The 288358-nt window shown below is 40.4% G+C and overlaps 2 protein-coding genes and 1 non-coding gene across 3 annotated transcripts; 1 reads left to right on the plus strand and 2 right to left on the minus strand.

Annotated features, from left to right (window-relative positions):
• Positions 1-15562: 15562 nt before the first annotated feature.
• On the minus strand, positions 15563-15634 carry TRNAS-GGA (transfer RNA serine (anticodon GGA)). The gene has a single exon. It is a non-coding gene; the product is annotated as a tRNA-Ser (tRNA).
• Positions 15635-52891: 37257 nt separating this feature from the next.
• On the plus strand, positions 52892-186273 carry LYPD6 (LY6/PLAUR domain containing 6). Its single transcript, XM_005895064.3, has 5 exons — positions 52892-53028; positions 146851-147039; positions 160056-160154; positions 179798-179928; positions 182016-186273. The coding sequence occupies exons 2-5, from the start codon at positions 146922-146924 to the stop codon at positions 182181-182183; spliced, it is 516 nt and encodes a 171-aa protein (XP_005895126.1). The 5' UTR covers positions 52892-53028; positions 146851-146921; the 3' UTR covers positions 182184-186273.
• Positions 186274-240703: 54430 nt separating this feature from the next.
• Positions 240704-256815, minus strand: MMADHC (metabolism of cobalamin associated D). Its single transcript, XM_005895063.3, has 8 exons — positions 256718-256815; positions 256144-256203; positions 252930-253074; positions 249557-249774; positions 247131-247236; positions 246480-246610; positions 242123-242209; positions 240704-241211 (listed from the first exon to the last, which is right to left on the minus strand). The coding sequence occupies exons 2-8, from the start codon at positions 256150-256152 to the stop codon at positions 241017-241019; spliced, it is 891 nt and encodes a 296-aa protein (XP_005895125.1). The 5' UTR covers positions 256153-256203; positions 256718-256815; the 3' UTR covers positions 240704-241016.
• Between the last annotated feature and the right edge of the window lie 31543 nt (positions 256816-288358).

Consider the following 288358-nt stretch of genomic DNA (forward strand, 5'->3'; position numbering starts at 1 on the left):
GCCTGCCGATATAGGAGATGCAACAGACACAGATTCAATCCGTGGGTCAGGAAGATCTCCTGGAGTAGGAAATGACAACCCATTCCAGTATTCTTGCCTGGAAAATTCCATGGATGGAAGAGCCTGGTGGGCTATAATCCATGGGGGTTGTGAAGAGTCTGACATGAGTGAGTACACACACACATTTTGTAAACACAAACATGCCATGCATACTCAGGGTCAACAACATTCAGGAAAAAGTTCATAAATTTTGACTACACTGGAGAGCTTAGTCAGTGTGATACTAAATCGTAAAGATAGTTTGGATAGAGGCCTAAGTAAACTTCAGGAATTAAAGATTGAAAATGATTTTATAACATATTTCTTTCATGGATACTCCTGGAATGACCTGCTTGCCTCCAATCACCTGAGAATAACATAGAGTGGGCCATTAACCAAAAAATGTGAATTTTATTCTTTTGGCCTGGAGAGAAAGTGGGTTGGCAGGTCTTATTTTGTTTCTTGGAAGAGTAGAATTTGTTTAGAGACAGAATGATGTTCTATATTGTAGACAAAACAGATACTTTGAATGCCAGACGAACTCGGGCACTAATTTCATCTCTGCTATTTAGCAGCTATGTAGTCTGGGCAAAGACACTTTATCAGTGAGGTGGTTGATTTCTTATTTGCAAAATAGGGGTAATGGTACATAATTTATGAGGCTGTTTGCAACACTTCAATGAGGTAACATGGTATTAATGACTGCTGTATGGAAGGTACTCACTCCCTTCCTTGCAAAACTTTCAGAAAGGTTCGTTTGCATAGCTAAGCCCTAGACAGGTTCAGTTTGATTCCTGGGTCAGAAATGGCAACTCACTCCCATATTCTTGTCTGGGAAATCCCATGGACAGAGGAGGCTGGTGGGCTACAGTCTATGGGATTGCAGAGAGTTGAACATGACTGAGCACTCATGCAGCACAGCAGCAGACAAGGTTATCTTGATTAAACCTTAGGGAACTAGTGCAGAGTTTATTGAGGATTGGAACAAATGTACATGTAACCAATGCTGCTACTGCTAAGTCGCTTCAGTCGTGTCCGACTCTGTGCAACCCCATAGACGCCAGCCCACCAGGCTCTGTTGTCCCTGGGATTCTCCAGGCAAGGACACCGGAGTGGGTTGCCGTTTCCTTCTCCAATGCATGAAAGTAAAAAGTGAAAGTAAAGTCGCTCAGTTGTGTCTGACTCCTAGCGACCGCATGGACTGTAGTCCACCAGGCTCCTCCATCCATGGGAGTTTCCAGCCAAGAGTACTGGAGTGGGGTGCCAGGGTCTTCTCCGGTAACCAATGCTACTTCTTATCAAACTGCTTTAGGGTATTGCCCCTAGTAGACAAGTAAGAACAGAAACAGAGGTGGTGCTTAAAAAAAAAAAAAAAAAAAGTGAGAAACTAAGCAAGGAAATCAACCCAAGACATCAATTATAAATCCATCCCAAGTTGGAGCAGATTTATTTCCATTTTTGAAGGAAAGTGATTGTATCAGTTAATAGATGGAAGGGTTGACAATACAAAGGTGAAGAAAGGACCAAATCATGGTAATGGGACAATAAATCCAGTGCTTCTGAGGAAGCCAAAAATGAAAATATAAAAATCAACAAAAGAAATATGTCTGACTTTGTTTTTGGAAGCAGATGTTTTTGTGGCTAGATGGCAAATCCTCATTCACAATGTGAATGATTGTGTCTTAGGCTGCATAGGAAACGCTGATTTAGTATTTGGGAGATTTTTATTAAGAAATTAAATCTAAGTTTGGTGGAAAACAAGGATGAGTGATTAATAATCAAACTGAAGGATGAAAGGATAACAAAGGGACAAAGCAAGTTTGAATAAAGGAAGAAAAATGAGACAGAAACTTATTAAGGAAACCAGGCTACATTATGTCTTTCAAGTCCACATAGTACCTCCAAACAAGAATAGCAATTACTGAGGTAATGGGCTAGGACTTAGAAAACCAATAGGTTTTTTTCTGTGTATATTCTGGGTATAGATGTCCTAACAGAAAAATATAGAATTACTCATTGGTAAAACTGGAGTTTTACCTTAAAATGGGGACAAATAAAAGCCAAATAACTCATATATATCATTTAATTTGTTCATGAATCCAGCCTGAAAGAGGGAGACAAACAAAAGGAGCAAAGGAAGGAGATTTAAGAGGGAACGATTCTTTGAAGACATTTTAGACTGAGATGAGAATCTCTGACTTCATATAGGTCAAGGGAGGGAGCCAATATCAGCTTTTGAGAAGATAAATGAGGGCCATGGAATGGAAGAGAATGATTTCTGAAGACAGTTGTATGGAAAACTTTCCAATTATGTGCTCCTTGAGAGAGGACATCATGTCTCTTCAGTATGCATAAGGAATGTATTGGCGTTCCCCTTCGGTGCTTTTATCCTAACTCCAGAAATGGAAACCTGAAAGGAGATGATACGAATTCAAAGAAATTCCACTTCTCTATTATTTGAACAATGCTTTTTACAACACCAACTAAAAAATTAAGCCAACTCTTAGGAACTCAACTCTTTGATTTTCCAGAGCCTTGCCCCATGCTATCGGTATGTTTTTCTTTCTACTTTTTACCCACTTGACATTGAAAATTGAGTTGGAGGACCATTACATAGACAAATATCTGTGGATTTGTCCATCAATACAGTGTCCTATCTGTGATAAGTTTTATTATTTAGAATTTAAATGTGTAATTAGTGGGGGAAAAGACCTAGAAAAATAACTAAGAAGTTAATCATAAATTAACTTAGTGCAGTGCATATTGAATGAATGGCTGTCAATATCTCCCTTAGCAAACATGAGAAACACACTGAGCCAAAGGCACACTCACCAACCTCCAGGACCTTCATACTCTCATCTCAACCCCCACCAAGCCTCCTTCTGATGTTGGGTGGGCTGACCCACAGGCAAGAAGTAGTGAGGAGCCAGGGGTAAGCCCCTTTCAGGGAATGGAGAATTGACGTTAGCAATCAGACTCAATTTCTAGCTCTCACTAAGTTTATGGATATTAACTGAATTTGAGAGCAAACCCTCCAAGGAACTTAGCTGAAATCATCTCATAAATCTTTTAAGATACGTTAGGATGCCAGGTCTGAAGAGGCTTCATGATGAATGATAAAACAGAGGCGCCTGTGTGGCATGCCCCTGAGGAAAGCAAGTGAGCAATGTGGAATGAGAACCAAACTCTATATGCACTTAAAGGGCAAAAGACAACCACCCCACAAACTCCTGCAGTTGTTGTTTTAATGCCTTATTTATGGTGCTACAGAGCCAGACGTGTTTACTCTGCCCTGCAGTTAGTTATCATTATACTCAAAGATTCAGCTAATGAATTCTTCCCAGTGAAGAAAAAAAAAAAACCTCCTTGTTATAATGGGGTAGTAGTTTGGCCTGTCATCAGGTTAATGAAGCCAATCATTATTTTCGGGGACTGCTAAAATTATCTAGGAATCCCCTGTCCCCGGGCAGATAGACCCGAAGTTTTCAGCTGACCTTCACTGCTTCTGCCATTATGGCAGTAAATCTCCCTGGAAGGCAGACAGCACTTGGGTGATTTTAGAGAGGGCAAAGGAGCAGAATTATAGGTTGTCTGGGAAGGGTTGAAAGATTAGTCCTCTAGAGGGAAAAACTGAAATGAATCATCTTGAAGGGCAACTACCACTTAGGGTCAAAGTTTAAATGTCTGTAACCAGTGTTTTAGTTTGACTTGCTGCTGGGATAATTAATGCTCTCAGTTCTTGGAATAATTGAAAACAAAGCATTACATTTAGACTTTTAGAATAGACGAATTCATTTCAGAAAACAAAAAGGATGTTCATTAAAAAAAAAAAAAAAAAAGCACCTGCCTATCAGTTGCTGAGCACATGAACACATGAAGACAAATACTGATGACTTACTTTTCTGAAATGAGTAATTCACCCCCTTTTTTTTAAACCATAAAAGGATACGATGGATTTCTTTAGAACAAGAATGGTGGAATAATATTAGGGTAGAGCCTCAAGTTCTTTTTCTTTAAGTGCTTCTTTTGTGCATATAACTTAATTTGTAGACATGGTAAAGCTTTGATTTCAAGAGCCACAGAAGATCTTGGAAAGAATCAATCTGTTGATCCTGCTGTCTACAGAGGTGGTTGCAGACCCCGAGCCCGAGGCAACATATCTCAAATGTTTGTCGTGTGTTTTCTCCTGCACACATGGCTTAACCAACAAGGTAGTGCCTTAAAGTAGCCTTTCTCCTCAGCAGCAAATAGCATGTTTAATAATCTAGTTAGATTTTAAATATTTCCAGTTTTTAAGAAATTAATACAGTGCCAGATAACTGGAGAGCAACAATATAAAACATTTTGTTGCACCAGAAAAAAAGCCTCAAATCCCAGTCTTTTGTATTATAGTCTGATTGAGTTAATTTGTCCTGACTTATACCAGGAAATAGATTTAACGTTAATGTTTGAGAATCTTTACAAATTCAAGTCTTCCAGATATTCCTAATTCTCTAAATATCTGTAGTCAATCTGATAATGTATAAAGTGTGAAGTAGGATTTCTCTCGTGGTTCAGCGGTTAAGAATCTGCCTGCCAATGCAGGGGACACGTGTTCAATCCCTGCTCCGGGAAGATCCCACATGCCGTGTAGCGACTAAGCTCGTGCGTCACAGCTACTGAAGCCTGTGTGCCCTAGAGCCTGTGCGCTGCAAGAGAAACCACCGCAATGAGAAGCCCGTGCACCACAACTAAGAGCAGCCCCTGCTTACCACAACTAGAGAAAGCCCACGTGCAGCAACAAAGACCCAGTGCAACCAAAAGTAAATAAATAAATTTCAAAAGTTTTTAAAAAGTGTGAAGTAGGAGTCTATGACAAAAGAAGGCATTGGTAAATCACAGAGACTTGCAAACATTATTTTCAGGTGTTGTCTGAGAATTAGGTTAACTGAACACTGAGCGTCTTTGTGGGTGACTGACTAATTCCAGACGCCTCTGCTGACATGTGCCACTGCACCTGGGGCAGTTGGCTGTCTCAGTGCTCTGATTTGGGGCAAGTAATTCTTGAACTCTGCCTTGGTTTCCACCATTGTCCACCTACTCAGAATAGTTATGCCTTTCAAATGCCCTATGGGAAAATGCAGTGAAAATGAAATCTTTCATTTTTAGGGCTGCTATTTCTCCTCCTAAGCCTTTTCCTAAGGAAAAGACCTTGATGCTGGGAAAGATTGAAGGCAGGAGGAGAGGGGATGACAGAGGATGAGATGATTGGATGGTATCACTGACTTAATACACATGATTTTGAGCAAGCTCTGGGAGGTGGTAAAGGACAGGGAAGTCTGGCATGCTGTAGTCCACAGGGTCGCAAAGAGTCGGACATGACTGAGCAACTGAAGAGCAACAAGCCAGATTACACAAGGAAGTGTGTGGCTTTGGTCATGGTCAAACTAGCTGCCACTAACTATGTCAACTTTGGCTTCTAATGAGATCCGTTTGGATACTGAGAGGGAGCCTGGATGTCTGGTCTGTTGCTATCAAGACCTGGCAGGTGGAACCAGAAACAATTATGCAGGTAAAACTAATCTCTCCCTTGCCCCTGCAAAAAGAAAAAAAAAAAAAAAACCCAAACCCAACAAACAAAAACACCCTCATTTCTGCCAGCTAACTCATCAGGTATCTTGAAAGGAAATATTACAAAAAAATTTTCTCTATTATTGCTATGTCACCTCTGCTTTACTTATTTTTTACATGTTTCATGGAAGTCAGTCCTTGCATCTCCATCTTCAAGGACTGGTAGCCAAAGTAGAGTTTTATGGAGGCCACAGAACAGAGCTGTCTATTTTCTTGTGTGAAGATCCATCTCTGGGGAAAAACTTGGCCCTCACAGTGACCCAAACCAGCTTTAATGATATAGCCAGACAATGACAATGATCTCAGTCCATCCACAGGCTTAAATCATTGCTTGGATGTGTTCAACTGGCAGTAGTAAAGTTTTTTCAACTAGGGTTTCACGTGTATTTCTGGTTCCATCCCTAATCCTTGTTCATCTTGTTATTATAATAACCTTGCCAAGAGCATTGTACCTTCTGCGAATCTAACAGTTAGATCTCCAGATCTGATTGACTAGATCAGCTTGCAGGTTATGTTTGTTTGCAGCTTGCAGAGTTCAGCTCTCTACACTCATTAGAGCTAATTGTACCTGGGCACCTTCTGTGTGTGGCACTTGAAGCTCCATGCCAGGGTTGGCACGGTATGTGCATCCTTTGATAACATGACTGCTGAGGATTAAGAAGTAATTAAAATGACAGTCCATGACAATCAGTATATCAACAACACTGAAGGAAGTGTGCTGTCTTAAAGGCTTAGAACTGTGTGCCAAGCACCTGATGCTTAGAGATCTTCTGGAATGGACAAACCCTCTCCCTTCTCAGAGCAGCGGGTAATGTCATTTGGCTGCAAGTCGGTCTTTAATTATGGTGAGACTGCTCAATGCACCCCAGTGGCCTTACTGCTTACTCTTCCCCATTAATTCTGAAGTTGTGACCCAAGTCCAGAGCTGTTTTGGTGTGACCCTGAGGTTACTTGAGTTTTCCATTTGTGTTTAAGTAAATAATTGTGATCAGTAATTTCCCTCTGGAACTCTTAAAGTATGGCAATTACATGAAACCTGCTTGGCTCTGTCATGCACTCCCAGAGTTAGAAATAAGTGCATGAGGCATTTGGAATGGTAATTTCCAAGATATGCTTGAGCCCCTCAGTAGTTGTGTGTTCTCTGTTTGCCTCATCAATATTCCCATTGTCGTTTTTAATTGCACAAACTCAAGGAGATAAGGTAAATTGAGAGTATATTCTTTTAAGCCACAGAAAAGAGATGATTTCTATTCTCTACCACTAAGCTAAAACCATATATTTGCTCCAAGTATAAAAGCTAACACTTGGGGCTATATTTTCTTGTTTGACTATCTTTTTTTTTTTTTGGCTGAAAAAGTATATTGATATTTCTAAAGTAAACTATACTGTAGTTGGCTAGGAGACAGGCTGAGTTGGGAAAATGAATTAAATAAAGTGCATGTCTGAGTACCCATTTAGAAGAGTATTCACATTCTCAATAGCTCTTAAAGAAAGGCAATACATAATCAATAATGATGTACTGCTGGTTTTTCTAAAAACCAAACCCTCTGTGTAGCCAATGCGTAGCTCTCTGAGAAATCAATGGACATTAATTTTACAGAACCACAAGTCAAATTTATAAGTGGAGAGAAATAAAAATCTTAACACATCAAGTTCATAAAAATTAGGTAAGTATTTAATTATGCAGCCTATTTTGCTGCCTTGTAGAAATTCTAGAATACAAATAGTACTATAGAGTTTTATGATGACTAAACCATAAGCGGATGTTATAAAGTCCAATAATTTAAGAAATGACAGAGCATGATAAAGTGGATAAAATAGGCAATAAAGTTGAAAGGCTCCAAATCTTCTAAAAATAAAACTCTGTCAAATTTCACCATGTAACTTCATAACTATCAGACACTGAGCAAGTCCCTTCATATCCCTGAGCTTCAGTTCCTTCATTTGTGAAACTGAAATTTTACTCAGGTCACAGGGTTACTGTGGAGACAAGTGAAATTTTTATGACATTGTATTTAAAAACCATAATGCACAGTGCAAATACTATTCTAACAATATTTTTCATCACGTGGCAAACGTTCTTTAAGGACTGTAACCTTTGCTATTACTATGAAGAGCTCACTAGAGTGCTGGCCATGGTTACATTTAAAATTTTTTCATAGATATTTCCGCCTATAATTTGGATCAATGGTCTATTATGGGATATTAGTGACTAGTTCAGTTTAGTTCAGTCACTTAGTCATGTCTGACTCTTTGCGACCCCATGAACTGCAGCACACCAGGCTTCCCTGTCCATCATCAACTCCCGGAGCATACTCAAACTCATGTCCATAGAGTCGGTGATGCCATCCAACCATCTCATCCTCTGTCGTTCCCTTCTTCTCCTGCCTTCAATCTTTCCCAGCATCAGGGTCTTTCCCAATGAGTCAGTTCTTCACATCAGGTGGCCAAAGTATTGAAGTTTCAGCTTCACATCAGTCCTTCCAATGAATATTCAGGACTGATTTCCTTTACTTAGCTTCTTATAGATGTGGATACTAAGAGTTAAATCAGGAAGCTTTCCTACACATATTCTTCCTGAAAATGAATCAAAATGGAAAACTATTAAAATAGCCAATGTGGCTAGAACTCAATGAGGCACAATAGAAAGACCAGTGCACAGTGTAGGTAGTAAAGAGGATAAAGATGCCTTTCTTGTTCTGATATCTTCTAAATCCCTTCTAATTCCCAGTTGTCTGTGAAGCTTGATGAAGACAAGGATCATGGTTATGAAGTGATCTTTAGAAAAAATTTATTAGAGAGTATGAAGGGGGAAAAGCTGGCCAAGATGGGGTTCCTATAAAGTTGAGCCCTAACCTCATGACTATTCCCTTCGGTGAAGGGGTTAGTGAGACATGAGAGGGGGCACCTGTTAGCCCTTAGTGGGTAACAATGCCAGCAGCCAGGGTGGTGGGCACCAGCCAGCCAGCAAAGGGCTCCCAGGTGGGGCACCAAACCACAGGTGGGGCATCTACCACAACTGCTGCACACTTATTTTACAAAAAGCTATTCTTGGGACCTATCTGGTGGTCGAGTGGTTAAGACTTCATGCTTCTACTGCTAAAAGCATGGGTTTAATCCCTGGTTGGGGAACTAAGATCCTGCATGCCACCCAACATGACCAAGAAAAACAAACAAACAAACAAGACCTATGCTCTGACAGAAAGTCAGATACATGTGTATTACAAATTCTCCTGAAAGTCACTTTCTGCTTTTTGTACCACTTGGTCAAATCACTTTGGACTTTGCCTTAGAACCCAGTAAGTAGGCTTATCTTCCTCACATACATCTAGCCCATGGCCGTTTCACTAACAATACCATCTTGGTTTACAGAGTCTTCACTGAAAGGAAAATGTGAAGTTGATTTAAGTGGCTTTGACAACTAAGATATTGCTTCTTCTTTTTCATGTTACCTTCCCACTATCCATTTTCCGTAAGTATCTGATTTACTCTCTGATTGACTGTCTAGGGCCAGCAGGGTGAAAAAGGTGTCATTAAAACTAGGCATTAGGCATTTAATTATGTAAATGTCAAACCCAAAATATGTAACTAATAGTGAAGCAAAACTCAGACTGCCTTTCTCAAAGAGCCCCTCCCTTCATAAAAAATTTCCAGAAATATGGGTTTCTAAAGCTAAATAACTTTCCTTTGAGACGTGCCACACAGTTGATCTTGCTCTGAGAACTTTGTCATCAACATTGATGACAGCCTGCCCTCCGCCGGACTGTAAGTACTGCAGGGGTAGGTGTCTCTACTGTTCACCATTGTATCACCAGTACCCAGCCCAATGTCTGGTTCCTCATAGTGTTGAACAATTATTTACTGTAAAAAAAAAAAATTACTATGTTTAGCCTCTTGCAGCTTTGAAAATTCTTGAAGTAGTGAAACCTGTTTAAATGGGTTAATTCAGTGTTTGTTAAATTAAGTTATACACAGACCTACTCTTCTCCCCCATTTTGGGAAATAGTACCTTAGAGCAAGAAAAGACAATTCAATAGAGGTTGGGATTTGGCCTTGCCTTTGGTCTAGATGGTGACTGTGATGGCATTCACCTTTTGCCCCTTCCCCAAATCCATTCTCCACCTTCTTCTACCCTGACCTTGTGCTGTGCTAAGTTGCTTCGATTGTGTCCAACCCTATGGACTGTAGTTGGTTGTGTCGCAACCCTATGGACTGTAGTCCACCAGGGTCCTCTATTCATGGGATTCTCCAGGGAAGGATACTGGAGTGGGTTGCTATGCTCTCTTCCAGGGGATCTTTCTGACTCAGGGACCAAACTTGTGTCTCATACATCTCCTGCATTGAAAGGTGGGTTCTTTACCACTAGCACCACCTGGGATCTTACATCCTCCATAATCTGGGCTTTATCGACCTCTGGCTTCTTGTTGTATTTGGCCAATGTGAGGCAATGCAAGAGGTCAAAGGGCAGGATTAGAGAAGTATTTCTTTCCTTCTCGCTGTGCTTGGTACTGCAGTCTGTTCATGGATACAACCTTCCATGATAATTGCTCCTCTGCAGTGAATCCCCTTCCATTCTTTAACCTCATCCAGGCTCCAGTGACACTTACCCTTCCTTCTCAAGGGTCAGCTCTCAGGGCAGTAATAACTTCCCCTGGTGCCATCTATCTTAGGGATCCTCAAGTTTGCCTATGCATGTGGGCTAAGTCAATTCAGTTGTGTCTGACTCTTTGCGATCCCATAGATGGTAGCCCAACAGACCCCTCTGTCCATGGGACTCTCCAGGCAAGAATACTGGAGTGGGTTGCTGTGCCCTCCTCCAAGGATATTCCCGACCCAGGGATCGAACCCGAGTCTCTTATGTCTCCTACACTGGCAGGCAGATTCTTTACCACTAGTGCCACCATTTCACATGCCTACAGGCTTCCTTAGCCACACTCAAACTTCCCTAAATCATCTCCAGAATCCCCCCCAAAAGCCTTCTGTTTCCTGGAGGCCCCTGAATACACACAGATGGCCTCTTCAGTCTGGAATGGCCTGTGAAGGGGAAATTGAACACCTTCCTGGCAGAGTTAGAGCTTCACCTTGTGGTTTCGATATTCTGACTCAAGTTTTATGAATTCCCAGAATTTCATCCATACCTGTACAGGTTAGCACAAAAATAAATCCCAGAACCAAAGTAAAGCATTCTTATAAGTTATTCATCTTTTCAGTTCACAGTTGGAAGGTGAACTATGTACTAGATGGTTTTAATCTATTCCTCACACAGATTCTGAGCTTCAAAGAAAATAAGAGCTTATTCCTTGGGGCCATCACTCCTCATTTTTCATATAGTTCAGGACACTGTAGGCACTCACTGCATGTTAATGTAACTCATGTTTTTCTTTATATGATGGCCACAGCTGCTGAGAGTAGACAAAGTGGTGGCATTATCCACTGGATTCAGACTAGAGGATAACATCTGACAGAACTGTGGACCGAGGGGTAAAGAAGGTACCGTGAAGAGAAGGTATCAAATCCCCAGGTGTCATGTTTAGCACCTTTTTATGTTATATAAAGATGGGGCTAACATACTTACTTTCTATCATATCAGACTTGGCAATAATTAGGATCTATGCAATAGTGGTAGAATAATAGGAATGCCCTTTGGGTCCATGAGTATATGCTCTGGAGGTAAGGGTGACTGTACCATTGCATGAACTGTTGGTTTTCTTTTTTTTAAATTTTATTTTATTTTTAAACTTTACAATATTGTATTGGTTTTGCCAAGTATCAAAATGAATCCGTGACAGGTATACATGTGTTCCCCATCCTGAACCCTCCTCCCTCCTCCCTCCCCATACCATCTCTCTGGGTCATCCCAGTGCACCAGCCCCAAGCATCCAGTATCGTGCGTCGAACCTCGACTGGCGACTCATTCCATATATGATATTATATGTATTTCAATGCCATTCTCCCAAATCAACTCACCCTCTCCCTCTCCCACAGAGTCCAAAAGACTGTTCTATACATCAGTGTCTCTTTTGCTGTCTCAGTATACACGGTTATTGTTACCATCTTTCTAAATTCCATATATATGCGTTAGTATACTGTATTGGTGTTTTTCTTTCTGGCTTACTTCACTCTGTATAATAGGCTCCAGTTTCATCCACCTCATTAGAACTGATTCAAATGTATTCTTTTTAATGGCTGAGTAATACTCCATTGTGTATATGTACCACAGCTTTCTTATCCATTCATCTGTTGATGGACATCTAGGTTGCTTCCATGTCCTGGCTATTATAAACAGTGCTGCGATGAACATTGGGGTACACGTGTCTCTTTCAATTCTGGTTTCCTCAGTGTGTATGCCCAGCATGGGATTGCTGGGTCATAAGGCAGTTGTTGTTGATCAGTCACTCAGTCGTGGCTGACTCTTTGTGACCCCATGGACTACAGTGTGCCAGGCTTCCATGTCCTTCACTATCTCCCAGAGTCTGCTCAAACTGATGTCCATTGAGTCAGTGATGCCATCCAAACATCTCATCCTGTCACCCAGTACTCCTCTTGTCCTCAACCTTTCCCAGTGTAAGGGTCTTTTCCAATGAGTTGGCTCTTCGTGTCAGGTGGCCAAAGAATTGGAGCTTCAGCATCAGTCCTTCCAATGAATATTCAGGACTGATTTTCTTTAGGACTGACTGGTTTGATCTCCTTGCATTCCAAGGGACTCTGAAGAGTCTTCTTCAACGCCACAGTTCAAAACCATCAGTTCTTCAGTGCTCAGCCTTCTTTATGGTCCAACTCTCACACCCATACATGACTACTGGAAAAACCAGAGCTTTTGACTATATGAACCTTTGTCATCAAAGTGATGTCTATGCTTTCTAATATGCTGTTTAGGTTTGTCGTAGCTTTTCTTCCAAGGAGCAAATATCTTTTAATTTCATAGCTGCAGTCACCATCTGCAGTGATTTTGGGGCCCAAGAAAATAAAATATGTCACTGTTTCCACCTTTCCCCCCATCTATTTGCCATGAAGGGATGGGACTGGATGCCAAGATCTTCGTTTTTTGAATGTTGAGTTTTAAGCCAGCTTTTTCACTCTCCTCTTTCACCTTCATTAAGAGGCTCTTTAGTTTCTCTTTGCTTTCTACCATTTAAGTGGTGTTATCTGCATATACCTACTAACTAACTATAGTAGGTATATTTGCCTTAGAAATCAATGGATACACCAAGTCAAATAATGTTGCAAAATAAAGGTCCCTAAGATGGCTGGATGTCATCCCGACTCAATGGACGTGAGTTTGAGTGAACTCCGGGAGTTGGTGATGGACAGGGAGGCCTGGCGTGCTGCGATTCATGGGGTCGCAAAGAGTGGGACACAACTGAGCAACTGAACTGAACTGAATATGTGTGAAGAGAAAACTTCCTATTCTGATGAATAGCTTGCAGAAATCCATACCTTGTAGAGGCCCCCATTGGCCCTAAGAGCAGTAGGATGGTGATACAACTAGGGGAGTACTAGTTACAGATGTGTCCCTTCAAACAAGTCCCTAAAGCTGGTCAGATAGCAACCTGCTATTTAGCATCTCAGGAATCCTCCAGCAGCATTAATATAAATATGTGACAGTCAATTAGAGTTGTTTTTTTCCATCAGAAATCTTGTGATCAGAAATCATCAGAGATCTTGTGAAGTGTAAATCCAACATAACCACTGCTTCTGTTTTGATCTCTTTTGCTCCTTAGCTCACTTCTTCTTGGCATAGTTTTCATCACCTTGGAAATTATTTTGCAGGGTAAAATGGTTGCTTCCTAGTTTTATGGGTCCTTGATATGGGTTGTATGTTTCCCTTCTGTGGAACTGGTTTGTAGGCTTTCAGGCTAAACCTGTTTGGGCAGCCAAACTTGTAATGAGATAATAATAACCCAGTTCTCTTGTTCTTGCTTTTAATTATTTATTTTAATGATCATTTGTTTGTTTGCTTATCTCCTTCTCAAAGTATTAGTTCCTTGAGAGCCTGACTCTTTCTTTAGTCTTTATTTTATCCTAGGAATTAACTCTTCCCAGGACCACTCAGTGGAAACAACATATCTCCCCAGGGAAAGCCCAGCCCTGGCTTTTTATCTCCACCAGAAAAATGATATCAGAATCCATTAGTGTATCCCCCGAAGTCTGAGTTGTGTGTGTGTGTGTGCATGCTAAGTCACTTCAGTCATCTCTGACTCTTTGCAACCCTATGGACTGTAGCCTGCCAGGCTCCTCTGTCCACGGGATTCTCCAGGCAAGAATGCTGGAGTGGGTTGCCGTGCCTTCCTCCAGGGGATCTTCCTGATCCAGGCATCAAATCTGTGTCTCTTATGTCTCCTGCATTGGCAGGCAGGTTCTTTACCACTAGCACTGCCTGGGAAGCCCTAACGCCATCAATAGTCAAGGGTAAGCTTTAGCCTGGTCCAGAGGTGACAAATGATGCTCTTCCTGAGTGAGACTAGGATGTAGGCTTGTACCATTTTTGCTTCATACTTTGAGGTCCCAGCCCCATATCTCTTCAAGCGTTCTCTGCTTCTGACATGGGTAACTTTTTTTTTCCTTTTAACAGTTTAGCAACATATAACCAGAGAATCTCAAAGACCTTGTTTCTAGTAATGGTGCCTACCATTCGCATGAATCACTGCTCTTTTTTAAGATTTATTACTGTAAATGAAACACAACAATTCAGTGTAGTTCTCCATTATTCTGCGTGGGTTGATACTGTGTTTCTGGTGCAGTCTGTATTCTGGTAGTTTTCCCAGAGCAAACCCACAGACTGAACCAAGGTGGATCCAGTCTCCAATACCTGCCAGTTGAAGGAAGCTTTATTTTTCATTCCTAGTATCTCCATTAAGATTTCAAAGATTCTGTAGATATTTCAGGCAGATGATAAACCCAGGTGTTCTGTGTTTCCTACAGTAGCTTCACATTTGATATACTAATGTAGTCCTTGAAAAAAACAGATAGATCATGGCGAATCATGGAGGACCTCCACAAACTTAATAACCTCAATCACAGTAACTGTGTGGGATACAATGTTTTTACCAGACCACAGCACCAGAGCGTCTTGTATTTGGTATGTAACCATTTATTAGTACATAAACCCTTCAGGCTGCATCAGGAAGTAGAAACCCAGAATATTTCATTCACCTGGGACAAACAAATCACTGTAACCAATAGATTCTTGCCCAAGGGCTACATGCACTGTTCAGATCTCTGGCAGAATATAATCCAAAAATATCAATTGTATTGATATTTCACAGAACATCATACTAATGCACTGCTGCTGAGTGTGTAGGGCTGCTGCTGCTTGTGGTGCAGTAGGTAGAGAAAGGAGTTACTAGAGTTAAATATTTACACTGACACCTTGATGGGATATGGTTACTGAGAAACATGGGGGCAGACAGAGGTGTATCTGAAACCCAAGAAATTCACTGGGAAAACTTTTCTACACCTAACACCATGAAAGGATGTCCCTGGGCACACAATATTTCTGCAGAGTTCTATTGCAAGACCTGGTGCTTTCTGTCTGATGACTTTCTTCTTACCTCATGCATGAGGCAGGTCAAAATGCCAAGCATCGATGTTCCTGGGAACAGATCTCAACCAATGATAGATGGAAGTTGGTGGGTACATATACCAGCTTCCTTTCACTTGGGAGGGAACCAAATATTGCTTTCAACAAGCTGTTGTTGCAGAAATTTAGAGAGAGAATAACCACAGTGGTCTGAGTAGAAAAGGCTTCATGGAAGAGATAGAACTTGATCTCCTAGTGAAAGTGAAAGTGAAGTCATTCAGTTGTGTCCAACTCTTTGTGACCCTGTGGACTGTAGCCTACCAGGCTCCTCCCTCTATGGATTCTCCAGGCAAGAATACTGGAGCGGGTTGTCATTTTCTTCTCCAGGGGATCTTCCCAACCCAGGGATTGAACCTGGGTCTCCCGCATTCCAGGCAGATGCTTTAACCTCTGAGCCACCAGGGAAGCCCTAGAGGAAAGTTCAAATTTTGCCAAGTGGCAAAGAGAAGGGAGAACATTAGAGACGGGGATGATATGGGCAAAGGTCTAGGAGTGTGAGGTAGAGTGAGGAGAGAGATCCCACATAGGCCATCAGTGTTTGTGTGTTATTGTGTCCGACTCTTTGTGGCCCCATGACCAGAGCTCACCAGGTTCCTCTGTGCATGGAATTTTCCAGGCAAGAATACCAGAATGGGTTGCCATTTCCTGCTCCAGGGGATCTTCCTGACCCAGCGATCAAACCTACGTCTCTTGCGTCACTTGCATTGGCAGGTGGATCCTTTACCACTAGCACCACTTGGAAAGCCCAGGAATAATAGCTTTCTTTTATTCCAAGGGGGGGCGGTAAGCTAATATTTCTTGTTCTCCCTTATATACACCAAGCACTGTGCCAGGTTAATTACCTACTCTATTAAGGAAGAAGAAGTAGATTGATTTGACTGAGGGTATTTAAGGCCAGAATCTTCAAAACGTTAAAAAACAGGCATGGAAACTTGCATTTCATCTACAAGCATCTGAGGTATATAGATGGGGCTGGTGGGAATGAAATATACATTTTAGAAGCTAACTCGATAGCATGAATAGCAAAGGCTGTAGTAAAATGATATTGAAGGATAGGAGACTAGTTGAGAGACCCTTTGTAATAGGCTAGAGAAGATACAGCCTCACATGACACGGGCCTTACCAGGATGATGCCATATGGAATGGATGGGAATGTTTAGATATGAGCCTGTCAAAGATATGCTTTAGGGAAGAGGAAGAAATCAAAGACCTCAAGGTTCCCTACCTGATGGTGAAGGGAGTGGGGAGATGGCAGATATCAGAGGATAGTCTGGAAAGTGGAAGAAATGACCAGCTTGCTCTACCACATCCTCTTCCTCTTCCTGAAAAACCCTCATAGCTAGGAGCTTCTGAAACCTAATACCAAAATCAGTTTTTCAGGATTAGATTCACTAAAGGAGGAAGTGTTGAACCAGATTTTTAAGCCTCCTTGAGCTCCTGCCTCTTGTATTCTTCATGAGTTGTAATACTTAATAGCAGGGGAACCATACTTTATAATTCCCAATTCCACTTTGCTGTCCTCATGGAGAATCTTATTTTTGCAACACTATTAGACATTCTAAATTGGGAATTTCCCAACTCCCATAACATACATGATAGTTTTAATGTTTCTTAAATATAGTGTTTGGGCATTTAATTATATTATGCAAAATTGGTAAACAGCTATTTCAAGACAGGGCTGATTAAACTGAATCTGCAAGATGTGGTATTTCCTAGTATTGTATTTTCAGAACCAAGTGATACAGTGTCCTAGCTCTTGAAGTTGAAAGATGAGTGGCGCCTAGAAAATGATTTAACAGTGATGATGGCTGGTGTTTAATCAAATAGTTGTTTTGATGATTTCTCGAAGAACTGATTAGACCCCCGAGGGGTTGGCTGAGACACACCTGTACTCTCCTTTTTTTCCTTTCCACCACTCACATGGCCCTGTGGACACACCTCACCCATTCCAGACTTTTTGCTCTTTTTCACATTGCTAGATGTTGTGTCAGCCAAAAGAGTTGCTGACCAGGGAGAACTCCAGCACTGCAGATGCTGTACACGAAGATGACTGTCGACAAGGGACCAAGGGATTGTGGATGGAAGATGATGAATGGAAATGCTGAAAATAAAATACATCTTTCTGCTGCCATGATGGCTTTTTCACATTCATTCTTCTGTCACGTGACAGCCAGTCTCCTGTCTACTGTGCTGCTATGTTGATTTCTGCAGGTTTTTTAAAAAAAATAAGGTGCCCATGGTAATATATTCTAAAATCTTTTTCATTCTCTGTACATTCCTTCTTAGTAGTCTGTCCCTCCTTATTTTTAAGGGATTCAGAAGTGAAGATACGCTCACTACTGGATGGTTTCTGGTCTATGAAATCTGCCTTCATTTAAAGTATTTATCTGTAATAGGATTCCACAGAGACTGACTGGTGAGGTAGCAGTTTGAGGCCTGATTTAAAACTTGTGGTAAGACCTCACCAGACTGCATCTCAAGATCATCACCAACGTGGAGAGTCTTTCTTTCAGTCTGTGACCACCCTGGGTATTAGGTGGAAAACACTGCTAGTTTGATCATATATAAATCCTGCTGGTAGCTTGCTTCAGGGAAAGTTGCTGCTCTTGGCCTATTTGCCATTCCTGGAACATCTAAGAATATCTTAAAATATAGATATCCTGCATAGAAATGCAATTTTCAGGGCATAATAGAGGACAAATTAAAAATCTGTGAATTTCATATGCAAGACTTTTCTCCCGGCATCTCAAATTCCAGTCTGAATAGCCACCTTTCCTCCCCTGGAGCTGAAGGGAGTGACACTGTCTTCAGTTGTATATCCCAGGGCTTCAGCTCTGGGAATCATTTTTATACCTCTCAGAAACCACGGGGATCGACTTAGTCTATAGTATATTTTCAACCATATGCTTGGCTCTTTGGTTATTTTTGAAATCACAACATTTCAATTTTTTTCTGCTTTTTGTCATCCCTTTTCTTTTCCCCCTTTTTTCCTATTTTTCCTTCTTCCTAGTTCCTCTGCACACGTATCTGCATATCTGTATATCATCTTCATTTCTACTGGTAAAGCTTTTGGTTAAATTTTCAGCTATTTATATGCTCTTCACTGAAAAAGACATGTTGCTTTTTGTCATTCTGGCATCTTTTCATTTCAGGAGCTAGCTGCCCTTCCTCTATTGGGGGGCACTCTCCAACCACTGTTTGCACTTTTCCCTTTTCTGTTTGCTGTGAAAAAGACCCTGATGCCAGGAAAGACTGAAGGCAAAAGGAGAAGAGGGTGGCAGAGAATGAGATGGTTGAATAGCCACCACCTATTCACCGATCCAATGGAACATGAACTTGGGCAAACTCCAGGAGATAGTGAAGGACAGGGAGGCCTGGTGTGCTGCTGTCCATGGGGGTTACAAAGAGTTGGACACGACTTAGCGACTGAGCTAAGTCTGACCACATGGTCTCACCTCCTCTGGTACCCAGCTCTGGCTGGCCCAGTCCTTTAGCTTGCACCTGATTGGTTCATGTGTGGGCATGTGACCTAAGCTAATCACAGTCCTCTGCAGGATATTTGTGAGAGCTTTCAGGGACATAGCCCTTTTTAAGGCTTCCTTTGAGAATGTTAACTGTAAGGTGAGTAAAACTTAGGACTGGCAAGTATTATCTTTGTCACAGGAGGAGGGGTCTCCCTAAAAATGAAGCCAACACAGAGAAAAGCAAAGCCAGGAGAGAGAAGGCTGCACTGGGTCCTTGACAGGGTTGAGCCCCAGGCTCCCAGCCACTCCTTTTCAGGTACATGGGCCAAGAAGTTTCCTTTTCTGCATAAGCTACTTTGAGTTTCTGTTTCAGCATCTAAAATTTTTGATTAAACCACAGAATGCTAGTTTTAAGTCAAGAAATGTCACCTTAAACAAGAGGTCTCACTAGTCTATGACTAGAAATATAATTTCATGTATATTGAGTAATGCGTTGTAATGAGAGGGACCAGGTTCTTGTCCTCTGGGGACAAGAAGCCCCAGTGTCCCCAGTTACACTGGGTCCTGCTGAGTGCTCTTTCACCACTGCTGAGAAACGGGTCCCTAGCACTTTTGTGCCTTATCACTTTTAAAGCCTCAGGGCTCTGTCTCCTTCAAGTCACTGCATCAAACACCAGTCTGGCCTCATGAGGTGGAATAGAGGCTGCTCGTCCCTTTACAATTCCTTCTCAAACCTGAAAGAGGAGCCTTTTCTGCCTCTGTGAGCAGAGCCTCATGTACCTGTGTGTGGGCTGGCACGGGCTCTGAGTTCGGTAGGTGTGTCCAGCAGTCAGAGCCAAGGCCCAAGGAAGGCATGCAATTTCTAGTTCCTGAGTCTAAGGCCCACCTCTCCAAGCCTTACTTCCTGTTCCAAAAGCAACCCAGATTGTTAGCAGTGCCTTCTGAGTGTGGGGAAAGCCTACCCCCCAACAAGAGTGAGGTCTTGCTCACTGGCCCTCGTGGCACAATGACTCAGGGTGTATTGGCCAACACCAGTGCTTTCAACCTTCTGTGACACCGTGTGGGAGAGAGCCAGTCCAGTCAGTCCTGTTGAATTGCTACCTTCAGTGCCTTTTTCCCAGCAAGAGGTGGGGATCAGCCCTTTAATACACACCACAGTCTTCATGCTACCTAGTTCAGACACATTCCTAATGCCGCATAGAATGGAGTTCAAGGGAAAAAAAAAAAAAAAGAGGGTGCAGTGCAGAGAGTAAAGGGAATGTGTGTCAGGAAGTATTCAAGTACGGTTGACAAGGAAGGAGTATATAAATGGGAGATATCTAAGCTGGTTCCTAAAGGATTAGAAGGACCCAGGAAGAGAAAACAGTATTTTCCCAGATGTGCAAAAGACTCACGGTTTCCAAAAAAGTGAAGGGGAGCCAAATACAGCAGGAGAGAGAGAGGGAGAATGGCAGAGAAGTTGGCAGGCATCACCTCATACAGACAGTTCATAGACATTTGAATTTTATTCTAAATGCAACGAGAGAAGCCATTGAGGAGTTCTACACAGGTCATATGCTTGATCAAATTTATATATTTAAAAGACTAGTTTGGGGGACTTCCCTGGTGGTTTACTAGCTAAGACTCTGAGCTCCCAATGCAGGAAGCTTGTGTTTGATCCCTGATCAGGGAGCAAGATCTCACATCAGTTCAGTTCAGCTCAGTCGCTCACTCATGTCCGACTCTTTGCGACCCATGACTGCAGCACGCCAGGCTCCCCTGTCCATCACCAACTCTTGGAGCATACTCAAACTCATGTCCATTGAGTTAGTGATGCTATCCAACCATCTCATCCTCTGTCGTCCCTTCTCCCACCTCTAATCTTTCCCAGCATCAGGGTCTTTCCAAATGAGTCAGTTCTTCACATCAGGTGGCCAAAGTATTGGAGTTTCAGCTTCAGCATCAGTCCTTCCAATGAATATTCAGGACTGATTTCCTTTAGGATGGACTGGTTGGATCTCCTTGCTGTCCAAGGGTCTCTCAAGAGTCCTCTCCAACACCACAGTTCAAAAACATCAATTCTTTAGTACTCAGCTTTCTTTATAGTTCAACTCTCACATCCATACATGACTACTGGAAAAACCATAGCTTTGACTAGATGGACCTTTGTTGGCAAAGTAATGTTTCTGTTTTTTAATATGCTGTCTAGGTTGGTCATAACTTTTCTTCCAAGGAGCAAGCATCTTTTAATTCCATGGCTGCAGTCACCATCAGCAATGATTTTAGAGCCCAAGATAATAAAGTCTGTTATGGTTTCCACTGTTTCCCCATCTATTTCCCATGAAGTGATGGGACCAGATGCCATGATCTTAGTTTTCTGAATGTTGAGCTTTAAGCCAACTTTTTCACTCTCCTCTTTCACTTTCATCAAGAGGCTCTTTAGTTCTTCGCTTTCTGCCATAAGGGTGGTGTCATCTGTGTATCTGAGGTTATTGATGCTTCTCCCGGCAATCTTGATGCCAGCTTGTGCTTCATCCAGTCCAACATTTCTCATGATGTATACAGCTTAAAAAAAAAAAAACAAACTCCTGCATGACACAACTAAGATCCAGTGCAGCCAAATAAATAAGTAAATAAAAAACAAAAGACTAGTTTGGTTTCTGTATGGAGAACAGATTAGAGGAGGCAAGATGGTAAAGAAGGGAGTCTGGTTAAGAGGCTTTTGCAATGGTTCAAGTGAAAGATGATGGAGGCTCAGGTAGGGTGTTGAAATAGAGAGATAAAGACTAATGTGAGATGTATTTTGGAGGCTTACCTCCAAAAACAGGGTTGAGCCTCAGGTAGTTTTACTGACAAAAATGTTGTAGGGGTGAGGAAAAGAGGCATCAAGAATGATTCCTAAGTCTCTGGCTTACATCATCAGATGGATAGTGGTATCATATATCAAGATGGAGAAAACTAGGGGAGGAAAGGTTTTTGAGAGGTTGTTATGCAGATGACACCACCCTGATAGCAGAAAGTGAAGAGGAACTAAAAAGCCTCTTGATGAAAGTGAAAGTGGAGAGTGAAAAAGTTGGCTTAAAGCTCAACATTCAGAAAATGAAGATCATGGCAACTGGTCCCATCATTTCATGGGAAATAGATGGGGGAACAGTGGAAATAGTGTCAGACTTTATTTTTCTGGGCTCAAAAATCACTGCAGATGGTGACTGCAGCCATGAAATTAAAAGACGCTTACTCCTTGGAAGGAAAGTTATGACCAACTTAGATAGCATATTCAAAAGCAGAGACATTACTTTGCCAACAAAGGTCTGTCTAGTCAAGGCTATGGTTTTTCCTATGGTCATGTATGGATGTGAGAGTTGGACTGTGAAGCAGGCTGAGCGCCGAAGAATTGATGCTTTTGAACTGTGGTGTTGGAGAAGACTCTTGAGAGTCCCTTGGACTGCAAGGAGATCCAACCAATCCATTCTAAAGGAGATCAGCCCTGGGATTTCTTTGGAAGGAATGATGCTAAAGCTGAAACTCCAGTACTTTGGCCACCTCACGTGAAGAGTTGACTCATTGGAAAGGACTCTGATACTGGGAGGGATTGGGAGCAGGAGGAGAAGGGGATGACAGAGGATGAGATGGCTGGATGGCATCACTGACTTGATGGACGTGAGTCTCAGTGAACTCTGGGAGTTGGTGATGGACAGGGAGGCCTGGTGTGCTGCAATTCATGGGGTCGCAAAGAGTCGGACACGACTGAGCGACTGATCTGATCTGATCTGATCTGATCTTACTGTGCTTAGTCACTCAGTCGTGTTTGACTCTTTGCGACCCCATGGACTGTAACCCACCAGGTTCCTCTGTCCATGGGGATTCTCCAGGCAAGAATACTGGAGTGGGTTGCATGCCCTCCTCCAGGGGATCTTCCCAACCCAGGGACTGAACACAGGTCTCCTGCATTGCAGGCAGATTCTTTACTGAATGAGCCACCAGTGAAGCCCTTGAGAGGCAGGAGAGGAATCAAAATCTCAGTTTTAAGGAGGACAATTTTGAGATCAATATGGAGATATACTAGGAAGGGTTTCAGAGCCTGAAGATTATTTGGGAAGCATTAGCATTTGGTGATATTGTAGCCATGAAATGGGATGAGTACAACTGAGGACAAGGTAGAGAAGAGACCCAGGATTAAGTCTTAGAAACTGCAATAATTAATGGTGAGGTAAAGGAAGAGAGGTGGCTTTCCTGGTGGCTCACATGGTAAGGAATCTGCCTGCAATGCAGGAGACCTGGGTTCAATCCCTGGGTTGGGAAGATCCCCTGGAGAAGGAAATGGCTACCCACTGCAGTATTCTTGCCTAGAGAATCCCATGGACAGAGGAACCTGGCAGGCTGCAGTCCACGGGGTCACAAAGAGTTGGACAAGACTGAGGAACTCAGCATCAAAGGAAGATAAGTTAGCAAAAAAGACTATGGAGAAAAAAAAAAAAAAGACTATGGAGAAGCCGCTAAGGGGAAATCCGGGAGAATGCAGGCTCTGGAAGGAGAGTATAAGAGTATCTGAAAATTAAGGAGAGCTCAGCTGTGAGATCCCAAAGGTGAGATCAGAAAAGTGATCATTGAGTTTTGCTATATGGAGGTGATGAATGACTTTCACAAGGGTTGTTTGGGTGGAATAGAAGAGGCAGAAGTCAGATTGGGTTCAAGAGTGAATGGGACAGGAGGAAGTCGAGACAGCAAATGTGGAGAATTAATTCAAGGACTTGGTAAAGGGAAGCGGGGTAAGGGAGTAGTCATTGGAAAAAACATGGGCACTGGAGAGTTATTTTCTTAGATAGGAAGTACTAGATGGTATTTACTGATAGGAATTAAGGAGTTAAGGGAAAAGTAAATGAAGACTCAGGAGACTGAGAATAACAAAGTGAACAAAGTTCTTAAGAAGGGGTAAAGTCAAGAGCAGTACTCTTCACATGTTGGTGGACATGGGCCTGTTACACCCCTCACCCCCCACCCAGGGAAGCTTGTTAAATGGCAGACTGATTCAGCAGGCCAAGGGGGAGGCTGAGATTTTGCATTTCTAACAGTTTCCCAGGTGATGTTGATGCTGCTGGGCCAAAGACCATCTTGAGTAGCAAGGGTGGAGCAGAAAGGGATACGCTTTTAAATGAGAAAGTGGAGAAGAGAGAAGAGGGCATAAAAGCCATCTCTGAGAGGGGAAAAGTAAGCCCTAAAGAAATGTAGTTAAATTTGGGTGCAGAGTTGAGGGCCCTTTTGAGATTTTTAAGTATGAACCTAACGTGATACCAGTCTACATTTAGTAACTTGGCTGCCCACAAGGAGATGGGGATGCTTGGATTTCTCCAAGCATATAGTTGGGGTTTTGTCAATTGAATATGAGAGTGGAGTGGGGCTTAGAGAGGAAGGTCATTTCAAAGCTGACTGTAATGATGATCATAGAATCTAAACTAGATAAGAATGGAAGCAGACTTATTGTTCTTGCCAAATGTATGTCAGCTGTGATGGCAACATTAATTTCTGTGAAGAGACATGTCAAGGTCATTCTGGAATAAAAAATATTGGCTCATTATATAAGTACATGCTATTGTCTTTAAAAAACAGATTCTTATTGAGAAATGAAAGGTAAAGCAGCTATGGGTTTCCCATGATTCCTGTGTATTAGCTAAGAAGGTGTTTAGCTGTAAGAACAGATTACTCAACAGTGGCCTAAATATCAGTAGCATCTACCATAACAAGAAAGCTTGATGTAGAACCATTGTTCTTTTTAACTGCTCAGAAATGCCATTTGGATCTAATTTATTTGTATTCTTTTTGTCCTCATAGTTATTTCCTCCTCTTTACAAGATGGCTGCTACTGCTCCAGACAACCCTTCCACATTCATGTCAGGAAGAAAGAAGGAGATGATGATGTCAGCTGCAATTGTCCCTTTTTATTAGATATGCAAAAGTTTGAACAGGAACATGGAATATACTGAGACCTGTTATTCTCTGGGCCTGCAGTAACCCTTAACTGGCTCATGTACCCAAGATAATTTAGTGGTTGTTTAGGAGGAAGATAAAGTAAAGAATGGCAATGTTTAATAAATGTTTGGCAACTTAAGAAAGATGCAAGAGTATGAATTACAGAGGCCCCAAAGATCTATCTACTGAAATATAACTCTGCCATCATTCCTTTTCAAATAACAGAGACTGCACATTGATATGGATTAAAATTCAAAAAGTTATATATGCAATTTGTAAGTCCTGCGCTTCACACAGGGATGGTTATATGTGTGTCACATTTGTAGTAATAGCTTGAATCTCAATGCTCCAAAGCCCCTGCCTGCCTAACTGGCAAGGCACAGTCCTTCCATGATCTCCTCCCATGACCCTCTCTTCTCTCCTGGTAGTCGAGAATCTCCAACTGTCCTTCAGTTGTCCCTGAATGTCATTAGCCTTTCTCGTGTATACAATGCCCACGGTCCTTTTATAAGTTCCAGAAAGGAGATAGACTTTGAAAGCTCTAGGAGCAGAAACTTCCATATTGTAGCATAGACAATAAATCCCAAAGATAGTGCACATGCAGCAATCATACCTAAAGCACAGATTCAGGAGCCAGACTGCCTGGGTTCAAGTCTCTGCTCTGCCACTTGTTAGATATGTGATTTCTGCCAGTTTACTTAATCTTTATGTGTCTCAGTTTCCCCATCTGTAAATTGGAAAGAATACACATCTTTCCTAGAATGTTGTTTAGATGATTGAATGACTTAATACATTTGAAAATCTTAGAGTAGTGCCTGGCACCAAACAAATGCTATAGAAGTGTTTGCTATAGTTATTACTACTATTGCTACTAATACTACCTGCTACTAATACTGCTACTAATGCTGTCCTTATTTATATTTTTAATAACCAGCTAGTGCCTTGCACCTTGGACACTAGAGGCATTCAATAAATGTTGAAAGGAAGGAAGGAAGGAAGGAAGGAAGGAAAATGATGGCAGTTAGACGGCAGGTAATAAAGACTTGTGGTATTTATTAAAAGTGGTACTAATTTTTAGCTCAAGAAACCAAAATGAGTAAGAAAGTGTACATGACTGCCTTACAGAGGATGTCTCCTTGGTCTCCAAACTTAGATGTCAGTCATCTGTATTCAAAAAAATGAGATCCTGTGTTGCCACTTCCTGGATTACTAACACCCTCTAGAATGGTGTCTTTCATGCCTTCAACCCCATACCTTTTTGGAAGCCTGTATGGGCTTCTCCGTGGGGAGAGGAGGCCCCCTGCTCACGAGACTCCAGCTCAGCCAGTGAGAGGTCACTGTCAGCTGTTTTATATATTGTGGTTTCTTTGCTTCAGGAAGTTTTTTTTTTTTTTTTTTTAAGTCACCACACTAGATGAATGAAGGAAAGAGGACATGCCATTGTCTTTCAGGATTTCTAGTTCAGCCGACCCAACCCCAGAACATTATGCCATTTCCTGGTAGGTCTGAGTCGAGCTCTGTGTGAATTGCCCTCTGAGTCAAAAACCAAGCGAATGACATGCTTGTCTGAAGACTTTCTTCTTGCCCTCGCCTCACTTTTTATTCTTTACTGTCCTTTTGTGCACCAGTTGTGCTATGCATTTTATTCTTATGTTTTTCTGACTGCTGGGGTTGCTTCCAGAAGGATACCCTAAGACGGCAGAGAAATTAATGCATCCAGGGACTTCAAGCAGAAAAATCCATCTGACCTGGTGACAGTTGGTAAGCATTAGAGAAAATCTCATTTACTTGAGAACCATAAGTTTGGCAATTTCATTTCTGCTTACTTCGCTGCCCTACCCAAAGCTCCAGGTTCAATCAAAGAGAGGAGGAAAAAGCAACTTCACCCAATTTGGTCATAGAGAGGGCTTTAAAGCCCATAGCAAGTCTGTTCAGAGGAAAGGAACTATAAGAAAAATATCTCATTGTTGTTGGTCCAAATCCGACTTCCGGATGCCCTATTGCATTTTAATGAAAACCTGAAGCCAGGTCCCAGATTTCCTTTTCAGCTGATGGATGCGGTGTTCCGCTGCAGAAGAAAGCACACATTCGTTCTGCCTTTTCTCCTTCCAGCTGCTTTATTGGGTGCTTTATCTCAACCACTTACCATTGTTTTATGATGAAGGCTGCATTCCAGCTCATCTCCAAGTGGTTTATGTTGTTCCACAGGGGCAGGGCCCAGGAAGAATGTCTTTTTCAAGAGAGGAAAAGTGGAATTTGTCAGTGATGCAAACCAGACAGGAGGGAAGGAAGGAGAGACTGGCTATTCACAAAAGAATTCGAAGACACCAAAAAGTGAACCTGACAGATTCAGTCAGCAGCTGAGGTCATCTGCCCACAATTCAGTGATCTGGTCTCTAATCACAGAGCTGACAGGATCCGGGGCCTGTGTGGAGCTGGGCACTTTTCTGTGCTTTGAAAGTCGGGACAAACACTGAAGGTTTCATCAGGCAGGGTGAGGAAGCCTCTCTCACAGGAAGACCTTTGACCTGGTCTTGTTCTTCGTATGGTTAGTCTTCCACCTGCCCCAGATTTAACTCTTCCACACAGGCCTGCGAAATGGTTCTATCCTTCTTAAATCCAATTTAAGAACTCAAATTAGAACTAAAGCAATTCTATGTCAATGTGAATATCCATTTTAGCTTTGCTCTTCTGTGATGCCATTATCTCTCTGGGGGTGATGACACTTTCCAGACCAGTGTTTTCTAAAACAGACTTTTAAAAGAAAAAAAAAAATCACAACAAAGATATCACAACAACTAATCTTAATATTTTACAGTACCTCTGAGGCTATATCTAATTTTGAAGGAAAAAAAATCTAAGAAGTAATGCAGTTTTGTTTATTTTTGATGTATGGTTTAAACCTAAGAGTCAGGGTCTTTGCTGGTGGTCCAGTGGCTAAGACTTCTCACTCCCAGAGCAGTGGGCCCGGGTTCCATCCCTAGTTCTGGAACTAGATCCCACATGCCATAACTAAGAACAGACACAGTCAAATAAAAAAAAATAAAAAAAAATTTAAACAGACCCTTAGAGTCAAGTAATTATTGATTGTATAACTGTATAGGTATTAGGTACATAGGCGTTCTCCAGTGGCACGAGTGGTAAAGAACCATCTGCCAATGCAGCAGACGTGGGTTCCATCCTTGGGTTGGGAAGATCCCCTGGAGAAGGAAACTGCAACCTACTCCAGTATTCTTGCCTGGGAAATCCCATGGACAGCAGAGCCTGGCAGGCTATAGTTCGTGGGGATCACAAAAATGTCCGACCTGACTGAGAGATTGAACACACAGAGCACAGGCCTCTTTTAGTTATTATGGTATGCCAAAGAGTTTCAATACTTTTTGTTCATAAGATGTTTAAAATTTAGTTAGGGAAATAAAATAATCTCAAATAGCAGTTAGTGAGAAGACAGCGTGATAATTAACTGTATTTTATACAGGCAAAATAAAGTGTCAAAGAGTCAAGTATAGAGAACAGAGTTGGGTAGAATGAGGTGTTAATTGCATAGGATGGATTAAAAGGCAAAAGCAGTTACAGAGGGACCACTATGGTGCCGCTTGCTAGGGAACTGAGAAGAAAGTAGCATTAAAAAAGTCCCGAGGACTTCCCTGGTGGTCCAGGGGTTAGCACTCTGTGATCCCAACGCAGGGGCCCTGGATTCTATCCCTGAGCAGGGAATTAGATCCTGCATACCACAACCAAGAGTTTGCACGCTGCAACTAAAGATCCCACATGCCTCAGTTAAGACCTGGCACAGCCAAATAAAAGTTTTAAAAAATCATTCTTGTTCCTGGTTGTATTGAATGGCTCTGCAAGGTAGTTTATGATTCCTGATATCAGATGTATTAGCTACCTTAATGTCTGGAAGAAAAGGAACATACAAATACTTCTGTAACATGTTAGGCAGAATTTGAATATTCCTGGGAAGGTTTACCCGGGGAAAAGAGTATGAGTTTAAGTTTTACAAGATAGCTTTTATCCCATGTCTGACCTCACTCTTTTCTCTTAAAAATGTTTCCTAGCTTTTCCTAAAATGTCTCACAATGTTCATGAGGACTAGTGCCAGGGGGCTTTTAAAAACAGTAGATTTTGTTACATGAGTTCACTTAGCATCAACCATGTTATCACTTTAAGTGGTGTAAAGCTGGGCCCTTCATCTCACACACTCAAAGCCCCAGGTGTGTCAACATTTCCTTTTGAGTAATAAAGCTGCTTCTTCAGCTGCTTTGCACTCTATTCATTGGGGAAGCTGAAAAACAGAAAGCAATATGAGTAACACACGAGCCTGTGGCAGCCCATTAGAAGAGTTCTCATTAGTTAATGCTACCAGTGAGACCACCAAAGGCTTTTCTTTTACACTAGTCTTTTCTTAGACTCTGTCTCATCTCATGCCCTTTTGGCACCTTTTCCATCAGGGGCTTCATGGTAAGCTTTGGTTTATTATAAAGCAGCGGTCCCCAATCTTCCTGGCACCAGGGACTGATTTCATGGAAGACATTTTTCACAGACCTGGGGGCGTGGACGATTCAAGTGCATTACATTTATTGTGCAGTTTATCTCTATTTTTATTAATACATCAGCTCCACCTGAGATCATCAGGCATGAGATCCCAAAGGTTGGGGACCCCTGTTGCAAAGAACTCAATAAAGGGACTGCTGTGAAAGTAATACTTAATCTTACATTTCCAATTTGTGAAATGGGTGGGAACAAAATTGCTTGGATGTTGTTTTTCCTATGAAACTGGTTAAGCACAAGCAGATGATTTATAGGGTACCATTTGCTATAGATCATACTAGGAGAAACACCGCACTAGGGCCATCAAGGGGATGGGCCACGTTGCCCAAAAGAGAATCAGATGGGGATCTGATGCTCTGTGGATGGATGAAAGAAGAAGCCTGACCTAGGGTGGTTGGTTTTCCTGAACCTGGACAGAGGCATGAAGCAGCCTCAATGCAATATTCTAGAGGTGGTAGAACCTCAGATGGGAGTGACTCTGTGCCTATGAAACTAGGAACCATGCAGATAAAACATGAGGGTCCCAGCAAAAGTTTCCTTGGCTGAGCTTGGTGAGGGTGTGAAGGATTGTTTGATGTACTGTCAGCAGTACTAGTGGTTTTTTATGTCTTTAAAGGCCTGTGAAATAAGGAAAATACTCCACCACAATTGGGTTAGTCTCTATTTTCCTGGAGTCCAGGGTTCTTGTAAGATCCAAGAGTGGTAATGAAGCCCTGATAACCAAACTTCTCATTAGCCTTGGTGAAGGAGTGTAGGAAGCAGATTTAATTTTATTCAGAAAAATTAAGAAATATAAATGCTATTGCATTCCAGATGCCATGGGGATAATTAAGTTCTGTTACAAGTCTTCAACAGAGGAGCACTGAAAAAGAGACCTATTTCTGTTGGCATATGGATTTCTCTAATCTTGTTTGGGAACTGGTTTCACAGAAAAAGCAAATTTAACAAACAAAAGTGCAAGCCAATTAGGAATTTACTAAATCCACACCCCTATTTGGTAAAAAGAAAAAAGAAAACCTTAACTAAACTTGGATATAATGGAATTCATCACTATTTCCAAGCAAAAGTGACAAGTAACACTGAATACTCTGGAATTTCAGTAACTAAATATGGGGCATTTTTTTTTTTTAATTGGAGAATTACTTTACAGTGTTGTGTTGGTTTCTGTCATACAACAATATGAATCAGCCATAAGCACACATATGTCCCCTTCCTTTTGAACCTCCCTCACACCCCTCACCCCATCCCACCCCTCTAGGTTGTCACAGAGCACCAGGCTGAGCTTCCTATGTCATATAGCAAATTCAATATTGGGCATTTCAAAGAACTTTGGTGGTCCTGAGAATTCTTGTGAATGTCCCACTTACAACATATCAAGTATATTAAAATGAACTGATATCCATATTTAATTAAATGCATATAGAAATGTAAGAGTTGGCTTGCAGTCACAGGTTCCATATTGCATTTAACAACAACAACAAAAAAAAACCCTTAGTTTTAATTTTGTGATTCTCTTTTTAATATTTGGAACCAATTCATTTTCCCCCATATTTTTTTGAGATGTCAAAATATTTATTTGACAAATATTTGATAAATTTCCATGGACATTTTGAAGGCCCCAGGAGATCGAACCTATGGTGTGTATTAAAGGACCTGCACAGATGGACAGCTAGTGGTCAGATGTATGCTTTCTGTGACAACTGACCTGTCCTCATAAAAACAGTTCCTCATAAAAGCAGCAGTTTACAAGGGGAGATGGCTTTAAGTCAGTGTTAGAGTCTATCACTTCACATGACACAGCAACCCTTTCCTTAACCAGGTGAACTGCAAATGTATTTCATTTCAGTGGAAGGAATGTGAACAATTTTGTGCCTAAAGTGTCTATAAAGAGGTTGGAAAAAAAGTTTTTATAATGATACAAATAAACTGAACTAGTGGATGTGTTTTATGACTTCTAAATGCAAAGGGATGAGGATTTGATCAGGTATATTTTTATAAGAAGATGAAATTTCTCCTTTTTAATGAGCAGCTTTGGGGTAGCTTAAAACAATGAAATAATGGCAAGAATCCTGGACACGGGGAGAGAAAAAGTGAATATGGTTTTACTTTTCTCACTAAGGAACTATGTGAGCTTCACTGCATTTTGTGGCTCATGGAGGCATCAGTTATTTCCCTTGTGTAGTGAATGATCTGGAGTGAATAGGTATTTTCTAAACTTTGGTCATTTACAAAGCACTTTCATGATTTTTTGCCATATTCATGTGATATCAGGCCAATAATTTTGTAATATTTTCATTTGTATAAACTCCATTCTTTAAACCTGTGCTTGAGGAGATGTCTGTTTCTGTCAAATGAAATAACAGGGAGCAGGTTTACCCTTCCACATTAACAACTAAATACACAAACAAAAGTCAGAAAGCAAGAATTGTCAAGGCACTGGACATCAGGCAATGAATGCAGTGATACACGAGAGAGAGGAAACAAATACAGTGAACTCTACAATTGCCCCATCTTATTGTCCAAAGAGAGTTTCTAGATCTTTCTAAGCAATACATTGGGGGCAGTTGTAGGTTTCACCTCATTTGTTTCCAGTTGTGGTACAGGGAAGGGTACAAGCAGAGCCTCAAAGTTTCCCCAGGGTTGAGGAAACAGAATGGGAGTCAGGGAAGTCCATGGGACTGGAAAGTGAACAGCTGCACAGAGAAAAAACTCTAGTGCTAGAGAAGGTTTCCCTCCAGGATTCAACTGAGTTCTGAGCAGAGCAGTGCGGAAGCTATGACAGGCTGGGGAAAGAACCATCTGAAAGTATCAGAGATAACAATCAGCAGTGCTCATACAGGGCAGAAAATAGGGTCTAGTCTTGTAGATCTTATAATTCATGGAGCATTAGGTATATAGAAGGGTGTTGCCTCAACAGTGAGGAACATGAGCTCTGGACCAAACTCTGCTCTGGTTTCACCTAACGAAGCTTAAAAGGAAAACTTGAGAGGGTTAGTTTATTTTCAAGTAACCCATCATCCTAGAACACAGTTCATTAATATTTATTTAAAAGGAAATTATAGACACATATACCCCTATGTTCATTGCCACACTAGTACAATAGCAATAAAATGAAGCAACCTAAATATCCTTTGACAGATGAATGGATAAAGAAGATGTGGTACATGCATATGATGGAATACTACTCAGCCATAAAAAGGAAGAAAATTGGGTCATTTATAGTGATGTAGATGAACCCAGAGTCTGTCATATAGAGTAAAGTAAGTCAGAAAGAGAAAAATAAATATTATATAGTAATACATATATATTTGGAAATGGTACTGATGAACCTATTTGCAGGGTAGGAATGGAGATGCAGAAGTAAAAAAACAGACTTGTTGATATGGTGGGGAAGGAGAGGGTGGGACAAATTGAGAGAGTAGCATTGACTTATATACATTGCTATGTGTAAAATAGATACTGGGAATGTGCTATATAGAATACGGAGCTCATCTTGGTGCTCTGTGTTGACCTAGAGGGGTGAGAAGGGGGGGTAGGTGGGAGGCAGGCTCAAGAGGGAGGGGTTATATGTACACATATAGCTGATTCATGTTGTTGTACAGCAGAAACTAACACAACATTGTAGAGAAATTTTATTCCAATTAAAAATCAATTAAAAAATAATAAAAATAAAAAGAAATTATATCCAGCACCAAACGAAGTAGAATTCTAATTTATCATATGCAATTAAAAAAAAAAAAAACCAGGAATGCAAAAAAGCAAAATGAAGAGGAAAAAAAAATCAATCAAACCACTCCGGAACTGACACAAATTATAGAATTTGTACACAAGGATATTAAATCAGCTCTTATGACCATATTCCACATGTTTAAAATGCTAGAGGAAAGATTAAAGATTTTAAGTAGAGAAGTGAAACATGAAAAGGATGCAAATTGAACTCCTAGAGATGAAAACTACAATGACTAAGGTAAAAAATGTATTGCAAAGTATTAACAGCATATTGGACATCACAGAAAAAAAGACTAATGAACCTGAAGACAAAAAGACAAACCATCCTGAATGAAACATAGAGGGGAGAAAGGATTAAAGTAGTGAACAGAGCTTCAGGGAGCTGTGGGAATACTTCAAGCCATCTAATAAGTGCATAGTAATAGTTCCTGAAGGGCAGAGGAGGAGACAAAAAATATTTGAAGGGATAAAGGCTGAAAATTTTCCAAATTTTGGGTGAACTATAAAGCTGCAAGTCTGACAGAATTATAGTTCTGTCAGAACTATAAGTCTGACAGAATGTGGTCCACTGGAGAAGGGAATGGCAAACCACTTCAGTATTCTTGCCTTGAAAACCTCATGAATAGTAGGAAAAGGCAAAATGATAGGATACTGAAAGAGGAACTCCCCGGGTCGGTAGGTGCCCAAATGCTACTGGAGATCAGTGGAGAAATAACTCCAGAAAGAATGAACGGATGAAGCCAAAGCAAAAACAATATACCCAGTTATGGATGTGACTGGTGATAGAACCAAGGTCTGATGCTGTAAAGAGCAATATTGCATAGGAACCTGGAATGTCAGGTCCATGAATCAAGGCAAATTGGAAGTGGTCAAACAGGAGATGGCAAGAGTGAACATCGACATTCTAGGAATTAGTGAACTAAAATGGACTGGAATGGGTGACTTTAATTCAGATGACCATTATATCTACTACTGTGGGCACGAGTCCCTTAGAAGAAATGGACTAGCCATCATGGTCAACAAAAGAGTCTGAAATGCAGTACTTGGATGCAATCTCAAAAACAACAGAATGATCTCTGTTCGTTTCCAAGGCAAACCACTCAATATCATGGTAAGCCAAGTCTATGCCTCGACCAGTAATGCTAAAGAAGCTGAAGTTGAATGGTTCTATGAAGACCTTCAAGACCTTTTAGAGCTAACACCCAAAAAAGATGTCCTTTTCATTATAGGGGACTGGAATGCAAAAGTAGGAAGTCAAGAAACGCCTGGGGTAACAGGCAAATTTGGCCTTGGAATACGGAATGAAGCAGGGCAAAGGCTAATAGAGTTTTGCCAAGAAAATGCACTGGTCATAGCAAACACCCTCTTCCACAAACACAAGAGAAGACTCTACACATGGACATCACCAGATGGTCAACACTGAAATCAGATTGATTATATTCTTTGTAGCCAAAGATGGAGAAACTCAGCAAAAACAAGACCGGGAGCTGACTGAGGCTCGGATCGTGAACTCCTTATTGCCAAACTCAGACTTAAATTGAAGAAAGTAGGGAAAACCACTAGACCATTCAGGTATGACCTAAATCAAATCCCTTATGATTATACAGTGGAAGTGAGAAATAGATTTAAGGGACTAGATCTGATAGACAGAGTGCCTGATGAACTATGGACAGAATTTCCTGACATTGTACAGGAGACAGGAATCAAGACCATCCTCATGGAAAAGAAATGCAAAAAAGCAAAATGGCTGTTTGAAGAGGCCTTACAAATAGCTGTGAAAAGAAGAGAAGCGAAAAGCAAAGGAGAAAAGGAAAGATATAAGCATCTGAATGCAAAGTTCCAAAGAATAGCAAGGACAGATAAAAAAAGCCTTCCTCAGTGATCACTGTAAAGAAATAGAGGAAAACAACAGAATGGGAAAGACCAGAGATCTCTTCAAGAAAATTAGAGATACCAAGGGAATATGTCATGCAAAGATGGGCTCAATAAAGGACAGAAATAGTATGGACCTAACAGAAGTAGAAGATATTAAGAGGTGGTAAGAATACACAGAAGAACAGTACAAAAAAGAGCTTCATGACCCAGATAATCATGATGGTGTGATCACTCACCTAGAGCCAGACATCCTGGAATGTGAAGTCAAGTGGGCCTTAGAAAGCATCACTATGAACAAAGCTAGTGGAGGTGATGGAATTCCAGCTGAGCTATTTCAAATCCTGAAAGATGATGCTGTGAAAGTGCTGCACTCAATATGCCAGCAAATTTGGAAAACTCAGCAGTGGCCACAGGACTGGAAAAGGTGTTTTCATTCCAATCCCAAAGAAAGGCAATGCCAAAGAATGCTCAAACTACTGCACAATTGCACTCATCTCACTAGCAAAGTAATGCTCAAAATTCTCCAGGCTTCAGCAAAATAAGCCTCAAAATAAGTTAGGCTTCAGCAGTGCGTGAACCGTGAACTTCCAGATGTTCAAGCTGGTTTTAGAAAAGGCAGAGGAACCAGAGATCAAATTGCCAACATCCGCTGGATCATCGAAAAAGTAAGAGAGTTCCAAAAAAACATCTATTTCTGCTTTATTGACTATGCCAAAGCCTTTGACTCTGTGGACCACAATAAACTGTGGAAATTTCTGAAAGAGATGGGAATACCAGACCACCTGACCTGCCTCTTGAGAAACCTATATGCAGGTCAGGAAGCAACAGTTAGAACTGGACATGGAACAACAGACTGGTTCCAAACAGGAAAAGGAGTACGTCAAGGCTGTATATTGTCACCCTGCTTCTTTAACTTCTATGCTGAGTACATCATGAGAAACGCTGGGCTGGAAGAAGCACAAGCTAGAATCAAGATTGCCAGGAGAAATATCAATAACCTCGGATATGCAGATGACACCACCCTTATGGCAGAAAGTGAAGAGGAACTAAAAAGCCTCTTCATAAAAATGAAAGAGGAGAGTGGAAAAAGTTGGCTTAAAGCTCAACATTCAGAAAACTAAGATCATGGCATCTGGTCCCATTACTTCATGGCAGATAGATAGGGAAACAGTGGAAACAGTGTCAGACTTTATTTTTTGGGGCTCCAAAATCACTGCAGATGATGATTGTAGCATGAAATTAAAAGACGCTTACTCCTTAGAAGGAAAATTATGACCAACCTAGATAACATATTGAAAAGCAGAGATATTACTTTGCCAACAAAGGTCCATCTAGTCAAGGCTATGGTTTTTCCAGTGGTCATGTATGGATGTGAGAGTTGGACTGTGAAGAAAGCTGAGCACCAAAGAACTGATGCTTTTGAACTGTGGTGTTGGAGAAGACTCTTGAGAGTCCCCTGGACTGCAAGGAGATCCATCCAGTCCATCTTAAAGGAGATCAGTCCTGGGTGTTCATTGGAAGGACTGATGTTGAAGCTGAAACTCCAATACTTTGGCCACCTCTTGCGAAGTGTTGACTCATTGGAAAAGACTCTGATGCTGGGAGCGATTGCGGGCAGGAGGAGAAGGGGATGACAGAGAATGAGATGGCTGGATGGCATCACCTCCTCGATGGACATGGGTTTGAGTGAACTCTGGGAGTTGGTGATGGACAGGGAGGCATGGCATGCTGCGATTCATGGAGTCGCAAAGAGTCGGATACGACTGCGCAACTGAACTGACTAACTAACTAATAAAGCTGCAAATGGAAGGAGCTCAAAGAATGAAAATGATAAGAAAAGAAATAGAACCACTTGAAGGCACATAATAAATAAAATGATCAAAACCAGTGATAAAGATACAATCTTAGAAACATCCAGGGAATAAAGACACATTACAGACAGAGGATCAAGGATAAGATGAAATCAAATTTCTCAAAGTGAGAAGACAGTGGAGGAATATCCTTAAAGCGTTAAAAGAAAAATCATCTATCTAGAATTCTATACCAGACAATATCTTTCACAAAATAAAAGAATTCTATACCAGACAATATCTTTCACAAAATAAAAGCTTTTTCTTTGAGACATACAAAGTGGGAAGATTCATCACCAGTAGAATCACAGAAAATATCACAGCAAGTCTTTTAGACAGAGGAAAATGATATTAGGTAGAAATATGGATCTACATAAAGGATTGAAGAGCACCAAAAATGGTAGCCATGTGGCTAAGTATATAATGCTTTTTCTTATTATTTATTTATTTTAAATGAATAATTGACTAACCAAAACTAACATAATATGGCATTCTTAATACAAGCAGAAGTTCAACATATGATAACAATGGCACAAAGCCTGGGGGTGGGGGGGAACTGCTTTTGTTAAGGCTCTTATACATAAAACAGCATTATATCAATTCAAGGTAGATTTTGATAAGTGAAAGATGTATACTATGAACCCTAAAGAAACCTTCAAAAAATGAAACAAAGGAATATATCTAAATAAATGAAGAGAAGATAAAATGGAATCATAAAAATTAATCTGAGAGATGGCAGAAAAGAAAAAAAGAGAAAAAGGGGGCAAATAATAAGCAAATAGCAAGTCTATAGATTTTAAACCTAACCATATCAATAATCAACTTAAATAAAAATAAACATTCCAATTAAAAGGTAGGGATGATTGGACTGGATAAAGCAAACAAGATCCAACTATATGCTATCTGTAAGAAAAGCACTTTGAACATAAAGACACAAACAGATTAAAAGTAAAAGGGTAGAAAATGATATGCCATATTAATTAAAAGAAAGCAGGGCTGGCTGTATTAATATTCAGTTCAGTTCAGTTCAGTCGCTCAGTTGTGTCCGACTCTTGCGACCCCATGAATCACAGCACGCCAGGCCTCCCTGTCCATCACCAACTCCTGGAGTTCACTCAAACTCACGTCCATCGAGTCGGTGATACCATCCAGTCATCTCATCCTCTGTCATCCCCTTCTCCTCCTGCCCCCAATCTCTCCCATCATCAGGGTATTAATATTAGATAAACTATATTGGAATGTTTTAAAATCCCTAGTAATATAGTAATAATATTAGATAAACTATATTACTAGGGATTTTAAAACATTCCATTTCATAATGATAAGCATCAATTCAACAAGAGAATATATCAACTCTAAATATTTTTACACCTAATAATTAAGCTTCAAAATACATGAAGCCTAAACTGATATAAACTACAAGGAGAAATGAACAAATCCACAATTATGGTTGCAGATTTCACCACCTTCTTTCTATAACTGATAGATCAAGTAGGCTGAAGATCAACCAGCCCCAACCCATTTAACCTGACTGATGTTCACAGAACATTTCACCCATCTACAGCAGAGCACACTTTCTCCTCAAGGGCACACAGAATATTTGCCAGCAGAGATCATATTCTGGGTGTAACACAAATCTCAATAATGAAAAAGGATTCGGGTCATATACACTGTATTCTCTAACCACAAAGGAATTAAGATAGAAAACAAAACCAAGTACTGATACCAGACAATCCTGGTACTGTCTGGATATCAAGACAATCTCCAAGTATTTGGAAAAGAAGAAACATGCTTCTTCATTATCCATGGATCAGAGAAAAATTCAAAAGGGAAATTACAAAGTATTTTGAACTGAAAAAAAATGAACATAACATATTAGAATTTGTACAATTCCACTAAAGCAATACTTAAAGAGAAAATCTATAGAACTTACCCCCCTATATTAGTACAGAAGAAGGACCTCAAAGCAATGACTTCAACTTCTATCTAAGGAACTAGAAAGGAAGAGGGAATTAAACCCAAAATATGCAGAACAAAGGACTGGGCTTTTTTTCCAGCAAAGTTCCCTGTGTCAGGACCTGGGCCAGCACTGTTCTCTCTGGTCTTGCCTGGTTTAATTGCTTGACAGATGAGGACTGTAAACAATATCAGTATTCACCAAACTCAGGGCCTGCCACATGGGAATCATAAGCAAGCCTGTTAGAAACATTAATTTCCAAGCCATGACCCAGATTTTGTTGTTTAGTTGCTAAGTTGTGTCCAACTCTTTGCAACTCCATGGACTGCAGCCTACCAGGCTCCTCTGTCCATGGGATTTCCCAGGCAAGAATACTGGAGTGGGTTGCCATTTTCTTCTCAAGGGGAGTCTTCCCGACCCAGATATCAAGTGTCTCCTGCACTGGCAGGCGGATTCTTCATCCAGATCGGGGGAATCAAAATTTCTAGGTAAGGCATGAAAACCTGTGCTTTTTATTTTATTATTTATTTATTATTTTACTTTACAATATTATATTGGTTTTGCCATACATCAACATGAATCCACCACGGGTGTACACGTGTTTCCCATCCTGAACCCCCCTCCCACCTCCCTCCCCATACCATCCCTCTGGGTCATCCCAGTGCACCGGCCCCAAGCTTCCTGTATCCTGCATCGAACCTGGCCTGGTGATTCGTTTCTTATATGATATTATACATGTTTTAATGCCATTCTCCCAAATCATCCCCCCTCCCTCTCCCACAGAGTCCAAAAGACTGTCCTATACATCTGTCTCTTTTGCTGTCTCGCATACAGGGTTGTCGTTACCAGCTTTCTAAATTCCATATATATGCGTTAGTATACTGTATTGGTGTTTTTCTTTCTGGCTTACTTCACTCTGTATAATTGGCTCCAGTTTCATCCACCTCATTAGAACTGATTCAAATGTATTCTTTTTAATGGCTGAGTAATACTCCATTGTGTATATGTACCACAGTTTTCTTATCCATTCATCTGCTGATGGACATCTAGGTTGCTTCCATGTCCTGGCTATTATAAACAGTGCTGCAATGAACACTAGGGTACACGTGTCTCTTAAAAAGCACAGGTTTCCTCGGTGTGGGAAACCTGTGCTTTTTAAACACAGAAGTGATAGGAATATCTGGACCTGTGTCCTTCTTCTTGGTGGCATTTTGTTCAATGCCTTGGCTTCTGAGGGGATGTCAGCAGCCCTAGACAGGAGGCTCTCAGCTTCAGGGAGATCCCTGCATATAACTCAAGTAGCTGAGTCATCATGGGGAACACAAGGGCCTGCACAACGAGAATATTAGCAATGACCGGGATGGACTCACACCAGAGCTCTTCCATTCATTGTTGACATTGCAGAAGCTTCAGATTTCTCAGTACTCGGTAGGTGCAGAAGGCTGATTATGACCAAGGTTGGCTCCTCAGCCCTTCTAGCTTAGGGTATAATTTGATTTGTTTCATTTTCATTTCATTGTACCTATTTATTTCTATAATTTATTTATTTAATCATAAATGCCTTTCTATATCTCTTTGAACAATCTCAGCAAATTTATGCTGACATCTTTTCAGATGATTCTAATATGAGTTTCACTTGGTGTGAACTATTCTTCCAAGTCTTATTTCTTGGCTGTCCTTGGAGAAATTAGTCTTCCCGTGCTTTGGACTTTTGTTTGCAGGCTGATTTTGAGTACCCCCTTCAAATTTCTTCCTTCCAAACAGTTCAGAAGTTGACTCCGCCTAGCCCGGTCCTATTCCCAAACCAGAACCAAATTTTACAGTTGAGCATAGGATGTCTTCCCTGGTACCTCAGACTTTAAAGGATCTGCCTACAATGCGGGAGACCTGGGTTCAATCCCTGGGTGGGGAAGATCTCCTGGAGAAGGAAATGGCAACCCACTCCAGTATTCTTGCCTGGAAAATCCCATGGATGGAGAAACCTGGTAGGCTACAGTCCATGGGGTTGCAAAGAATGGGACACGACTGAGCGACTTCACTTTACTTCACTATCGGATGTACTGCCCCTGGAGGCCATTGAGGGATGTGGCTGATTCATTTACAGAGCCGGTAGTTGGCTCAGTTTCAGAGAGTAACACATGGTCTTTGCCCTTCATCTCCCAGGCTTACAGCTTCATCTGAAGCCACAGTCCCAGCAGAGTGAGAGTAGAGTGAAAGCCCTGTCTGCCTCTGGCATCAAACAGGAAGCCTGGCTCTGCTCCAGGTCTCATTTACACTTAGAACTCCTTGTCCTCCAGGGACCAAGCTCCCAGTCACAGGTGCCTACTTCCAAAGCCTAGACAACCCACAGTTTGTGTTTTCCCTTTGTGTCTGGTCCACAAGATCTTATCCTGTATTAGAAACTGGTTGAGTCTTCCTGGTTTTCCCCCTTTCTCTCTCTCTTCCCTCCTTCCTTCCTTCCTTCTTTCTTTCTTTTTCTGTCTCTTTCTTCCTGCCTTTTAAATATTTCACCTGTCATTGCTATGTGTTCTGAGCAGAAAGGTGAACTGACTGCCTCTTGATCATTATAAAAGTCTGAATTAATTCATTTGAAAATGGTAAAGAAATGACATTTTCCCCAAGTCACTGGAGTAAAATCCACATCCTGTATCAAGACTGACCCTTATTTACTCCTCCCCTTGACACAGCCCGAGCATTTGAATCTTCTGTTAATGCCTGTACTGTTATACAATTTGGTACTTATTGATTTGTTAGAAATGTTATGTGTGTGCATGTCCTGTTCTCCAAGATAATCTGCTAACTGCTTAACAGCAGAGACCATGATTTATCATTAAAGTATTTCCCAAATGGAACACTTTCTGATAGCCACACACAGAAAACCTCAATAAATACCAATTATCAGGCTGATTTACCCCACCCATTTCAAATTTCCTTACTTCCTCCATCGAGTGCACCATGATATTAACAAAACACTTACATATCCAAACATAATGTTGAAATACAAAAGTGGACAGCTATATTCCATATACAAATGTGTACACATTTGATATTTTCAAGTTTTTTCTTTTCCTGCTCTGTGCTTTGAGAGTTCAGTTCAGTTCAGTCACTCAGTCCTGTCCGACTCTTTGTGACCCCATGAATCGCAGCATGCCAGGCTTCCCTGTCCATCACCAACTCCTGGAGTTCACTCAGACTCACGTCCATCGAGTCAGTGGTGCCATCCAGCCATCTCATCTTCTGTTGTCCCCTTCTCCTCCTTCCCCCAATCCCTCCCAGCATCAGAGTCTTTTCCAATGAGTCAACACTTCGCATAAGGTGGCCAAAGTACTGGAGTTTCAGCTTTAGCATCATTCCTTCCAATGAACACCCAGGACTGATCTCCTTTAGAATGGACTGGTTGGATCTCCTTGCAGTCCAAGGGACTCTCAAGAGTCTTCTCCAACACCACAGTTCAAAAGCATCAATTCTTTGGCGCTCAGCTTTCTTTACAGTCCAACTCTCACATCCATATATGACCACTGGAAAAACCATAGCCTTGACTAGACGGACTTTTGTTGGCAAAGTAATGTCTCTGCCCTTGAATATGCTATCTAGGTTGGTCATAACTTTTCTTCCAAGGAGTAAGCGTCTTTTAATTTCATGGCTGCAGTCACCATCTGCAGTGATTTTGGAGCCCCCAAAAATAAAGTCTGACACTGTTTCCACTGTTTCCCCATCTATTTGCCAAGAAGTTAGTGCCTCCTAAACTTTCAACTTGGAAACAGTGCATAGTTGTCTACTATCAGTTTCCCAGTGTGACAGAGAAAAATTCCCAGTGAGACAGACAGAGAAAAGGGCCTCCAGCTCTGCCCATCAAGAAGTCAGCTACCTGTGACCAGAAGGTGAGTACATTCTTTCTCTGAGCAGGTGTTAACCCACCCCAGCTAGTTAAGAGCCTGCAGGGCCTCTACTTTGGGGAGATAAAAGGGCAGCCTGCGTGGGGTCCCTTCTCCTCCCCAACAGAGCCATTTGTTACTGGGGATACACCCCCTCCAGGAATCTTTCAGTGCTCTTCAAACTGTGGGCATGCACAATGTACCTGACCTTGTTCAAAAGCAGGGGCTGCCCTGCCCCGGGCAAAAGAGTGAAGAAATACAGAAAATCACATCTCTTTCCAATCTCTTTCACTCTGTTGTATTGAAAGGCTCCGGCATTTGTCAACCAAAACACTTATTAGTTCTCCATTTTTTTCCTTTCCACTGTGTAATGTACACCATCAGCTGTTAACGATTCAGCAAGAGGCATTACTTTGATAAGATGCAGCCAGTGGGGGAAAAACGCAAAACTATGTATTCTCTATACTTTAGCTCATTCATTTACCTCTGAAAAGAATGCTCTTTATGTTCCTTCACTGAATTAGGAATGGACTTTGTGTGAAACATGTTTTATCCTGTAGAAAGGCTCTTTGGAGAGTGGCATTTACTCAAAGGGAACAAATGCCTGCAGGGTGTTCTTATAGAGGCGGGGGTGGCTGGTGACAAGGTGTGACATCTGCAGAAGAAATACAGTCAAGTACTCGAGCTACCCAGTACCTCCCAACAGACACAGGGCTCACTCACAAAACAACAGGAGACATGTGGCTTATGTTCGAAAGGCTGTTTACTCAGAACTCTATCCAACTGACGGTCCTAGCATTTTAACTATAAAATAGAGAAAGGGCTGTGAAATCTGTGTGAGGTCACCGCTGCCACTATACATTCCTTCACACATGGCCAATTCCTGGCTTAGAGCAGCAGACTATAAATCCACGATAAGACATGTGTGCTCATGTAGCTGCATAAGAAAAAGAGAGATACTTAACAAAAATGTAATTTGCTAAGTAATTGGAAGGTTATCCTTAAGCTCTGGGTTTTCTTTCAAGTTTTAGCTTGGCCTTTTCAAGACAAAGTAGAAAGTTGGTACATTCCTAAATCCCTGTAAAACAGACTTAAAACGGAGTGGCAGATTTTAAAGACACATATGGGTTAAGGGTGCGACACCAGGAAATGTTTTTCAATTAAGTACTTCAAGGTGAAATATATTACTCTGTGTAAGAGTAGTCATAGAAAAGAATACTGCAGAAAATGCTTGCCAGAGGTTTAGATTCAAAAAGGGATAGACCTGAAATGCAGGGTGCCAGTGCTTTTTGACTTGAGAAAAACCAGGGGCTTGGAAGACTTCAGTGAAGCCCACCACCTGATCTCCTAGAATGGAGTGTTACAGGTTGAATCGTGCCCCTTGTTGAAGTCTTGATCCGTGAAGTCCCAGAATGTAACTTCATTTGGATTACAAACTTCATTTGTAATTAGTTACAATGAGGCCATACTGAATTAGGGGGGACCTTAATCCAATGGCTGGGGTCCTGTCCTCTAAGAAGGAAAAAGTATTTAGAAGACACACAGGAAGAATGCCTTGAGATGATGGAAGCAGAGATGAGAGTGATACATCTACAAGTCAAGGAATGGAAAGGATTGCTGGAGGCACCAGAAGCCAGAAGGACACCTTGATCTTGGACTTCTACCCTCCAGAACTGTGAGAGAATACATTTGTTATTTTAAGACACTCAATTTGTGGTACTTTGTTATGGAAGTCCTGGAAAACCTACACAAGGTTAACAAGTGTAGATATTGGCCGATTTTTGGTTGTTCCCACTGGGAGGGTAAATTCAGTCCCAGCTGTTCCGTCTTAGCTGGAAGCAGAGATCTACTAATGATTTTTTGATGAGTTTTTTAATGTCTTGTTATGGATACCTTCTGCATGGATGCATTATATGAAGAAGACTGGTGTTTGATCCCTCACGCATACCTTCTGAGACTTGCCAGTTTTCTCTGTTAACACTCTCATATTTCACATTTACATGTTAGATTATTTGATCAATGACTTTGTCCCTCACTAGACTGAAAGCTCAGTGAGACATGGCATCAGCTATGTTTGTGTTTTGCTCATCACTGTCTTTTCAGCTTCTGGTATGTACCTTTTGTTGAACATGTGTTTGGTAAAAGAATAAGTTTGCTCTGTCTGCAAAATGTATTGCTATTCTTTTAATACAGGATTCCAGGAAACTTTAACACTTCCTAATTTAATTATTCTATGTACTTTCACAGTGTCTGTCCTAGGACACCTCTACATTTGTCCAATCTACCAGTCATGGAGAATGTTGGCAAAGGGGCACTTTTGTGTTAGATTTGCAAGACTGTGCCCTGTACCTTCCCCCCAAAGAAGAAGGAATGGCTTCTGGGATCCCAAAAGCCTGTGACATTCAAGGGTCTCCCAAGGTTAGAGTGCACCAAGAAGAGACATGTTTCTAGAGAACTATGAAATCTTTTGGGAGAATTCTCTCTTCTTGTTGGAGGTAAACACTCATTGTAAAAAAGGGGAAGAAGATAGCTATATAACACGAAGCGTAGATATGGACTGTTCACTGGTAACTCTTCAAAAGACCACCAGAAACACTTGCAGATGAAGCAAAGGTCCATTTATGAACTCTACTGCAATGTGGAGAACATCTGCTGCAAAGTCTTAGTGCAGACTCTAAATCAGAAAAATAGGAAAGGACATGGAGACTGAATGTACAAATGCACAATGACCGGATCATATATAACAATAGAATTCTGACCCACAGCCTCTGCAACTAACAGGTCAGGAAGCCAAACCACAACCTTGTCAGCAATTAGCCTAAAATGGTCAAGCCTGGTCAACGACTGACAGCTCCCCTACTTCTGCCCTCTCTCCCAAACCCAGGATTAACTAGAGAAAGCCAAATATGATCCTCAAACCAATCAGACAGGATTCCCTGCTTCTGGTCACCCGAGTACTCCAGCCACTCCATGATAGCAACACATACCAGAAGTTGTCTTTTTTTTTTTATTATAAAGTTTTACGACTCTTCTGTTTGTGTTCAGTCGCTGCCAAATGCAAATGATGGTGGCTGAAATCTCTTGCTCTAGTAAACTCTGAATACACAGCTCCTGTTCTCATTTGAGTTCCTTTCACTTATTTCCATAGGTATTTACGATGTTTTTAGAGTCTGAGCTGGGATTTCTAGGCAAGTCTTAAAAAGCAGGGACTGGTTGGAATGGGCAGTCTATGACATAACATTTTTGGTAGGCACAGGTAGGAGAGAGTCTGGAAGTACTCACATGATGAGAAGTTAGCCTTAAAATGTGAACAGTTTAATAGGCTCACAGTTTACTTTCCAGAGGACTTCCCTGGTGGTCCAGTGCTTGAGCCCCTCTGCTTCCAATGCAGGGGGCACAGGTTCAATCCCTCGTCAGGAAACTAAGATCCCACATGGTGCGTGGTATGGCTTCTCTGGTAAGTCAGCTGGTAAAGAATCCACTTGCTATGCAGGAGACCCTGGTTTGAGTCCTGGGTCAGGAAGAACCCCTGGAGAAGGGATAGGCTACCAACTCCAGTATTCCTGGGCTTACCTGGTAGCTCAGCTGGTAAAGAATCTGTCTGCAATGCGGGAGACCTGGGTTCGACCCATGGTTTGGAAAGATCCCCTGGAGAAGGGAACAGCTACCCACTCCAGTATCCTGGCCTGTATAGAGAATTCCATGGACTGTATAGTCCAGGGGGTCACAATGAGTCGGATACGACTGAGCTTTCCAGAAGGAAGTATTCTCTGGAGCAAAGAGCTAAGCTATTTTTGTTTGGTTCCAGTAATACTTAACATAGGGAGGGAAAAGTTATGCTTGGTCTAAGACATGGTTAATTCAAGGACAGAGAATTACATTGATTCCAATTCTTGGGATTGGAGGGAAAGAAATTCATTGAAAAATTTATGAGGGAAAAAAATTTCACTTTTAAGTTCATTTTTGTATTTTTTATTTTCCACCCAACTTAGACAACAAGGTTGGTCACTTGACTAATACCCTCACTAGCATAAACAACTTCCTTAGCTACTGTCCTTTGGTCCTAACCCACAAGGTGCTAAACCTGGATTAATCTGACACTGTGGGATATAACTGTTTTTCTTCTTTTGTTCCAACAACTATCTGTTGGTGGTGGTTAGGAGGAACAGTGAGCTCAGAGGGTGCTGAAGCCAAGTGAGGTCTCAGAAGGAACAAGCCCATGTCTGCTATGTGCACAAGTGGAGAGAGGAGAGAGTTTAAACTTAATACTTAAGTCTCAGAAATGTATATCTCTGTTGAGCTTTGGGCCTGCATATCCAATGAGCTCCTGGGTAACGTTATAAGGATATTCTACAACCAATCTGCATATGTCCAAAATTGAAATTACAATTGCTCTCCTTCACCAAAGGTTTGTTAATCAATCCATCAGATTGGCCTTGTGATCCTTGTTGGCACTGCATTCCAGGCAACTACTACCACCACTCAGGTTAACACACAATTCAAGATAAATCCTCTTTGCGATCTGGCTAAGGAAATTTGCCCTGATTGTGGAATTACAGGCATCAGCAATGGGATGAGGAAAGATGAAAATATAACCTCTTGAAATTTTATCTCATTTTTTCTTGGCCCTAAGCACAGAAGTAAGATCACAAGCAAAAATTCAACCAGTCCTGAATTATCCTAGGTACAGTGACAGACACTGGGGAAAATAAAGATAATGAGACTTTTAGACCTTTTTGGATTTATTCTTTACAATATCCCATTCAGCTTACATCTATCTGCCCATCTCTCACGACTTCCTCTCCTTAACCTCTAATATTTTCATTGTCAGGTGGTAATTAGGTACTTCTTATTTATGGGAAGGATTACCACGTCAATTCTATGTGGTTTCCGTGTTTATGCAAAAAGTGCTCCCTGACAGAAACAGGTATAAAACTGATTGATGGGTTAAAGCAACTGAGGGGTCTTTCCTAGCAGCCAAGATTACTGTTTCCTGGTAGAAAAACTGGTAGAGAAAATTGAGTTCTTTTAATAAATTCCATAATTACTTAGCTGTAAATGATTTTTTAAAAGTCACTTGACTGTGCAAACTGGTTAGAGTAGAAATATTTTAATGATATTTCAAGAGCTTAATGTCAACCATCAGTGTCCAATAAGTGAAAATTACTTTTAGTGATACATCTGGAAATAGGATGGTTTTTTGAGCCCAAATCTCTCAAGCTTTGCATAAAATCTGGATTTTCATTTCTACTGTGTGCCTGTTATATAAACTTCTGATATTTGTTATAGAGGAAAAAAAGATAAACCAGACATTACTTGGAATATTGAAAAATGAGTAGAATGTTAAGACATGTTAAATTTATTGTTTGCTCATTGAGAGAAAAAAAGTGAATAATTCATTTAAGGGAAACATTGTTACTTAAAGACAGGGCAATATTTTAATAAGTAGAAGGAGGAAGGTAATATATTTTGAAATAGGAGCTGCATCACTGGAATGAAAAATGTAATGTGACAAAGTAGCTACTTTGAAGAAGAAAATACTCATCTGAATGGAAAATTTTGTTATAGTCCTGTAAAATTTCAACTTTATCTTCATTCTTACCTGTTCATTCATTTAACGGGTATTTATTGAGAGCCTACTCTGTACTGGCGTTGTGTGAGGCATTGCTGATATTTTGGTAAATAAGACAGTCACAGTTTCTTCTTTCACTAAGACTGTTTAGTGAATTTTTCATTAATGATTAATTAATGCACTCACTACATTGGGTTTTGAGCAAACTCTGGGAGATGGTAAAAGACAGGGAAGCCTGGTGTGCGGCAGTCCATGGGGTCGCAAAGAAACGGGCATGACTTAGCAACTGAACAACAATAACATGAAATTAGGTAAAATGAGCTTTAACTCTGTGTGACAGGAAACTTGAATTAACAATGGTTTAAACAACTGTCTCATCTAAATATAGATCATCCAGACCTCAAATTATTTTGGGCCCATCATCATAAAAACCTCAAGTCTTTTTATCTTGCTGCTCTGCCATTCCTAACTGCTGCTGCTAAGTTGCTTCAATCGTGTCTGACTCTGTGAGACCCCATAGACGGCAGCCCACCAGGCTCCCCCGCCCCTGGGATTCTCCAGGCAAGAACACTGGAGTGGGTTGCCATTTCCTTCTCCAATGAATGAAAGTGAAAAGTGAAAGTGAAGTCGCTCAGTCCTGTTGGACTCTTAGTGACCCCATGGACTGTAGCCCACCAGGCTCCTCCATCCATGGGATTTTCCAGGCAAGAGTACTGGAGTGGGGTACCATTGCCTTCTCCGGCCATTCCTAACTAGTATATACATTAAGCTTTTGAGTCTTTTTCTTTCACTTACATAGTGCATTGGGATATAGAACACTGTTTGTATCAACAGCCTGTTTTCATTATCGAATAGTATTCCATTCTATGGATGTACTACATTTTTATTTAGCTTTTTCCCAGTTGACGGACTTTGGAGTTGTTTCAAGATTTTAGTGATTAAATTGATATAAATATTTATTTAGAGGATTTTGCATGAATATAGGCCTATCATTTCACTTTGGTAAATATCTAGTGGAAAATTGGGCCATATGGAGAAATGTATATTGAATTTTACAATATCTGTGAAACTGAGAGTTGCAGTCCCACTATGCACTCCCGTCAACAATATACAAGAATTCTGGTTGCTCTGCATCCTTATCAGAATTTGATATCATCAGATTTTTCCAACCATTATATCAAGTGTATGATAGTATCTCATTGTGGTTTTAATTAGCATTTCACTAATGATTAGTGGAACTGAGATAGATTAGTATCTTCTGCTACAAGTCCTGTGTCAGACATATGATTTGGAAATATTTTCTCCCAGTCTGTATCTTTTCATTCTGTCAACAGTTGTGTTTGCAGAGCAAATGTTTTTAATTTTGATAAAGCCCAATTTATTTATTCTTTTATAAATTGTGGTTTGGATCTTAAAATTGAACATTTATATGTTAAAAGCCAAATTTATAAAAAGAACAAAAGAATAAATTCCTCCTAACAACAACAGATTATCTACAAATAGTATATTAGCTATGTATCCAAAATATGACATCAAACAAGAAGAAATTAGATAATTTTTGTTGGGAGAACTAGATTACAGTTATAAAAGATGAGACAGGGATCTAATAATTTTAATTTTTAAAACACAGAAGTAAAGACTTTTAGATTCTGCACGATCAGATCAGATCAGATCAGTCGCTCAGTCGTGTCTGACTCTTTGCAACCCCATGAATCGCAGCACGCCAGGCCTCCCTGTCCATCACCAACTCCCGAAGTTCACCCAGACTCACATCCATTGAGTCAGTGATGCCATCCAGCCATCTCATCCTCTGTCGATTGTAGTATGTAAATAAATGAAATGCTTCGTGGAGGCTTTGAATACCCATTCACTTATTTATCCTTTCATTTCTTTAAGAATGTTTACTGAGCACCTACAGTGAGCCAGGCACTGTGTTCTGGATGTCAGTACATAGATGAATATGATGGGCACTAGAGCTCTGGACAAACAAATCAACAGGTTAGAGCACAATGTGGTAAGAACTATAGTTGGCATTTGTTCAAAGTAAACCATGCTTCTTTTTGCACAGGTAGCAGTTTCATCACACTTATCTCAGTTTGCAATTCTTTATTTGTGTGACAGGCCTTAATGTTTGTCTCTCTCATAGTCTGTTCCAGCAGTATAAATGCAATGTATGTTTTCTTCATAGTGACTAGAACATAATAGGAGCAGGATAATCAATCTTGAATAAAATAAGTGTTTGCTATTGAAGTATAGAGAGGAAGAGTTGCTAAATCTGCTCTGGGATCTCATTTAAAAAGGTGACATTTGAAGTGAGTCTTGAAGCAGAGGTAGGAACTTACTGGTGCAGTGGGGGTGGGGCTGGAGAGGAAGAGAAGGGCATTGCAGCACTATACAGTCTTAGCCATGGGGACTCGAAGTCACATAACATCTGTGGGAAGGACAAAAAAGTCGCAGTAGGGTAGAATCATCCTAGGTAGGGAAGTGTAGGGCAGCATGAAGCCAAAATGGAAGGCAGGGATTGGGACAGGAATGAAAGGCCTTGTCAACCAAGGTAGGTTTGAACTTCACAGCAATGGAGTTGGGGAGGGTGATGGATCTTAAGCTTTTAAGTGACATGATCAGTAGAGCAGTTAAGACTATGGCTGAGGCCCGGATAAGAGATGATAGGTGTGGCAGTGGCAGTTGAGATGCTGTGGAGAGACAGATTTGAATGCTATTCCAGGAGACCAAATTTATGGGACTTGGTGACTGAAAAGATGTGAAGGGTGAAGTAGAAGGAGAACTTAATATTTCAGCTCTTCTGATGCCTGGAGAGTATTGTATGTAGGGAATTAACAAATTATATTTTTTCCTGATTAATAAGTATTACATATTTTTTAGAAAATTCAGGAAAGTATAAAGAAGAAAAAAATTCATCTGTTGTCGCAGTTCACAGAGATAAACCACTTCCAATATTTTGAGTGCCTATTGTTCTAAAATAGATCCTAAGGATGCTATCCCCACAAAGAACTTAAGTCTTATGAACAGCATTAATATATTGAACTTAATTTTGAGCCCAAATGTTAAGTTTTGACTATACTGCGAGCTGAGTCAGTTTAAAAAAAAAAAAAAGTGAATTAGGTACATGGATGTGAACTTCCCAAGATAGAATTTCTTCCCTGGAAACTAAATAAGGCAGCGATGACCATCCAGGACACGTTCTCATTAGTACCAGATTCCCACAGGTAACCTGCCGGGTCACTGAGGGACATTTCCAGGTTCCGCCTGATTAATTCATGTTCAATTCATTCAATGTGCCGAGCCCTGCAGGAAGACAGCACACCGTAGTGATCACCTCCCGTGTCCAAATTTTCTAAAGGAGTGGTAATTATTTTTGCCCACTTGAATCTAGAGCTTGTGTGAACCTGTGCACATCAACTATGAGTAAGAGAAAACTTTCTGAGGTCCAGAAGCTGTGAATAAAAAAAAAAATTATCTAAAACCCTTCCAAATAGGGGAAACGGGAGGGAAGTTTAAAAAAAAAGAAAAAGAAAGGATATTTTTATATTGAGCAGGAGTAGATTACGAGGAGGGGCAGAGGCAGGCAGGTTCAAAGGAGGTCTGCCTGAAAAGAAGCTCAAAGAGAAAGGCCAAGGAAGCGGGGATATGGGGGGTGCGCGGGTAGGGGCTCGGCTGAAAGACGGACAAACAAGTGTAGCCACCGGGGCGGCCGTCCTAGCAAAGGCAGCCTGCAGGTCAGGTACCTGGCGGAGGTGGGGCAGCTGGGGGCGAGCTCCCGGCTCGCAGATGGAGTCCTTCCTTCAGACCTTCCCTGGACACCATCAGCTCCCCTCCCCCAACACCAAAAAACAAAACAAAACAAAACAAAACAAAACAAAACCAGTCCCCGCCAGCCCTCGGCGGAGCTCGGAGGGGAGGAGGGGGAAGTGGGGCCGTGCTCAGCTTCCACTCTGAGGCTCCGGCTTGAAAAGTCCCCGAGAGTCAAACATGATTTACACCAGGGAAGAAAAAAATCAATACCACCAAGGGGAAGGTGGGCGGGGGGGGGGGGTGGGGCTCTGAGAGAAATGTTTGGCAAAGGAGGGGGAGCTTTCCCCACCAAAGCCCAGAACGCGACTCTCGCTTCCTCACGAGGATCGGCCATCACCACCCCGGCTCTCCGCCCCTCCGTCGCCCGCCCCGAGGGGTTGCTCTTCTGTTGCAAACGTCAAGAGGTCTAGGTTTGCCCTGGGTTAAGAGCTCGACTAAGTTTTTCAGCTCGGGTTCTTAGGTGCATCGGGTTTCGCAAGACCCTGGGGGTGGCGGGGAGTAGGCTTTGGCTGGGGCCATTTTTACACGGCCGGGCTTTCCCTCATTCAGCTACCGGCCAGGGTGAAGCGAGCGGCGCAGGGGTTCCTTAACAGGAAGGGGTCGGTGCAACCTGAACAAACATTGCTGGTTTAGAACGCTCACCGCGAACGCGTTTCAAGAGCAGGTCTCACAGCCTCCCGGTTCCGTCAGCGGAACTCGGCGGACTGGACCAGCAGGTCAGAGCGCGGAGCCGGGAAACCCCACCTGCGCCGGGGAGACAGCTCCGGTCGGCGGGAGTTTGCACACTGGGCTCTCAGGCGGACTCTCCCAGAGTTGGGTCGCGCGCCCCGCGGAGGGCTCGGTTACTCGCCACCCCCAACACACACACCCGCGCGTTGATTGGTCTCCCGGCCCGCGAGGCCGGGCTGGCCGGCTGCGGCGGCGGGCGGCGGCGAGTGCTGGGCGCGAGTGGGAGTGGCGCGCGCGCCCCCCGCCGCCCTGTCACTCCCCGCCGCGCTTCCTCTCTAGTCCCCTCCCTCCCTCGCTCCCTCTCTCCCTCCTTGCACTCCCCGGCTCCGGCCGCGCGCTGGCGGGGCTCCGCATTGCACACTCTGGGGGCGCCGCAGTGTTCGTGGGATGGGGCAGCGGGCTGCCGCTGGTGGCCGGAATCCGCGTGCAGCCGGGGTGAGTAGAGGCTGGCTTCCCGGGAGAGCACAAAAGGAGAGGGGTTTCCTGCTAGCCGCCCGATCTACTGCGGGGCCTGGACCAACCACGGAGTGAGCTGAGTCCCTGCAACTACCCTCTGCTAGGACAGTCCTTTACCCCCACACCCTCCCGGCCCCCTGGTCGGTGGAGCTGAGATCCTCGCTTCTGCATGCGGCTCCGATGTTTTGCCTCCGAGTGGGTAGCCCGCACTGCGCGCAGCTTGGGCAAGTCCGGAGGGGCGTGTGTGTAGTCCCTGAGCGCTGGGGGTGGGATGGAAATGTCAGGAGCTGCCAAGTTCAACGCTGGAGGAATCTTCCCCAGAGTAATTCAGCACCTTCCCAGGGCCAAGCGTGCGTCCACCAGGAACTCCAGCCGGAGGGAGAACCCCGGGCGGCGAAGTGGCAGCACCCCACATGTTGCTGCGGGGTGGGCGGGGGTGGGATGGAGATGGGGGTGGGCGGTGGCCCGGCTTGCGCCCATCCAGAGCAGCTGCCGAAGGGGCGGTGAGGTGGGGCGCTTCCAGCCGTTGCGCGAACGCCCAAGGCCCTCCGATCACCCACTCGGGGGGAGTTTTGCGAGTGGGTCATTCACCCACGGAGCCAGAGCTTCGCCTGGGCTTGACTTGGCGACCTGCTTTTCTCTCCAGTAAGAGCAGTTCCGTTGATTACATTTGGCTAAACAGGCTAGCCTAAAGCTCTGGTGAATCTATCTGACTCGCTCTGACTCCCCGCCCCAATCCCACTAGTTTCACGTCCCCAGCTCCTGCCCTCGGCATGGGGCATGGATCCTATTCATCTCCACGAGGTTCCAAACTGGATGTTTGAGCATGGTTGTATCCAGCGTGGGTCCCGGCATCTGAAGTGTCACAATGATTTGCCATTTCCTAGGGGATTCCAAAGACTTGTTATAATTTGGAGGAGGGAGTGTGGGGGAGAGGAAAAATTGAGGAAGGAGCAATGTTTAGGAGGGAATTTGTTGGTAGAATAGTGTTGATCTACCAGAACATATGACAAAAAGAATGTTAAGCTTCTCCCTCTGGTAACCTACCCAAGGTGTGACCTCCAAAATTCAATTTTCTTTGTCGGAGACTAGGGAGTTTAGATTCTCCAGGGGGAAGCTTATTTCTTGTTAAATTGACTTACAGTGACATCCACTCTGTTCTGTTCTGCTCTGGCCAGCCATTTCAGATGCCTTGATATTATTAGAGCAATTCCCTTAAAGACATTACATTTTCTTTCAGTGAGAGGAACTGGAAGTAGCTCTTTAAAATTTTGGATCTGCAGCTTATTTCTCTAGAAGACACTAATGGTTACTGTATATGTGTTCACGTGTACCAAGTTTGCAAAAGATATTTGTGCAATCGTCCATGAAATGGCTTAATACACATTTATGTTAAACCCATTTAAATGTAAAACATCTATCTGTTTTCAATTTTAGTTTCCACCTTGACCAAAGGCACCAGACTGAAACAGGACTTAAAAGAGGCTTCCTTGTTTAAAAAGAGATTTTGCAGGACTCAAGTCATGAGAACAAACAGTAAGCTTTCTGAGCTTGTGGCACACAAATGCTGTTAAAAATTGTGAATTAGTTTTTTGAGTTAAAAATGTCAGAAGTGCTTCCAAGCCAAAAAAGGTAGTTACAATGCATGGGTCTACCTTTTGAAGCTGTCCACAGTCTTTATGAGATGAATGTTTATAGCACAGAATGCATAAATGGGACTGATTATAGCAAATGATGCCAAGTAAAAAGCCATACTTTGCATCATGTTGTAAACTTCACAAGGCACACTGAGATCTACTATTAAAGTATCTGTGAGGAAGTCATATTTTCATCACCCCTGTTTTACAGGTGGAATAACTGAAGCTCTCAGAAGTTGAGTACTTTTCCAAGGTGAATAGCAGAGTTCAAGTTTTTTCCCCAAGTTCTTCCCTCTGTTGCTCCCTCTCTTCCTTCTTTCATGCTGGGCTTCCTTATTTCCTGGTTCTGATTTCTGTAGCTTTTTTTTTTTTTTTTACTATTCAACCCATGGCTACGGAACCATTATGTACCATTCTCAAAAGGCTTTTCTCTGCAAAGTACCACTTAGCTCCCACTATATGTGGGCTGATAAACATTTAGGGAGAAAGCTAATAATGGGTTTTAAGGAACTATGTTTTTCAAAGGGGCATATTATTTTTATTAATGAGTTGTTAAATATACAAGTAATCAAAACCCTAAAGAATGATGTCCTTATGGTGTTTTCGTGCTAAGTCACTTCAGCTGTGTCTAACTCTGCAACCCCATTGGCTGTAGCCTGCCAGGCTCCTCTGTCCCTGGGATTCTTCCAGGCAGGAGTACTGGAATGGGTTGCCATGCCCTTCTCCGGAGGATCTTTCTGAACCAAGTATCAAACCTGTGGCTCTTATGTCTACTTCATTGGCAGACAGGGTGTGTGTGTGTGTGTGTGTGTGTGTGTGTGTGTGTGTGTGTTTAGCACTTGCACCCCCTGGGAAGCCCTGTACTTATGTTGTGTGCTAAGTCACTTCAGTTTTATCCTCTTCTTTACCCTATGGACTGTAGTCTGCCAGGCTCCTCTGTCCATGGGACTTCCTAGGTAAGAATACTGGAGTGGGTTGCCATGTCCTCCTCCAGGAGATCTTCCCGACACAGGGATCGAACCCATGTCTCCTTGATTGCAGGCGGATTCTTTACTGCTGAGCCACCGGGTACTTAGGGTAATGCTTCAGAAAAATCAAGTGACAGTGGCAGAGATGTTTGAGAAATATGTAGGTCTGCAACTCTGTAAGTAGAAACTCCTCATACGTTTAATAGACAATTATAGTGAAGCTCTAATAAATGATTGTTTTGTTAGTGTCATTTGAATTTTAAAAAGAATTGAACAAAACATTACTTAAATAAACCCAGAACCACTCTGGGGGGCGGGGAACCCACTTATCAAAAGTCCTGAAATCCTCATTAACTAGTTTGCAAATGCAACAGAAGACATTGATTAAAGAGAAATCATGTTTTTACTTGCATAGCTAGCAATAAGGAGCTTACAGTTATCTGCCTACATGATTATTTATTAAAAATCCATCATTTGCAGATCTTTTCTTGGACAACTGTTGTTCAAGATACATTGCATAATATGTTACATAATATTTATTAAGATGAGTAGTATTAATTTTGTTTGCATTAATGTAGGCAGAAATATTTGAAGGGTCAGTTTACTAAATTAAGACAGTGGAGGGTGACAGATCCCAAGCATACTAAAAATGAGGTAGCCAAAAATGAATGCGGACAAATTCTTGCAATGGATCCCCAAAATAATGATGAAAGACTCATATATTGTGAAATGAGAATTGTAGAAGTACCTGGCTTGCAGTGTACCAGACATACACTCAGATATATAAAAAGAGAACACAATGTAAATGAATTCTTAGCTTCTGCTTTTGCTGAATAATATTCCTATACCCAGGCTTTCTCAGGCAGTAAATGCACTGTAAATAATAGATTGAGAAATGGCAAGTGCCAAGGATATTCTCGACCTAATCAACAGACTAGATACTAAGTCTCCAAGATGGTCATCATCCAAGTGTGTTGAACCTTAGTGTGTAAGTGACAGCTCTCCAGGGCATTGGCTGGAAGACTTGAGGGGCTCTTGTCAGGGGAGGAGTTTCAGGGAGGACCCTGAAGCCATCAAGCCAGATCCATGTCCCTATGGACATCTGTGAGATCAGTGTTCAAAGTGAACATAGATTACAGTAATATAACTTATTTTGGAGAAAGGGGAAATCACGTGTTAAGAGTTTAAGGGAATATATTTGTAGCTAAAGTGTTGCAGAAAGGGTATGTGTTTTAAGCTTTCAGAAAGCTTGACTAGATTTCAAATCCTGGTTCTCTCCCTATTCAGGACTTTTTTGTTTGGCCAAGGAACAAGAAACAAACTGGAGATAAATAGACACTTTTCTGAGTGGACAGGTAGGCTCTTCTGGGAACTAGTTTGGGGATGGTTTTATTTTAACTTTTATAAATGTCTACAGATGGTATGTAGTTCTTAAGAGTAAGTGAAAACTATGCTGATAAAGTTGAACCATAGGAATAATTTAAAAGACAACCTAAATGGGAAGAAAAATAATAGAAGATTAAAGTCAAAATGGAAGATTGAAGATAAGTGTACTTGGGAAAAGCAATCCCAAGCACATTTGTAGGAAATGGTTTTAAATTCCATTCCCGTCAGCAGTCAAAATAGCTGGATAATATTCTCACAGCTCTCTTTTGAAAGATATGTCCACCAAGTTAAAGTCAATGTTAAGAGAAGGATATAAAATTTTATATTAGTGTGATACTATTAAAATGTGTAGTTGAGTAAGTTTGTATAAATTCTCTGTACTTATCTGTTCATCTTTCTATATAGAAAGAAATGCATCAATACATTAATAGTAATTGTCTCTGGGTATTATGAGATTATAGGGCTTCCCTGGTGACTCAGGCAGTAAAGAATCTACCTGCAATGCAGGAGACCCGGGTTTGATCCCTGGATTTGGAAGATCCCCTGGAGAAGGGAATGACTATCCACTCCAGTATTCTTCATGCAGAATTCTATGGACAGAGGAGCCTGGCAGTCTACAGTCCATGGGGCCACAAAGAGTCAGACACGACTGAGCAACTAACAGTACACTACTAGTGTGTATGAGATTACAAGTGTTTTTATTGTCTTCTTTTACTTAAGTACTTTCCAGATTTTCTTCAATGAACGTGTATTGCTCTTAGTAAAAAAGTATTATGAAAATAAGATATAGTGTTGTAGCCTATAGATTTCATATAGTCTTAAGAAAGGTTCATCTGATTATCATTTTTATGTCTTCTGCAAATCTGTAAGTTGAAAAAAGTGCCTCTATTTGCCCCATGAATTCCCTATATATGAAAGGCAGCAAGTTTAAATTTTTTTTTTTTTTTTGTATTTGGTACTAAGAAAAAGTATGACTGAAGATGAACACTGTGCTTTCTTTAGATAGTGAGAACTGGGAAATGAAAAGACGTTCCATTTTTGCCATAATTATCAGGATATGAGAAGGACATGGCAACCCACTCCAGTATTCTTGTCTAGAGAATTCCATGGACTAGAGGAGCCTGGTGGGCTACAGTCCATGGAGTTGCAAAGAGTCGGACACGGCTGAAGTGACTTAGCACACAAGCAGGCACAATACCCTCTTCCCTGGGGGAAGGAAATGGCAACCCACTCCAGTATTCTTGCCTGGGAAATCCCATGGACAAAGGAGCCTGGCAGGTTACAGTCCATGGGGTCGCAAAGAGTCAGACATGACTTAGCAACTGCACCACCCACCACCGTCAGGATATGACGAACCAAGTTAATGGAAGTTGATATCTCTTGTAACAGTTGTGTTGACAAAGCTTCCAGCATCTCATAAGGGATGTGTCCAGTTTCCAGACTCGTGACCCTCAAAGAAGCCCAATGTATAATGTCCTCATTAGATAATTTTAGTTTTCTCTCAGTCTACTCATAATATATAACTGGTGACTAGTTACCATTAATAAGTAGGCTAATTGACATTTTTACCCTCTTGAGGTTGCTGCAAAGGAAGAGCTAGACATACCAGAAGTCAAATTCTCATGCACACAGTTACGAATACAGTGAACTTGGATTATTTTTCATGAAAATAAAAAACTAAAACACATCTGTTGATATTTGAAAGCAAGGGGGTTCAGACAGGAAGTAATAAGCTCAAAGACTATGTGTTAATAATACCTCTATCTCCTGTCCTACATCCCACTCACTCATCCTTACTCTCTCTTTCGCCAAGAGAGGATGAAGGCTAAAATTAAAAATAGATTCCAAAAAACATTGAGGTGTATGCCTAAATGATTACCACATAATGGACTGTTGGCAAAGCAGAAGCATTACAGAAGCATTGGGTGTGAAATCTTCATCTTTTCATAGACCTTTTAAAAGCCATGGGTATAAGAATTCTTAAAGCCGGGATTGTCCTATGTCTGACATTTAAAAACAATCATGAATGTTACTTGAATTATCAAGTATCTCTAAGCATTCTAAATGATTAAATACAATACAGTTAGTGTGTTTGGGCAGTAGTATTTGGGGTGAACATTTTCAAAAATATATTGCTTAATATTTTTATGCTCTAAAAAGCAGGATAAATAAAGATTGCATTGTCCTTATCTTATTTCCCTCCTTCTTAAAAAGTACCAAATAGTATATAAACTAGCAAATGTACACATTGTTTGCATCACGATGCCTAGAAATACTTGTTTCTTTATGCCACCACCACTTCCCTGGTGGCTCAGACGGTAAAGTGTCTGCCTACAATGCGGAGACCCAGGTTTAATCCCTGAGTCGGGAAGATCTCCTGGAGAAGGAAATGGCAACTCACTCCAGTATTCTTGCCTGGAAAATCCCATGGACTGAAGAGCCTGGTAGGCTACAGTCCATGGGGTCGCAAAGAGTCGGACACGACTGCGGGACTTCACTTCACGTCACTTATGCCATTAAAGCAATTTAGATAATATACACTTACTTGCACTTGTAATAATAGCATTTATTACTCTACTTTTTATTTGTATGGCTTTTCATCTACAGGACTCTACCTGCTTATGAGGGATTATTGTTAGTTTTCCACTGGGAGAGAGAGCAATGTAGAACAACCTTAGAAGCCAGAAATCTCCCATGTTGTAATTCCAGCCCCACCAGTTGCCAGACCTTAGGCAAGTGTGTCCTTAGGCAAATTATATAGTTTCCTCCAATTTAACTGGTTACTATTAACTAGCTGACTGACCTTTAGCAAGTTAGGCACCCAGTGTCTGGGCTTCATTTGCTTCAACTATAAAATCAAGGGGTTACACTAATTAAATTCCCAGGTGAGTAGGAACCAACATATATTTTTTGACATTTAAAACTACCCAATAATACTGATCTAATAAAACTGTGCCTTAATATTGGTATTTAGAAGAAACTGAGTTAACAAGACAGAGTTCTTGGAGATCTGTAACAAGAAATTTAAAACATCTAACATATCTCCCTGGAATTTGTTTTTTTTCTTACTATGTAGATCCTTCCTGTTCTTTGACTTGATTATCCATGTAGAATACATTTAATTTCTTAAAATTTTTTTATCTTAAAGATAGAAAAGTTGACTTTCAAGTGTTCTAAAAATATTAACTCTTAAAAATAGTGACTTTAATAGAAGTAATATTCTGCATTGATGTAGGGTCTTTCCATACAAGATCAAAGGAATGGTATTAGAAATACATGGGTTTTCTTTTATGTATAACTTCATAGAAAGATTTTCCTTGATGGAATTCTTTTAATTCATATTCCCAGTCACCCAACTGAATGGATCCACAGAAACTTTTGTAGCAATTCTAACTTGTCCTTGGTCAGACGTGTCCTTGGTCAGGAGTGTCCTTTCGTCCATTACTTCCCAACTGACAATTCTTTTCAGTCCTTCAAGGCCTAGTTCAAATGCAGTCCTCCCAAAGAAGTCTTTTCTCTTGATTTACATCAATGTACATTTTTCTCTTTTACTGTATTTCATAATAGCGTACTGATTTTTACATTCTAGCTTATGATATACATCATGTCTTATTTCTGTTGAATGCTTGCATGAGTACATTGTCTTGTACAGAGTAAGCCTTCAATGAGTGTGTTGAAGAGACTTACTGCTTTCATAGAGAAAAAGCTATAAAGTTTAGGGATGGGCTGGGGGGTAGGGAGGAGGAAGAGGGGGAATTGCAGAAGATTGATTTAGATGGAAAAGATAGGTTGTGGTTTTGTGTGTGCTGTGTGTGCTCAGTCATGCCTGACTCTTTACAAGCCCATGGACCATATCCCATCAGGCTCCTCTGTCTGTGGAATTTTCCAGGCAAGAATACTGGAGGGGGTTGCCATTTCCTACTTCAGGGGATCTTCCCAACCCAAGGATTGAACCAGCCTCCCTTGAGTCTCCTGCATTGGCAGGTGGGTTCTTTACCACTAGTGCCACCTGGGAGGCCCCTTTGGCTTTGTAGTTTATGACAATTGCCATGTGCCTTTAGTCCCTGAATGTCTACCAAGAGCAAACAAATACTGCCAACTGTGACTGTTCTCCTCAAAGACCCTTCCTTGCTTTTGTTTCCTAGGAATACACTCTAGGTATTGAGGGTCTTTACAGAACAGACTCTAAGCCATCAATCACTATGACCAGGACTTGAGAAAGTTAGATAAGCCATCTGCTCACCTGAAAATAAAAAGCTGGCTATTTCACACTTTCACACTAAGCTGTACCATGCTTTTTAGAAGTGTATAGAATTAATTTCTGCTAAACAGAAAAGTTCAAGGAAGAAAATAATCATTTCTTGTCAGCCACATTTAATTATTCATATCTAATTCCATACTACCTTATTAGCATTCTTTTTCTCTAGCTTACATGGTGGCTACCTAGCTATATGTATATAGCATATGTTCAGTGTGTTTGATCTTTATCCTTAATAGAATAAAACAGAAGACAATATATCAAACTTGCCATATATAGGTAAAGATATACAAAATCCTTCTTGGCTATTGAAAACTCTTTGAATGAGTTTTCAACACATAATTAGGGCTGATGCTTTTTAAATAGAGAACCAGACAAGGCTAGATCTGTTTAATCTCAAATAGCCAGGGTTCTTCTTCCTGTTCCATTGTCATATGTTGGAATGACAGCCAGCTGACTTAAAATGTGGTTTTAGGTCCGTCTAGTCAAAGCTATGGTTTTTCCAGTAGTTGTATGGATGTGAGAGTTGGACTATAAAGAAAGCTGAGTGTTGAAGAATTGATGCTTTTGAACTGTGGTGTTAGAGAAGACTCTTGGGAGTCCCTTGGACTGCAAGAAGATCCAACCAGTCCATCCTAAAGGAAATCAGTCCTGAATATTCATTGGAAGGACTGATGTTGAAGCTGAAACTCCAATACTTTGGCCACCTGATGGCCAAAGAACTGATTCATTGGAAAAGACCCTGATGTTGGGAAAGATTGAAGGCAGGAGGAGAAGGGGATGACAGAAGATGAGATGGTTGGATGGCTTCAGGAACTCAATGGACATGAGTTTGAGTAAACTCCAGGAGTTGGTGATGGACAGGGAGGCCTGGTGTGCTGCAGTCCATGGGGTCACAAAGAGTCGGACACAACTGAGCGACTGAACTGAGGTAAGATGTGGCTGGATTAGCATCAACTCCACCCAGTTCTGAGAAACAGCTCAGGGTTCATTTTCTACTGCTGCCAATAGTGTTATTCTTTGGTAGAACCAAACCAGGCAAGTAAAAATCAACAGGATTCAAAAAATGTTTTTCCCATCAAAGCTGTTTAGAAGCTCAGCTTTCTAAATGACAGGCAATGTGTATCCTATAATAGAATAGCAGTTTAAAGAGAGGTACTGTTTGTAATGGAAGTTTCTTAGCTTGAAAAGTATGTCATAGAGACCATTGTTAAAGGGGGTAATTTTCAGCTAGGTTAAACAAATTTAAGAAATGTTGTATGCTGTAGCACCTACAAGGCGTTGTAGGCAAATGGATAAACTCATTTCTACAGCTTCTGGGCAGTTTTGACATTGCACGAGGGCTTCAGATCTCTCCTGGAACAATGTACTGTATAAGGTTGAACATGGGAAATGGGAAGCAGAAAAAGAGTACAGAAAAGAAGGAGCTGGAGGAATTACAATAAGGAAAGGATCACCTACTTTATAACCAATTGAAGAAAACTTTCCAGTCTTATCTCATTCCAATCTTATCTGGGGAAGTCCTAAAATAAACAGAAATAAAATTGAAAAGAGCCGCAAAGTTCTGTCTGCCTTAGGTTATCTTGTGTTCCTACCATATCCTCCATTAGGGCAATTCTGGTGCTGAGTCAGTCTCAACTCTAGAGTCTAAAAGATCACTGTTAAAAGGCTTCCATGAGGATTTCTCTGGTGGTTCAGTGGTTAAAACTCCATGCTTCTAACACAGGGGGCACAGGTTTGATCTCTGCTCTGAGAACTAAGATCTCACTTGTCGCAAGGCATGGCCATAAAATCAAAAATGGCTTCCCTGAAGCACATGTTGGCCAATGAATGAATCCAGCATATTGGTCAAATAGACAAATAAAAGTTGAGGGAATCAAAGAGTCCAAGGTGATTGAGACAGAGATACAGAAGAGGCGATGATTTTTGTGGTGAGGTATGGGTAGAAACAAAAAGATGTTGGGGTCTTTGCATGTTTCCCATTTTTAATTTAAGCTCTCATCTGGCTATTTGCTGAATTATCAACCACTAATTCCTTCCTGTCAAGGCTATGGTTTTTCCAGTAGTCATGTATGGATGTGGGAGTTGGACTATAAAGAAAGCTGAGTGCAGAAGAATTGATGCTTTTGAACTGTGGTGTTGGAGAAGACTCTTGAGAGTCCCTTGGGACTGGAAGGAAATCCAACCAGTCCATCCTAAAGGAGATCAGTCCTGGGTGTTCATTGGAAGGATTGATGTTGAAGCTGAAACTCCAATATTTTGGCCACCTGATACGAAAAACTGACTCATTTGAAAAGACCCTGATGTTGGGAAAGATTGAAGGTGGGAGGAGAAGGGGACTACAGAGGATGAGATGGTTAGATGGCATCACTGACTCAATGGACATGAGTTTGGGTAAACTTGGGGAGTTGATGATGGACAGGGAGGCCTGTTGTGCTGCAGTTCATGGGGTTGCAGAGTTGGACACGACTGAGTGACTGAAGTAAACTGAATTCCTTCCTGGGTTTTGGCCAAGCCAGGTAACTTCTTTGAATGTCTCTTTTCTCATTTGTAATATGATTGTACACGCACATTTAGAGCAGGGTCTGCAGGAAGAGATACTGGTTCCTTGGGATATCTGGCGGGGGGAAAAGTACAATGGTCAAAAATGTTTGGGATACAATGGATTAACTGCTTTTCAACTGTAGAACTTTTCAGAACTTTTAGTAAGTAAATCATCATTCTACATACCTGAAAGGAGGTGTACTCTTCAGTGAATCCCAAACCTGTTTGCCAATGGAACCCATTGAGAAGGTGCATCTTTTGAGTCAGTGTCCTGTGCAACAACAAATACTGGACTGGCTGTTGCCTGAGATTGTTCTCGGTTTTAAATTCTGTGAATGTACAGCTATGTAGTATGTCTTTCTTTCTGTTTCTTTTCTAGCTAACTCCTTGCCTCTCATCTTGAAGAATTTTTGTGTTGTATAAACCTTTTGATCAGAAATGTACTGTTAGAAAAATCCCTGCATCTACTTTAAGATCACATTGAGACAGTGCAAACCTGCAAGCCGTGCACTTTCCCCAAACTTGTGTATTTTAGATGACATAAAGTCACAGGCAGTCAGAACACAAAGAACAAATTCCCCCAGTACACACACCCTAACAAAAATATTGAAATGTTTATTAATAGAGAAGAATAGAGAGGGGATATTTCACAAAGGAACAATTTATAAAAGACCCAGATTTCATCCTGGCAGAGGCATTTCTGAGCAACGCAGTGCAATTAATCTCAGAGTTGTAGCATAAAGATGAAATAATGAATACTGAAGGTATATGAAATGTACACTGCCCTTCCCCTCCTCTTCAGGATTACAGGCAACGTCTAGCATACCTCTCCTCGCCAGCAGCAGTCTTGGACTTTCTGTTTGGCTCCTGCCAGGTTCCTCCTTTGCTGGATGAGGAGCTGGTAAAAGGCACGGTTATTTGGGGAGGCAGAGGCGGCCGGAGCCCAGGGTGCAGCATGGCTGGGTCTGGATCCTTGTGCTGAGGTAACTCACCTTTCAGAGGTTGTTAGCGGTCGGGGGTAGAAGGGAGAAACAGGACTTAATTCTGGGTTAGAAAGCAGTAATAAGGATTCACAATGTTTTTTTTTGTTTTTTTTTGTCATCATTGCACTTTGTGAATTCTCTGAAATTAGAATTAATCCAAACCTCTACAGGTAACCCACAGCAGACAACTTTCAGTGGGCTCTGAATTTAGTTTTCTTTCTGTGTTTTTAAAGAAATAATTTATTAGATAATGTTAGGATACAAAAGCCAAAATAGGATAATAATTTCTCTTTTACAATTAAATTTACATGTGGCACTATTTCTAAAGTTTGTCTATCCTCCACCCTTATTTAAAAATTTTAAGAATATTTGTCAAATGTTCTCTTATTTGAATTCAGGTTTATCTCTGATGAAGCATCAATATTCCTATTTAGTTTTTCTTGTCTTGTTAAAAGAATTGGAATTAGTTGTATGCATTTAATTATATTTTTAAACTCTAAATTGAGATTTGAAATTTGGTAAAGAATTTCTAACTATTTTTTCCCCAAGTGATAATATACATATTATGATATTGGCTTGACTCGTAAGACTCATGTTTCCTCACCTTTTTGAGTTGTCTCAGTGAGGATTCCAAGTGGCACTGTGCCTAGATTTTTTAATTCAGCTTTCTCATATTTAGAGGCTGTCTTTTCTCTTCCCTAAACATTTGAGCAGCACTTTAGTTCATTGCACATTGCAAGCACTGGCAAAACTAGATGCTCAGCAGATATCTAAAGAGAGAGAGTCTCCCTACTCTATCAGTGTTTGCTGAATAAATAAAACAGATTAGTTAATGAGCAGTGCTTCCTGTAACTGTCACCACTGTCATGCCAGTAATGTAACCATTATCTACTATACAGGCTGTTTTTCTTAACAATTAAAAGTAAATTTTTTATAACCTGCCAACATAATGCTAATTAGTGTTTAATGTTCATTTTCCTGTTTCAGAAGATACATAGATAAAAGAATTCTACTTAAAAAGTTTTGTACAGGTTTCACCAAACCAAACAGATGTAGTTGGTTCTGTACTGCAGCAGCTCAGTGAAGTTTGGAGGAGACCTGAGTCTTCCCCATAGGAATGAGATGCTCTCTGCAGAACTGAACCTAAGGGCCTTCAAACCACTGAGTAGGGTTTGTTTTGGCATGCTACTGCATTTCCCCTTTGGAATGCTCAGTCAGTTCAGGTATGCTGATTTCCATAAAGCTTTCAGCATAAAGTTTGAGTCATCTTTTGTGAAAAAGAATCTCGTTTGCATTGGGTCTGTACTTGATTGTTGATATTGTATAGTCTGTGCTGTGGATGTGTAGAAAGATTAGGCATTTTTTAGACTTCTTGACTAGTAAGTCTCCTTTGTTAAAGATTAGTTGTTTGAAAAAGGAAAAAAACTCATAGATGTAGAAAAAAAAAATACTAGAGGTTACCAGTTGAGAGAAGGAATGGGGAAGGGGCAGGACAGGGGTAGGGAATGAAGAGGTACAAACTATTATGTATAAAATAAATAAGCATAGTCAAGGCTGTGGTTTTTCCACTAGTTGTGCATGGATGTGAGAGTTGGACTATAAAGAAAGCTGAGCACTGAAGAATTGATGCTTTTGAACTGTGGTGTTGGAGAAGACTCTTGAGAGTCCCTTGGACTGCAAGGAGATCCAACCAGTCCATCCTAAAGGAAATCAGTCCTGAATATTCATTGGAAGGACTGATGCTGAGGCTGAAACTCCAATACTTTGGTCACCTGATGCAAAGAGCTGACTCATCTGAAAAGACCCTGATGCTTGGAAAGTTTGAAGGCGGGAGGAGAAGGGGACGACAGAGGATGAGATGGTTGGATGGCATCATGGACTCAGTGGACATAAGTTTGAGTAAACTCTGGGAATGGACAGGGAGGCCTGGTGTGCTGCAGTCTATGGGGTCGCAAAGAGTCGGACACGACTAAGAATGACTGAACTGAACTGAAACAAGCTACAAGGTTATATTGTTCAACGCAGGGAATATAGGCAATATTTTATAATAACCATAATGCAGTATAACCTTTAAAATTACTAATCACTCACTGTGTTGTACACCTGTAACATATATCGTACATCAACTATACTTCAATAAAGAAAAGAAACGAGAGGGTATATAATCCTTCTCTTTTGAAACAGGATTGGGGAAAAACTCCTCCTTTCTCTGTTGCATCCAATATCTATAATTCCCTAACAGTTTGTCTAGGACATTACCAACAGCATCACTTGGCACAGTGGAGTTGATTTATTAAAATCACCTGCTTATTTTAATAATCAAGTTAATAACAACTCAAATGACTTGTTGGGGGCTTGGTATAGAAGTTGATTTTATTTGCTGTAATTTACCCAACAAATGACAGTATTAAGGTTCCCTTTCCCATCTTTTTTTGGGTAGGTGTTTGTGTCATTTGGGGGACAGCACTTAAGAAACTGTCTCTTATTGGTGACTTTGAGAATTGTTCACACTTGAATAGATTATAAACTTAAGTTTAAATAATGTTGAAATCGTTAAAAAATAGTTACATCGTTTAATATTCCATCAACACTGTCTACATTTAACAAGTCCAAACATTTGAATGGCTAAATATTTTATACTTGCCAATGTGAACATGGTGATAATCAGGCAACTAGTGCTTCTTTTCTGGGCCCTACCCAAGATATAAATAGAAAGGGTTAGATAGGGCAACTGTCTTCATGGAACTTGGGTGTTTTCTCTCTCTGTCTCTTTAAATATTTGAGAAACAAGTCATACCAATTACAGTTCACAGGGAAAACACAATAGTGAGTGAAATAAGCAAAAGTTTTTGGGGATAAAGTAGTAAATAACTCTCACAAAAATCCTTGTCTTCATAGATCTTACATTCTAGAGGGTTGGGGCAGAAGGTAAGGACATAAATAAGAAAATATGCAGCATGCCAGATGATGCTAAGTGATACGGAGAAACTAAAGTGGAGGGAGGGAGAAAGTATGTCAGAAGTGAGCTGGAGGCAGTTGGTAACTTTAAGTTTGGTGGCCAGAGGCCCCACTCAGAAGGTGTCACGTGGGCATCTGGACTAGGTAAGGGAGAGAGCCTTAGGGACCTCTGCAGGAAGGGCCTTCCAGGCAGAAATGCAAAGGTGCTATTTTGGCATCATGAAGTCACTGGCCCTCAAAACAGCAAGAGACCAATGGTGGGAGTGGAGTAAGCCAGGGAGAGAGTAGTATAAGGTCAAAGGCATAAGAAGGCAGCCCTTCCATCAGGCAGAGTCTTAGAAGATGTTTTCCTCCTTCCCTCTCTCCTTTTCTTTCTTTCTTTGGACTGAGAGAGTTGGGCCATTGGAAGAATTTCTACCAAGGAATGACCTGATTAAATGTATGATTAGGAGGGAGGGGATAAGGCTGAGGGAGGCTATTGCAACAATACAGGTGACTTTGGTTTAGATCCAACATGGAGTGGAGGTTGCTGTGGAGGTGGTAAAAGGGGGCATCCTTTGTCTGTTTGAAAAGAATGGAGGAGATAGGATTTACTGAAAGGTAGGGTGTGGGGGCATGAGTGAGGAAGCCGAGTTGAAGATGGATCCAAGGTTTGAGATCAGAGAACTGAAAGGGTAGGGTTGTCACGTACTGAGATGGGAAGGCTGAGGAGGAGCAGATTTGCAAGAGGAGCCCATCATCCAGAGACACCTTACATATGAGATGCTTATCAGGCTTCCACATGGAGACAGTGAGTTGCTGGTTGGGGATATGACTGTGAGTTTAGGAGAGAGATCTGGGTGAAGATATAATTGAGGGGCTTCACTCTCTCTGTAAAAGCCAGGAAATGTGAGCTACCCATATGGGTGAGGAGATCAGATTGGTCTGTCAGGGCAGAATGAGGATAATTAAGTGACCATTATAAGGTCCTTTATTTTTTTGCTATACCTACTGAGAGGAGTGAGGAATATGTGGGCCAGAAGAGATGAAGCAACTTTCATAGAAAGTGTGAAAATGGAACTGGTCTTTGCAAATGGGTGATATTTGAAGGGTTAGAAATAACGAAGGGAGGGCATTTGGTTAAAAGGTAAGAGGATTAAGCACTTGCCCCTTAGCGAGAAGGTAGTAAGGGGAAATTTATCAAGATCAGGGTAGAATTTTCTCACTAGTGGAAGGGGTGAGACTTACAGTCTGTATTCTATTTCCCAGGACCACAATATGCACATGATAGAGTCTTGAGTCTCATTAAAATCTTGAGTGTTTCTTGACACTTAAGCAACAGCTTCTTCCCCTTATCCTTGCAGCTGGTGCTGCCTTATATTATGAATAACTTGAAACTGACATGTGGGGAATTTTAAGTACATATGTTATCAAAACAGATGTTTCACAGACTTTATAGACTATCTGGAGGTCAGCTCATCTTTCAGAAAGCAGCTTGGAATCTGAATTTAGTTCCTCTCATAATTTTATGTTCTCCAAAGTCACTGTGTGGGAAATTTTAAATTTATTAGCAACTTTCTCTTGTTCTTGAATCTTAGATAGCAATTTCAGTAGGTTGGAAAAAATTGTATGCTGCATTACATAGAGGCAGATATTGAATGACTTTACTTGCCTGGTGATAAATCTAAGGCTTGTATTTTAATGCTTTCATTGGAACTTTGGAGTCATGTTTTATAAAGGAAAAAAAAAAAGACCTCTGCCTTCTTTTTTGATGCAAAATGATAATTAAAACAAAAGTGACCATAAAATAATACAAAGGATGCCAATTTGAGAACAAATGGTGAGAAAAATTTTGCCTCTTGTTCCCTCTCCTTCTACTTTTTACTAGAATCTAGATGAGGATCAGGTCTCATTTTTATTCTGGGTTAAAGTTGCTCATGAAGTTGGGAAAGCTGAGGACTTTGGCAGAACTCCCTGAGGAATGAGCAAGTTATGCATTTCTTTGTTCATTTTACTTAAAGAATGCCTTTAAAACAACGTGGTGTTAGTGGTTTGGCATAACCAGGTGACATTTCTGTATCCCCACTTTTTCTTTGGGTTTCAGGGAGGTACAGAGCAGAGCTCTAGTAGACTGTGACAGTTCATGAAGCCCCCTAGGTGTTTGGTGGCTCAGACAGTAAAGAATCGTCTGGCAATGTGGGAGACCCAGGTTCAATCCCTGGGTCTGGAAGATCCCCTGGAGAAGGGAATGGCAACCCACTCCGATGTTCTTGCCTGGAGAATTCCGTAGTCAGAGGAGCCTGGAGAGCTTACAGTCCCTGGGGTCGCAGAGAGTCGGACACGATTGAGCAACTAACATACACAGGTTTTGGCTGGACAGTAGTGATCAGTGAGCAGTTCAGTGGACTGAGCACTGTCCAGTAGAATGTTCTAGTCTCTCCTGTGATGACAGAAATATTCTGTGTCTGCACTGGTCAGTATAGAAGCATTGACCACATGTGGCTACTGAGTTACTGACATGTGGCTGATGCAGCTGAGGAATTGAATTTTAAATTTTATTTAATTTTAATCTACTTAAATTTAAGTGGCCACATGTCGCTAGTGTCTGCTAAATTGGACAGCACAGCCAAGTTGATGGTGGGTCTTGGGCTTCCTGGAGCGTGGAGTGGGCAGGTGCCCACCCTTTCCTTGCTGGGGCCTCTCCACCACCCTGATGAGAGGTACACAAGCAGATCTTTCTTATCCAGACACAGCCCCCATGATAACTTCTAGTGACTGGAATAGGCCAGGACTTCATGACATACGTCCTCCCCATCCTTCATGGAAATGGGGAGAAGGAATATAGAAAGGCAGAGTGATGCTGGAAGAGATAAGTCATTGTTATAGTCTTAAAGACCTTTGGTACTAGAAAGTATGATATTAAGAATAGCCTATTTAAATCATGAAATATTTTATAACTGATTATGAAAGAGAATTATCCTGGGGTGATATTTAGAGGTAATGTTGTGAGATAATAATCTCACTAGTTATTTGAAAGTAGGGATTCTGTGGGGGACCCACTTTCTTTCCCTGAGGATGGCTGCTTAATTATAAGCAGTGCTCTTAAAGTTTTTTTTTTTTTTTCATTTTTTATTTTAATTTTAATTTATTTTTTATTTTTTATGTTTAAGAAATCATTTTAATAATTCTTTATGGATATTATACTTCTGTGAATAAGATGTACAGAATATATATATATATATATATATATATATATATAAAACATTTCTTTAAGACATTTTTTATTGGAGTCTAGTTGATTTACGATGTGTTTCTACTTCATAGCAAAGTGAATCAGTTATACATATATTCACTCTTTTTAAGATTCTGTTCCCATATAGGTCACTACAGAACATTGAATAGAGTTCCCTGTGCTATAACAGTAGGTCCTTGTTAGTTTTCTATTTTATATATAGTAGTGTCCCCATGGACAGAAGAGCCTGGTGGGCTGTAGTCCATGGGGTCGCAAAGAGTTGGACCCGGCTGAGCCACTAAGCACAGCACAAGCACAGTTTGTATATGCCAACCCCAGTTCCCCAGTTTATCCCCCACCCCTCTACCCCTTGGTAATCATGTTTGTTTTCTACATCGTGATTCTATTTCTGTTTTGTAAATAAGTCATCTGTACCATTTCTTTTTTTACACAGTGGAAGTTTCTTTCTTCTATTATTTTAAAATATTTTATTTATTAAAAATTTTTATTCCACTTATTAATTTTAATCTTTTGGCCATGCCACATAGCATGTGGGATCCCAGTTCCCAAACTAGGGATTGAACCCATGCCCTCTGCACTGGCAATATGGAATCTCAACCACCGGATCACCAGGGAAGTCCAATTTGTACCAGTTTTTTTTTCCTTTTTTAAAATTCCACATCGAGCAATACACACACCATTGGTATTTATATGAAAACACATAGTAGACATTCAATAATCGACTCTTTAAAACTTTCATTTTTAAATTAGTAGTGTATTACTCTGTGGTGGGGATTATTAAGGAGAGGGATACAGAGCACAAGATATTAACATGACTAAATTAGGGCCACTGTTGGCCAAAAAGAGGGACTGAGTGTGTGATCAGGACCCCAGTAGGCCCAGTCTCAGAACTGTCATTTGGGATGTTGGTGTTATGAAGCATGCCCCGTTAAAATGATACTCCTGGGTCCTGATGGGTGGTAGACGAGAGGAGAAGGAGGGCTTTTGCCTCTCAACAGTCAGTGCTCACTTCAGAAGAATTCCACATACCAGCAGTCTTCCCACTGCAGTGAGGAGCTGTCCCTTTTGAATTTGTGGAGAAAGGTTTTAAAACAGATTTTTTGATTGGTATTTCTGTGGTCATTCTGTCACTCTTACTCGTAAAACCAAATGGAGCCTACATGCCAGGGACTATGCTTCAGTTGCTATCTAAATGAGGAGGAAAAATCTGTGTAGATGGCCGAAGAAAACTAACAATAAAACATGCTGTGAGAGAGATCCCAGATGAGTGTCAGGCAGTGAACGTGTCCCCTGCACTTGTCCTCAAAGACATAAAGGGCCGTCAGGTGGAAGAGGTACCATACTTCCCCTCTGGGGCTCCAGAAGGCAAAACCGGTGGTTATTTTCTAACTAAATGATTTTGAAGGCCTGTTTGTGCAGAGCCCTCTGGTGAGGGAGAATGATTTAGGAGTGGAAAGCTGAGCAGAAGATGAAGATGTGACTGTGGCTGCCAGTTGTGGGGAAACTCATTTAAGTCGAGAGAAGAGAAAACTTCAGAAAGTAGAAGAGGCCACATGAGCGGATTAGTCCCCTTTGCTGGAGGGGTCCCCAAAGAGACTTCCTGCATCTTGAATGGGGAAGAGGGAATTCATGCTGCTAGAGCATGCAGGCATGTGTCCGTGCTCAGTCATGTCTGACTCTTTGAGACCCCATGGAGCATAGCTTGCCTGGCTCCTCTGTCCATGGTATTTTATGAGGAAGAATACTGGAGTGGGTTGCCATTTCCTTCTCCAGGGATCTTCCTGACTCTGAGATTGAACCTGTGTCTCTTGTGTCTCCTGCATTGGCAAGTGGATTCTTTAATCACCCTACCACCTGGGAAAGAGGGCACTCATGTTGCTGGAGCAGGGGTCAGCAAATTACTGACCTTGGGCCAGATCCTTTCCCTACCTCCTTTTATACATTTTTATCAGGACCCAGCCATGCCAGTTAAGTGGATAGGGCTGCATTCATGTTGTAACCATAGAGGTGAGTACTGACAAGACCATGTGACCTACAAAGCCTAGATTATTTACTATCTGCCGCTGTATAAAAAAAGTTTGAGGGTCCTAAAGAGGGGTGGATACAGTGATACCTAAAATCCTTTCTAATTCTCCAAATGTAAGGGATTGAGAGAGAAGGCCATTGGATTGGCAGAGGGATTGACAGAGAAGGCCATTCCATATGACCACTTGGGCAGATCTCAAGGGGAGTAAGTCAGTGTACCTGGGATGCTGCCAAAAGACTCATTCCAACATCCATTCATTTGTTCGTTCATTCATTCTTTTTGCCTCCAACGTGCTGTTGGCCAGTGTAGACAGTAAACTTAGCCATTTTTTGCCTGCTCTTGGTAAAGTAAGCACAAATTCTGGCATGAGCTGTTGACATTTTGATAAGAACTTGCCCGTATGGAAATACCCATTAAGTTCAGTGTTTATAATCAAGTTTTATGGAGTTATTTTATTTTAAGTATAATAGTTTCACCTAGACACAACTTAGAATTTATTCACGTGTTTGGTTTAATCGTAGGATGCGAGAAATGGTTGTTCTAAAATGAAAACCTCACTGTATTGGCAGAAGATGCAGCTCCCGGTGTTAAGAATAGGATGTACATTACTATTCATGCCTTTTTAATTGATTAGCCTTTAAGGCTTCTGGAAGCCTTTAAAAGTTGTTTTGTCAACATTAGACCAGCTGCTGTATAATTATGGTAGCTCTTCTTGCAGTTAAATTCTTTTAATAACGTGTTCAATCTGCCGATGCCAAAGTGCTTTGAACCTGTGATATATACTATAGAGAGCTTTTGTTTTTACTTACAGATGGTTGGTGCCATTTTCTGGGCAACTCTGTAGAATTTTCACAGAAATTTTAAAGATGAATTACTTCAAATGGGAGGCAAATGAATCTGAACATCAGGTTCCTCCTCCCCCCTATAAAAATTGTTCATATGTGACTTGAATTTTGAACTTGAAACAACCTAAATATGCTCATTAAAATAAAATCTGCTCCTTGAGACATTTTAAAGGCTCTTTTCAAGCCTGACTCTAAAGCTCGTAAATCAAAACTTTCTGGCACTGGTCAGATGATGGTAAAAGCAGTGGGGCTTGTGATAAAGATCGTTGCTTAATGAGGAACCAGGCACGGTTGTTCTGCCCTCCATGCAGGACACGGAAGTTTCACTCAGAAAACCAAATTCAAATTTAGCAGTGTGTTTTGCTATTTTTAAAAGGAGTTCTATCCTGAAGTCTGGCATGAGAAGGTATAACTAGGTAGGTACTGGTGTCCGAAAGATGCAAACAGAAGATTCTGGGCTTCTTTCCTCCTGATCCACTCTCTTCCCTGCCCACTTTGTGCCCCATTTCTATGGACAGATGATACTGGTGCTTAAGGGAGGTGAGAGGTGCAGGTGGTGATGTGGGTGGCTGTGGAGGTTGCTCCTGACAGCTCAAGCATTTTGGGTCACTTCTTCCCTATGGCATTTTAAGAGAAAAGGCAAGGTAGCACCTGGAGGAACAAGAGACTAGATGGGGCCACAGCTGGCTCTCTCTGGCCTCTTTGTCCCTTGTTTGTTAAGGAATGCCTCTGTGTTGGTGGAAAACTGTGATATGAATCCCTCAATCACTTGTGCTCATCCTTTCCCTCCACTTTGTGGTTAAGGGGGCTGGAAGAGAAATTGACACTTTATGAAAAAACTGGTCTGTTTCAAGATTAAGTAGGTGTTCAGGAGTATTAATAATCTGCTGAATCTGGAGAAGAAGTTCTGGATAGTGTTGGCTTTTATAATGGTAGAGTCTGCTGAAAATTATTTCTTCCATTCATTTACTCAGGAAGTGACGATTTGTTTGCCGTGGGAGCTCTTGAGCCCTGAGAATTGACAGATTTGGGAGGTTTGAGAACCCATGGACAGTGAGATGTTGGGCATTTGCGTGTTTTGAAGTAGCTGTTGAAACTCGTTTCTGAAGAGAACTAGAGTTTGTTTAATTAAAAGTTGCCTAGATTAATTATATTTTTTCCTGTGGTACAATGTTCATTCCTGGTAAATGGCTTCATCTTTTCAAAGGTATATTGAAATGTTAATACAGGATGTTTTTAATGTTTCAGACTGCTAGAATAGGCTACCCAGATGTGACCCAAGAAAACTAGCGTGAGTCTTAATGTTCTCTCTCTAAATATCAAAACTTGTTACTATCATTATGTATTTTTGATGACATCACCTTTTGTGAAGGTGCATAGTTTTTATTGATATGACAGGAATTAAATCTACTTACCAGTGTCAATTCTAATTGCTTGCATGAAACCTCGTCTTCTAATCAATCTTATCACATCAACATTTTATTTGCTTTCACCTACAATGCATATCGCATTAGCATTTTATATGCTTTCTCAAAGTCTCACATACAGTTTTAGAAAATTAAAAACTGAAAATTTCTCAGAGCTGCAAAATTGTTCCACAGTCCACTCACATCATCTCGAGATTGCATTGAATCAGGGAGCGGAGATGTTGGGTTTAACTTCTGGTGCTAAAACTTGATAAGCATAAACCTACATGTATATATATGTGCATATATACATACACGAGTGATCAGTTCCTAAAGAATCCCACAATCAGCGAGACAAAGGACTTGTGCACACTCAGATGGCTTTGGAATCTTAGAGGTCTTTGCTTCTCAATCTACTCGTCCCTCTAAGGCTCCTATTATATTCATAGGTACTCAGGCATTAAATCTTTTTATGATTTTTATCAAATATTTTGATTCTTGTTTACAAGCAATGAGTATCTAATTTTGACTCAAATATTTAATATTAACTAATAAAATAACTCAAGTTAATTTAGAAAAAATTATTTTTCAAGGATTATCTTGTGTGTGGAGCAGAATGGATCTTTTTCTTATCCCTACCTTATTCTTTTTGGACTCTATAAGGATTTGCCTTTGCACTCTGGGACACTAGTGCATTTTTATGGTGTTGGACTGTGTCACCTCTCCCTTAAATTAATAAATGGAGGATTAATTAAAGGAAGAATCAGTCAGTAAAACTGCTGAAAGACCAAGGCTATATAACTGGGTCTCACCAGCAAGGATTTGAGTGTATCCAATATTCTCTTCCTATCTCTTGGTTTCTCTCAAAACCTTGTTTTGATTCTTTCTTACTGCAGCCCAGGTGCAGAGAAGGTGACCTCAGATGCTCCTGAGATGTATACATCTCATAGTTTATGCCACCACGTGGGACTGACTCATACTCTCTCTGTTCCCAGAATAAGTAGTCCTGAAGAAGAGAGCTGATTGGTGGAGCCTGGGACAGATGTCAACTTGGACCAATCAGCCCTGGGTAGAATCACATTGTACTTGTCATTGGTGGCTCCTTTTCTTTCAGTTGGTAAAAGGAGACTCAGTGTAGGCTGGGGAAGCTTGAACCACGTGAGATGTTTTCCTTCCCCCATTTGTTGGCCCATCACCTTTTTCTCACCAACCATGACCACTGGCCTCTTCCAGATGCCTTTTTCTTCCTGTCACATCTACCTCGCATGCTGTTGTTTTTCAAGGTGTAGGAGATAACCTGGGACAAGACATAGTGGGAATAGGAGAGTTCCTGGGTCAGTGGTTTAGAGCAGGTCTCTTCTGGTCTTTTCCCTTGAGTCCCAGTGATGCCCTTCTTCCTTTTCAGAATGCCGAGAGAAGTGGCAGTGCAGGAGAAGGCAGATGAAAAGGTCAAATGATGAAGTTCACAGTGTGCTTTTGGCCCAGGAGATAATGTCCTTTTCTAAAGGCTAAATGTTTTCTCAGGATTAATAGATCAATCATGAGTCCAAAATTTCATGACTACCTTAGGAGATATTTGATTCTTTATGTATGTATATCATATATCTATGTTGGAGAAAATGTACTTTGGGTTTTGCTATATTTCCTAAACTCCAGGAGTTGGTGATGGACAGGGAAGCCTGGCGTGCTGCAGTTCACGGGGTCGCAAAGAGTCGGACATGACTGAGTGACTGAACTGAACTGAACTGATATTTCCTAATTTGTTTTCATTATCCAAATTCATTTGCACATACTTTTTAGGCTAAGAAAAATTTCTAAACCCACTTAACATGTGACTCTTCAAAATTTTAGTGGGATCCTCTGTGTGTTCACTTAAATAAGAGTCATTCTTTTGTTCCTCCAAGTTAATGGTGCTCACTCAGCTCACTTATGTTCTGCTTCTGACAGCCATTCAGCAGTAATGCATCCCCAAAGGAGTTGCAGTTGATTTCTAAATCTTGTGTTTTCAGCTGCTGCCTAGTTATCCTGCCCTGATTGGCATTTTAACCATTGAATTAGATTTTTCTCCTACTAAAGGGAGCTTTATGAGCTTTAACTTTGAGTGCCTGTATCACAGTCTGATGTTTGCGTTATAACTGACACTGAGTAAGTACTTTTTGCTCAAAATTGCCTTGTCTCCTAAGATTGAGGGAGGGTTTAGATGCAGCTCCCTGACTCTCTCAGGGTTCAGTTGAGTGTGCTTCAGGGTGGCTCTGTAGGTGAACACATTAGTAATAGTCTCACCCAGCACATGTTAACATGTTCACTTTATTTCTGCCATCAATGGTGATCATACTCCCTGAGAACTGCTTCTCTGGGCTTGTTGACTGATACGACCATAAATATATCTCTGAAGGCTAAAGCTGTAGCTGTTTCAGCACAGATGGAACAAAAATAAATGTCCCACTGTGTTAGTATTACAAATTATCATCCAACAGTGGCATGAAATTTAAGGTGGTGATAGTTTAATTCTGGGCTTGCCAGGCGGCACAGTGGTAAAGAATTCACCTGCCAATGCAAGAGATGCAAGAGACACAGATTCGATCCCTGAGTCAGGAAGATCCCCTGGAGAAGGAATATTAGGCAACCCACTCTAGTATTCTTGCCTGGAAAATCCCACGGACAGAGGAGCCTGGCAGGTTACAGTCCATGGGGTCACAAAGCGTTGGACACGACTGAGTACGTACGCACACACACATACACACAAACACACATACAGTTTTAATTTCTACTCTTTTTTGTTTACATAATGGCAGAATGACTAGAATTAAAAAATATTAATCAAATAAGTTTTGCTGACCATATTGTGTACATGGTCCATTGTTTGCCCTGAAAGTTATGAAACACTTTATATTTAAAAAACAGCACTACCTCTGGACATTCTTACTTCTAATTATTGGTAATAAATAAACAAAATTGTTCTCTGGGTCTATAAATGGATTTTGAGGAAAGGAATATATCTTTGCCTTAGAGATACCAAATCATGATGTTTCTTCTTCTTCTGTTATCATGTGCATCCATTCAATCAACAAATATCAATTGGGTACCTACCTTTTTTACTTCTGAAAACTTAAAATTAGGGATATATGGACGAATAACAAACTTCCAATAAAGAATTACAGACCTGAGAGAAGGTGCAGTAGAACACAAAGAAGGGAGTGGTGAAGATCAGGGAAGACTTAATTAGAAGATGACAACTGAAGGGGGCCATCTGCCCTGGGGGGACAAGAAGGAAGAAAGAAGAATGTAAGTCAAGACACAGGCATGAAGCAGCACGATCAACTGAAAGAGGTCATATGTTTGAACAAAATTACGGTGAAGGGCATGTGTGGCTATAAGTGGAACATGGAAAAAGTAGCATAGAGGCCTCACCAGGGAGTGGTTTTACATATATATTAGTATATATAACATATATGTCTTATTTGGACACGTGTGTATATGCACATATACATGTGTATACATACATGCACACATACATGTGTGTACATACATACACATGTATACATGCATATATACACATATGAACATACTTGTGTGTATCCAATTATGGAATATTGATTTAATTTTTAATATTAATATTTTCAGTCTTTTTGTTACCTGTTCCTAAACTTAAGAGGACATGAATTCTCCTGTCATCTTGCCTGGGGGAAGTATAAGAATTTTGTGGGGTAGAAAAGAAGGGTGAATCCATAGTTTGAAAAACCCACAAGATTACTGTGCTAAATCCCTGTGTCCACCCCACTAAGAATCACAGCTAAACCCAATAGAAGCCGCTGAATAGTTTTAAGTTATTTTGCCTTTTAATACCAGTGAACTCATTAGAGTACTATCTCAATTTATTATTCTTTGAATAAAAGATTTTAAAAATTACTTGCCCCTCCCTTTCTAGGCTCTCATGATCCCCCATGTAATTTTTCAATATCCAGTAAGAAAACACATTTTTCCCCTCTTGGCACAAACGCATTTTTAAGACTAATAGGAAAGGAGTATTTTGGGGACAGAATATAAAAATCAAGGTGGAACAGAAAGTAGAAGCTATTATTTAGTTTCCCGTCTTTGATTTTCATGACACGGTTCATTTCTAGGATGCCTATGGGAGTGTCCAGGCCAAGTGGGAGAGGCAGTGTGGGGAGAGTATGGCAGGCACAGTACCTTGCACAGAGTAGGCCTGCAGTGGTTGTTAGTGCCCTTGTCCTCCCCTTTCAAGCTCTAGCCATTTTCTTTTTAAAAATCAGAATCCATCAGAGTCTCTCTTAGTGGCTAATATCGAGTAACTGGGAAAAGTGTTTGAGAAGAAAATAATGACTCAGATGTTAGACCTGCATAAGTTAGAATGAGAAGGAAATTGAAGGATTATCTAATACCCCCACCTCTCACTTTGTTGAGAGGGAAACCAAGGTCCTGAGAGTGTGAGCAACTTATCCAAACTCATAGAACTGATAAATATGGGGAAAGGACCAGAGCCCAGGTCCTCTGACTCCAAATATCGGATCTTTTCAGTCTCTCAGGCATGTTGATGTTGTATTTGCATGCTTTCCATTTTCAGTAAACATTCAGAGTTACCCCTCCGTAAAGGTTCTAATCAGTGCGTCTGAAACACATCCCTCCATTAACTGCCCTCTTTTTTTTGTTTTTTTTTTTTTTTTGACCATTTATTGGTGTCAATATCCACCAGCTGCCTGAGCTAGTCATTTCAGCGTCTCTTTTGTCTCTATCTTGTATTCACTTGGTCCTGTTGATTTTACTTTGGACATGTGTTTGAAATCCACTTTGCTTTCATTTCCTGTATTGCTTCCTTGATTGAATCTTTCTTCTTTTCTTCTCAGGACAATTCAAGGAGCTTGTAAGCTAGGTCTGCCTTCTGCGATTCACTCTCTGCACTGCCTGCAGAGTGTTTTTTGTAAACACACATCTGAGTGATGGGTTCAACAGCTTTCAATGTCTTTTAGTTCCGTAAAGGCCCTCTCTTTCGCTGTGGCCCTCTATGATATGACCTTAGTGTCTCTTCAACATTTCCTTCTGTCATTTTCTCCACCTTTTGTCTCCCAGGCTCTAATCACACCAGTCTGTTCAATATTTCCAGCTTTTTCATGTGCTTTCCTGGGATGACCTTAACCACAAATTTAAGCACATACTGATGCCTGATTCTATATGTCACTCTCATGAGGCCCTCTCTTCCTTTCTTGCTTGAGATACATGGGTCCGTCCTCTGTTAATCCAGAGCACTTTGTTTATACTTCTGCAATAGCCCTGAGTGGTGGTGTTTGATGAGCGCTAAAATTTGTTTTCTTTTTTTAAAATATGCCTTATCAATATTTTTTAAAATTAAGTTTTATTCAATAGTCTGTGAACTCCTTGAGCTCAGCAGTTGTATCAGATTCATTGGCACCCGAGGCAGACTAAATAGTGATCCCTCAAAAATGTCCACGTCTTAATCCCTGGAGCCTGTGAGTATTACCTTCCATGGCAGAAGGGATTCTGTAGATGTGATTAAGGATCCTGAGATGAGTGATTGTCCTCATAGTCCTGGTGGACCCAGTGTAATCACAGGGTCCTTATAAGAAGGAGGCAGAAGGGTCGGGGCAGAGAATGTGGTGTGATGAGCAAGCAGAGGAGAGCAGAGATAATTAATAGAAGCAGAGGTTGGAATGATGTGCTTTGAAGATGGAGGAAGGGGCCACCAGCCAAGGAATGCAGGTGGCTCCTAGAAGCTAAAAAAGGCAAAGATTCTTCCTTAGAGCCTCCAGAAAAAACACAACTCTGCTCACCCTTGATTTTAGCTCAGTGAGACCTGGTTCAGACTTTATACCTCCAGAACTAAGAGATAATAAATTTGTGAAAGTGCTGTGAGATGTATCAAGCACACAGGTATGCTGTTTATCATTACATATTTTGTTGCCTGTATATTGTCCACATCTCATGGACCAGGGTTACATGGCTCATTAGCTATGATATCTGAATCATTTGATGAGTATGTGCTTAACCTACTCGATGAACACATTTGATAAAAATAAAAATACCCGTTTGCCCTCTGAGTTATCATTCTTATATTTTGGATCATTGATACTAAAAACCTTGAGCTCACAATTTAGTCTCTGGCATAGAGCTTTTTTTTTTTTTAAATGAATCCTTCTCATTGCGCTCCTGAGGGAATGTTGGTATCGTATAGCCTGCAGGAGGGTAGGGCTGGTAAAGGCTTGCATAGAGATTTCAGCAGCTTTTCAGTGGGGTTCTTTGGGACAGTGAAAGTGAAAGTTGCTCAGTTGTGTCCGACTCTTTGTGACCCCATAGACTATGCAGTCTGTGGAATTCTCCAGGCCAGAATACTGGAGTGGGTAGCCTTTCCCTTCTCCAGGGGATCTTCCCAGCCCAGGGATTGAAGCCAGGTCTCCCGCATTGCAGGGATAAGGGAGCAATGAATCCACTGAGGATGCTTGTCATTCGTGGTGGAGAATCCTAGGCTGGGGCTGAATTGCAAATCCTGGGGCATCCTAACTCAAAGAGATCAGCAGTTTACAAAGGAAGCCGGTGAGGTGACTGTGACTGTTGTTTTCTGCCTGTCCTGCCTTTGCCTACAAGATTACTTTGCTTTATGGTGCTTTAATTGCTCATTGTCTGCCATTTGGTTTTGAGGTGAGTTGAGATCATCAGGACAATGAAAGGCTAAGATGTGACCTACCCAGACTTACTGCTTGGCAAGTTCTCAACTTTTTGAAATACTGATGAGCTGCAGGATGTCTGGTTGGGATTGAGATGATACCTGTCTAAAAAGGAGCATCATTTTTTAATGATTTATTGTTTCTTTTGTTAAACCACCCATAGTGTATGGTCTACAGAGCTGAAGTGTTTGATACACGTTCAAGGCAATTCCAACTATACTGAACGGGGTAATATCCCAACATAAAATGATAGTGTGATAGGCATCCTTAAGTGTACATTTTTGTCCTCTATTGGATTCTTTCCTTGGGATGAATTCTTAGATGTAGAATTAGTCAACCAAGGGGATGAACTTTAAAACAAAAGCAAAGTAAAAACCAAACAAAATAAAAAATAATTGGTACATATTAACAGATTGCTTTCTTTAAAAACTGTATTAATTTACATTCCCACTAGTAGTGTATGAGAATGCTTATCTCACTGCAAGCTTGCCAACGCTTACTTACTCCATTAATATTTATAGAGTTCATACAATCTGCCAGGTTCAGATATTTTTGAAAAGTTTTCAAAAGTGCCGCAGGTGATTTGAAGTGTAGCTAGGCTGAGAACCACTGGTTTGCTTGATGGGAAAAGATAAGAAAGGAGATTTTCTCTCATCACTTCTCTGTGGTCTGAATGTCTCTTCCTATCCCCTTAAAATAGATCAATTTCATTAGGTCATTGCTGTTTTATTTACATAGGACACAGTATTCCTATAAGCAGCCCTTTCACACTCAGTCTAACATCATCTTGAAGATTCATAGTAGTCTCAACTATGGGCTTAGTAATATAATCCTCTGCCCACACAGCTTTCCAATATTCAAATATGGTGTTACCTTTCAACTGAGCAGCAGCTTCTTGTTTGCAAAGTGCTTCACCAATATGATCTCATTTAACTATTGCAATTACCTTGTGATTCTGGCATTTTTTTCTTTTTACAGAAAAGGAGAAAGACCATAGTTAATAAGTAACTTTTCCCTAAGGTCACACAAGTAGTGATCATGTGTTAGGTGCTGACTCAACGCAGGTCTTCTGACTTTAAGCTCAGAGTTTCTAATGCTGTGTCATAACCTGCCATTGGGATTTCTCTAGTTCTGCTCCACAACTGGAGCAGTTCTGGAGCAGAACTGGATCCTAGTTTATTCCAGGATCCAGTTATTGGGTTGTTTTAGGTTACTTTATTGAGTGTTTGCAGGTTTCTCTGTGCTGTCCTTTGCTCATTTTCTTGCCTGTGTGATCATCTACAATTCTAAGCATCTAGAGTAGTGTTTCTCAGCTTCTTTTTTCATTAGTTCTCTCTCACCAAGGGGAAAAATAATTTAAATTTTTTCTAATGAGAGAAATTAAATACTAAAGAATAAGATCTTATCAAGTAGGATTAAGTTTTGGAGGGCCATTACCTATTGTTATATGTAAAATCTTTTTTGCCTCCTAGAAACCAATTCTCATCATCTTGGTGGCCCAGAAATACTGTTAGTGGACAAACTAACTTAGATGACCTTAACCCTGACTGTCAAGGCAGAGGTGGAACTTACAGATGGAACTGGCATATGTGTGTTGTTGGTAGTGGTGGTTTAGTCACTAAGTTGTGTCCGACTGTTAGGGGCATATATTAAACTGACATTACTCTTTACCAAAGTCTGTTTCATTTCAGTTCAGTTCAGTCGCGTCATCTGACTCCCTGTGACCCCATAAACCACACAGGCCTCCCTGTCCATCACCAACTCCCAGAGTTTACCCAAACTCATGTCCATCGAGTCGGTGATGCCATCTAACCATCTCATCCTCTGTCGTCTCCTTCTCCTCCTGCCTTCAATCTTTCCCAACATCAGTCTTTTCAAATGAGTCAGCTCTTCGCATCAGGTGGCCAAAATATTGGAGTTTCAGCTAGAAAACTACAAACCAACTAATCACTTAAAAGTCAGCAGTGCTTTCATATGAATTGCTAATGATTTAAATACGCATTCCACGTGATCCAACCACCTGGATATCAAACTTGTCTTGGTTTTCCAGATGCTGTGTAGGTCATGTAAGATTATGTCTTCCCTTTCCACCCACTGCCTACTTTTTTATGAGCTTTGAAAGGGCTGTTGTCTGCCTGTTGCCCCAGCTCTAGGCTTAGCTTTTAGATTTATTAGTTTCAGATTTGTGGCAAGTACCTATGTTTCCATGGACAGAGAAGCCTGGCAGGCTGCATGGATTGCAATCCATGGATTGCAAAGAGTTGGACATGACTGAGCATGCACGCACATATGTTTCCATTTATAATGTCAGAGAAATAAATGCTGTCATGTTCAGAGACAGGAAAACACTGTATTGGTAGATAAAGACTGTCCCATGTTGGGCTTGACAGGCTGCCACCAGCTCTGGTATCCTCTGACCTTTGGCAAGAATGTAAGTGGGAATCAAGGGCTCCAGGTAGCTTCTGTTTGTTTTTGCAAGAGAGCCAGATCTGAGAGGTTTGAGAAGATGCCAGATTTTACAAACACAGAGCCAAAGAAAAGAACAAGGATGGCAGGGAGGGACCAGGCATTGGGGAGGGAGGAGTAACTTGCAGGGAGTAGAGGTTGGCAGAAAATCAGCTTTCATTTATTTCTATGGGTAGAATCTTCAAGATTAACGTGCTAATTTCTTTATTGAAGTCCAACAAGATTTTAAGTCATTTATCAGGATTCATAGAGTGCCTATTTATAGAAGTCCGAATAAAAGTAAGTGAACCATGAATGGTAACATGCATCTGAAAAATTTAATAAGATTTAAAGGTTAAATAAACCAATGGAGCCTGCTGTTTTCTCCAGAGCCCCTTTACAACTTTTAACCTGGTTTCCTTTTTGTTTTTCGCCTCTTCATTTTACACAGTGTCTTCTGTGACTTCTTTAGCCTCAGCTTTTAGAACATTAAAGCTTGTTTTTAGAGGAAATTTCATTTTTAGTTGTGATACTGAGCAACGGGCTCATATGCCCATGGGGTGTAACCAAACTCTAACAGTGGATGTTTGTGGCAAAGTAAGAGAAGGGAATGGCAAACCACTGGAGAAGGGAATGGCAAACCACTTCAGTATTCTTGCCTTGAGAACACCTGGAACAGTATGAAAAGACAAAAGATAAAGATGAACTCCCCAGGTTGGTAGGTGCCCAACATGCTACTGGAGATCAGTAGAGAACTAACTCCAGAAAGACTGAAGAGACAGAGCCAAGGCAAAAACAATACCCAGTTGTGGATGTGACTGGTGATGGAATAAAGTCCGATGCTGTAGAGAGCAATGTTGCATAGGAACCTGGAATGTTAGGTCCATGAATCAAGGCAAATTGGAAGTGGTCAAACAGGAGATGGTAAGAGTGAACATTGATATTTTAGGAATCAGAGAACAAAAATGGACTGGAATGGGTGAATTTAACTCAGATGACATTTTACTGCTACTGTGGGCAAGAATCCCTTAGAAGAAATGGAGTAGCCATCATAGTCCACAGAAGAGTCTGAAATGCAGTACTTGGATGCAGTCTCAAAAATGATAGAATGATGTCTGTTCATTTCCAAGGCAAACCATTCAGTATCACAGTAATCCAAGTCTATGCCCCAACCAGTAACACTGAAGAAGCTGAAGTTGAGAGGTTCTATGAAGACCTACAAGACCTTCTGGAACGAACACCCCAAAAAAGATGTCCTTTTCATAATAGGGGACTGGAATGCAAAAGTAGGAATTCAAAAAATAACCTGGAGTAATAGGCAATTGGCCTTGAAGTACAGAATGAAGCAGAGCAAAGACTAACAGACTTTTGCCAAGAGAACACACTGGTCATAGCAAACACCCACTTCCAACAACACAAGAGAAGACTCTACACATGGACATCACCAGATGATCAGTACCGAAATCATATTGATTATATTCTTTGCAGCCAAAGATGGAGAAGCTCTGTATAATCAGCAAAAACAAGAGTGGGAGCTGACTGTAGCTCAGATCATGAACTCCTTATTGCCAAATTCAGACTTAAATTGAAGAAAGTAGGAAAACCACTAGACCATTCAGGTATAAAATAAGTCAAATCCCTTATGACTATCCAATGGAAGTGACAAATAGATTCAAGGGATTAGATCTGATAGACCGAGTCCCTGAAAAACTCTGGATGGAGGTTCATGACATTATACAGGAGGCAGTGATTGATATCATCCCCAAGAAAAAGAAATGCAAAAAGGCAAAATGCTTGTCTGAGGAGGCCTTACAAACAGCTATGAAAAGAAAAGAAGCAAAAGGCAAAGGAGAAAAGGAAAGATATAAGCATCTGAATGCAGAGTTCCAAAGAATAGCAAGGAGAGATAAGAAAGCCTTCCTCAGTGATCAGTGCAAAGAAATAGAGGAAAACAATAGAATGGAAAAGACTAGAGATCTCTTCAAGAAAATTAGAGATACCAAGGGATATTTTCATGCAAAGATGGGCACAATAAAGGACAGAAATGGTATGGACCTAACAGAAGCAGAAGATATTAAGAAGAGGTGGCAAGAATACACAGAAGAACTATACAAAAAAGATCTTCATGACCCAGATAATCACGATGGCGTGATCACTCACCTAGAGCCAGACATCCTGGAATGTGAAGTCAAGTGGGCCTTAGGAAGCATCACTATGAACAAAGCTACTGGAGGTGATGGAATCCCAGTTGAGCTATTTCAGATCCTAAAAGATGATGCTGTGAAAGTGCTGCACTCAATATGCCAGCAAATTTGGAAAACTCAGCAGTGGCCACAGGACTGGAAAATGTCAGTTTTCATTCTAATCCCAAAGAAGGGGCAATGCCAAAGAATGTTTAAACAACCACACAATTGCACTCATCTCACACACTAGCAAAGTAATGCTCAAAATTCTCCAAGCCAGGCTTCAACAGTACGCGAACTGTGAGCTTCCAGATGTTCAAGCTGGATTTAGAAAAGGCAGAGGAACCAAAGATCAAATTGCCAACATCTGCTGAATCATCGAAAAAGCAAGAGAGTTCCAGAAAAACATCTATTTCTGCTTTATTGACTATGCCAAAGCCTTTGACTGTGTGGATCACAATAAACTGTGGAAAATTCTGAAAGAGCTGGGAATACCAGACCACCTGCCTCCTGAGAAATCTGTATGCAGGTCAAGAAGCAACAGTTAAAACTTGACATGGAACAACAGACTGCTTCCAAATTGGGAAAGGAGTACGTCAAGGCTGTATATTGTCACCCTACTTATTTAACCTATATGCAGAGTACATCATGAGAAATGCTGCTGCTGCTGCTGCTTCTAAGTCGCTGCAGTCGTGTCCAACTCTGTTCGACCCCATATACTGCAGCCCACCAGGCTCCCCATCCTTGGGATTCTCCAAGCAAGAACACTGGAGTGGGTTGCCATTTCCTTCTCCAATGCAGGAAAATGAAAAGTGAAAGTGAAGTCGCTCAGTCGTATCGACTCTTAGCGACCCCATGGACTGCAGCCCACCAGGCTCCTCCGTCCGTGAGATTTTCCAGGCAAGAGTACTGGAGTGGGGTGCCATTGCCTTCTCCGTGAGAAATGCTAGGCTGGATTAATACAAGCTGGAATCAAGATTTCCTGGAGAAATATCAATAACCTCAGATATGCAGATGACACCACCCTTATGGCAGAAAGCGAAGAAGAACTAAAGAGCTTCTTGATGAAAGTGAAAGAAGAGAGTGAAAAAGTTGGCTTAAAACTCAACATTCAGAAATCAAAGATCATGGCAACTGGTCCCGTCACTTCATGGCAAATAGATGGAGAAACAGTGGAAACAGTGAGAGACTTTATTTTCTTGGGCTCCAAAATCACAGAAGATGGTGACTGCAGCCATGAAATTAAAAGGCACTTGCTTCTTGAAAAAAAAGTTGTGACCAACCTAGATAGCCTATTAAAAAGCAGAGACATTACTTTTCCAACAAAGGTCCATCTCATCAAAGCTATGATTTTTCCAATAGTCATGTTTGGATGTGAGAGATGAGCTAGAAAGAAAGCTGAGCACTGAAGAACTGATGCTTTTGAACTGTGGTATTGGAGAAGACTCTTGAGAGACCCTTGGACAGCAAGGAGATCCAACCAGTCCATCCTAAAGGAAATCAGCCCTTAATATTCATTGGAAGGACTGATGCTGAAGCTGAAACTCCAATACTTTGGCCACCTGATGTGAAGAACTGACTCATTTGAAAAGACCCTGATGCTGGGAAAGATTGAAGGTGGGAGGAGAAGCAGACCACAGAGAATGAGATGGTTGGGTGGCATCACTGACTTAATGGGCATGAGTTTGAGTATGCTTCAGGAGTTGGTGATGGACAGGGAAGCCTGGCGTGCTGCAGTCCATGGGATCACAAAGAATCGGACATGACTGAGCAACTGAACTGAACTGAGGATTCTTTTGCAGGGTGCCCAGCAAAGGAGAGGCAGACAAGCCACAGAACCACTCCACCTTGGTCTTGGAGTTAGGGATATTTTAAAAGGGAAGAAAAAAGAAACGGGGGTTAATCACATCTTGTGATATTTCTGTGACAGTTCTTAATTGCAGCTTTCGGAATCAGGATATTTCTGGCTTACGATTCTCTGGCCAGGTCGGCTCATCTTGCCCTGGAGAAGCAAACTCAGTTTATACCTTAAGGATGATATCAACAATAGCAATTTTAATTATCAAGATCAGCAGTCTTCTTCACAGGATTGAAGTCAGAGAGGACAAGAAAGGAGTTGGGATCCTGGCTCACATGAGTTTACTCTCAATTTATAGAACAATCACTGCTGAAGAACATAGGTGAGAATGTCTGGCCCTGCCTAGGGCCTTCTCTTCTACCCATGGCTTCATTTACCAGAGGATCTGGAAGATTTTTCCATGCATCTTGCATGTGTATGCACTCAGTCGCTCAGTTATGTCTGACTCTTTTCAATGCTATAGACTGTAACCCACCAGGCTCCTCTGTCATTGGGATTTCCCAGGCAGGAATACTAGAGTGGGTTGCCATTTCCTTCTTTAGAGGATCTTCTTGACCCAAGGATCGAACCTGCAGCAACTTCATTGGCAGGTGGATTCTTTACCACTAAGCCATGTGTGAAGCCCTCCATGCATCTTAAGCCAGGCTAAATGAAGTTTACCAGCGCAGTGGTTCAAGGGACATTTATGTAGAGAAAGGAAGAGAAAGTAGATTTATTTGCTATTACATAGTCTAAAGAAATAGGTTTCTTTCCCTGTAGGAAGTATTCTGGTTTAGTTCATCAAAGGAGGATGGGGTGATGATTTTATCCACAAGGCTTTCTTATCCTCCTACCCTCCCAACACTTCACACTGAAGAGTAAGCAAATTTTCTTTAAAGTTTAGGAAGTAAAACTATGGTTGATGATAATTCCTCCTTCGTATCAGTAACCAACATTTTTTGAGTGCCTTTTGTGTCAGAAATCATTCCAACAAAACCATGACTGCCACTTAGCCAGCATCAGCAAGCCTCATCAGCTGACATGTTTAGCTGAGATGCCAAAGGGTGCAGAGTGCAAGATTCTAGTAACAGAGATGCTTAGTAAGACTTATTTTGTCAACCCTTCAAGACTTCAGTAAATCTTCAAAATACTCCCAGTCAATCCTAATTTAGGTTTGGGATTTCTCTTCTTGATCCTGGGGAATGGTATTGGACCATTGAGGGAGCAAAAACGAGCCCCAAACACTCTGCTTCTCATGCAAAAAGGCTTTAGAAATTCCAAACCCTGGGAAGGTGTCTCTTTGGACTTCAGGTCTCAGGAGAGGCTGACATCCCAGGGGGCTGACTTCCCTAGGCTCTTTATTGGAATTGGCCCTTATTCTGGACAGAAGACAAATCAAGGATTTTGCCTTAAAAATAGAGATTTAATAACCTTTCTCCAGGGTAAAGTTACAATGGTGAATGGGTGCCGGTGAGGCTTTATCCAGATTTAAGCTGCCCCACCACAGCTCATCCTTGTTAATTCCTGATACTTGTAGCACAGCTCACCTGGTAAGACCTTAAGCCTGATAAAGTCCCACTCCACTATGAAGACTGTAACTGTACACTGTGCTCATGCCGTCACACTTCTGTCAGGTTGAAGTCTCTCTTTGGATCAAAAGAGTGCCCTGAGTGAATCTGCCTGGCAGATTAGTTATCCAGATTGGCTCAAAGCCCATGAGTAGAAATGTTCATCCCTGTGTTGTCTTAAATACCTAGGGACAGTTCATGGGGACAGTTTAATCTGGAATGCTGTGTGGATTTCATTCTCACTTGTTAATTAATAAGCTCTTGTAGGGACTTGAGACTCTGGAGCTGAACACCTGACTCAGGTGACTACAGGATGTTACCGTCTTAAAGCTGGTCTAATCATTAACATACAGGAGCATTTGAAGAGTTTGATATAGTTTAGGAAAAAAATCATCTCTATAAGTCAATTTGTATGGTGTTCAAGAACAAGCAAAATGAGTCCACTGTAATAAAGGCCTGAAAAGAGATCACCTGTGGAAAGAGTGGGGACAGGGCAGAAGGTGAGCTTTCTGGAGTATAAGAAATGTTCTATATCTTGCTCTGGGTGGGAGTTACATGGGGACATACATATATACAAATTCATGGAGCTATACATCAGTGAAAAAGAAAAAATAATTCTCATCTAAGAGTTTATGCCATCATTCTCCAAGCTCATAGATTTTGTTAACCACTCTCAGAGTAAGCCTTTGGAAGGTTTTAAGATTGTGTTTAAGATTTGTACTTTAAAGAGCTCTCTTTGATTGTTGCTGGAAAAGAGATGGGGTGAATGCAGCAACAAGGGCTTGGGAGGTTAGTGCAGTGGTCCAGCAAGAGAGTGGGCATTTGATTAAATGGTGGTGGGGAGAGAAAAGGATGGGGTGATGGGTGGGGTGTGGGAGCTACAGGTGTTGAGGATGACCCCCAAGAATCCAGAAAGGTAGTATGGATGGAGGGGCCATTGCCTAGAGATCAAGAATTCAGCTGAAGGCAGGTTAAGTTTCAGATGCTTGTGAACCAGCCTTAGAGATGACAAATAGGTAATTAAGTAAATGAGTCTGGAGCCAGTAAATAGGTCTAGGCTGAAGTTATAAATTTGTGAATTGCTGGTGTGGTATTTAAAGCAATGGGAATGCATGAGATCACTTTGGGTGAATGCACAGAGTTGAAATAAAAGAGATTTCAAGACTGCCCTGGGGAGTTGCAGCATAGAGAGGTCAGGTGTGGGAGAAGTCAAAAAACGAATCTAAAAAGAAGTGCACAAGAGGTATAAGGACAGCAAAGAGATTGAGATCCTCTAGTAAGGGAAGACTGCTCTTAGAAGCAGGGAGTGGGAAGCTGTGGTGGATGCTGTCAAAAGTCAGGTAAGTGGAGGATTGATATCCTCAGGTGGACTTGGCAGCGTGGAGGCCATGGTCACATCAGCAAAAACAGCTTACATGGATAGGTAGTAGCAGAAGCCACCATAAAGACAGACTTTTTTCTTTTTCCCTGCAGGACTTCTATTGCATTAGCTGAATAGTCAAAATATACATCCTTTATATATTTAAAGGATGGATATTTAAAACCTTTATATATTTAAATATATAAAGGTTTTATATATATATATATATATATATATATATATATATATATATCCTTTATATATTTAAAACCAAAGATGATGGGAATTTCAAAAAGCCCCTGATAGGTTCTCAACTGGTGGTTCAGTGGTAAGAATCTGCCTGCCAATGCAGGGGATGAGAGTTCAATCCCTGGGCCAGGAAGATTCCCCAGAAGAAGGAAATGGCAACCCACTCCAGTATTCTTGCCTGGGAAATCCCATGGACAGAGGAGCCTGGTGGGCTACAGTCCATTGGGTTGCAAAAGAGTTGGACATGACTTAGTGACTAAACAACAACAACAATTGTGTAACAACATTTAAAGTTTAATTCTAGAGCACAATGTAAAGGATTAATTATGGTCCCACTTTCTTAGTTGTTTTAGTAGAAAATTTGAATTTAGAATATGCTGTGGGACATTATTTGGGAGTCCATATATTTACTCAGTAGGGTTTTTGAAGAGATTATCTGCACGGTCCATTCCTGCCCACACACAGAAATGAACTCCATGATATCTGAGTCATGTTGCTTTAAAGGACAGTCTTGAATGAACTTTCTTTGGACATTTAGAATTTCTCCAGCTAATATTGGGGCTAAGTATCCTACTAGGCTAAAATGACCAGCATCTTTTCTTAAACCAGTTATGGAAGTCCTGATAAAGGAAAGAAACCAGGGAAGTTAGGACTCATGCCACATTATTTCAGAAGTCAAAACATACTATTTTGGCTTAGAAAAAAATACACATAGCTGTCTAGTTTTCTCAGCACCACTTATTGAAGAAGCTGTTTTTTCCCCACTGTATGCCTTCTTTGTCAAAAATAAGTTACCCACAGGTGCATGGGTTTATCTCTGGGTTTTCTATCTTGTTCCATTGGACTATATTTCTGTTTTTGTGCCAGTACCATACTGTCTTGATGACTGTAGCTTTATAGTATCGTCTGAAGTCAGGAAGTTTGATTCCTCCAGCTATATTCTTCTTTATCAAGATTGCTTTGGCTATTTGGGGTCTTTTATGTTTCCATATCAATTGTGAAATTTTTCGTTCTAGTTCTGTGAAAAATGCCATTGGTAATTTGATAGGGATCTCATTGAATCTGTAGATTGCTTTTGGTAGTATAGTCATTTTCACAATATTGATTCTTCCAACCTAGGAACATGGAATATCTCTCCATCTGTTTATGTCATCTTTCATTTCTTTCATTAGTGTCTTACAGTTTTCTGTATACAGTTCTTTTGTCTCCTTAGGTAGGTTTATTCCTAGATATTTTATTCTTTTTGCAGTGGTGAATGGGATTGATTCCTTAATTTCTCTTTCTGATTTTTCACTGATAGTGTATAGTAATGCAAGTGATTTCTGTGTATTGATTTTTGTATCCTACAACTTTGATAAATTTACTGATTAGCTCTAGTAATTTTCTGATAGTATCTTTAGGATTTTTTATGTATAGATTCATGTATCTGCAAACAGTGAGAGTTTTACTTCTTTTCTGATCTGGATTCCTTTTTCTGATTCCCATAGCTAGGACTTCCAAAACTATGTTGAATAATAGTGGTAGTGTGGGCACCCTTGTCTTGTTCCTGATCTTAGGGGGAATGCTTTCAGTTTTTCACCATTGAGAATGTTTCCTGTGGGTTTATCATATATGGTATTTACTATTTTGAGGTAGGTCCTTCTAAGCCCATTTTTTTGAAGCGTTTTTAATCATAAATGGGTGCTGAATTTTATCAAAGGCTTTTTTTCTGCATCTATTGAGATTGTCATATGATTTTTATCTTTCAATTTGTTAGTATCATGTATCTTATTGATTCATTTGTATATATTGAAGAATCCTTGCATCCCTGGGATAAATCTGACTTGATCATGGTATATGATCTTTTTCATGTGTTGTTGAATTCTATTTTCTAGAATTTTGTTGAGGATTTTTGCATCTGTGTTCGTCATTGATATTGGCCTGTAATTTTCTTTTTTATGTGTTGTCTTTGTCTGGTTTTGGTATCAGGGTGATGGTAGAATGAGTTTGGAAGTGTTCCTTCCTCTGTAATTTTTTGAAGGAGTTTTATAAGGGTAGACATTAACTCATCTCTAAATGTTTGATAGAATTCACCTATGAAGCCAGAAAAAAAATGAACAATGAATGTCTCAAAATTATGCCCAGGTCTTCCATGTAGGAAGTAGTTTGTGAATAAGATGCTTCAGTTAATAACATTGAAAAGTGCAGAGAAGTATAGCTCTTACATCCTGGAGGGTTGTGGTGACACAGGCCTCAGACCTAGGTGTTCTGAAGTTCTGAGAATGAAGGCAAGGATTTGAGTATGACTGAGAGCCCAGAAAGTAGTGGCTTCCCAAGGGATATATTGAATAATATTATTCCGAATAGAAAACCCGCCCCTGACAATCTCCTTTTTCTTGCTTTCTTTCTGAGTCTTAGGTTCTTAAGGGAAATAATATGTATTAAATTAATATTTTTATTCCACTTAGGAGGGTCTGCTGAGAACTACAAGGTCACAACTATAGTGAGGTTCTTGTATACTTATGTCAAGGGGGAGAGCCTTGACATCCTATTTAATGGCAAGGTGGCACATATTAGGCTTTTTCTATAGGTGGTTTATATTTTAGGATGAAATTTTATTTTATAGCATATTCATATTTGTAAAATATTATATATAGGTTTGTATATATATTTGTATAATATTTGTATAAAATTTGTATAACATTATATATAGACATATATATATATATATATATATATATATATGTGTGTGTCTATCTGTCTTCTTCCCTCTACTCCTCACAGTTTTTACACACATCTCCTTTCCATACACACACACATATACCGTTTTTAATTTGGGATCCATTACTCCCTCCATGGGCTTCCCTGGTGGCTCAGATGGTAAAGAATCCACCTGCAATGTGGGAGATCCCTGGTTTAGGAAGATCCTCTGGAGGAGGGCATGGCAACCCAGTCCACTATTCTTGTCTGGAGAATCCCCATGGACAGAGGAGCCTGGTGGGCTACAGTCCACAGGGCCACAAAGAGTCAGGCACAACTGAGCGACTAAGCACAGCACTCCCCCCCATACCCCTTATTGCTTCCAAAACCACATGGGCTGTGGGCTGGGCTGGATGGACAGACACCTACCTCCCTCTACCCTTCTGTGTGGGTTGGAAAACTTTCTGTTTATTTTTTTATGAATAAAATTGATTATACTAACTAAAGAAAAAATTATTATATAATATAATGATATGCCATATAATTATGTAAAAATGATGTATATTTGGTTTTTCTCTTTTACATGTGCTGGGATGACCAAGGAGAGACAGTAGTGAAGAGCTTCATTAGTTCTGGAACTTTGCAGAATTTCAGGGGATGCTGGATGTCCAGCTTGGTCTGGGTAAACTTCAGTCATCTAGGGATCTAGAGAGACTTGGGGGAGTGTCTGTAACTCATCTGAAGAGCTGGTTCACAAACTGCAGTGTTTATTTTAGATTAGAATGCACATCTTTCTTAAATGAAGGTAGGGATGTGTGGATTTATTTCAGAGCTGGCCCAAACAGGACTTGTCTAGATATCTTGAAGATTTTTTATTAGTGTGAAAGAACCTTGTAACTAAGTACTGACATATATGGCACTGTGATATTTTGACATACAGGTGGTATCCAACTAAATTGTTCTGAGACTTGGTGAGGCTGAGTCATGGAGCTGTTGGAGGTAACTGTGGGTGTGAATGGGGAGAAACTTGAGTGAGAGGTTTCCTTTCCTCTGAAGCTAGTTGATGATGAGAATGATGCCTACTGGATTTTGATTATATGTTAAAAATGTGGCATGTTCTCTGTCTTTGCATGATGAAAATAAAACTCAGAAAATTTATGTGTGTTCTATGCCCATGGGGTTCCAACAGTCTCAAACAAGATTTAGAACATGCCAGAATCAGGAAAGCAGAGGTCTCCTGCTGCTTGCTCTTGGTATTTTGTTATTGTTCAGTCTCTAAGTCATGTCCCAACTCTTTGAGACCTGGTGAACTACAGCATGCCAGACTTCCCTGTCCTTCACTACCTCCCAGAATTTGCTCAAACTGATGTCCATTGAATCAGTGATGCCATCCAACCATCTCACCCTCTGTCACTCCCATCTCCTCCAGCCCTCAGCATCAGCATCTTTTCCAATGAGTTGGCTCTTCCCATCAGGTGGCCAAAGTATTGGAACTTCAGCTTCAGTCCTTCCAATGAATATTGAGGGTTGATTTCTTTTAGGATTGACTGGTTTGATCTCCTTGCTGTCCAAGGGGCTCTCAAGTATCTTCTCTAGCACCACAGTTTGAAAGCATCATTTCTTCGGTGCTCAGCCTTCTTTATGGTCCAACTCATATCTGTAAATGACTACTGGAAAAACCATGGCTTTGTCGCCAAAGTAATATCTTTGTCGGCAAAGTAATATCTCTGCTTTTTAATATACTGTCTTGGTTTGTCATAGCTTTTCTTCCAAGGAGCAGGGGTCTTTTAATTTCATGGCTGCAGTCACCATCCACAGTGATTTTGGAGCCCAAGAAAATAAAATCTGTCACTGTTTCCACTTTTTACCCATCTATTTGCCATGGAGTGATGGGACCAGATGCTGTAATCTTGGTATACTCTTATTAATATTCTTCTCCTCTCCACCATACTTTCTTGCTGACCATCTGCTACAACTGATAGACTTTTAAAGTGTTGAAAGTGTTAGTCGCTCAGTTGTGTCTGACTTGTTGTGACCCTATGGACTGTAACCTGCCAGGCTCCTCTGTCCATGGAATTCTGCAGGCAATAATACTGGAGTGGGTAGCCATCCCCTTCTCCAGGGGCTCTTCTTGACCCAGGGATCGAACCCAGGTCTCTTGCATTGCAGGCAGATTCTTTACCATCTGACCCACTAGATTTTTAAAAGTCCTTCTCAAGTGCCAGGAAGGTATCATTTTGTTATTATTATTGCTGCTGTTATTCTTGCTATTATTGTAGAGAGGTGAGGAATGAGTTTAACAGGTGGGGGTGGGGGGACTCTAACAAGAGAATGTGGCTGGGTGTAGAGAAGCCCTAGGGCTAAGATGTGACAGAGTTATGCAGGATATTACTAATGAGAACAATGCCATAAATATGTAAAGCATACAGAATTGGGCATCTGGTTCTCCAAACGCTACCACTGCAAAATTACAATTGCAGCATTTTGTTAGTACATACGCCAAGTGTTATTGTCGCCTGAGAGGAGGCAGCTGAACTGGAGATAGTGAACACACCTAAACAAACATGGCCCAGGATGGAGCTGCAAAAACAGAAAAGGGGCTGCCTGCTGGCATGGAAAGCGCCTCAGGCTGAAACAACAGAAGCTGAGGTTGCAGTGTCTGCCTGGGATGTGTCGTTCACCCTGGCTTTGTTGTGGAGGCCTTGGGAAGATAGCCCTACAGATAAACTTTCCAGATTTGCAATCCAAAACCTGTACAATAGAAACAGCTCTCTCTAACTTGGTAATATTGAAGAGCTTCCTGGCTGCTCAGTCACATTATGCAATCTCTTTGTAGGTCCCGAATTTCATCTGAATATTATTAATATAAATAGAGATTGTGGGCCATCACCTACCCCACACCAACCCCAGTACTTTTTCCTTCATTGCCTCTGGACTCTTCTGCTTAGCAGATCAGCCCCTTCTAATTTGGAAAACCCATGGGAGAACGTTTAAAGGACCATGGCTTGAGTCAGATGAGCCTGAACCACCATCTGTGAAATGTTGTTATTGTTGTTCAGTCGCTAAGTCTTGTCCAACTCTTGAGACCCCATGGAATGCAGCATGCCAGGCTTCCCTGTCTTCTGTTTCCTGGAGTTTGCACAAACTCATGTCCATTGAATCAGTGATGCTATCTGACCATCTCATTCTCTGTTGCCCCTTCTCCTCCTGCCCTCAATCTGCCTAGCATCAAGGTCTTTTCCAGTGAGTCTGCTCTTCACATCAGGTGGTCCAAGTATTGGAGCTTCAGCTCTAGCATCAGTCCTTCCAATGATATTCAGGGTTGATTTCCTTTAAGATTGACTGGTTTCATCTCCTTGCTGTCCAAGGGACTCTCAACAGTCTTCCCCAGCACCACAGTTCAAAAGCATCAGTGCTTCAGTGCTCAGCCTTCTTTATGGTCCAACTCTCATATCTGTACAGGACTATTGGAAAAATCATGGCTTTGACTATATAGACCTTTGTTGGCAAAGTGATGTCTCTGCTTTTTAATACACTGTCTAGATTTGTCATAGCTTTTCTTCCAAGGAGCAAATGTCTTTTAATTTCATGGCTGCAGTCACTGTCTGCGATGATTTTGGGGCCCAAGAAAATAAAATCTGCCACTGTTTCCATTGTTTCCCCATCTATTTGCCATGAGGTAATGGGACCAGATGCCATGATGTTTGTTTTTTGAATGTTGAGTTTTAAGTCAGCTTTTTCACTCTCCTCTTTTACCTTCATCAAGAGGCTCTTTAGTTCCTCTTATCTTTCTGCCATTAGAGTGGTATCATCTGCATATCTGAGGTAGTTGATATTTCTCCTGGCAATCTTGTGATTCATCCAGCCCAGAATTTCACATGATATACTCTGCATAGAAGTTAAATAAGCAGTGTGCCAGTATACAGCCTTGACGTACCCCTTTCCCAATTTTGAACCAGTTCATTGTTCCATGTTCATTTCTAACTTTTGCTTCTTGACCACATATAGGTTTCTCAGGAGGCAGATAATGTGGTCTGGTATTCCCATCTCTAAGAATTTTCTACAGTTTGTTGTGATCCACACAGTCAAAGGTTTTAGCCTAGTCAATGAAGCAGATGTTTTCCTGAAATTTTCTTGCTTTTTCTTGATCCAGTGGATGTTGATGATTTGATCTGTAAAGTGTTACTATAACAACTCCTCAGAGAAAGCCACAGTTGTTGAACAGGTTCTGGGTTGTAGTGGGCACTGTGTACGGAGCTGCTCTATCAGACTGTAAGGGCGCTGCAGGAGGCAGAAGCACTTCTCACAGACATGGGCTCTCACCTTTTTTTTTTTTTTTTTTTTTAACTTTACAATATTGTATTGGTTTTGCCCAGGCCCAGCAATATGAGTGTAGAAAAGCAAAGCCAGGGAGACTGTATTAGGGCACCTCTGGTCCTTTCAGTCATCTTTACTGGCTTTGTTGTTTTTGCCCTGGAGTCTCCCTCAGCCTTTGCATTCACTCATCACACACGCAGTGAGTGTTGCCATGCACCAGGCCCTGGGCCAGACCCCTGGGGATCCAGAAAGACACAGTTCGTATCTACAATTTGCCTCTTCTTTTTTCTAAAGCTTGCACTTTCTTAAGCTGGTGATGCCTAGTTGTACTCGTTCCTGGGAACAACTCACCTAATTCATAATTAGACTGTGTCTAATTCATAGTACGAGTCAAGGGAGCTTATTTGAGCAAATTTTAATAATAGTACTTGTCGTGTAGTTTCATTTTAGTTCTCTTGTTTTTAAGTGGTCACTTTATTTTTATTTATTGGCTGTACTGGGGCTGCATGTGGACTTTTCTCTAGTTGAGGCAAATGGGAATTACTCTCTAGTTGCAGTGCGTGGGCTTCTCTTGCACTGGCTTCTCTTGTTGCAGAGCATGGACTCAAGAGCACAAGGGCTTTAGTAGTTGTCGCACTCAGGCTTAGTTGCCCTGTGGAGTGTGGCATCTTCTTGGACCAGGGATCAAACCCCTGTCCCCTGCGTTGGCAGGAGGATTCTTAACCACTGAACCACAAGGGAAGTTCCAGGTGGTGCAAATGCCCTGGGTCAGGAGACTGTTGGCAAGTTTGAGAAATAGCAAGCCGTGAAATGATCAGAGTGCTAGGGAGTGAGATCAGAAAGGTAATGGCGGCTGGATTATTCTGAGTCTCGAAGGCCTTTGCAATACCCCTGGAGTTTACTCTGGATGGAAGAGAGTCCCAGGAGGGTTCTAAGCACGGGGAGGATGTTAACTGGCATCTTTTAAAGCATCACTACCTACTGGGAAGAGACTGTGGAGGCCAAGGGTGGAGGTGGGGAGACAGGTAGGAGACAGGTGGGAGGCTATTGCTACATTCCAGATGAGAGGTGATGGTGTCAGGGAAGGGGTGAGAAGAGATCAAAATCTGGACATATTCTGAAGATCTGCTGATGCGTAAGCTGTGTATGTGGGACCAAGTGTGGAGGGAAGGATTTTGCACACATTTTGGCCTGAATGGCTGGACAGATGGAGTTGTCATTAATAGATGTTGGGCACCCTGAGAATACACTAGACACCTGGATCAGTACTTCCATGTTATGTTAGACTTTTTAAGTTCCTATGTACATAAGACCTCTAGTAGGAAATGTTGAGTAGACAGCTGGATACAGAAGTATGCAGCTCAATGGAGCGATCAGAGCTGAAAATATTTTTTTCAAGATGATTTACTTATGGCTGCACTGTGTCTTCATTGCTGCATGTGGGCTTTGTCCAGTCATGGCGAGTGAGGGCTGCTATCTAGTTGCGGTGTCCAGGCTTCTCACCATGGTGGCTTCTCCTGTTGCAGAGCACAGGCTCTAGGTGCACAGGCTTAAGTAGTTGTGGCACATGGGCTTAATTGTCCTGTAACATATGGGCTCTTCTAGGCCCAGAGATCGAACCCATGTCCCCTGCATTGGCAGGCAAATGCTTTACCACGGAGCCACCAGGAAAGCCCTGAAAATATTTAGTTTTAAGTCATGGGGCTTCTTGGGTGGCTTAGTGATAAAGCATCCGCCTGCCAATGCAGGAGATGCAAGAGATGCAGGTTCGATCTCTGAGTCTGGAAGATCCCCTAGAGTAGGAAATGGCAACCCACTCCAGTGTTCTTGCCTGGGAAATTCCATGGACAAGCAGCTACAGTCCACAGGGTTGCAAAGAATTGGATAAGATTGAGCTTACACACAAGCAAGCAAGTGTGAGCCTGTAGATGGTATTTAAAGTTGCTTGTAAGAGATCTCCAAGGGATAAGAGAATATTAGAAAAGAGGAGAGGTTTAATAGTTGATCTTTGGGACACTCAGTATCCTGAGTCTGGGACATGAGGAGGAAACAGAAAAGGAAAAAGCAACCACTGAAAAAAGAAAAATCAAGACAAGCAGGTGTCCCTACAGCCAAGTGAAGAAGAGTTGTGAGGAGGATGGGATGAGTTGTGTCAAATGCTGGAACTGGTCAAGTAAGATGACAACTGAAAATTGAACATTGAATTCAGGTCCCTAGAGGTCCCTGGTGGCCTTGATGCAAACTGTGTTGGTGGGATGATGGGGCAAATTCTTCTTTGGAGGAAGTAGTAAGCAGAATGGAAGGAAAGAAACTGGAGACAAGGATAAATGACTCTTGAAGATTTTTGCTGCAAAAGGAAGAAAACATTAGGTTGGTAGTTCATGGGGGAACTGGAGTCAAGATGACTTTATTTTGTTGTTATTTCAGATGCATAAAACAGCAGAAGGTTAGTTTGCCAATAGTGCTGATCTGGTGGAGAGCATACAATTAATGATTTTGAGGGGAAAATTGCCAGAATGCTGATGCTGAGTAGATGGAAAATGATAGGCTCTACTGGAGAGGATGTCCTATTTTAGGAACAGGGACATTTCATCCCTATACTGGGAAGAAGATTAAGTGTTGGTTGGCACAGACTCTGGTGGTGGGTAGAGGTGTTGACGAAGCATGAGGAGGCTCTTTTCTGATTTCTTTGGGTTTCTCAGTGAAGTGAGAAACCAGGTCACCAATAGAGGGTGATGCTAGAGTAGGGAGTGGTAGATGTTTGAAGAGAAAGAGAAGGTATAATGTTGTCATTCAGGAGAATAGAAGCAGGATTGGACTAAGATCTAATCCTGTGGACTAGTTTCTGATGCTGGTTTTTATTACCAGGATCAACACACATTTGTCAGTGCTGTTCCATTTACCGAGTACTTTCTCATATGCTGATGGTCCCAGAAACCCTAGGAAATGGCAGAGAGAGAGTGAGGTATGCAAAAATCACACAGCTTGAAGTCAAAGTGTGAGACACAAGTCCGTCTCCTGAACTGCAGTCTAGCATTCTTTTCCTTAATAAAACGTCTGTTTTTTTTAATTAGTGTTAATTAGTGATGATTTCCAGGTAGGAAAGTACTTCACAGGCTCCGTATTTACCCTTTTGTGGTTTGCTGCTGTGAAAGTCCTAGAGAGAAAAGATTAAATTAAATAATATTTGTCCATCACTATTAAGGGTTGAGTTTCATTATCTTCAGCCAAAGTTCACCATATAGCAAGTTTAATGGTGAGAAAAATCCTTGCAGAACTTAAAAATGAAATCTACTTAATAGGAAAAACATAGCCTTGTTAATGGAAATTCTGGTTGCTTTCCAGATCATAAATACATTTTTAGAAATACTTTTGTTAACATGGGAAATTATAATTTCCTTAAGTGCAAAGTATTGTTATAAATAGGAAGTATGAAATTCTTCTTCTTACCCTGTGGTCATATCTCCTATGATGCTAATTGTGCCACGTGCTTAAGTAATACTAGGGTAAAATATCTTTCATTTTCCCTCAGGTATGATTAGACCTTCTAAGGTAGAATTGATTATTTTCCTGTTGTATAAGAAGTGGTTTAATCAATTTTGACATCTCCATCTCCTCCTCAAAATGTCAACTCTTTAAAGCGAACTCATCAACATATTCCACCTTCTGAATTTTTGCCTCACCTTCTTTTCACCCTCTTTTAGATCTGGATCTGCAGCACCAAATTATACTTGTGAAACTCACATTGACATCAGTCAGCATCTCAGGCCAGTGTTACTGACTATACCATAAATTACTAGAGTTTCTAAATCTTTCAACAGCTGGATTCACATCTTGTATAAGATTTAGTTAATGGCAGAACAAGTTAACTATGCACAAATATTAGTCATACATAAAAACTATATATTGAATTGGAATAATTTTGGAATGTATCTAGAAGAGTAGCAAATACTCAAATTGATCACCTGTTGCAATGCTGTTACTTTGTTAATTTAAGAGACAGTTACAAGAATATTGTGGACTGACTTCCTCTAGAATTCTTTCAGCTAAACTAGGTTTTCTTATTTTGATAATACTTTACATATTGGTTTTGCCTGGACACAAGGCAATAGACTTTTAGTTAAAGAGAGTCTGTTAGCAAGAGCATCTTTGATGATCTTTTAAAATATTCTCCAAGGAAAATGGTAAGAATAAAAAATCTTGAATGTCAGTATCTAGTTTATAAAGAAAATATCCCAGTGGGTGCTTTTTGGGGTATTTTTTCTTTTGGTAAAAATCCATAACATAGCATTGACCATTTTGAAGTGTACAATTCAGCAACATTAATCATATCCACAGCATTGTGCAGCCATCACTACTATGCTACTACCAAAATTTTTGGTTACCCTAAGCCCAGTAAGTGTTTTCTTTTTTTTAATTGCGTGAAAATATTAAGTGCTTTCTGTACCAGCTGACTCACCTTGAATAATGCCTCAAGTTTTAATAGGTCAGTCAAAAACTATCCAATATGAGTGCTCATTTTGTAATATGCTCATTTCTCACTAGGCTGAACTTAGCCACATCTTTGGCCTCCTTGATTATTGTTAAAATTCAGCTTCTCAGGTAAGGTGATTGCTTTCATGGGTCTCCCCCTAATCCTTTTATCAAAGTGCCACAAAATTAAACTCGACATCTGTTAGTTTAACATCAAAGAGGTTTGACGATCATGTGTGTTGCCACATGTACAGTTCGAAGATTAAAGTCAGTTCAGTTTAGAGACCCTAAGTAAAACAGATGACCAAAGGAAGCAGTGCATGGAAACTCAAATGAGAGAAACATTTATCTTATTCAGTTATTATGGGTCAAAGCCTTCCACGAACTGTGTAAATACCATAGAAGGGAATCCATTTGTTAAATTATAATGAACTCAGTCTACTTTGTGCAAATAAATAACTTTTCAATTTAAACCACTGATGCATTTACTTTTAGATAACAGGGTTGATGGTTTTCTAGAAACTGGTGACATAGGCCAGTCGATAATGAGGCTAATTTTCCCAGTTATGATGTGCTTACTATGACTCACACTTCTTTCTCAACTTATAAAACAGGTATTCATCCTTAAAGGATCCAAATGAAATGCTACTTCTTTTGTGAATCCTTTCCCAACTCCCATAGACTATCATTGAATCTTCTTTATGGTCTAACAGTACTCTGAAAAAAATCCACGTTGGAGCAAACATCACATTAAATTCTCATTTCCTGTACACTATAAGCTTCTCAGGGTAGGGAGCATGTCTTATTCCTATTTGTATTTCCACTGCAGTTTCCAGCACAGTGGAAGCCCATTGAATATTTGTTGACTGACTGAATGTGTGAACTAATCAATCTAAGCATCCATGCTGGAGTTTTCATTTTTTAACAGTGCCTTGATTTTACAATGTTTATATTTTATTTACTAAGGCAATTGGCAGAATATATATAAGATCCAATTTTATATGTTGACATAAACTGAAGACAGAAACTTCCCTGGCAGTCCAGTGGTTAAGACTTTGCTGTCTAATGTAGGGGGTACAGATTTGATCCCTAGTTGGAGAGTTAAAGGAAGACCCTGTGGCTCAGAGGGCATAGAGTCAGCTTGCAATACGGGAGACCCAGGTTTGATCCTTAGGTTGGGAAGATCCTCTGGAGAAGGAAATGGCAACCCACTCCAGTATTCTTGCCTGGAGAATCCCCATGGACAGAGGAGCCTGGTGGGCTACAGTTCATGGGGTTGCAGAGTCAGACACAACTGAGCGAGACTTTTTTTCACTTTTTGGAGAGTTAAAATCCCACATGCCTTGGGGCCAAAACATCAAAACATAAAACAGAAGCAATGTTATAAAAGATTCAATAAATCCTTATAAAAAAATTAAAACACTGCAAAACTGAAGACAAAATATTCTTTCTGATCACAAACTCTTGGACATTTGCCCTTGACCATAGAAAACTCAAAATGGCATCCTCTATAGAAAATTTTCTAGAGGCTTCCCTGGTGGCTCAGACGGTAAAGCGTCTGCCTGCAATGCGGGAGACCTGGGTTCGATTCCTGGGTCGGGAAGAACCCCTGGAGAAGGAAATGGCAATCCACTCCAGCACTCTTGCCTGGAAAATCCCATGGACGGGGGAGCCTCATAGGCTACAGTCCATGGGGTCGCAAAGAGTCGGACATGACTGAGCAACTTCACTTTCACTTTCATAGAAAATTTTAGATGACTGTGTTTGTTTGTCATAAGAATTGAGAAAGCAGCAGCCAGGAATATATCTCCTCCAGGTCCTCTATGGCAGAGTGTGACATCTCCACCATCTGCTTTGTTCCTGTGTGAAGGCCCAGCGCTGGTCCCAGTCAGGGACACCAACTAGGAAGCATTCCGCATGACATGGTTCTTGCCACAGTTGGGTATCAGTGTTGACCTTGCAGCTGGCCCCACAGAGGAAGTTGCAGCCCAAAGGAAGCAGCCTGTCTTGAGGTATCACTGTGGATGTCTGGGACTAGGCAGTGGGGCTTCCCTCCCTTCTCATGAGGCTGTGTCCAGTGCAAGCACTGAATCCCTCTGCCTTCCTGTGGCTTCCGGGGACCCATCCTCTCATTTCTCTCTCTTCACTTTCTTTATCCCTCCTTTGCCTGAAGGCGATCTCGTGAGGTTCTAGGTGGCAGAGTGTGTGAATAAGTGAGGACGAGTATTCATAAGCTTTGTTTCATTTGCACAAACTCGGCCTGCCAATCTTACAGCCCTGCTGTACAGCATTCAGAGCAAATGAATCTGAAAGGCACATTGCTTTCCCTAAGCCCCCAAGAGGAAAAGCCCAGCAAGGACATACTGAATTTATCTGAATTGAACAGTATTAGTTAGAGATAAGCCCTGTTGTGGAGAAGAAACGGGCCATTTGGATAACTAGCAACAGAGTCCTAATAGCCATCATGTCTGCACAGGGCTACCTTAGTGACCTTTTTGTTAAGGGCTGAGTGACTTAACTGGTCTTTTCAGCAAGGCAATTGGGGAGATTTATTTTCTTAAACTGAAATGATCAGTGAATTCAGTGAAAACAATTAGACTGGCTCTTTACGGATACTGAAATTTTCCTTTCCTCTGATTACCAAACAGAGAAATCAAGCCTTGTTTGTATGCTTGCCAGAACAGAAAAGCTGTGGGAAAGGGTGGGAAGAAAAGGTTGATTTTTCTCTGGCACTTAGGAAAAAGTTCACATATATACAGAGAGTGTGAGGGGATAGGGGAGAGAGAGAACAGGAGAAACACCTGCTTTATGGAGTGGGGTGGGGTGGGCTCCTTTTCCAGATTTTGAACAATTAAGGCAGCACTTGGCTCTAGAACATTGTCACTGTTCCCTAAGCCACTGTTCCCCTGGCTCAATGAATATATCTTGGCAAAAGGTCAAGAATTTCCCCTCAAACCTGTAACTAACCATTATAATTGCCTATGTTTTCAAAAATGAAAATGTCCTTAAAACCAAAGCCATCTATTTTAACCTTTTGAATCTTCTGTAAAAAGATAAATGGCATGTGGGGGAAGGTAGCTCTTCCTGAAGAATGAAGACAAACCTGAACTTAGTTATAATTATAAGGAAAGGCAGGTCTTCAGAACAGTAATGGCAGGGTAGGAGGTTTTGCTTCCTGTCACACTTGGAGTATCTTTGTTTTCATTACAGCTGCCTAGGAATTTCCCCCTCTTTGTAAAGGTGATTTTCAGATTTCTCATCTACCCTGTGCTTTAAATTGTAATAATGCTTATTGACATGGAGGGTCTGGATTTTCTGCTTCTCAGTGATCTCATCCTCTTGCCTTCAGCTGCTAGAAACTCTTCTCCAAGAGAAACCTGATTGCAATGCATAGCCTTTGGCAGTGAGTGTAGAAACAGGTCCTTTATTATCAGGCTCAGAGTTGAGACGGGGATGCCTGCTTCCCAGGTGGAAACTGCGGGCCTTGCTTAAAGACATATTCCAACCTGCTGACAGGAAGGAAGCAGTTAGTGCAGGATGGTACCAGCGGGAAGAACCACACCTTCTATTTTAGCAAGAGCCATGACTCAGAAAATAGACGGTTTTGAACAATTCTGAAGACTCATGTAATTTCTGGAAAGGGAGGGAAGGGATGTAAGTTGCACTGCGGTCAGCAATGACTGGGGAGTCCTGCTAGTCCTAAGCTGATGTCCCCTCTCTGTAAGGCTGCCTGCTGCCAAGCAGCAAGTGGCTGCATGCAGTCCGTGACGGTTAGCTACATGTTGAGTAAAAACAGTGAAATAAATTAAGAACTTAGAAAGATGTGTTTTATCAAGATTCCAGGTGCCTCCCAATCACCTTTGCTTGGAGTGTACGAAATCAAGGCTTATCCACCAGCCGTTTCCCAGTTACAAAGACATAGCTCCCTGCTTCCAACCCCATCATAACCTCAGGATGTTGTATTTCTGAAAAGGCTAAGAACTGACTGATAATGGATGAGAACAAGTGGAGAAGTCTCAGCAGCCCCAGTGTGACAGTGACACTGCCCCTCCAGCCACACTGAGGTGCCTTCCAGAAGGCCAATGACATCTTTAATTTGAGACTCTCTATTTTTGTGTTAACGCTTAGTTCCTATGTGAACATCTGGACAGAGTGTTTCTTTGAAACGAGTAGAATCAAAGACAGATGTAGGGATTGAATGTGGATAGTAAGAGAGGGAAGAAAATGTTTTAATACTTCTAATTCTGTGAATTTATGCCTCCTATTGTTTCTCTCTCAGGCCAAATCATTTTGAGTAATCAGTTGGGATCAACCCAATCCTTGGTTGGGTTGCTGATGGAAAGAAGTGAACTGGCATCGAATTGCATTCCCTTTTGCACCTTGCCCTTTATTCAAATAGTGCTAACCAATGTAAGTTCATTTTGTTGACTCATTCTTTCATGTATTTAACAAATGTTCATGTAAGATTTACTACAGGGAAGGCACTGTGTCAGATGCTGGTGATGCAAAGGTAGGTAGGAGAGGTCACAGGCTGGAGGGGCTCCTGGTGGCTGTGGAGGCAACAGTACCGCACGCTCTGAGAGTGGCCTTAAGGAAGCCGGGAAGAAGTGAGCAGCTCAGAGGGGAAAGAGGGGAAGAGTTCTCAAGGGGGAACTTGCTTGGGCTGAAATGGAATGATGAACATCTCTTGGGCAGGTAATGAGAATGAGACACTCCCAGCAAGGAGAACAGGACAGGTGCTAGGTAGATGAGATAATGGAGAAGGAGCCATGAGTATAAGTATTGGAATAAACTGAGAAAATTGAAAGATGTTTTTATCAAGACTTGGAGCATCTTCTGGATCATCTTTGTGTGTAGTACACAGAACCAAGGCTCATCCATCAGCCACCCTTGACCTATGGTCTAGACTGCAGATGGCACTCTAAGGAGTTTGGATTCTCTCTCTATCTCCATATATATATATATATATATAATATATATTAACAATATAGGAGAAAGAGCTTTGGGGTAGAAGTGCTGGTTGGCTGTGAGTTCTCTGGTTGGCTTTGACTGAGCACGTTCCTATTTGTGAACCAATCATTGTAGCTATGGGGATATGTATTCTGTCTTGGTCTGGGTCAGATGCCACCCCTTTTATAGGTCTTTGGGGAATTAAAATTTTCTAAACTACTTGGGATAGGCTTTCCACTTGACATAGGATCCTGTGCTTTAACCACAAAAGAGGCAATGGGAAAGTAGGAAAAATTCTATCTACCACATACCACCACAGTATAGAAGAAGGATGGAGAGGAAAACAAGTAAAAGAATAAAATTGAAATACTCTTGAGTGGGTAGCCATTCCCTTCTCTAGGGGATCTTCCTGACCCAGGAATTGAACCCTGGTCTCCCTCATTGCAGGCAGATTCTTTACTGTCTGAACAACCAGGGAAACCCCTTCTTTCTTCTGGATGTTCCTAAATGATGGCTTCAGCTTTATTTAAATAATTAAATGTGTTGAACTACCTTTCACCTTATTTTCTTCTAAAGCTAATATATAAAGACAAAGAGGATTAAAAGTTTGAGTGAATTTCTGTGAAATAGAGGATAGCATTAATCGATACTCATAATGTACCATGATACACAAAGCTGTAGGTTTAACCTGGTGCAGCTTCCTGAACTGTTCATTTACATAAATTCAGAAACCCATTGCTTTATGTGAGAACAGATGCATTTATTATGGCGTGCTAAGTTGCTTCAGTCGTGTCCGACTCTTTTCGACCCTATGGACTGTAGCCTGCCAGGCTCCTCTGTCCAAGGGATTCTCCAGGCAAGAGTACTGGAGTGGGTTACCATGCCCTCCTCCAGGGGATCTTCCTGACCCAGGAGTTGAACCAGTCTCTGGCATCTCCTGCATTGCCAGGCGGGTTTTTTACCATTAGCGCCACCAGGGAAGCCCATATATTATGGAGTAGAATGTAATTGACACTCAAGAGAATAAAACATGAGGCATCAAATAGATTTCTACTTGCTACCTTGGGCTGGATCTCAAACGCCCTTGAGTAGGCTTTACAACTGGGGGTAATTAAGAGAAGAAAGTTGAGAAGTACTAGGCTCCGTCTTCCTGAACTAAGGAAATTCACACACAGTGAAGTCCTCATGCAAAAATGATAGGTCAGGAGAACCTACCTGAGAATTGGCTATGCCTCTGTAATATTCACGAGTTAACAGCAGGTGTGAGGAGGTCGGGAGGTGAGCTAGTCAGAGGGGAGATGAAGAGAGGGGAGAGAGGGAGAGTCATGAGATTCCTGCCTGAATGTTTGGGTTTCTTTTTATAAGACCATTGGTTACATTTGAAATCTGGTCTTCACATACAATAGTCCCTTTGTATTCACAGGGGGATTGGTTCCGGGACCCCAGTGAATACCAAAATATGTGGGTCCTTAAGTCCCTTATATGAAATGGTGTAGTACGGTCAGTCCTCTGTATTTATGGAGGCAGCACCCAGGGATGTACAATGCTGACTGTAGTTTTAGCTTCGCTGAAGTCAAATACCTGTTTTCTTCTCTGTGCTGGTGCTTTATGAGCCGCTCAACTAAATCTGTTTTCAATAACATTCAAGTTATAATGTAAGTACTATGACTTATATTAAAAGGAAGATTAAAAATTCTCAACAGCCTGGTGAACTTAACCCTTCCTAATGCTAGGCACATTATCTTTCTTCTTTCCTGAAGGACTGGGAAAGTTCCAGAAAGTTCTTTGCCCAACAGAATGGGTTAGTACTGTTCTACACACTGTGTTACCCTTTTCAGTGGATGTTGTCCAGGGCAGGACAGGACATAAAAGTCAACTGTACATGATTTTAGGGGGAGAGGAGAGTGGCTGGGAGGTAAAATATACCCTAAGCTTTGGCTTTTAAAGACTTATGAATTTGTAGTTGCTTTGTGACTCTCGACTGATCACTCTTTAAAACATTTTTTTAATTTATTTATGGTTTATTTTTGGCCGTGCTGGGTCTTCTTTTTTCTAGTTGGGACGAGTGGAGGCTACTTTCTAGCTGCAGTGTGAGGGCTTCTCTTTGCAGTGGCTTCTCTTGTTGTGGAACACGGGCTCTAGAGTGGATGGGCTTCAGTAGTTGCAAAACATGGGCTCAGTAGTTGCGGTTCCTGGGCTCTAGAGCACAGCTCAGTAATTGTGGTGCACATGCTTATTTGCTGCAAGGCATGTGGGATCTTCCTGGATCAGGGATGGAACGCATGTCCCCGGTATTGGCAGGATTCTTTACCTCTACTGAGTTCAGGGAAGCCCTGATCACTTTTCTTAGTTTTCATTCTGATAAAAGTCTCCCTATCCTTTTCCCAAGAAGCTCTTTCATAGCAGACACCCTATCCTGAATATGCCTGAGAGAGTTGGAGCCAGTTTTATGGGGTGGGGGACCAAGGTGGGGACCCCTCTCTCTTTGAATTGATTTGCTAATGTTTTCCTGGGTTTACAGAAACAAGACACCTGAAAAAGTGAACATTTTAGGACAAAAGTCACAGCTAGGCATAGTCCTGACTTCAGGGAGAATGACCCAATAAGAGGACGAGAACCAAATTAAGGAAATATGAAAATTAGAAACAGAGAAGCCAAAATGGCTTCATGTATTAATGAATGGCCTGGAGGCACATTTGTGCCTGCCTGCTTCTGGGCTTACAAACTCTATCCAGGCATATTTTCATAACAATGGCTGTATTTGAATAGCAGCAAAGGTCACCCAGATGTAGAGTTTTGACCTGTCACTACAATGGGGGTTTGGTTTGGTGTCTTTATTTTTGGTTTGTAAAGTTTTTTGTTCAAGGCAAAGTTCATCTCTCCCAGTGCCAGCCTATCTAGAATGGAGGTGGACCAGCTTCAGGTTCCCAATTAGTCCCTCCTCCAGACCCTGACTTGTGGCTCTCTTGGGGTCATGCTAGCACACCCCCTGCCCATCCTGGCTCTTGATTCGTTAGCATTTAACCTCCTAGCATTACTCCCAAACAGAACAACATATGTGTAAACACTCTGAAAATCATCATAAGCTTCTTATTAACCAAATGCAATCAATTATAATAATTATTTTGCTTTGACTTCCTTGTCAGAAGATATTCCATTCAGGTAGTTCACTCATATTTTGGACCTTCAGTCATTTTCAGAATGCTCTCTGTTGAAAATCTGAAACAGGCTCTGGCCAGTTTTGAAAATCTTTAGCCTTGCAGCTCTACTGTGTAATCTGCTTTCTGACCTCTTCTTCCCAGCACCCTCTTACTTCATTTATACTTTGACTTATCTCTTGTCTGCCCTTTGGGGAGGTGGGAGACACCCTTGTCCTCAGGGGAGATGTGTACACAGGGGGTAGCTGTGAAGGTATGTGCTGTGCTGGCTACTTCGGACCAGTTCAGCAAACTTACGGAGGCCTCGCTTGTCTACTGTTCCTCTTCTCTACTTACCCAGCACTTCCCATGGTCCTATTTTATTGCAGATTTTCATGTTGACTCATTTTTATGCTGCTTTAGTAGCTCTCTGCCCTGCTTTGAGACAGCCTACTTTTCTGGAAAATTCCTTGGGACCTTGCTATTTGGAATGGGTGCAGCCAAACCTACTGCCCTCAGCGATGCAGGTCCTACTACTTGACCTCAGGCCTCATTTCCTAGTTTATGTTTTGAATCTCAGGATATGATAGCTGACTCTGTTCTAAGTACTGTGCATCATTCATGTCCAGCACGAAGTATCACAGTCCATTAAGTCAGTAGACAGTAATTGAATGGAAATATTGTTAGATGTAGTTTACAGATGATGAATAGGTTGTGACATGATGTAGTGCATGTAATTGGATTTAAACATGCACTCTTGTTTGGAGATACTCATCGATAATAAACTTTCTTTGTTGAGCATATACACTATATTGGACAATGCTTGAGTTGCCTTACATGATTTTACTCTAACATTCATACAAGCCTGTATAGTGAGCATCAGTATCCCCATTTTACAGATGAAAGAATTGAGGCACTTGCCCGAGTTGAGTGGCAGAATCAGTGTCATCGTGCAGGTGCATCTGACTTCACAGCCAAAGCTTTCCATTATGCCAGGTTGCTCTGTATTTACAAAGAAGAATCCTAGAGTGAGTGATTTTTATTCACCCACCCTCAGCAGGAGAAAACACCTTCAAGCATTCTCTTGAATGTGGCACCATATTTGTTCACTGAATGAATGAATGATTTTTGCTATGTGCCAGATACTAAAATGGACTTTGGAGTATTAAAGGTGAATACAACTCAGCCTTAGACCCTGAGACTCTCATGATCTAGTGGGGGAACCTCTTTTTCAGTGTCACTGAATTAGTGTCTGATGTCTGGTATAGACAATGGCATCCCACTCCAGCGCTCTTACCTGGAAAATCCCATGGACGCTGGAGCCTGGTGGGCTGCAGTCCATGGGGTCACTAAGAGTTGGACACGACTGAGCAACTTCACTTTCACTTTTCACTTTCATGCATTGGAGAAAGAAATGGCAACCCATTCCAGTGTTCTTGCCTGGAGAATTCCAGGGACGGGGGAGCCTGATGGGCTGCTGTCTATGGGGTCACCCAGAGTCAGACACGACTGAAGCGACTTAGCAGCAGCAGCAGTAGTCTGGTATAGAAGGTTAAGTTCTTAAAATTTCACCTTTAAGCTTTCTCTTATTCAAACCCTTTAAAAAATGATTATGGATGAAAGTGCTTGCCCTGAAGTCACTTGACTTAGGGAATGACATGGATTATTATAGATCTTTGTATTGTTTGTATGTGGCTTTTTTAAAAAACTGAATTTTTTTACTGAAGCTGTTACTAACATTTTACATAGAAGTCAGATTCCACAAAAGAAACTAATATTGTGTGATTATGTTTCACCTTGATGGGGCCCCTCACAAACTACACAATGCTTTCAAGGTACATTATTTTATTTTATTCCCTTTTAAGGGCAGCTCTCGGTTTCACAGACGTGACTCTCAGAGGCCACTCAAGTGTGTTTGTTGGGCTGAATGTGACCCTGTGTTTTTCACCTGTGACACACCAGCTTTCCAGTGGGAGGAGGGGGTGTTGCTGATAAAGGAAGCTTTCTGAAAGAAGAGAAGGGACATCGACTAGAAGGAAATGTTATAAACCTCTTGACTTGTCTGTAGGAAGTGGAGAATCAGGGATATAGGGATATGCTTCAGGAGGACACCTGGAATTAAAGAACCCAGCACACAGAAACCACAGGAGGGGGTCGGCTCTGGCTGCCATCACACGACCCCACATACTGGACGGCATACACAACAGATGCTGATTTCTCAAAGTTCTTGAGACTGGGAAGTCCACGCTCAAGATGCCAGCTGATCTGGCTCCTGGCGAGGACCTTTTCCTAGCTTGTAGGTGGCCACCTCTTCCTGTGTCCTCATATGGGAGGGAGAGGACAACAAGCTCCGTGGTGTCTTATAAGGACACTAATGGCACCCAAGGGCCGCACCCTCATAACATCAACTAAACCTGATCACCTCCCAAAGGCCCATCTCCACACACCATTTACATGGGCGGTTAGGGCTTCAACATACGAATTCGGGGAAGGCTGTTCAGTTCACAGCAGGGTGTGTGGTGGTGGACAGGTAGAGCTTACAGAGGATGAGCTCAACTAGGCCAGTCAGGGTGTGGTGTGTGCATGTGTAAGTGTGGGCATGAGAGGCACAGTCACTGTGCTTGTAGAAAACAATTTCTCCATGGGCCTTTGAACTGAAAGAAGGAGGAGAGTGGAATGTGTGACTCCTGGGCATACTCCAGCCTTTCAGCATCTTACAGATTAATGCAGTGATTATCAATCCCTGCAACCCCCAAGGAAAAGGGAAGCGGTGACTGCATAGTGTTTGCATGCTCAGTCAGTTTAGTCACTCAGTCCTGGCCAACTCTTTGTGACCCCATGGACTGTAGCACGCCAGGCTTCCCTGTCCATCACCAACTCCCGGAGCTTACTCATACACATGTCCATTGAGTCGGTGATGCCGTCCAACCATCTCATCCTCTGTCATCCCCTTCTCCTCCCACCTTCAATCTTTCCCAGCATCAGGGTCTTTTCAGTCATATCCAACTCTTTTGCGACCCCCTGGACTGTAGCCCACCAGGCTCCTCTGTCCATGGGATTCTCCAGGCAAGAATACTTGAGTGGATTGCCCTTTCCTCCTCCAGGGGATCTTCCCATCCAGGGATAGAACCCATATCTCCTGCATTGACAAGTGGCTTCTTTACCACTGTGCCACCTGGGAAGCCCCATGTGGTTTCATAGTACTGTTATTCCATGTATATAAGCAGAATGCTGCCATAAAAAGGCAGTATGTCATTTTTTGAGGCAGTACAAAGGTCTTGAATATGTACCCTTTTGAAATCTTTTAGATCCATATTTCACCCCCTGGGAAAGTTTCCTGTCAACTTTGTGTGGGACATCACTAGAAAAATAGTCCTTGCATGTTGTCTCAGAGTGTGTGATGAAAAAGTGCGTGGTCTTAGGTTCTTTTGATTCACCTGATTCAGGTAGAGCCTTGCATATGTCTTTTCTTACTTCTGAAGTCAAGATGATTCCAGGATAACTATAAAAACCTCTTTTATGGTAATTATAATCAGAGTTCTGAATACATTTATGCATCTACAGCTTTTCAGTTTTACACTTATATAGATTCCATCAGAAGTATTTTTGAGGGCCAATTTACCTTGGAGAGTTTTCAGTAAAGCCCATTCTTGTGTTTCTAGTATTTTCAGCAGCAGAACAAGTCGGTCTGGTCATAAATGCCTATGGTGAGGGAATGGAGTCAAAGGTCTTCGCTGTGTGAAGATGGTGTTATTTCCTCCTTACAATTACAGAAGCATGCATTTTCAAAGAAAATAACCTCAGACTTGCTCTTTCAGGATATTAGACGGCACTGAATAACCAATTTATGAAGAATTAAGGCCCGTTAAGTTAGAGGGTGTCGGGGACGGAGGACAGGCTGAGCAGCCTCACCAGGAGTGAATTGAGACAAGTGTGCCTCTCTCCTTCTGTGTGGGCAGCTGGCAGACTGCAGACCGAGAATGGCTTTTGGGAGCTGCCTTTTCGGACATGGCATTGCTTGAACATCAGAGAGTATTATGCACACATCTGAGGAAGATTAAGGGATCTGGGTTGCAGTGTACCATGAGAGAAGATGAGATTAGCTTTCTCTAGCCAGAAAGACTGGTTACATTTTAAAAAGTACTTTAACCACAGAGATTTCTAAATTCTCCTGGAATCTATTACCATCTTTTAGCTACTGGGGCTTTGAAACATGGGCTGCTAGATTCATGGTGGTAGTAGAGTGATTTACTTTCCTTTGTGGTGGGGTTTGAATACCAAGGTGCCAAATGAGACGGGAAAGGCGTCTCCAGACCTGATCATGGAGGTAGGGAGTTACTACACAAAGCCTGCTTACAAATCAGGTGGCCTGACGGTCTCCAACAAAATGTGTGATAATCGGCTTCGACTGCCGCATTTCCATCAGGATGACAAGAGTACTTAAGACCCTCTGTTTGGAAACTCAGAAGCCAGTGTTTTTGCTTCAGTCTTAATTCACAGTGATGTCATCTCTCCTTGGTGTAAGGAAATGAATGGATATTCCTTTTCTTCTGTGTGTGTGCATGTGTTCAGTCGCTCGGTCGTGTCCGACTTTTTGTGACCCCGTGGACTGTAGCCCACCAGGCTCCTCTGTCCATGGGATTTCCTAGGCAAGAATACTAAAGTGGGTTGCCATTTCCTCCTCAAGGGTATGTTCCTGATCTAGGAATCGAACCTATATCTCTAGTGTCTCCTGAATCGCCAAGGAGATTCTTCACTACTGAGCCGTCTGGGAATCTTATTCTCCTCTACAGGAAGTTGGTTTTAGAGCCATTAGTGATGCTATGAGCTTCCCTTCACTCTGGGTCACTGAAGTTTTACTTTTGCTACAACTAGACTGTCAATAGGTGACCTAGAAATTTCTGGAAATAGTGGTAATAGGAGCGATAATTATTCTATGTTCATGCTTGTGCTATGGGCTTTCACTCTTCACATTGTTTAAATTTCAGAAAAAAGAATTTGAAGACTCTCCTACCTGGCATCCATTTAAAATGTAGTATTTTAAAACTAAATTTATATCCATATATTTATATTTCATAATTTTGAACCCTTTTTTGAAAATGAAATTTACTTTTTCCTGATCATATAAAGTAGAAAAAAATCATCCAAAATTCATGCCTCTGTGATAACCACAAATTACATTTCAGGTCTTATCCTTTCATCTCTTTCTCTCTCTTTTCAAACACACTGGCGTGTGTATGTGTATGCATACTAATAGATCTTCACAAATTAGATCACATGACACAGTCTGTGTTCATCATGCAACATTTTCAAAATGTATTTGTTCCTTCCCTCCCTTCATATCCAGGACTCCCTGACTCCTTCACTGTCAAACAGTGCTGAACAACCTAGTTTATGTCTCCACATGTCTCTCCATGTATTATATAACCATCTGTGAATATTTATATATTTATCTTTTGTTCTGTTCAGGGAGGCATCCTCCATAGCAGTGTTGGCCTGGTGTTCAGGATTCATGATCCACAATTCTAGGTGATGGACAAGACATTCCAAAAATAGGGGGATTCTTATATCTTCTCCGAATTTTCTGTTTCTTAAGAGCAGTACATCACAGATTTCCCTTCTTGAGATAGTGCACAGCTAACTGTTCTCTTCTGTTGTTTATTCTCATGCCATGATTTGATTTTAATGGAATTAAGTCTGGTATGGCCCTCACTATTCTTTTTCACAAATTTCTTGGAAATTTTCGGACATTTTATCTTGCCAAAACATTTATCATATCCACTTTAAGAACTGGAGATTCTAATTGGCATTGGACTTAACATATATATGAACTTTGAATTTACATGCTTATCTCTAAATTTTCTTTTCATTTTAATGCTATTATGCTTTAAAATTTTCCATTGCAAATATTAAGAAAAGCTCTGAACTTTTCCAGCCACTTGAACAAACTCCTTCATTGATTCTAGTAGTTTTCATTTGAAAGCTGAAATTAGAATTTCTAGCTATGTAAACATATCATTATCAAAAATAGAAACTTCTATCTCCCCATATACTATTTATATTAACTATTTTCTTATCCTCAGTTTATTGTTGAATTGTAATAGGAGCAGATATCCTATTTTATTCCTGACATTTGATTGTTTGGAATGACGTTTGCAATTGGTTTTCAATAACTCAAAATAGGTATTTTCACATTCAAGAGGTTTCTTCAATTTATATTTTACTTGAAGTTTTATTAAAAATGGCCAATGAATTTTACCAAATGTTTTTTTAGAACCTATTGATATAACCCATCGCTTTTCCTCCCTGCATTCATTGTTAGCATGAATGATGCTAATGGATTTGCTGGTGCAGAAACTTGTTCATTGGCAATATTCATTTCATCTCCTTTTGCATCTACTTGCTAATATTTTATTTAGAATTTTTGCAAATATTTATAGGTGGGATTGCTCTGTAGTTTTCTTTTATTGTACTACTTTGACCACTTTTGGTTTTAAGGCTAAACCACTTTTATAAAATGGATTTAGGAACTTTATATTTCTGTAGTCATGAATAATTTAAATAACATTTCTATTCTTTATAAGTTATATGAAACTAACTCTGAAATCATCTGTTTCTGCTCTTTTTTAATGGTAGGAATTTACCACTTTCCCAGTCTCTCCAGTGGTAATTGGTCTATTTGATTTTCTACATGAATTAGTTTTGTTCATTTATATCTTGCAGAAATTCATACCAAGAACTTTAGAATGCATTCATTTCTCTCTCCTTCTCCTGCCTCCAGACTTGCTCCTTCCCAACTTCTACATTTTCTTTATTTCTTGACAGTTACTATAACCTTGTAGTTTGTCTCTTATTTTGGAAATCTTCAACATTTAATTTACATACTCTTAGGCAATGGCACCCCACTTCGGTACTCTTGCCTGGAACATCCCGTGGACGGAGGAGCCCGGAGGGCTGCAGTCCATGGGGTCGCTGAGGGTCGGACACGACTGAGGGACTTCACTTTCACTTCTCACTTTCATGCATTGGAGAAGGAAAGGGCAACCCACTCCAGTGTTCTTGCCTGGAGAATCCCAGGGATGGGGGAACCTGGAGGGCTGCCGTCTATGGGGTCGCACAGAGTCGGACACGATTGAAGCGACTTAGCAGCAGCAGTCATCTTATCCATAGTACCTTAGATTTCACAATACAGTCACAAGATGCGGTTTTCACCACTGTTTTTTCTCCTTTTTCTGTTTCCTCTATCCTGAGGTCTCTTCTTTGATGCATTTTTATTATAGCATTAGAGTCTTTCTCAGTATTTTTTTACATATGAAGAATGTGGCTTATTTATTTACTTATTGAAGCATGGTTGATTTACAATGTGTTGGTATCTGGTGTACAGCATAGTGATTCAGTTATCTACCTATATATAAACATATATGCATATATTCTTTTTCATATTCTTTTCCATTATGGTTTATTACAGGATATTGAATAGAGTTCCCCTGAGGTTTATTTATTTTTGAATCCTTGTATTCCTTCAAGGATTTTTCTTGCTTGCTGTGTAACCTTGAGAAAGTTATATACTTTTTCTGGGCCTCATCTCTTTATTTGTGAAATGAGGATATTAGTATAGTTACTTCTTGTGAATGTTGTGAGAGTAAATGAATTGGTATAAGCATTCTGGTTATCTGTTGGTATATAGTGAACTAACCCCAAACAACAGTATAAACTGCAGTTTGTTCTTATGTTTCATGGTTCTCTGGGATGGTCGGGCTTAGCCGGGCAATTCTTACTTGAGGTCTTTCATGTAGTTGAACTCAGACAGCAGCAGGGGCTAGAATCACCTGAAGGTACCGCTGGACTGGATGTCCAAGATGGCTTTTCACTCATGTCTCACCTTCTCTCATATAACCTCACTCTCTATCAGAGAAGCCTGGATTCCTTACGTGGGAACACAGGGCTCCAGAGGCAGAAACCTGACAGTCTTCATGAAGTCTTGGCTTAGAACTGATACAACACTTCTACCAGATTCTGTGAGATGAGAGGCTAGACTCCACCCTGAGTTGGAGGAATAGCTTGAATGGAGAGAGAGGGAAGGAATTAATGACAGCCACCTATGTAGACAAATTAAGATAATAAATGAAATGCTTAAAACTGAACCTGGAACCAAATAAGTGCTATGTAAGCATTAATTCAACAATACTATTGTTATTGTTATCAAATTACCTTCAATATTTCCCTTTACTATTAGAGTTGAATATCTTTTGTCAGTATATAATTCTGGGAATCAAATTCTTTTTTTCCTCTCAACAGTGTGCAGATGAAATCTGATGCCAGTAACTTGGTTTTGTCTAGATGATTTCAAGATTTTTCACTAAAATGAGAAATAAGAAAGCTACTACCAATTGTTGGGCTTCCCTTGTGGCTCAGCTAGTAAAGAATCTGCCTGCAATGCAGGAGACCTAGGTTCAGTCCCTGGGTTGGGAGAAGGGAACGGCTACCCACTCCAGTGTTCTGGCCTGGAGAATTACATGGATTGTATAGTCCATGGGGTTGCAAAGAGTAGGACATGACTGAGCGACTTTCATTTTCACTTTTCACTAACCATTTTTAACAGACTTTTGGAGGTTCTGGTTTCCCTTGTGGCTCAGCTGGTAAAGAATCCACCTGCAATGCAGGAGACCTGAGTTGGGAAGATCCCCTGGAGAAGGGATAAGGCTATCCACTCCAGTTTTCTGGCCTGGAGAATTCCATGGACTGTATAGTCCATGGGGTTGCAAAGAGTTGGACACAACTGAGTGACTTTCACTTTCACTTTGGAGGTTCTAGAAAATATAAGAAAAGAAAAGAGTAAATATTGAAGAAGAAAAGGTGAAATTTCCTCTTTGAGCTGTTAATTACTTTTAGAAAATCCAGGAGACTGTATTAAAAAAGCTAGATAGAATTAAGAAGAGAATATGATGATTTATTATAAAATGAGCAAAAGCAATAGCTTTTCTCTCTTCTAGCATGTATCAGAGTTTGCACTGATATGTCTTTTATAAGTATTCTTAACTTGGAGCTGGGGAAACTCTTTCAACCTGTCAACTGAAGTCTGTTTGAAAAGTAGGGAAATTTTCCTGTATGATTTCTTCAGTTTTTGCTTCTCCCCGTCTGCTTCTGTATCTCTGAATATTCTTATTATTTGCATGACTGTGATATGCCAACTGTCTTTTCTTGGGAAGATTTGCCTTTCTATTATTAGGTTCTAATCTTCCAGTTTGGGAAGATTGTCCTTTGTTTATGTGAAGGACAACATGTCATATCTTTACAATAAGAATGGCAGAAGGTGGTTCTGTGTGTAAGAGTGTGAGAGGAGATAGTTCATAATTCTCTTTATAGGATGAGAGGAACAAATCTTGTTTAAACTCTGAGATTATGTATTCATGTGAACATTTTTAGAGGAAACTGTAAATTTAACTGGCCATTGTAGCTTGTTATTTTATTAGCTCCTGATTAATATCATATTTAAACTTTCTGCTAACATAGTTGTTAATAGTGTTTGCACTTCATTATCACAGAAGTTTTAAAAAGTGCAGGATAGCCTTCATTTCATGTTTTGATAAAAGTGAGGGATTCAGAGTTTGCTTTTGGATGTTAGGGTTTGTGCTAAGATTTGGAGTTTTCCCCAGAATATGCAAACAAATAAAATAAGAAAATACTGATGTATAATAGTGCTGTCTACATGTATGAGATGAGTTTCTGTTTCCATACAGCGGGTGCATCCTCCTTCACTCAGCCAGGATTTGCTTTTCTTAATACCAAGGAGACTGGAAGTAGGTAGTCTGCTCCGAGTGACCAGGCTCGTTCCATTTTTCCACCCTTTTTGGTCCCCCAAATAATGGCCCCACATTGGGCTTCTCATCTGTATTTCAGGCAGCAAGAAGGGTAACGGGCAAAGAAGGAAACGTGAAAGTTGTTCAGTTGTGTCTGACTCTTTGCAACCCCATGGACTGTAGCCAGTCAGGGTCCTTTGTCCATGGAATTCTCCAGGTAAGAATACTGGAGTGGGTTGTCATTTCCTTCTCCAGGGGATCTTCTCAACCCAGGGGTCAAACCCAGGTCTCCCACATTGCAGGCAGATTCTTATTCTTCGAGCTACGGGGGAAGCCCAAAGAAAGCAAAGCAAAAGCCAAAAGTGAGCCAAAGGCTTTCTCAGAAGCCTTCCTGTGACTTCCACTTCTATCTCATTAGGTGGGAGTGTGGCACATGGTCACCCTAGCTATAAGGAATTCTAGCAAGTGTATTTTGAATCAGGCTAGATGCCATCCTGAACAAAACTGAATTTTTATTTGTAACACATAAGGAATGATTGGATTTTGGATATACATCCAGCAGCCCAGCCCCAGGATTCTTCACTGTCCCCTCTGTCTTCATTCCAGATGTTTCCCATTCATGTGCAGGGTTCTATCTGTGTCTTCTCCTCCAGGAAGCCCCCTGGGAGCCTCAAGAGGGGCTTGATGGCCAGTCTTTGAGTATTGATGGCATCTTTTAGCCATACTGTTAAGACAACAGGTAACTTAACCTATATCATCTGGAACTAGCTTTATATGAATGCCTCCTCATTACACATCAGAGTAGGTTTTGTGTCCAACTTTAATTCCCAGCTCCTAAAACAGTGCTTGACTCATAGTAGGTGCTTAATTACAGTTTCTTGAATGGAACTTTTGATGACAAGTTAAACTTACTGAAATGCAGGGATCTCGGAGTACTCTTGGCTTTTTAAAAATACTTTTTTCCCTTCTTTTTAAAGTATATTTATAAATGAAGTCTATTTAAAATACTGTTGGGTATTTTTTAAATCTTGTTAAACATACTGTGTGTTGGTTCTGTCATGTGTGGGTATTTGTGTGGACGTGTGATCTGTATCTGGGTGCGGTTACTAAATACACCAGTTATTTCCTGTGACACCGAGTGCTTTGACAACCATGAACTAAGTAGGGATTAGAGATTGTGGTCTCAGACAGAATTCCCATGATATGAGGAAGGTACAGTCTCCCTCCCCTCGTTTCCTCCCCTGCCCAGGGATTTGGAAGACAAATGAGGTTACTTACCTGAAAAGTATATTGAACTCTTACCTCTTCAGGAGAAGGATCCCATGTTAATTCCTAGTATAGTTAATCCTCCATTCCCCTTGTCAATAAGAAAAAACAACAACAACAGAGCACAGATTGTCTCAAGGTCATTGATTCTTGATTTTGGAACTGAATTATAATATATTTTAGATGTTGGCAGAAGATCATCCTCCTGTGTGGGTAAAATGAAACTATTGTTAATGTGAGTCAGTAGTTCATGAATTTGCATTATCAGCTCTGTCTGACCAACCCTATCAGAATCGAGTGATGTGGAATACATTTGTATTAAGAAGGGCCAAGGTATGTGTAATACATTTATATCTATGGCTGTTCCCAAGTTCCATCTTTTTTTTCTGATTAGGTCATAAGAAACCATATATTTGGGCCTCGGTAGCTTTAAAATTTCACTGGGTTATATTTCAAAGTTGTCTTGCATTGCTTATATAAGGAATATCTCCAGATTGTCAATAGAACTACCAATGAAGTCATTAACCATTAAATATGAATGAATGAATGATTGGTCTAAGATCTCAGTGTTACATTTGTGGTCCCTGAACAGCAGCATCTACTATCACCTAGAACCAGTAAGGAATACAGAGTCTCAGGCCCTACCCTGATCCTACTCAGTCATAAACTCTGAGACTGGGACCCTGCAGTCTGTGTGTGAAGAGCCATCTGGGTGATTCTGATGCAGGGTCAAATCTGAGAACTGAAGGTCATAAAATCAAGATGTTTTCAAAGTGTCTTGTATCATATCTCTTAGAATTTAGCATCAGGTAGAAATGTCTTCTTTGATAGATGGGCAGGAAATTTCCCAGACAAGGAGAATGATATCACCCACTGTGTTTCTATTTTTGCCTTTTCCTTTGGGAAACTTGGAACTGTGCTAGTTGCTCAGTCATAGTCAATACATTTGTCTGGGCTTTTTATTTCCCTTTCCTTTCCATGAATTTTATTTCCTTCTTATATTTAAGTGTCTTACCGAGAGTCTGTTATGATAGGCATCCCCAAATCCATTTTACTAGTTAAGTGGGTTGGGAGTGTGAGTAAGATATAATTTGAAATAAATTGACTCACTCAGCAATTGACAGGTGAGGTATTTGACTAAGAAATGTACTGGATAGTAAGAGACACTAGCATGGAATTAAACATATCCTGCAGAAAGCACCATGCATGCCCTTGGATACTTACTTATACGTGATAAGAAAACGTAAACACTATAAAAAGATATAAAATGCAAGTGTCAGCTGAAAAAAATGCACAGAATGAGAATTGTGAGTTAAGTTTTTTAATGGGACCAAATCAGGACTATAGCCAAGGAGATAATCTCTTGGAAGCAGTTCTCTGAGGAACCGCTCCAAAAAGGTAGGGGGGAGGTCAGTATACATATGATTTTAGTTAAAAGTGTACATGAAATCAAGCACATATTTTGGCAGAAAGTCACTGCTAGCCATGAGGAACAGATGTCTTGGTTAATGATCTTTTCTAGATATGAGAAGATGCAAGAAATTGGGCTCATAAAATTTTCAGAAAATATCTAACTATTGGAAGGCCAGTCCCGGCCAGTTTTTCCCAGAACACAGGGTGCCTTATTCCTGATCTCTGTCCTGAACTGCTTTTAGGGTGTGTTGAAGGTCAGTGACTGCTGGTGGCTATTGATTTCTTTCTTGTAGAACCAGATGACAGGTGACAATGTTTAGTTTGCAAAAGTAAAAAGTGCCCTCACTCCCCACGTGAAGGCCATCTCCTCAAAAATAATCATTAACAATCTCTTGGGTATCTTTTAGAAAAGAAAGGCTGTTTCGTTTTTTGTTTTTGACCATGCTGCCTGTGGGCACTCAGTTCCACAACCAGGGATCAAACCTGCACCCCCTGCATTGAAAGTGCAACGTTTTAACTGCTGGACCACCAGGGAAGCCCCCAAAGTTTATTTCTATAGAAAATAAAGTTTATAGGGCCTACATATATCTACGTGTTTATGCATTTTCCTTTTAAAAAGCACTAAAAGTTCTGGTCACCAGTTATAGAGTATATGCAGAGGGTGGGTGTTTCCCCATACCAACAAGCAATGCTCTGACACCAGGTGGATGATATCCTGTGATTCAACTCGCTTCTAACACTGTGTACCTGTAGATAGCTTGAGATCCTACAGGTTAAAGGCTCAATTCTACAAGATTGTCTCGTCTCGAACTAGAGGGGCTCACAGAATTCAAATAAACATCTTACTTACCAGAATACTGGTTTATTATAAAAGTGTATAAGTCAGGAACAACCCCAAAGAAGAGATGCCTAGGGCAGAGAATGGAATGGGGAAAAGCAGGAGCTTCCATGCCACCTCCAGGCCTGCCACTCTCCCAGCATCAACCTTGAAGCTCTTTAAACTCATCCTTTTAAGTTGTTCAAGAGGCTTCATTGCCTAGGCATAATTGATTGATTCATTGGCCATTTCACGTGATTCACCCTTCAGCCCTTTTACGCCCCCAGGGGTTGAGGGAGTCCCAACCCTCCCAATCAGATGGTTAGTTCTCTTGGCAACCAGCTGACATCCTTAGATGCGACAGCCTGCTCAATTAGCATAACAAAAGACCCCTTTACTGCTTCACTTAAAAAATTCTGAGGGTCTAAGGAGCTCTGTCTAGGGATGGGGGATGAAGAACAGATATATATTTCTTATTATAAATCACAGTATCACAAGGACCTTAGTGAACAGTCTCATCTGTATCTTTTTTTTTCCTTTATATCTTATGGATCTTCTGTCTTTAAAAGCTATACAATATTCTTTGATAAGGTTGCACTTTAACTTATAAACCTACCTCCTATTACTGAACATTTAGATTATCATGAACATTCTCACCTATGATATCTTGGCACAGATTTGAAATACAGCTGCTAGGTGGATTCTCAGAAATGGAATTTTGGGGTTGAAGAATATGCACATTTAAAAAAATTGGTAGATAGATACTGCTTAATTACCTTCCAAAAAAAAGAAATGAATTTACTTCTCAAATGAATTAGTCTCTTTTCCCACACATTCTCTAACATGGTATATTATCCAGCAAAGTGTTTTTGCCAATTTTATGGTGACCAAACTATATTTCTTTGAATCATTGTTTTGATTCACCTTTGTTAACTGATAAGATTGGACATTCTAAAATTTTCTTTTTTTGTGGAGTGCTATTTAGGAATGATGTTCATTCATGTTTTTCATGACCTAATCCTAAAGTTTTCATACCTGGATTTGTTTGTTTTTTCTAGTTCTGCTTCAGACTCCCTGAGTCTGTTTCTCTAACAGTATACTTTATTTCTGATAGCATACTGTGTGAATACAGTGTCCACGAGAGGTTGTGCACACGGGTAGTATCTGTGCTCTCTTTTCCAGTTAACAGGAAGTAAGTATTCCATATTTCATTGTGGGCACCATCACTGTAGGCCAAAATACTTTGTCAACTACTTCCCTGGTGGTTCAGACAGTAAAGAATCTGCCTGCAGTGTGGGAGACCTGGATTCGATCCCTGGGTCAGGAAGATCTCCTAGAGAAGGGAATGGCTACCCACTCCAGCATTCTTGCCTGGAGAATCCCAGGGACAGAGGAGCCTGTTGAGCTGCTGTCTATGGGGTCGCACAGAGTCAGACATGACAGAAGCGACTTAGCAGCAGCCGCATATCGTTAAGCATCATCCAACAGTTTTTATCCAAACACAAGGCAAACTGACAATATTTAGGGCTGCCCAGATGGGTCCTTCAGCACTCAGGAACCCTGAACCTGACACCCTTGCCACACAGCCTTTTCTTGCACCAGCGAAACTAGGGTAGGGGGAAGAGGAGATCCAGTTTGTGAATTTTTGGACACATTTTCTTCCAGCTCTTCATTTATCACAATATTATGCAGGAAAACAGATGAAGAGAAGAAGCAGCCCAAATTTTGCCATGTGTAAAGAAAAATGAAACTTGATTAGAAAAATAAAAAGGAATTAGGGAAAAAAGAATATCATCTTTCTGCATTGTTATAGACTTACCAAATCCCAGTTTCTATGGCCCAAATTCTTTCAGAGGTTCTGATCCTGTTTATTTGATTCTCCTTGCCTACCTCATCTCTCTGAGATTTGCACTTTCCATTTGTTCTTGAAATCAGTTACCAGTTAATCTATTCCCTGGCATTCGGGCTTCCGCTGGGAGTTTACCAATTGACTGGCCTTTTAATCCGGTTGTTAAGATTCTCCCAGTACTCTGGCTCAGAGCAGTTTCAGTTTGTGTGCGTTAAAGTGTTGGCCAGGGTCGTTAGGAAAGTGAAGTTCACATACCTGCTTTGTGGGGCTGGAGTGGTGCCAGGAAACTGAATTTGCACTGTGACTGTCGGCTTGAGGGGGACGAGGAAAGAGGTGTTAGGAACAGCTGACAAGTCTGCGCTAACTCTGGGCCCCATCCAACCCATACCTTACAGCACACTGGGAACATGTTTACACCTGGTTAGTGCAGAAGTGCAAGAGTCAGAGACAGGGGCAAGCCAGGGTCAGCTGTTTATAATGTATAGATGGGCCTTCGGCAATCAGAAACTCTATGACCAAATTTCCCTGGAAAGAGCTGGTGTTGTATTTGTGTATCTTTACGAATTCCTATCACTAGCAATAGAATTTCATAAGCAATAGAACTTTGATAGAGTAGGTGTTCAGCTAAGAAAATTGTATTATACTTTGTTTTCTTCTCCCAAGTTAATTTGTGCTTTTGGCCAGTATTCAAAACTGATTCAATTTTTGAATCTTTTTGACCAGATTCAAAAAGAAATCTCAGAGTATGGGAATGAGGTGCAATTTTGATGTGACTTTTATTAAAGCACTTATGTATTTATATTTATGTAAATATGTACATATTAATAAATATGTATTAATATTTTTTAAATGCTCATGATCTGTATTTCCTACATCCACATTTACTTTCTACAATTTTATAGTAAAAAGATGTCTCATGCATTAAAATCTTTCAAATAGCCAGGTTATAATTTAACCTGGCTAAGGCATTTTTGGAATAATTTTTGTTTTTTCTTGGAAAGATGTCAATTTTTTTGAGAAATCAAGATGTTCACCTTAAAATAGAAATACACAACTGAAAAAAGAAAAAGATGTTTGCCTTTAAGTAGGGAATAAACGTGTTAATAAAATTTGTGCTGTGCTGTGCTTAGTCACTCAGTCGTGTCTGACTCTTTGTGACCCTATGGACTGTAGCCCACCAGGCTCCACTGTCCGTAGGGATTCTCCAAGCAAGAATAGTGGAGTGGGTTGCCATGTCCTCCTCCAGGGAGGAGGGATTCCAACCCAGGGATCGAACCCAGGTCTCCTGCATTGCAGGTGCATTCTTTACTGTTTGAGCCACCAAGGAAGTCCTAATAAAAATCTACTTATCCTCAAATAATATATCATGTACCTTTACATTTCTGTCTCTTCCTCTTTGTTATGATTTGCATGAGGATAAGGGCTGACTCTCCTTCGAATCTGAACCTCCATATTTAGCACAGGGCTTAATGCATACTAGCTCCTCAGTAAATATTTTTTTAATAAAACAATGAATTAGTCACCTGTTTGGTGAGGTCAGTACAGTCTGCAGTAGCATGGGGTTATGAAGCACCCCACACAGGCAGAGGGAAAGAGAGGTTCCTAGGAAGTACTTACCTCATCACTTTGTGATACAATTCCAGGGAAGGGAAACCCTCAGCGAGCCTTCTTCCTGGTCCGCCCAGTGTAAGCCAAAGTCCTTTTGTTTCCTTTATTTTCTATGTCACAGTGTTTATTCTAAGAAAATAATAGGGAATATACCATGTGATGTAGCAGCAAGGATGTTACTCACAACATTATTTGGAATACAAAAATCTGGAAGCCTTTAAAATGGATAATAATGGAGGATTGAAGGAGCGGAACGTAGTCCCTTAAAATTACCTACATTTTGAGTCATAAGGATAAAATTTTACATTTGAAGCAAGCTGGATTAGAGACCAGCTGTCATCAATAGAAATATTTCCTCAAATTCTCTCAGGACTTGTGCTGTTTTTCACATCTCATCCACAATCTTGCCTTTGACATTAGTTACTTAGAAAGAAATCAGTAGATTCAGAGAAGGCTTGGGGAAAATGGCAAAGTGAGTCTCCCGGGGCCCTGGTTTCCACGTTTACTTCTGTCTCTTCGCTCTCCTCATTCTGTGGGCAGTGTTCTCGTGTTTCCTTCTTAAAGCTGAAATGACCCCTTTTTTCTGAAAAGGCACAGTTTTAGTTAGTATGTCCAGGATACGTAGAGCAAGCCAGCCTCCTCTCAAAGGTAGTTCTCTTATTTACTCTAACTTCTAAATTACTGATGGCTCTTCAGAGCATGGTGTGTGAAGCCAGATTGCATGAAATCCAGTGTCGACTCCCACACTTTCTACCCAGGTGACCTTGAAGCCATTGACTTCTCTTCCTAAGTTTCCTCATCTATAAAAATTGGTAACCCATAAAGTAACTGACATCTTGTCACATAAGAAGCTAATATTTTCAGCCATCAGCTAAAAGTGAAATGCAGGAGAAAGTAGACTTTGTGGCAGTCCTGAAAATAGGATCCTTAGGGCTTTGTTATTTCCTTTTTATCCCCTTTGACCCCGGCACCAATGGTAAGGCCAAAAGTGCCTCCATATAAGCAGCTGTGCTGTTTTTTTATTTGATGTAATTAACACTGTAGTAAAGGTACCCAGCTGGGTAATCATCGTTCTGCTTTACCCTGGCCGTAATTGGTTCTGAGGTCACAGCTTCAGTCACCGGTTTTCATTTATTTATCGCTAAGTTAGAATTCCACCCTCTAGTACTATAGCCACTGTCCACATGTGGCTATTTAGTTTCAGTAACAATTAAATACATTAAAATGAGCTTCCTCTGTCATACATTTCAGTTGCTCCGTAGGCAGACTTGGTAGTAACTCCTGAGTGGGGCAGCCCCAGTGTACAACACTTCCATCATTGCAGGGACCTGGGTCTGGCAGGGTGACTTAGACCATCAGTTTTGCTTGTGCACATAGAATGGTTGGAGCATTTACTGTTACTACTTTTAGACTCCTTTGCACAGACAGGCTGGCTAGAAGTTTCACATCACTATAATCATGAAAACAGGAATTGGAACAACCTGACATCTCATGTCAAATCCTTTCAAGATCTTTGATCCAGTTCCTTTGCTTCTTGTAGGATAATTGTCTACAATAGAGAATTGTTTCTCTACAATAGAGAATTGCTTGGTTTCGTTTTTCCATCCATAGTAAAGACCTGGCAAAATACAACACAACTGCATAAACTGTTTGCTTTAGATATTGCAACTATGTTGTTCTCACTCTGGGCTTCCCTGGTGGCTCAGATGGTTAAGAATCTGCCTGGAATGCAAGAGATCCGGACTCGATCCCTGGGTCAGGAAGATTCCTTGGAGAAGGGAATGGCAACCCACTCCAGTATTTTTGCCTGAAGAATTCCATGGACAGAGGAGCCTGGCAGGCTACAGTCCAACAGGTCGCAGAGAGTCGGACACAACTGAGAGTGACTAACACCTAACAGAGTGAAATTACGATGAATGTATTACTCCTCTTCCTGTTTCTTCCCAACTAGGTTACTTGTATTTGTTCCCTTTTGTCTTATTCTCAGTCCTGCTTTCTTTCTATGAATCATATCAGAACGAGTGACTAGAAAATCAGAGAAGATAGAAAATTTGCCACCACCAGAGATGGGAGCCACTTGATAATCAAGCCTTTACCTCAAGATCATAGTCGCTCAGTAGAAATGTCAGGGTGTGGGGTCCTGATGAGTTGAAGGTATTTTGGTGTGTTAGTGCAGATGAAAGGCTGAACTGCAGGGCAGTTTTCTTGTTCAAGTTCACACGGCTCTTTGCAGCAGAGTCAGACTTTGACCTGAGGTTTGCCTTGTGCAAAAGCCATTCTCTCTCCATCACTCCAAGCTGCCCCTGAAAATGTTGGCAAACTCTGAAAGTGTTTCCTTTCTCAAAAATTCACATCTCTCTGGCTGCCTTTGGAGGAATGGTTGTGAGAGGATTTTGATCTTAGGAGAGGCCTTGAAACATTGTCTGTTTTATTGTCATAAAAACTTAAGTGTGCTAAGTTGGAATTGTAGTATGCACTTCACCCCGGAGCATTTCAAGGGCAACAGGAGACAATCCCTTCATCAAGAGAGTGAAAATTACTTTCTAGAAGTGATTTCCAAGGAAGCCAAGAGAAGCCTGGCAGCTTTGGAGCCAGAGCAGTGAAGTCAGGTGGGAAGCTGTGGTCATTTTATAAGTCATGTCCTGCCCACTTCCTATCCCCAGTGCTCTTAGGAGCCCAGGAAGGAATGAGAGAGGGGACCTAGGAGAATAAATCACAGTGATTATGTTGGACTGCTTAATAGTTCTGTAACTGAGTGCCATGGGGAACTTTTCTGCATGGTTTGCTGGTACCCGTGGATGAACGGAACATGTTCAAGACTCTTTCCTTCCACCAGCAACTTGTAAGAAGTGTAATAAAGTTTCTCAAGTTTTGCTGCAAGTTAGAAACACCTGGAGGGTTTTTATAATCTCAATACCAAGTTTACACTCCATGCCAATGACATCCTAGTGGGTGAGAAGGGCTTCCCAGGTGGCTCAGTAGTAAAAAAATCCACCTGCCAATACAAGAGACATGGATTTGATCCCTGAGTGAAGAAGGTCCCTGGAGAAGGAAATGGCAACCCACTCCAATATTCTTGCCTGGGAAATCCCATGAACAGAGGAGCCTGGCGGGCTGCAGTCCATGGGATCACAAAAGAGTCAGACACAACTTAGTGACTAAACAATAAGTGGGTGAGAATCAGCATCAGGAGTTTAGTTTAACAGTGATCTCCAACCTTTCTTTCACTAGGGACTTGTTTCATGAAAGACTGTTTTTTCATGGACGAGGACAGTGGTGTGGTTTGGGGATGATTCAAGTGCCTTATATTTATTGTGCACTTTATTTCTATTATTGCATCAGGTCCACCTCAGATCATTAGGCATTAGATCCCGGAGGTTGGGGACCCCTGGTTTATAAAGATCCTGGATGATTCTAAAGTGCAGCAAATTTGGAAACCTTTTTTGACCTCTCCCTTCTCCCTCTTCCTTACACTTTCTCCTATTATCCTTTCTCCGGCTCTTCCTGTCTCCGTGTATCCACCTTAACTGTTGATCCCCAAGGAGGGCCAGCGCCTGTCTCCTGGGAAGACAAGCCAAGCCCTCTACCCCCCCCAGATCAAAGACAAAAAGCCACCAAGTTGAAGTGGTCTTTGGTGGCTCCTCCCCACCAGCGGGAGATGTCCCTGATTTGGTATCCTTCAAGTGCTCACTGAAGTTTGCCCCAGGTCTTTTCTGGGCCTGGCTCTTCTCCATCACCCCATCCCTGGTGAGCTGCGTGCCTCCTAGGTCAAGGCTTCCCAGAGCAGTGTCTGCAGATGAGTCTTCGGGCACCTGCCAAATCTGAAGAAGATTTGAAAATGTGTGTCCTTATTTCTTGGTGCTTTGGTTAGAAAATGGGACAATAATAATATATACTTCACAGTGTTGTAGGTACTACAGATAAGAAATTGCCATCTTTTTGGGGCAGAATGATGGAATAGTGGCAGGTTCATAATGTTCAACCCTATTGTAAGTGCTCAATATATGTTATTTTCTGTTTTATTTAACTGTCATCTAATTTGAATGTGATTTTATTTGTACTGGTACTTTTTGTTTAGCTTTAAAGCTATGACTTGGGCTTTAAAAAACTTAAAACCAGTCTTCTGTTTATATGTGAGTAGCAGTATAATTATTATAATGAGGATTAATTAGTTGACAGTAGGGGTAGGAGAGGTTCTGTCTATAAGTCTTTTTCTATTCGAAGGAGAAAGCATTTTTCAAATTTGAGAAATCCTGCCCTAGCCCTTCCCTAGTCTGCTTCATTTAATTCACCTGCCCCGTGTCTTTATCCTCATGGCAGGATGTGGATCATAGTTCAGGATCAGCTAGCAAATCTGACAAGCAACCTGGGCTTTTAATTTCTCCTGATAGAACACAACGTTGCATAGGGGCCTTTTTGAAGACCTTTCATACCTCCCTTCTGGACAGGAGATCAGACAGTTCTCAACCAGCATGTTGACTCAAAGGAGAAATTGGATGCCTTGCTAGGCCACTAGAGGAGGATTTTGAGAATTATATTAGCCAGCAGGCATGGTTCAGAGTGCTTTATGTGTATCATCTCGTTTAGTCCTCATAAGAGCCCTATGACATGGGCAGTATGATTTCCCCCATTTTGCAGATGAGGAAACTGAAGTACAGGGATGTTAAGAAACCTGCCTATGGTCAATCAACTATCAGGAGCAGAGTCAGCATCCTAACCTGGGCTGGCTCCAGAACCTGTGCCCTCAGCAACTGCTCCACAGTCTGTCCAGGCATTATTTGTCCTCAGAACAATCCGAGGTGGTAGGTAGAGAGGTCTGGGGTCTTCCTGGCTCTGGAGCTGGCACTCCACACACTCACCATCCTCTCTGCTCTGTTGCCCAGTGCCCGGTCAGCCCTGCACGCCCCTGCTGACTGTGGCTGGGTGGTTCCCCTTAGACTGGCCTCCGTTCCAGTTCCAGTGCCTCTGCACCTCCTGCAGGAGACACAAGAGACGTGGGTTCGATCTCTGGGTCAGGAATATCCCCTGGAGTAGGAAATGGCAACCCATTCCAGTATTCTTGCATGGAGAATCTCATGGACAGAGGAGCCTGTTGGGCTACAGTCCATGGGGTCACAAAGAATCGGACATAACTGAAGTGACTTAGCACATGCACACACAAGTGTTGGAGGACCGGCAGAAGGTTGGAGTTACTTGGTTGGTTGATTGCTTTTTCCAGCTCTGATATCACTTTCCCTAGTTTTGAGGGGGCCTGCCTCTGTAAGTGTGTTGGCTTTCCTTCTTTTTCATTTTCTTTTTTTCCTTTCCATGAGAGTGGAATGACAGCATGTATTTTTATTCATTAACCTAATTCCCTCAGGGAAAATGCAAGAATATTATTAGGAGTAGTAAAAGTTTTTGACTTAGCATTACGCTAGCTGAGCCAGGTTTTTAGCAAAGAGCTCTCCTTAAGGAATAGAACACATGAATTGCAATCCTAAATCTAGGAAGGACTCTTGGCAGGGGCCTATGCAGTAGGGACCCTGAGGTTTACCCTTCACTGCTCGATGAGTTCACCTCTGGCTATGACACTTGGGAATTTTAACATCTTTTGTTTTCTCCAATCCCTCTAGTTCCAGTGCCCTATTATTATCAGTATACTTATATGATTGTTCATATGAACCTAGAGATTAACTGGATCTTTATAAAGTGAAATGTGTCATACCTGTCTCCATTTCTTCCTTTCTTCCCTTTTCCAGTTAAGCTGCTTCCATAAGGAATATGGACCTCTAATTGGATTTCATTGTTCAATGTCTTATGACCTCCTGCCCAGAGGGCCTGTGGACGGGTGGTGCAATGATTGTGTTACCTGTCTCCTCTGCTTGGCATCTTACAAACACGTAGCCTTGGTTGTAAGGAAAGAAGGTTAACATCACACCGTGATCACTCTAGACTAAATGACTCAAAGATGCATCATCTGTCTTTTTTAAAAGACTTTTAAGAATTGCATTAATTTTTTACTAATAGAGTTGAAAATTTTGTGTATTAAACTGGAGCTATTAACAATAACAAGTGTAACAGGAAACGTTACGTACACCCACTTAGATAACTATGGTGGATGGTGAATGAATGAATGAGTTAACAAGTGAAATAGAAAACAAGGGGAATGAATGGGAATAGAAATAGGAAAACAGTAATAAGGAGAAGGGAGGGGAAACTCACTCTCACATGGCTGAATTCAGTGTCAGCAGTCAGGCAGCAGAGTCTGTCTAGATAGCTGCATTTCCTTATACACAAGAAGCTACTCAGCAATTTTTTTCAGTAAGAAGAAAATTAATTTAGATGCAAAAACAAAAAAATTTTCTGTTACCAAGGATAATTTTCTTTTATTAATAATTCCCATATCCTTTTCTGTCTGAATGAATACTATGTAAAATCTTATTAGAATCTGTTCTGCTACAGTAGTAGACTTCTTTAATAACCATTATTTATGGAGACTTATAAATGAAGATGGAGTGTTACAAAGGAAGAATGCTACCTCAATGATATAGAGTTAGAGAGTCATTTGATACATTCCTTTGCCTTCAAACCCAGAGTGAGGAAATCATTCCTTCCTCACAATGACTGTGTTAATCTGTTAAGTGTTCTTAAAAACTCCAGTTATAGTTTGGACTCTGAGTTTTAGCAGACCCCAATACCCTTTCACAAAACCAAAACGGATGATTTTTGAGTCATCGGGAGAGAGACATACTGTGTGTTGCTCAAGGTATTGGTTATCAGAAACTTGGAGGATGAATGCATGGATAATTTTGTTTTTAAAAACATACTACTTATTAAATGAGAAACATGGGGTAAGATTTAGTACATGTCTTCCTTGACTTATGATGGGGTTAGGTCCTGAAAAACCTATAAGTTAAAATATCCTGAAGTCAAAAATGCATTTACTACACCCAACCTATGGACCATGATAGCTGAGCCCAGCCTGCCTTAAGCAGAACACTTGCATTAGCCTACAATTAAGGCAAAATCATCCAACACAAAGCCTATTTTATATGAAGGGCTTCCCTGGTGGCACAGTGATAAAGAATCTGCCTGCCCAAGCAGGAGACGTGGGTTCGATCCCTGGGTTGGAAAGATCCCCTGGAAAAGAAAATGGCAACCCACTCCAGTATTCTTGCCTGGAGAGTCCCATGGACAGAGGAGCCTGGTGGGCTGCAGTCCATGGGATCGCAAAAGAGTTGGACACAACTTAGCGACTAAACAACTTTACAATAAAGTGTTGAATAGCTTGTAGAATTTTTTGAATACTGTACTCAAAGTGGAAAACAGAATGGTTGTAAGGATATATTAATAGCATGACTGTTGTTTCAGTTTTTTACCCTCATGTTGGCGTGGCTGATGGGAACTGCAACTGCTGCCCAGCATCGGGATGGATTGTATTGTGCATCACCAGCCCCATCAATCAATCACCAACCTGGGAAAAGATCAGAATTAAAAATGGATTCTACTGATTGCTTACTGCTTTTGCACCATTGTGAAATTGAAAAATCATTAAGTTGAACCACTATAAACTGTGGGGGTGGGGCTGTCTATAATTAGCTGCAAAGAACCCAGTGATTTGAAAAAAGTATAGCCATAGCGTTTTTACATAAGCCATTGTTTTGATGTTGGCTATTTGATTTTTTTTTCCCATTTTTCCCACAAGAAGAGAGAGCAAGGCTGTCTTTCCTACACTGTTAGAAATCCTGAAAAGGCTCTCCACACCTATCAAACTAGCAGTTACACAGTCTTCTTGAACTTGAGTTATCCATGGCTAAATGGAAACAGTCTTCAAGGCCTTTTTTGACAAAAACTTGATTAGGATTCCTGGAACCCTGGGCAAAACTCTATTCCATGCAAGACAGGAAATAAGATTTAAGATTGGTTGATTCTTCTGAATCTTGGATGAAAATCAAGATTAGGCCGAATGCTGTTAATGGTTGATGGTGGGCTATATCCTTAATATTCTCCAGCCACTTCACAACAGCTACAAGGGCAGCTGGTTTAGCTTTTGAGATGAGGAGGAATATCAATTGAAGAGGAAGAGCAATGTTTTGTAGGCTGCAGTAGAAGGGAGAGGAATGTTGGCTCCCTCCTGCCCCAGGATCCATGGAACTTGGGTAGATGAGCACCTTCCACCAGAAGTCTCCAAGAAAGTGTTTTTTTTCCCTCTGTGAGCCAGATTTGAGTCAATCTTAAAGCAATAGAAGGAATATTTCATGAAGAGGTTAGAGCTGTGGGGTCTTTTGTTTACATCAGGCTTTCTGATGTGTGAAAGGAGGTGAGAGAGGCAGAGAGCACTTAATGTGGGTGAGCATGGTAGTGGCCACAGCCAACTGGGAGGGGTGACATGAAGAATTAATAGGCCTCAAGGTCTCAGAAGGAATCCTCACACCAGGTCTCTAAAAGCAAAGCAGAGTGGCCCCAAACATCATGCAGTGGTCTCTGCCAGTAAAATGTGCTTCAAACACGGCAGAACGTCCCCATGGATTCACAGTAGGCAGTGTCAGCTTTATAACTGATTATTAGGGAAGTTTTGGAAACACTCTAAATTATCAGGGGAAAGATTAACACACTACTCCAAATACAAAGAAGACTGCCTCTGTATAGAACCAAGGTAACTCTTCTTTGATCTAAATGTTGGATGTGGAACTGGGCTATTTTGAACCCAAGAGCAAATGCGTTTGCAATTAAATCCACTTCTAACTATCATATAGTTTCTTTCTTTTGAAAAAATATTTATTTATTTATGTGGCTGCACAAGGTCTTGGTTATGACATACAGGATCTTTAGTTGTGGCATATGGGCTCTAGTTCCCTAAGTAGGGATTGAACCCGGCTCCATGCGTTGGGAGTGTGGAGTCTTAGCCACTGGACCACCAGGGAAGTCCCTATAACTGTCGTATTGTTTCTGAGAATATTTTGAACTTTCCCATTTCTGGAAGGTTTCTAAGATGAAAATTCCTAGAAAAAATAAAATGTAAACACAACATTTTTAAACATAGAGAAACATATAGTGAAAAACACAAAAGCAAAACTTTCTCCAAATTGCTACTCCCTTCTAAGTAAATAAAAAATTGGCAGACTAGCTGAAATGTACCCAGTGTCCCATTCTTGCCCAGAGAGTTCTTTGACTTTATCCACTTATGGCTGTGTGTATTTCAAAACCAGCTTGTCAGTTCTCTAGTACCTTCAAATTGGTAGAGGAAGCAAACAAGCATATGGCCAACAAGCAAAAGAGACTTAATACAGCATCTTTTAGAAACACGAACATACTGCTAGATGTATTTGGCCAGCATCGTTTATCCTTCAAAAATTGAAGCGTTTTTGATGCAATTGACCTCTAAATCAGCTTAGGGCAAAATAGAAAGGCAGCTTTTCCCTATAATTCAAGCTCTTGCCAAGGGGTTCCTGAAAAAGAAATACATATTTCTTCAAAGCATTGATTTTTATGCAAATAGATCCTCAATTTAAATTGGGAATATGTGAACATCTATCACCCTTTAGGCTATGGAAATGCAACATCAGTATCTATGAAGTCTGAAAGAGATAGTTCTCTATTACTGACATTTAAAAAACCAACTCTAACCTTTTAGTTGATAAGTGCATGTTTTAGTTGATAAAGTGCATATTTATCGCAAAGCAAAATTTAACCTAGTGGCTGGACTTTGGAAGACTCTTGAGTTGGTCAGAGCTCCTAATTTCAAGGGACAGAAAGCCACTTCAAACTAGCTTGGGCAAAGTGGTCTTTATTGGATGGAAACTGAAGCATCCAAAGGAAGAGTTAAAAATTGATCAAAAAGCGAGGGTTGTAATAGCTTGGCTTTTTTCTCTCTCTCTCCTCTGTCTCTCTTGGCCAGCAAGCTTCATTCTCTTCTTCTCCCTCCTTCCCCACGTTCTTCCACATGGGGAAGAACAGGACTTACACATGCTCCTGAGTTTTACTTCTTGGGGGCTTCTTTTTCAGAGAGGGCTGATTAACAATGTCCTGTAGGACGGCTCATGAAAGAACATTATGCTTGCCAATAGCGACGCATGGTGTGTGTGCATCGAGGAGCCATTCCATTCAGTAGGGGAAAGTATAGGGCAAAACTGATTCCATATGCCCAAATGAACCGTCTTCACTGTTTAAACCTTATATTTGATTTGAAAGTTGTAATGGAGTAATGTTCCATTTTTACAGAAGTAAATCATGTCAGTAGGTAACCTCTCCACCTTCTGGCATTTGCCGAAATGTTCATGTGAGCTTCCATTCATTTTACTTTGCACTTCTAGGCTAATGAAGTTACTTAGAAGTCTGTGTTATTTGTTGTAGTGGACATTGGTGTAATTCTACTAGCCCAGCATCCAGTTTTCTTCTTCAGGTAACACCTAGATTTTCCTGTGGGAAACCAATATATCTATGTGATTTCCATGAAGTTGATGCTATGTGTTCGTCTCAGTAATGTGCTAGTCACCCAGCCCTGGCCAGTTAAGGTCGAAAGATGAAGCTCACTCCTTTTTCAGGCTTTGCCTGGAACTGATGGGGAAGGGCCTCCCTGGAAATGCTTCTGAAACTGCTGATGGTTACAGTTTGAGAAGACCTGAGTAAGAATAAAGGCAAGAGAGAGGACAAAGCAGAAGTCCTCTCAGAGGGATGGAAATTTCTGATAATGAGATTAAAGTCCAGCTGTGTCTGAGCTGAACAGTCAAGTGAGACAGTAAAATTCTGCCCCTCACCCCTTTCCTGCAATTTGGGTTACAGCTTGTTTGATTTGGATTTCTGTGCCTGCCAACCAGTGTGAAAAGCAGGACTTCTTGAGCAGAACTGCAGTTCCTAATTAGATCTCCTGCTCCAGTTCCTTATGTTCCAGACATCTATTTCTGCATGATAAACCATCCAAAACCTGGTGGCATAAAGCAGTAACCATTATTTCATTTATCTCATGGTTTCTGTGGGTCTGGAATATGGGAAGGGCTTGGCTGGGCAGTTCTCGCTTGGAGTCTCCATGCAGTGGCAATCGGACGGTGGTTGGAACTGGGGTAGAGGGGAGGAGAGGGAGCTGGAGCAGCTAGGGACCAGCAGGCAGCTCTCTCTCTTCATGAACTCTCAGTTGCTCTGTTTGGACGACTTGAGCTTTCTCACAGCATCTCACCCAAAGTACCCAGACTGCTTGTGCAGCTTCAGCATGAGTGTTTCAGAGCATTGGCTAGAAGTTGAATCACCTTCTATGACCCAGCTTTGAAAGTCACATGGTGTCATTTCCACCACACTCTGGTCAACTGGTCAGGAAGTTGGCCCAGAATCAAGGGAAGAAGTAGATCCCACTTTGTAACAGTGACCTGTCTACAGATTTGCAGACATATTTTAAAACCACCACATATTATGGGCAGTCCCCAGATCGTGAGACAGGTACTATGGTCAGAATTATAATATTTAAGTGGACTTAGTTTTGTGACATCATACCTTTAATTTATACTTTTGGGAGCTGGACTAACTTTTTCAGATCATTAAGGCACCAAGCCTAATCTATATATATTGACAATTGGATCAAGAATTGTAATGATCTTTCAGGTTTTAGAATTCCATTTTGTTCTTGTATTAAGGCAGTTCAAATTTTAATATAAGTAGCATTGAAAAATATTTATATTTGGGTTAGTTCTCTACTTTACAATTGCTTATATATTAACTTAGTATTGAGGCATGTCACTTGGTACTTAGTTAATATATCTGTAACTTCCAGAAGTGCTTCATTGTTATCCACTAATCAGTTTAAGGAATAGGAAGTAATCTTCTCTTATGGATTCTATATGAAATAGCAATTAGGATGTAGATTTGTAAAGTTTGATCTCTGTTCTGACTCTGTTGCTTTAACTCTCTGACTAGAGTTAGAAATCCTCCTTAATACCATCTAGTACCATGGAGTAAAAATCAGAATGTCACTCTTTTCAACTTTCTCCCAAGTGGAGGAAGTCTAATAGATCTTGAACTAATTTTTTTTTTCTGTTTCAGAATGTAGCAAGTAATCTGTTGGAATAAACCCAGCAGTTGAGTAACTCATGCAAAGGTAATTTAGAGCACAAATTAAATCTGTCAGAATGGTATTAGATTTGCAAAAGCTCATAAATAACAAATGAAAGGTCACAGAGCTGTGAAAATGAGAGTGTACTTCATAAGAGAGCTGTAGTCAGGGATGAATCCTCAGCACATATTCAAATAGCAGTGTACCAAATGGAGATGCAACATCTTTTCTAAATCTCTAGAACATTCCAAAGACACAGCGGACTCTAGGGAAAAGCATCAAAGTCCTAGAAATGACCGTTCATATCAATGAGTATGTCCAGCATGGTATTTGTGGGGATCAGGGATTAGAGCTCCATAAACTACTGAGAATCTGAATAGAAAAGATACATCCCTGTCAGCAGAGCCCATATTTCAGTAGCAGTTAGACTAATTGTGAATGCCTGCCGCTCATCTTTCACTTTTCATCTCCTAGAAAATACTAATAGAGTGAGTGGTGCTTCATGATTTATTGCAGAAATGTAAGCAGCTGGTGATATTAATAGGTAGTCCTGCCCATCCTGTTTTCTCATGGAAAAAAAGATGGAAAAATAGCTCTGGCTACTATAAAGTAGATGAGCTCTTTTACTGTGCATTGTATGCACATCTTTTTTGTGTGTTGCACTGTGTTGCACTTGACTTGTGTAAGGGAACACAATCTCTGTTTATAGAAAGCAATGTGTGGTCTTCATCAAAATTTAAAACCTTTGCTTATCAAAATATGTCATCAAGAAAGTGAAAAGTCAGCACAGAGAAAAGGAGAAAACAGTTGCAAATCATATATCTGAAAAGGGTCCAGAGTCTAGCATATAGAAAGAACTCTTATAACTCAGCAATAAAAAGATAACTCAATTTAAAGTGTGTGAAGTGTTTGAATAAATATTACTCCAAAGAAGATATACAAATGACCAGTAAGCACATGAAAATATGTTCAACTCAGTAGTCATTTGGGAAATGAAACTCAAAGCCACAGTGCACTTTATACTCTCTAAGGTGGCTGTAATAAAATGTTTTGGTGAAAGTAAGTGAAGTTAGTGAAGAAGCAGAGAAATTTTACTGATGGGAATGTAAAATAGTGTAGTCATAGTGGAAAACCATTTGGAAGTTCCTCAAAAAGGTAAACATAGTTACCATCAGATCACATCAGTCGCTCAGTCGTGTCCGACTCTTTGCTACCCCATGCATCGCAGCACGCCAGGCCTCCCTGTCCATCACCAACTCCCGGAGTTCACTCAGACTCATGTCCATCGAGTCATTGATGCCATCCAGCCATCTCATCCTCTGTCATCCCCTTCTCCTCTTGCCCCCAATCCCTCCTAGCATCAGAGTCTTTTCCAGTGAGTCAGCTCTTCACATGAGGTGGCCAAAGTACTGGAGTTTCAGCTTTAGCATCATTCCTTCCAAAGAAATCCCAGGACTGGTTGGATCTCCTTGCAGTCCAAGGGACTCTCAAGAGTCTTCTCCAACACCACAGTTCAAAAGCATCAGTTCTTCGGTGCTCAGCCTTCTTCACATACCAACTCTCACATCCATACATGACCACAGGAAAAACCATAGCCTTGACTAGACGGACCTTTGTTGGCAAAGTAATGTCTCTGCTTTTGAATATGCCTATCTAGGTTGGTCATAACTTTCCTTCCAAGGAGTAAGTAAGTAAGTGTCTTTTAATTTCATGGCTGCAGTCACCACCTGCAGTGATTTTGGAGCCCAGAAAAATAAAGTCTGACACTGTTTCCACTGTTTCCCCATCTATTTGCCATGAAGTGATGGGACCGGATACCATGATCTTCGTTTTCTGAATGTTGAGCTTTAAGCCAACTTTTTCACTCTCCTCTTTCACTTTCATCAAGAGGCTTTTTAGTTCCTCTTCACTTTCTGCCATAAGGGTGGTGTCATCTGCATATCTGAGGTTATTGATATTTCTCCCAGCAATCTTGATTCCAGCTTGTGTTTCTTCCAGACCAGTGTTTCTCATGATGTACTCTGCATGTAAGTTAAATAAGCAGGGTGACAATATATAGCCTTGACGAACTCCTTTTCCTATTTGGAACCAGTCTGTTGTTCCATGCCCAGTTCTAACTGTTGCTTCCTGACCTGCATACAAATTTCTCAAGAGGCAGATCAGGTGGTCTGGTATTCCCATCTCTTTCAGAATTTTCCACAGTTTATTGTGATCCACACAGTCAAAGGCTTTGGCATAGTCAATAAAGCAGAAATAGATGCTTTTCTGGAACTCTCTTGCTTTTTCGATGATCCAGCGGATGTTGGCAATTTGATCTCTGGTTCCTCTGCTTTTTCTAAAACCAGCTTGAACATCAGGAAGTTCACGGTTCACATATTGCTGAAGCCTGGCTTGGAGAATTTTGAGCATTACTTTACTAGCGTGTGAGATGAGTGCAATTGTGCGGTAGTTTGAGCATTCTTTGGCATTGCCTTTCTTTGGGATTGGAATGAAAACTGACCTTTTCCAGTCCTGTGGCCACTGCTGAGTTTTCCAAATTTGCTGGCATACTGAGTGCAGCACTTTCACAGCATCATCTTTCAGGATTTGGAATAGCTCAGCTGGAATTCCATCACCTCCACTAGCTTTGTTTGTAGTGATGCTTTCTAAGGCCCACTTGACTTCACATTCCAGGATGTCTGGCTCTAGGTGAGTGATCACACCATCGTGATTATCTGGGTGGTGAAGATCTTTTTTGTACAGTTGTTCAGTGTATTCTTGCCACCTCTCCTTAATATCTTCTGCTTCTGTTAGGTCCATACCATTTCTGTCCTTTATCAAGCCCATCTTTGCATGAAATGTTCCTTTGGTATCTCTGATTTTCTTGAAGAGATCCCTAGTCTTTCCCATTCTGTTGTTTTCCTCTATTTCTTTCCTCTATTTCTATAGTTACCATAAGATCTAGCAATTCCACTCCTAAGAATATACCCAAGAAAAATAAAAACATATGTTTTTACAAAAAATGTACATGAATGTTAATAATAGCCTTAGTCACAAATAGACCAGAATCGGAAACCATTCAAACGTCTATCAAATGATGAGTGGTATAACAGTGAAATGTTACTCAGCGATAAAAATGAATCATGTGCTGATTCATATTGCAACATGGATGAATCTTGAAAACATTATACCAGGTGAAAGAAGCCAGATACAAAAGACTATATCTTGTATGATTCCATTTACATGAAATGTTCCCAATAAGCAAATCCATAGTGATAGAAAGTAGCTTAGTAGTTGCCAGGGAGTGGGGCGAGGAGAGAATTGGGAATGACTGCTAATGGGTGCAGGATTTCTTTCAGGGGTGGTGGAAACATTCTAGACTAGATGGTGGTTGCCCAGTACTATGAACATACTAAGAGCCCCCACTAAACTGTATTGTTTTTAAATGATGAATCTTATGTGATATGAATTTCATCTCAATAGAAAAAAATTTAAATAAAAATAACAAACCCTGAAACAAAAGCTTGTGGCATTTACAAGGATTAATAGCATGTGTACTAGGGACAAGCCTTGAGTGTTATCTTAGATTCCTATGGCTGGTGCCTTCTTTCTCTTTCTTGGTCAGAGGTGCATCCACATGGGGTTGACCCTCCACTCTGACTGCTGAAATGTCGAGGAGTGAGTTCTTTGTGGAGTGAATCTTGGTCGGTGGGAGACAAGAGACAGAACGGCACCAGGCAGATAAACTCTCCTTCCTTTCTTCCTCCCTGGACCACACTGACTGCAGCTGCTCCTTGGGATCATCTCTTTGTGGCTTGTTATGAAGTGGTGAGCAGCATAGTAACATAGGATCACATTGCTTTATATTTTCTAGCTTCATCTTACCTCTGTCTATTTCGCCCTCCTGTTCTCTCTTTTTCCTTTACCCTCATTGTCTTGGGTTTGTTCCTCCCATTCTCGCTGTTCTATCCTTTCTATATATAATAGTTTTCATCTACTAACCCCAGCATCCCACTCCATCCCTCCCAGAACCCCCTCCCCCTTGGCAAACCCAAGTCTGTTCTCTAAGGACAACTTGTAGTACACTTTTTAATATAATTTTATTTATTTATTTACTTTTCACTGTGCTGGGTCTTTGTTGATGCATGGGCTTTTCTCTGGTTGCAGGGAATGGGGGCTACTCTCTAGTTGCGGTGCTTTGGTTTCTCACTGCGGTGGCTTCTCTTGATGTGGAACAGGGATTCTAGAGAGCACGGGCTTCAATAGTTGCGGCACGTGGACTCAGCACTTGGGGCTCCCAGGCTCTAGAGCACAGGCTCATTAGTTGTGGTGCAGGGGCTTAGTTGCTCCATGGCATGTGGGAATCTTCCTGGACCAGGGACCAAACCATGTCTCCTGCACTGGCAGGCAGATTCCTTATCACTGAGCCAGCATAGTACAATTTTAAGGTTGGTAGTTTTATCCTCATTTTGCAGATGAGGAAACTGGAGCACAGAATTGTTAAGTAACTCGCTTAAGGTTGCACAGCAAGAGAGTACTGGAGTAAGGTTTCAAATTCAAGTGTCTCACTCTTCCCCTCTATGTGTTACTCATGCATGGTCAACGCAAGCTGTGAAATGAAGGCTCTTGGCTGGGTAGCCATGCCAAAGAGGTTGAAGTAAGGTTAATTTCAGATGACATTAAGTAATGCTTGATGCTTATTGCAAGGACTGTGCAGAGGGAGGCAATTTAAATCAATAACTGGAAGGAATACTGTGGTTGAAAGATGCTTTAATGAAAATGAGCCACTTGCAGCGTTTGGTATGTGTTGACATCAAGTTTCAGATTAAAAAGAACTTAAGATTGGCAACTTGTTGATATTTAATGTTAAATTATTCAAAATAAAACCAGAAAGCTTTCCTCACCATCCCTCTCGAACTGTGCCCAGATTGTGAGGAGACTGGTGTCAGCGCGATTCCTCCTGGGGGTCCAGGGGGCGCTGTGCGAATCTGTCCCTCAGATGCTGCCTCACCCGATCTAGTGCATGTACACGGAAGTATTCTTACCCCTGTTTAAGATGAGGTAACGTTTGTGTCTGTCACCCATGGAGGAAAAGAAATCCTTGATACTTGTGTTCTCATCACATTATTTAACCAAGTGCCTAGCACAGTGCCTGGCAGTCACATTATGAAGTGAATGAGCCTCTCCTTCCCTTTCTGAATGCAAACCTGTTTGGGGGAACCAAATTATAAATGGAAGAGGGTGTAGTGAGTGTGAAATTGGCAAGGCTGGCATCATCAGGCTGTTACATGGTGATAAGGGTTCTACTCCATTTTCTAGCAATTCATCTATTTAAAACAAAAAAACACACCAATCCATTTGGAGTTAATTTGAGTGTATCATGCATTGCTTGGTGTCAGTTAATCTTTTTCACAGTTTTTAATAAAGTTATCATACTATTATTTAATATTTTCCTATTCTGTGATTTTGAAAAATTGCTTGTACTGTGAAATAGTTCTATGTCTGAGCTCCCTAGAGTGTTGTATTTTCTGAAGTCGTTTTTATGCTTTCTCTCATTCTGTTTTGATTAATACTACTCTGTACTGTGTTCTAATATCTGATTAATCCATATTGATTTTCTCTATTGATTTTGATTTGTAATATATTTACTCTTGTTTTCTGTTTGTTTTGGCAGAATAACTTTAGGATTGTTTTGTTATGCTGTTTTAAAAATCATTGAATATTTGTATCAGAATTCGTGAACAAAATGTCCAAATTATCTTTTAGCCAGGTTAAAATAAAGTGAATATCTAACTTGACCCATTGCATGGGTGCTCAAATGATGGTATTCTAAGTAAGTAAGTAAAGATTTTACTGCTATCAATTTAATTGAAAAGAATAGAGTCCAAATAAAGGATAGAATGATGAAAACTTAGTGTTACAGTGACACGTTGATCTCATTTCTTCAGGTTTTGTTATACACCGTGAATCAGTCTTTGGAAGAACACAGTATCACCTAATTTTAATTGTGGTCTCAATGGCCAGACTGGGTGTGTGCTCAGTCACTCAGTCATGTCCAACTCTTTGCGACCCTGTGGACTGTAACCCACCAGGCTCTCCTGTCCATGGGATTTTCCCAGAGTGAATACTGGAGTGGGTTGCCATGCCTTCCTCCAGGGGATCTTCCTGACCCAGGGATTGAATCTAGGTATCTTATGTCTCCTGCATTTGCATGCAGCTTCTTTACCAGACTGCCTGGGTTTAAATCAGCTCCTCTACATATTTGCTGGACTTGTTATCTCACAGTGGGATGGTAATGGTGCCTACCTCATATGATTATGAGGAGAATCAGCTGATACATACCAAGGATTTCAACAATAGGCAGCCAATAATGTTAGTTGTGTGAAGGAGATTTCAAGCTATAAAGACACATTTTGGTTCATTTGAGAGGTCAGTTTACCTACGTATCTTTTTTCTTCTCTAATCTGAAAGTCTAGCCTGTACAGGTTTGTATGGGCAGCATGACCCAGTACGGCTGTACTCTCATCCCTGGCGTTCGCTGTTATCAAAGAAATGCTTCTGAGCTTCTGCACCTTACTTATTTATTGTCGATTCTGGCAGCCATCCCCTGGCCTCCTGGCAAAAATAGCTGGATTTCATTAAAATTCAATCTCTCTTGATATCATCTCTGCTGGATATTAGAAGGGACTGCTAGCAGTGGAGCTTTAGCAACCTAATTAAGAATGGATTTGGGTTGAAATTTTCTAAGTGCTCTAAAATTACAGTCTGTAAAGTTCCTCTCCCTGTCTACCCACATCCTTGCGCCCTGGGCTCCCTGTTTCTCCCCAGCTCATCCTGCCAGCATAAGCTGGGCCGAATCTCTGTGGCTTTCCCCATGTAGACACTGAGATGACTCTGGCTTCGTATTTCAGGTGCAAATCCTCTTCCATCGTCCGGAGTTCCCGCTCCCAGGTCCCCTGGATGAGTGAAGCCTCGGTCTGCCATGGAAGCTGGCCCCGCCCTGGCCTGGCTCCTGCTACTCAGTCTTCTGGCTGACTGTCTGAAAGCCGCCCAGTCCCGGGACTTCACCGTGAAAGACATTATCTACCTCCATCCTTCAAGTAAGACTCCCTTCTCTTCGCTGCAGAAATGTCACCTGATTTCAAATAAGATTTGAAAGCTGAAAACTGGCCAGGAGTAGGCAGCCTTCCATATGGGGGAAACCTGGTGACTTATTGTTGGGAGTGTACATGCTGGGCTTCCCAGGTGGCGCTTGTGGTAAAGAACCCGCCTGCTAATGCAAGAGATGCAGGTTTTGATCCTTGGGTCAGGAAGAGCCCCTGGGGGAGGAAATGGCAACCCACTCCAGAATTCTTGCCGGGAAAATCCCATGAACAGAGGAGCCTGGTGGGCTACAGTCCATGGGGTCGCGAAAGAGTCAGACATGACTTAGCGAGCGACTGAGTATGCACACATGTGCATGCCACCAAAATATGCTGTGTGTGTTTACCTCCCCCTTTTACAGGGTGTTTGTTTTTAGGTAAAATATTTGGCTTGTTTGCTCTGTTCCCTGCACCATGGCTCTGATTCTGAGCCCTCTTCTCTCTGACTCTGCCAGATCTCAGTCAGTTATCAAAGTAAATGACCGAGTCCCAGAGGAAGGTGTTAGTAAAAGATCAGGCCTTTATAAGCAAGATAATAGCTGGCCTTCCTGTCTGTGCATCTAATTCTCAGTTTCAGCATAATTACCTCTCACCACTTCCTATTGCCTATCACTTTCAGTTTCCTGTGTTTAAGAGTTATCTTCAGAGTGCAGAATAATGTGTGTCCCAGGTCCCTTCCCCAGAGTGTCTGACTGCATGTATCTGGGGCGGTCCCCATGAATTTTTGCTTTCAGCAAGAATTCAGGTGATTCTGCTGCTGCCTATATTCTAAGAATCACACTTTGGGGAACATGGCAGCTTAGCTTCCTCTGTTGGTCACCATCTCTGTATTTATCTCACCTTTTATATTTGCTTGACCCTCTACTGGATTGCCAGTGTGGCGGTGAGTGTGTGTTAGTTGCTCAGTCTTGTCTGACTCTTTGTGACCCCATGGATGGTAGCCAGCCAGGCTCCTCTGTCCATGGAATTCTCCAGACAAGAATACTGGTGGTGTGAGAGGCGGGTATTTAGTCTGTGGGCTGACCTTTTAGCATTTGCCTCAAGGTGTATCACTCTTTTCAAATGTTCTGTTTGACAAACTTCTTGAGCATGCACTGTGTGTGTCAGGCATTGGGATGTGATAGGCATGAGAGATGTAAAGGCAAACCAACCATAGTCCTTGCTTTGGAGGAACTTGCAGCCTGCAAGGTAGAGGCAGTCACTTGGACTCCTTTGATGCCACATAGTTAAAATATTTAATGTCTTCATGTTCTGGTTAAATGAGAGATGGTTCAAGCAATGCACAGGGGCTTGGACTCTACCTGACCTTGGGTCAGCACCTCGGTCAGCTACTTCATAGCCTTTTGACTTGAAATAAATCCTCTACCTTTGTAAAAGAACACACACAAAGCACTTAGCGCTGGGAGCCACGTATGTGTGCGGAGTTGCTTCAGTCATGTACGACTCTGTGCAGCCCTATGGATGGTAGCCCATCAGGCTCCTCTGTCCATGGCATTCTCCAGCCAAGAATACTGGAGTGGGTTGCCATTTCTCCTCCAGTGGACCTTCCCGACCCAGGGATTGAACCCATGTCTCTTGCGTCTCCTGCATTAACAGGCAGGCTCTTTACCACTAGTGCCACCTAGGAAGCCCGTGAGCCATAGTAAATGCTGAGTAAATATGAGGAGAATCTTTTAAAGTTTGATCTCTACATTTCTAGCATGGTTAGAATGATGTATACCCTATAGTATTGTATTGTGGACTAGAAATAATATTTGTAAAGTACTAGACCATTCAGGTATAACCTAAATCAAATCCCTTATGATTATACAGTGGAAGTGAGAAATAGATTTAAGGGCCTAGATCTGATAGACAGAGTGCCTGATGAAATATGGAATGAGCTTCGTGACATTGTACAGGAGACAGGGATCAAGACCATCCCCATGGAAAAGAAATGCAAAAAAGCAAAATGGCTGTCTGGGGAGGCCTTACAAATAGCTGTGAAAAGAAGAGAAGCCAAAAGCAAAGGAGAAAAGGAAAGATATAAGCATCTGAATGCTGAGTTCCAAAGAGTAGCAAGAAGAGATAAGAAAGCCTTCCTCAGCGATCAATGCAAAGAAATAGAGGAAAACAACAGAATGGGAAAGACTAGAGATCTCTTCAAGAAAATTAGAGATACCAAGGGAACATTTCGTGCAAAGATGGGCTCGATAAAGGACAGAAATGGTATGGACCTAACAGAAGCAGAAGATATCAAGAAGAGGTGAAAAGAATACACTGAACAACTGTACAAAAACGATCTTCACGTCCCAGATAATCACGATGGTGTGATCACTGACCTAGAGCCAGACATCCTGGAATGTGAAGTCAAGTGGGCCTTAGAAAGCATCACTACGAACAAAGCTAGTGGAGGTGATGGAATTCCAGCTGAGCTATTTCAAATCCTGAAAGATGATGCTGTGAAAGTGCTGCACTCAGTATGCCAGCAAATTTGGAAAACTCAGCAGTGGCCACAGGACTGGAAAAGGTCAGTTTTCATTCCAATCCCAAAGAAAGGCAATGCCAAAGAATGCTCAAACTACTGCACAATTGCACTCATCTCACATGCTAGTAAAGTAATGCTCAAAATTCTCCAAGCCAGGCTTCAGCAATATGTGAACCATGAACTTCCTGATGTTCAAGCTGGTTTTAGAAAAGGCAGAGAAACCAGAGATCAAATTGCCAACATCCGCTGGATCATCAAAAAAGCAGTTCCACAAAAACATCTATTTCTGCTTTATTGACTATGCCAAAACCTTTGACTGTGTGGATCATAATAAACTGTGGAAAATTCTTCAAGAGATGGGAATACCAGACCACCTGACCTGCCTCTTGAGAAATTTGTATGCAGGTCAGGAAGCAACAGTTAGAACTGGACATGGAACAACAGACTGGTTCCAAATAGGAAAAGGAGTACATCAAGGCTGTATATTGTCACCCTGCTTATTTAACTTCTATGCAGAGTACATCATGAGAAACGCTGGTCTGGAAGAAACACAAGCTGGAATCAAGATTGCTGGGAGAAATATCAATAACCTCAGATATGCAGATGACACCACCCTTATGGCAGAAAGTGAAGAGGAACTCAAAAGCCTCTTGATGAAAGTGAAAGGGGAGAGTGAAAAAGTTGGCTTAAAGCTCAACATTCAGAAAACAAAGATCATGGCATCCGATCCCATCACTTCATGTGAGATAGATGGGGAAACAGTGGAAACAGTGTCAGACTTTATTTTTTTAGGCTCCAAAATCACTGCAGGTGGTGACTGCAGCCATGAAATTCAAAGACGCTTATTCCTTGGAAGGAAAGTTATGTTCAACCTAGATAACATATTGAAAAGCAGAGACATTACTTTGCCAACAAAGGTCCATCTAGTCAAGGCTATGGTTTTTCCTGTGGTCATGTATGGATGTGAGAGTTGGTATGTGAAGAAGGCTGAGCACTGAAGAATTGATGCTTTTGAACTGTGGTGTTGGAGAAGACTCTTGAGAGTTCCTTGGACTGCAAGGAGATCCAACCAGTCCATTCTGAAGGAGATCAGCCCTGGGATTTCTTTGGAAGGAATGATGCTAAAGCTGAAACTCCAGTACTTTGGACACCTGATGCGAAGAGTTAACTCATTGGAAAAGACTCTGATGCTGGGAGGGATTGGGGGCAGGAGGAGAAGGGGATGACAGAGGATGAGAAGTCTGGATGGCATCACTGACTCGATGGACATGAGTCTGAGTAAACTCTGGGAGTTGGTGATGGATAGGGAGGCTGGCGTGCTGCAATTCATGGGGTCGCTAAGAGTTGGACATGACTGAGCGACTGAACTGAACTGAACTGAGGCACATACATAACATGAAATCAGATGCTTATTATTTATGCTATTGTAATTGACTCAGATAGTAAACTGAGAATGCTAAATATGCATCACTAATTTTTTTAACTCCAAATATATTTTTGATTGGCAGCTAGTAGTTTCTTTAGATTTATTGTTCTCACCAGTATAGACTGATGCCTACTAGTTAATTGTGTGGAAAGCTTATCTGGCTGCTTGTTTTTGCAAGGCAGTTTATTTTAGTAACATTCATGAAAAGAGAGTGCTTTGGTAGTTTTTCTGTTTTCTAGGATTGCATTGTGTTATTTTCTCCAAGGGCTTCCCTAATGGCTCAGATGGTAAAGAATTTGCTTGCAATGCAGGAGACCCTGGTTCAATCCCTGGCTCAGGAAGATTTCCTGGAGAAGGGAATAACCATCCATTCCAGTATTCTTGCCTGGAGAAGTCCATGGACTGAGGAGCTTGACGGGCTACAGTTCATGGGGTCACAGCCATGCTTTTTTTAACTGGAGTTGGTGAGGAAAAAAAAAAAAAAAAGGCCTAGGTTCCGGTCTCTTATGTTTGATTGCCAGGACTTAAAGCTTCTGTGGGATTCTTTGTCTGCTTCAGTGGCAGACTCAGAAGTCACTAGGCCTCATAACAGACCCATGCCTGGCCTTCTCTGAGGCTGTGACTGTACACAGAGTAGGAAGGAAAGTTAAAAGGGGTTGATTTAAGTGATCAAGAACCAGACAAACCTACCCACTGCTTCTGCTTCAGAGGTATGATGTGTCAGTGCTGGTGTTGGATGGACCTCTGTTTATTTGTTTCTTTTTGGCTGTGTTGGGTCTTTGTTGCTGTGTGTAGGTTTTCTCTAGTTCTGACAAAGGGGGGCTACTCTTTGTTGTAACTTGGGTTTTTTTTTTTTTGCAGTGGCTTCTCTTATAGCACAGCATGGGCTCTAGGAACATGGGCTCAGTTGTTGTGGCTCTTGGGCTCAGTTGCTCCACTGCATGTGGGATCTTCCCAGACTAGAGATCAAACCCATGTCCCCTGCACTGGAAGGCAGATTCTTAACCACTGGGATACCAAGGAAGTCCCAAATGGGACCATGTTTGGAAAGTCCATTTCAGAATGGGATCTTTGAAGGATGACCTTTGAATAGCACACGAGGGGCAACCATCTGTGCTGTTTAGAAATTGATGGAAAATTTCCACTCAGGTGACCTATGTTACTTGATGCTTTTGAACTGTGGTGTTGGAGAAGACTCTTGAGAGTCCCTTAGGCTGCAAGGAGATCCAACCAGTCCATCCTAAAAGCAATCAGTCCTGAATATTCATTGGAAGGACTGCTGCTGAAGCTAAAACTCCAATACTTAGGCTACCTGATGCAAAGAACTGACTCATTTGAAAAGACTCTGATGCAGGGAAAGATTGAAGGCAGGAGGAGAAGGAAATGACAGAGGATGAGATGGTTGGAAGGCATCACCAACTTCAATGGACATGAGTTTGAGTAGACTCTGGGAGTTGGTGATGGACAGGGAGGCCTGGCATGCTGCAGTCTGTAGGGTTCCAAAGAGTTGGACATGACTGAGAGACTGAACTGAACTGACCTGACCTATGTTAATTGAATAGAGCCATGGACTGATTAAAAAGAGCTCACTATACAGAAAGAAATGCAAAAAGGCAAAATGGTTGTCTGAGGAGACCTTATAAATAGCTGAGAAAAGAACAGAAGCTAAGGGCAAAGGAGAAAAGGAAAGATATACCCATTTGAATGCACAGTTCCAAAGAATAGCAAGGAGATATAAGAAAGCCTTCCTCAGCAATCATTGAAAAGAAGTAGAAGAAAACAATAGAATGGTAAAGACTAGAGATCTCTTCAAGAAAATTAGAGATACCAAGGGAACATTTCATGCAAAGATGGGTACAATAAAGGACAGAAATGGCATGGACCTAAAAGAAGCAGAAGACATTAAGAAGAGGTGGCAAGAATACACAGAGGAACTATACAAAAAAGATCTTCATGACCCAGATAACCACGATGGTGTGATCACTCACTTAGAGCCAGATATCCTGGAATGTGAAGTCAAGTGGGCCTCAGGAAACATCACTACGAACAAAGCTACAGGAGGTGATGCAATTCCAGTTGAGCTATTTCAAATCTTAAAAGATGATGCTGTGAAAGTGTTGCACTCAATATGCCAGCATATCTGGAAAACTCAGCAGTGGCCACAGGACTAGAAAAGGTCAGTTTTCATTCCAGTCCCAAAGAAGGGGCAATGTCAAAGAGTGTTTATATAACTGCACAGTTGCACTCATCTCACACGCTAGCAAAGTAATGCTTTAAATTTTCCAAGCTAGGTTTCAATAGTATGTGAACTGAGAACTGTGGACTTCCTGATGTTCAAGCTGGATTTAGAAAAGGCAGAGGAACCAGAGATCAAATTGCCAACATCTGCTGGATCATCAAAAAAGCAAGAGAGTTCCAGAAAAACATCTACTTTTGTTTCATTGACTACTCCAAAGCCTTTGACTGTGTGGATCACAACAAACTGTGGAAAATTCTTCAAGAGATGGGAATACCAGGCCACCTGACCTGCCTCCTTTGAAATCTGTGTGCAGGTCAAGAAGCAACAGTTAAAACTGGACATGGAACAATGGACTGATTCCAAATCGTGAAAGGAGTATGTCAAAGCTGCATATTGCCATCCTGCTTATTTAACTTATATGCAGAGTACATCCTGCAAAATGCCAGGCTGGATGAAGCACAAGCTGGAATCAAGATAGCCGGGAGAAATATCAGTAACCTCAGATACGCAGATGACACCACCCTTCTGTCAGAAAGTGAAGAAGAACTAAAGAGCCTCTTGATGAAAGTGAAAGAGGAGAGTGAAAAAGTTGGCTTAAAACTCAACATTCAGAAAACTAAGATTGTGGCATGTGGTCCCATCACTTCATGGCAAATAGATGGGGAAACAATGAAAACAGTGAGAGACTTTAGTTTTTTAGGTTCCAAAATCACTGCAGAGAGTGACTGCAGCCATGAAATTAAAAGACGCTTGCTCCTTGGAAGAAAAGTTATGACCAACCTAGACAGCATATTAAAAAGCAGAGACATTACTTTGCCAACAAAGGTCTGTCTAGTCAAAGCTATGGTTTTCCCAATAGTTGTGAGTGGATGTGAGAGTTGGAGTATAAGGAAAGCTGAGCACAAAACTGATGCTTTTGAACTGTGTTGTTGGAGAAGACTCTTGAGAGTCCCTTGGACTGCAGGGAGATCCAACCTATCAATCCTAAAGGAAATCAGTCCTGAATATTCATTGGAAGGACTGATGCTAAAGCTGAAACTCCAATTCTTTGGCCACCTGATGAGAAGAACTGACTCATTGGGAAAGACCCTGATGCTTGGAAAGATTGAAGGTGGGAGGAGAAGGGGACGACAGAGGATGAGATAGTTGGATGGCATCACCACATGGTAGACATGAGTTTGAGTGGGCTCTGGGAGTTGGTGATGGACAGGGAAGTCTGGTGTTTTAAAGTCCATGGGGTCACAAAGAGTCAGACACGACTGAGTGACTGAACTGACTGATACAGAAAGAAGTGATGGAGTTTTCTGATGTGATTTTGGAATATGGAGAAGGGCAGAGGCAGTTGTTCATAAGGTACATTATATGTTGATTCGCCCACAGGTCTGGCCTGGGTTCTCTTTCAGAGTCTCCATAACTGGTCACAAGGAATATAAGTTTGTGCTGGATTCAAGTTCCTGTCCATGTTTCCCACTTGCCCAGAACTTGGTTTATTCTGCACACTTTAAAGCAGAGTTAACTTCACATTTCTCTGCACTATTTCAGAAGTTTTTGGTGTATTTTTGCTTGTTTTTACACTTGGATTTTTTTAAATGGTCATAGTTGTCTGCCCTTGAGCAGCACCTAGTAGACTGAATTTAGATAAAGCTATCTCTCCACAAATAAGCAGGTTTCTATAGAACATAGATAATAAAAAATAGATGAGGGAAGTGTGGGATTATTTTGATTTTGAATTATTAATATAATCGCCTCCCTTTGTAGATGGAGGCACAGATAGCTTTCTTGGGGTCAGTGAGTGAGCCCGATTCCATTAATATTAGATACTGCTCAGAACCTGCCCAAGGAGAAATACAGTGATGCTTGAGATGTGAGAAGACACGTTTTCTACACCAGACAAACACGAACTCTTTTCTCCAAGACCCCAAACAGCCCTCAGAGATAGCAAGGTGTGGGACTGGAACCTGGGTTGGCAAAGTTCAGCCTCCCATGACTAATCTCCTTTGCTCTATGGTTCCCTATAATCTTTGAAGTTTCTAAGCCTTTAAAAGAAATAAACTTAAAGGCTTTCAAACTTAAGGCACTGTCCTCAATAACATTCTTTTTCATCATTTATATGTTTTTTCTTTTTCATGTGAAAAATGATGAATTTCTTCCCAGTCCATAATTAAAGTACCACAAGCCTAATAAAAACCTTTAAAGCAGGTGTTCATTTTAAGAGACATGGAGCTACTTATTTGGTTGTTAGACCTCATACATAATAGCAGAATTTAACATTCTAAGTGACTTCAGCCTGTTCTTGGCCTCTTTTCTGTCCTTATAATAGAAACCTTTCCAGAGAAATCCTCTGGTTGCATATTCTGTAGCTTTTCTTAATCATGTGGACCAGAGTTCTATCTCTGCAGGTGCCTTGTTTACGCCCAGATAGTGAGCCAGTGAAAATTTTCCATAATTCTACTTTACAAGAGGGCTTCCCTAGTGGCTCAGAGGTAAAGAATCTGACTACAATGACAGAGACTGAGGTTCAGTCCCTGGGTTGGGAAGATCCCCTGGAGAAGGGAATAGCTACCCACTCCAGTATGCTTGCCTGGGAAATTTTAGGGAGTATGAAGACTGTTTAGAAAGGTCCCAGGAAATGCATTTCTATCAGGAATATATTCATGGTATTAAATTATACTGACAACATGTTGTTGCCTCATGGACAGAGAAGGTCAGTTTATTAGATTTCTAGAAATTTTGTGTTTGCATCCAGTTTCTAAAACCGATGGTAATTAATTTAGCAAGAATGAAAAATAAAAGTTTGGATACATTATACATCAGTATACGTTTTAAAACAAGACTCTCTTCTCACCGTGGTTTTGGTAACTTAAGGCCTGTATCCAGGCAAAATTTCCAAGAGATGGAAACAAAGACGAAATCTTTTCTGATGCCTTACAAATGAATTATGGGCAGTTGAACTATGGCTGACCAGGAAAGTTAATGGACAGATTATATTACAGGGAGTAACTGGGCACTTTGGCTTTTCTTTTTTTCTTTACAATCACCTTCTCTTGAGGGACCAAGGACTTATGCCCTGAAATACAGAGTACTAAGCTTATTAACTCTGTGATCAAGAGCCAAATTAGATTCATTCGCAGCTGGGGCCACAACAATTTGAAACCCTATTTGCTTTGTTATGCTTTGAAGTAACAAAGAAGAAAATAGCACATCTCTTAGGAACCTCTTTCTGTCCTTTTTTTTAAAAAAAAAAAGAAAACAAAACTTTTTTATCAGATGCAGTATCAGTTAGCAAGTTAGTGGAGATAATTGTTCATCTGTAGACCTTGCTTTTTAGCTAAATATTTCCAGGATGGGGAATTTAACCATTACATAGCATTGTGCTGTGATTATTGACTGAAAGCTGAGTCTGTTTTCAGAGATTTGTCACTGAAAAGAATTTGATTATTCACTAATCACTGCTACCTGCCAAGATATAAATACAAGTTCCTAAAAGTAAATGTTAGACTGTCATTGTTGAGAATGCACACAGATATGAAGTTGTGGATTCAAAAACCAAGCTCACCAAAAATGAGATCCTTTGGTTAATTGTCAAACACTTTCAGAGCTAAATGATTTTAAACAGAGCGTCTGTTGCTATCCTAGTGTTTTAGCTCATATTCCTGTTTAAAGTTTTATATGCTCTGAGTTAATTTCAGACTCTAGGCCTACTCATATAAGAAATGGCAGTGTTTAATATTGTCACTAGTCTTGCAAAAGATAATTTTAAGACTCTATTAATCCAAATTTGGGGACGCTACAACTTGCTAGTGCTAGGCTCTCAATAAGTTTATTTTTGGAATGGCTGGATCATCAGTCTTCGTTCCAAGTTCTTAATTTATCTCTTTGATGGGAAAGTTTCCAGAAATAACTAATCCAGCATTCCAGCTAAAAATCTTACTGGCTGCTGTGACAGACAGATAAAATTGGATACTCTAGTGAATTAATCATGCAAGCTGAAGTATTATGGTTAACTTGGCAGTCATAAACCTTGGTGAATATGATAATTTTTTGAGAAATGCTCTTCTTTGACAAATCATTTACATCTTTTTTTCCAAAACTCCTTCTTTAATAATTCTACTTCAAATCTTACAACGTTCTACCCGTTACACTTTTTTATATATTGAATCCCTTAAAGTAGGTAGCAAAACTATATTTAATGTATCCGATCAGGATAATTTCCTAAAATACTTTGTATGGTTTTTAATGATGGTATTTATAAAAATAATCTAGTTAAAATGTCTGTAAGAATATTGAATGCCTTTTGGAATATGAGAATCTATTTTAAATTCTTCAGGTGTGTACTTACCTAAACCAGAATCTTTTTACTTGAGTGTAACCCACCTATCTAGGCAGTAGGATGTAAAGATAGAAAAATTTTCTATATGTAGTTTTACAAAACAATTGACTTCTGCTTTATTATAATTACATGATAGGGAGAGCATGTTTAACCAGAGTGAAATTTTCTCTCTGGGAATGCAGTGGTTGGATGGCTATGGCTAGGCTGCCTTCCATTCCTCATTTTTTTAAGACAACCCATGCTCTCAGAATCATTCTGCTTATGAACTTGAGTCACCAGTCACTAGGAGGAACATAGAACTCTCAAATGGGCCTGTTAAATGTTCCAGTTATCTGTCTTTTTTAGACAGTTTATAACTTTTGATCATGTTAGCTTATTGGATATTGTCAGAGTCAGCTCTGTGAAATATTGCAAGCAAGATGGGCAGCTATTCTAGGCAAGGTGAAAATCAAAGTTATATCTGGCCCATAATTCTGGCCTTAAGCTGCTGCCTCCTCCTTCATTTATTTTTGATAACATACTTAATTGGTTCCATGTGGGCAAAGCAATTTACCCTGAGATGATTATTTCTGCCAGTGGGACATGCAGGCTCAGCCATCTGTGAGGAAGAACAGTTGGCTGCTGCAGATGAAGTGTTTGCATGTTTGCAGCTTTCAAAGAGGCCAGGTAGTTTTACAAATTAGAACAGACACACACACACACACACAAGTTCTGTCTATGAAAGGCAAAACTCTAAGCAACAAAGCAAGCAAATGATTAGAACTAAGCAGCAAATGAAAATACATCAGGGAATAGGACAGACAGCCTAGCCTGACATTCCTTGTGGATCCTCTTCCTTAAATGCCAAGGAGACCCTGGTGTGTGGTGCACTCTAAGAGCCTGATTCTCATGGGTGTATCCCACCTGAACACAAGTGCAAGGCAAAGAATACACGTACTGGAGGACAGCCCCTTCAGAAGGCAGGAAGAGGCAGCTCAGGGATGGGGAATGGATGGGATGGCTAGGAAGAGCTTCCTGGAATCATGAATCCCTGAGGCTGGAGCTAGGATCCCACAGTGCACCCACACCCCAACCGTGCCTTCAGCACACTGCCCCTGGCATTGGCTGTGGGCTCCCAGGCCTTGTTAGGAGGGTCACCTCTGCACAGGCAGCATGTATTTTAGCGACAAAGACTATTCTCCTAGCTGACACTTACTATCCCCCGGGATGCTTAGTTATGTCATGTCCAGCCCGATAAAAATTTTAGATTGAGCTAAAGAAATGATGATCAAACATCAATAAAGTTTTAATGATTGAGCCTAGGATTTATATTTGCCATGTTAATATGTCTACTTAAGTTGACATATAAAAGTCAATGATAGGAAACCTAGAGTGCCCTTTGTTAATTGATATTTTTACTGAGATTATTATGGCTGCATCAGCACTTATAAGAAATTATAAGTAGAGATTCCATGTGTACTTTGCCCAGTTCACCCCAATGGTGACATTTAAAAAGCTGTAGAATAATAGCACAGCCAGGTTAGTGATGCTAATACACTAATCCACTGGTTTTATTCAGACTTCCCCATTTTACTCGGGTTCGTTTGTGTATTTTTGCATGAGTGTTTTTGTGTATTTAGTTCTCCATAATTTTATCACATGTAGGTTTGTGGATCCACCACCAAGTCTAGACACTAGACAATTTCAGTAGCACAAAGATTCCTTCTGTTGGCCTCATTCACACCATGTCCCTCTGACCCTCTCTCTCCTACCACTCTCATCCCCAGCCTCCTTACCACCACTAATCTTTTCTCCACCTTCTAAACTTTTCTCATGTAAAAAATGTTACATAAATGGAATGTTACATAAATGGAATCATACAGTATATAACCTTTGGGGAATTGACTTCTTTCACTCAGGATAATTTCCTAGAAATTCACCCAGGTTGTTGACTATGTTAATATTCATTATTATTGCTGACTAGTGTTCCATGGTATGGATGTACTGCAGTTTGTTTAACCTTCACCCATCGAAGGACATCTGGGTTGTTTCCAGTTTGGCAATGTTACAAATACAGTTGCTGTGAACATTTGTGTACAGATTTTTGTGTGAATGTACATTTTCATTTCTCGGGGATAGATGCCCAGGAGTGCAGTTGCTGAGTCATATGATAGTTGCATGTTTAGTTTTTTAAGAAACTGTCAGGCTATTTTGATAATCCTTTAAAAATTTTTTTTTAAATTCCTATGTGCATTTCTATATAACACCTAAAACTACAGGCTCCACACTGTTACATTGCTGTTTTTTTATGTTTTGTCCAGCATTTTACAAATTCTCAAATATAGGGCTAGTTGCCAGTTAACACTTTCAGACTCTTTGAAAATAATCTGTGATCTAATAATCCTTTATTGTTATTTTTAATAAAAGAAAATAAGAAATACAAATAAAAGTAAAAAATAAAAAAACTTCTCACTTCACCATGTAGGCTTTTATGCTCAATCTAAAAACTTAATCTTCTCTCTTGATTTTTTTGTAGCCACACCATATCCTGGTGGATTTAAGTGCTTCACCTGCGAAAAGGCAGCAGACAATTATGAGTGCAACCGATGGGCTCCCGACATCTACTGCCCTCGAGGTAAACTCTCAGTAGGCACATTGGACTGCCCAGAGCTGTCCACGAGTGCAATGCCTTGTTGACCATGTGTGATGCATGTATGAGAGAGGCATGCTTGCAGTCTTAACTTCTCTTGTCTAAGGCTGTTAGTAGATCTTTTATGCCACATCAGTAACTTATCACCAGCCACTGTCAGAGCTATAAACTGATCTGTAGGCTTATCCCCTTTCTTATAAAGCATCGTTGGAGCTCCAAAAGAGATAAGTGATACTTCTTTTACCCCCAGGCCCAACAAACGCTGGACAAGAAGAGAAAAACCAGCCTGTAATCCACTCTTGGAAGCATTAGTCATTGCATAGGAACGTCCTTTAAGTAAAAATATGAATTGCTGTTCATATAAAGATCCCATTTATTACATATCTTGCCAGAGGCTTCTATCCTGAGACTGCATGAAAGCTAGAATTCTAAGTGTCATCATCACACAAATAAAAACCCTGAGCTTTTTAAACTATTAAGTTCTCTTTGAAGGATGAGATGGATGCCCTATGGAAGCATGAAATTTTGACTCAAAGGCCTGTTTCAAACTGAAGTAGATGTTTCATATTCAGGTCTCTTGTATCCTATTGAATCAAATAAGATGGTTATATTTTTACATGGAGTCACTGTTAACTGGCTCTTTTAGGTTTGAAGGAAAGTCAGTTCATTTGATGGGGAGATGATACAGACGGGGTATTTTATTGACAAATGTTTGAGCATATAGTAAGATGGACTTCCCTGCTGATCTAATTCACTTGTTTAAATGACTGAATATACCAACACCAAACCTGCTATTTTTTCAATGTAATGCAAGAGCTCTTATACTCACCCTGGTGGAAGGCACGCTGTTTCTCCTGGAGGACTGGGCATCAGGAGAGCATGGAGATTGCAGTGAAGGGCAGGTGTTATCTCCCCAAGCCAGTGCTATTTATGTGATGCAGGAGTCTCTACCCAGACTGCCCAGCAGAAATACCTGTGGGTCTTTTCAAAATCATCTGGACCTGTGTCCTTCCTGGACCAGTGGTTCTCAACTTCATCAAGACCATCATTCGCTGGAGCACTTATTAAAATACAGATTTTGGCCCCCACCTCCACCTCCCCCTCCTTCCTAGTTTCTGATTCCGTAGATCTGAGATGGGGCCTGAGAGTTTGCATTTTTAAAGCAATCCACAGTGTTACAAAAGCTGTTGTTCTGGAGGTCAGGCATTCAGAACCACAGCTCCAGACCAACTGAGCCAACAATTCTGAGGTTAGGGCCTTGCATCTGTGTGTTTAAATATCCCAGCTGATTCTAAGAACAGTCAGGCACAAGAACCACTGGGAGCTCCTCTCCCCACTCAGAGAGCAAAATGTAGTATTGTCATTTCTAGATTCTTGTTTACTTTGATGTTAGTTGAGTTTCAAAAGACCACAGGGAAGAAGAAAATATGGAAACACTGAAGATCAGCTTAATCACAAGCTAGGTGTCTAGTCAGCCAAGTAATCAAAGAGAAGTCCTGTCTGCACTGCCTTCTGCAGTCAGGCATTCATTCCAGAATCAGCAGTATTTTCTAATATTACTAGAGTGAATTTGGGTGGGTTGCTGATGGACCTGGTTAAAGCATGGCTTCTCAAACTTGGCAGCACATTGAAATCAGGGGAAAACACTGATGCCTAGGCCCATTCCCAGAGATTCATATTTAGATGGTGTGGGTGCAGCCAGGCATATGAATTTTTGAAAGCTTCCCCAGTAGTTCGAATAGGCAGCAAAATTGGAGAATCACTGTTAACAGTGACTTTGGACAAAAACAGGATGATTTGCTTGTGTAGCCAATAACCTCTGGGCTGGTTCCTGCTGGGACAAAGCTGGCAGATGAGCTTTTGAAACCACTGGCGCTGGTCAGAGGTACTGTATGGGAAACCCAACAGTGCTTCTCTCAGGATGACCCTGGCAGAGATGATGCAGAGGAAAAGGAGGGCTTGTGAACTGGTGCTCTCTTGGGCTGTGGGCTGTATTTCACAGAGGCCCTGTCTGAGTCAGGAGGTGTACAAGTTTATTCCTGACACAAAGGGAAGACAGGGAGTGCTAGAACTCTGCTTGAATTCCTCTCCGGACACAAGAAAGTTCCATCGTCATGCTTTCTTTCAAGGTCAGAATCTATCCTTCTAAAGTACAGATACCTGGATATAGCACAGGTCTTTACACAATTTCTCCTTCTCCCTTTTTAATCCTGAAATTCATAGGATTAAATGGAAAGTGATGCCCTGAGGTTCATGACACAGAACCACTTATGCCAAACCCTTTGGGGGATTATATGGTGAAAGATAGGAATCAGGTTTCTTCTTTCAAGGAGCCGGCAGTTTAGCCAAGGAGATACAATCTGAACATATCAAATGTCAAAAATAGCAGGACAAAGGCTAATGCCAAAGGCAGCACGGCACTAAATGCTATGGGGGTTGAAAGGGAAGAATTGCAGTTGGGGGGCTGAGGTGACCGCTGACAGTGTTATGGGCTGGGGATATGGCTGCAGCCCGACAGGTGAGCAAGGAGCGGGAGGAAGAGTGAAGGGGGCGTGACTTCTAGGAAGTCACTCGGAGCAGAGGCATGGGGTGTGCCCTTGTGGGCTCAGCAGACCCTGAAAGACCTGAAATGGGTATAGCAGAATGTGCTGGGGAATGGTAGGAGCAGAACAGAGGAGCCATGCTGTTTTGTGGGGTCTTGAGCATCAGGTAAGGAGTGAGGACTGGAGCTATAACCCGAGGAAAGATGATTCTTTCTTGTGCAGCCATGATTCCCATGAACCATCCACCTTTTTTCTGGGTTTGCTCCAGATTTTTCTAAGAATGAAAATAATGCCATCATTACTAGTGCATGATAAGTCACTTCACTCGTGTCTGACTCTTTGCAACCCTATAGACTGTAGCCCAGCAGGCTCCTTTGTCCATGGGATTCTCCAGGCAAGAATACTGGAGTGGGTTGCCATGCCCTCCTCCAGGGGATCTTCCTGACCCAGGGATTGAACCTGAGTCTCTTACATCTCCTGCATTGGCAGGTGGGTCCTTTATCACTAGCACCACCAAAATGTAAAATATGTCTACTGAAAACTACTCATTAAATCTACATTTTCCACCCATTTATTAGTTTGATTGAAACAGCTATAGGACTACCAACAGGCATGGTAAGGACAGCTCAGTAGTTTCTTCTGAGACATTCCTTGTTTTCTGTTGGCTTATTTTGTCATCTATTTAACTAGGGTTCAATTAACACCTGATATGAAAATAACTGGTTGAAAGTGAAAAAAAACCCAGTTTGTATAAATATCAAATTTTATCCCTATGGAATAAACTTACATCCCAGATTGCTTAGGAGATTGATTGGATTTCAAGTTCCTCTCATTCTGACTTTTGAAATGTGTGTTATAAAAGTGCTTTCTCCTCAATTGCATTGGTACTGCCTTTGGCACTTATAGATTCATGGGACCATGTTCCTTCCCAAGACATGAGAATTTAGGACAGCCTCCATCATGGACCGCCATTGTTCACCCCTCAGCTTGCTTTAGTCCCTGAGCACTTCCTTTGCAATAACCTTAATTTCATCAACTGCTCATTATAAATCTATGTAACTTTCTTATCTCTATGAACCAGAATGGGAAAGGATCATATTATATGAGGGACCAATTGAAGAAACTGGTGAAGGCAAACAAGAGTTGAGCATTCTGTGCTCAGAGGCACATGTATTTGCCTGTGACTTTTCTCTGTGCTGAGAGATTAAAATCTCCTTGAGACAGGGACTGTCTTAAGTGTTTATTAAGAATTTGTAGAATTAAATATCAAGTCAAAAACATTGCGGTTTTTTAAAAGGCTTATTCTGTGGGAGATACCTAAGCCGCTAAGGATTTTATGTTCCTTCTTAATTATAAAGTGCAGGTGCCTCCCTTGAGGGCAAAATCTTCCTTGGAAATTTCTGCTGATATAAAGTCTGGCCAGAATTTTGAGATAGAGGGACATATCCTTTTCATTCCAGCTTCTCTGCTGCTCACTGTCTTTCTGGGAAAGTAAAGAAAAATCTGAGCGTGTCCCTTGGCAGCTCTTACTGTATCTGTTATCTCGTTTAAACAGGGAATACAAATGTGATCCCCAGCTCAACTGAAGACAAGCCCCACAGTTACAGATTTTCAGGAAAGTCTTCCTTATGGTCAACTTTTTTTCAGATCAAGCCCAGGCTAGACAGACAGTCTTTCTGTTTACTTAACAGTGGATTTTTTTTTTTTCTCTTTCAGACAGTCTTATTCATAGGGCATAGCCCTTCAGGGTTCCTGCCCTTATGCAGGAGTCTGTACCTCTACACCCCTTGAGGACCCAAGGCTTTGCATCTTCTTATCTTTTATCTCTTAGCCCTCCCATCTCCCACCAGTGTAGAGAATTCAGTGCTTTTCTGTGTTGGCTCCTGGGGTTTCCCTAGCTTCCTGGAGAGTTCATTTGTACATTTACAAAAGGTATTGGTTATCTGTTATCCAACACTTCTGGCTGCTATGTAATGAGGTAGTGTTCAGGTGATCTATGTTTTCATATTGCTAAATGAAAGTCTTAGATTTCATCCTTTTAAATAAAAAAAAAAACACCTTTTTTTATTACAGTGTAATTACTTTGCAATGTTGTGTTAGTGTCTTCTGTACAATGAAGTATGTTGGCTATACGTATACAGATAGGTTCCCTCTTGAGCCTCCCTCCCATTTCCCCATCCTACCCTTCTCGGTCATTGCAGAGCACCAAGCTGAGCTCCCTGTGCTGTGAAACAGCTTCCCACTAGCTAGCTATTTGACACATGACAGTGTATTTATGTCAGACCTAATCTCCCAATTCATCTCACCCTCCCCTTGCCCTTTGTGTCCACACATCTGTTCTATATATATGTCTGCATTTCTATTCTTGTTTTAAAAACAAACTTTTAAAAATTAGTTTAACATACATTCTGGAAAGTGCATAGAATGCAGTTTGTTGAATTTTCACAGCATGAACATGCAATGTATCTGCTGTTCATGTTAACTCACAGAAGTCATAGTGGCCCAGAAGGCCACTGAGGATCCTCAGTCATTGCTGTCCATCTCCCACAGGTAATACAGTTGTGAGTGTTGTGCAGTTTTATATAAATGGAACCATACAGAATGGCCTCCTTTCTTTCCCACCTTCTATATGTGAAATCCATCTGTGTTTTTGTGAGCAGCAGTCATTCTTTCTCACAGAAGCACAGTAGATCGTTCTATGAATGTACCAAAACCCATGCATTCCACTGTTGGTAGGCATCTGGACTGCTTCCGTGCACAGCATTTTTGCATGTGTCTTTTGGTGCACCTGTATATGCATTTCCACCAGGTCTATCCCAGGAGATGGGGTTGCTGGGCACACGGTACTCATGCTTTGGCTTTCCTGGATTTTGCCTAATAGTTTCCAGAGTCACTGTAGCAATTTCAGCCTCTCCAGCAATGTGTGAGAGTGCCAGTTGCTGCACAACCTTGCCAACACTTAATATGGACAGAAACAATAGAAGCTAGAAGTGGATGGAATGACATTTCCTAAAGCACTGGAAGTACATAACTGCCAACCTATAAATCTATACCAAGACTGTCAGTCTCCCTCCTCTGTACTCTCTTGTCTCCTGGCTGCCCGGCTCCTTCTGCATTCCTGTTTGTGCCTCCCAATTAAGACAAAGGCTCTGCTTAGCTTCTCCATCTCCCAGCAGGGTTTTCTGCCTGGCCTCTCAGCCTCTTCACCTGTGTATTAGCAAATGCCTCGAGGGCAGAATAGGTATAGAGTGTCAGGTGAAGCTTAATGCATTGTTGGTTTAGCTGGTATCTTACTCATCAAATCCTCTCTGCCTTGGTAGCTCACCTATGCTTTCACAAGATTTTGGTTGTTGTTTTAATATTATCCAGCTATTTTAGTTTTATGCTACCATTTCTTGGTTCATCTCAGGTGGCATTGGAATTCTCAAAATCACTCTTCAATTAGAACTTTCCAGCAACGTTTTAACCAAAAGTACTGCTATCAGCATAAGCAAGATTTTTTTTTTTTGTACCCTTAGAACATCTGAGGTCAAACTGAAAATCAGATTGATTATATTCTTTGTAGCCAAAGATGGAGAAGCTCTATACAATCAGCAAAAACAAGGCTGGGAGCTGACTATGGCTCAGATCATGAACTCCTTATTGCAAAATTCAGACTTAAATTGAAGAAAATAGGGAAAACCACTAGACCACTCAGGTATGACCTATATCAAATCCCTTATGATTATACAATGGAAGTGACAAATAGATTCAAGGGATTAGATCTGATAGACAGAGTCACTTAAGAACTCTGAACGCAGGTTTGTGACAAAGTGCAGGGTGCAGTGATCGAGACCATCCCCAAGAAAAAGAAATGCAAAAAGGCAAAATGCTTGTCTGAGGAGGCCTTACAAATAGCTATGAAAAGAAGAGAAGTGAAAGGCAAAGGAGAAAAGGAAAGATATACCCATTTGAATGCAGAGTTCCAAAGAAAGGAGAAATAAGAAAGCCTAACTCAGCGATCAATGCAAAGAAATAGAGGAAAACAATAGAATGGGAAAGACTAGAGATGTCTTCAAGAAAATTAGAGACACCAAGGGAAAATTTCATGAAAAGATGGGTACAATAAAGGACAGAAATAGTATGGACCTAACAGAAGCAGAAGATATTAAGAAAAGGTGACAAGAATACACAGAAGAACTATACAAAAAAAAGATCTTCATGACCTAGATAACCATGATGGTGGGATCACTCACCTAGAATCAGACATCCTGGAATGTGAAGTCAAGTGGGCCTTAGGAAACATCACTATGAACAAAGCTAGTGGAGGTGATGGAATTCCAGTTGACCTATTTCAAATCCTAAAAGATGATGCTGTGAAAGTGCTGCACTCAATATGCCAGCAAACTTGGAAAACTCAGCAGTGGCCACAGAACTGCAAAAGGTGAGTTTTCATTCCAGTCCTAAAGAAGGGGCAACACCAAAGAATGTTTAAACAACCGCACAATTGCACTCATCTCACACACTAGCAAAGTAATGCTCAAAATTCTCCAAGCCAGGTTTCAACAGTATGTGAACCGTGAACTGTGAAATTCCAGATGTTCAAGCTGGGTTTATAAAAGGCAAAGTAACAAGAGATCAAATTGCCAACATCTGCTGGATCATCAAAAAAGCAATAGAGTTCCAGAAAAACATCTACTTTTGCTTCATTGACTACGCCAAAGTCTTTGACTGTGTGGATCACAACAAATTGTGGAAAATTCTTCAAGAGATGGGAATACCAGGCCACCTGACCTGCCTCCTGAGAAATCTGTATGCAGGTCAAGAAGAAACAGTTAGAACTGGACATGGAACAACGGTCTGATTCCAAATCGCAAAAAGAGTACATCAAGGCTGTATACTCTCACCCTGCTTATTTAACTTATATTCAGAGTACCCTCTTCCAACAACACAAGAGAAGACTCTGCACATGGACATCACCAGATGGTCAACACCGAAATCAGATTGATTATATTCTTTGCAGCCAAAGATGGAGAAGCTCTATACAGTCAACAAAAACAAGACCAGGAGCTGACTGTGGCTCAGATCATGAACTTCTTATTGCCAAATTCAGACTTAAATTGAAGAAAGTAGGGAAAACCACTAGACCATTCAGGTATGACCTAAATCAAATCCCTTATGATTATACAGTGGAAGTGAGAAATAGATTTAAGGGCCTAGATCTGATAGAGTGCCTAATGAAATATGGAATGAGCTTCGTGACATTGTACAGGAGACAGGGATCAAGACCATCCCCATGGAAAAGAAATGCAAAAAAGCAAAATGGCTGTCTGGGGAGGCCTTACAAATAGCTGTGAAAAGAAGAGAAGCCAAAAGCAAAGGAGAAAAGGAAAGATATAAGCATCTGAATGCTAAGTTCCAAAGATAGCAAGAAGAGATAAGAAAGTGTTCCTCAGCGATCATTGCAAAGAAATAGAGGAAAACAACAGAATGGGAAAGACTAGAGATCTCTTCAAGAAAATTAGAGACACCAAGGGAACATTTCATGCAAAGATGGGCTCGATAAAGGACAGAAATGGCATGGACCTAACAGAAGCAGAAGATATGAAGAAGAGGTGGCAAGAATACACAGAAGAACTGTACAAAAAAGATCTTCACAACCCAGATAATCACGATGGTGTGATCACTGACCTAGAGCCAGACATCCTGGAATGTGAGTCAAGTGGGCCTTAGAAAGCATCACTACAAACAAAGCTAGTGGAGGTGATGGAATTCCACTTGAGCTATTCCAAATCCTGAAAGATGATGCTGTGAAAGTGCTGCACTCAATATGCCAGCAAATTTGGAAAACTCAGCAGTGGCCACAGGACTGGAAAAGGTCAGTTTTCATTCCAATCCCAAAGAAAGGCAATGCCAAAGAGTGCTCAGACTACCACACAATTGCACTCATCTCACACGCTAGTAAAGTAATGCTCAAAATTCTCCAAGCCAGGCTTCAGCAATACGTGAACCGTGAACTTCCAGATGTTCAAGCTGGTTTTAGAAAAGGCAGAGGAACCAGAGATCAAATTGCCAACATCTGCTGGATCATGGATAAAGCAAGAGAGTTCCAGAAAAACATCTATTTCTGCTTTATTGACTATGCCAAAGCCTTTGACTGTGTGGATCACAAGAAACTGTGGAAAATTCTGAAAGAGATGGGAATACCAGACCACCTGACCTGCCTCTTGAGAAATTTGTATGCAGGTCAGGAAGCAACAGTTAGAACTGGACATGGAACAACAGACTGGTTCCAAATTGGGAAAGGAGTACGTCAAGGCTGTATATTGTCACCCTGCTTCTTTCACTTCTATGCTGAGTACATCATGAGAAATGCTGGGCTGGAAGAAGCACAAGCTGGAATCAAGATTGCCGGGAGAAATATCAATAACCTCGGATATGCAGATGACACCACCCTTATGGCAGAAAGTGAAGAGGAACTCAAAAGCCTCTTGATGAAAGTGAAAGTAGAGAGTGAAAAAGTTGGCTTAAAGCTCAACATTCAGAAAACGAAGATTATGGCATCCAGTCCCATCACTTCATGGGAAATAAATGGGGAAACAGTGGAAACAGTGTCAGACTTTATTTTTATGGGCTCCAAAATCACTGCAGAGAGTGACTACAGCCATGAAATTAAAAGACGCTTGCTCCTTGGAAGGAAAGTTATGACCAACCTAGATAGCATATTCAAAAGCAGAGATATTACTTTGCCAACAAAGGTTCGCCTAGTCAAGGCTATGGTTTTTCCTGTGATCGTGTATGGATGTGAGAGTTGGACTGTGAAGAAGGCTGAGCACCAAAGAATTGATGCTTTTGAACTGTGGTATTGGAGAAGACTCTTGAGAGTCCCTTGGACTGCAAGGAGATCCAACCAGTCCATTCTGAAGGAGATCAGCCCTGGGATTTCTTTGGAAGGAATGATGCTAAAGCTGAAACTCCAGTACTTTGGCCACCTGATGCAAAGAGTTGACTCATTGGAAAAGACTCTGATGCTGGGAGGGATTGGGGGCAGGAGGAGAAGGGGACAACAGGGCCTCTTAATGAAAGTGAAAGAGGAGAGTGAAAAAGTTGGCTTAAAACTCAACATTCAGAAAACTAAGACTATATTAAAAAGCAGAGACATTACTTTACCAACAAAGGTCTGTGTAGTCAAAGCTATGGTTTTTCCAGTAGTCATGTATGGATGTGAGAGTTGGACTAGAAAGAAAGCTGAGCTCCGAAGAATTGATGCTTTTGAACTGTGGTGTTGGAGAAGACTCTTGAGAATCCCTTGGACTGCAAGGACATCAAACCAGTCAATTCTAAAGGAAATAGCCCTGAAGATTCATTGGAAGGAGTGATGCTGAAGCTGAAACTCCAATACTTTGGCCACCTGATGCGGAGAATTGATTCATTAGAAAAGACCCTGATGCTGGGAAATATTGAAGGCAGGAGAAGGGGACGACATAAGATAAGATGGTTGGATGGTATCACGAACTCTATGGACATGGACTTGAGTAACCTCCAGGAGTTGGTGATGGACAGGGAAGCCTGGTGTGGTGCATTCCATGCGGTTGCAAAGAGTCGGACACGACTGAGCGACTGAACTGAACTAAGAGTATCTGACCTACTCCAACTCAGTGTTTTTTTCGAAATATTTTCTGTTAACAGAATTGCCTCAGATAGGAAGCATTGATTTGATGCTTTTGCATTTCGCTTTGATTTTACCTACTGTCCACCATAAAGTTCTGTTTATCCTCACTCATGTTGCATCCTTTTCAGTCACCTTCTTAGTCTTTGTTGGAGATAAACGCATCACTCTCTGAGTTTCAGGGATTTGCGTTAAAGCAGAGATTCCTGAAGAGTGTCACTTGTCCTTAAGAACTGTGGATGGTGTTTTTAAAAATGAGAGAAGTAACCGTTTAGTAGTTTCTTCAAGAGATGCTGACTGCAGGGTAAAGGAGAGCAGTTATGACTCAATCTGGTTGAAAAGTACTTATTTACTTTTCCTTTCTGCCTTGAGACATGTCTTACTTTGAAAAAGAAAACAGTATATTTTTACAGGCCTGTGGATAGCAGTTGATAGCACTAGGAAAGCCATGAGATTAATCAGATTCCTGGACACCAGAGGAGAGCATGTGAACATTCCTAATTAGGGTACACCTTAAATAATTCAGCTTATCTGCAACTCATTTGTAGTTCATCTTTCTCGTAAGTCTATTTTCCTTCATTGTGGATTCTTTTTTTCTTTCACTTTCATTTAACGGAACTTAAAATTGAGATATCCATACAGAATAGTGAACAGCATGATGAATTTTTACAAACTGATCTTACCATGTGCGTGGCACCCAGATTAAGAAATTGACCGTATTCCACACCCCAGTATGTTCTAGCATGTCTGATTTCAGTCACTGTCCCTACCACCAAGGGCCCTGTTATGGGCTGAATTATGCCGTCCACAAATTCATTCCAGTACCCCCAAACGAAACTGTATTTGAAGGTGTTATTGGGGTAGATTCTAACCCAATACGACTAGCTCCTTATAAGAACAGATTAGGGCACAAATATGCAAAGGGAAGACCATGTAAAGATATAGAGAGAAGGTGATCATCTATAAGAAAGGTAAAGAGGCCTCAGAAGAAATTAACCTTGCAGACATCTTGATGTTGGACGTTTAGCCTCTAGACCTGTGAGAAAATAAATTTCTGTGGTTTAAGATCCCCAGACTGTGCTACTTTACTATGGCAACCCTAGAAAACTAAGGAAATTATCCTCCTGATTTCCAATAGCATAGATTAGTTTTGTTTCTTATCAAGTCTTTTAATAGGAGTGGAATCATACAGTATATACCATCTTGTATCTGAGTTCTTTCACTCAATATTATGGGAGATTCATTCATTTTGTTAGGTCTACTTCTAGGCAGTTCATTCTCATTGCTGTGTGAGTATATGCCATAACTTATTCATTCTACCACTGGGCATTTTTGTAGTTTCCAGGGTTTTTTTTTCTTGTATAAATAACTTTTCCATGAACATTCTAGTACTTATCTTTTTTGTTGGATGTATATCTAAGGGTGGATTACTGATTCCTAAGATATGCATAAGTTTAGATTTAGTAAATCCTGGCAAGCGATTTCCCAAAGCAGTTATACTATGTGAAGGTTGTGCTTCTGATTGAAATATAGTATTATTTCACTTTCAAATTTGAAGAGCTCACTCGAACTACAGAAATGGAATAGATGTTATAGATATCGTTGCTAAGTCGCTAAGTCGCTTCAGTCGTGTCCGACTCTGTGTGACCCCATAGACGGCAGCCCACCAGGCTCCCCCATCCCTGGGATTCTCCAGGCAAGAACACTGGAATGGGTTGCCATTTCCTTCTCCAATGCATGAAAGTGAAAAGTGAAAGTGAAGTCGTTCAGTCATGCCCGACCCTTAGCGACCCCATGGACTGTGGCCTACCAGGCTCCTCTGTCCATGGGATTTTCCAGGCAAGAGTACTGGAGTGGGGTGCCACTGCCTTCTCCAATAGATATCATAGAACTAAGTTAAAGAGTTAATTTGGTTCAACCTTGAGTTGAAGAGACCAGATATATATATATATATATTCTTTCCACCCATCCACCTATATTCTTAATACATTAAGCACCTGTTATATTATGCAAGGTCCTGTGCTGTATATTGGAGTGGGGGTGGGGAATGCCAACATACTCAAGAATGCACCTTAATCTCAAGAAGATTGTAATCTTGAACAGTTTATCTTAACTGAGAGTGGTTTTGCCCCTCAGAGGACATTTACTAATGTATAGAAACATTTTTGGTCATCACAGCTGGGGATGCTACTGGCATCTCGGAAGAAGGGGCCGCAGATGCTGATAAATATACTACATTGTACAAGTTAGTCTCCCAACCCAGAACTAGCTAACTCAAAATGTCAGAAATGTTGAGGATTTTTGGAAAGACAGAGCAGATGTATTTTTCTATTCCTCCTGCTAAGTACAACTAAATTCCTGAACATTATATATATTGGTGAAAAGAAAGACAGAAAAAGGCAGATTAGCTAAGGTCCTCATGACCCAAGAAGGTGAGTTCTCTGGGTTTTGTTTTTGTCCTATACATTCCAGACTTGGAAATGACAAAGCTGGAAACCTGGAAATACCACAGGCACCAAAATAATAAACTCCAACAAAAGTAATCTCTCTGTAGCCAAAGGACCAAGAAGGAGGCAGCCTGGAAAGAACAGAAATCTAGACATTAACCACTCCAGCCGAATACCACAGAGATCAGTTGTAGGTTACCACCACCCCCATGGTAACAAAGGCTTAGACTTCCACCATGAACAAGCTGTAATGAGACATACTAACCTCCCCTGAGATTCCCCTTGGGTGGTAATGAGGCCTCCCCCATGGTGTCAGTACAGACCATGTCTGGGACCTGGGCTTCTACCCTTATCCAACAGTAATGACGTTGTTCTTCCCCCCAGTCCCTGTTGGGACTATGTGAGAGGAGGCCAAGTGGAGAGTCAGGACTCCACTAGGGAGTGTGTGGTAATAAGGCCAGACTCCCATTAGTAGAGTGGCATCAGTTGAGGCCATGTGGGAATCATTAACAAGGCACTCCTACCACTCTTAGCCAAGAAGGTATCATAGGAGACCTAGTGGGGAGCTGGAAATCCCACCCAGAAGTAATGAGGAGAGCACTCTCAGTTGTGAAAGGAGACAGTAGGGAGCCTGGACTTGACTGCTAGCCAGCAGTAATGAGGCTGCAGACCCCCTCCCCCTACTGGGACTGAGTCAGAGGAAGTTAGCTAAAACATAAGGTTTAAATAAGATCTGAAATGTTATAATACCAAAATGTCTAGGTTTCAATAAAAAAATCACTTGTCATACCAGGAAGATCTCAAACAAAATGAAAAATGACAATTACTAACATCCAGTCCCATCACTTCAGGGTAAATAGATGGGGAACAATGAAAACAGTGAGAGACTTTATTTTATTGGGCTCCAAAATCTCTGCAGATGGTGACTGCAGTCATGAAATTAAAAGACACTTGCTCCTTGGAAGAAAAGCTATGACCAACCTAGACAGCATATTAAAAAGCAGAGACATTACTTTACCAACAAAGCTTTGTCTAGTCAAAGCTGTGGTTTTTCCCGTAGTCATGTATGGGTGTGAGAGTTGGACTATAAAGAAAGCTGCTGCAGCTGCTGCTGCTGCTGCTGCTGCTAAGTCGCTTCAGTCGTGTCTGACTCTGTGCGACCCCATAGACGGCAGCCCACCAGGCCCTGCCGTCCCTGGTATTCTCCAGGCAAGAACACTGGAGTGGGTTGCCATTTCCTCCTCCAATGCATGAAAGTGAAAAGTGAAAATGAAGTTGCTCAGTCATGTCCCAGTGGGGTGCCATTGCCTTCTCCCAAAGAAAGCTGAGTGCTGAAGAATTGATGCTTTTGAACTGTGTTGTTGGAGAAAACTCTTGAGAGTCCCTTGGACCGCAAGGAGATCCAACCAGTTCATCCTAAAGGAAATCAGTCCTGAATATTCATTGGAAGGACTGATACTGAAGCTGAAACTTCAACACTTTGGCCACCTGATAAGAAAAAATGACTCATTGGAAGAGACCCTGATGCTGGGAGAGAATGAAGGTGGGAGGAAAAGGGGACAACAGAGGATGAGATGGTTGGATGGCATTACTGATGTGATGGACATGAGTTTGAGTAAGCTCCCGAAATTGGTGATGGACAGGGAAGTCTGGTGTGCTACAGTCTGTGGGGTCACAGAGTCCAACATGACTGAGTGACTGAACTGAACTGAGTAATGAGATAGCTACAAAGATGTTTGAATTAGCTAATAAAGATTTAAAGTAACCATAACAAAAATGTTTCAATGAACAAATACAAACACACTTGAAACAAATGAGAAATAAAATCTCAGCCAAAAAAAAAGAAAATATAAAGAAGAACCAAATGGAAATTTCAAAACGGTTAATACTATAGCTGAAATTAAAACAGCGTGGATGAGCTTATCAGTAGAATGGAAGAAACAGAGGAAAGAATCAGTGAACTGGAAGGTGGAACAATAGAAATTACCAAATTCTGAATAACAGAGAGGAAAAAAAAAAATTCCCTCCCAAAACAGAGCCTCAGGGATCTGCGGGAGTATAACAAAAGATTTAAACAATGTGTCATTAGAGTCTCAGAAAGGTAGAAAAAGGGCAGAGCTAAAAAAAGTACTCAAAGAATTATGGATGAAACTTTCCAAATTTAGCTAAAGATGAAATCCTGCAGATTTGAGAACTTGAGTGAACGCCAAAGAGGATAAAACTAAAGAAATCTACGCAAAGACACATAAGTCAAACTTCTGAAACTAAAAGAAAAATACTGAAAGATGAAGAGAGAAAAAACACCTTGTCAGAGAAAAATTATTTGACAGAAGTTCTCATCAGAAACCATTGAGGATGGAAGGAAATGGCACAACGTTTTTCAGGCATTAGAAAAGAAATAATGCAGAATCCCATATCCAGAGAAAATTTTGTTTGGGAAAGACAGGGGAAATAAGACATTCTCAGATGAAAGAAAACAAAAACTTTCTCACCAGCAGACCTACTCTAAAGGAATGGCCAAAGTAAGTTCTCTATACAGAAAGAAAATGATGAAAGAAGGAAACTTGGACTATCAGAAAGGAAGAAAAAACATGGTAAGCGAAAATATGTCTTTGATAGTACGATATGACCATACTTCTACTCTTGAGTTTTCTAAATTATGTTTGATGGTTGAAGCAAAATTTGTAGTGCTGTCTCATGTGGTTCTAAATGTATGTAAGGGATTATAGAAGACAATTATCTTACAAACAAGAGAGGGTAATAAGACATGAACAGAGGGAAGATTGCTATGCTTCACTTGAACTGATAAAATGATGCCAGCAGACTGTGATAAGTTATGTGTGTAACAATACCTGAGCAACCACTTAAAAAAAAAAAAAAAGCTATAAAAAGAGATACATCCAAAAACACTGTAGAAAAATCAAAATGGAATTCTAGAAAGTGTTCACAGGAATGGAGGAAAAAGAAAATAGACAGAACAAGCAAACACAAAGCAGAACAAACAGAAAAGAAAAATTTAAATGGCAGAACTAAGTGCTACCATATAAATAATTACATTAAATGTAAAATTAAAGAAATGGATTGGCAGGGTGTACTAAAATACATAACCCAACTTTATGCTACTGTAAGAGACTGTGTGTGTGTGAATTTCATAAAAATTATATTTTGTGTTTTCCTGTAGTTGATCAAGTTCTCTTACCCACTTCTGATTTTAGCTGAATGCCTTTGAGTATCATAGTAAAAGACTTTTGTTTCACCACCTCTGGGAATTCCATGCAGTTGTGGAATACGAGATTTTAGAGGCTGAAACTAACCTGGTAGAAATTCAAATCCATCTTTTATCTTTTAGATAAAAGTCTTTGAAATCCTTTTACTGTGAAGTTATCAGCAGGCTTGATTCTCATGTAACCTCATTACTAACCCAAGGATTATTCAAAATGCATAGAGAGCAGGGCTCTGGGGCTGAATTTTTGTCAATCCTACCATCCAGTGATAAGTCACATGTGGTCCACCTAGCTCTGCTTGGGAAATTCTGCCTGCTTGCCCACCCTTCGCTCCTTGGAGATCGCGATATAAATTCAAGGCTTTCATAAGTTATCCACTAAAGAAAGCTGTTCAACTTTGAGCATTTCCAACACTTATTTAACTCCCGAATCCTTTTCCACACTCAGTTCAGTTCAGTTCAGTTCAGTCGCTCAGTCATGTCCGACTCTTTGCGACCCCATGAATTGCAGCACGCCGGGCCTCCCTGTCCATCACCAACTCCCGGAGTTCACTCAAAGTCACATCCATTGAGTCGGTGATGCCATCCAGCCATCTCATCCTCTGTTGTCTCCTTCTCCTCCTACCCCCAATTCCTCCCAGCATCAGAGTCTTTTCCAGTGAGTCAACTCTTCACATGAGGTGGCCAAAGTACTGGAGTTTCAGCTTTAGCATCAGTCCTTCCAAAGAACACCCAGGACTGATCTCCTTTAGAATGGACTGGTTGGATCTCCTTGCAGTCCAAGGGACTCTCAAGAGTCTTTTCCAACACCACAGTTCAAAAGCATCAATTCTTTGATGCTCAGCTTTCTTCATAGTCCAACTCTCACATCCATACATGACCACTGGAAAAGCCATAGCCTTGACTAGACAGACCTTTGTTGGCAAAGTAATGTCTCTGCTTTTGAATATGCTATCTAGGTTGGTCATAACTTTCCTTCCAAGGAGTAAGCGTCTTTTAATTTCATGGCTACAATCACCATCTGCAGTGATTATAGCAAAAAAATAAAGTCTGACACTGTTTCCACTGTTTCCTCATCTATTTCCCATGAAGTGATGGGACCAGATGCCATGATCTTCGTTTTCTGAATGTTGAGCTTTAAGCCAACTTTTTCACTCTCCCCTTTCACCTTCATCAAGAGGCTCTTTAGTTCCTCTTCACTTTCTGCCATAAGGGTGGTGTCATCTGCATATCTGAGGTTATTGATATTTCTCCCAGCAATCTTGATTCCAGCTTGTGCTTCTTCCAGCCCAGTGTTTCTCATGATGTACTCTGCATGTAAGTTAAATAAGCAGGGTGACAATATACAGCCTTGATGTACTCCTTTTCCTATTTGGAACCAGTCTGTTGTTCCATGTCCAGTTCTAACTGTTGCTTCCTGACCTGCATATAGGTTTTTAACATTTCACAATTCACCTTGGATTTCGTGTTTTAAGAATGGATATTTCCAAGGGATTCACACTTCATATCTGAAGTCTCTATGGCTACAAGTAATGGGGTGTTCTCAATGTATCTTTGTTTTATGGATTGGACTTGTTGACATGTAAGAAAACAAATCTTAACCAGTCTCATCACTGATCACCATTTTCCCCACAGAATGGCAAGAATTGGCTTATTACATATTGGGCTTTTGCATATTGTCCTGAAAAAAAACAAACAGGTTCATCAATTGTCTCTACTTTCATTTAATTATTCCAGTTAATAAATTAAAAGAGTTTGTTATAGATATAAAAATATGAACAAAAAGTAGTAATATGAAGTTTACCCATTGTTATTTTAAGGCTTCCTTAAAACAAGATAATTCGATACTTGAGGGACAAAACCTGGTTTCCCAAACTGAAACCATGTAATGATTTACTTAGTCCATAAATGTATGATCTTATCTGCTCAGATTTACATGTGGAGCAATAAAACCTCTGGCAGCTGTTCCTGGTTGTCTGTGGGAAGAAGAGACAGAAGATAAGAACATTCCTGTTTTTATTGCTTTCTTGAATGTCTAAAAGTTGGGGTAGGGGCTGAGAAAGGCATCTATTAACATGGCCATAAACATCCAAGTCTGGTACTAAAGTAAGCCAGTCCTCTTTGGAAGGTGCGGTAAACCTCTCAGGGCACTGGCTTCCATTTGTTAAACACTGCTAAAGGCTTAAAAAATAAGTAAAAAATCATGCCACTTCCTCTTCATCAGAAAAGCAACCATTTCAATTTTAAAATATTTTAGAACTTTGAGAGAACCATCGCCAGCTGCAAAACTTTCAGATTTTCTTGTGAGCTCATAGGGTGACCTTAGTTTTACCTACTCCAAAGAGCCCCCAGATCCTGAGCTTCCCTGACCTGGGACTAGGAACTTCCCTGACCTGGTCCCAAATGATGAAATTCTGGTTGGGTGCAGTGTGAGAACAGCCCTTGGGGGAGGGCATTGACACAGACTCAATACAGGTACCCACACCAATGTCGGACACGTTTTTACCCTTAGCAAGACTCAAGCAGGCCACTCAGATTCTATTGGGTGAGGGTGTCTGGAAAGAATATTAAACCCCTGATTTTTATGACCCCCAGAATATGTCAGTGTGGTATTAGTTCATTCTCTGGGCCTAAAATTCCTGAGCTTTCTTCTCTTGACTTTAGTACTTTGGTGAGGGGAATTTTTATTGCCTAATAAATAATATCACAGAAGGTCATAATTCTATTTTAGCCACTAAATATCCAAAATGTATAAAGCATGCAAAGTTGGGTCCAAGATATGGATGAAAAACAGCTCGGTGGCATTTCTTGAGTTATTATTATTTTTTTCAATCTGACAGTGAAGCAGGAACATTCTCCTAAATCCCAGGCTTAGAAAGCTGAACACTGCCTAGAGGCCTTAAAGAATTACATTGACAAAGTCATTTTTCTTTATTCTTTAAATTCCAAGTTAAAAAATTCTCCATGGAATTTTGGAGGAAATCTCAAGTTTTCAGACTCCTAAGTTTAGAGGGACTCTGAAAACTCACTTCATGGTGTCCATCTGCCTTTTTGGAAAGAAACTGAAATCGCCCTGGGGGAAGATGACTCTTACTGCTGGATTAGTTTTCTCCTGTCATGAATTGTAGGATTCAACTGTGCTCATAGGCTAGAAGTTCTTTCTTTTGGATGAAGTCATTTTCTCCAGGTACAATGAGTGTGTTTTTAATCATTCTGTCATACTTGGGAATAGCTGTTTCCCAATCTTGTATATGGGCACACACATAAGGACACTTATACACACACTTGGATGGACACACACACACACCAGTCTCTGCTGTAGTCTTTTCTTTCCTTGAAGATCTTCATTACCTGTCTCACTTTTTTTCTTTTAACCTTGGTTTCTTTGGACTTTTCACCCCTTCGTCTTCCTGAAAATTATATGATTCCCACATCCTAAATCATTCCTCCAAACCTCTCGTGCCCTAAAAATAAAAATCAGTACCGTGGCAAAGTTTGGCAGTGGCAAAATTTGTTGGAAGACAGAGTAATACCACAAGGTCTTGGAGTATGAGGATTTTATGGGAGAGCAGTGTTATTCAGAAGGTCTCCTTCTGTCACAGTGAAGTGGATGTCTCCAAGGAGGTCTTGGGATTGGATATCAACTTAACGCAGTGTATGTTCAGGGTGCCATTAGATCTTAGTGTTGACATTCCTATTGTTTTGTTTTCATCCAGGTTGGGCTAATGTTTCCCATCTCAATTAACATCTGTTTTCCCTATTGACAGAGACTAGATACTGCTACACTCAGCACACCATGGAAGTCACAGGAAACAGCATCTCTGTCACCAAGCGCTGTGTTCCACTGGAAGACTGCTTGTCCACTGGCTGCAGAGACTCCGAGCATGAAGGCCACAAGGTCGGCAACCAAGCAAATGATGGGACACCATAGTCAGGCTTCCTCCTATCCAGATGCCCACTAGGGCTCATGAGCTCCATGAGCCTACTCCCCCGTGTAGGCTGACTTTTGACAGTCTTCATACCATTATGAAAAGATGCTTCCTTTCATGTTGGTGCTAAAAGAATAAAAACTTATATCAGGGTATAGGATAACCAGTATAAATTATATAAACACAACACCAGGAAAGTATTGAAAATTATTAAGTTCATTCAACTGAGGATGGACAAGGCAATTTAGCTTTGATAACTTTCTGTAAAGTGGAGCTCATATCTTTATTGGGACGTTGATTTGGAAGTTATCTGCTGGCTCCTGGGGTCACAAAGTGTCGGGCGTGATTGAGTGACTAACACTAAGACATTGGCTCCTGAGTCGTTTGAGCCGGTGACAGGAGACCCTGCTGTTTCCTGTGGATTTACTTTCCTTAAACTCCATCTGATCCCTGGACAGAAGCACTCCGTGTAGAACAGACTTCAAAGGTAGCCTTGAAGGAAAATGGCAAGATTCAGAGAAGGGCAGCCAGGCTCAGGATTGGAGTGGGGGAACACCCCTACTCTCCCGCCATTCATGCCAAGCTAGCTGTACAGGTCTTGTATGTCAGTCCTTGACCTTGGAGGCTGCCCTTTTCTCCCCACTGGGCCACCTTCCTGGTGGCTTGAGGCAGCCCCCACTCTCACTATTAGTGGGGGCTTCTTTCTCCTAAGACAACACTCAATTTTCAAGTGACTTGTGAAATACACTAGGAATTCTTTTCTTTTTTTTTTTTTTTTGGTTTATTGAGAAATTATGGTCATAAATAATAATTGAAATATGAAACATAAACCCAAGGGTTTTACTTGACCAGACCCCTCTATCCCACTCCAAGCTAAGTTTGGCTTTCAGATATTATGGTGACACTTTACCAAGAAGGAAGCTGTAGGTCAGAGAAGTGATTCATGTGCTCAGGTGAATTAGTGACAGACAGAATCCAAACTCACTTCTGACCTTTGGTCTCTCTCTTCAACATCATGTCTTCCTAGTCCATGTCACCTGTGACCAAACTCAGATCTCTTTAAGATAACAACTGTGTAAGATATTAAACATCAAAGAGCTTTTCAAACATTACTGTGCATGTGAATCACTTGGGGATCTTGTTCAAATACAGATTCTAAATTGCTAAATTTTGGGTGAAGTGTGAGATTTTGCATTTCTAGTAACTTTGCAGTTGAAGCTGAGATTACTGTATGTGGGGAGCCATGGCCTAAAATAATTTCTGTCAATAATCTTTTGGGTTTTTTTTCTTATGCTGCATGAGGAAAGCAGTATAAAGCAGGAGTAACTGCATAAATGAAAGCCCTTCAAATTTTAACTTACCCATGGGAGTGGAGATAATTATGCAGACAGTTCTAATGAAAGTTAAATAATTTTAAATTAACTCGGTTGTAGGCATTTCACTTTCACTGTGAAAACGTGGCAAATTAATTACTATCTTAACAGCTTCCTCAAGTAGTCAGAGAGCCTCTCTGACAAACATAAGTTTTACAATTCCCATTTCACAGATGGAATAACTGAGACCTTGGAAGGCTGTAAAATGGTATAATAGCCACATGTTGTGCTCAGTTGTGTCCGACTCTTTGCGATCCTGTGGACTGTAGCTTGCCAGGCTACTCAGTCCATGGAATTCTCCAGGCTAGAATAATGGAGTGGGTTGCCATTCCCTTCTCCAGGGGGATCTTCCCCACCAGGATTGAACCCGGGTTTCCTGCATTGCACACAGATTCTATTACCATCTGAGCCACAAGGGAAACCCATAAGAACCATTTGGTAGGATGTGAGAAACAGAACGCATATCCCTAGAAGTTTAGTCTGGGCAGGAGGTTTTATTTTGATCACAACGCTTCCAGGTGAAATTTCATCCCACCCACTTAAACACAGAGTTGGTGTTTCCTTTGTAGAACAGGTAATTTTCATTTGCATCTTGCTGTGAAGGAGCCAATTCCTTCAAAACTCTCTGCCCCCTTCATCTGCCAGCTCCTCATCCCCCTTCTTTTTCTCTTCCTTTCTTTCAGGTCTGCACTTCCTGTTGTGAAGGAAATATCTGTAACTTGCCGCTCCCCCGAAATGAAACTGATGCCACATTTGCTACAACATCACCCATAAATCAGACGAATGGGCACCCACACTGCATGTCCGTGATAGTGTCCTGCTTGTGGGTGTGGTTGGGACTCACATTATAGCAGCTCAGAGGCACCCTGTAGTAGCAATCCCTGGGGGCCTTGAGGGTCCATAGTCATGCATGAGGCATTGGCCTGACAATAGTCACATATGTGAAAACACAGCACTCCAGATGTCTTCACAGCCAAGCACTTCTACTTACCACAAGGAACAAGCATTGCTTCAATGTAGTCATTTCAAGACCTCATCAAAGCAGCCTGCCCCCAAACAACGTCTGAATTCTATGCCATAAGCATTTGTTTTCGCTCCAAAACATAGTTTTTTGTTTACTGAGATCTGGGGCTCTTAATTTGCAATACATGCACAAACCACAGAAGTCCTGGGACCCTCTGAGATGTGTGTGCTCAGTCGCTCTGTTGTGTCTAATGCTTTGTGATCCCATGGACTATAACCCACCAGGCTCTTCTGTCCATGGAATTTCCTAGGCAAGAATACTGGAGTGGGGTGCCATTTCCTACTCCAGGGGATCTTTGCAACCCAGGGATTGAACCTGAGTCTCTTGTCTCCTGCATTGGCAGGTGGATTGTTTACCATTAGTGCCACCTGGGAAGCCCCATATGTTATATGGACGCATATAGATCTGTGTTCTTCAGGAGAAAGGTCAATGACCACTGATTTAGGTGGTCCAACCATGAATTCACTTATAGCTTTAGAGTTTTAAAAACTTTGATTCCCAAATGAATGGACAGTTTCCTTGGCAATTCTGATCTAAGTCCCTAGAAAAATAGTAAACAGTTTGTCCAATCTAATTGTCCCAATATTCTTCTCCCAGTGATAGGAATCATACTCCCTTTTTTCTGCATGGGATAAAAAAAGGCAATCATAAGGTTTTTTGTATGAGAGGAGAGGTGGCTGGAAAAGGATTTTTCCCAACTTAATTGAATTAGCATTCATAAGGTGGCTGTTTATCCCTTCATAAAATTGGTGAGATTAGCCTTGACTGGCACCTAATTTTGCTCCATGAAATTCTGGATTCTACTTGGACTAATAGGTATCCAAAGTGGCTGACAGCAAGATGGGCTTATTTCCTCCAAGCGTCAGCTTCTATTCAGGCATGGCTAATCGAGACAGAGAAATGATTTCAGAATGAAAGGAAGACGTGTGGAATTGATTCGTTTGTGAGTGGCCAGTCAGTGTCTCTGCCAAACCTTTCATCTGCAATTTACACTGCCCAAGAGCCTCCTTTGTTCTTGCTCTTCCAAATCCCCCATGACTTCAGGGAGAGGTTTCTGCATTATGTTGTCTCCAGATTGATAGGGAAAGAAGTCGTAATATCCCAGGATGAGAAGCAGGTGGGCCAGTAGGTTCATGATGAGAATAGTACAAAAACCCAGAGAGAAGTTTTTCTTGGATTCAGATGATTGCTTTTGAAGTAAATGGTAAAACTTTCACCATCCTTCCTATTTTTTTGGCACCTCAAGTTACAATTTTTTCTTCTTCCTTATAAATCACTTATATAATATTTATTTTTGTATGGCATAACTAGAAACTAAGGTATATTGTAAAAGATTCTTTATTCTGAACAAAACAATCAAATCAGAATGCCTATTTTTCAACGGTGGTAGAGCTTGTAATATATGTTCGTTGAAAGTTATCTATAATACTTGCATCAGTGTTGAAAAAACTTATGAAAAAGAGTAACGTGTTGGCCTCAGGGTTTTTGCTCATGGTTTCCTCAATGGTGCTGTCCGAGAAGTATTCAGGTGGTGACCATCACTGGTATGAGTTTCTCAGCAGGGTTGGGGCATATCTTTGCATGGACTTCGGTGGAATCATTACTGATTAGGAGGACAGTTGTTGGGGGCCATCTGCCCTGCACAGGAAGAGATCTTGAACTCATAAAATGAGATACCCCTCACCCCCGAAGGGACCAAATGGAAACTGACATCAGAAACTCTGATACAAAATCATTTTAATTGCATCAAATGGCCTTAATTCTGAGTTTGGTAGGCTTATCAATATGTTGCTTACAGTTGGGGTAGGGGAAGTAGAGGGAGAGAAAGCAAGACATTTATTTACTAAGCACCTCTTAGGTGCCAGACGCTAGGCTAAGCACTTTACTTGAGCTGGGTCATATAAGCCCTGTGAGAACCCTGTAAGGAATGTTACTAGTATTTATACTTGACAGATGAAGGTACTGAGGCTCTAAGAAGCTTTTCCTTCTGGTTTAGGTTATGTGGGATGAGGCAGGATGGAAGAGAAAGGGAAGATAGAATTGCCACCCCTAGGAAAACTTCCAGGCCTAACATCATGGGTATTTTTTCATCTTATATGTGGAATTTGTTTAGTCCTGCTTCTACAGGATGTCATTTGTGTGTGACCCCAGACAGTGTTTCTTCTTTGGGGGGTGAGGTATAGCTTCTTCATTCATTCCTTTTGCTGTCAAAGAGGAGGCAGGTTGGTCCTACATCTGAAGATGACATAAGACAATGACAGTTTGATGTTGTATATACCCACAAATACATTTTCATGCATGGGTCACTCTCCACTGACACCTTCCATGTACTGCATGTGATTAGAATAAGAGAGAAAGTCCAAATCTTGGTTCTTCATAAGAAGGCGCCTCTCCAAAGCCTCCCTGACTGGTGTGGAGGGACCGGGTCCGCAATGGTGCAAACTTACCTGCTGCCCAAGGGGTCACTGCAAACTCCACATGGTGTGGCTTTGTGCACCCATGTGCCTATAGAATGGCTGGTATTTCACTCTCTTCAAAGAAAGTAGTTTACTCACCAACCCCAGCCTCGAGGAGCCAAGGAAGGGCTATTCATGTGGAAGGTCCAGGACCAGTCATCCATCTGAATTTTCTACCACCTTAAATCTCATTAAACCCTACAGTTGGTGATGAAGTGCAAAGAGCCGCGATGTGTCTATGAACCTACGTGCCATTTATTTATTTTTAGACTTCTCACAGCATTCACGTCAATATGGGATTTAATGCCTAAATTTTGTAAATATTGTACATATTGTAAATCAATGAATAAAGATTTTAAGTGTATCTCACCAGGCTCCTCCCTGCAATGCACATGCCAACCAATGACTAAGGCACCTGGGTTACGTACAAGGCATTGACTGGGCTCTGTGTTGAAGGGAACTTCCTTCCAGGAGCTCACTTAGTTGTATAGACAAGAAATACATGCACGAAAAGACACAAGACAATTCACCCATGCCAAATGTTTCATACAGACAGTAAGTGCTGCAGAAAATCAAAGAAGGAAAGATTACCAGACCCTTCAATCAGATGTGCAGTTTCCCTAGACAATTTCTTTGTTAAATCAGGAAATAGAAAAAGGTGTGTGTGTGTGTATCTATATATTTAAGTGCTATCCCATTACCTCTTTATTTTCAAATTTTATTTTATTCTTGGGGTTGATTATATTAGTGATGATGCAATAGAAAACATTTTCCCTTGACAGTATCTTCTGCAACAGGAAACAAATATTTAAATAGTAAAAATGTCATTTTTAGCTATGCAACACTTTTATTGCATTTTTCTTAGTAAAATGATAGACATTGAAAGTGACCTTGAAAAACTCCAGCTCATTTATGATTCCTGGTTATTCTTTAGCACCCTTTATTTTGAAATTTCCAGGAAAATACATGTTTTCCCCAAAGTTAGAGATTTTCTACTAGGCTCTGGATTGGTGATGTGGTTGGTGCTTATTAAGGTGTCACACTTACATGAATATAGCTCTTATTACTAACCTCTGTGAAAGGCTCTGTGGGTTTAAGGTTAACAGTGCTGTAGGTACACTGTGCTTTTATAGAAAATCTGGTTTTGAAAACATAGGTTTACGTGGTAACCCAATTTGGAGTTCCAAAAAGGATCCTTTGCTTTATAAAGGCCTTTTATATCCCCTTCGTAACACATTTATAAGATTTTATTTACAAATAATGTTCAGGGCGTATCAGGTATGTAAAGCTAGATGTGGTATCTTAGTTGCATTATGGTCACTTTTATCTGAAATACCAAAAGGGCTTTCACAAATATTTTAAAATAAATTACCTTTAACTTTCATAACTAGAGTGAAATATGTGAAAACTCTGAGTGTCTGCTATCAATCCACATTGTGACTGGGAGAACTTGATCTTAAGAGATTCAGCCAGTTTTCTAAGCTTGCATAGCAACTCGGGAGCAGGACTAAAGCATGAACATGAGCCAGTATGACTTTAGCCTGGTGTGTTCTTCACTGGAATCTGCTGAAAAACAGGTCTCTGAATTTTTTGAACATAAAATTTCTAACTTACAACTTAACATTACAAAACCAAGGCAGGTTTCCAAAGTGACTTTCAAATCAAGCCTTCATTTTCAGGGGTTACTCTCCGTAGCTCATTTTAGAATCATGGCTTTTCCCATTAGCAAATTACTATTGTTTTGTTATTTCCTTTCGCAAATTTTAATTCATTGCAGTTGTTGAAATTGGATGGGGGACAGTTGGTGGGAGGAGGAATATCTATATAGTTATATTTTAAGCTGACTAGAGACTTAAAATTCAGAAGCTGAGAAATGGTTTCTGAAAGAGACTTTTTGCTATTCTCTTAATAGCAACTCCTGATTCTTTGTATTTTAGTTTATCGTCAAAGCACTTCCAACAAATCATTGCTTCAGTTAGTCAACATGACCTCACTTACAGCTTTTTACAGCTAAGACTTTAGAGTAGCTAAGGGAGGTCCAACTGGTAGTTTCTACCACAAGGACTTTGCTCCTGATCCAGGACTCTCTTCCACACACACTTGTCACCAGGGTGTCATGAGTGACAGCTCTACCTTTATCCGGCACTTTTACTAAAAAGCCATCTCTCAGGTCACAAAGTCAGAGATGACTGGGAACTTAGAAAACATCTAATCCACCCCCTTTATTGTATAGGTGTTAGTTGCTCAATCATGTCCAACTCTTGGCGACCCCGGGGACTATAGTCAGCCAGGCTCCTCTGTCCATGGGATGCTCCAAACAAGAATACTGGAGTGGGTTGCCCTGCCCTCCTACAGGGGGTCTTCCCAACCCAAATATTGAACCCAGGTCTCCCACATTGCAGGCAGATTCTTTACCGTCTAAGCCTTCAGGGAAGCCCACTTCTTTGTATACAGGAGGGGAAAAGAACCCAGACCATTAGTCTCTGAGAAAGCTATATTGCTTGTGCTTGAGTTAATGCTAATGCTAATGCTAAGTCGCTTCAGTCGTGTCCAACTCTGCGAGACCCCGTAGACGGCAGCCCACCAGGCTCCCCCATCCCTGGGATTCTCCAGGCAAGAACACTGGAGTGGATTGCCATTTCCTTCTCCAATGCATGAAAGTGAAAAGTGAAAGTGAAGTCGCTCAGTCATATCTGACTCTTAGCAACCCCATGGACTGCAGCCTACCAGGCTCCTCCATCTATGGGATTTTCCAGGCAAGAGTACTGGAGTGGGGTGCCATTGCCTTCTCCATGCTTGAGTTAGAGAAAAGGTAAACTCATCAAAATGTTCCTTCTTTGCTGCTCAAAGTATGACATAGGTAATGGAGAACAGCTTTTAGAGGTCTCCTCTTCCTTCATTCAGCTGTGAGATGGCCAGGGCCACTAGGATTACCAACCTCGGGAAAGGCAGAGAATAAATTTAGAGGTAGCAAATTTTAACCAAAAAAGCAAGCTAACCTGATGGAAACATAGACTGTTCATTCTCACTTGAGAAGAAAAAATGTTCAGTGGGAATAATCATTTTCAGAATCATGGCCTAAAAATGTAGGATTATTTTTCTAAATTAGAGATAATAATTTATTCAGAAACAGTTTTCTCAGGGTTTTCAGCACATCAAGTGTCAAAAACCAGCTTCCAAAGCCACGTTCAGGCTAGGAATTGAGGCCTCCGCTGAAGTCCTCCTATGGAAGGGATAGGATCATTCTGTGAATGTGGGGAAATGTGTGTGACAAGAAACTCTGTTGAAGCTAGGCAAAATGGAAAAAATACTGTCAGAAATAGCCATGAGGCAAAAAAGAAGGGCTAAAAATAAGTCATACTCTCAACACATCCATTCATCTTTCAAGAAGCATTCAAAAGCGACTTACTGTCCGGCCTCTAATCTCTCTAGAGAGGAGCGTCACTATCTGGGTCATGGGGAGTCTGCGCCCAGAGCTTTGCCTTCCCCACACCCTGCCTGCCTTCTCCCTGGTGTTCACGGGCCCAAGGCTACTACTGGCCCAGCTTCCTAGCTGCCCATCAGTTTAGCTTCGCCTTGACCCCAGCCTCTCCCAGCAATAATAACACAGGCCTGAGTGAGCAACGAGGTATCACACATGGTGGTGTGTGAAGACAAGTTGTTTGAGGACAGGGGCCATGCTTAAGGTACTTTGCATTGAGGTATCTGGGTGAAAAGGTTCAGAGAGAACACATTTGGGCTCACTCATGACTCACGCTTGGCCCCGGGAAACATTCAGACCTGGGAGTATCCCTACCTTGAAAGTCTTTCTCAGTGCGTTAAGGATTGGGCCCATCCCTAGCTTTATTATCATATTTAATTAATTAATGACCCTGCGTGTGCATGACCTAAATACCAAGTGTAACCCTGTAGAGACACACCCTCCTCCATGCAAGACAGCCAAGATCAACACACAATGTGCAATCAGACCTCCCAGGAAGGTCTCTGTCCTCCCAGATCTCTGTCCTCAAAGCCAGGTAATTTATCAGAAGGTCTATTTGGAGTATGAGAAGTCTGGGAGAAAAGCCTAATGGTAGTGTTTAGGCAAGGTTAGAGTTGAATCTGTTGAGACTAGCCAACATGAGCAACTAGTCCAATTAGCTGGCCTCTCATCATTTTCATTTTCTGAGAAGGGGACAGGGAATTCTTGCTGCTCACCCACCTCAGAACCTTCAAGCCAGCTAGGTGGACTACTAGGAATCTGATTTGCACTAGGGAACCCAGGTACCTGGTTCAGAAGTCCTACCCACTGAGCAAATAGGGTAGACAAATACTGCCTCAAATTCTCAGAATTTGAACTCACCCTTTGGTACACAGAGGTGAACGTTCGACTTAGCTGGGAAATGCTTCTTTTGAGCATGAGCATGGACACTTCTACTTTGATATGTGTAGCCTGGTACCTGGGGCACTTTATCCCTGGTATTTAAAGTGGAAAGAACAGGGCAAAGTTTGGAAAGCTCAAGAGAGCAGATTGAATGAATGATTGTGGATCTCTGCAGACACAAAATTCTTCCAATGCTGTGTGCAGCGGGGAAGAAGCATTGAGAGAGCAGCTGAGAACACACTGCCTGCTGCCCCACTGGCCAGAACAGCCACAAAGGCCTCGGCAAGGAGGGTAGGTGGATGGACGTGCGGAGTACCTGTAAACGAACTAGACGAGGATATGAGGCCCAAATTACTGAGATGCATGCAAATGTCACAAAAGGAAGAAGCAAGAGCCTGTTCAGACTCAAACGCATGTAAGAATTCAATTTCTCAGACCTGGTGGAAGCAGGAATTCCCTGAGGCGTTTGAAGGAAGAGGGTGGAGCTGAGGGATGCAAATGCTCCTGCCCTAATTCTGAGACCTGAGGTTGGCCGTCCTGAGGGTTTGCACCAGTGCACCCATGTCTCCCCATGGCAGAGGGGGCGGGGAGGTGGGGGGGCAGGGGATAAGGGGGGTGGGGGAGTGGGGGTGGGGATCTGGGGGTGGGGGGGTGGGTCTCATTGCCAGCTCCACATTAGAATCACCTGGAAGCTTTCTAAATAATTGCCAGGCTCCACATGGAGTGCTTCTGATGTAGCTGGTCTGGAGTCCAAAGGACTTGAAAGGCTAAACATCCATCAGGGATGATCCATAATCACAGAAGCAGCCTTAGTGAAGGTGAGTCTGGGAAAAGAAATCATGACCACAAAACTTTCCAAGTTGGAGTCACTTACAGCTAATTACCAACCTCTCCCAAGATTGACCTCATACCTTTCTTAAGATGTAATGTCCATGACCCTTTGATGCTCACCCTCCCTACCAGCTAACTCTTTTCACCTACTCATTTTTCATGTCTTAGACGCATCCCTGGCGTCTTCTCTTGAAACAGCAGGGCCTTATGGTCCTTGAGCCTCCATCATGACCTCTGCCTGCCTTTTGTCTGTGGAAAACTTTAGTCAAAGAATAAGTTTAATCAGAGAAGCAAGAAATGGGGAAACAAAGGAAAACTGTCACAGAAGACTAAACAATAATACTGTAGTCATTAAGCATAGTCAAGGACCTTTAGTGTTTTCTCAGGAGCTAGAGATAATATTCAGAGCCATATCCTTATAGATACTAAAATAAAATACCAGGTGGAAAAGTTAATTGCATGATGACCAGACTGTACCCAGGATGTGAGCTGCCACAATTCCAAGAATTGGCCTCAGAGAAATGGGAACAAATGGACTCTGGAACTGAAGATTGGTGGCGGTTTACTCGCTAAGTCATGTCCAACTCTTGTGACTCCATGGACTGTAGCCTGCCAGGCTCCTCTGTCCATGGATTCTCCAGGCTAGAATACTGGAGTGGGTTGCCATTTCCTTCTCCCGGGGGGTCTTCCTGACCCAGGAATCGAACCCAGGTCTCCTGCATTGCAGGCAGATTTTTTACCAACTGAGCTATGAGGGAAACCCTGGAACTGAAGATTAACTGTATCTAAAACAACAAAGATGAGGCTGGTCAGACCACCGATGACCAATTTGAAGATGACTGTTAGAGATGACTGCGCTGTTTCTGCATGTAGTTATCTCCCCCTGCCCCCCACCCCACACACTTTCATATATAAAAGCTCTTTCCCTCACTGGTTGTCAGTGCAGGGGAATCAGCCTTTGGACAGATGTCTGCCACCCCTCCTCTTGTAGTTACTGGCATCTGAAATAAAGCAAACTTTCCTTTCCACCAACTTGGCCTGTTTATTAGCTTTTGAATGGTGAGCAGCCGGACCCCACAAACATACGTTTCGATAACATATTCACCTCTAACATAAAGTGGAGCCCTCTTTCTACTGATTGCTATGCATGCGCGCATGGTCAGTGGTTTCCGTCGTGTCCGACTCTGCGACCCCAGGGACTGTAGCTTGCCTGGTTCCTCTGTCCGTGGGATTCTCCAGGCAATAATACTGGAGTGGGTTGCCATTCCCTTCTCCAGAGGATCTTCCCAACCCATGAGTCGGGCCTGCATCTCCTGAGGCTCCTGTATTGGGAGGTGGATTCTTTACCACTAGTGCCACCTGGGAAGCCCACTGATTGCCACAGAACTAAACTCCCTTATGATACTTGGCTCACTTATAATTATTTAATTAGTTATTATTATGAGTCCCCACTATACTGTAAACTCCATGGAAATGGGTAATATCTCCTTTTCATTCTCAGCTCTTTTCTTAGTATCTGGCACCTATGGGACACAGAAGAGACATTTATTACTTAACCAGATCAAACTGATACAAAAGGACCTTGCCTATACAGTATTCGCTGTGGATGTTATGCCTCTGAAAAAGCCCGATCTTGGCCAAGTTTATGCATAGGAGTTGGAGGGTTTTCTTCCACCAGCTGATCCTGTCCAGTGATATCAGCCTAGCCCACAAGGAAGAAGTAATTCATTTAAACTGAGTTATTGAGCAACAGACCTAAGACATAGGCAGGGAGGATTAGAGATGTTTATTTTCATCTGGTGCAAAGATCTTGACCTAGAGGTCCTTGCCTTACCAGGACCAGGCTGTAGAGCCACCTCAACTCTCAGCTTCCTACAACACTGTGCTTTATCTGTATCTTGGAACTCTCAGGCACTCTCTGCTGGAGAACTTCATAAAGTATTTACTCTTTTCAAACCTCCAGCTTTCTCCTCGTCCTCCACAGGTGAGATTCTCCTCCTACTTTACATGAAAAAGAAAAATGAGCAATAGGGAACACCTCAACTTACTGCCACCAAACCAGGCACCTCATTCCGTCCACACTGATGGTCTCTGTCCCTCCTATTATGCGTTGTGGACAGGGTTAATCCCCCGTCTGTGCACAGGATCCTCAAGGACCTCGCTGAATAGACCACTCCCCAGCCCCCATCTTCAGGTTCTTCCACTTCATTGTGTCTCTCCCGTCCACACTCAATATCATAAAAGCAACGCAAAGCAGGGTTCACTTGGACCCTACTTCCCCCTGCAGCTACCCCCTCTCTCTTTGCTGTGTCCCACAAGCCAAACTTCTTGAAAGATGGTGATGCTCATTGTCTTCATTTCCCTGTTACCCACTCACTCCTCATCACATTTGCATCTGTCTTCTGAGCCCACAGTGAATCCACTGAACCCACCAATGAGGAAAAAGCCACTCAACCTGGTGTCACGCCCCAGTCCCCTCCTCACCCAACTTCTCAGCATCGCTCAGCACTTGGACTACTCCTTCTGTCCTGAATCGTTTCCTCAGTTCATGTTATGGATGAGGTCATGGATACACAGCAAAGTTATGCCACTTACCCCACATCACACAGTACATGGGACTGTGGACTCAGCACTAGGACTCAGCCCTAACCCCCTTGACTCTAAGTTCAGTTCCCCCTCCTGCTGCAATACAACCCCTCCCAGGGTTAAGGTCATCAGGTGGATGGTGAAAATGGGAAATAGACACCAGGCAAAAAAGGGGTAAAGCTGTTTAGAGCAAAGGGTGGGGAACAAGAGAGAAGGAAAGGAAAGAAGAAAGGAGGAAAAAGGAGGCAAAGAATTTGGGTGGGAGAAACCAAAAGAGAGCATTCATGCCAAAGGCAGATGATATACTGTAAAAGAGCACATCCTACCTAAAGAAGAATTTCTTCTAAAGAAGCTGAGATGCTGTTTGTCACTAATATTCCAATAATATTAACTAAGGTTCTAAAAATTAAAAGCGGTCATTGTAGTCATGTATTTCTGTTCCTACTTTAAAATGTGGACCTATGATAATTGGAAGTAAGGATAATATGTTGAATTCTCAGCAGCATATGCATGTTTGGTATTGAGAAAGCTATTTTGATAAACAGAGTGTTCCTATGTGTGCTGAATAAAACGATGCACTGATTCTACTAAAATTAAACGGATACTGCTCATTTCACGGTTCCAGGGTTTACTTTCTATTGTATTGTATCCAGCATTTGTGTTGTCGTTCCTAGTCAGCTTCTGTTTCCTCTGGAAAATCACCCCTGCCAAGAACCACGTTCCCATGACGCTCAGCCTTTTTCCTCTCTGTACCTATGATACCCTGGTCTTGCTCCTAAACAACAGGATAGCCATAGGCAGACTTTGGGCTACACCCACATTCAAGAAATATTTAATGAAAGTCTTTCTATTTTCCTGGAGAGACCGTTGCAGGTCACTAATGGCAAAATCAATAGGAAAAAAATTACTCTAATTTGGGAAATTCTGGTTTCTCCAACCAGTGATACAGAGAAGACAGGAAATAATCTGCTCAGTTCAAACAGCAATAGTGATTCGCAACCAGGCTAGAAATGTTAAAGAGTTGCCTAGAAGTTAGGGGGACCCTGGAGCTGGTTCCAGACTCAGAAAATTCTGGACCTTTGAGATGAATTGAAAAAAAAAAAAAACAATAAACAAAAGGCTACTTGTCAACTTGTGTACCAGAAAGAGAATATGTGCTGCAGCTAACTTCCAGAAAAAAAGAGGCCCGGCTATAGCAAAATTCCCTCTCACCTTCTACAGAGACCTTGCTGTTGGTAGCAGAGAGGAGTTTGACCTGTTACCTATTGCATGGGGACATATTTTTAATTTATTCTAATTTTAAATTCACCATCTGTCATCTTTTAATAGGTTATGACATGGTAACCAACAACCCTAAAATCTTAATGGCTTCACAAACAAAGGGTTTTTGTTTCATTTTGTTCGGTTTTTCTCCTTGCTCACATTATGTATCAGCTGCAAGTTAGCTCCCTGGATTTTCTTTATTCTGGAATTCAGGCTAAAAGGGCAGCCTCTTTCTGTAATATGCTGTTCTCTTGGAGGCAGGAAAGGTGAACAAGCTGACTAGAGGAAAGACCAATGCCTCTTGGAGTTTTCTTTGGGGATTGGCACCTTTTGCCTCCACTCATGTTCCCTAGCCAAGCTGCTGCCCACCCGGGAGGGCAGGAATCTCCTCCATGGGGGCTCCAAGTCATGGACAGGGCAGGCGGAGTGTAGGGAGGGACGGTGAACACTCAGGAAGGACTACACAACCTACCACATGGTTGCAGACTCAGCTGTTTGTCTGGGTCCTGGAAACAACATCGCATTACTCAAAAATCAGAACAGAGTTCACGGCCCTCTGGGTTCTAGTTCCCCTGCCAAGGATCGAAACTGTGGCCCCGGCAATGAGAGCACAGTCGTAATCACTGAACCACCAGGGAAGTCCCTGAGTTCATGCCTTTTAACATGTTCTGACCAGTAGTTTTCAAGCTGAGGGCATTACTATTGAGTTGTAATTTTAAAACTAGAAATGAGTTAAGGTCAAGCTTGACAGGAGTGTGGAAGAGAGGTTTTTTCCCCATCCATCTTTTCACCATTACTTACAATGGGTGGGTCTGATGTGGTTCCAACATTTTCCAAAATTGGACAAGATGGCAAAATAGGAAAATATCTATAGGATGTTTTCCGTAGGGCTGAGGCTTGGCTATTTTTTGTGGAAAACATGGGGGATTTTGAGTGGTAACTATAAAAGAAAAGTCCAATTTTGAATGATTTCTGAGCCAACTTTCCCTACACATATGTTTAGATAAAGCAAAGAGGAAAAGCAAGCCTGAAGATCAGCTGCTTTTAAAAAATTGAGTTTACATTTTTTTAAAATGAAGATCAGCTTCAGACGTCAATGATTCTGAAATGCAAATCCAACTCCAGGCAAAAGATTTTCAGTAGACAATTTGCCTACTAGTAGATTATTTCCCTCTGGCATCTTCAGGCATTCAGCACCTTTATTCTGCTCTCTGCCAGCAGAGAGCCCTCTACAGCACCAGTCTGGACCCAAAATCTACAAAATCATCAAAAATGTAGGAAGCATGTAGTCAGGGCTGGGAACTGTGCCAGCTGGAGAGCTCTTGATGGTTTCACACAGCCTCTCCCTAAGGAGTCAGCGATGCCAGAGTGGGTACAAACAAGTAAATGGGAAGTTGTTCTAGAGTGCTAACTGCAGCAAGGTGGAACACACAGACAGCTTGTCAAGTGCAACGGAGGGGAGTAGGACTCACTCGTGCAAAGTAGGAAAAGAGGTCCTGAGAGAAGGATGTGTAAGGTGAGAAATGAAAGGTGAGGTGGAGATAGACAGGTGATGGGGCTTCCAGCTGCGGATGTCGAGAAGATGGAGTGAAATGGTGAAGGGCCAATGCGCCTCCCCGCCCACCTACCATCAGTGCTAAGGTTTTGAGCAGCATTTGGGATCTTAGTTACCCAACTAACTATTGAACCAGGGCCCCCAGAAGTGAAAGTGCAAGGTCCTAACCACTGGACTGCTGGGGAAGTCCTTGTGCTGAGCTTATGGGTGGCTGTGCCCTGTTACAGCATTAAAAAAAAATCTCAATTCCAGTTTTAGTGTTTTCAAAAAATACTTATAAACTTTAATAATTCATTTTTATTTTGAAAAATAATTTAACCAAAAAGTTTTTCAAAAAGATAATAAGATACCCATGCACATGCCTACCTAGAATTAACAAATATTAATATTATGTCACATTTTATCTGTGTCACATTTATTATCATAAAGTTAATGTCTTCTATAAGTCTTTCCCTCAACACAATTTCTCCTTATTCCTCTCTTCACAGGTAACTGCTGTCATGAATTTTGTGATCCCAGTTCTTGTTTTTATGTTTTCTAAATATAGATTAATAAACAACATATTATTTGATGAGTGTGTAAATTTTATGTAAATGATTGACTGGACTATAAATAATCTTTTGCAACTTGAATATTTCTCAACATTGTGTTTTCAAGGTCATTTTTATATGAATGAAGTCAATCATGTAAATATACCAAAGTTATTTTGACTATACCACTGCTATGAACATATAGGTTGGCTTCAATTTTTGGCTCTGACTAGAAGGACTGCAATAAAAGCCTTTGTATGAGGTTTATTTATCTATTTGTTTATGTTTACACATTTCACTAAGGTACTTACCTGAAAATGCAGTTGCTTGGCCATTGAAATCATGTTTTAAATTTTGCTAGAAATTAATATCTCTTATAATGAACTATCAGTTTGTAGCTATTTCCTTTCTGAAGCCTTGGTGAGGATATTTCTTTTCTCCTGATCCTCGGTGATTGTTTGAAAGTCCCATGTTAATTTTATTTAATTTGCAAATTCTATTTAATTTGAAAATTCTCAAATGAGGGAAGAACTCTGCAGATACACTCTGTTAAATGATTGGATGCGTCCCTTCTCACCTCTGGTCCCTCTGGCTTTTTTGAATTCATTTCTCATATCTGTAGATCCAGCACTCTCTCCTCTCCACACTCCATGTGGATGACTTCGCTTCTTTTCTTCATGGAAGAAATAGAAATAATTAGAGGAGAACGACCTGGTAAACCGTCTCCAGCTTTGCTGATGTCCCGTGTGTGTATATCCTACCTGCCTTTACCCCAGTGACACATGGAAAATGTCCCCGTTCCTCCTTCAGGCTGGCACCTCCACTTGGAACCTAGCTTCCAGCTCTTGTCTTCAGGTCCATTATTCCTCAAATTTTTTCCTTATCTTTTATAATAAGATTCAGCATACATTTCCTGTAAAGAGCCAGATAGTATGCATTTTAGGCTTCATGGGCCTAATGTTTTTCCAAAGGAACTTTATTTGTAAATGTAGGCAGACATCTGATCAGGCTGGCAACAGTAGCTTATCCATTCCAGTCATTAATAAATTCTCCAGACTGACTGAGTTTACCCCCCAGCAGTCGATGGTGGTGCTATGATATCACCCATGTTAATAAATGCTCTTTATACTATGAAACATCCTAATTTCTCTACTGAGTTAAAATGCAATGAGAATCTGTGTTGTAAAAAGGAAAGTGCATTTTTAATTTTGTTGATCTCAAGAAAGCTTTCCCCTACCCTTCACACTGGCTTCCTATCTCACTTTCAAGTCCTCAGGAGGACTTCCTCCTCAGGCCTTCCTACACTCCCATCTCTACCTTCTTATTCAGATATAACTTTCTTCATAGCACTTGCTCTTGAGTAACAACATTTGTTTTTTATTTATTTTATTTCCCACTTTGCAAGTAAGTTCCTTGAAAGCCAATTATTTACCCAGTGCCAAGACTAGTGTCTGGCATATAGTAGGTACTCAGTAAACACTGGCTGAATGAATGAATGATTTTGCCCTTGAAGGATTTTATGCATAGCTCCAAGACCAGTTCCTCATACCCCACACATTTTCATCCAGTGTGGCTCAACTGAACTGTGGCAAGATGCTCTGACACTCAGAACATCCAAAATAGGTGGAAATGTACCTCTCCCAGCATGCAATGCTCTTATTGCCTTCACACACTCATATCCTGCCATCAGCATCATCAGTCCACCCCAACCCATCTCTCTCCACCACCTGCGTGGTACAGAGACAGTTCCCGTATCTCTGGGTGATTCAGCTTTTACCTGCTGGGCCAGGGACAACAGGGAGGGTGGTAGAAGGTTGTTCAGATTTGCTCTCTTTCTAGAGATGAAGAATTAGAAGACCACAGAATGTGTTTCTCAATCCAATTCCACCATCCTTGTAGTTCATGGGAATTCCTCCTAGATTCTGGCAATAGCTCGACTATTAGTACTAGCTCTAGACAGTGTAAAAAGTTTACATCTATTTCTGGGTTTTATGAGATTTAGTGGAAAGTTGGGAGAGAAATGCAGTGGGGGTGGGGGGTTGTCTTCAAACCACATTCTGTTGTCAAATGGCACTTCCTCTCTCCCATTATTTTAAAATGTGTAACCCTGGTCAATGAATATTTTTTTGCCTTCCTCCCCAGCCCTCTTATATCTGGAAACTAGAATGCAAAGGTAATGAGTAATTAGGCAGAGTCTATAATTTTCATTATAGTGTTTATTTAGTCATTTCTTGAAAGCTACTTTTGAAAGTGTGAGGTTTAGACTAAAAGAAAGTTAAATCTGAAGCTCACATTTTTATGATTCTAGATATGAATGGAACACATTTAGTGAGAATGTGAAATGACAGGCAGCCCTTTCTATAGAGACAGGCTGTGTTTCGGCCTGCTTGTCCCTTCTCACCCCTAGCCCCAGCTATGAATATAGCAGCTCTGCCCTGTAAATGCATATGACAATTAGAGATGTGGTTCTTCCAGGCCTCAAGACATGACTCTCCAGCCATGGGTGCCTTTCTGCAGCTGGGCGTCCAGTTGAGGGAGGGGGCAGCTCATTGGAGGGGAACAAGTTCTGTTGTAAGGGGTTTGGAATGTAGACGTGGGATCTGTCAAAGGAACTTCTCTGTTCTCCATGCTGACAGCTTACGCTCGCTCCATGACACGTGCGCTGCAGAAACATGACCTGAAACTGATGTGTCTTGGCAGAAACAAGCTGGGAGCTTTCAACCTCTTGCTGTCTGCCTTTCTCTTTCCTCCCCAATGGTACTGAACTGTTGAAGGGGTGGAGGGGGCATGTAACTGTCAGAAGAGGGTTCCCAGCTTCACCATCAAGCCAGTTCTGTAGCCACTAATTCCAGGAGAAGGCGATTCCCTGGTTCTTGGAAGATAATGTTATCTGCATGTGGGAATTTACTAAACATCATAAGAACTCTGGGATGAGATACCTGCAAAATATGAACTGAAACAATGAAAAAACAAAAGGAACTTTGTAAACACAAGTCTAAACATTTAGATAACAAGTAGTACAAAAAAGGAAACAATGACCTGGTTATTCAGTTCAATATACATACTCAATTTTGATGTTGGAAGATAAAGAATCTATTATGATCAGATTTGATTATCTATCCAATGAAAGCCTACTCTTTTCTGTATACCTTTAAATTTTGTTTTGGGGAGTGAGGAGAAATGAAGTTTAGCTTTTGAAAATCCTACCGAAGTCATCTAGCGGTATAGTCATCAATTCTCTCAACAAATATTTAAAGAATATTTACTCTTTGTTAGGTCCTGGGAATGCAATGGTGTAGAGGTAAAAGATGATTCCCAAGGGGGCTCTTCTTTATCAAAGGCAAAGACTGATAAAAACAAGTATGGAAATAAAATATCTGATAAGTTGTGAAGTATAAATATATATGAAGGAATCCAGTGAAGGACTGAGAAAGGATATGAGTGAAGAGAGAGAATACCTTAAGTGGGCATGAACTTTTAAGGTGAGATTTAAAGGATGAGACAGTCCTATGAGAGTAGTAAGTGAGGTGGAGGAAAGAGCATCCAGGTAGAGGAAAGAGAAGTTTCAAAGGCTCTGTCACAGGAAAGAGCATGATTTGTTCAGGAATGAAAGGAAACCAGTGTGGCAGAGTTAGCCAGGCTGAGAGAGGTGAAAAGGGAGTTGAAGAGACACCCAAGGGCAGAATCTCTTTTATATCAAGTTAGCTATTAAACCCTCTGAGCTCACACACATTTTGCATTCATGCTGCTATAGCAAATATATGATTCTTCTCTTTGATTACAGTTAATTATTCAAAATTCAGTCCTCTTTTCTTAATTGTGAAGTCCTTGGGGGCAAGACCTTGACTGATTCTGACATGACCATTTCTATGAATCCTACATCATCCAGCAGCTAGTACCTAGCAAGTTTGTAAAGTAGGAGAAAATAATAGTGGCTCACAAGGTTGTTGTGAGGATTAAATGAGATAATACATTTAAATAATGATGGTATAACTAACCTTTATTAAACTTTGTTCTACAGTTGAATTAATTGGCTTAAAGTCACACAAATAGTAATGGGTACAACATAAGAGATGTAGGTTTGAGCCCTGGGTCAGGAAGATCCCCTGGAGAAGGAAATGGCAACCCACTTCAGTATTCTTATTTGGAAAAGCCCATGGACAGAGGAGCCTGGTGGGCTACAGTCCATGGGGCTGTAAAGATTTGGACATGATTTAGTGACTAAACAACAACAACATATCCAGGACTCAAACCAAGCCCCACAAGCTTAACCATCACATTAATCTGCCTCAGTTAACTGCTTCACCCCTAGGAAGCACTCACAAATTTGTGACTATTATTATCACTTTAACAAAAGGGTGTTGGATCAAAACTGAACAAATGACTTGGCAAAAACTATAGATTATATGTAAAAGCCTTTGTGTTTAGGGATAATTGCATTCATCATTCTATTAGTTTGCTATTTAATCTGTTGTTTTATTTTTCCATGTGAATGGGCTATGACTATATGATTAAAAATCGCCAGATCAGGAAAATGAATTTACTGTCTTCAGTAGACAGAAAACCACATCAGATTAACTGCAAGACTAATTCAGCTATGCACAAATTAGATGTTAAGATAGATGAAAAGAATCCAATTTGACCAAGAAAATGATTTTGAGACTGTATAGATCAAACTAAGTTTCTTCCTTTGTGCGATTCAGTTCAATTCAAACCTTCAAATATACAGTGCAAGGCACGGCAGGGACAACAGAAAAATAAGCGCCATCCCTTGTTGCCAAGGAGTCCATAATCAAGTTTGACGATCTTGAGGGTGGGGGTGGAGGGAGTAAGATGTTACACAAATAACCCTAACATAAGGGAGGCTAAGATTCGTTTCACGAGGTTTCAATGAATCCTGAGATTCTCAGAAACGGATTGTTTATCCAATGAGGAAATTATGGAGAGAAGGAGAGTTGTTGAAAGGCTGGTGATGGGCAAGTGGGATACTGGTTCTCAAAATGAAGAGGATGAGGCATTTTCCTCCCTACACTTTCTTGGAAATATGATTCTAAGTAAGATTCTAGGATTACTTATTAACAGGATGGTAGGGAGAGCTGATAGGCTTCCCTGGTGGCTCAGTAGTAAAGATACACCTGCAACGGAGGAGATAAGGGTTCACTCTCTGGATTGGGAAGATCCTCTGGAGAAAGAAACGGCAACCCACTCCAGTATTCTTTCCTGAAGAATCCCATGGACAGAGGAGCCTGAAGACCTACAAGTCATGGGGTTGCAAAGAGTTGGACACGACTTAACAAGAGAGAACTTATACATGGGAGGAATCTGGTGATTAATAAATATCATTGAAGAGGTAATGTCAAATGAATCTTTTTTTTTTTCAGGTTGTCATGGTTATTAAATTGACAAAAGTGAAAAATGTGATACATACAGAGCAGCCAGGTTGCAAGATAGGCCTGGGGACAAAACAGAAGAAAACTGAGGTACATTTAAATAGATGAATTGAACAATTGTATTCAAAAGATGCTAATTAACAGAGATGTTACTCTGAAGGACGCTCTTTAGTGTCTTTTCATAAGTCTCTAACTTTTACACTGTTGTATTCATATTTAATAAAAAAAACTTGGATAAAGATATAGAAGACACATTCATTAATCTGCACGTGACCTGGAGCTGGGAAGAATGGCAAACAAACATTGACAAAATCAGGATCGAAAAAGATCTTCATCAGGTTGAAATGTGGAGAAGGCAATGGCACCCCACTCCAGTACTCTTGCCTGGAAAATCCCAAGCATGGAGGAGCCTGGTGGGCTGCCATCCATGGGGTCACGAAGAGTAGGACACGACTGAGTGACTTCATTTTCACTTCTCACTTTCATGCATTGGAGAAGGAAATGGCAACCCACTCCAATGTTCTTGCCTGGAGAATCCCAGGGATGAGGGAACCTGGTGGGCTGCCATCGATGGGGTTGCACAGAGTCAGACACGACTGAAGTGACTTAGCAGCAGCAGCAGCAGCAGCAGGTTGAAATGATGACTCAGATATACTAAGATAAAGCTCAGTAGTTTTGATCTTGATCCAAAAGGTCAACAGCATGTGAAAAAGATGGTTGAGAGGTTACTTAGCAGCAATAAAATAATTTTCTAGGTTTAATTAGTTGACTGTGATGAATCAACAGTATTACATGATCCCTGAAACCATCACTACCATCACCACCACCACTACCTCAACCACCATCATGAGTACCAGCATCACCATCATTAAAACAATTTAATAAGGTCCTAGGCTGTGTTCCGGATAAGGCAATGGCACCCCACTCCAGTACTCTTGCCTGGAAAATCCCAGGGATGGAGGAGCCTGGTAGTCTGCAGTCCATGGGTTCGCTAAGAGTCGGACACGACTGAGCGACTTCACTTTCACTTTTCACTTTCATGCATTGGAGAAGGAAATGGCAACCCACTCCAGTGTTCTTGCCTGGAGAATCCCAGGGATGGGGGAGCCTGGTGGGCTGCCGACTATGGGGTCACACAGAGTCAGACACAACTGAAGCAACTTAGCAGCAGCAGCAGCAGCAGGCTGTGTTCATGGAAAGACTGGCTCTTGGGGGTTGGGGAGGATAGTTCCACCAATCACATCACACCTAGATCAATGTGTACAGTGTGGTGTACCACGTGTAAAACCTGAAGAACTTTCATGGAGAGGGCCATGAAACGAGAGAGTGAAAGTGAAGTGAAAGGCACTCAGTCGTGTCTGACTCTTTGTGACCCCATGGACTATACAGTTCATGGAATTCTCCAGGTCAGAATACAGGAGTAGGTAGCCTTTCTTTTCTCCAGGGTATCTTCCCAACCCAGGGATCGAACCCAGGTCTCCCGCATTGCAGGCAGATTCTTTACCAGCTGAGCCACAAGGGAAGCCCAAGAATACTGGAGTGGGTAGCCTATCCCTTCTCCAGGGGATCTACCCAACCCAGGAATCGAACCAGGGTCTCCTGCATTGCAGGTGGATTCTTTACCAACTGAGCTATCAGGGAAGCCCTGAAATGGGAGAAGGAGCACCAAAATGTGTTACGGCAGAAAATGAAAAGGCCCTGAAGCTGGTTAACCTGGAGTGGTGCTGACTTAGCAAGAAGATGATAAAAGTTGCTAAATGGTCCAAGAGCTGTCATATGGATAAGCAATTTGACTTCTTTGTAGAACTTCAAAAGGCAAAATGAGAACTTGTAACATTAATTAAAAGAATATGGACTTCATATTCACAAAATATGAATTTTATATAAAATTCACTAAAAAGTATTCACACAGCTAGTGTTGTTTATGGAGAACGAAATGACAACCCATTCCAATATTCTTGCCTAGAGAATCCTGTGGACAGAGGAGCGTGTTGGGCTGCCGTCTATGGGGTCACAGAGTTGGACACGACTGAATCGAGTTAGCATGCATGCATGCGTTGGAGAAGGAAATGGCCACCCACTCCAGTATTCTTGTCTGGAGAATCCCATGGACATAGGAGCCTGGTGGGCTGCCGTCTATGGGGTACACAGAGTCGGACACGACTGAAGCGACTTAGCAGCAGCAGCAGCAGCAGTGTTTTTTAAAACTGGAAGCAGTGTTTCCTATTGCCAGATGCTCAAGTACAGGCTCATCCCTCTTTGGGGTCTTCGGCTAGGGGTTCAAGCATGTGACAAGTGGTTTGCATTTGGCCGTTTTAATTCCTAAGCTGACCTCACTGAGCACGGTGGGAATCTGGGGGCTCAGGGGAGAGACTGCCGAGACAATCTCCTAGGTAGTTGGTGGAGCCATCAAAGGAGGCAGCTGAGGAGGAAAGGCAGTGGGATCATGATCCGGAGGTGGGTGTAAGGAATTTTCTGAGCCCAGCTCCGGACCTGGAGATGAGAGAAAAGGAGAAGCAGACACATTCCCCACTGTTGATGGGGATTAGAGGGGAAGGCAGATTTTACTGGAAGGTACACATGGAGAAAAGTGTGATCACATAGGAGACTGTTTACAACAGAATGGAGATACAGGAAGTAGCTGAAGAAGGGTGGAGGGCTGTGCAGTGGGGGTGCTGTGGAAAGTTTGAGGGCCTGGAGCAGGTGGAGAACCTGAGACAGCATTCAGAAAGAATGAGAATTAAGAAATCAGGGGCTGACCACAGACAGAAAACAAACTGTGGTTACCAAAGCGGGGGGTGGAGGAATAAATTAGGAGTTTGGGATTAACATATTTACTGTATAGCACAGGGAACTATCCTCAATATTTCACAATAACCTATAAGGGAAAGAATCAGAAAAGGAATACACACACACACACATATATCTGAATCACTTTGCTGTACACCTGAAACCAACACAACATTGTCAATCAACTACACTTAAACTTTTTAAAAAGTTATAATCCTGGAGGGGGAATGAGGTGCTATTGTTTAAAGGTACAAAGTTTCAGTTTTGCAAGATGGAAAGAGTTCTGGAAGAGTGGTTGCACAATATGAATGCATCTAGATGGAGGGGGCAATGGCACCCCACTCCAGTACTCTTGCCTGGAAAATCCCATGGATGGAGGAGCCTGGTAGGCTGCAGTCCATGGGGTCGCTAAGAGTCGGACACGACTGAGCGACTTCACTTTCACTTTTCACTTTCATGCATTGGAGAAGGAAATGGCAACCCACTCCAGTGTTCTTGCCTGGAGAATCCCAGGGACAGGGGAGCCTGGTGGGCTGCTGTCTATGGGATCGCACAGAGTCGGACACGACTGAAGCGACTTAGCAGTAGCAGTGCCACTGAACTGGACATTTAAAATGATAAGATGCTAAGTTTGATGTTATGGGCTTCCCCAGTGGCTCAGTGGTAAAGAATCCATCTGCTATGCAGGAGCTGAAGGAGACATGGGTTCAATCCCTAGGTTAGGCAGACTCCCTGGAGGAGGGCATGGCAACCCACTCGAGCATTCTTGCCTGGAGAATCCCATGGACAGAGGAACCTGGTGGGCTACAGTCCATGGGGTAGCAAAGAGTCAGACATGACTGAAGCCACTGAGCACCCACACACACATAGCTCACCACAATTTTTTTTTAATTCCTTAAAAAAAGAGAAAGCATGGGTTGGAAGGCCACTTTGAGTGCCATGGAGGCAAAAAGATAAGTGTTGACAGCAGGGTTTAGTCAACACGGGTGCATCCAGGACCCAGTCTTCCGTGCGTCCCAACCCTCACCTCTTCTCCTACCTTCAGTTCCCATTTCTGCATACTAGGACACTGGGGCTCGCTTTGTATCAGTTTGCACAGTGCTCTGAACTCTTATGCTGTGTAAATTCCAGAACAGAAAGCTAGCTTCAGGGGCCTCCCTCCCTCCCTTCTGTTACAGGATTCACACTCGCTCTACACGAGTGACTTGCCGTTCCCCAGAAGGCTGACTCCCACTTGGCCATCTCTACCGGCCCCATTCTGATTCGACTTGAAACAAACATGGTCTCCACCATCATAAACACTAGACCTAAGGCAAATTTCTGTGCCTGAAGCGTAGATTCTGAAACAAGTAAACAGGATTTTCAAATCACGAGAAATTTTGACTTAGTAATAACTGCCTTTTGTAGCAAGTAGGAGATGTTTGAGATCATCCGTCTCAGAAAGATCTCTAAACACTTTAACATACCCTTGATTGTCAAAATTCCTTGTGCAATGTGTGATTGCAAAATAGCTGAAGGCTTGCTGGAAACCATCAGTAGATGGCATTTAAAGAGAAGTTGAATTTTCTTCTCACATTCGACATGGAGCTCAATTCTTCTTAGCCATAGGGCAGCATTTGCCTTCTCTGCTAAGTAGCATTTTTGCTCATCACAGAATCTGAAATAAGATTACTTTGGGTACGACATGTAATGTAGTTATCTGAGACTTTAATACATTTTCTTTAAAGTACTATTTTTACAGATTGTTCCCGTCATTCTTATGGTCTCAAATTGTCAAGTTTAAAAGTACAGACAGATTGTAGGAAGACCTTTTGTCATTTTAACTTTCTTCAAAAGCTGCTTACGTAAATACTTCACAAGGGCATTCTGTTCCACGTGTTGGGCAGGTGGGAATACTTGCTTGGCTGTTAGGGAAAAAAAATTAACATTTTTCTTCATGTGACTCTGCCACTGATAGAGCAAGGACAGTACAAAAAGTTACCTCTCTTCCATTCACGCTCTTTGCAGTGAAAGAAAGCCCTTTTCTCCTGTTGTCCCATATTATGAACACTAATCGTAGCACGCTGTGGGCATTCTGCCCATCACTCTACACCCCAACTGCCTGCCTGGTGCTTGGCACTTGGTAGGTCTCGAGTAACATTGATTTATGTTGAGGGACTCCTAAGAGATCAGGTTCTACCCAGAGGATCTTCTCTGATTAATGGAGAAGCTCTTTTCATTATTTGTTGTTGTTTAATCGTTGAGTTGTGTCTGACACTTTTGTGACCCCATGGATTGCAGGCCAACAGCTCTCTCTGTCGGTGGAATTTCCCAGGCAAGACTATGACGTAGGGTGCCATTTCCTCTTCCAAGGGATCTTCCCCACCCAGGGATTGAACCCACGTCTTCTGCATTGGCAGGCGGATTCTTTACCACTGAGCCACTGGGGAAGCCCATTTCATTATTAGATTTGTATGAAAACTGGACTCCTCATGAGACTTACAAGCAAGAAAAGGAATATTTATCCTCTTACACAGGTGGAGTCAGAGAGGCCTGACTTGGAATAAACCTAATAAATACCATCCCACATGAAGTGCCTTTGTTGGTCGTTACTTTGAATCATCTTGGGACTGCTAGATGGGAACTCGAAGCTGCACATGTAGAAAGAGCCTAATAAGACAGATAACAGGGAAGCAGAAAATCTGATTAGACAGACAACCCTGTCTAATCAGAAAATAACCACATAGGCTGAACACAAACATGCTGCTCTCAGCTGTTTGCTGTCGGAAGCTGCTTCCCCTGGAGCTTTTTTTTTTTTTAAATCTTAATCTCCATCCATTTTCTTTCTCTCCCATTTTCTCTCTCGCTCAATATCCTGGTTTTAGGTTTCTAAGAGAGTTGGCCTGTGATCACTGTGACTCTGTTACAAGATGCAAACGCAGTCCTGGCTGCATGCAGGGCTAAACAAGACATCTGTGTAAATATGTTTGGATTTGTCATCTCATCCCACTCCCCAGCCTACAGCCTTTGATAGGATTAACTGAAAGACTAGTGCCCAGGTAAATCTGCACTGGCTAAAACCCGTGCAAGCCCCTGGCGGGTTAATCAGACCATTATACTCAGGCCTGAGAGCTGTGCTCTTCGGAGTGCAACGTGGGGGAGCATTCTCTTTGTGTGAAGTGGGTAGAATAACCAGGGGTGAATGCCACGTCTTTCATCACTGGGTCATTTTCTGAAATAAACCACATGCAATGTGATCCAGAAAAGCTGGGAAACAAGCTGAGCTATGCATTAGACCATGGCTAGGGATGGGGGGCTTCCCAGGTGGCGCTAGTGGTAAAGAATCCACCTGCCAATGCAGGAGACACGAGAGACGCAGGTTCCATCCCTGGTTGGGAGGATCCCTGGAGGAGGAAATAGCACCCCACTCCAGTATCCTTGCCTGGAAATTCCATGAGTAGAGGAGTCTAGCAGGCTACAGTCCATGGGGCCGCAAAGAGTCAGACATGACTGAGTGACTGAGCACTCAGGAATGAGGAGTGTTTGCTATCTAGCAGGTGCAGGGAGCCTCTAGTTCAAGTAAGAGGGGATAGGTTTGCCAGCACAGGTGGGCCCTTCAACCCAGCTCCTTGCTGAGTGCCTCCTGCACTGCCATGGACAGAAGGGCACTGGATTTCCTGGTAGTTGAGTGAACTTGGGTCACAAATAACATCTTAATGCCTTGTCTGGCATCTCTATAAATGCCCATCAAGTAGGAGAACCGGCACGATGATCTAGATAAATCATAGCCCCAAACAAAGGTCTATTTCTTGCATATCCGATTAACTGAGAGTTAGCTAAGAGCGATCAAGGGCCTAGTTATCCGAGCAATTGTGTCTTCCTTCAGGACGTACAGACGTGCTGACTGGAGGGCTGGTGTTCCAAGCTGCCCACCCAGGTCTGACCTTCTGTGCTACTTAGAGAGCTGACTGTGGCTGCCAGGAGAATGCTGTGATGGAGGGAATGATGACTCTTACAGCTACCATGTGCATCCTGACCTCACTCCCTGGGAGAGGATTTGTTGTGCCTTCGGCCTCTTGATTGAAATCTTGTTTGCAGGACACATTCAGCTTTATTGGATCTGAAGCTTACACCATTTCAAGGATTTTCTTTAAGAAAAAGAATATAAAATCGGATACAGAAGTTTCTAATAAAGTTAAATACTCCTACTCTGCAGTTTCATTCATAAGGATATACCCAAGAGAAGGTTAGCGTATGTCCATAAAAAGACAGTAAAAAGAATATTCGTAACAGCTCTGCTCATGATAGACCCAAACTGGAAATAATCCAAATGCCCATTAACAGCTGAATGCATAAACAGAAGACATCTAGCCATACAATGGAATACTACTCAGCAGTAAAAGAATTAGAAATAACTACTGGTACGTGTACTGACATGAATGAATTTGCATACATTCTGCTAAGCAAAAGAAGCCAGACAAGTGATTCCATTTGCAAGCATACCTTGTTTTATTCACTTTGCTTTATTGTGCTTTGCAAATATTGCATTTTTTTACACATTAAAGGTTTGTGGTAACCCCCTAGGTCAGACAATTCTTTTGGTGCCATTTTTCTAACAGCCTTTGCTCATTTTGTGTCTCTGTGACACTTTAATAATTCTTGCAATATTTCAAACTTTTTAATTGTTTTATCTGTTATGGTGACAGTGATCTTTGATGTTACTCCTGCTGCTGCTGCTAAGTCACGTCAGTCGTGTCCAGCTCTGTGCGACCCCATAGACGGCAGCCCACCAGGCTCCCCCATCCCTGGGATTCTCCAGGCAAGAACACTGGAGTGGGTTGCCATTTCCTTCTGCAATGCCTGAAAGTGAAAAGTGAAAGTGAAGTCGCTCAGTCGTATCCGACTCTTCGAGACCCCATGGACTGCAGCCTACCAGGCTCCTCCATCCATGGGATTTCCCAGGGAAAAGTACTGGAATGGGTTGCCATTGCCTTCTCCGGATGTTACTCCTACTGCTTGCAAAAGGCTCAGATGATGGGTAATATTTTCTAGCAATAAAGTATTTTAAACTAAGGAATGTACACTGTTTTTTCCGACATAATGCTATTGCACATTCAATAGACTGTAGCATAGGCTCAATGTACTTTTGTGTGTAGTGGGAAAGCAAAAAAGTCATGTAACATTTTATTACAATGTTTGCTTTATCACAGTGGTCTGGAACTGAACCCTCAATATCTTCAAAGTCTTCCGGTATATGATGCTCTAGAAGAGGTAAAAAATAATTCATACGATGTGCTAGAAGAGGTTGAAAAATAATTCATGGCACTCTGTATTAGAATAGCTATATTATTTAGAATGCTAGAACTCTGATGGAAGTATAAAATGGAATAGTCACATTGTAAGATATTTTGACAATTTCTTGTAAAGTTAAATACAGGCTTCCCATACAACCCAGCAATCCTACTCCTTATTTATCCAAGGGATAAGAAACCTCCGCTCACACAAAACTCTTACATGAATTTGTTGTTGTTGTTTAGTCTCTAAGTCGTGTCTGACTCTTTTTCGACCCCATGGATTGTAGGCCTCCAGGCTCCTCTGTTGGAGAAGGCAATGGCACCCCACTCCAGTGTTCTTGCCTGGAGAATCCCATGGACAGAGGAGCCTGGTAGGCTGCCGTCCATGGGGTCGCACAGAGTCGGACACGACTGATGTGACTTATCCGCAGCAGCAGCAGGCTCCTCTGTGCATGGGATTTCCCAGGCAAGAATACTGGAGTGGATTGCTATTTCCTTCTCTAGGGGATTTTCCTGACTCAGGGATCGAACTCGTGTCTCCTGGTTTAGGCAGGTAGACTCTTTACTACTGAGCCACCTGGGAAGCCACGTGAACGTTTATGGCGGTTGTATTCATAGTAGCCAAAAACTGCAAACAACCCAAAGGTCCCTCACTGGGGAATGGATATACGATGGGATGTGATTCAGCAATAAAAAAAGGAATGCATTGACGATAGTTGCAACAAGGTGAGTGAAGTTTACATGCTGTATCTTAATGAAAGAAACCACATCCAGAAACAGATGTATGTGCTCCATATTTCCATTTATATGAGATTCTAGAGAAAACAGATTAGTGGCTACAAGAGGCTGAGGATTCAGGGTGAGCTGGTTACAAAGACTAAGGGGAAAATTTTTGGAGAGACAAAAATGTTCTATATCTTGAACATTGTGATGATGGTTACATGACTCTGTTCATTTATCAAAACTCACAGAATTGCAGCCTTGACTTTCTGGGTGTTAATCCTTTAGCAGAAGGTGTATACATCATAGAAACCATGACAGAAACAGCCTTGTGAGGGGGAAAAAAAAAATAATGAATTAGATACACGGAAATATCCACAGGAGATTTAGCCACTAGCATTCCCATCGAACTCTTTGCTGTATCTTTCACTCTCTGACTCTGAAGGCTGGCAACAGTAAATAGCTGTATCCTTTCTTTCCAAGAATTCTCCTCATGACTTGGCAGTTGGGACATCTGTTTATTAGATTAGGAAAATCATCCCTGTTGGCTGAGAGAGACTTAACTCTAAGGGAGAGAATTCCTCTTACATGTCAGCTTAGACTAAGTTGAAGGAAGAAGCAGACCAAATATGCAATGGCTCACTGCAGTGGAAGTTAGCTAGCTCACAGACAGACGGCTCTTCTGAACAAGAAGGGATGCTGTAAAAGAAGTTGAGGTGTGTTCCCCCAGTAAAGGGGGAAAATGGATTTTGGTGGCCAGTTAGCAGTCTCCTTTCACACGCAAACCATCTGGAAAAAAAAAAAGAAAATTGTTACCTTCAGCTGCTTTGCTTATCAAGGATTTGGCTTACATCTGGGTAGCTATTTACATCTCTACTATTTTTTTAAATCAATGGTTTTGATAGAAAGATAAAGGATACGGGCAAGGAAGGTGTAAAATGTAAAGAGAATGTTCAGTAGTGAGAAATCTTTTATGTAAGGGCTTCAGTGAGGCTGGTGAATTATTTGTGGGCTTAATGATGACATAGCTCTTGTTGTTCTCTACAATCATAACTCATTGACGTGGCTGAAAAATTATTGGTCCAGGCTAAATTCTTATTCGATGTGATACTTACTAGGTGAGTAAAGAACTACAAGGTTTAACAGCTTTTTGAGTTGATTTGAACTTAGATGGCAGAATAGGATGAAATCTTCCAGACAGTAAGATGCTAATCAGTGAGATCTTTCTAGGCTTTGCACAAGATTTGTAAAATGTGAAATGCATTTCAGTTTGAGTGGATGTCCTTGGTGGCTCAGACAGTGAAGAATCTGCCTGCAGTGCAGGAGACCTCAGTTCAATCCCTGGGTTGGGAAGATCCCTGGGAGTAGGGAATGCAAACCACTCCAATATTCTTGCCTGGAAAATTCCATGGACAGAGGAACCTGGCGGGCTATGGTCCATGGGGTTGCAAAGAGTTGGACAAGACTGAGATACTAACACTTTCAGTTTGAGTAAGGGGAAGGTCGTGGCACTGGGGGAAAAGTATCTGAAGGAGTGTTACAGGTAGATCTAAACACACAGGCATTAATTTGGAACAATTTCAACAACAAATAGTGAGACTATTAAGTAAACAGGTATAGTTGCAATGAAAGACCAAGAAAATATAGGCCCTTGTTAGCATGAGTAGTGGAAATGAAACATATAGAATTACCTTATCTTTGCATCAAAATATAGAAGTCTATACCACTGGGAGGTGCTGGCTGCCAATCAGTGAGAAAGACTATGCTACCGGGGATGTACAGGTAAGAACCAGTAGATAAGCAAGGAGAAAAATCATCTAGAATATGTATGTGAAGGTAAACTACAACAAAAGAAAGTAGAACTTTTTGGTCATTATGAGAAAGTGCTCAATAAATATTTATTAAATAAATGCATACATGAATCAATTCTTATAAGGTGTGGAACACAGATCTATTAACCAAATACCGGAAGCAGGGATTAAAGAGATAAATTTAGCACACTCACACAAAAAAAGAAGTACTTTACATAATAGTAAACCTCTTTCCTTAAGCAGCAGAACATGAAAAAATTAGTGGAAATGTAATAAATAAATCCATGGATAACATAGTACTAATTCCCCAGTGGCTCAGTGGTGAAGAATCTGCCTGCAATGCAGGAGACTGGGTTTGATCCCTGGGTTGGGAAGAGCCTGTGGAGGAGGAAATGGAAACCCACTCCAGTGTTCTTGCCTGGAAAATCCCATGGACAGAGGAGCCTGGAGGGCTCCAGTCCATGGGGTCCCAAAAAAGTCAGACAGGATTTAGCAACTAAACAAACAAAAAAATGGTTAAGGGAAGCAATGGGGTGTTGGAGGGTCATCTTTTGAGACTGCTGCTAAAATGTAATTAAGCTGGGGAAACTTCTCCAAAGTGTGCCTTTCTGCAAATTGTCCTTTGAGGTCACCAGCAGAAAGAGATGATACGACAAGTGGCCCCTGTGCCCACTCTGCTTATTCCTTTATAAAAGCAAGTACTTAAAGTAAATCTGGACTTGAAAACCAGCGACTGCTTCTCTCAGCATTCCTGGCTTGGGCTGCCTGCTCGGAGAAGCAAGGGAGAGTCCTGTGATTGATGACCTCCGAGCTAAAAAGACATCTATGATAACGAAGGGGTGGGGCCAGTCAGGAAGTGTCTGTGTGCCCATCTGTGTCACAAGAGAGTCCCAGGAATAATGGTGATGGAAATTCCCCCGCCTGGGGGGTGGAGGTGGGGTGGCGATTGATTAATGTTCAGAAGATTGAGAGTAAGTGCACTAGCTAATTTTGGTTGCCGTGTCTTTCTGGAGGAGAGAGCTGAGTGGGGAAGGAAGGAAGGAGGTGGATAAAAGGGAAACAGAAGGCACCAGGAACCCTCCCCCCACCTTCAATCACACCAAGCTTTTGTGCCAGAGAGCTGGTCCCTCAGGACAACGTGTGACTGTTTCTTCAAGCAGAAAAATGCACATGAGCCTCCCAGGAGCCCACACACCCGATGCCAAAGGATCACAGCCAGGGGAGGTCTGCAAGGCATCCTGGAAGGGCCAGGGCAGGACTGGGAGGATAAAGGAATCAGTCTGTCTCTGTACAGCTCTGGCGACATCCTTTCAAATCCAGTTTCCGTTCGGATATCTCCTCTTTGATCTCTCAGTTGAAAAGTCTGGTCCCCACAATGCACAAATCCCCGGTGTTGGGAGATTGTGCGATGCATTCAAGTTCGTCTTTAGGGCACCTTGTCTCAGGACAAAGGTGTCAACAGTGACCGCCAGCAGGCCGACCCCTGGGTCTTCCTGGCATGAGCAAAGCTGTATCACTTGAACAGAAGCATCACTTGGGTGCTATGTCATGTGGATAAATGTGCTTTTCCTCTCCCCACTCTGGGGCTTATTTCTGCTTGTTCTCTGCCTTTCTCTTTGTGCACCTGTGTGTCTTTTCCTCTCCCACCCCTCTGTCTACCCTCTCTCTATTGCTTGCTCAGGCAGGATATTATTCAGTCTACAAAATGTAGCAACACATTTATTACCCCTGGGTAACTCCACAGACAATCAAGAAAATGCATTTCAGCATGATGAAGTGTCATGAACAATGAATGTATAGCAAAATAAATTACTCTATAAATGAAGAAAAGCATCTCACTAATGCAGAGTCCAAGAGTATTTGAAGGTAACAATTTACTTCAATTAGCAATGATTTAAAAAAAAAATCCACGAATCAAAACCTGATATTTATAAAGGGTTTCAGACTTGTGGAGGGCCATTATTTAGCAAGTGGGTTTGTTGAGAGGGAGGTGGGCCATCATCACTGAAATCCTGCTCATCCTTCATGTCCGGGTTAACCCCAGACCTGGATTGATGCTCTTGAGTTCTCATTATCCAGGTGCATAGCTTTATCTTGCACTTAGCACACCATTTGGGGATTGCTATTTCATGCACATGCCCCTCTGGCATCTATAGCCTGGTACCTGGTACAAGGCCCCAAAGATGGTGAATGATTAAAACATGTTTGAGAAATGAATAAATGAATAATTGATACTGACTCCAAAATCTTGACGGATCTTTACAAGATGGCAGGGTGTAAAACAGTGTGTGGCTTTGTGCCTCCCTGCGATCTGATGGATGCTGGCCGGGCTAAGGGACCTGCAGGATAAACCACCCATCACGGATTGCCTTTTGACAAGTCAGCCTCACATACGGTGGGTCCAGAACCAACCTTTTACTGTGAGTTCATGATATCATCCTTGTAGCACTGGGTCACCTTCAAGTCTTGGCGCCAGTGGTAAAGAACCCACCTGCCAATGCAGGAGATTCAGGTTCAATCTCTGGGTTGGGAAGATCCCCTGGAGTAGGAAATGGCAACCCATACCAGTATTCTTTCCTGGGAAATCCCATGGACAGAGGAGCCTGGAAGGTTACAGTCCATGGGGTGGCAAAGAGTCAGACCTGACTGAACACACACGCATGCATGAGGCCCTCTCTGATTGCCCTATTTACAGCTGTACCTGCCCCAACCTACACCAGGATCCTTATACACCTCACCCTGCTCTCCACTTTCTTCTGTAGCTCGGATCTCCTTCTAATATATTATGTAACTTATTTATTCATTTTGTTTGCTGTTTATTGTTGGTCTTTCCCATTAGAATGTAAAGCCCCACCATGTGCCTGGCACACAGTAGGCATTCAATAAATATGTGTTGAATGAATGAATGAACACTACTGTGTGGCACTGGCCAAGAGATATAAACTGGAACCTAGAGCAATGGTTTTGTATGTATGCCCTTTGGAAACTACAGTTCCACTGAGATGTTTCTGGCTGAGGGAAACCGAAAGGAAGGCTAAGTAGGTAGGGTTTAGGGGATCTGTCCTTCATGCAACCGCTTTACTGTTTTACATAGTGAAGTTTTATTAAATATTTCTTTTGAGAAAGGAGTTTTACTGCTTTTAAGAAAACATGTTTGATTTCACTCTTTACCTCCCAAGGGGAAGCAGAGAGCTAAGAGTTTTCATCCGCTTGCTCTGGGCTAAGTCACCTACTAGCTCAAGCTGCCATCTCCTTTTCCCCAGGCAACTAGACTGTGCTGCACCCATCAGGGAGAAGGCAATGGCACCCCACTCCAGTACTCTTGCCTGGAAAATTCCATGGACGGAGCAGCCTGGAAGGCTGCGGTCCGTGGGGTCACTGAGGGTTGGACACGACTGAGTGACTTCACTTTCACTTTCATGCATTGGAGAAGGATATGGCAACCCACTCCAGTGTTCTTGCCTGGAGAATCCCAGGGACCGGAGAGCCTGGTGGACTGCTATCTATGCGGTTGCACAGAGTTGGACACGACCAAAGCGACTTAGCAGCAGCAGCAGCAGTAGCCATCAGAGCTCCAGTACTGGCAAGACAGAAGTTAGTCCTCTGGGGAGCCCCCTTGGAAAAGCAGGGTTGTTAGATGCATGTGCCAACACCTTCCTTCCCATAGATGAAGCTAGGAGTAATATAAACACACAATGAAATACTATTCAGCCTTTTTTTTTTTTAAAAAAAAAAAAAGGAAATTCTGCAATATGTGACAACATGGACAAACTCTAAGGACATTATGCTAAATGAAATAAGCCAGTCAGAAAAACAAATACTGCATGATTCCACTTATATAATGTAGCTAACATAGTCAGACTCAGAATCAGAGTGGCATGGTGGTTTCCAGGGGCTTGGTGAGGGAGAAGCAGGGAGTTACTGGTCAACAGGTGTACATTTAGTTACGCTAGATAAGAGAATTCTGGAGATCAGCTTTACAACATGGTACCTATGGTTAGCAATACTGGATTATACACTTAAACATGTGTTCAGAGAGTAGATCTCATGTTAAGTGTTCTGATCACAATAAATTCTTTTTAAAAAAAGGAACCATGTTTGAAACACTGATTTATAGCAAAATGTATCTTTCCCAACCCAGAATACTCACTGGAAGGACTGATGCTGAAACTCCCATACTTTGGCCCACTGATGCGAAGAGCCAACTCATTAGAAAAGACCCTGATACTGGGAAGGACTGAAGGCAGGAGGGGAAGGGGATGATAGAGGATGAGATGGTTGGATGGCATCACCGACTCAATAGAGATGAGCTTGAGCAAGCTCTGGAAGATGGTGAAGGACAGGGAAGCGTGGTGCTGTCCATGGGGTCACAAAGAGTTGGACATGACTGAGCAATTGAACAAATATCTCTTTCTGTATTTAAACAAAAATATACCCTGGAAGATCTTTATTTTATTATCTATACCCCAAATTCTATGTAAGTAGAATAAGTTCTTAGTTATTGCTTATTAAGGTCTACCATAGGGTTTCTAAGCTTTTTCTACTCAAAATGTGTGGGTTCCTAGACAAGCAGCAACGGAGTTTTCATGGGAGCTTATGAGAAATTCAGAACCTCAGTGTTTTCAAAGAAGAGGATTTATCAAGTTTTGGCTTTTCAGAAGCTTTGGTAGAATACATCTTTCTACTTAGGGAGGAAGCCAAAGCGAAAGTTAACAAATTTAAGGCCTTGTTATCTTAGCTACAAGTTCTTTGCTTATCACTTCTGCATCTCAACAATATTATATGGCACTAACACAAATAATAATAATATAATAAAAATCATGATAATACTGGTAATTTTTCTTTTTAGTGTATGGGTTTAAAAATTGACTCTATTGTGGAAGACATGTGACCCCATTCATGTCACCATTTGTTATTGAACTTAGCGAACCTTTGTGATACATGCCTTGACTATCTCAATGATTTCTAAATTTCTATGTTACAAGTTTCCTTTTTTAATTGTGTAGCACTAAAAATAGAATCGGTTATAGCTACATCATTAATAAATTATCAATAAAGTTGTCCTCTGTAAAAGAAAAAAAAAAAAGAACAAAATGCAGAACCTCAGGCTACAATCCAGACCTACTGAGTATCTGCCTTTTAACAAGATCCTCAGGTGGTTCTAAGCCAACCCTAAGGATTGTGTTTCCAAGGCTGCAACTTCTTACTCTTCTTAGATGACGTGAGTGCAAGGCGCAGCTAGGCTTTTCTTGTGCTGTCTCTCTTCAGGTAGAGTTAGAAACACATAGGGCTGCTAACAAAGTTGGGGAGTCAGAACAGGTAGTAGGGGAAGCAGGGTATGTGGACACCCTGCACTTGAGATAGTTAGACTTGAACAGCTGACTGCATGTCCAAGACTGGCTTGTTTGTCTAAAGAACAGAGAGAGAGTGCAAGTAATTGAAATATACCATATTCCTTGAACTTCATTTCAGCCAATACTTTCAACCTCTTCCTGTAATAAATCTTCTACCATTGCTGCTAGCAAAGAGGCGAAATGAATGGAATTATGTTGCAGCTCCTTTCTCTGCTCCCTTGCCAAGCAGAATTACTAACAAGGGATGACAGATCTTGAAAATAGTCACCAACAACAAAGGGAGAGAAGTAAAAGAGGGAAAGAAGCAGAGGGCCTATATCATCCAAAAATATGATAACAAAATTATAGCCCCTGAAAAAGTAAGGTCTGACCGCAGATTAACTTGAAAAGCACACACAACCCAGAAGCCAGACTTTGTTATTATACTAATTGGAAAAACAAGTTTAGTGAGCTAGCTTAGATTTTATCCACTGTATACTTTTAAGCTGAATGCAGTCAAACAGAAATATACTTTACTATTTCTTGAGCAATTGCAAGAGATTCTATAAAGACTTTTCAGCTCCATTTTACCTTCCCTGTAATTTAGGGTTGTGGTTCTTGATGAACGATTTGTCATCTTCCTATACGATTTTGATCTTATCATTTAGCAGCCCTGTAGGAGGGCACTTAAGGTGGTTTAGCTCTGAAACTACCCATTAAGAGATGAATAAAAAGTCAACAACATTATCCACATCATTAGCTTATGTAATAAAAAGTGATTAAATACAGCTAGCTTTCAAATGCATGTAAAATAAATCTAGTTGAAAGTATAAATTTTTCTGTTTATGTTCTGCTTGGATTGAATTACCTTAAATAACAGAAAATTGCCATCCTACCTCACTGATAACCATCAATACTGAAGTCATTATTGGATTATGAAAATTTTACAAAAATGATTGGACAATGCTGTAATTTACATTGTCAGTACTGCTGTACAGCTCATTGGATAACCACCTACCCGCTCCTGCTCCAAAACTGACCAGTTACATCTTCAGCAAACAGGAGCTAGAACATGAGCTTACAGGGTGCTGGAGGTGGGACTGGGATGTGTGAAAGAAGGAAGGATGCACTTATTATTTAAGAAATACATACATTTTGTATTACTAAAGATTTGGTAACTCAAATGTGAGTGTTTTCCTGATTTGATTTCAGGGACTACAAAAAATGATGGAGAATTCCCCCATTTGTTTCCACACTCCTGGGCTTCTCTGGGTGGAGGTTCTGGAGAAGGAGGACCCAGGGGAATATGGGTTTGAAAACTGCACCTCGCAAACACCCCCACATGGTTGCATCATGTCTGATTACTGAAGCCACTTGGAAGGCCACCAGATCTCAGTTCCCTAATCACCAGGAACTCCTTTGAACAGTCATAAGCCACATTCAACAACAGTCAGCATCGGTCATACCTCCTCATTCAAAGGTTGTGTCCAGATTTGGGTTTGTAATGTCATCTATTTGTGATATATTTTCACTATGGAATTATATCAAATTTTCACAACCAACATTTTTTAGTCTTTATCCTTACTGATCTCTCAGTAACATCTAAACCATCTATCCTTGCTGATTACCCCTTTCTCTTTGAAACACTCTCTTTCCTTGGTGTTCATGATAGAGGATTATCCTGGTGTTGCTTCTTTTTTCCAACCAGTCCTTCTCTCTCTCCTTCTCTTACAGTGGCTCAATCAACTCAATATGAGCACTAAATGTTGGTGTTCTTCAAGTTCATGGTGGTCATTAGTCTATAGTTTCAGACTGATTCTGTTGGCTTCTCATTCTCTTTCCAATCAATCTCATTCACTCCCTGACTTTAATGACTGTCTACATGATAATGACTCCGGTTATTATCTTCAGCTCAGAGCTACCTATTAGGCAGCAGTCTTGTTCATACAACTTTCTTCTCAATAGCTCTGGTTGGATTTTGACAAACACCATTAATTCGCTCACAATGGGTTTCTTTTCTATTCCATTCAAAGGCACCACCATCCAATAAAAGAAAGCCAGAAAACAAGGCATATTCCTTGGCATCTGCCTCTCCCTCACCAGCCACATTCAATCCTCACCAACCATCCATTTTCAATCATCACCCACTTACTCTTTCATCTCTGAAATCTCTCTCAAGTCTCCACCTATACGACCACTATCCTAGTCCAAGTTTTCATCTTCCACCAGTGGTATTTTGATTGAACCGTCTCCAAATCACTCCTCACACTACAGCTAGAGTGACCTTTTAAAAATACAAATCTAATCCCGACTTTTCCTGTTTGTGAGTTTCATACTGTTCTTTAGCTTAAGGACCATGCATCCTTAACCCTGCCTACTCACCTCTGAAAATGCCTCCAGTCTTGTCTTTCCCCTCATTTACTTCTGTACTCTGCTGTGCTGGCCTTCTATTCCAGCTGTTCACATTGTTTCAGCCTCCTTCTTTCTTCAGGCCTTTTTCCAAATAGTTTTTCTTCCTGGAATTCTGTTCTCTCCCTTGCTGCTTTCCCATAACATTTCTCAAGATTTTATCTTGGACTTGACCTCCCCTCTTTTCTCACTCAGAGCATTTAACCATTCCAAGTTTTCCAACAGTCATTTCTGTGTAGACAGTACCCCAACACACCGCTTTTAAAGTTGTGAATGAGCTCTTAAAACAACGAATATTTATAAAACAGCTAAATGTTTGGGAGGGATAGATCGGGAGTTTGGGATTGACATGTTTATGTTACTATATTTAAAACAGATAACCAACAAGGACCTACTGGACATAGCACAAGGAACTCTGCTTAATATTCTGTAATAACCTAAATGGGAAAAGACTTTGAAAACGGATAGATGCATGTGTATGTATAACTGAATCACTTTAGCGTACACCTGAAACTGACACAATATTGTTAATCAACTATGCTCCAATATAAAATAAAAACGTAAAAAGCTACCCTTTTAAAACGTGTAATTCAGTGGGGTTTTAGTATATTCACAGAGTTGGGCAGTCTTCACTTCTGATTTTACAACAATTTCATCACCTGCAAAAGAAACCTTAAACCCATTAATAGACACTCGCCACCATTCCCTTCCCTGAAAACCACTAATTGACTGTCTCTGTGGAATTAGCTATTCTAGACACTTAAAATATGTAGAATCATACAACATATATCTTTTTGTGTCTGGATTCTTTCATTTCACATAATGGTTTCAAGGTTCATTCATGTTGTGGCGTGAATTAGTGTTTTATTCCTTTTTACAGCTGATTAATATTCCATTATACAGATAGAGCATCTTTCTTTATCCATTCATCAGGTGATATATATTTGAATTTTTCCCAATTTAGGCTGTAATGAATGAAGCTGCTATAATATTCCTGTATAGATTTTTATGTGGACATGCTTTTGTTTTAATTTTTATTTTTAATTGGAGGATAATTACTTTACAATACTGTCATGGTTTTTGCCATACATCAGTATGAATCTTGAACATGCTTTTCTATTCTTTTGATTATATTTCTATGAGTGGAACTGCTGGGTCTTTTGAAACTTCTCCTTTCCCCCTTTCTCCTTATTTTAGTTCTATCTGGATCAAATAAATAAGATAAATCTCTTTAATTAAAATAAACCTTCAATTTTGTCACTTTTAACCACATTGTGGTCAAAAATCCCTCGATGACTTCCCAACGCCCTCCATCGTGTGGTCCTTTCCTAATAATTTGGTCTGAATTCCAGCCAGTCTAGTGTAAAAGTTGACTTATTTATAAAGTCTTTCCTTAACAACTCCAACCACATCCCCGATTAAAACCATGGGGACCTTTTTTTAGATTCTTTTCCTGTATTACAGAATATTGCATAGAGTTCCCCATGCTATACGGTAGGTTCTTATTAGTTATCTATTTTATGTTAACATATAGTTGTATGTATATGTCAATCCCAATCTCCCAATTTATCCCTCCTCCCCTTTCCCCATTGGTAATCATAAGTTTGTTTTCTACATCTATGATTCTATTTCTGTTTTGTAAATAAGTTCATTTGTATGTTTATATGTAACTGATTCACTTTGTTGTACAGCAGAAACTAACACAACATTGTAAATCAACTATACTCCCATAAAAATTAATTAAAAAATATGAATTATACTAATCCTTTTCTAGGACTTCCATAAGTACATCTATTTGCACTTGGATATAAGTCCCAGAACAATGTGGAAGTGCTAGAACAATGCACATAGTAGGTACTCAAGAAATGTGTACTGAATGAATAAAAAATATGTATAGATATTTGTTTTCATATCTCTTCCCCATGCATCCACTGAATTTATTCACCACTTATCAGGCACTAAACCTCAGGAAGGAAAGTAGCATATTTCAAACATCTTTGAATCACCTGCTGGTAACATGCTACCTGGCCTATATTGTTTTCAAAAAATAAATGTTGAGTGACTGAATCAATCACTCAATCAAAACCACATTTCTATTCTTGTCTTTGGACACGCTTTGAATTTCCCCACTGCTTTGTCTTGGAGAGTGATGTCTTGGAGATGATGATCCCTCACTCCTAAAAGACTAATGTCAAATAATACTTCATCCATTATACCTTTTTCCCTCCCTTAGTCCAGTAAGAAATAGTCTCACACTCTTGTAGAACTTTATTAGTAATCCTCTCACAAAGAATCCTATCCTGCCTTCCCTCACGGATGTGTCTTTGAACTCCTCTTATCCAACACCTCCCCCAGCTAGCCCTTCCCTTAGTTACAAGCTACATAAGAAGAGGGGCTATACAGTTGACCCTTAACAACATGGGAGTGAAGCTGAAAATACCAGTATGACTTATAGTTAGCCCTCCATATACGAGGTATCTACTATTCAAAAAAATCCACATGTAAGTGAACTGGCACAATTCAAACCCTCATTGTTCTAGCACAGTGCTTCACACATAAGTGAATACTTAAGGACTGAATCAGGAAAAAAAAAAAGGTTATTGATTTTTAATCGATTGGTTGAACTTAAAGAGGATATAATAGAACTCTGCTTTTTTCTACCTTGAATTTTCCCATTTCAGCTTATGGAACCATTAAACGAAAATCAAATAACCTTTGATTCCTCTCCTCTTTTTACCCACACATCAACCTATCAGCAAGTTCCACTGATTATGGTTCCACAGAAGATCCCGAATCCTCCATCTTTCTTTAGTACCTCGCTGTCACCCTTGTCCAAATCACTGTCATCTCTTTCCTCAATTCCTGTGAAGATCCTACAGCTGGTCTCTTTACTTTCACTCTGGTATTTCTACAAGACTGAATTTATATATTCATGCTACTATATATTTGTGAATTGATGTATTCATATTATGTTAAGTTTGAGCATTTAAGAATATATATCTGGCTTACCCGAAGTCCTTTGCTTGGGTAGGGTCCCTAGGCTGGAGCTGATCCTCTCCAGAGTCCCATGTCCTCCCTAGCTCCCCCTTGCTCCATCTGCCAGTGACACTGGCCCAGAGCACAGTGGGAGTTGTATTTTACTTCCCATTCTGCTAAAAGCTATGTAACTTGGGACATGTCACTTTCTTTCTGGGACTCAGTCACCTATCTCTAAATTGAAGGGGATGACTGCTGCTAAGTCGCTCCAGTCATGTCTGACTCTGTGCAACCCCATAGATGGCAGCCCACCAGACTCTGCTGTCCCTGGGATTCTCAAATAGTCCCTTTAATTTCATTATTTTCATAGTTCCTGAAGTCACTTGTTTCTACAGCCAGGATGGGTTATTAGTAGGAATCATTTCTAATACTGCTGCTGCTGTTGCTAAGTCACTTCAGTCGTGTCCGACTCTGTGTGACCCCCTGGTCAGCGACCCACCAGGCTCCCCTGTCCCTGGGATTCTCCAGGCAAGAACACTGGAGTGGGTTGCCATTTCCTTCTCCAATGCATGAAAGTGAAAAGTGAAAGTGAAGTCGCTCAGTTGTGTCCGACTCTTTGTGACCCTATGGACTGCAGTCTACCAAGCTCCTCCACCCATGGGGTTTTCCAGGCAAGAGTACTGGAGTGGGGTGCCATCGCCTTCTTCGTCTAATACTGCTAGATAACAACAAAAAATACATGTCGGTAATGCGTTAATACAATTGTATGCTGTACCAATTTATTATGTTCAAACAAATACGTCTTCTGAGACCAGGAAGATGAAAGTGAGTGCTTCAGAAAGTATCTAAGTGTCTGAATTATCTTGCCTTCTTTTTAATAAATGAAGATTTCAGACAGTCCCTGAAGTGACTGCTGCTAGTTCATACATGCCGCGTTGATTTCTTTTGTTGATATATTTCTTTACCAGAATAAGTTTAAAGTTTTTTTCTTTTATTAAATATTTTTTTTTGGTTGGGAGGGAGGTGTATTTTTTTCCTATTGTTGTTGTAACGAACCACTACAAACCTGGTGGCTCAAAACAATACAAGTTTGTTACAGTTCTGGAGGATAGCATGGATGTCACCGTCCAGGGTGCTGGTTCCTAAGGAGGTTCTGTGGAGTGCTGAAGTTCCTCTGCTAAGGGGCTCCTACAGGATTACAAGGGAATAGAAGAGATTTCAACACTCTCCCACTGCTCATCCAAGGGTAAATATAAGAATTATATTTGACCTCTTTATGTTCCTATGTAAGTATGCAAATAGAAGTTTGCAGGGCTAAACCTACCACCACCTGGAGGCAAAAGAAAGCAACAGGAAGATTTTGAGTAAGACAAAATCGGGTGCATTTTAGAAAAATCATTCTGAATCCAGACTACAGTTTTAGTCCCTGAGTTGGCTTAGTTATTGTCAACTGGCACCACATGTCTAGTCTCTCCTAAGGCTGTGAAATGGATTTCCCTTTAATCGCCTTCTCAGTAGTTACACATTAGTTGCTGATGAGAGGAAGCTGTGGTGATTTAACAGGCCAAGGTGAAGCACAAGTCAATATACTCAAAAGCTGCAGAGGTCACGGGGTGGTCCCACAGAGTTTCCAGGGACCTCCCCAGGAGTTCCCATTTCCTGGTCCTCTTCTGTGATCAGACCTATTGCTTCCCGGACTTCTGTGAACTCCAGCTTTTCTGCTTCAAGTTGAAGTGGTGACTTTCTGTCCAATTCTTCACCTACCTGCCCTTGCAGACCAATCTTCACTTTCTTGCTTCTCCCTCCTTCAAATAAGTTGAAAATTGTCATGTTAAGTCCCTTAGGCCTGTAATTGTTGTAGTGTCCCTTAGCCTGACAGATGCAGACTGATACGTGATTATTCTTGTGTATCAAATAGTCCATGGCATGGGGAAGATCATTTTAGAAGTTCTGTTTATATTTGTTGTAATCTTTCCACATCATGCCATTGCATGATACCCACAACGGTGAAAGAATAAGTAGACATCTTATAAATAAATCAGTGTGCATGTATTGAGGTGTGTGTTCAACTTTTTCATTCACAGTGGTGTGAAATCTTAAAAGTTGGAGAATATTGGTAAAATGGCCTTGAAGTGAAATGAAAGTAGCTCAGTTGTCTCCGACTCTTTGTGACCCCATGGACTACACAGTCCAACGAATTCTGCAGGCCAGAATACTGGAATGGGTTAGGGTTCCCTTCTCCAGGGGATCTTCCCAACCCAGGGATCTAACACAGGTCTCCCACATTGCAGGCGGATTCTTTACCAACTGAGGGAAGACCAAATGGCCTTGGGAGAGAGACAAAACTGCAGGCAGAGGTTCAATCAGGAGGCTGCTGCAGAATTTATGAAGCTCTTAAGTGAGGTGGTGGCAGGGCAGTCCTGGATGTAAGTGGTATTTAGGATGTAAAAGAAATAGGAAGCGGTCACTAGCAGATTACCTTTGAGGAGGAAAGAGAAAGACGCTTCAAAGACGACTCCTAGCTTTGCAGCTTAGGGCTTCCCTGGTGGCTCAATAGTAAAGAATCTGCCTGCAGAGCAGAAGACAAGGGTTTGATTTCTGGGTTGGAAAGATCCCCTGGAGAAGGAAGTGGCAACCCATCCAGTATTCTTGTCTGGGAAATCCCAAGGACAGAGGAGTCTGGCGGGCTACATTCCATGGGGTCACAAAGAGTCAGACACAACTGACCGGCTAAACAACAACAGCAACAAGGTTTGCAGCTTAGGTGCTTCCTTTCACAGAGCAAGAGCTGTTGGTTTGTTGGTTTATTTGCTTTTCCTCCCACTCTGCTCAACAGTTGAGAAACAATCCTACCAAAACTGAGTAGGATTCCCCTCAGGAATGTGAAGAATGGTATAATAATAGGAAAACTGTCCCAAAGCATAGTGTACAGACGCTCTAAGTAAAAACATGATTGTGCTTGATTCAGCTAATTGTCCACCCCAAATTATGAGTTTCCCATTCCACTGTACAGTGCTGTTACTAGGAAATGGTGCCCAGATGGGGCCACATGACTAATTTTTGCCAAGGAAAAGTGGGTGATGGGGATGTGTGCCACCTCTGGGCCAAAGCTGTTTAGGAAGCTGGCAGGCTCCCTCCCCACTCTTCCCCTTTGATCAGCAGAATTTAGACAGCATCAAGGCCCTCTGACTTAGTGTTATATGACTGAGAAATAAGACTTCCACTGTGTTAGACTCCAAAATACATATTAGCTCAATTTGTCATAGCTGTTTGTAATGTTTTTTTAGTTGCTAAGTTGCATTTGACTCTTTTGCAACCTCATGGATGGTAGCCCCCTGTCCATGGGATTTCTCCAGCAAGAATACTGGAGTGGGTTGCCATTTTCTTCTCCAGGGGTTCTTTCTGACCCAGGGATCAAACCCAGGTCTCCTGCTTGGAAAGTGAATTCTTTACCATTGATCCATCAGGGAAACCTCTATAGCAGTTTAGTCTACTTTAAATACTCTATTATCATAGGACCCCCAAAGCATGAAATATCAGTAAGTAATAATTGCTGATACAAACCTTTAAAAAAAAAAAAACAGATTAGTTACAGGCTTTCTTAATGTGGGGTTCATGTGTAGAATAAATTTAGTTAGAAAAATAATATTTTTATTTTCAGTAACATTCAACTGAAATTTGGCATTTCTTTTCATTATGAATATAGGTAACAAATTAAGTATTATTAGAAGCTCTCTTGTCACAGATACAAAACACAGATCTTTTCCTATCACATTATAGTTGCTGCAAATATCTCATAATACTATTTACAGTCATCACTAATTCAAAATTATGGTATCTATTAGACCTGTGGCTAAATTTTGTAATTTAAAGCATTAATAAAAGCACATGTATTCTATCACAAGTTAAAAAACATTTTTATAAATGTATTTCAAAATAACAGATTTTTAATAGTATTTGTATTTGAAGCATTTAAAAACCTTATTTTAAAAAGTGACCCATAGCACGAAAAAAAGGTTAAGAATCCCTGAAACAAATGTCCTTAATTTAGCAATGAACATCAAATTTAGAACAATAGAGTTTCTGCTTCCAAACTTTATATTTCTAGTTTGAATACTAGCTATCATAAAAATATAGATAGAATTGTAACAGTTAAGAAAGAATATGGTAGTAATTTAGGCATCAGAATATTAATTAAATATTTTAATAAAATAATGTCAGGAATAAAACAAACCTGTGCATGTTTGCATATGTGTGGGCATATGCATATGTGGGTCGGGAAGGTCCCCCGGAGGAGGGCATGGCAACCCGCTCCAGTATTCTTTCCTGGAGAATCCCATGGACAAAGGAGCTTGGCAAGCTTCAGTCCATAGGATCACAAAGAGTTGACATGACTGAAGCGGCTGAGCACGCACATGCAAGTAAAGGTCTGTAATCTTTTTTATTGAGGACAACCATGGTCATTTATACCTGTTAAGACTACTTTTAGAATATTGTTTTCTAATTAATCCCTGTGATCATTTTATAAATAGAAAAATTCTTGTTAAGGTATTTACAATATTCTTCACTAAACCTTACGAGCAGGTGCTTATATTGAATAATATATGAATTATATATAAGTAAAGATATTCCACTTTATTCATGAATCATTATGGGGATTGCAATATTAAGAGTTTTAATTTCATCTAAGTTTTGTAGTCAGTCTAAAAATAGTGCTCTTTTTCTAAAACCAGAACTCAAAAGCTTCTTGAACTTTTAGTTTCCAAAGGCAGTAGACTATACTCTGAACCACCTGCCATATAATCTTGTACCATCAAGTCTTTCCATTTATGACTTCTAAGTACCTAAAAATAATCACTTTTCAAAATCACTTTAAATATTTAAATCACTTTTGCATAATCAAGAGCCCTTCCTTCCAGTAAAGTATTCAATAGTTATTTCCAAAAGTGAGAAGCTTGACCAATTATTTTCACAAGGTAATCCAGTGTGAAAAATTGGGGCTTTCATATAAACAAGTCCTGAGGTTGGGATCTTAGTCCATTACTTAAAAGTTTTGTGATTCTAAATTTTTTTTTTCTGAGTTTCAATTTATTCCTCATGAATTGGAGATACCATCACCTACCCCATACTGTTTTTGTGAATATTAAATAAGATACTTATCTAAATTTCAACAGATTAATGTCTATGTAAAAAAATTGTTAATTCTAATGCCTTACTGACTTATAAATAGAATTATCACACAGTTTAAACTTTATAATGACTTAGAAAAATATGTGCATAGGAAACTTTTTGTGCCAGGGTAGAACTTTTTAAAACTTGGCTCTGCAAACATACAGCATCCATCATTATAAATACTGACAGTTTAAACATCTCTATTTTTTTTTCCTCACAGTGTATATATGTATGTATTTAAATTTTTGAGACAGAATTCTGTTGGATCTGGTGTTTGTGTGTCGGGTTTTGAGGCACTGCTTATCTAACTAAAGGGAAATGATTTAAAATGCCAATAAAAAGTTTCTGACAGATTTCCCTGGGCATGTAATGACTGATTAAATCTAAAGCAGTGAATTCTATGGTTACCTAAGTTAACACACTATCTGTGTATTAACAGCTAGTGGGAGTAGTCCTTTTATTTGCTTTGGATGTTATGAATTGTTTGTGATGGTTTTATTTTTCCTTCTCCAAAGTTGTGGTTAGATTAAGTACTAAAGTGTTCTGCCAAGCACACCTCCTTTTGAAGTGGCTTTATACTTCTAGGGAAATTCATTTGGGGGGTAATTTTTATTGTTTAGAAGTTCACAAAATTTGCACACAGCGATTAGATAATAATAGCAGCTAAAATTTGCTGACCTTTTCCTTAGGGAATGGTAACAAATGACTTAAATACATCATTTCTCCTAAACCAACAATCTTCCCATTAGATAGGTGTTATCAGAGACAGAAAGTAACTTGTCCATGGTTGGAAAACTTCTAAGTGGCAGAACTAAGATCCAAATCCTAACTCAGGTGTCTTCCAAAGCCTATTACTTAATAGCAATGATACTATAAAACTTTGATTTCCTAATAAGTGTCTGGATATCTGAACTCAATGATATTTCATGGCATGTTGTAATGCTGAGAATTTCAGAAGCCCAGACCTGGTGGGAACTTTTAAAATGAGCATGAAAATATTATAAGCCACTTGATTTCCTAGTGAAAGTGTTGGTTGCTCAGTCGTGTCCAACTCTTTGCGACCCCATGTACTGTACCTCCAGGCTCCTCTGTCCATGGAATTCTCCAGGCAAGAATACTGGAGTGGGTTGCCTTTCCCTTCTCCAGGGGATCTTCCCAACCCAGGTATTGAACCCCATTCTCCTGCATTGTGGGCAGATTCTTTACCGTCTGAACCACCAACAAATAGAAATGAAAATGACACATGATCAAATATCAAATTGCCATCAAGTATCAAACATGAGAAAATAAGAGACAAGTAGAATATTGCCTCTGAAAGCTCTGGTGAGGAAGTCTGTCAGCATTGTTCCCAGTGAGGCTGAAAATCTTTGTCTTGATCCCACATCCAGCCACATCCCCTCCCCTGGACTATGGAAAGTCAGTGGGTTAAATTCTAATCTCAAATTCAGTAATAGAGTGTTTTCAATATTCAAGTAGGCTGACTGAGGGACACACAGCATTTAATTCTGTATCTTTAATACTGACTGTTCTCTGAATGCTAGATTCCCACCTCCAAGTACTTGCTAGATGCTCCCATTTGGATGTTCACCACCATTTTGGCTTACTGTACCTAAATTGGAGGACCAGTTAGAACCCACAAACTAGTACTTATTAATGAGACCTTCAGGACAGGCATTAGACTGTGGGGCCTGATTGCTTATGTTCCAGACCTGGCTGTCACTCATTATCTGTGTGTCTAAATATATCATCTAAGCTCTCTTTCCACTGCTAAGTTTCCCATCTGTGCAGTGGAAATAATATTTATTTCATGGGGTTGTTAAGAAGACTAAATGAATTATTACGTGTAAAGCACTTAGGCAAGTGCTGGGCACATACTAAGCACCATGGAAACGGTGGTGGTTATTACTACTCTGATTCTCCATCCTCCAGGCTGAAAATTACAGTCTTTATTTGGGTTGCTACATGTGGGAACAAGGTGAGAGCAAGGTCAAGGGAGAAGTTAGCCTCCAACTGCTTTTGGTACTTCTTTTGGAATATTTATCCCATTTCAAAAGCCGCCATCTTTATTTAGGTTTTCCTGATCACAATAGTAGTCTTCCTGTTGCCAGTTACGTCTCTCCTACAATTCATTCTCTATCCCACCAGATCTATCTGTTTGTGTTGATTTAACAGAATTATCCTCCTACACAAAAAAATTTGTGTTTAATGCTACAGTATATAATGCAAATTCCTTACTCTGGGACAGAAAATCCTTTCAATCCAGCCCCAGCCTATTTTTTTAACCTCATCTCTGCTTTGCAGGTCAAAGAATCTACAGGCAAACCAGTCCACTCAGTGCTATGTGCTCTTCTTCACACAACATTTGCGGGGCCTGAATATCCTCTTCTCACTCTTTAAATCCTACCTGCACTCTTGGATCAGCTCAAATTTTGTCTCCTTCGAAGACTCTAGACATGCCATAAGCGCTATGAATTGGAGCAGACATAAAGGGCAACAGAATAAAAAGTCAGTTTACTAATCCAGAGTGCACATGTATGGGGAGGATGATTAAGTAAAAAGCAAAGAAAAGGTATGGGTTTTTTTGGGAAATATTCAGTGAATTATAAAATTTTAAAACTACTCAATTATTTTCATATTTATATAGTGACACAAATAATGACTGAAGTAACTAGCAAAGGGCTTGCTTGCTGTAACCCAAGTATTTTAATAAATACATCTCATGTATAATTGACTGCTTGAAATTACTGTTCAAGATTAAATTAACAGCCCTCTCTATCTCCCTTGCCCATTCCACTATAACATGAGTTACTCTCCGAAGAAATCTTACATGCTCAAAAAAAAAAGTCAGTGGAAAAAACAGGATTTTCAGATTTATAACTGCTGAGTAAGGAATTTCAACAATAAAGTTTACTTGCTTATAGCCATAGATGTATGGTTATAAAATATAGACATTACTGAGCAAATATAGTATTTTATTATATCAAAGATATCGGTCTTTCCCTCTAGCATCAATGACAGACAGAACTTCTTACCATTCCTAGCATCTCTGATACGATAAATTAAGCAGAACTGCCCAAATAAACAGAGAAGGCCATGGCACCCCACTCCAGCACTCTTGCCTGGAAAATCCCATGGACGGAGGAGCCTGGTAGGTTGCAGTCCATGGGGTTGTGAAGAGTCGGACACGACTGAGCGACTTCACTTTCACTTTTCACTTTCATGCATTGGAGAAGGAAATGGCAACCCACTCCAGTGTTCTTGTCTGGAGAATCCCAGGGATGGGGGAGCCTGGTGGGCTGCTGTCTCTGGGGTCGCACAGAGTCAGACACAACTGACGTGACTTAGCAGCAGCAGCAGCAGCCCAAATAAAGCAAGAATACTGTGAGCAACTTATAGTTTACTCTTTGAGAATGGGGCCGGTTCCTAATTAAGATTACAAATAGATAATCATGTAATGCAAATTGATGTCATAAAATTCTGTTATACTTGAATATTCTTTTGTTCATAGAAAATAAAATAGTAATTTCAAAACTACCTAGCCGAATTATCAGAAATTGCCAGTTACAGAAGTAGTTCCAAAGACTAAAGACTCAAGAAATCTGGGTTTTAATGTGACCTTTGGCAAATCACTTAAGACTCTAAAGATCTGAGTTTTCTCATCTAAAAAAATAAAGGGTAGGATAGATGGTTTCAATATATCCCAAACACATCAATATTTCTATGCCTTTTTCTTTTCTTCCCTGTACAGCTATAAACTATTTATGTAAGGTTCTATTACTCACTTTCCATGACCTTAATGTTCAATGAAAGTGTCTATTCCCACATACCTTACTTTTCAAAGAACTAAAATATAAATTTTGAAATTTCTTTTATGATTCAAAAGACATTTTGGATTTTGATACTCTGTTCCAAATACTGCATAATAACATAAAAAATTCAATAGGCTCATTTTTTCATATTTTTTTTCTGTATTTTACAGTATTATATATTTTTAATGATTCTAAAACTATAATACATTACTACATTTCCAAAGCCTAACAGTTTACCCTTATTAAATTTTTTGCTTTAACAATATTTCAGAGATAAAGTCTCTTTTATTAAGAGACAGGAGACATCAAATAATTGTTTAACAAATGGAAATTAATACGAAATCTGAGACCATATCAGAACTTTTGGCTAAACTCAGCATTCCCTGACTACCGCAGGATTTCTTGGTTTGCCTTGCTGGTGAGTGTAAGTCGACTGCCTCACACCAAGTCTCATTGCTGCCCCTTCCTTTATGTATTAGCAGCTAGGTGCCCTTCCCAGCTTTCTTTTCTGATTCTAGCCACTACGTGCATTGTGACACACTGATACTTTTATAGGAACTCATAACTTAAAAGGAAAAAAATGATGTTTATAACTGTTTGACAGTTTGACTAACTGCACCGGAGATTCAATTTCTGTTTTAAAGATAATATAATTAGCTTCACAGACCAAACAACGGCATGTGGGTAATAGCATTAGGAAAATAAAAAAGGCCAAGAAAAGAAGTCATTAACAACATACAGGAATCTTTCATTCTAAACAAAATAGTTTAAATTTCAAACTGGCAGAATTAATAAGGTAAGATATTCTTTACAATATCGGAAATCCCAAGTGCTTTGCAAAACGAGAAGTCGCAAATTTGAGGAATTCTAGGTAATCAGATGGCGACACCTATTGTCCAAATTTTATCACTGCAAGCCTATCATTTTAAAATGTCTATCAGCAGAGGGTTGAATAATGTTGGTGAAGTCTCAGGGACAAAATCAGGGTTCTTACCCATGTGAGATATTCACATTGTGGATACATTTTAATGTAACATTTTAAATTAGATAAGCATACCTCACATATATAGCTATTTTGCTCTTAGAAGTTGTTTTGTCCACCAGCTGCATGTATGTGCATGTAGGTATCTATGTTACCTACATTACTCATTATTACATTAGCTAATAATGTTACTCATTATTACATTAGCTCACTCTGCGCTATGAAATGCAAGAGCCCAGTGGAAAGGCCAACAGCTAAAGGCAACCCTGGACATCCAATAGCTTCTTCTGCTGGTTGGAATCACACCATCAAGGACCAACAATAGAGATCTACTATCAGAAATGACTGTAATTGATTTTTACATCTAACATGAAAGGTATTAACTTCAGTGCTTTTTCAGTTATCCTTCATAATAATCCTAATGTCAGAAAAGTGGCTATATTCTACAGAGTCTTTAACTTGTCAGTGAAAACAAATTTTAATTTAAAAATGGAAAACAGGATCAGTCTGAGAAGCAGGCCAGGAGTTCTGAGTGTATCTTGTCTTTTTACTTTATTGCCATATTCTAATTTGCTTGCCAGAACCTGTGTCAACTGCTATAAACTTCTAAAACAAAATCCATAAAACTTCCTATAGTCTCAATTTTAATACTAGTGGTATCACCATTGTAGATTCCTTGACCAACTTTCAGTTTTTTTCCAATATGCTAAAATGATTTTTTGCCACTTGGAGACATAATTGTCTTGAATCAGTGTAGTTTTGGGCTTATTTGCATAAAAGTATTAATACATTGTGTGTTGATCTACATTTGATTCTAAAGGAATTATGTGAGTGAAAGTTGCTCAGTCATGCCTGATTCTTTGCGATCCCATGGGCTATCTCAAGGCCAGAATACTGGAGTGGGTAGCCTTTCCCTTCTCCAGGGGATCTTCCCAACCCAGGGATCAAGCCCAGGTCTCCCACACCGCAGGCAAATTTCTTTACCAGCTGAGTGACAAGGGAATTATAAATGGAGAATAAATCTAAGAGCCAAGTGCTCATCCATTTGAGATTAATTGCTTCTTTCAGGTCACTAATTCGTACTCCAGTGTCCCAGTTGAGTTAATTTACCTCCCTTGAGTGACCCCTGGACTCTGCAAAGGTATTTTAATGCACCCAGGCTTAATACAGGATAAATCGTTATTACTTTAATCGAGTTACACTGAAATAAATATGGTTTCCCCTTCTCTTTCCCAGCTTGTTTACTCAGTGCCACAACTAAGTCTTTCTTTTGACCCTACTGGTCATTTAACTCAGTTTGAACTGCTCCGAACCCAGTAATTTACAATTAAGATTGTGTGACATTAGAGATGGAATTTGTATTATTTAAAATAACTTTAACTAAGGGTAAACGGAATCACATGCTCTGTAAGCAAATTACAAATGGATCTCAAGCCTTCTATTATTAAATATGACTGTGGAGAATAAAATTCTTCCACAAAATATTGTTGATTCCATATTAAGGATCTAACTTAGTCACAGTTTTAAAATGAATAGGAGAAATAAGCAGTCAGTGAACAGCACCATGAACATTCAAAGGTAAAAACCTGAAATTGAAAAATGATGACAAGTCATGGAGGTTTAACCCTGCAAGTAAGTGCTGATTCTCCAGGGTGCTCAAAGCTTGTATTCTTTTTCTATAAGAGTATGTATGTTTAAAAAATTTAGTTTGTAATTCTATTAAAATTCCTCTACAGTTTCACCATTAAAAATATGTAGTGTTTGATAGCAGTGTTGTCATTCATGAAGAATAAAACAGAGGACTCAGGTAAATTCGATTTAAAAAAAAAAAAAGCAAGTAACTTTTTAGTATAAGTACCATGCAATATTTGGGAGGTAGGCAGTGTATATTTCATTAGGTACACTGTCCCTATTGCACAGAAATTGCAAAGCAGATTGAATTAATATGAAACTAATAGGGCAAAACCTCTGTCCAAGGTTTTTCAGTGAAAATGGACACAAAGTTCCAATTTGATCCCATGAAATCTGAATTACTGTTCTGAACCATTATTAAATTGGTTAGCATTTAACAATATCTATCACTGAACATGTGTTTAGTAATGCGCTGTGCTGAAGCATTCTTCCAGTAACAAAACTCAACCTTTGGTAGGAACTTTTTCACGAAGTTTGTAATAAGCATGGCTTTTTACATTCAAAAACTATTGAAAATTCAATTTATAGCAGAATGGCCTAGATTGTAAGTACAAAACAGTGTTTAAAAAGCTCAGTGCCTATTTTTGTATCATTAAATTGCTGTTTACTTAAAATACAGGAATACTGTTCCTTTAGACTAGAATGGGTAAGAAGTTGTAACTTAAATATAATCTTACACAAAACAAAGTTGAAGCAATTAGAGTCTCTTTTTATATAGGACAATAAGATCAAAGCAGAATATAGCATCGCGACCTTATCTGTATGTTTTCGTTTTAAAAAACCAAATTTAATGACTATGGCATTTCATGTAAATACACTACAATAAAATTCTAAGTATGACAAAAATGAAAAATTTCATGAAATAATCAAATACGATGAAACAACTGTTAGATCAATTAATAATTAGAGATAATCTACAAGGTTGACGGAATGTTAGGAACTCTAAAAGAGAATGATTAACTATCCAAGGATTAAGACATTCTTGGAAAATTCTTTAGGCTCTTGGCAAAATTGACCACGTTACAAAAAGTAAAAAATGTCTAATATAAAGGTTTAAAAGTGAAATGCTTGAAAACTTGGTTCTTCATTTATTCTAGAGACTAATGTACAGTTGAAATTATACCTATTTAAAAAGAAAAGCCATAATTTTGTTTCAGAGTTTCTCTGAGTTAACTATAAATTGTAATTCCTTCTTTAAAAGTAGATTCAATTTTCAGGGTCTTTTTATGGTATCAGTTATCTTTGAAACAGGTTTTACTAGTATCTTATATGAGTGGATTTGGTAGTATTTTTAAAAAACTTTTGAAGCAAAATATGCATACAAAAAAGTGCACTTATCTGTATGAATTTGTACAATTAAACCACCCTTGCAATCTGTACTCAAAAAAAAAAAAAAAAAAGAACATCACCAATACCCCAGAAGTCTCCTTGTCCTCCTTTCAGTCACTACGCTTCCCCTTACGAGGGAGGCATCACTCTGACTTCTGGCAGCAGTGTTGCTTTTATACTTCATATTAGTGCAATTATACAGTACACAGTTTGGTGTCTGGCTTCTTTCATCCTTATCAGTGTCATCACTTTGTTGCAAGTAGTCATAAGCCATTCATTTTCATTATTATATAGCATCTCACTTTGTAAGTACACAATAGATATATCCCTTTCAGTGCGACTGGGCATTTGAGCAGTGTCCTACTTCTGGTCATTATATATGGCGCTGGTATAGACTTTGATGAGTATGTCTTTTGGTGAACAGATGTATGCATTTCTGTTGGATCTATACCTCAGAGAGGAATTGCTAGGTCCCAGATAAGAGCCTGGTAGGTTGCTAAGCGTCAGACACAACTGAGCGACTTCACTTTCACTTTTCACTTTCAGGCATTGCAGAAGGTAATCGCAACCCACTCCAGTGTTCTTGTCTGGAGAATCCCAGGGACAGGGGAGTCTGGTGGGCTGCCGTCTATGGGGTTGCACAGAGTCGGACACTACTGAAGCCGACTTAGCAGCAGCAGATAAGCTAAGTTAAGCCTTAGAACCAAAAAGTTTTCTGAAGTGTTTATATTACATTTTCCATCAATAATAAGTTATAATTTCACTATATCTTTGCGATTTGGTATCTTAATTTTAGCCGTTCTGAGGACCTGCAGTGATGTGATGTTGTGGATTTAATTTGCATTTCTGAGGATTAATGAAGCAGAGCACCTTTTCATGTTTATTAGTCACTTGGGTTACTTTCTTTGTAGATGTTTGTCTTTTTTCTGTTGGGTTTTTTGAGGATTTTACATGTTCTTTATATATATTTTGGAAACAAATCTCTTGTTGGATATATATCTGGATTGATGAAGATACACACATATATATACACACACACAGACATATCTTAATTCTCTTGGTTGCCTTCTCCTTTAAGGTGATGTCTTTTGATGAACTAAAAAGTTCTTAATCCTAATGTTTTCTTCCCTTGTATGGTCAGTGTTGTGTCCTGTTTTTTAAAAAAATCCTTACCTACTGCAAAGTGACAAAGATCTATTTTCCCCTAAAACTTTGTCTAGTCTTTCACATTTAGATTTGCAACTCATTTGGAAGCGATTTTTGTATAGTGTATGGTAAAAGCAAAAAATACATTCTTTCCTATATAATATCCAACTGACCCAGCAATAGGTATTGAAAAGATGATTCTTTTCTTACTGTACTGCAGTGTCACCTTTGTCATAAATCAAGTAACCACTAACACGCAGGTCAATTTCTTGGACTTTTTTTCCTCTTCATTGGTTTGTCCATCCTTGTGTCAATATCACTGTCTTAATTACTGTAGCTTTATAGTAGCAACATTAAGTGATTATAGCTTCCAATAATATGATCAGAAGGCAAATGCTCAAAGCCTGAATTTGAATCTTCTGAATAACTAAATTACGACTCTCATATATCCTACTGACACAAAAAAAGGAGGGAAAAGAATACTTACAAAAAAGTTTAAAATCTCCTGGGTAGTTATGAGATGAGAATGAAGATCATTACTGCATTTTTAGTGTGATGTTTATTAGGGAACTGGATGCCTACTTTTCAAGTATGGGAAGAAGACAACAAAAAAATACAAAAGAACAAGTAGTAAATCTAAAATGGCATGGTATAAACCCAAGTGCTCAACAAAGGAAGGGAAAGACAGGGTGGAGCAGTTAGCAAAGCCTTGGTAGAGGAAGAATCCATGAATTTGAACCCAAACAGGTCACTCTTAATGCAGAACATTAGAGACTTCATTTTTTGTTTCCTGTATCTCCTTAATGCATTAAATCCATGATCATATCCTGCTGTTACTTCCTTAAATGTTTCTTCAATCTCTATAGTTTTCAAAACAGACTTACGGTTTGAATCTTGACTATACATCTGAATCATCTGGGAAACTTTTAAAAAATGATGATGCTCAAGCCTCTCCACACTAACAGAACCATCTGTGAGTGTGGGGGTCAAATCATCAGTGTGTTTAAACGCACTCCCACCTGATTCAAATGTAAAGCTGAAGCTGAGGACTGCTGAGTTAGTAGGTATGTTCAATCAGTGGTTCTCAACTGTGGATAGGATACTGTCACATAAAATAAAGGACATGTTGGTTAAATTTTTTTCAGAAAAAAAAAAAAAAAAAGTGACCTTAGGGGAAACTTGGCCACTTTTAGAGAAATTTTTGTCATGACCAGGGGTTGCTACTGGCATCTAGAGGATGGAGGCCAAGGATGCTGCTGAACATCCTATAACACACATGGACAGGACAAACAATTATCTGGTTCAAAATGTCAATAGCGCTGAAGTAGATAAATTCTGCTTTGGAATAAGAGAACCAGTCCTAAGAAGAGGAAATAGAGTCTGGAACTAAAAGCAGAACTTTGTTCAAATGTAAGGATTATATTGAGGGTTCAAGTGACAGAAGCCCAAGAAATGAGTTTTAAACCTGAAGTTAGAGAACTACTGTGTAAAGTGTAAGATCTGTAATTGAATTTTTAGATACATTTCAGTAAATTTGCAAAGAAATTCAGAGCATGCAGAGTTCAAGGGAGTGAACTCAGAAGTTTATCTATGAAATGTGGCAGCAGTATTAGTTAACCTGAAGTCAAATCCCGCAACTCTTTGATATTTTTAATCGCTTAATAGACTTCTTGATAGTATGAAGAGTCTCTCTATACGTATGTAAGTCACAGCCAAATTCCAGCACTGGGTCCTAACACTAGCTTGTGTAATCTGATAAATGTTCCTGTTTTTTCATTCTATTATAAAAGGATAGAGGTGGGTCAGGTGATCTGAAAGAGCCCTTTCAGCATTTATCTTCTATAAATTCTTCTCAAAATGCAAATTTCACAACAAAAACATATTTTCAGTGATAGGTCTAAAATCAATTTCAATGGCTCAGTCTTACTTTAAAAGGTAGCAAACTTCTGTTTAAGACAATAAATTTTACCAGTTCTTCCTTTACAGGGTCCTAATCAAACGAATGTGATGAAACTGATAACCTGCAATATTTTCTTACTGCAGTACATAAAAGTTAAACTATTTTCTACTAGGATTAGTAAGAATCCCTTGGATTATATATCCCAAAACTAAATCTGCTTAAAACATTTCAAGGAATATAAAATTTTAACTGGCAGTTACCGCTTCTTAAAAGTTTTGTTTTTGCAAATCCTGTTACAAATCAAGATGAGAAAAGGAGCCCCACCACTCTTTACCCTACCCCTGATATAATCCAGTACACAGCCACAGCCATCAATAGGAAGTATGCTTTTCAACCAGTGATGGCATTTCAAAACTGTTAAAGCAGAGGGTGAAATTTCAAGGAACATGGCTTAAAGAATGGTGCAAGGTCAGAAATGCCTGAATAAGCAATACGCACACTGAAATGAGTGGTGAAAGGCAGTAGACCAAATAATTCTTTTTGTGGGAGACGTCCTTTGCATTGTAGGTATTTAGTAACATCTATGGCCTGTACCTACCGGATGCCTATAGCACTCACCCACTGCAAGCTGTAACAATCAAGAACTCTCTCAACATTGCCAAATTTCCCCTGGGGGCAAAACTGTCCCAATTTACTACGCAAATGCTATGCAAACAGGCAATCTATAATTATGCACAGTAAGGAGGAATCTCACATTGCTGAGTGAAGGAAGCCAGAGTGAACATGGTGTATATGATTTCATATATATATTAAGCATCAAAACAGAAAATCAACTTATACTGTACGAAATCAGGATAGTGGTTGTTTGTACGAGGGATAAGGGGAGGAAGTGCCTGAAAAGGAACAGGATGAGCCTCTGAGGTGCCAGTAATGTTCTGTATTGATCTAAGTCCTCCTTACATAGATGAAAATTTATTGAGCATTTATACTTAACAAAGTTTTGTTTTTTTTTCCCCCAAAACACTATGGGAGTCACTACTTTATCTTCTTTGTAACGAATGAGAACATTGTAGGTCTTACTCTGTGAATCGTAAGCAAAACTCATTATCAGGCTACATATTAATTAAGCAAAGAATTTTAAATAAAGTTATAAACTAAAGTTGGTCATCTTCATGTGTTCATTTAAAACAGGCATTTAATTTAAAAAAATACAGAAAAATCCATTTCAAATAATTCATTTGGCAGAAGTTATTTGTTCTCCTGAGATTTATTTCTATTCCTATTGACAAAAAACAAATCAAAGATGAATCTGAGTTTACTACTACTACTAAGTCACTTCAGTTGTGTCTGACTCTGTGCGACCCCATAGACGGCATCCCACCAGGCTCCCCCGTCCCTGGGATTCTCCAGGCAAGAACACTGGAGTGGGTTGCCATTTCCTTCTCCAATGCATGAAAGTGAAAAGTGAAAGTGAAGTTGCTCAGTTGTATCCAACCCTCAGTGACCCCATGGACTGCAGCCTATCAGGCTCCTCCGTCCATGGGATTTTCCAGGCAAGAGTACTGGAGTGGGGTGCCATTGCCTTCTCCAATTCTGAGTTTAAAATGTTGTAAAAACAAGTTCTGTCTGCCATGAGGCATTTCTGTAAACTACTGCAGTTTCTATATGTTGTTAAAATTAGAGAAATAGACTTAGCAGCTGAGTCATAGTTTTGTCTGAGAATAAAACACTTATCTGTCTTGCCAAGGAGTTAAGAATTACTTTTTACTATTATATAAAGTTGAGATTCAAATTCTTTTATATGTAAACATGTAGTATTATTCTTATTCTTTTTCTGCACATACATTTCAAAGTAATACTCAGACTGGTACCAGGACACTTGACAAGTAATAAAGAAAAAAAAAATTTTTTTAAGTTAAATCTACACTGAATCCAGAATTCTCAACTGCATTTATTTAAAAAAAGAAAAAAACTTTAAGAACTGTATTTTAAAAAGACTGCAAAAAAAAAAAACAAAAAAAACACATATGATCACAGCCAAATGTATGATTTATTTTTGGAGAGGTATAATTAAAAGTGAGGTTTTTCCAATTAAGGGAAGAAGTAACAATATGAGATCATACCCTGGTTACATGTTAATTATCACATTTTGTACAATGTGGATGTGCTCAACATGTATTTAATGATAGTATGAGTATTTGAAATTTAAAAATTATAAACCCTTGCCAATATTGTAATCCATAATGTTGAAATAAATACCTACAACGGAGTAGGAAGCCTTTGACAATGCTTGTGGATCATCCCAAATGTTACAAGCATAAGATCAAATTAATTGACCCTACTGCTAGTTTCCACTTAATTTCTTCATAATATGGCTGTCTGGTGTAGCATTAGTGAAGATACTCCCTACAACCACATGGGTACCCCAGAGACTGTGACGAATCACTTTACAGCAGCCAAGATCATCAACAGAGAATCCTAAATGTCGATAGCGTTCATCTGTCTCAAAAAGAGTGTTGTTTGTATATGGTCCAAAAAACTGGAAGAAATAAAAAATGATGTCATATTTTTATTAACAAGAAAGATAATGGAGTAATAATTTTTATGTAAACATGAACACAGATCTGTATAAATACTGCAAATATTTAAAAGGTCAAATAAGAAATAAAAGGGTCACATGTAACACCTAACTGCCCTAAAACCTCTCCCCTCAATACCTGTGTACTATGGAAATGTGAAATGAATGATCTAGCAGACTGCACGTTATCTAGAACCAAACGTATAACTTCACATGACCTTTAGAGATGAAATAAGTCTTAGGCAATCATATGGTTCACCTTTGTAGTTTTTAAGATAAGAAAACTATAGCCCAGGGTATTTTTCATTTCTAGTACTCACTAAATCTTAACCTCAAGAAGAAACAATATATATTTCTATCTTAAGATTAAAATAAATTTTATTACTATTTGTAACTGAAAGACATACACAGAATTTAAAATGTGACATAGTGGCTCATTATTTTTTTTAAAGTATAGCTTTATAAATGTTGATTTCCAAAAAGTTACTTTTAAATATTTCTTTACCATCCAAATTTTCTTAATTCTAAAAATAACTTTCTTCCTTAATGAAACTACTGAATGCTAATTTTTAACTAACAGTAAGCACACTAATTCAATGTAATTTGAATAATGTCTATTAGTAAGGATGGAAAAAATAAATTTTGAAATTATTTTTAATAAAAAAATTTAAAGTGATGGAGAAGTTTAACCAGGAGTGACAGAGGTCCCTCAAAGTTGTGAATTCAATTGATTCGTGGTACTTCTGTGCATAAAATTGTGAAGTTTTCAAGGAGTCCTAAATGATTTATTTTTACCTAGGCTATAATTATAGAAAAATAATTCCTACTTCAAATTACATAATCTGGCTTTCAAAATGTATTTAATTACTCACTGCCAAACCAGATGATGGGTCAATAAAGTCAGCCCAATAGCCTTCAGCTCGGAGGGCATAGCAAATTTCCTTAGCACCGCTGATGAACTGCATAGAAAAAGACACAAATACTATGCTCAAGATAGCATCACTACAGACTGTTTTATTTTTCAGTAAATTTTTAAAATAAATATCTTTTGCCTCAGATAGAGAATACAAGATTAATAAAAAATTAAAACTAATGATAAATTAGGACTTATAGCCTTAAGATTATTTTCACCAGTCTAAACGATTACTGTTAATGTAACACTTTGATTTTTTTTAAGTCTAAATTGTACATTTTTTCTTCTAAATTATTTGTTTTAGGAACTATTTCTAATCACTTTTGTGCTATTAACTCCCAAATTTGTCAAGGATTATAAACTACAGTTGCTATTTTATATTACTATGGAAATTTCGAAATAAGGTAAGAAAGGGAAAACAAAATAGTCATAATGAAAAGATCTGAACCATTCATTAATTTGAATGGCAGTTGTTTAAAAACAGGTACTTGTTTGTATGTCCTTCAAAAATACACCTATCCAGTCACATAGTCATGAAATATTTCTGACAAGGCACATGAAAATAAGATAAAAAGGATAGATTGGGTACAGGGCTGGACAGCATACTTACTTTTCACTACATGCTTCTCTATTTTTCTATGTAGTGTATAAATAATACAGACCATGTACATGCATTACCTATTCAAAATCCTGTGATGTTAACTCCTATGATGCAAAGACTAGCTCTACCAGAACTCTAAGCAGTGAAAAAGACAACAAATATTAGAACCAGATTAGAATGTTAAAAAAGGACAGACTGTAAGTGTTTAAAAACAAGGGCACAATTCCACTTCCAGTCTTAATAGAGTAACAGTTATCAAACTTGCCACCTGCTGAAAACTATAAAAATGACTAAAATACATGATGCAACTGTTTTCAGACACTGAACAACAGGCAGACACAAAACTGTAGTCTTCAAGAGAAGGGAAACAAGTAAGGTGATCCCCATATACACTCTAGCCTTCTGTCTGGGGACACTTTCCTGTTGCAGGACAAAGAAGTGGAGCCCAAGCAAAGTGACAGTGTCACTGAGCTGAGGCAGAGGAAGCAACAGGTCTGGACTGCTGAATCATCTGACTTTGTGGGGTAGGGTGCTGGAGAAGAGGCTGATGCACAACAGGGTTTCAAAGCAGGCTGTAGAACAGTCTTTCCTGGTTCAGTGGCCTCATGCTGAGCTGTGCAGACACAGGGTGAGATTCCTTGAGGTCTAGCAGAGTGCCAGCTGCAAGGCTGCAGCTGAATAGTGTTATCAGGGGTCATACAGTGCTGGGGAACATGATTTTCAGGCCCACCCCGAGTGATGAGACCTCACTGAGCATCTCTGGCATTCAGCTGGTTGAAAGTCCAAGCTAAAGTTAGGCACATGGGCCACACTCTAAATAAGGGATGAGGAAGTAATAGTCAGAGGGCCATCAAACTGAGTGGCTGCCTGTTTGTATAAATACAGTTTTGCTGAAATGAAGCCATGCCTATTCATTTATATATTGTCTATGGTTTCTTAGGGATTCCCTGGTGGCTCAGACGGTAAAGCGTCTGCCCGCAATGCAGGAGACCCAGGTTCGATCCCTGGGTCAGGAAGATCCCCTGGAGAAGGAAATGGCAACCCACTCCAGTACTCTTGCCTAGAAAATTCCATGGATGGAGGAGCCTGGTGGGCTACAGACCATGAGGTCGCAAAGAGTTGGACACGACTGAGTGACTTCACTTCACCTCATATGGTTTCTTTAACAATACAAGGGTAAAACTGAGTAGTTGAGAACCTATGACCTAAAAAGCTTAAAAAGCTACCATCTGGCTCCCTAGAAAAAGTTTATTGATCCCTCCTATAGATACACAACCTAAACTAACCTATGTTCTCTAGAAACAGGCGTATCTCATTTTTTGGACTTCACTGTACTTCGCAGATAACGTGGTTTTACAAGTTGAAGGCCTGTGGCAACCCTGTGTCCAGCAAGTCTATTGGTGACATTTTTCCAGTAACATTTGCTCACTTCATGTCTCTGTGCCACATTTTTGTAATTCTCTCAGTATTCCAAACTTTTTCTCTATTATTATATTTATGATGATCTGCAGTCACTGACCTTTACTGATGTTTTACTACTATGACTCATGGAAGGCTAAGATGATGGTCAGCATTTTTTAGCAACAAAGTATTTTAAAATTATGGTATGCATTTTTTAAGACATAATGCTATTACACATTTAATAGACTACAGTATAACATAAACATAACTTTTATATACACTGGGAAACCAAAATATCCATGTAACTCACTTTATTGCCATATTAGCTTTATTGTGATGGAGCCGAACCAGCAATATCTCCAAGATATGCCTAAACTCTTGTAAACTAATGAAAAAATTTAAAAATACTGTATTCTTTAGGTTATCTATGTAATATTTGCACTTACTGCTGTATTTCATTAATCCTCACAATTCTTAAAAAGCAGGAAAACTGAATATGGTCTAGAAAAGTCATTAAAATTATGTATCAATGTAATAAGACATATACAAAAACTACAAGGTGAACAAAACAATGTATTTAAATGTTTGCAAAGATTAAGAATGCCAAATGACCACAGAAAGAACCAGTTTAAACGTTTATCTTATTCTGCTCATCAGTAGGAAACACTGACATCTGCTGGAAAAAACTAGGATAGATTTAAACCACAAAAGATAAAATATCTACTTGGACAGTAAAGTCATGTGTGATCCTAAAATAATCACTAACATATCTAAAATAGAAAGAGATGTTTTCTTTTCCATAAAAAATAAAATAGCTTTAGTCACTATAAAATTAAAAATCACATGAAAAAGTATAGTGCCATTTCAAAAACCTGAAAATTGGTTATAGAAAACTGAGTTATATCTATACTGGGGTCAGTATCAAGTGAGGCTCAGAATCTTAGACGAATCAAAAAGTAGGACTTACAATGCAATGTACATGTGAGAGCAAACTCTCCAGTATCTAAATGATAGTGATGATAAACTACTCCTGGTCTTAATATATAAGCAGAAAATGTTTACTGAGTTATTGGATATTTAAATTTCAACTCATCAAATTCAGATCTTCTAAAAATCAGAGACAATGTCTTATGCCTCTCTATAACTTCTTTGTTAAGCATGTAATTTGCTCCTGACTTAATTACTACCTGGAATTTATTAGCAAAGCTATATTTGGGACATTTAAGTGTGAAGTCATTATCATAAAATACTTTGTTAAGTATGTAAACAATATTTTTATAAGTTGTGAGAACCATACATCCAACACTAAAGAAAACATTAAAAAACTCCCAATATTATTCTGCATGTAAATTAGTAAAGAGAATTTTTTCAACTGTAGTTAAGTAAGCTAATCTTAACTTGTCATACATACAAAGGAATCAAACTCATATAATTTCTAAATATGAGATTTTAAGTTACCACTTATTTCTCAGGTTGATAAAAATGAAAAATAATGCTAATATCCAGGGTAAGAGTAACAGCCTATATACTAGGATGATCTTTTTGGTGGACAAATTGACAGTATATATTATAACTTAAATATATCCCTTGATTTAGCAATTCCCTATTTAGGAATATGTAAATATGGGCATAAAAATAAATGTACAAATATATTCACTGCCTATAAAAGCAAAAGTTTGATTTTCAACTTACAAAAGGCTAAAAATTTTTTTAATAATTTAAAAAATTTATGGTTTGCCCATGTAACCTAATATTATACAGATTTTACAAAGAATGAAATATAATCTATGTGAAATGTGAAGGAAAGGTGTCAAAACATATTTTCTAGTTAAAAGCAAAGGATGGGAAAAATGTGGGTATGTACAACTATTATATTATTATTGTACTGTACACTGTTTACACTATGAAGAAGAATTAGGTAATTTTCACTTTTTACTTGACATGCTTAAGAGACAGAAAGAGACATGGAGGGAGAGAACAGGATAAGAGAGGAGACAGGGATGGGTATGAAGAGTTAATTTTACATTTTTGTTGTTTACTGCATTTCCAAACTTCCTAAGATAGACATAAATTAAAAAAAAAAAAACAACTGAGGAAGTACTGGACAGAATATAAATTTTTCAGATACTAAAACAAACAAACATAAAAAACCCTGGCATTTTTATTTTCAGAAAACATGTACATTTTTTAAATACTGACATACATTAGGAGAGAACTAATAATAGTAAGAAAAGACAGCCGTCATTTTAAAACAGTGTTTACTGTTGTTTAAATAAGATTATAAAACTAAACAGTCAGCAGTTGAAAGAATTACCTTTTCTAAGAGCACTTCTCTTTCATTTTCTACCTCCTCACTCCAAACAGTCATATCATTCTTAGTTTTCTGTGTTACGGTCAGAATCATTAGTTTGTTGGTGGCTACTTCTGGAAACAGTGATTCAAAATCTATAAATAAGAATAAAATTCCAGGAAAAAATTATTTGTTTTTTTTTTGAAAAAAGAAACAGTGCATAAAACACTTTAGAGAAATGATGATTAAGTCAAATCATTATGGTACCAAGTTAGGTTTATAAATGCATATTGTTTTTTAAAAGGATGAACTAAATTTAGTTTTGGTTTACTTCTGTTCTTTTTGGATGAACCAAAAATATACTGCCAACAATTCCAAAGAGTAAGTTGGGTTACATGTTGTTAATCTTGGAATTAAAAAAAAAGTTTATTATTAAGATTTTCCTCAGTAATCACCTGGGAGTAGGATGACTTTAGGGAAAAAGTTAGTGAAAATTCGACTAATCCTGTCTAATGGCAGCATGAGGTCAGATGTCAGGGGACATCTGCTAGTCTTTTCCTTGGCCAGGCAATCATCATTTCCAGTGAGACATGTTAAGGAGTACATTTTTCAACATTTAAATTAGTGACATAATCTGACACACACTAGTGTAAAAATGAATAAAGCACAACACACCTCTTCGCAGCAACTCTGGACATGTTTGGATTGCACATTCTACTTTGGCACTTTCAAAGTAAGTTTCTGCACTGTTAATTTCTTGTTCAACAGGTGCATCATTACCCTTTAGGGGAGTAAGAAATATAGATAAACAAAATCTGGAGTTCAAATAAAATATCCTGCCCGTTATAAACCTGTTTGTAATAACATAGAAAGCTTTTTGAATAGTCTTAACCTAGCTGGTGATCAGGTAATAATCAGTGTATTCTTACATATTCAAACTTTTCTCTATGATGAATGTAATTTGAGAATTTTTTTAAAATGTTGAGTTAAAAAAAAAGGAATATATACCTTCTGATATCCTAGACTTAATAGGAGTCGGTTAAAAAAGTTAAAAATGCCATGATTGTATCTTATAATGTTACCTCTTCTGATATTTTGTTATATCTGATTATCCTTTCTTTTGTTCTGTAAAATGGGCATAAGTACACACTATTACAAAACAACATGATTAAATATATAATCTCTCCAACAGGAAAAGCCTAGAGGCTCTTATTCAACTGAAATTTAATGGGTGCCTATTATACATCAGCCATTACAACAGGAGCAGACACTACAATGGTAAAAATCCAGTCTTCACTCTCAGGTATATAAGGGTTAGTAGAAGAAAAACAGCATGAACAAATAAATGCAATCCAATATGAAAAGTGCTACACAGTTGTGAAGGAAGTCTTCTGGAAGTATAAATGGGGAAGAAACTTGCTTTGTTGGGAGAAATCAGGAGAGGTTGAAATCACACTTGAGTTACATGTTAAAATATGTGTCTGACATATAAAAGAATGGACAGAATACAGATTAAGAATCCCAAAGGAAAAAAAATAGTCTAGCAAGAAATAATAGTGCAAAGGCATGCAATGGTCAAAGAGAACGGTATAATTTTCAAAAAATGAAAAGTATGCTGTGATTACAATGTAGAAGGAATAGGAAATCGTGGGAGGTAAGGTGAGAAAAGGATCAAAACTATGGAAATCCATTTATGCCACATTACAAAATTTTGATTTTGATTTTAAATTAAATAGTATTAATAAATTATCCTTATTTTACATATAAAGAAACAGTCTCAGAAAGGTGAAATAACTTTCTCAAGGTCACAAAACTAATTATCAATAAATATGAGTTAATCTCTGTATACAGACTTATCCTATCTCCACAGTCCATGCTACTATAATGCATCTAAAAACAGAGGTAAGATAAGGAGGTGCTGAACTCTAATAGTATTAGTGAGAACTAAAGTGACACAAATTGAAGGGCTACTTTCAGAGATGAAAGCAATGTAACTGTCACTATATATGGGGGAATGATGAAAAGAGGAGGCAAGGTTGTCACTGTAATCTTTACTTTAGGGAAGTGCGAGGATGACTAAATCACTTATATGACTGACAACATGGGAATAAAGACATTGAGAGAAAAAAGGACTCATTCAGTGCTAGACGTGTACTAGTCCTAATTTTGGTACTTCTGAGACATCCAGATAAAGATATTTGGCAAGTAATACAGAACCAGCAATGTCAGAAACAGAAAGTTAGGAAATATGAAGACAGAGCCTATGGAGAAAGCTGAGGACTTAAGTGACCAGGGAGCAAGTCAAAGGAAAAATGAAGAACAGACATTTGGGAAATATCATATATTGGACAGAGGAGCCAAGAAGACTGAGAAGGAATTATCTGAGAGAAAAAGGGGAGGTCAACTGTGTTCCAGTATTAGGTTACTGATATAACCCATAACTGTGAGGGGTTATCACTTTTAATAATATCGTTTTGATCAAAATCTTCACCTGAAACTACACAGAAATATGAAAAATGGTAATGATCAGGGGTTTTGACAAACTCTGAAATGCATGTAACTTCCCATTTGAGTGAACAAGGATGCAATACTAGTTTTAAAAACCGGTTCTAAAAAACTCATAAAAAACCTCTCAGGAACTGTTTTTACAAAACCTATTTAAAAATTCTACTTTTTAGTTTACTATATCTGAAGAATTTTAGAGATCTCAAAATTTTTTTAAGTTTCTAAATGGTTAGAGGAATATAAAGCTAGTTGGAATTTGGTCCATATATAGATTATAATTACTGTTTGTAAAAATGAAAAAAAGAAAATCTAAATTTCCAGTTACAGAAATTAAGTTATTTATGTTTACAATAAATATTTATTAAAAAAGATATTTTGAAGAATTAATTACCTAAGAGACTGCAATGTGAAAAATTATATAGCAAAACTAGGTATAGGACAATACCAAGGTTTTAAAAACTAGACACGCTTTTTCTGTATATAATGGACTTAAACAGATTTTTTTTTAACTTTTTCAATGAAAATAATATGCTTATAGTTATCAGAAATATAGCTTTAATAATTAGAATACAGAATAAATGATACTAAAAACATACCTGAAATTCATTCACATATTGTGCCATAACAAACTCATGTCTTTCACTCGATAAAGGTTCTGCTAGAACATCAGGTAAAGTTTTATGAACCTGGCTTTTCTTCTGTGATGCTGTCCCGTTGAGGTGACAGTCAAAACCTATGTTCCCAGGAAGCTGGAATCTCTGATCCTGAGGTCCAAATGGTCCCATAGTTTCATCAGGCCAAACTGTTCGAGAGCCTGAAGAGGAACAACAAAATGAACCATTTTCTCCTTACAACCTAAGTGCACTGGTAGACTGAAAGAATGTGAAAGAATGTTGTTCTTCCAATAAGGTTTTTTTTTTACCTAAACAATAGATCTTTGAAGTTTGCTTTACTGGTTGAATATGTTAGTTGGTTTCATGTTATTTCCAAATCACTAGTTGAAGAAACCAGCTGCCAACTCATAGTTAATTTCCTTATTAGGGAACGGATTCAATAAAGTATTATAATCCATACTATGTAAATCTTTTTTTTCTGGCTTCGCTGTGTGGCTTGTGGGATCTCTGTTCCCCAAAAAGGAACTGAACCCAGACCATGGCAGTGAAAGCCTGGAATCCTAACCATTAGACCATCAGGGAACCTCCGTAGTATGTAATTCTTAACGGTCATTAGTAAATCTCTACATATGGTGAAAGAAGTTCACAGGATAAATGACATTAAAAGAAAAAGCTAAATCCAAGAACAGTATACGTGACATTTATTTTACATGCTTATAGTAATGCTTTAAATACAGAAAAAAAAACAACTTGAAAGTAAAGATACCAGACTTAATAGTGGTTACCCTTGGGGTGTGTTGTGTATGTTAATTGCTCAGTGGTGTTCGATTCTTTGTGACCCCATGGACTGTAGCCCGCTAGGCTTCCCTGTCATGGGATTCTCGAGGCAAGAATACTACAGTGGGTTGCCAGTTCCTTCTCTAGGGTATCTTCCTGACTCAGGGATCGAACTCGGGCCTCCCATCCTGCAGTCAGATTCTTTACCATCTGAGCCACCAGGTAACCCTTGGGGAGGGGCATTCAACTGCCGTTACCTGGTGGCACAAAACATTAATGGACTGGAAAAAATTCTGTACCAACCAAAGTGACATAATGCCCTGTTTACCAGTCACATGCATGAATATGGATTAAATACTTACAGAATACACATTACTTTATTCCTATAAAATTAAAAAAAATCCTAACGTGAAAAATTAAGAAAGATCCAGAAAAAAGTAACTTAGAGAATCAAATGAAGAAATACTCAGAGTAGGAATTTTGTTCAGAGAAAGGAAAGGATGGCTGCAGACTTTAGTTGGCAATAAAAGTATTTATAAATATTCTGCCAGAACTAAGTGACTAAAAATGGTCATGTCATTACGGCTGCCCCTATGTGACGCCCATATCTCTCTTCCATACCTATGACAGACATTACCTATCAATTATGGAACTTTTCCCTGCTGAACCCAGACACTGTCACATAATTCTCAACCCAAACACTCTAGCCCAGCACACATCTCAAACTATTAAGTATTTAAGAATCATCTGAGAACTTCTCAAAATGCAGATTCTGATTTACCAGATCTGAAGTGGGGCTCAAAATTCGTTTCTAACCAGTCCCAGATGATGCTGATGCTACACCATGCCATGCTATACTGGTCTGCAGATCACAGAGTGATAAGGTCTAGACAGCCACCAATGACCGACTGGAGTCAGTTCACAACCTAAAACTTACCAGCTGTTCTGAACAACATGGGTTTTATATATTATTCAGATCTGGGTCTTCAAATAAATACCCAATATTAATATTGGATATGAGCATATTTTCAAATGTTTACTGGTCATTTAGGTTTTCTCTTACAGAAATAGCCTGTTAAAACTCATTTTTGAAATTTTTGTTTGGTTTTCTACTGGGTTTTTTCCTACTGATCTACAAAAATTCTTTATATAGTTCTCCCTAGGTATTCACAAAGCAGTGCTTCCTGGACCCTCATGGATATCAAAATCTGCATATGCTCAAGTCTTTATATAAAAAGGGTATAGTTCAACTGACCTTTGAGCAACTCAAGAGTTAGTTGTTCAAACCCTGCAGTCACAAATCTGAGTATAATTCATAGTCAGTTCTCTGCTTAGTCATTTCCACATCCTCAGAGTCAAGGAACCGAGAACTGTGTAGTACCGTAGTTAGTTATTATTGGAAAAAAACCCTGTGTATAAAACAGATATGCACAGCTCAAACCCATGATGTTCAAGAATGAACTGTATGTGCATATATGTAACCTATGTACATCCTCCTGTATACTTTAAATCATCTCCAGATTACCTATAATATCGAACACAAAGTAAATGATATGTAAATAATTGCTGGCACATGGCAAATTCAAGTTTTGCTATTTGGAACTTTCTGGAATTTCCCACCCCCTCAAATATTTTCAATCTCTGATTGGTTGAATCTGACGATGCAGAACCCATGGACAGGGAGGCCAAGCTGTATATTCACAATACAAACCCTTAACTATTCTGAGTGACAGACCTTTCATTTATGATAGATATATGTTTAGCCTTCAGATCAAGAAAACTGAGGAATACTCAGAGATGGGGTTAGAAAACTGAGGCAAGAAAACTAGGGGAGGCTCTGCATGCCCAAGTGAATTAACATTACACTGTAAGTAATGTACTGAATGAAAAAAGGATTCATGGGCAATCACTTCAGAATACATTAGGTAAAGTTTCTAAGAGCCCTCCCTTAGTATTTTAGTGTGCTTTATAAACCTCTAAGATAGGACTTTGGCATAAAGCAGTTCTCAAAGTTAACTAATTACAGAACTTAAAAAAATTGTTTTTTTTTAGATCTTGAACAATGATTCAGTTTGTGGATAGTTTAGGAATGGCTACTGAAAGCAATGGGAGATATTTGAGGCTTATGATGGAAATGTCATGATTTACAGTATTTTAGAATGATTCATGTGATATAGTGGTGTGCAAGGTGGATAAGAAAAAGCAGACTCATTTAATAAACACTCGTTAGTAAAAAGTGATGGCTACATTTAGGAAATTCAGCAGAGTGGCAAGAAGTAGTAACATAGTTTAATAGGATCCAAAGAAGATTTGTTTCAGGGATGACTGAGTGTGTCTGAATACAGATTAGAAAAAAACTAAAGTTGAAGAAAGTAAGTTGTAGAAACCAGTATTCATTCATTTTTTTTTTTAAGTATTGTAACTTTCTGGCATAAATATTTAGGCACAGCTCTGATTTACTTTCAAAGGGATAAACTCAACTTTAGAAGATCAGTAAAACTTCAAGAAGAAATATTTCAGGAAACGTAACAAATGTTATGAAACAATTTTAAGTAAAGAAAAAATAAGTTTCACTTACAGATATCTGGAGGTGCAGTGGCCACATGAGACTCATCAGAACCTGAAGATCCTGCGGTTGAAAAGGCTCTGGGATTGACAACCCTTTTAACTAAAGAGCAAAATCCTGGGAGATAGGAAACCAGTCTGGCTCTGTTACAGAGCACCTAAGAATGACACAAAACCCCAAATTATTCTGGATGTAAATGTTGTACTAACACAGACAATCTCGGGCATATCCTCACATTGCAATGTATCTTTTAAAACCAACATTGATTCTACTGTTATTGAGCACCTGCCATAGAATGAGTATCACACATATTTATAATTTAAAAAATAAACACAAATATTAAAAGAAAAAAAAGTACTAAGTTATTTGGGTAAAAATATATGGCTTTCCTAGCAAGGCCAGAATCAAGAGTGCCATACAGAAAGAACAGGAACTTTGAAAAGTTGCCCTATTCAGCAGCAACACTAAAAAAGTGGCACAGCTAGTAAGATTCTTCTATTCTCAAAATAAAGAACTTTCAAAACCTCTCCTAGAAAAAAAAAATCCTACTTACTTTCACACTCTTCTTTTACTATTATTAGATTGTACTGATTATCTCCTATGCTATCTTTCTCTTGATTTTATGGCAATGTCCACTTTCCTCCAGTTTAGCAAACATCTTCATGATAACTTTTCTGCTCCTATGTTCATTTGCTAGACTCAGGTCAGTTACAATATGAATGTGTGGACATCTTTCATGTATAAACTTTAATCAAAATAGCTGAGTCAGAATAACTTAATGCAGGGGTTGGCAAACTATAGCAGGCTGTAGCCTTGTGTCTGTTCTGGTGAATACAGTTCTATTGCAACACTGCCACACACATTTATGTATTGTCTATGGCTGCTTTCATGTCATAATTGCAGAGTTATTTCAGAGACTCTGGCCTACAAAGCCTAAAATATTTGCTACCTGGCCCTTTATATTTAAAAACACTGCTGACTCTTAGATTAGTGGAAAACATGTAAGAACAAATACCATACCATCTGTGAAATTCTACTAAAAGATTCGAACAATTAAGAGATCTTTGAGGTCATAGGAAAAGTTTCATGGGAGGATATACTGGGTTGTGAAGAAACAGAAATTTAGGTACTCATTTCAATGAAGGCCTTTCAGGAAGAAAGGTATGGAGGTTGTTTTCAAAGAGTGACAGGTTCACTGAAGGTGGACATAAAGTAATGCAGTAAAGAACAGGCTTGAAATTTAACTAATGAGCAACTATAAAAGGCTTTATACTTTGTGACACAGACAGTAAAGGGCCTATTACAAAAAGATAATAAATCAGAATTTTAACCTGTAGGCAGGGAGGAAGAGAGTTAACTGATAAAAATAAAGGATGTTTTAAGGACTGTACAACTAAGAGTAGTGGAGAGAAAGGAGTGGGATTAGAGAGGAGGTATGAAAACTAGTTACCAGGAGGCTGAAGAACTCTAGCCAATTGATACTTTGGAATCACTTTTTCCCTTTCATATAGTATTCTGAAATCCAACCTGTGTGTTCTCTGACTGGTCTTTCTACCTCTCTGACAGAATTTCTTACTAATTTTATCTTCCCTTCTCTTATTCCACTTTTCAGTCACACAAAAATACCTACCCAACATTTCCATATTTCTGTCTTTTATACTGCCATAAGATTTCTTCCACTAAAATGCCCTTTTCCTTCTCCTCTTAGGCCGGACAAATTCCAACTCCTTCTTCAAGATCCAGATAAACTGAACCTCCTCCAGATGTCTCCAAAATGCAAGGCCTGTCTCCAGAGCATTCTGTCCACCTGAACATTTAAACATCCTCCCCTGGCCCTACAGTCTCATCATTAGGTTATTACTTAATGTATCATGGGCTTCCCTGGTGGCTCAGAGGTTAAAGCGTCTGCCTCCAATGCGGGAGACCCGGATTTGATCCCTGGGTCGGGAAGATCCCCTGGAGAAGGAAATGGTAACCCACTCCAGTATTCTTGCCTGGAGAATCCCATGGACGGAGAAGCCTGGTAGGCTACAGTCCACGGGGTCGCAAAGAGTCGGACACGACTGAGAGACTTCACCTTCATCTTAATGTATCATATTCAACTACAGGAATACAATTCTGGCTAACTGTTACCATGTTAGTCTTCCTAACACACAACTCTAATTAAATCACCAAAATTTAAAGAATAAAGTCCAAATTACCAAGTGTATCATTCAAAACTCTTTGCTGGTGGTTTAGTTGCTAAGTCGCATCCGATTCTTTGTGACCCCATGGACTGTAGCCCACCAGGCTCCTCTGTTCCCAAGCAAGAATACTTGAGTGGGTTGCCATTTCTTACTCCAGGGGATCTTCCTGACCCAAGGATGGAACCCGAGTTTCCTGCTTGGAAGGAATATTCTGTACCACTGAGCCACCTGGAAAGCCCCAAGACTCTTGTTACTTCATCCCAAATCCACAATCCAACCTTATTTCCCACTCATCTTTTTCACACATCTTACATTCAGGAAGACAGAAATGACTTCTTGATTTCTGAAGGGGGTTTGGGGGGGCAGGGGGTGTCTTTGAATATACCTGTTATGGGTGAGATTTAGATAATCTCACCCATCTTTTAAAATTCAAATGCTTCTCTGATTACATGAACCCAAACCCCCACTTTCCCCTCTCCACAAAGCTTTGAATCTGTATTGTACCTCTGTGTGACTTTTAAAATTAGTTTCTACTCTTACTGTATTAGTTTTCATGTATGTTTTATGACCCCTATGCCACCATGCGTTTAAGTAGTCACTGGACAGTTACCGTGAATAAATACCTCTGGCCTATGAGAATAATCTCTCGCTCTCATTTTGTAGTATTTGTAAGGTTACTTCCTATACTAAAACTGCTACAAAACCTTCAGTTTACCTACCCAAACAGAAACCGGCTTAAAAATAGATCCTAAGTATTTACAAAAATAAAATTACCGAAAGGATGCTGGCACTGAATTTATTTCTCATAAGGAATTTGCATAAATCGATAAAAGTATTGAGAAATATGTTTGTTTTCAAACTACCTTTAAGGCATATTGACCGAATTTCACACCCCTTGTTTCCCTTGACATTTTTGATTCATTAAGTACAAGAAACATTATGCCATCAATGCCATTATAATTAAACCCGTCCCTCCATTTCTTAACGAGTTCCCAAATAATTTATTACTGTACTGCTTCTTAAGAGACTAATTTACTCACATTGGCCATTTCTGGCGGAAAGGGCAGACGGAAATTATCTTCCCTTTTGTAAAGTTATTCCTGGGAAAGGACAAAACAAAACAGGCCGGTGACGGATTAAGCTCTAACAACAGATCACTCGGGTAATGTCCACCATCGCCTACTGGGTGTCCCTTCTTCCCCGACAGGACCAAAGCCCAAGCTGTCCCCGGACCCCAGGAGACCGGAATTCGCCCCCTGCCCCCACAGGGCACAAGTCGCTGCCCACAGGAGGCCTTGCAATTCTCAGCCCGCCCGGTGTGTCTGCGGAAGACAACTCCGACTAGATCCGGGGGAGGAAAGAGGGCCCGTCCACCAGGATGGAGATCTGAGGCTCCAAGTAGGTATTTTAACACCGATCAGGGTTCTAAACAAGCTGTGAGCAAAGGTTCCAGCAAAGATGAAGGTTGAGGAAGCGAAAAAGATCCTAACGACAGACTGACAGGACGACCGGGGACAGCGACAGGGGCCCTGTGAGTATAGGGACAACACCGAGAGCTGTGGCCAAAAGATGGGCAAATCTGGAGGGACTAACGAGGGCGGAAACGGTCCATACCAGTCGCGGCCGCCACAGCCGCCTCCAGCGCTCCCAGGGCCGTACTCTTCCCGTCTTCAAAATGGCGGCGCGACGGCAGAGGGAGTAGCGCTGACGCTGGCAGTGACCAGACTGAAGAAGTTGCTCTCGAGCGCATGGATGGGAATGATCCTCGAGCCGATGCTGCGCACGCGCACAGGAGGCCCACGTAGCACCGCCCTTTCATTGGATAGTCCACCGCCCCCCGCCCCAAGTAGGAGGAGGAAAGATGAGGTGTGGATAATGACTTGTGGGATGGAGATGAAGGCTCCAGAGCTGCGTTCGGCACTCATTTAATTTCGATCATTAACTCACCGATGTATTTGAAAGCCTCCCCTTGTCCCAAGACTTTATTGCTCAAAGGAGGTACAGTTTTCTGTTCTTTATATCTATTTTTTTTTTAATTTCGATAATAACTGTTTTTGAGAATAGAGCACTTTTTCCCTTTATGTGCCAGATTTTTAATAGGCGCAATAAATATATATCCCACGACGTATTTATAAGGAGTATATCACTTTTAAAATTTATTTTTAATTGAAGGATAATTGTTTTACAGTATTGTGTTGGTTTCTGCCAAACATCAACATGAATCAGTCATAGGTATACCCATGTCCCCTCCTTCTGGAACCTCTCTCCCACTTGCCTTACCATCCCACCCCTCTGCTGCTGCTGCTAAGTCGCTTCAGTGGTGTCCAGCTCTGTACGACCCCACAGACCGCAGCCCACCAGGCTCCGCCATCCCTGGGATTCTCCAGGCAAGAACACTGGAGTGGGTTGCCATTGCCTTCTCCAGTGCATAAAAGTGAAAGTGAAGTCGCTCAGTCGTGTCCGACTCAGCGACCCCTTGGACTGCAGCCTACCAGGCTCCTCCGTCCATGGGATTCTCCAGGCAAGAGTACTGGAGTGGGGTGCCATCGCCTTCACCGTCCCACCCCTCTAGGTTGTTACAAAGCCAAGGTTTGAGTTCCCTGAGTCATACAGCAAATTCCCATTGGCTACTGTTTTACATATGGTAATGTATGCAGATGACACCACCGTCATGACAAAGTGAAGAGGAACTCAAAAGCCTCTTGGTGAAAGTAGAGAGTGAAAAAGTTGGCTTAAAGCTCAACATTCAGAAAATGAAGATCATGGCATCCGGTCCCATCACTTCATGGGAAATAGATGGGGAAACAGTGTCAGACTTTATTTTTCTGGGCTCCAAAATCACTGCAGATGGTGACTGCAGCCATGAAATTAAAAGACGCTTACTCCTTGGAAGGAAAGTTATGACCAACCTAGATAGCATATTCAAAAACAGAGACATCACTTTGCCAACACAGGTTCGTCTGGTCAAGGCTATGGTTTTTCCTGTGGTCAGGTATGGATGTGAGAGTTGGACTGTGAAGAAGGCTGAGCGCGGAACAATTGATGCTTTTGAACTGTGGTGTTGGAGAAGACTCTTGAGAGTCCCTTGGACTGCAAGGAGATCCAACCAGTCCATTCTGAAGGAGATCAGCCCTGGGATTTCTTTGGAAGGAATGATGCTAAAGCTGAAACTCCAGTACTTTGGCCACCTCATGTGACGAGTTGACTCATTGGAAAAGACTCTGATGCTGGGAGGGATTGGGGGCAGGGGGAAGAGGGGACGACAGAGGATGAGATGGCTGGATGGCATCACTCACTTCGATGGACGTGAGTCTGAGTGAACTCTCGGAGTTGGTGATGGACAGGGAGGCCTGGCGTGCTGTGATTCATGGGGTCGCAAAGAGTCAGACACGACTGAGCGACTGATCTGATCTGATCTGATCTGATCTGAATGTATGTTTCCATGTTACTGTGTCTAGCCATCCCTCCCTCTCCTTCCTCCCCGCCTCCCCTGAGTCCTGTCCATAAGTCTGTTCCCTGTGTCTGTGTGTCCACTGCTGTCCTGCAAATAATTTCATTAGTACCATCTTTCTAGATTCCATATTTCTGCATTAGTATATGATATTTGTTTTTCTCTTTCTGACTTCACTCTGTACAATAGGCTCTGTATAATAGGTTCACCACCTCCATTAGAACTGAAGAGTATATCATTTTAATTTGTCATTTGTATTTTAAAAAGTTAACTGAAGTCCATACTTTATTCATACTGATGTATTTTTTAAATTTTTTAAATATATTTATTTTAATTGGAGGCTAATTACTTTACAATATTGTATTGGTTTTGCCATACATCCGGATGAATCCACCATGGGTGTACACGTGCTCCCCATCCTGAACCCCCCTCCCACCTCCCTCCCCATACCATCCTTCTGGGTTATCCCAGTGCACCAGCCCCAAGCATCCTGTATCCTGCATTGAACCTGGACTGGCGATTTGTTTCTTATATGATATTATATGTGTTTCAATGCCATTCTCCCAAATCATCCCACCCTCTCCCTCTCCCACAGAATCCAAAAGACTGTTCTATACATCTGTGTCTCTTTTGCTGTCTTGCATACAGGGTTATCATTATCATCTTTCTAAATTCCATATATATGCATTAGTATACTGTATTGGTGTTTTTCTTTCTGGCTTACTTACTTCACTGTCTATAATAGGCTCCAGTTTCATCCACCTCATTAGAACTGATACAAATGTATTCTTTTTAATGGCTGCTGCTGCTGGTAAGTCACTTCAATCATGTCCGACTCTGTGTGACCCCAGAGACGGCAGCCCACCAGGCTTCCCCGTCCCTGGGATTCTCCAGGCAAGAACACTGGAGTGGGTTGCCATTTCCTTCTCCAATGCACGAAAGTGAAAAGTGAAAGTGAAGTCACTCAGTCGTGTCCAATCTAGCGACCCCATGAACTGCAGCCTACCAGGCTCCTCCGTCCATGGGATTTAATGGCTGAGTAATACTGATATTTTTTGATGGGTCATGTTGGGCAAGTTAGTCTCTTTATGCTTTTAGCTTTCTCTCTTCTAAAATGGGAATAATGTAATAATAGTGCCCAACTCATAGTTCATGAATATTAAATCAGTTAATATGTAGCTAACACATCATTGGAAGGACTGATGCTGAGGCTGAAACTCCAATACTTTGGCTACCTCATGTGAAGAGCTGACTCATTGGAAAAGACTCTGATGCTGGGAGGGATTGGGGGCAGGAGGAGAAGGGGAGGACAGAGGATGAGATGGCTGGATGGCATCACCAACTCGATGCATATGAGTTTGGGTGAATTCCGGGAGTTGGTAATGGACAGGGAGGCCTGGCATGCTGCAATTCATGGGGTCGCAAAGAGTTGGACACGACTGAGCGACTGAACTGAACTGAACTGAACACATATAGCGTGCGTGCACGCGCGCACACACACACACACACACACACACACCAGTGAGCTGAGTATTTGAGTTACTTACAACTCATTCTTTTTTCATTCCTGATAATTTCACCTTCAAGTCAGTTTACTAGTCCAGGTTATATAACAAGATTTTTGGTTGAATGACGATTATAAGCTTTTTGAGACTGGGAACCATATGTTATTCATCTTTGCCAGGATAGAAAATCACCTGTCAGATAGAGGTGGGAGTGAACAGCGGTATGGCAGGAGGCTGTCAGGAATAACTTCATAGTGTAGATGATGCTTGATCAGCATTTTGAAAGATGAGTAGTTGTCTGAATGCCAAGAAAAGACATTACAGGGGTGAGGACATTCAGCAAAGGCAGCAGTGTGGACAGAGATACAGAATCCAAAACAGTATGGGCAGTTGAGGATATCCACAAATAATCAAATGATTGAGTTGGAGGTAGACAGGGGCCAGATCATAGTCAGTCTTCAGTGAACTATTAAGGTGGATGTAATCCTGGAAGCAACGGGTTACTGGGCAAATTTAAGCCATCATGGCATTATCAGATATGTGTCTTGGGAAGATCCTTGGGCTTCAGTATACAGGATAGGTTGGAAGAATGTGGAATTGGACCTGGAGCAAGTGGTTAAGAGACTATTGCTGTGCCCATGAGAAAGAACATGACACCCTGAATTAAGGGCAGGGGGAAAGTTGAGAAATCAGTACTGTATAGCTGTCCATTAGTTGCAGACAAGGAAAAGGACACATTGAAGATGATCCCTACATTTTTGACTTAGGATTCTTGGTGACTAGAGTTGCTTTTGCTGAGATTGGGAATCCAGGAATATTAATTTGTGGAGTGTATGCTATGTGGTGACAATCATATAGGGATTTTTCCACTCTTTAATTCTCATAACAATCCAGAAAATGGACATACTATTATCCTCATGTTAAATATGAAGAAATTAAAGCACAAATGGCTTACGTATATTTCTGAAGCTTCCAGGGCTGGATTTAAATCTCAGTATGTTAGGTTTAAAAATAGTGTTTTCTTTCCCATAGGTGTTGTCTCCTAGGAAGAAAATAGGTTTTAGGGGAATGATAATGCATTTGGCTTGGGATATCTTGAATTCTAAGATGCCTGAGGGGCATTCATATGTAGTTGTTAGTAACTTATTGGACAGTAGGCCTGTTGCTCAGGAAAGTGGTTTATGTGGGAGACAGAGAGTCATTGACATATGGGTAGCAGTTAAAGCCATAGGAACTCCTTAACCTGGAGTTCAGTAATGGGCTTTAAGAGAAGAAGGTCTGTGAAACTCCTGAACATGTATGCAAATTTTTGTATATTTGTAAGCAGATCCATTTCCACCCCCTAGGAAGTCAGCACATAGCTTCTTCAGATTCTTAAAGTTCATGAGTGAAAAGATCAAGAACCACTAGTGTAGCCTGTAAAAGAAAAAGGGCAAAAGTCAGAAGATTAGGTTATATAAATTAAAAGGGCAGTACAAAAAAAAAAAAAAAACACTAGTAATGGAGACTGAAAATTTCCAGATAGAGGATAAAAGGAAATCAAGAGAGAGTATTCTAGGCATGAAGAAGATAATTGCTCAATTATATTCAGTTCAATTCAGTCGCTCAGTCATGTCCTACTCTTTGCGACCCCATGAATCACAGCACGCCAGGCCTCCCTGTCCGTCACCAACTCCCGGAGTTCACTCAGACTCACGTCCATCGAGTCAGTGATGCCATCCAGCCATCTCATCCTCTGTCGTCCCCTTCTCCTCCTGCCCCCAATCCCTCCAAGCATCAGAGTCTTTTCCGATGAGTCAACTCTTCACATGAGGTGGCCAAAGTACTGGAGTTTCAGCTTTAGCATCATTCCTTCCAAAGAAATCCCAAGGCTGATCTCCTTCAGAATAGACTGGTTGGATCTCCTTGCAGTCCAAGCGACTCTTAAGAGTCTTCTCCAACACCACAGTTCAAAAGCATCAATTGTTCGGCGCTCAGCCTTCTTCACAGTCCAACTCTCACATCCATACATGACCACAGGAAAAATCATAGCCTTGACTAGGCGAACCTTTGTTGGCAAAGTAATGTCTCTGTTTTTGAATATGCTATCTAGGTTGGTCATAACTTGCCTTCCAAGGAGAAAGTGTCTTTTATTTTCATGGCTGCAGTCACCATCTGCAGTGATTTTGGAGCCCATAAAAATAAAGTCTGACACTGTTTCCACTGTTTCCCCATCTATTTCCCATGAAGTGATGGGACCGGATGCCATGATCTTCGTTTTCTGAATGTTGAACTTTAAGCCAACTTTTTCACTCTCCACTTTCACTTTCATCAAGAGGCTTTTTAGTTCCTCTTCACTTTCTGCCATAAGGGTGGTGTCATCTGCATATCTGAGGTTATTGATATTTCTCCTGGCAATCTTGATTCCAGCTTGTGCTTATTCCAGCCCAGCATTTCTCATGATATACTCTGCATATAAGTTAAATAAGCAGGGTGACAATATACAGCCTTGACGTACTCCTTTTCCTATTTGGAACCAGTCTGTTGTTCCATGTCCAGTTCTAACTGTTGCTTCCTGACCTGCGTATAGGTTTCTCAAGAGGCAGGTCAAGTGGTCTGGTATTCCCATCTCTTTCAGAATTTTCCACAGTTTCTTGTGATCCACACAGTCAAAGGCTTTGGCATAGTCAATAAAGCAGAAATAAATGTTTTTCTGGAACTCTCTTGCTTTTTCCATGATCCAGTGTGTTGGGGGCCAGAGTGAGGCCCTCCGCCTGTGGCAAAGGTCATAAGGAAGGAGGCTCGACATACGCAAAATCGGGATCGAGCCTCAGGAGTCCCCCTGGAAATCCTCGAGCATCTATCCCCATAACCAGAGCCTGCCTGCTTTACTACTTTGTGCTCCCAACTACACCTCTGACTTTACGGGGGGCCGTCCCCCACCACCTCTTTCGGAGAAGGAGTTAACCTAGAGCTCCAGTTAATAAAAACTCCTAGGCGTGACAAGAGTGTTTTAACCTACAAACTCCTCTGAAGGTTCTCTAGCTTGCCTGACAGGCTTGTCCGGCCACATGTGATTGCTCACAGCTTCCCAACCGTGAGAGGCACAAGATGCTTTAAACCTTCTAAAAACAGGTTCCTTAGAAAAGTTAGAAAACTATTAGTATAAGTATAATGGGCTGATTAGAAATTGTATTGGTGAAGGGTTTTTCATTTGTTGAGCCAATGTTTGTTGCTAAGTCTCCATATCCCCTGCCCTTACACACATTAATGAATATATAGAAGAAATAAGTATTAACCTTTGATATTAATCACGTTAGACCTTAGGCTAAGTAAATTCTTTCCTCAACTAAAACCCACTACACCCTCACCCTATAGGAATGTAACTTTATTTGGGTGGCGTCTGTTTTAAGAATAATCACCCCTAGAGAAATAAGTGTCCTGGTTGACTGACCGCTGTCACAAGGAGAGGGTCATAAATTGTCAGCAGGCCCCCTGGCCAGAAGATGATGTAACACTCCTAAGACCTCTGTATACATTTGTATGAAGCACTTGACTTTGATAAAAGTCAGGACTGCTGACCCCACGTGACTTTTGCATAACATCTCAGTGTCTAAAAGTAGACCATGGAAAATAAAGAATTGGGATCAGTTTCTCGAAATACTGGTCTCCCCATGTCGCTCTCTCTCTCACTCTGGCTGAGTCTCCATCTGGAGCGCGGAACCCACCAAGCTTACTAATTTTGCCTGGGCTTCTAAGATCCGACCGGGGAGGCCTCAGTGTCTCCTCTCCTTCGGGAGAACGGAAGGACGCCTGTGGCCTACGTAAGTGGTGCAAGCTTCTTGTCTTGAAGTTTTATTGGTCTCCCGCGTAAACCAAGCTACTCAGCCTCTTTTCTCCACTGAATTTTCCTACTGAGCTATCCTCATTCTATTACTCTTTACATCTCTAATTAATATCTAATTGAAGCTACTGTATCCTGATCCTCGCCGACGCCGTCCCCGCTTCGAATACCCTGGATCAGCCGGGGCTGGATCCCGGCACCAGTGGATGTTGGCAATTTGATCTCTGGTTCCTCTGCCTTTTCTAAAACCAGCTTGAACATCTGGAAGTTCACGGTTCACGTATTGCTGAAGCCTGGCTTGGAGAATTTTGAGCATTACTTTACTAGCGTGTGAAATGAGTGCAATTGTGTGGTAGTTTGAGCATTCTTTGGCATTGCCTTTCTTTGGCATTGGAATGAAAACTGACCTTTTCCAGTCCTGTGGTTTATATGCTATAAAAAAGTGTTGTTGAGGGCCAAAACCAACCCATTGTATTTGATAACTAAGGCAATGGTGACTTTGCCAGAGGAGTTTGAGTGGAGTAGTGGGTGGGAGGAATGGAATTTTGATAACTGGTTATTCAAAGGGTGAAACACAATCTCTTGAGGGAAGAGACTTTTTCTGTTTGTTCACTGTAGTCCTGGGAGTTCACTGTATTTCTGACATAGCAAGATGATCAATAATTTGTTGAAAGTTGAACAGATGAAGAAGTGGTGGCCATTAATAGCCAGCATGTGTGTGTGCTAAGTCGCTTCAGTTGTGTCTGACTCTTTCTGACCCTGTGGATTGTAGCCTGCCAGGCTTCTCTGTCCATGGGATTCTCCAGGCAAGAATATTAGAGTGGGTTGCCATGCCTTCCTCCAGGAAATCTTCCAGACCCAGGGATCAAACTAGCATCTCTTGTATTGTCTCCTGTATGGCAGGCAGATTCTTTATTTCTGAGCCACCAGGGAAGCCCCATAGCCAGCATCAGTTCAGTTCAGTTCAGTTGCTCAGTCGTGTCCGACTCTTTGTGACCCCATGAATTGCAGCACTCCAGGCCTCCCTGTCCATCACCAACTCCCGGAGTTCACTCAGACTCACGTCCATCGAGTTGGTGATGCCATCCAGCCATCTCATCCTCTGTTGTCCCCTTCTCCTCCTGCCCCCAATCCCTCCAAGCATCAGAGTCTTTTCCAATGAGTCAACTCTTCACATGAGGTGGCCAAAGTACTGGAGTTTCAGCTTTAGCATCATTCCTTCCAAAGAAATCCCAGGGCTGATCTCCTTCAGAATGGACTGGTTGGATCTCCTTGCAGTCCAAGCGACTCTCAAGAGTCTTCTCCAACACCACAGTTCAAAAGCATCAATTGTTCGGCGCTCAGCCTTCTTCACAGTCCAACTCTCACATCCATACCTGACCACAGGAAAAACCATAGCCTTGACCAGACGAACCTTTGTTGGCAAAGTGATGTCTCTGTTTTTGAATATGCTATCTAGGTCGGTCATAACTTTCCTTCCAAGGAGTAAGCGTCTTTTAATTTCATGGCTGCAGTCACCATCTGCAGTGATTTTGGAGCCCAGAAAAATAAAGTCTGCCACTGTTTCCACTGTTTCCCCATCTATTTCCCATGAAGTGATGGATCGGATGCCATGATCTTCATTTTCTGAATGTTGAGCTTTAAGCCAACTTTTTCACTCTCCACTTTCACTTTCATCAAGAGGCTTTTGAGTTCCTCTTCACTTTCTGCCATAAGGATGGTGTCATCTGCATACCCCAGTGGTAAAAAATCTGCTGCCATGCAGTAGACTTGGGATCAATCTCTGGGTTGGGAATATCCCCTGGAGAAGGAAATGGCACCCCACCCAAGTATTCCTGCCTGGGAAATCCCATGGACAGAGGAGCATGGTGGGCTATAGTTCATGCGGTCACAGAAGAGTTAGACATGACTTAGTGAGTAAACAACAATAACCGAAAATAATAGCCTCTTTCTGCTCTATTTCCAGGCTCTATCCTACCAGAGCGTTTATCTACCCAACAACTGGGCTGGGGGAGTAGTAGTGTCTCCATAGCATAAATGAGGAAACTGTGATTCAGAGAGGCTAAGTAAACTGCCTGATGCCACACAGCTACATGCAGTGATGAATATGAGTTTCAAACTTGGATTTGTCTGGCTCCAAAATCTCTGTCTTCCATAACAATAAAACAAAGGAGGAGAAGAACGAGAGGTGAGTGTGTCTCTCAACTGTTATCCCAATTTTCCCTTATCTATTTGCTTTCTTCCTTTCTCTCTCTTTCTTGGATTGTTCTTATTCTTCAGAGACAAAGCAGGGCCTTCATGCAACTATAATGATTGATCAAAGTACCATATTATGAAATTATTCAGAAGCCTATATGTAATCCTTGGGGTTTTCTTTCTCATCTCTCTTTCTCACAGCTGCCTGCACTAATACTTTCTGATAAACACGGCTTTTTAAAAAATTTACATGGCTTCCATTAATTCTCAATAATAAAGGATACATACTTAAGCAAACTGAGGAATATATAGCCATCACTGCATGCTCACCTTGGAAAGACTCTTGTATTGCAGCTAACTCTTTCTGTAAAAACAATAGGATTATAAAAGCAAAGATACAAGAGGGAATATTTTCTGCTCAGCCATGCATATCTAAAGCACATTAGAAGTTTAGAGACAATATTCTGTGTTTTTTTTAAGGGTGCATGGAACTATTAGCTGGTTGCAAGAAGATAATGAGTAAAAAAGGATAATGATATAAATTAAAAAATGGTATGAATAAAAGAAAAAATGTGTGACTACTTGGTTTTTATTCTTTGATTTGGTTATGGAATGCAACTATTGAGAACACATATTTTTAAGTTGCCTGTATCTACTATAATAGCTCTTTAGTGTTTGATACATTAAGACAGGCATCAGTTCAGTTCAGTTCAGTCGCTCAGTTGTGTCCGACTCTTTGCGACCCCATGAATCACAGCACGCCAGGCCTCCCTGTCCATCACCAACTCCCGGAGTTCACTCAGACTCACGTCCATCGAGTCAGTGATGCCATCCAGCCATCTCATCCTCTGTTGTCCCCTTCTCCTCCTGCCCCCAGTCCCTCCCAGCATCAGAGTCTTTTCCAATGAGTCAACTCTTTGCATGAGGTGGCCAAAATACTGTAGTTTCAGCTTTAGCATCATTCCCTCCAAAGAAATCCCAGGGCTGATCTCCTTCAGAATGGACTGGTTGGATCTCCTTGCAGTCCAAGGGATTCTCAAGAGTCTTCTCCAACACCACAGTTCAAAAGCATCAATTCTTCGGCACTCAGCTTTCTTCACAGTCCAACTCTCACATCCATACATGACCACAGGAAAAATCATAGCCTTGACTAGGCGAACCTTTGTTGGCAAAGTATTGTCTCTGCTTTTGAATATGCTATCTAGGTTGGTCATAACTTTCCTTCCAAGGAGTAAGCGTCTTTTAATTTCATGGCCGCAGTCACCATCTGCAGTGATTTTGGAGCCCATAAAAATAAAGTCTGACACTGTTTCCACTGTTTCCTCATCTATTTCCCATGAAGTGATGGGACCAGATGCCATGATCTTTATTTTCTGAATGTTGAGCTTTAAGCCAACTTTTTCACTCTCTACTTTCACTTTCATCAAGAGGCTTTTTAGTTCCTCTTCACTTTCTGCCATAAGGGTGGTGTCATCTGCATATCTGAGGTTATTGATATTTCTCCCGGCAATCTTGATTCCAGCTTGTGCTTCTTCCAGCGCAGTGTTTCTCATGATATACTCTGCATATAAGTTAAATAAGCAGGGTGACAATATACAGCCTTGACGTACTCCTTTTCCTATTTGGAACCAGTCTGTTGTTCCATGTCCAGTTCTAACTGTTGCTTCCTGACCTGCATATAGATTTCTCAAGAGGCAGGTCAGGTGGTCTGGTATTCCCATCTCTTTCAGAATTTTCCACAGTTTCTTGTGATCCACACAGTCAAAGGCTTTGGCATAGTCAGTAAAGCAGAAATAGATGTTTTTTCTGGAACTCTCTTGCTTTTTCCATGATCCAGTGGATGTTGGCAATTTGATCTCTGGTTCCTCTGCCTTTTCTAAAACCATCTTGAACATCAGGAAGTTCATGGTTCACATATTGCTGAAGCCTGGCTTGGAGAATTTTGAGCATTACTTTATTAGCATGTGAGATGAGTGTAATTGTGTGGTAGTTCGAGCATTCTTTGGCATTGCTTTTCTTTGGGATTGGAATGAAAACTGACCTTTTCCAGTCCTGTGGCCACTGCTGAGTTTTCCAAATTTGCTGGCATATTGAGTGCAGCACTTTCACAGCATTATCTTTCAGGATTTGAAATAGCTCAACTGGAATTCCATGACCTCCACTAGCTTTGTTCGTAGTGATGCTTTCTAAGGCCTACCTGACTTCACATTCCAGGATGTCTGGCTCTAGGTCAGTGATCACATCATCTTGATTATCTGGGTTGTGAAGATCTTTTTTGTACAGTTCTGTGTATTCTTGCCACCTCTTCTTAATATCTTCTGCTTCTGTTAGGTCCATACCATTTCTGTCCTTTATCGAGCCCATCTTTGCATGAAATATTCCCTTGGTATCTCTAATTTTCTTGAAGAGATCTCTACTCTTTCCCATTCTATCATGAACTTCTTATTACCAAATTCAGACAAATTGAAGAAAGTAGGGAAAACCACTAGACCATTCAGGTTTGACCTAAATCAAACCCCTTATGGTTATACAGTTGAAGTGAGAAATAGTTTTAAGGGCCTAGATCTGATAGATAGAGTGCCTGATGAACTATGGAATGAGGTTCGTGACATTGTACAGGAGACAGGGATTAAGACCATCCCCATGGAAAAGAAATGCAAAAAAGCAAAATGGCTGTCTGGGGAGGCCTTACAAATAGCTGTGAAAAGAGGAGAGCGAAAAGCAAAGGAGAAAAGGAAAGATATAAGCATCTGAATGCTGAGTTCCAAAGAATAGCAAGAAGAGATAAGAAAGCCTTCCTCAGTCAATGCAAAGACAGGCATAGTTTTGGCCATTTCTAAAAACTCAGGATTTTCCTGGAAACCCCTTGTATGCTCCAGCTATCCATTGCTAGGTGGTGATATGTGGATATTATAGAGAAATGTTACAGAGTGAATGTTATTTGTCTCTAGGACATAAGGGAGGAAGAGCCCTCAATTTAATATTTTGTTTTTCAGCTTGAATGTGATTTATACATGCTGTCACTGGACTTTAATTGTGATATTAAATATGAAAGTTGCCTATGTGCTCTTCTCTGTCTCTCTCCTCATCATTACAGTGGAGACAATATTATCTATTTCATAGACATACATGATGTATATGAGATAATCCATGTAAAGATAGTCCATGTGAAGATATGAGATTGTATGATACATACATACATACAGTCCCTGTAAAGAGTTTAGCACAGTGCCTGGCACTTAGCAAGTGTGCAATAAATGTTAGCTGATATCATCTTCCTCCTCATCATTGTTTGTCATCATCACTCGTCATCATCTTTGCACTCCATCCTCATAGGGAGATGATAATGTGGTAAGGAGCTGTGGTTCCCATATATATGTGCACAGGCTTATCAGGGGTGATGATGCTGCCTAGGCCCTCCTCTCTATCTGGTACCAGGAAATGGTTTGGTCTAGAAAGGAACAGGCATGGATTTATGTGGGACTCAGGATGTTGGCCTGTTTTGTTCTGAGCTACTTCTTTTTGAGGTGATGGTGGCTGTATTTTAGGACTTAAAGCATAAAGTCAGAGCAGAGAATAGGAGTGAGAAGATTTAAGCAAAATCTGATTAAACACTGAGTGAGAAGCATCCATAAGTCACATTTTGTAAACTTAGGATTCAGGCTGTGATGATCTAGCTACATAGAGAAAGTGGAAATGCTTCGATTTGAAATGAGGGTATAATGCTACCTGGGAGCTTGTTAAAAAGGCAGAGTCTCTGGCTCCAACCCAAAATTGTTGCCGCAGGATCTGTGTTTTAACAAGATTCATAGTGATTCATATGTACAATAAAGTTCTCTTGAATGAGATTCACCAGGAGGTAGAAAAGAGACGGTAGCATTGGGCCTTGCATAATGTACATACCCCATCTATATATAGAATCCGAATCTATGAGGCTAAGGAAACTATGTTTTAACCCTTCAGGGAACTTTTGTTTTTTATGAACACTGGAATTTGAGGACCACAAGTAAAAGATAGAACTGTGCTGGGGAGAAGTGCAATACGCATTGTGAACACTAGCTGCCGCTACTCTACAATTTAAAAACGGCCCTGATCATTAACAGCTAAAAGAATTATTACAAGAACGTCTAAATTTTCAGGGTATAGGTCTAGGGAAAATGAACTGTAAGTTAAACAGAGTTGGATTTTCCTGTGATTTTTATTAAAGACCCCTAGGACATATGAATGACTTACAAAGAGAAGTGGTTGGAGATTTGGAAATTTTGGGCACATGCGAATAAAAGTACATCTAGAGAACAATGTTTCTTTGTACTTGGGGAAGCAAAGTCAGTGTATGTGGTTTAAAAAGCCAAACTGGAGTCCACAAAGTATATAAGGCAGCTCAGTGACTCATTTAGAATATCTTTTCCTTTTCCTGACCTTACGTTACAATGTTAATTTTATGCTGGGTTTGCCAGATATTTAATTTTTATTTGCAGCTGAGGGATTGAAAGGCTTGTGTGCTGTCCATGTGAACATTGTCTTTATTTGTGAACACTGCACCATACTCAGGGACTTGGATTCAAGTTCTGTCTTCTTCAGTAAAGTCCGTATAGATCAGCATGATGGTGCCTTAACATCTGTGAGCCTTGAAATAGGCATAAAAACGCCCACATAAGGGCTGTCATGAGGAGGACCCAGGTAACACAAAATTTATGAAATGTTTTATAAATTTTAAAGTATTAAATAAATGCAAAATATTATTTGAATGCTTACAACATTGGGCCTCTGCTTTGGTATTGGTCTTTGAATCCTCCCCCCCCCCCCCCCCCAAAAAGCACCTTTTCCATAAAAATGACTCTGGTTCTGCTAAGAGCCTAGTTATTTTCCCCAACTAGATCTTTTAGTTTACTTCATATAGGGTTGACTGATAAAATATAGGACTCGCGGTTACATTTGAGTTTCAGATAAACAGTGCATAATTTGTTAGTATAAGTAGGACTTAGATATTGCATGGCAGTCTGGCAAATTTAACTCAAAGCAAACTAAGGACATTGTTCGTGTTTATATTTCTACACCTGAACCTTATATTTTGCCTGATATGGAAAAAGTCTGGTTCAAAAAAAATGTAGGTCTAAAAATGGTTTCAGAGAGTTATTGCTAACTGAAAGCTCACATCTTCAAAATGTTTATATTTCCTGTCTAGAAATGGCTTGCTTGGGCTTATACTCTAAAGACTGCTTGGAGGGAAATAGGGCCTCTTAACTAATCCTTGAAATTATTTTTCATTTCTGTGATAGTCTGTTACTCTTTTGATTTTTGATTGTTCATTAATATCTCTTTCTCCTACTGTGTGGTTGTGGGACTAAAAGGAGGGAAAGCCCGAATCGCAAAAATGAAAGCCACTCACAAACAATCCTGATGCATTTCTGATACAGCCCTCTCTTGCCAATTATAATCATGCAGCAAATGATGCTATTAAAATGTATAGACTACATAGAGAGAGTCCATGGCCCAATGAAGGAGAAGCAAAAGAAGGAAAGGGGGGAGTGAGATACATGCTAAGTGTTGAGAAAGAGTTATCTTGAGGAATTATTTGCAGTTTCAAAGTACTTGAGGATAATATAGAAAATGGGGTTTAACTCAATAAAATAAATCCAAAATTACACGTTCACGAGTATACCCTGGGGTAGAATGAGGAATCACCCTAGGATTCCTGATGTACTGAACAGCCAAATCTAACAGGAAACCCTGGGAAGGCAACTGCAGAAAAATGACACCTTTGGGCTTAGCTGTGGACAGAGGAGCTTGGTGGGCTACAGTCCATGGGGTCACAAAAGAGTTGGACACGACTTTGTTCAGTCGCTAAGTCGTGGCTAACTCTTTGCGACCCTGTGAACTGCAGCACGCCAGGCTTCCTTGTCCTTCACTATCTGCTGGAGTTAGCTCAAACTCATGTGCATTGAGTTGATGATGCCATCCAACTATCTTATCCTCTGTCACCCTCTTCTTCTTTTGCTTTCAGTTTTTCCTGACATGGGGGTCTTTTCCAATGAATTGGTCATGACTGAGCAACTAAGCACAGCACAGCACAGCGACTAAATAATAATGTTAATATCAGTCTCTGGACGCTAGGTGGCGATATATAGCAACATGAGGATTTTGGAATCTGTGGAAGAGATGCTGAATTAGTGGGGGAGGGGTTGTGAGATGAGTTTTGGTTTCCTGCTGTTAACACAGAGCTCTTCAGTTTATGGTAGACTGTGCCTTCCACTGTGATCTTATGAAACTTCAATAGGGGCAGCGATTGGGTCAGAACCACCACTAGTGATTTCCTTCTTTTTAGTTTCTTCCATTTTAAGAGGTAACTTCACACTTCTGCAAAGCACTTAATTAGTCTCATCTAGCACCCAAACTTGATACGTGTATCCAAATTTAGATACAGATATGGTGAAGTTGTTTACTTGGTATTTGGGGCCATTAGAGGGAGCCAGAGAGGAGAGCGAGGTTGCACTAGGTGATCTGAACCATCAATGAGGGGTAAGGCTGTGCTCCTGGACTGTGTGTTCCTGTCACTAAGATCATTTGCTAATCTGCTGACCGATTGCAGTGGGAGTATCCCCTGGACATGCTGAAAGCCCAGTACCCTGTCATTTGAGTAGAGCAGGCCCTTCACCAGCCCCTGGGAATATCAGTGATTATCCTACTCTGACATAAGGTTCCTGTTTTCTTTACAGTTTGATGATGTTGGAAGGCATCAGTGATGCATGCTTGCTCATTGCTTGAAGAAGCTTTTGTCTTTAGAAAAATATATAGAATCTTGGATCAGGTCAATTTTTTTCTCTGTTTTAATTTGTATTGATATTTCTTGAATTCCAAGAGAGTCACATGCATATAAAATGATCATTGAAACCTTTACTCCATTGTTTTGGGAATTTCCTCTTGTATTTATGCCCCTTTTCCTGCCTAAGTAAAACAGAATGATTTAATTAGAATTTGGGGATGAAATCTACTAAGCCTGTATTCTCAACAAAAATGTGGGATTTAAGTTAATTTTCATGCCCCAGTTTGTATCCCTTTTGCCCCCTTTACATGGTCAGTTTTATCTTCAGCTGTCTTCTGACATTACCTACTGTTAGCTAAGCAGATTATGCTTGTTCTCATCTGAGCCTTTCTCACCCTGTTAATACATGCTGGTATGCCCTGTCTCCCTGCTTTTCAGGATTCAGCTCCAAGGCATTTCCTTTAAGACGTATCTGGGTAATTCACACTAATCTGCTGTGAAAGCAGGAAACTAGGAAACTGCACCAGAGAATAATACTCAAGGGAGCTCATGATTGTAACCCAAGCTCAGCTACTTTCTGATTGGTTTACACATGCACATATGCACACATGCGTGCGTGCGCACACACACACACACACACAGCTAACTAGATTACAAGCTTTTTGAACGTGAGGATTACAACCCAATGACATCCAGCGATATGGTGTATATTGAATACACATACTCAGTAGATGTTCTTCTTTTATCCACTTCTGTGATGCCACAGCAGGAAACATAGTACGTGCTCAATAAATGTCAATTGAAACAGCTGGAGAATTGATTTCTACTGCTCTGCGGAAATGGCACCCCACTCCAGTACTCTTGCCTGGAAAATCCCATGGATGGAGGAGCCTTGTAGGCTGCAGACCATGGGGTCGCTAAGAGTTGGAAACGACTAAGCGACTTCACTTTCACTTTTCACTTTCATGCATTGGAGAAGGAAATGGCAACCCACTCCAGTGTTCTTGCCTGGAGAATCCCAGGGACAGGGGAGCCTGGTGGGCTGCCATCTGTGGGGTCGCACAGAGTCGGACACAACTGAAGCAACTTAGCAGCAGCTCTGCGGAAATACTAACTCTCTGCTAATGTGAGATTGTGATATCTGTTGTGAAAAACTTGGTAATCATCAGCATAGAACAAGAGCTAGTTCAAGCGTTATCTCCTCCATAAGAAATTCCCAAGGCCACTACAATCCTGTTTTCTTCTCCTATTTTTAAAGTACTCAATTATCTTATCTACCTTCATTGTATCTCTATTGATCAAATGTATAAGGTTAAAATCTGTAGTGTAGGATTAATACTGGTGTCTACCTGTTAGGGTTGTGATGGTTGAATGACTTGATATATTTAAAGTACTTAGAACTTTCCCTGGCATTTAATAAGTGATTGGTTGTTGTTGTTTATTATTGCTATTGATGTAAGATTGCTCCTTGTTTTATGTACATATAGCTTGTCTTATCACCTAGATTATAAACTTTCAGGGACAGGCATCTGCATTTTAATCTCTTAGAAAATGTAATTGTGCCCCTAATTATTGGTAGTTTGTGTTTTTTTTTTTTCTGATTAGTCTGACTAGAGGTGTATCAATTTCATTGACTCTTCTCCTAGGAATAGTTTTTGGTTTCATTGTTTTTGTACTGTTTTTCTGTTTTCAATACCATGGATTTCTGCTCTTTATTACTTTCCCCCACTTACTTTGGGTTTAATTTTCCATTCTTTTTCTAGTAGAAACTTAAATAATTGATTTGAGACCTTTCTTTTCCAATATTAGCATTCGCTATATTTTCTCCTCTAAACTGTGCTTCAGCTGCATTCCATAAATTTTTATTGCTTTGATTATTTGGTTAATTTTTTTCCTGTTTTTCCTTACTACTTTATTCATGAAGTGTGTTGTTTGATTTTCAAATAATTGGGGATTTCCCATAATATAGCCCCTATCAATTTCTAGTTTAACTCTTTGATAGACAAAGAACATACTCTGTATCTTTTCAATTCTCTTAAGTTTATTGAGACACTTTATGACCCCTGAACAGGATCTAATTTGGTGAATGTGCAGCATGTGCTTGAAAAGTTTGTGCTTTCTGCTGTTGTTGAGAGTGTGTGTGTGTATGTGTGTGTAAGCTCAGTCATGTCTGACTCTGCGACTCCCTGGACTGTAGCCTGCTAGGCTCCTCTGCCCATGGGATTTCCCAGGCAAGAATACTGGAGTGGGTTGCCATTTCCTACTCCAGGGCATCTTCCCGATCCAGGGATCAAACCCGTGTGTCTTGCGTCTCCCTAATTGGCAGGCGGATTCCTTACCACTGGGAAGCCTATTGTTGAATATAGTGTTTTATTTATTTATTTTTTAGGTCAGGTTAGTTGATAACCTTGTTCAAATTTTCTGTGTTCTTCAGACTTTCTGAATCTTTATTCTGTTAATTTCTGAGAGATGTCAGTCTCCAACTATAATTAAGATTTGTTTGTCACCTTTCAGATTTACATTTTGTATTTTGAAATTCTGTTAATAGTTATGTACACATTTAGGATTCTTATAGCCTCTTGATGAATTAACCCCTCTATCATTGTGAAATGTCCTTGTTTATTCATGATAATGTTTTTTGTTCTGAAGTATACTTTGTCTCATATTAATATTATCACTCAAGTTTTCTTTGGATTAGTATTAGCATGTTATATGTTTGTCCATCCTTTTTGCTTTTAAGCTATCTATGCCTTTGATGACACTACCCTTATGGCATAAACTGAAGAAGAACTAAAGAGCCTCTTGATTAAAGTGAAAGAAGAGAGTGAAAAAGTTGGCTTAAAACTCAACATTCAGAAAACTAAGATTGTGGCATCTGGTCCCATCACTTCATGGCAAATAGATGGGGAAACAGTGGAAACAGTGTCTGATTTTATTTTTCTGGGCTCCAAAATCACTGCAGATGGTGATTGCAGCCATGAAATTAAAAGATGCTTGCTCCTTGGAAGGAAAGACCAACCTAGATAGCATATTAAAAAGCAGAGACATGACTTTGCCAACAAAGGTTCGTCTAGTCAAGGCTATGGTTTTTCCAGTGGTCATGTATGGATGTGAGAGTTGGACTATAAAGAAAGCTGAGCACCTAAGAATTGATGTTTTTGAACTGTGGGGTTGGAGGAGACTCTTGAGAGTCCCTTGAACTGCAAGGATATCCAACCAGTCCATCCTAAAGGAGATCAGTCCTGGGTGTTCATTGGAGGGGCTGATGTTGAAGCTGAAACTCCAATACTTTGGCCACCTGATGTGGAGAGTTGACTCATTTGAAAAGACCTTGATGCTGGGAAAGATTGAGGGCAGGAGGAGAAGGGGATAACAGGATGAGATGGTTGGATGCCATCACCGACTCAATGGACATGGGTTTGGGTGGACCCCGGGAGTTGGTGATGGACAGGGAGGCCTGGTGTGCTGCAATTCATCGGGTCGCAAAGAGTTGGACACAACTGAGTGTCTGAACCGAACTGATGCCTTTTATTTAAACAGTTTTGCAGTCGTTTGTGGGGGGTCAATATGGCAATCTCTGCTTTTTAATTGGAATGCTTAAACTATTGTCATTATTCATATGGTTGCATTTGAATTTGCCATCGTGCTGTTTATTTTCTATTTGCCCCACCTGTTCTTTGTTCATTTTTCCTTTTGCCCTTCCTTTTATTGAGATTAATTGACTATTTTTAATAATTATATTTTATTTACATTGTTGAATTATACCTCTTTGTTTTGTTTTGTATTAGTCTCTTTTGGGTTAACAATATGTACCTTCAACTTCTCACAGTCTGCTTTCAAATGATATTGTACCTTTTCACATGTAGTATAAGAACCTTAAGCAGTATACTTCTATCTCTTTATCCTTTGTGCTATTGTTGTTATATATTTTACTTCCACAATTGCTGTAAATCCCAAAGTATAATGTTATCAGTTGTGCTTTAAGCAGGCAATTATATGTATTTTTTTATATAATTATTTCATGTTTGTAACAATTTTATTTAAAAAAAATTTAATTGGAGGATAATTGTTTTGCAGTTTGTGTTGGTTTCTGCCATACAACAATGCGAGTCAATCATAGTTTTACATATATATGTATATATATACACACACAAACTGCTGAACCTCCTTTCCCCCTCCCGTCCCGCACCAGGCGGAACTCCTTGTGTTATATCGTGGCTTCCCACTAGTTGCCTATTTTTACACACGGTAGTGTTTATCTGTCAATGCTACTTTCTCAATTTGTCCCACCCTCTCCTTCTCCCGCTGTGTCCACAAGTCCATTCTCTATGTCTCCATTTCCATTTCTTCCCTGTTTATAGGTTCGTCAGTAGTATTTTTCTAGATTCCATATACATGCTTTAATATATGCTATTTATTTATTTTTCTCTTTCTGACTTAACTTCACTGTGTAATAGGCTCTAGGTTCATCTACCTTGCTACAGCTAACTCAAATTAATTCCTTTGTGTGGCTGAATAGTATATGTACTGCATCTTCTTTGTTTATTCATCTGTCAGTGAACATGTTGCTTCCATGTCCTGGCTTTTGTAAATAGTGCTTCAATGAACATTGGGGTACATGTGTCTTTTTGAATTGTGGTTTTCTCAGGGTATATGGCCAGTAGTGGGATTACTGGATCATATGGTAGTTTTATTTCTAGTTTGTTAAGGAATCTCCATACTATTCTCCGTGGTGGCTGTATCAATTTATTTTCCTACCAACAGTGCAGTAGGGTTCCCTTTCTCCACATCCTCTCCTGCATTTAGTGTTTGTAGGTTTTTTTTTTTGATGATGGGCATTCTGATTGGTGTGAGGTGACACCTCATTGTAGTTTTGATTTGCATTTCTCTAATAATCAGCAATGTTGACCATCTTTTCATGTGTTTATTGGCCAATCTGTATGTCTTCCTTGCAGAAATGTCTTGTTTATGCCCATCTTTTGACTGGGCTTCTTGTTTTTCTGATACTGAGCTGTATGAACTGCTTATATATTGGAAGGTAATCCTTTGTCAGTTGCTTCATTTGCAATTATTTTCTCCCATTCTGAGAGCTGTCTTTTCAGTTTGTTTATAGTTTCCTTTGCTGCACCAAAGCTTTTAAATCTAATTAGGTCCCACTTGTTTATTTTTGTTTTTATTTCCATTACTCTAGGAGGTGGGTCAAAAAGGATCTTGCTGTGATTTATGTCAAAGAATGTACTTCCTATGTTTTTCTCTAAGATCTTTATAGTTTCTGGCCTTACATTTAATTCTTGAATCCATTTACAGTTAATTTTTGCGTATGGTGTTCTAATTTCATTCTTTTACATGATAGCTCTTCAGCTTTCCCAGCACCACTTATTGAAGAGACCGTCTTTTCTCCATAGTATATTCTTACCTCCTTTGTCAAAGATAGGGTGCATGGTGCATAGGTTTATTTCTGGGCTTTCTATCTTATTCCGTTGGTCTATATTTCTGTTTTTGTGCCAATACCATACTGTCCCGATGACTGTAGCTTTGTAGTATAGTCAGAAGTCAGGAATGTTGATTCCTTCAATTCCATTCTTCTTTCTCAAGATTGCTTTGGCTATTCAGGATCTTTTGTGTTTCCATAAAAATTGTAAAATTTTTTATTCTAGTTCTGTGAAAAATTGGTAGTTTGATAGAGATTGTATTGAATTTGTATATTGCTTTGGGTAGTATGGTTATTTTTACAATATTGATGCTTCCAATCCAAGAACATGGTATATCTCTCTCTCAGTTTGTGTTGTCTTTGATTTCTTTCATCAGTGTCTTGTAATTTTCTGCACACCAGTCTTTTGTCTCTTTAGGTAGGTATTTTATTCATTTTGCTGCAGTGGTGAATGGGATATTTTCCCTTAATTTCTCTTTCTGTTTTTTCATTGTTAGTGTATAGGAATGCAAGGGATTTCTGTGTATTAATTTTATATTCTGTGACTTTACTAAATTCATTCATTAGCTCCGGTAATTTTCTGACAGTATCTTTAGGGTTTTCTATGTATAATATCATGTCATCTGCAAAGAGTGAGAGTTTTACTTCTTTTCCAATCTGGATTCCTTTTATTTCTTTTTCTTCTCTGACTTCTGTGGCTGGGACTTCCAAAGCTATGTTGAATAGTAGAGGTGAGATTGGGCACCCTTGTCTTGTTCCTCATCTTAGAAGAAATGCTTTCAGTTTTTCACCATTGAGAATAACATTTGATACTGGATGCTTGGGGCTAGTGCACTGGGACGACCCAGAGGGATGGTATGGGGAGGGAGGAGGGAGGAGGGTTCAGGATGGGGAACACATGTATACCTGTGGTGGATTCATTTTGATATTTGGCAAAACTAATACAATTATGTGAAGTTTAAAAATAAAATTAAATTAAAAAAAAAGAGAATAACATTTGCTGTACTTTGGTCATAAATGGACTTTGTTATGTTGAGGTAGTTTCCATCTATACCTACTTTCTGGAGAGCTTTTTTTAAATTATAAATGGGTGTTGAATTTTATTGAAAGCTTTTGCTGTGTCTATTGAGATGATCATATGGTTTTTATCTTTCAGTTTGTTAATATGATGTATTACATTGATTGATTCGCATATATTGATTGCATATATTGCATCCCTGGGATAAAGCCCACTTGATCATGAAGTATAATCGTTTTAATGTGTTGTTGAATTCTGTTTGCTAGAATTTTGTTGAAGATTTTTGCATCTATGTTCATTAGTGATATTGGCCTGTAGTTTTCTTTTTTTGTAGTTCTTTGTTTGGTTTTGGTATCAGGGTGATGGTGGCCTCATAGAATGAGTTTGGGAGTTTTCCACCCTCTGCAATTTTCTGGACAAATTTGAGCAGGGTAAGTGTTAGCTCATTCTATTTTTGGTAGGATTCACCTGTGAAGCCATCTGGCCCTGGGCTTTTGCTTGTTTGAAGATTTTTAATCACAGTTTTGATTTCAGTGCTTGGGATTGGTCTGTTCATGTTTTTTGTTTCTTTCTGGTTCAGTCTTAGAATGTTATACTTTTCTAAGAATTTGACCATTTCTTCCAGGTTGTCCATTTTATTGGTGTATAGTTGCTTGTAGTAGTCTCTTATGATCCTTAGTCAATTATATTTTTCAGATAGGTTAAAAGTAAGAATTTTTTCTTTTACATTCCTCTGCATATTTATCATTTATGGCTTTATTCTTTCTTTTGTGGAGTTTTAACTAAGAATTTTTTCTTTTACATTCCTCTGCATATTTATCATTTATGGCTTTATTCTGTCTTTTGTGAAGTTTCAACTTCCTATCTTGTTTTATTTTAGGTATGCCTAAAAAACTTCCTTTACCATTTTTGGAGTGTTGCTCTATTGGTGAATCTGTTGGTGATTAATTCTTCACTTTTATTCATTTAAAATACATATTTATTCATTGTTTTTGAAAGCTATTTTCCCTTGATCAAGAACTATACGTATACAGTGCTTTTTTTTTTTTCCCCCCTTTTTCCAATGTATTTGGCCTCAGAGTCTGGTATTATTTTTTCTTTAAAGCCCTGTAGGTAATATGTCACAGTGTCTTATTTTTCCTGCACAATTTTAAGATTTTCTTTTTATCATTAGTTTTCCAGTAATTTGATTACATTGTGCCTTGACATGCAGTACCCTTCTGAGAATTCTACTTGATGCTGTGTGTGTGTGTGTGTGTATGTTCCATTCGGGCTTAAGGGGAGATGAACTATTTTTGTGACCCCTCTGTGACTCACAGGGGTTTTTCTGACTCGCCTTGTGGTTGTTTCTGTAACTGTGACCCTTTTCTGCAGATGTATGCACAGATGGGTAGCCAAAGTCTCAAGTGGCCCCCGCTGCAGATCTCTGGACTTCTTTTGTTTGTAGCTACTTTCTCTGAAGTATTATGTTCCACAAGTTCTAACTTTCTTGGTTTACCTGGAGTCTGATCTCTGCGTCTTCAGCTCAGGAAGACTGCTTGGCTCTGGGTTAAGTAAGCTGATGAACGTTGAGGTTCCATTGCATGTTTTCTTCCTCTCAGGTCACAGTATTATACTGCGTCTTCTCTAATGCTTGTAAGTCTTTGTTTCCTAAATTTTGTCTGATTTTTTAATCAGTTTTTAACACAGAGGGTGATTGTTGTGGTGAATCCATCCTTTTTTAATCTCCATTTTGGCTTGAAGACAAAGTGTTTGCGTATATACTGATGGAGTTGGAAGATGATTCTTATTTGTTGACATACTGCTATTAAAGACCAATGAATACCCCAGAATTTATGATAGAAGAGAATAGCCAGCTAATTAATGACCAGAGCAGCACATATATGAGTAGTCCAGTAATTCTCAAGCAATGGTAAATAAAAGAATCACAAAGATCCTCTGAATTAGGTTGTTCTTTCAACTGTACATCAACTATGGTGGAAAAATGTCATGAAATGTGGAGTCCATTTCTTCTACAATCTTTACAAAGTCTTAGAATTTTCAAATGTATTGCTTTCCTTATTTTAGATGGAATAACAGGTCCAAAAAGTCATTCATTACCTTTCTCTCTGGCAGACAGTTGGCAGGAAGAGTCAGAAAGTATATCTATTATACCAACTTCCTTAATAATGTGTCACTGGTATAGGTAAATGAAAAGCATCTTTAGTCTTCTGACTTCACATAAGAAGATTTATATGTTTAACTTCCTAATAGATGAATACTTATTGCCTTTCAATTCTACTTGCTTAAAAACAGCTTCTCTTAGCATTTTACTTTGGTATGTTGTTTTAGCTTTGATTCAGTGCAAACCTTAGTATCTAAATCGCCCTTAAAGAGAGTACTACCTTTTTATGAGCATATTAATGCCATTCAAAATGATGTAAATGTGCATACATGTGAATGTGATAGCTTAAAACTCTGTAAAGGATTATGATCTTAACATTTTCTTTTATTTATCTTTGAAAGTGTCTTGAATTTTCAAATAAAACTGCTCCCTATTATTATTCATCTTGGGATATTTTTCTAGGAAACAATATGTAAATTCTTTGCTTCTTCAGAAGTTGTTACGGTTTCCCAATGTTATATGGAATGGTATACTGGGAGGATTTTTCTGTTCTGTGGCAGCTTTTGCTATCATGAAAAAATGGTTCAAATCCGCAGTCACAATAAGTTAGTGTTAAATAATATTTAAAATGTTCTGCAAAAGAAAAATCTTAGGATTAATAGAAAAAAATTTGATATTGGCCAATTCCAATTTTAACCATGATTCTTAATATACTTCTCTTTGACATGAATTTCCATATACCCATTATAATGAACCTGCCTCTCTAAATCAAAGGAGTTGTTAAAGTCAAATGATCCAATAAACAGGTTTATTTTAAAAATGAATAAATAAAGCTTTTTAGCTGCTTAAGATGCGATTGCTCTTTTTACAGAATGCCAAAAAGTAATCAGTCTTCCTTTGATTAGGCTTATACCTTATCTTTCACATCTCTGGAGACTTTTTATTTGTAAGGGAAGAAAGTTAGAAAGCTCTGGGGGGCAGTGAGAGATAACAACTAAGGCTTTTCAGAGGATTTGATGATAGAGAAACAGGAATGATTCACATAGCCATTGCACTCAGAATTCTAGTGCATGGGCTATGCTCCTACAGTCTTTCCATGGTCTTAAATTGTTGGATTCTGGGCTTCCATATAAAGAAAGGTGAAGATGCAAATGTGTTTGATACAAACAAATGCTTGTAAATAGAAAGAATAGTGAGATTTTTAGTAGCTTTCATACTGAATTGTTTCCTTTTCTTTTTTTGACTATCCACCAGAAAACATGGTCAGATGATACAATCTTTTAATTATATTTAAAGCTTATGTTTTCTTATATATTTTATTGTAATTCTTCTGTGAAGAGAATACCATAAGCAGAATTGAAAAAGGTAGTTCTAGGTTTTAACATCTACTTTCAAAATATATTTTATTCACTCCAGAACTGCTTCTGAGGAACCTTTTACATAAAGTTAATATCAAATGTTTTAGCATTGGTATATAGTCCCTCTTCAAATAAACAATCAGGTAATGATTTACCATAAAATATTTTCCTTAGCATCTTTAATATGGTCAACATTGTGCTCCAACTATAGGAACACAAAGAAAGTATGAGTACTTACAAAGTCAAGGGAAAGAGACTTTAAGTGGAAAATATTTTTAGCATTATGTTTTGACTTACCACTCTGGAGGTTGAGGATTAATGCTTTTCAGCTGCTTGCTTTGGCCATACTTTAGTCCTTTTCTGGTCCTGCCTGCCCCCTAACATGACTGATTAGATCAGTAATCAAGGTATATTTATACCTTTATATTTTTGAGTATGTTATTTATTACTCATGGATGAGCCAAGTAGTGTACCATGATCACTTTTCCTTTTCCAAACAACATTTTAATCTCCCTGAAGTCAGGTTTTATTGTTTTTATTTTTTTATTTGTCTATGATTTTATCTCTTAACTTAGACCAAACTCTTCCCTGATTTTGAAAATTTCATCTCAAAATTTTCAGGCCTTTTAGGGTTCTATCACATTCATCTTTTGGAATAAATCTCTCCTGATACCTTTTACCTGCTCCAGTCTTATCCCAGTTGCTCTCTAGCTCTATAGCACAGTGTCATCCTGGGATTTTCCTTCACGGGCCTCCTCTTTCTTATATTATGTCCCTTGTTCCTATGTTTCTTTCTTTTTAGTTTACTCTCTTTTATTAGAGGAGTGCATCTTACAGTAGCTTCTTGAGAAGCTTATTTACCAAATAAAATTTTTGATATTTTTGTAAACAAATGGGACCTAATTAAACTTAAAAGCTTTTGTGCAGGCTTTAAAAAAATTTGATAGCATTTTTTTGAGCTATAATCTACATACCGTGAAGTTCATCTTCCTAAACTGCAAAATTCAGTGTTTATTAGATGTACACAAAATTGTGCACCCATCACTAATTTTAGAACATTATCATCACCCTGAAAACAAACCACCTACTGTTAGCAGTCACTCTCCATTACTTCTTCCATACAACCCCTGAAAACTATCAATTTACTTTTTATATTTATGAGTTTGCCTATTCTGGACACTTCAAGTAAATTAATCATATAGTCATTTTATGTCTGCCTTCTTTCATCTAGCTTAATATTTTCAGGGTTCATTGATGTTGTAGTATGTATTAGTATTTATTTCTTTTTATAACTGAATAATATTCCATTGTATGGATATACCACATCCTGAATATTCATTGGAAGGACTGATACTGAAACTGAAGCTCCAGTATTTTGCTCATGATGCGAACAGACGACTCATTGGAAAAATCTCTCATGCTGGAAAAGATTGAGGGCAGAGAGAGAAGAGGGCATCAGAGGATGAGATGACTAGATGGCATCACTGATGCAGTGAACAGAACCTTGGGCAAACTCAGGGAGATGGTGAGGGACAGGGCATCTTGCCATGCTGCAGTCTGTGGGGTTGCAAAGAGTCGGACACAACCGGACGACTGAACAACAACAACCACCACTGCATCTCTACATCAGTTGATAGACTTCTGTGTTGTTTGGACATTTTGACTATTATGAATAGTTCCGCTATAAGCATTCATGTGAAAGTTTTGAATATTTTTGTTTCTTGGGAGTATGAGTGGAATGGCTGAATCAGGGGGTAAGTCTATGTTTGACTTTTTGAGGAACTGCCAAACTATTTTCTAAAGTAGCTGCAATATTTTATGTGTCTGTTATCAATGTGTATGAGGGTTCAAATTTATCCATATCTTTACCAATACTTGTTAGTGTCTGTCTTTTTTATTATAGCCATCCTAGTATCTGTGAAGAGGTATCTAATTATGGTTGGACACACATTTCTCTAATGAATAATCATGTCAAGCTTTTTTTGTGCTTATTGGCCATTTTATATCTTCTTTGGAAAAATGTTTATTCAATTACTTTGTCCATCACATTATTTTACCTTTCTATTGTTAAGTTGCAAAAGTTCTTCTTATGTTATGGATATAAATCTCATGCGAGATGTATAATATGCAGTTTTCTTTCACTTCTGGAGTTGTCTTTTCCTATTCTTGACAGTGTCTTTTGATGTACAAAAGTTTTTTTAATTGAAGTATAGTGGTCCATGCACCTTGTAACAAGCCTGCGGATCCAGCTGCAGACCCTGAAATGGACCCTTGTCCTAGTGCTGGCCCTAATGACATGGTCCTGTGAACAGTCTTGTACACTCAGAGACCAAACAGGACCCATTCCACCTGAGTCCCTGGCTAATAGGTCTGACAGCATGGACCCCACTGTGGAACTAGCAGCAGTGATGTGACCTGGATCCAACCCCACTGAACTGCAGTTCTAGGGGCAATACAATCAGTCCAGGGACCCAACAGAAGAAGGTCTTTATCTGCTAAAACCAGTCTATAAAGACTGGAAGAGAGTTTGCTCCTTCAAATGCATAGACACCAACACTAAGCTACATGGATCATAAGAATCAGGCGAACATGACAGCACCAAAGGAAATACTAAAACCCCAATAACCAATTCCAAAGAAATGGAGATCTATAAATTATCTTACAAAGAATTAAAAATAATCATCTTAAAGAAGCTTAATGATATGCAAGAGAATGCAGATAGACAAATAAAATCAGGGAAACGGTGAAACAGCAGATCTGAATAACAGCATAAACCAAATAGAACTGATCAACACTTGGAGAACATTTTTACCCAGTGGCAGCAGAACATACATTCCCCTTATGCATACATGGAATATTCTCCAGGATATTTCATGTTAGGTTATAAAACAGGTCTTAACGAATTTAAGAAGATTAAAATCATATTAAATACCTTTCTGACCACAGTGGGATAAAACTAGAAATCAATAACAGATAAAAACTGGAAAATCCACAAATAAATGGAAATTAAACAACATATTCCTGAACTGCCACCAGTGGGTCAAAGGAAAAAATCAAAAGGGAAATTAGAAAATACCTTGAGACTGATGAAAATACAGCACACTAAAGCCTATGGGATGCACCAAAATCAGTACTAAGGAAAGTTATTAGTAATAAATGCTTACATTAAAAAAGAAAGATCACATATAAACTAGCAAAAAAAGAACCAATCCTGAAATTAGCAGAAAGAAGGAAATGATAAAGACTCAAGCAGAAATAAATAGAATACAGAATAGAAAAGCAATATAAAATTATTGAAAATAAGAAAATTTTGTTTTTTAAAGAAAAACAAAATTGATAATTTAGAGACTAATGAAAAAAGAGAGAAGACTCAAGTAAAATTGGAAATGAAAGAGGATACATTACAACTGATGCCACAGAAATAAAAATCTGAAGAGACTATTGTGAACACCAACAAACTGAACAACCTAGAAGAAATAGATAAATTCCCGAAACATACATCTTACCAAGACTGAATCATGAAGAAATGGAAGTCTGAACAGATCAATAATGAGTGTGGAGATTGAATTAATAGTCAAAAACCTCCCAACCAAGAAAAGCTTAGGACTTGGGGGCTTCACTGGTGAATTCTACCACACATTTGAAGAAGAATTTATGCCTTTTAAAACTCTTACAGAAATTGAAAGGAAGGGATTAATTACTTTATGAGACCAGCATTACTCTGCTACCAAAGTCAGATAAAGACATCATTAAAAAACTACAGACCTGTACTTCTAATGAATACGGAAAAACTCCTCAACTAAATACTACCTAAATGAATTCAAAAACAAATTAAAAGCTCAAACCTCATGATCAAGTGGAATTTATTTCTGGGATGGAAGAGTATTTCAACTTACTAAAGTCAGTTAATGTGAAACACTGTGCAAACAGAATAAAAGGTAAAAGTTACATGATTATCTCAATAGATGCAGAAAATATTTGATCAAGTTCAATATCTCTTCATGATTTAAAAAAAAAAAACAAACAACAACTCTCAACAAACAAGGAATAGAAGGAAATCACCTCATCATAAAAAAGGCCATATATGAGAAGCCCACAGCTAACATGGCATTCAATAGTGAATGGCTGAAAGTTTTTCCCCTGAAACTATGAACAAAACAAGGATGCCCACTCTCACCACTTCTATTCAACAAAGTACTGGAAGTCGTAGCAAGGGCAATCAGGTAAGAAAAATAAACAGCATCTAAATCAGAAAGGTGATGGCTTAGTGGTAAAGAAGCCAATGCAGGGGATACGGGTTTGATCTTTGGTCAAGAAGGTCCCCTGGAGAAGGAAATGGCAGCCCACTTCAGTATTCTTGCCTGGGAAATCCCATGGACAGAGGAATCTGGTAGGCTACAGTCCATGGGGTCACAGAGTTGGACATGACTTAATGACTGAAAGACAACATCAAAATCAGAAAGGAACAAATTAAATTGTCCCTGTTTGCAAGTGACATAATCATATATATATATATATATATATATATATATATATAAAAAAATTCTAAAGACTGCATTAGAGAAACTGGTAGAACATTCAATAAAGTGTCAAGAAACAAAATAAACATATAAAAAGAAGTTGCATTTCTATACACTAACAGCAAACTGCTTTAAAAGGAAATTAGGAAAATAGTCCCTTTGCAATAGCAACTGAGAAGAATAAAATACTTAGGGATAAACTTAATTAGGGAGGTGAAAGACTTATACACCCACTTCTATAAAATACTGATGAAAGAAATTTAAAAAGACACAAATAGAAAGATATCCTGTGAGCATGGTTTGGAGGACTTAGTATTGTTAAAATGTTCATGCTTTGCAGAGCAATGTACAGATTTAATGCCAATTCTATCCAATCTGAATGACATTTTTTGCATATTTATATATAAAACAATTTTAAGATCCATATGGAATCACTTAGGACCCAGAATAGTGAAATCAATTTTGAGGAAGAAGAACAAAGCTGGAGGCATCACACTTCCTGAATTTCAAAATATAATACCAAGTTTCAGTAATTAAACACAGCATGGTACTCCCGTAAAGACAGACATACAGATCAGTGGAACAGAGAGCCCAGAAATAAATCCATGCATATATGTTCAACTAATTTTCAACAAGGGTGCCAAGTATATACAGTGAGGAAAGGATAGTCTCTTCTACACATGATATTGACAAAATTGGATATTCACATGAAAAAGGATGAAATTGGACTATCTTACACCATATATAAAAATAAACTCAAAATGAATTAAATATTTGAAAGTAAGATCTGAACCTGTAAAAGTAGAAGACAATGCAAGGGGGAAGCTTCATGACATTGGCTTTGGCAATGATTTGTTTGGACATGACACCAAAAACACAGGGAACAAAAGCAGAAAATAGACAAATGGAACTACAAAAGTCCAAGAAGTTTTTGCACAGCGAAGGATACAATCAACAGAGTGAAAAGGCAACTTGTGGGATGGAAGAAAATATTTGCAAACCATATATCAAATTAGGGGTTAATTTCCAAAATACATAAGGAACTCCTACAACTCAATGGCAAAATGAAACAAAACAAAAAACCCG

The sequence above is a fragment of the Bos mutus genome, chromosome 2 (assembly GCF_027580195.1).
Source record: "Bos mutus isolate GX-2022 chromosome 2, NWIPB_WYAK_1.1, whole genome shotgun sequence".
Classification (NCBI taxonomy): domain Eukaryota; kingdom Metazoa; phylum Chordata; class Mammalia; order Artiodactyla; family Bovidae; genus Bos; species Bos mutus.

Coding starts and splice junctions, on each gene's coding strand:
- LYPD6 (XM_005895064.3), top strand. CDS start 146,922: ATGGAAGCTGGCCCCGCCCTGGCCTGGCTCCTGCTACTCAGTCTTCTG. Junction 147,040..160,055: donor TATCTACCTCCATCCTTCAA/GTAAGACTCCCT, acceptor ATTTTTTTGTAG/CCACACCATATCCTGGTGGA. Junction 160,155..179,797: donor CGACATCTACTGCCCTCGAG/GTAAACTCTCAG, acceptor CCCTATTGACAG/AGACTAGATACTGCTACACT.
- MMADHC (XM_005895063.3), bottom strand. Junction 242,210..246,479: donor GAGAAGTGCTCTTAGAAAAG/GTAATTCTTTCA, acceptor TTTTCTATGCAG/TTCATCAGCGGTGCTAAGGA. Junction 241,212..242,122: donor ACCCATCATCTGGTTTGGCA/GTGAGTAATTAA, acceptor TATTTCTTCCAG/TTTTTTGGACCATATACAAA.